The sequence below is a fragment of the Coloeus monedula genome (genome assembly GCF_965178545.1).
Source record: "Coloeus monedula genome assembly, chromosome: 3".
NCBI classification, from domain to species: domain Eukaryota; kingdom Metazoa; phylum Chordata; class Aves; order Passeriformes; family Corvidae; genus Coloeus; species Coloeus monedula.
This window is the reverse complement of record NC_138783.1, coordinates 79598406-79801769: the sequence shown is the minus strand read 5'-3', so window position 1 is coordinate 79801769 and position 203364 is coordinate 79598406. Positions and strand designations below refer to the sequence as shown.

Below are 203364 nucleotides of genomic sequence, written 5' to 3'. Positions count from 1 at the left end.
ACAAGGTGTGTGCGCTTTGTGTTTGTGTGGTGATGGAACTGTGGGCCTCAAAGTCACACTCAGCTTACTGCAGTCCAAGACTGAAAACAAATGCCACCCCAGAACTGGAAAATGTGACTTGTCATCTAGGTAACAATTTTTAAGTAGGCAACCAATAGTAAAAGCTTTTTAGGTAAGTCATATATTTCTTATATTCCATATTTTTTAAGACACCATTAAAAATGCATTTTAATATTTGCATTCAAATGCAACTTTTAACTAGCACTCAGAAATGCTGAGTTGCTGAATCTTTGTAAACATAATATCTTAAACACTGCCAGGGCGACATAAAAAGACCTTATGCTTTGGTCCACAAAGACTTCAGCTAAGTTCAGCATATCAGCATGTATTTTTTAAATGGCCAATTTCCAAGAACTAACTTCAGAATTCTGTTGCTCACTTGTTCTCTCCGTACAAGGCCTGCATCAGGCAGGTAGGATTGGGATTCACAATCTGCTCACAGAGCAGGAGGTATGTCTAAACCAGCCAGGAGGGAGAGACAAAGGGATAGCACATTGGAAATCCTGGCTTATCCCAAGATGAGGTTCTTTCCTCTGAAAAGAATCTAAATTGGATTCACAGCATGAAACCCTTCATGTACTTTGTGTCTTTGGCTATAGACAACCAGCTTACTCTCTGCTGTTAAAGCACAGCTGGAAGAAATTATTTGCTACAGAAATTTTCCTTCTTTCTTTCAAATGCAAATGGCTCTGGCTGCTGTATGTTACATATGCAAACTCTGTCTTGCCAGTGCGCTGCTGAATGCCTGTAACCACAGAAGTGACAGGCAACCCTCATTTCTAAGGAAAGCGAAGGTAAATAAGGAGGTGCAAAGCCTGCAAATCTTGCAGTAGTTCCAGCGTGAAACATCTTTGGGAAAAGCTTGGGTGCCTCATGAAGCTTTAGGGATATAATGAGGTACTCATGGTTAAATTAATTACCATTTTGAACTTTTCTGACTAACCTCCACTTAAAGTAATTAAGCCTTTGTGTGGATCTGGCTTTACTATAGGTGAGGATAAAACCTGAAAACTTTTCCAGTATTGCCTGTGTAATAGGCTTAGGAATGTTGTTTCAGTGCTGAAGATTGCTTTTATCTCTTTTCACAGTCTCACAGAATTGAGTGACAGAAGAATCATTAATTTAGAAGTTTACAGTCCTAAGAGCCAAGACCTAGTGTTTTTTCTAGTCTCTGTTTTGAAGATTTCCCTAGATTGATGTCCTATAAGGTAATCATATTAGAGGGATTCTCCTCTGCAACGTCAGGCACTGGAATTGGATTCAAGTCATAATCGCTGAACATACTAGAGACTTAGGCATGTATTCCACTTAGTGAGGATGCATTTGGGCAAATATTTAAGGGCCATTTTGAAAGCAGCTCTGTGGACTTGTTATCATTGACAGATGAGCAAAGACAAGTGAGTAGCAATAGCTGGCAAGCTTCTCCCTATAGCAAACCAAAACACCTGCAGATATGTCAATACTGCTGGAATACAGGGACGTGGCTCTCAATCTATCTGCCACTATCTTATTAATGTCTACAAATATATTACAGAGTCCATTAAACACCTGATGATAAACACATTGTTTTAAAAAATTATTAAGTCAGTATTTCTGGGATTAGATCATATTTGATCCACTATGTATTTTTGAGAAAACTGCACACCCCTTGTAAATAGTTATAATTTCACATATTGATTGAATAGTAGAGGAAATGTAGTTTTTGCCCTCAGATACAGTGCCAAGCAGAGAGGTATTTTTATCACAACACCATTGCTTTCAACTGGTAGTGTGTCATAAGAATTAAGCAAATTATTTGCATTGTTTAAGTATACAGTGTTGACTACTTTGGAGTTAAATGAAATCATCAGTCCTCATGCTTGCCTTGGAACATATCCCAGAATAGGAAGGCTAGCACTTATCTACTAATCTACTCAGAACAAGCTTAGAAGGCTTTGACACTGTACAAATGTCAGCTTGAATATCTCCCACTTGATTATTACATCTATTTGGTTGGGTTGGTTTGGTATGGTCAAAATAAAGTTATTTAAATTTTCTGCTCAAAAGAAAATCCCAGGAGACTGGAATTTAGATTTCTAACGATTTCCCAACATGATTAGGTTCTTTTCTTCTCTGAACTTGTGATGTTTCTGAATTACTAATAAATTCTGAGTTACTAATTAATCTCCAACAGTCAGATGCTCCCCTGGCATATAGAATGAGGGATAGCAGCAGAGTAAAACAGGATGGAAATGTAACACCTCGCTCAGGAATTTTCTGACTAAACTCAGTGCAAGTTAATGATTCTGCAGGCTAATTGTAAGTGGTCTATGTCTCTTTGACATCTAGGGTTTCCATGGCATTCATAGTAGCACCTGCAGTTATTACAATTACCTGAAATATTAACAGATACCTAAAGAGAGGTTAATGCTAAACTTAATGTTTTCAGCAACTCCTCCCTAGAGTTTCTAACCCTTGTGTTCAGTTACAGAAGATGTTAAGGAAAACAGCTGTGCAACACATGTACCCTGCAGAGGAGAGTTCAGCAGTAGTGCAGCTTGCTGGTAGTAGCTTGCATGGGAACAGGAGGAAGGACAGAAGGTAGAGACTCGCTGGGCTGAAATAAGATGGATTTGACCTGTACCTTTCCAAAATTAGAGAATTACTCTCACTCCTTCAGAAGTGAACAAAACTTTATACTGCAGCAGACCTGCTGTCCTCTTAAACTGTAGTGTGATCATTTTATTGCATAGGTTTGGGGGTTTTTACTGTATCTAGAAGATACGCATCATTTTCTAGCTTAGTTCTTCCCATATAAAGTTGGTAAGCTTACAGTTAATAAGGAGCAATGGAGTGGCTGAAGGAGTATTGGGCTTTGTCAGTTATTTTTGCAATTGATTTTGCATCACACTATTATAAAAAATTTAGAATGCTCAAATATATTCCATTAGTTATCGTTCTAGCCATGAGATTTTTTGCAAACTTTAAAATGCCGTGTTAAACCTGAACCGCATGCCAATGTCTGGTAACATGAATGCGGGCAGCTATTGCTTCAATAAACATACCACTGACTTGTGTTTCAGCTGGACCCCCTGAGTGGCCTACAACGACAGTGCAGTACCAGTTTAAGGTACTGGCTTATCTGGAGCTGAGCCACATACACTTTTACACTGCAAGTCTTAGCCATAACTTCCGTTTTAACCATCGACCACATGATCCTAAGCACTGGCGCCACGTGCACGCAGATGTTGGCATCTCTGTGTTCAAGGTGCAGCACCAAGCACTTGATCAGCAGCTTGGTCTCTAAGTACTTGTAAAACACTGCCTTAAAGGTACTGTCACATTTATTTTCAATAAGTTTATTTTCCTGTCACTTTCATTTTCAATAAATTTATTTCAATGACGGTTGAGATCCTGTGAAAAACAAGAACATATGGTAGGTATAACCAGGAACCGGATCCTAATACAAACATATTGGGAAAGCAAGGTTAAGATAGAATATTGAAAACTCAGATTAAAATCAGCAATTAAGAAGCATAAGAATCAATCTGCCCGTGTTCATGTTTTATTTCATTTAGATGAGACTTCTTGTGAGAATTAGAAGTACACTGGTCCAGCTGCCCTTGGTTGAGCAGCTGTCACTGCATTTTAGATCATTCATTTGAAGGGCATTAATTTACTGCAAGGTAAATTGCGAAACATAGTAAGCATTAACAAAATGATAAAGTTTAAGCATTGTACTCAGAAGACCCAATTAAGGAAACCATTAGGAGGGCAAATAATTATGTGTAGCATTGCATAACACAATGTACTTTACATATCTGCGTTCTCTAATGCATGCAAGAGATCAAGCACTACTCATCTATTTCAGACTGAATTTATGTCAAAGAGTACCTTTGAGATCTGGAGCATATGCTAAATTACCCAAGATAACTATCAGTGACAGCAATTGAGCCTTTAAGATGCAGAAAATTATTTGCATTGTTCCACACAGGTACAATCTTGCTGAAATTGCCTATTCTGAAAATTAGATATTAGAAGATATTTATAGGGGTATTTAAAGGCCTTCCTTCTCCCTGATACCTACCCATATTTCTCAGATATCCTCATCCTCTTGCTTCACATCCATATTGTAATGCTATCTGTCTATCTCCACACAATGCAAAGATTATTAATCACCTGTGTTTACACTTGGAGGCAAATCTGTGTTCAAAGGAATACCTGATGAGCCACATCATGATGTTATCAGGCCTGTAGCATAACACTGCAAAGAGATTAAAAAAAACCAATAAAGCTTTAAGCTGTTCTCATTATCTCATTTGTATTTGAGTTAAATTTGAACACGAAGGAATAGTCTTGTCTTTTTTTCACCTAATTACCCAAATCAGAAGAAGTTTGTGTTCATATAATTTTATTGAAATACAATGATCTCTCAGAAGAACTTGCAAAAAATTAAAGGATGTTCACACCAGAAATATACTTGAACGATATTTGCAATAGAAATATACACACCTACAGGAATTAAGCATTCCCAGGTTTTCCTTTCTCCTCCATAAATGCTAGTAATGGCGAAGTCAGGTGTCAAAAAGCTTTAGCATACAGAAGTGTGAAATTTTGCCCAGCTGTGTCCTTTAAACTGCCATCAGAAAACCAAATTGCTTTTCATTATCAGAAAGAGAAACTACTGTAAAAACAATCAGTATATTGATAAATAATATTTAAGTACAGTGAGGCTATTAAAACCACAAAAAATATGGTTTATTACAATTATTCTTGATTCTATGCTGTACTCTTTCCAGCATGGACCATTATTTTTCTAGCACTGTTTGCTGCTACAGGCATTGTAATGCTAGGTGGATTTCTAAAACTGAAGACTGGATCTAGTCAGAGACTGAAATAAAAAACTAATTAAATGCAAAAGTTTGCATTCTTACTATTCCTTTAGCTGCCTTCCCTGCACATAGGAAGTATGTCTTGTTTAACTTGCTGAACACAATTTAATATACTTAATATACTTTTAAAATACCTAGAGCACTTTATAAATTAGGGTACTACAAAAATCTGTGTTTGTGGGGCTAGTTGTAATAGAAATCACCAACATTGGCAAATAAATCTTTCCTGGCAGGATGACTCACTCAGCTGACATTTTGGGCTCTTCCTCACCTCGCCCAGGAGGTGGGACAATGTCACTTTCCGGTCAGCTGGCATGACAGTGAGAGCAGTTTGCCACTGAGCTCCCAGGACAGACTTGACTGCAGTGTTAAACCAGAGAAGCAAGCACCAACATTTTGTGTCACCACAATTTTCAAAGTAAACCCCAAAATGCCTGCGTGATGAAGTTTCCAGGGGATCTTTCCACATGGCCTTCAGCCTGGACAGACCAGCCTGGGCTGCAAGCCTCCCTGCTCTTGGATGGCTTGGTGGCTCCTCTGAAGCAAATGCATCTGCACTGAGGAAAAATGAGACAGCAATTGGGAATTCATTGCAAGACAAGGAACTGAAAGGCCCTATTTGAAGATGTGTGTAAAACACACCATTAATCTTTTCTATTTTAAACATGCTGGAGCTCTTGCCACACAGACTTCTCTGGGAGCACAGGCAACCAGCAGTGCTGGGTAGCTGGACCTCAGAAATGTCCTACTGGCTCATGTATTGATCTGGCAGCTGTGCTAAAGGTTGTGTCAAGGCCATTTTTGGCCCATAAGGAATAGTTATGAAATACTATCTGCTCATACTAGAACTCAAATGTATTGCTTTGTCCCTACTGTAAACCAAGTTAACAAACTTTTCAAGTGGGAGAAAAATAAATCAGCAAAGTCAATACACTCCTTTATATATACCAGACATGCATTCACTGCAGCATTTGTTCCTTAAATATGTTTTTGTTCTCTGAGTATTTATACTACTAACTATATATTTTCAACACAAGTCAAGTTACACAGGTGACAAGAAAAGGTTAGTACACATAATTCATTAGTACTCAACAGAACACTGCAGTTGATTAATTTTGTATGTGAATGTATATTGTAAAGAAAGTTTTCTCAGCCATTCTCCTATGGCTTTGATTCCAGATTTCACTGCAGTTTGTCCTTCCACAACAGCATGGTTGAGGTCTCAATAAAAAATTATTTGAACTTATTGTCCAGTCAATATGAATAAGAACCGATATGTTTGTGTATACAGGGAAAGCAGCTCATAAGCTGAATTCAGCATCAATGATTTTGCTGGTGGCATGTACACTTGGGGGCAAAAATTAAGCATTTGTATCCTAGGCTGCCTCATACAAACCCCAGAAATTTTGCTTGCTTGTAAGTAAACTGCTTTCTTCTGAAGGTTGTTGTGTAGATAGACATCATGCCCAGGAAAAGCACCGATTTGGGGCTTAAGTATCCGCATTTGATGCAACACTTGAGATGTGTCAGTACATTATGCTATAAAACAGGAAAGAAAAAAAAAATGCAACAAAAAAAGCGCATGTCAGCCCCAGGTGATTTATGGCCTGATTCACAGTGCCCTGAATTCATCAGCCAGAAGCCTGCCGTGTTTTCAGCAGACTTTGGCTCAGATGGGTGCACTTTAAACTTCCAAACCGCAGACAGTGCAGCGGCAAGCTGGGGCAGATGGAAAGTGGCTGTCACAGCCAGGATGATTCAGGGAGCAGATGGGCCCTGCCGCGCTCCGGCTTTGTTTTGAGAGGGGAGAGGGAGGATGCAGAGCTGACATGAGTGGGAGGGCGCCTTTGCTCTACATGGATGGCGATGGCATGAATGGAGATACTAAGGAGAGAACAAAAAGAGAGAGGAAGGGAGTGGTTTGAGGGGAAGGCTGGGTGGAATGTGCGGAATTAGCACAGGGTGGAGCAAGAGACAGGAGAAAAAAACAGAGACTCACTTGGGGTTATGCAATTTGGCAGGTCTTAACCCCTGACACAGGCGGAGGAGGAATCCATGAAAAGCTCTGAGAAGCGGTAAGGGGGATGGACAGGAGAGGTAACACCAGTAGGATGGCGCCCAGGTGGTCTGTGCAGGGTGGCATGATGATTTTTAAAAAGAGAAAGAAAAGATGAAATAGAAAATGAGATGAAAGAAAATACTAAAAGAAGCATTGTTGAATTATCTTGAAGAATTCTGGTTGCTTTGTATGTGGTATCCACTGAGTCTCTTTTTTTTCTGTGAGTTCACACAACAAAAAGGTTTTCTGAGATGCACTGCCTAACTAGGGTGTTCCGTATCCTGAGTAACTTCATGTTCTACACGAGGTACAAAAGAAGCGCAAAAAGTGTCTTTCCTGTGCAAAATGCAAATGTTATAGGACCTTCTGAGTGTGGGTGTAGGCAACACACAGCAAAACCCTCCAAATAATGTGCAGGTCGGTAACTTTCTTGGAGAGTACCTGACAATAAATGTTTCGTGTACGTGCACACACAGAATCACAGTACACACAATCCATAATCTGTGAGGCAAACTAAAGAGATGCTGGGAGGCAGCTAAAGAGATCAGGTTACTACTCCAGGAAAAAACCCCACAGTTTAAAAAGTAATTTCATCTACTATTGGTACTTCTATCATAGAAAGCACTTAATGAAAATCTGGGCTGATCAGTGACAATCTCATGGTAATGGCTAAAAAAGCCCTATCAGCAGCTTCAGCCTATGAGAATGAACCCTTCCCTGATACGAGCAGAAAATGGGAAGGGATCTAATTGTGCTATGTTAGAAAAAAATCCTAATAGAATTTAAAACTCGATTGTATAGACTTTGAACTGAAATTTGATGACTCTCCAGTGTTTGTGTTCGGGTGATTACTACAAGCACTCTTAAGGAAGTTTCAAAGTTCTTTGCAAATAAGAGGCTAATACTTTCTAGATTCAGGGAGGATGAAACTTGGCTTCTCCCTTCTCTGAAAGAAGCGCAAGGAAGAAAATCAGTAAGTGGATCACTTAATTTAAGTGACATTGTGCAACCAGCTATGCTAAGAATGTAGGGTGGGGCCTGAGAAACACTGTTGACATGGAAAATTATAAAAGGTGTGTGTCTTTCATCAGGTATTAAATTTCTTCATTTTGTCTTGCTGATATAGTAACAACAAAGATGATCTTCTCAGACATAGCCATAATTAACAAGACATTGGCCTGGATTCAAGATAAGAATGTTTTAGACTTTGAGAACAGAACTGAGATCCAAAGGGGTAGTAGATTAGTCATTGCTGAATTAAGAACTTCAAGGATTTCATTAGAGTGTGGGAAAAAAATCATGTAGACTTTCACAGTGGATAGAGGTGAAGGCAGAATATTTACTCTTTCTTGGGTTGTCACATCTAGGAGGTAAGCTGAATTCATGAGAAAAAAACAGACAACATTGTCAAAATCCAGATGCTGATATTGTCTTGGTTAGACTGCAGCAATTATGGTCCCTCTGTCAGCACCCCAGCTGGCTTTCCCACAGATCTGAGGAATGAAGGAGATTGGAATAGATTTACAAATAATAATTTAGCCAAGAAAAAAAAAAAGTAAATATGTTTAAAAGGCACTCTAGATTTTGGCCTATTTGAGAAGATGATTAAACAACAGATGTTCCTGTCTCCTACAAAGCTTTATTGACCAATAACCCTGCCCCCTTAAATCACAGTGTACGAATGAGTGTCTTGGTTTTTATTCACAGTATGATAACAAAATGGGGTAGCCTGACTGATAAATCACTTCTAGGCCTAAGAGTCTTTGCCGACTGCTTTCATAATCAAACTGTCTTCAGACCCTACAGTGAGTATTTAATCTCTTTCTTGCTGTGACAGTACTCATAATTTGACTAACTGGTTCCTCATATTCCCATTGCCCAAGCATGAGGGAACTGGCAGCTAATATAGCTCTGTCACAGTTTCTTTGCACAGATAACCTGGTCTTTCAATCAGTTGTGCTGCTTTATGGCAATAGGGAACCCGAACTAAATTGTGTGGGCTCAAAAGAATGAAAATGGAGGTGTGACCTCAGATGCTTATACCACTTAGACACACATAAGTTTATGGGGCCAGATGGGATCCACCCATGGGCACTGAGGGATTTGGCAGAACTTGTCAGCAAACTTTTTTCCATAATTTACCAGCAGTCCTGGCTCTGTGGAGAGGTCCTGGTTTACTGGAAGTCAGCAAATGGGATGCCCTAATTACTAAATGTAACGCCCATCTACAAGAAGGGCTGGAAGGAGGATCTGGGGAACTACAGGCCTGTTAGCCTGACCTCAGTGCTGGCCATCCTGAGTGCCATCATGGGCCATTATGTAATTAGTATTACTGTACTCCCTTGCTCCCCTATAGCAGGTTGTTACAATCTCTCTGGTGATGGCTGCCAGCACCCCAGCACAGCCGGTAGAAGAAACATGTAGATTGGCTATGAGGTAAAATTTCTCCACAGAAGGGGTTGTCAAGCACTGGAACATGCTGCCCAGGGAAATAGTTGAGTCACCACCCCTGGAGGTATTTAAAAGATGTGTAGATAAGGCACTTGGGGACATGGTTTAGTGGTCGACTTGGCGGTGCTGGGTTAGTGGTTGGACTCAAGGATCTTAGAGCTTTTCTTCAACCTGAACCATTCTATGATTCAATGATTCTATGCTCTGTGACTTAAGTGCCAGGGGCCAAATGCCTCATCCACTCTCTGCCTGTGTCAAGTGACTTTTTTTTAAGGCTTCCTGTATGGAAAATCTTGTGCAAGAGCTATGAGGAAATAATTAGAGTTTAATAATTATTTAATATCTGCCCTCTGCATGGACTTTCCTATTTTACAAGAAAAGCTGTCTTGAGGTTTAGCATAACCTAACACAGAATAGCTTTTGCACACAAAACACCAGCAAGAGACTCAATATTATTACTTGGTGCACAGCATCTTTCTTGCACTTGTTGTTTCACGCTTTTCCTTCGTATAAACACATTTGACAGAATTTTTCATAACTTGTGCTGACCAACCAAGAAGATGCTGGGAATAAGGCTGTGATGGTAAAGAAGCTGCTCTCCAGCACAAGTTTACAAGTGGAAATCAAATGTGGGGCTAAAGCGCTCACTCACCCAGTCCACCATGACCTTCATCAATACTGCCTCCAAGAGAAGTGTCACCTTATATAGGAGTCAAACACTGTGGTGCTGTCCTGCTCAGCTATTTCATGTCTTACACCATGACTCATGAAAACAGCACTCAGACAGGGTTATTTCTGCATCCTGAGTAACAGCTTGGATGGCTATATGAGAATTTCTCCCTGTCTGTAAACCCCATGGCTAGGTTATGTGCTGATTGTACTTATTTCCTTTTCCGTTTTGGCTGTCCTTTGTGTAGACAAGTACTGAAAAACTGTGCAGAGGTAAAGGTTTGATTCTCCTCTCATGCTAATGGGATTTCAGATTTTGTTTTTATATGTGTGTGCATATATGTATATATACACATATATACATATACGCACATGTATATGTTTTGCACATCACAACTGACAGCCCTGGAGCATAGAAATATTTGTCTGGAGAACCTGTACGAACAAGCTGGTAGCAGCGTGTGTTTCAGGACCTGCCGTTGCCATTCTACCTTAGTACTGCAGGCACAGCAAAATAGAAAAGCGGCCCAGATGTATTACAGCATTCTGTAATTTTATTATGAGATTTAGTACCTTTTGTTCTTTTATCTGAAATCCAGATATTTTCAGAGAAGCCCTGCTTTTATTTTTCCAAAGTAAAAGCTTTGAGGCCATGACATTGCAAAGAAAGGTTTGAAAAATGTGATGCAAGTTTGCCCCAGAGATTCAGCTAGAAAACACCAAAATTAATAAAAGGCACCTTATTATCTGTGGAGGCTTACTCATATGTTTTGGAAAATGCAATTAGCAGTATTTTGTAGGGCCACCTCCGCCCTATTTCACCTATGCAAACAATGGTACCAAAAATAATAATTATAAGCATTATTACTCTTATTTTGTAAAAGTAGCAATGCTTTCTCATTCAGACCAGCTATGCAAAGGATAGAGCAAGGGTCCTGTTTTGTTCTCTTTAAAATCTTGGGCAAACTCATAGTGATGTTAAAACACAGCTAACTGACACAGCTCTTCTTTGGGGAGATCAGAAGGAGTCAGAAACAGCAGATCAGAAAGTGAGTAATTTTAAGAAATGAATTGTGGCTGTGTACATTCAAAATAGCCTGAAGTATGCAGAAACTCTGTGCTCAGACTTCAGGTTCACTTCTCTAGGTATTCTAGGCAATATCATCTAGCCATCATCTTGGTGTGCACAGCTGACATCCTGCTTGCTATATGCCCCTTCTTAAATGGAGACAGAGGCAAGAACTCTTCAGAAACAATGAAGATCCCCTTAGGGGCCATTCACTTAAGAGTTGAACTCAAGGATCCTTCTGGATCCTTTCCAACTCAGAATATTCTATAATTTCTTCTGTGATTCTGTGAAGCAATTCAGTTTGGATAAAACATCAAAAGGATGAGGTACTTTAAAAAAAAAAAAACACCAGCCCCGCAGGATAAAATGACTGGAACAGAGAGAAGAATTGTTCAATGACGTGGAGAACAAAAAATACAATTCTAATGAAATTAGCCAACAGTTTCTTAAATGTGTAAGCAGGATTGCTTTCAAAACAATGTCACCTGTCAAAATGAATTTCAGAGTTTAAAGTCTCATATATTTGATGTAGATCATTATATGGGTTAAAACAATCTACCTCCATCCATTCATTACCTTGAAGCAAAACCACTTTATTGCAGTTGAGGATTTGCCCTCTTCCTCCTCCAAAACTGAGAAAAGATACAGCTTCCTCTTATCACTTTATACAAAGAACATCTCACTTAAAAATGTATGAGGTTTTTTAAAACTGTGTTAAAGTTAATTTTGTTTAAGAATGCAGATCTCTTTCCTGAACACATATAAAATGTGCAGCTATAATTTTCTTTGCAACTAGCTCACCCTCATAGTTGTGGGTGATTAAATGGCTTTGCCACATTTGATTGGCAGAGAAGTAAGCACTTTTAAATATATTGTAATTGGGCTTTGGGTTTGTTTTTGGTTTTTTTTTGTCTAGCTTTGTTAAAAGCTTAATTACCTTTCTTGGAACTGACTTCATGAACACACTAACTAAATACTTCTCTAAGTTGTTCTGTTAAGCACAGCTAATTAATGCAGTGAAGTACAACTGAGTTAAGTAGGAGAATCACAGCTCATAAATAAAGATAAGAAAATTATAAGAGGTATGACTGATATGCATGTAATTACCTGCTTGGGAGGCAGCCTGATCTGGAAGAACCAGAAGAGATTTGTGAGGCAGGAAATCCGGTGTCACAATCCTCATTCCACCCATGACTTGTGCTGCCACAGGCAAGTTGCCCTGCCTCTCCTTCCCCCAAAAGGTTGTCACTCATTGACAGTCACATAAGGATTTATTAATAGAATAGACAAAGCAGCTGAAGCCCTCAAAGGAGGATTTTGGTACTTGTGGATATTAGAATCATAGAATAGTTCAGGTTGGAAGTATCTTTAAAGATCATCAAGTTCCAACCTCCTGACAAGAGCAGGGACACCTTTTGCTAGACCAGGTAGCTCAAAGTCCTATCCAGTCTGACATTGAATACTACCAGGGAAAGTATCCCAGGGGCATCCACAACTTCTCTGGGCAACCTGTTCCAGTGCCTCACCAGCCTCAGAGAGAAGAATTTCATTCTCAAATCTAATCTAAATCGACCCTCCTTCAGTTTAAAGCCATTCACCTTTGTCCTATAACTACAGGCCCTTGTAAAAAGTCCCTCTCTGGCTCTCTTGTACCCCCTTGTAGGTACTGGAGGGCCACTACATGGTCTCCCCAGAGCCTTTTGTCCTCCAGGCTGAACAGCCCCAACTCTCTCAGCCTGTCTTCATAGAAGAGGCATTCCAGCCATATGATTGCTTGTGTAGTACTCCTCTGTACTTGCTCCAACCCTTCTTATCTTGGGGACTGTCTCGGTTTGAGACAAGTTTAGGGGGAAACGCTCTGTCAGGAACGTCTCCTCCCCAGAAGACAGGTTTCAGCACTCCCTCCCCCACCGATAGGAAAGGAATTTCCTTGGATGAAAGTGAAAAAAACTATTTCTTTTACAAGCAGAGTGCCGGCAGACACAGAAAAAAATAAGTAATGTTAGATAATAAACCTTCTCAATGCAGAGAAAGCTGGTGGATTCAGAGTTCCCTCTGTAGCTGGCTCGGCCGCTCCCGAGGGACCGAGATGCGGCGTCCCCGCAGACTCCCCGCCGGTCCACGGGGTCTGATGATCTGGTTCTCGGATCACAGCTAGGCCCAACAGTTCCAGAAAAAGAAGAAGTTACCAGAGGATTTCGGTATGCCGGTATGGGAAAATGTCTTGCCTCAGCTAACAGGTTAGCTAAAAGCAGGCAGGTGCTCCCTCGGCTCTGCAGCGGTGAGAACGCAGGGGAGTGTGGATGAGCCCTTGAACACAAACCGCGCTAAGAATTCTCTCCCCTTTCCCTCGGACCCAGCTTAAAGCTGCGGGACCCATTTCTGGGCAATAAGCATAGGGGAATACAGTATTATCATAAAATCACCCCAAGACAGAGACCCAGAGCTGGATGCAGCATTCCAGCTGGGATTTCACCACAGCAGAGTAGAGGGGCAGAAGCACCTCCCTCACCCTGCTGTCCATGCTGCTTTTGATGCAGCCCAGGATATGGTTGGCCTTCTGTGCTACAAGCCCACATTGCCCGTGTTGAGATTCTCATCCATCAGCATCCCCAAGTCCTTCTACTCCAGGCTGCTCCATATTAAAGGAGCTGCTCCAAATTTTCTTGCACTATTCTCCATATCTCATCCAGAAGTGAGGAAATAGATACTCATAACTTCTCCAGTGGTTACTCCTTGAAAGTTAAACAATTCTGATTTTTGTTATCCAAAGTAATGGATTGTGAAGCAGATTGCAGTAAAGGAATATTCATGGTAAGGTGCATGATCCTGAAGAGAGTGTTGCCAAAGAGCTGTCAGTAGCACAGAATCAAGATTTTATGTGTCTTTCAACCATGAACAAAAAATCTGTGCCAATTCTCAAAAAAAAAAAAAAAAAAAAAAAAAATTCCAGGTCTCAGTTATTGCTAATTAATAACCAATAAATCTAAATTTATAACTCTATGTTAATCCAGAATTTTACTCAAAAGCAATGTTTATAAAATTGCCTGTTTTGTAACATTTCACTCCTACAATAGACAGAGGAAACAAAATCTGAAGATGGGGAAATCCGAGAGGAAGTAAACTGGAGGTTGAGTCAACACTGTAACCTTGCAGTCAAAGGGTAGATGTAAAATCCTGAAATGCGCACATCTGCTTCAATGAGCTTTGCTGACCCCAATCCACATGCATTTCAACATATGAGGGAGATTCCAGTCATTTCTACAGCATTCCTCAATATTCAAACCCTGCTGTGTGTGAGGTGTCTTCACTGTGTTTTCCCATGTTACAAAGCAACTACCAAGCTGTAATACTGTTCATATTGTCTCATTTAGTAACACTTTGAGTATGAACAAATCACCTTTCTAACCCCTTAGGGTTTAGTATGGACCTGGTGAGAGGATTCCTGTGCGAGCTCCTTCCAGGAGTCAGTGCACAGGTTTTAGTGCACTGGAAGAGGAAAAAAACATTTTCAGGTTCCTCACAGAACAGTCTGTAAATGCTTTCTCTTTTCAGTGTATTTAATTCAGGGAAGATTTTTACTTTCACTCAATTAATCTAATTTATTTAGGCCAAGTCACCTTGCATACATGCCAGACCATGGCACTGTGGCTTCTCTTGCTGCTAGAACTCTGTAACATCCATTCACAAAGAAGTGTTGAATTTCCTGTTGGGGTGGATAAATGCACCATTAGAAGGCTGGGAAACAAATGGGTTGACCTCTTTCATAGTTTTCTGTTCTGAGTCATCACCAAGCAAACGAACACTGTAGTAAAGAGAATAAACTAAGAAAATGTCTGAGCAGGACAGAGAAGCTGCATATTGGTCCCTGAATGCTGAAAATACCAGGAAATGTAGAGGATAAGCAGGGACATTTTTGACCTTCATCTGCGAGGACAAATCAGAGAGGTGTCTGTAAAAAGTCAGGCTAATGAAAGGTATTTTGCCTTGTTACAACATTTATCTCACCCCAGGTACTTCAAAGATAATGACTATAACAATACTACAGCTGCAGCAAAATGGAAACCAGCCAGGTCCTGGCTTTGTTTCTGGCAAGGAGCTGAAGCACTTTGTATCTTTGATACTGCTCCATGAAACCAGGGGGATGAATCATGAAAGGGTATTACAGAATGTGAAAATGTAGGAGTTAAGCATTTTTAAAAACTCTTTTCATTAGCAGGTAGGTAAAGAGGGTAAAAGACAGGAGAAGGTTGACTGATTTCGGGCTGACTGTTTTGAATAGTTGACTCAGACAAAGCAAAGCTATTTGGATTGGGAACATAAGACTGGAAAGCTGGAAGACTTGGGTTAAAAGTTAACAAAACAACTAGAATACGTGAAACAGAGGAAATTACCTAGCCCAGCTGGAACATACAAGAGGAAGGACAAGAGCCTTCCACAGATGCCAGACAAAAAGATTTCAGAGCTCTCCAACAGAAAAACTGAGAACCAGAAAGACAAGCATGGATCAAATTTCAAATCCTTTGGGGAAAAAAAAAATAAGGAGCCATACACATTGTAATAAACAACATGAACCAACACAATATCTGGCATCAGAATGGTGGCGTAAGATCTGCCCAGGATTACATCACTCTGCAAGAGCTTGCCAGCAGTAGCAGGTTGCTCACAGCAAGCTCTGAGGGATGACAGCAGCCCTGCCGGCTCACAGGAATGCTTTGTGCTGTACAGCGTGCCAGGGGAATGAATGAGTGAGCAAAGCAAGGGAGGAAAGAAGGAAGCATTGTTTGGAGAACAAATGGGATATTTGCACTCAGGTGTGTGAGCCAAAGGCCACTGGTACTCGGGAACATCTCCAGCAGTTAAAGGCTGGCAAGGGAAAAATAATCTGTTCCTGCCCTGGCTAGCTGGTCATCGATAAGAGGGATGCACTACCTCAAGGAGAGTGGCCTGGCAGAGACTCAGCCAGGACTATAGGATGGTTGTAGCAAATCCAAAGTCCCTCTCCATGCAACAAGGACTGCAACACTGAAAGGCTTTAAGCAGGAGACTAGTGGTGTGTCTATTGATTTTTGCTGTTCACTCTCCCTCCAGGTGAATTGGGAGCTGGGCTAGTTGAAGAGAAACGTTCAGTAACCTTGGTAAGACTGACACAGATTCCTGGAGGGAATTTACCTACTTGCTGCAGGTGGCTTTGCAAGCATCTGCAAAGTTGGGGGTGGGCAAGAGGGCTGACATCCAGGGACTGAATCCAAAAATGGTAAAACCACAGGATTACCTCTAGCAAGAGGGAATTGCATAAAAAAACTGCCATAAGAAAGGTGATTTCATCAAGGTTGGAGAGACTACAGTAATGGTGGCATGCCCAAGCCCTCAGTGATGCTAATCAGACTGGGCTGGGATTGCTGTGGACTTTATAGGATCTCTGGCATTACTCTGTGCAAGATGTGGCACCTCCTGTATTTCATAGCAGCTGGCAACTCTTGGGGACTGTCAGTAAGCTGCTTCTGCACCTAAGTGGATGAAGTGCACAAGTCATACTTGCAATACTGCATTCAGGCAACCATGTGTGCACTGTGTATCTGACCAGTGCAGGCACTGCAGTTCCATTCCCTGTAGCCGCCCAGACTGGCTCTCCATCCCAAGGCACTCAGTTAACCAGGCTCAGTCTTCATTCACGCTGTGTAGACAATCCACACATCCTACAAGGCAGTCATGAGTTTGTGTCCACCCCAAGAATGGAATCTGTGGAGAGCTTCTCAAAGACCCACAGTTATTGCAAGAAAAGCAAAATAACTCTTTTGGATTTTTTTTCTGAACATATCTGGATGTGGATGTGACCAGCCCTGGTTTCTGTCCTAGTGTTGCATGAAACAAAATTATTTGTCCCATGAAGCCCTGTCTAAACTCATGCTATCACAAGTATGACAGCAAACATTTTAAAACACACTTATTTTCATTTCTTTGACATACCCTTGGACTCCGTTGTATCAACTGCTGACAGAGGCAAGGACCTGACACCTGACTGGAGGTGGCCTTTCTTGCTTTTTTTTTCCTTTTCTATTTTTACTATTTTCATCACCTACTAATATCAGAGCTTCTAACCAGAGCAGATGTGATTGTTTCAGCTGTCACTGGGATGGAAGTGGCATTGTAGATAACAGGATCCAGACCCCACAGCACTTTAAAGATCCAATTGCAACAAGCCAATATACAGGTAGTGACAAATAGGAAACCATTGCAGCCTTTCAAGCATCAAAGCAGAGCTTTCACAAGGACTATCACCATTGTCAGCTATTTCATTCATACCTCTGAGTACCATCTTACATAGAGTGTGCTGTAACAGCTCCTTCTCAAAGCTGCATGCTCAGCTTCAATGAGAAAAGGAAATGGTTGGCAGAAATAAAGTAATTGAACTGCCACAGTTATGGCAACCCTAACAGCAGCTGAATCAATGAGGAGGGAAAAAGTGTATTAAGTGTAATGAAGACTTTCAAAAGGAAGAATGTCACTGAGAAGGAGAAGGTTAGAAAAGCATCATTAAAGCTAGATATAAGGGTATAAGCAAAGGCTTGGTCAGACCAAAAGAAATTATCTTCACAGAATTAAGCATATATTTAATTTGACTTCTAAACCAGCTTATGCTTAACCAGTTTTCCAGTACAAATAGTACTTGTTCTTATAACAGCACATGCCCCCTGAAATTTTGTGGCAGCATCCACTGTATGTCAACCAGCCTGGCTATGGAAAATGATTCTTTTAACAAAATCATTGTGCTTTTGATGCCTAGAGAAATTAAATAGAATATATATTTTACATATCTTTATATATTTATAGATGCCTGCAGCACATCATCAGTAGGTAACAGAATGTTTGAACAGCTAATTTATTTTAGATTTGCAGATATAATATTAAGTCTGCTTCTGCTAGCAATTCTAATACCCAAACTTTACAGTTTTTAGCATTCTTACCATATTTTCCTTATATTTTCTTACCAAAGCCTCTGGTGGGATCCCAAGGTTACTGGAAATTTGCAGCTTCCTCAAGACTGCAGATGTATCTCTCCAGGACTCAGCATAAACTCAAACAAGATCACACCCCTTCTAGCACACACCTGGCTATTGTCATAGCCAAGGTGGTCTCTGGCTGTTCTGCTCCCAGAGTACTCTGATGCGGCATGATGAGGGCATTCTGCCAACTATCTGCCACCTGAAAAATAGCTTCATTATTATAAAAATCACAGGTTTAACAGGCTTTGTTACCCATTTGTGTGAAGACAACTCACCTAGGCTGCAGTAGAAGCCAGTATCTGAAGTTCAGATTTCACAGTATCCAACCACCAGAGTAGTTTCTCTTTAACATTTTTCACCAATACTCCGTGTCTGGCACAACCCAGTGCCTCTTCCATGGGTTGCTGCAGACCCAACTGACCTTTCCACACTAGAGTTTACACTGGCACTGCCACACCTGGAGATGACACAAGGTATGGCTTAAGGGAAACAGCCTATGGAAAGGCTACAGGGACTGGAGAGCTGTCTGGGAATGACATGCTGTGGTGGCAGCTGGGGGCCCTTTATTTCTGGGGTTAATGATACTGCGGGGCTGCCCTGGAGCAGCGCTCACACCCGTGCTCAGGGAGCTGGCTGCTAGGTTTCATTAGCTGCTCTGGCTGCTGGAACAAAATATTCTCCTGTGTGGAAAGGCACAGTCTCCGTTTTTGAGGACACTCATTCTGCTCTTTAAATCAGACTTACTCACTCTTTCCCAGTCTAAACCAACATAGACTTGCAGACAAGTGAAGAGTTAATTTTTAAAGCAGAGGTGACACAGGGCAGTAGTGCTATAACCATTTACCTTTTTTTTATAATATCCATTGTGATGCACTTTAAAAAATGGACTTAATTCAGATTTCAAGTTCATTTTAACAGCAAGTAAAATGTTTGGCTTTCAAAACTTGCCTTTCAGTAGGCTGAATGTGCTTCCGTGCTAGCAGCTTCCAGGAAACTCTTAGGTTACAATTACAAGAAGTTAAAACTGCAGCAGCAGGATTGTTAACTGGAAGTCAGAATTTCCTTTACACCATTCCTCTTATGCTTGGTCTTAAGGCTAGCTTAAATACTTTGTTTCTTTTCCTTTTCTGTTACATTGTTTTGGTATATTTGTGACTGAGGTGTTTTCTCTCTTTTTTTTTTCTCCCCCCCTCTATCCGATCTTAACCTCTAACTGCTTGTTCTTTGTTCTTTCACCTTACACTGGATTATCTATCTAAAGCAGCATTTTCCAACAATCCTTTCAGGTCATGGCACCTTCTCTTTTAAATATATTATGAACATGTCCAATTCTTGAAACAGGTAAAAATATATTTTTTACTCCTTTCCAGGCTTCCTAATTACATGGCCAGTAATACAAAAAAGAATGTAAGCAGGAAAGACAGTGATAAAAACAATAAAAATAGGATTTGTTCTAGGGAGAACGTAGTTCCATAAACTAAAGGAAGAGAAGAAAATAAGATAATGTAAGAATTCTGTTGAAAGGGATTTTTCTTAAAATGGTATTTTAGACAATTAAAAACTATGAGTGAAGATAACTAGAGCATTACAGAAAATCTGAAGAAAGTGAGGCATGATTTAATAAGTCTCAGCAAACAAGGAATCTAGAGATGATGCTGCAGGACAGATGGTATCCCAAACAGATCTGTGCTCTGCAAACTTACATGACCCCTTTTCTTTAAATTAAGATGCAAGGAGATGACCCTGAGAAAGTGAGAAAGTGAGAAAGGATAGGGCTGGAATGCTGACTGTACAAGCCACAGGGACAGAGGACAGTTTGTTTGATCTTCTCTGTCTGTTATTTGAACATAGATCTGAGAGATGATAAGGGCTGAAGATCCTGCCCAACACATTAGGGGTTTTTCTGAAAATAAATGCAAAGCTTGTTGAAAGCAGGAGTATTTTTATTTAGTGGAATTTTACTCACTGTTATAGGATTGAGCAACAATGCTGAAAAACGGAAACAAAATTTGTGTCAGAAGAAATGACAAACACAAGGCTTTATGTTTTCTTAGTTATTATAAATGTAAAATATAAAAATAGCATATTTGTTTATATGGTTGCTTGCATCACAAATGTGAGTTTTACAGACGATTTATCACTGCTGCAGCTCCTGGAACGTGCCAGTAAATCTGTGGCCCTGTGTATCCTTACAGCTGCTTTTGTATTTGGAATATAAGCCATGTTAACTCCTGAAGGATTTACCAGTTTAGAGGACAGCTGCAAAGTGTTTAGGAGAGAACCTAAGGACATCATGGCTCCAAAATAAATCTGGGTTTGGCTGCTCCATCTTCTGACACGTGAGACTTCTCTACAAAGAAAAAGACTTCCGACAGAGGAGAGAGAGCCTTCCAGGAATCTCCTGCGATTACTTCCCCACTCTACACCACAGGCTTTGAATGCTTCTTTCTGTAAATTTCTCTTGTCTAACAGAAGGAGAAAACATAGTATATTGGTGGATGAATGGATGGAATATGAATTATTAAAAAGCAGCCAAAACATTCCAGCAGACGCACATTTTTCCATGAGTTAAAAAAAAAAACCAAACCCAAACAAAAATGTATTACTCACATTGCTTAATAGGCTTCTGGAAGGCTCTTAGATTTTATGGTTGCTACAGATACTACTACACATAACAAGGCAGCTGTAGCTTTCAAATAGACAATAACCCAATCATTTTGTTGACAACTACTTTTGGTCACACATGCAATTAAAATTAAATGCAAGGCCTGTTTGGTAGATTTTGGGGGACAGAGGAGTGACACCTAAGTGATCTAAGTCCTATATAGCAAGCAAGGTCAGTTTTGAATGTAAATTTCTTTTCTGGTTTTTTGTCTGCTTGTTTGCTTTTTTTGAAACAACATAAATATGTACAAAAAAGTACATCAGGAAAATCTAGGAAATCAAAACCAAAATGATCTTTTTCCTTTGTCCTTGCAAAGGAAGGCTGACAAATGCTCATGAGCTTCCATTCATCATGTTTCATAGGAAAATAGGAGACAAGACAGTGGAATCTGATTGATTCACTCACAGGGATCCTCCTCCAAGACCAATGTGCTTAACAACTAAACAAATTCCAACTGTCCTTCTAAGAAATCTGAGTTTTATCCTAAGTCACACTGATCATTGGTCACATTTGAAAGGCTTCGAATAATGATTTGAATTATTATCTTGATTAGGAGATGTTGCTCTTAGGTACTATTGCACTGGGTTATAAATTCAGTCTGTCGTATAGTCCAGAACTGATTATGAAGTATTTAACTTTCTTAGTATTTGTATTTCTTAGAAAGATGTCTGACTTTTCCCCTTCTCTACTGTACTAGTCATGATAATTCCAGCATTCCATTTTACTATTTTCTTATTTACACCACATCCACAAATTCATTCTTGCAGCTGTTCCTCATGTGATTATTTCTAGTAGTGTCATTGTGGTTCCCCATGTGAATAAGGCTTATTGTTGTGGCATACCATCATAGGCTACAAATATGCAAAAATTATAAAGAGATAGGAAACTTTCAAACCCTTTAAATATTTTCTTTTGGTTTTGGATATGCACTGTTTTTTGGGTTTGCTTGGCTTTTTCTGTTTTGTTTAATTTTGTTTTAAGATTGCCCTGCACCTATTTAAAAGTTGCTTTAAAAAGTTTAAAACTGCTCCCACCAAGTTACTTTAGGTAAGTCAACCACAGCAAGTAGTTAGCAAGCAGTTTCAAAATCTGCCAAACCAAACCCTTAGCCAGTAGAAATTAGCAATTGTGCAGTTATTTTTAATAGCTGTATGTTGTATAAAAATATAAATCTTTACAATAAGTATTCTACAATAATTTTATTTTATGACAGTATACTGCATTTATGACAGTGTTTCTTATTGTGACTATGTTTGTTATAAATGACAGCCAGAAGAACTGGCAAGGAAGAAAGCACAGGAAACAAAGCCTAGCATTTCAGAGTATATATTTATACCAGAGAATAAGCTCCTAAATACACTAGTTGAACAGATACTGGACAAGCATGCAATATACAAAAAAAATCTGTTTTCCTTTTCTTGTGAACAGCATATGGTGAAAACTGTTCCCTGGTGTCAGCAAGGATCTCTGCTGCATCAGTTCCTCTGCCATGGAGGTAAGAATTGCAAGCTTTGGGACTTGCCTATAGTGTAAACAATCATTGCTCAATCTCTTTGATGAATACAGATCATATCCTATTATTTATTTCACAGATCATGTCTTGGAACTGTATCTAAACTGACTTTGAAACAAGGAACACTTACCCAAATTCTTCGAGTATGATGAAGTTACCTACTCAGAATGGAAGAAATGTGAGCTATGTCAAATTAAGGGAATGAGCAGACAAGCCACTTGTGGTCGTACAGACTACTTTGAATTACAGTGTCTGCAGGAGACCTTGTCAGCACTTTTATGAGTTAAGAGGTTATCAGTCATCTCCTCTGTGCTGCTCTTAGTTCAAAGTGGGTGGGGAATCACAAACTTTTAACACTGCAAGAAATGTATTACTGATTTGCGTAGTAAGGGATGTAGTCTCATAATAATAAATATTGCACATGAGCATTGATGAAGTACCAGAATCATTCTGCAGTTTTAATGGAAACATCTTTGACAACATCAAAGAAAGACTGATTACAGATAAGAAATCCGGGAATCAGCATATGGTCTGGCTTAGCTGGAAATCTCCATCCCTACTGAGAAGAGAAATCCTCTTCTAAAGGTTTCAGCAGTCCTTATGCTGACGATAAAAGAAAGATGTATCCCATGGTATGCTCTTAAGCAGCTGCTGGTGGTCATGGCATGACATGAAATATCTCCTAAAAGCACACAGAAATCCTAAGCAGCAGTTCAGGAAAAGCTGTGAAGGTAAATAAACATTTAAGATTGTAAAAGTTAAACTCTAAATAATTTTAAAATATTGGTACAAAACATTATCCATCTATTTTTACTTTTGTTAAGTGTAGCCTTTATTAACCTGGTCCAGCAAAAACTATCTAAACTGAGTTTAGACAAACCAAAATAAACAAAATCAGAGCAGCCACTCAGAAGTCCTGCATCAATCTTCTATCAGGTTTAAAATCACACAGCTGTCACACTCCATTGAAAATAGAAAAGCATTATGTGGAACTCGGTTCACATTGCATGACTAACTCTCCAAAAGATGTTAGCAATACTCATGGGTAGATTGTTATAACTAATGCTGAAGAAGGAATACTATGCCAGAAGTCTGAATGAAACTGATTGACTGATAAACTGAAAGAAGTGCCAGAATTGTCTTATGAGTCAGTAGAAAAGACAGAAAGTGAATTATTCTGTATCCTCGTGAACCTGCAGAGGAATTTATTTACATAGAACTACAGTTACCCTGGTTGGAGTTCAGCCAGGTCATGGGAGGTAACATCACCTCCGCTTTTAAGAAAAAAAGAAGCTACATTTACGCTGTGCACCAGTGCAGAGAAAGATTTAGTTTGCTTATACTAATTCTGTAATACCTCTGCTGAACATGAGAAACAAAAATGGAAAAATGAGGCACAAAAAATGGCACATGAATGGGTAGAAAGATCACAGAATATTTACCTGGTCCTTCCTCAAGTTTCTACTGGCAGGGTTACAAGAACTAAGCCTAAAACACAGAGTTATACTGAAACTAATGACATCATTCTGCAAAGCAGGCAATGGATGTAGTTTGATGAGCAGTAACATTCTGGAAATTATGGAGAAACTTCCACTAAATACTCCTTCCTTTCACCTCATGATATAGCCAGATTTCCAGGTAAGGAGTAAACTGAAATAATTTTTGCATTTCCATTTATGAGCAGCAGAAACATGAATGTGCTCTTTTTTACTAATATAATCAAAGGAAACAATCTCAAAGTAATTTACAGTATATCTGCTCAGTGGAAATACATGTTTATTCTACCTTACACTAAGTAGATGTTTTCAGGTATTTGAAGTTAGGATGAACTTTGTAGACCTGGGGATACCATCTGATAAAAAAATGGTGTTATCTTAAAAAGGCATATTATGGATTTCATGGGGCAGAAGAGATGAGTGTTGTATAATCAAAGTAATTTTTAAATGCTTGTACCTTTCTGTACATAAACTTTGGCATGCTCTTATGTTCCACTGGGGGTGGTTGGGAAAAACTAAATGCTGCTATTCAGAAATATCTGTGTGGACTGCTTGTATAATACTTGGAAGGGTAGATTAGCTGTATCTGGGACAAAGTCAGTCTTAGCCAGATGCAGCAAAAACACTCCATTATTCTTTTCAGGCTTTGGGAGAATTTTAAAAAGGAGTTCAAATGAACCTACTCCAGCACATCATTGATTGGGTTGGTATGTTTGAAGATGCTAAAAAAGCTATCTACCAGCAGTATTGTTTTACTTTAACTTTTACAAGTATAGAGAACTAGTAACTCATTCTAAATTACTGCTAAAATGCTATCAAAATGTAGCTTTTTATGCTTCTGCCTTTTAGACCACCAAAAAAAAGAACCAAAAACACCCCCACATCTCCTCTGGATTTTAAGATCCATTTTTAAGTTGTTTATTATTTGTAAAACCTCCAGACTGTCTGCTTAGCAAATATTTAGTGTGTACACCTTTGCTTCCTCTGATCTTTCAGCACCTTCTCTGGCCATATCATAGAATAATCTGAGTTGCAGGGGACCCACAAGGACCATCAAGTCCAACTCCTGGCCCTGCACAGGGCATCCCCAAGAGTCACACCATGTGCCTGAGAGCACTGGCCAAATACTCCTTGAACTTAGACAGACTTGGTGCTGCGGCCACTTCCCCGGGGAGCCTGTTCAGTGCCCAGCCACCTCCTGGGCGAAGAACCTTTTCCCTGATACCTAATCTAAACTTACCCTGACTCAACTTCATGCTGTTTCCTCAAGTCCTGTCACTGGTCACAAGAGTGAAGAGATCAGTACTTTAAGTGGCCTTTGGCTCAACAGCTCTTTCCCTAACTGAAAGGATTTTCAGGCCAGAAAGGTTATGATGATCTTGACCTCCACAGCAACAAAAGCCAAGAAATTCTACAATGTGAGCTTTGCTTTGAGTCCATAGCTTGAGGGATGACTTAGATCACAGGATTTAGAAAAGCTATTGAATCCTAATTTAGAAATTGGGAAATAGAGCTTAGTGGGTCCTTAGGGATAATGCCAAATAACTCCTCTTGTGGCTAAAAGAGAAGGATCTTACTCTAAATGAGTATAATTTCACCTGCCATTTATTGGTTCTCACTGTCAGCTGACATATTAAAGAGACTTTTAATATTTGAAATTCTCTTTCAAATCCTAGTACGTTATGATGGAGGTTTTGTATAAGCTAGACAGGTGCTTCTTCATTCTCTCACTGCAAGGCAGATTTTCCTGGCTTTTCCAGTTTGTCAATTATTTGTGTTAAAATGCAATACCACAATTTCAGTAAAAGATTGATGAATGCCATATATAACATCATCATTGTTACTTCTTCATATTCCTCCACTTTTAAATCCAAAGTTTGTACTGTAAGTATGAGTCTTTTTGAGTTCTCCATAACCACACTATAACACCTCTATAATTTGACTTTAAAATACTCTTTGTACTTAGATGCCTTTTCTCCCTATAAATATTTATAGCTGCATCGGGTTTTTTTTCAGTTGTTCAGATAAAGCTATGTTGCAAGTTTTGTATAAAAATATTTTTGAATATAATATTAGCTCAACAGAATATACCATAATGTCTTCACAGAAACTCATAACCATACAGTGACCCTTGCTAGGTGAAATACTAATCCCCTTAAGCAACAGGCCTAAATTTCAGCAAATCATGTTGATATTAGAAACCCAATAATTCTTTAATTCCTACATAGGATTCTTACTTTTGACTTTTATGATTTTGCCAAAGATTGTCATCATGTTATTTTAGCTCCAAACCCCCTTTGCTTTACATTTCTAATGGACATCAAATCAGTTTCTCTTCTTCATTTCTGGAACAAACACAGGTCGATTATTACCATGAATGATTTAGAATCTGATAAAAGTCTGTGCCATGACTTAGTTGGTCTTGAAAGTTTAAATGTTTCAACCTTTACAGGTTGCTATTTAGCATCCTTACTAAGTACTGGTTGAATAAAACATTTGCAATTACATCCATGAAGTATTACTGCATTATCCAGGTTTCTGTTAAAAAATAAATCCTTTTATGCATTGGCATTGTTACTCAAAGTTGTGTATTTCAAAGTAGCAGGCAAACCATGCCATTGTCTAGATTTTTTTCTTTCTTGATCCTGATGTTTTAAAAAATTTATTCCCCTTGCCCTTTAGGCAATGATCCAAGACTTTTCATTCCTATCTTTAGCTACTATTAGTCATTCTCATTGTTTCACAATGTAATTTACCATTTCTGCTTATGAGCTTCCATATTTTTCCTTTTGTTTTATACACAGAATTGTCACTTTCTTTTTTTTTCTTTAGCTGAATGTGTTTAGCTGAAAAGAAACTGATGATTGTCATAACCTCAGTTTTTTGGGTATCCTTTGTGGTTTTCTGAAGTAAGCTATCATTTACCTATTTTTTCTAGATATCTCTATCTATACAGGTATCATTCAGAGTTTTTTCAGACCTGGAACACTGTTCCAGCAAAATGCATAATATACATGGGAAATATTTATAGATAACAAACGGTTAAATTATGCAAACATAGTTAAATTATGCCATTTTACATTCAAGCAACCATTAAAATCTCTAGATTAGACTATTTTTGTTTTGGTCAGAATTGTCAGAATTTAAAGCACCTGAGAGTTCTGAAAATAAAAAAATATTTAATTTTCTAAAATAATAATCTATTATTTATATAAAATCTAGGGCATGTTTACTTGTGGTGGTTTGAGATCTAGACATATCCTACAGACTGAGATACAAAAATTAAAAAGACGATCCTAAGATAGCTCATTCTAGCTAAATGTTTACATAGATGCTCATCCAGTTCTGTGTTCAGGTAATCTGTCTCATCAGTATGCAATTTTCTGATTTATCAGCCTAAACATTGACTCATAGACACACCAGGTCTTGGATTTGTGAGAACAGAAACTCTAGTGATCTTTACTGGGCCTGACAAGTCACCCTCTGCACATTACGTCTTTCTTAAGGTATAAACTAATTTGAACACTCAAATTGTGACAGATATCCTACTAAAAAATCCCAGCTCGTGCATTTGAATAAATGAGCCTTTGATGCAGGTCTGCAGAGTATCTGTAGGAAAGATCCTTCAAGGACAAAAACTCTGGGTAAGATACAAATTTGTGCATTTGAACATTTTTTATCCTCTGTCTTTCTGAAGGAATTGCCTCAATTACTTGGAATCTTACTAGTTACAGATGTATCTGTGAATCATCCAAAAAAAGAGGCCCTTTATCCAGCAGGCTTTTCTTGAGTACGTATGCTCAGACACAAACACTTTGTGCTATTTTTTTTCCACCTGAAAGTCCCCTTACCCCTTGTCCACAGCACTCAGTCCCTCCCTCCCTCAGTGGTAAGCTGTATATTCAGTGTAGAGAAGTACTGTTAGTTTATATAAAAAGGTGCTTAAGAAGATAAAGGTGCACAAGCTCTAATGCTCTCAAATGCTCCAGGCATTTAAACGTGTCTAATGCCTGCATGCCTTCCAGCAGTGCTGCTAGCCAAGCTCTCAGCAGGAATTCATGGTAATTAAACATGCTAGAGACATCTACACTTTTACAGAATCACAGAATCAAATTCTTAGGGTTGGAAAGGATCTCTGAAGATCATCTAATCCAGCCCCCCCTGCCAAGGCAGGGTCACCTGCAGCAGGTGACCCTCCCTTGGCAGCCTGTTTCAGTGGTCTGCCACCCTCAATGGAAAGAAGTTCTTCCTCATCTGGAGGTGGAAGTTCTTGTGTTTATGGCCACTGCTTCTCATCCTGTTGAGAGTCTTCTCATCCTGAAGAGTCTGGCAGTATCCTCTTGACACCTGCCTTTGAGATATTAATATGCATTGATGAGATTCCCTTGCAGTCTTCTCTTCTTTAGACTAAACAGGCCAAGTTCCCTCATTCTCTCCTCCTAAGAAATGCTTGAGACCCCTCATGACCTTTGTGGACCTTACTCACATAAGGACATGTGCAACTTTACCTACAAACAGACACTATTTGTGAGGATAAAAAAGTAAAATGGAAAACCTCAGAGAAAAAGTTGGATGCACAAGCAGCACACGCACTCATTCCACATTGTGGGTGCTGCAGCTCCAGCACCCATTTCCCAAGGTTTTGGACTCTTTCACTTATACACATGTATGTGTATGTGTATGTGTGTCTACAGGTATAGAATCCTGTAATGGACAAGGCTGAAAGTGACCAGAGTGGGACATCTGGTCCAACCTCCCTGTTCAGGCAGGTTCATCCCAGAGTACATGACACAGGATTGTGTCCAAGTGGTTCTTGAATATCTCCAGCGAGGGAGAAGCCTCAATCTCTCTGGGCAACCTTTTCTAGTGCTCGGTCACCCATACAGTAAAGAAGTTCTTCCTTATATTCAAGTGAAACTTCCTGTGCATCAGTTTCTGCCCTTTGCTTCTTGTCCTGTTGCTCAGCACCACCGAGCAGCGCCTGGCTCCATCCTCTTGGCACCCACCCTTCAATACTTATAGACATTGATGAGGTCCTGTCTCAGTCTTCTCAAGGCTGAGCAGGCCCAGCTCCCTCAGCCTTTTCTCATAAGAGAGATGCTCCAGTCCCTCATCATCTTTGTTCCCCGCCGCTGGACCCACTCCAGGACTCTCTTGTACTGTACTGGACACAGCACTCCAGGGCTGAGTAGAGTGGCAGGATCACGCCCTCCCCTATGCAAGTACAAGCAGGAGCAGCAGCCGCCGAGGCACAGCGCGGGCAGGCACAGCCCGCCCGTGCTACCGCGACGGAGCCGCCGCCGCCGCCGCCACTCCCGCCCGGGGCGGGCCCGCTCGCCAGGCGGGAACTTCCGGCTCCGGCCGGCCCCGCCCCGCCGCGGCCCCGGGCCCGCGCCGGGCCAATGAGGGCGCGGAGCCGCAGCCGGGCAGGTAACCCGACGCCCAATCAGAGCGGCGCTGCGGGAACAGGTGGGCACGGCCAGGCCCCGCCCCCCGCCCCGCTGGCGGCCGCGCCAATCGGGGCAGGGAGGGAAGCAGAGAAGGAGGGAGGGAAGCAGGGAGGGAGGGGCTGCCCGCGGCACCCGGCGGCGGCGGGGCTGCGCTCCCTGCCCGCCCCCCGACGGTCACCCCCGGCTGTCCGTCCGTCCGTCCGTCCGCCTGGCGGCAGCGGCGGCCCCGCGCCGAGGGAGGGAGTGCGGAGGCAGCAGCCATGGCACTCGTGGCTCCGGAGACTCGGAAGTTCACGCGGGCGCTGAGCAAGCCCGGCACGGCGGCCGAGCTGCGGCAGAGCGTCTCCGAGGTGGTGCGCGGCTCCGTCCTCCTGGTGAGTGCGGCGGCGGCCCGGGCGAGGCTCCGGCCCGGGGCCTCGCGGGGCTGCGGCGGTGGCCCCGGAGGAGGAGACGGGCCCTTTGATCCCTGCCGGGCTGTCACGGCGGCGGCGCGGGCTTTGATCCCTCGCAGGCTTGCGGCTCCTCGGCTGCCCCGGCGGCTGCTGCGGCGGGGCGAGGTGCGGTGCCGCCGCAGGCGGGGCGGGCACGCTCCCGGCCGCGGGGGGAGCGCGCCCGCCGTGGGATGCGGCGCCCGGCGGGCACGGCTGGGCGCTCCCGCCCGCCCCCTGCAAACTCTTCACTTGTGGAGCGAGCAGCTGGCGCCCGGCCTGACGGGACCGAATCGCTTTCGCGTGTGTCGAAATAGCGGTGCAAAAGTGATTTTTCATCTTGCTACTGCTTTACTCTCTTTACAACTAAGATGCAGTTTTTTGTTATGTTGTGCAGAATGGAAGATGAGCGCTGGCAAGTGTAGCAGGAATGTTTTAGTGTGCTGTTTATCCCGGCTGTCCTGTACCGTGCTAGCACATGGTTGCTGCTCTCTCCAGTGCACAATTGGGCGCATTCATTTAATTTAAACTGCTGAAAGTAAATCTGTGTAAACAGGTGTCTAAACTAACTAGGTGTTTTAGTCTAGAGAAGGCTGAGGGGGGATCTCATCAGTCCATGTAAGTATCTCAAAGGCAGGTGTCAAGAGAATGGTGCCAAACTTTTCTGTGGTTCTCAGCAAAAGGACAAGGAGCAGTGGCCGTAAACACAAGAATTTCCACCTCCAGATGAGGAAGAACTTCTTTCCATTGAGGGTGGCAGACCACTGGAACAGACTTCCCAGGGAGGTCATGGAGTTTCCTTCTCTGGAGACATTCGAAACCCACCTGGATGTGTTCCTGTGTCACCTGCTCCAGGTGACCCTGGCTCGGCAGGGCGTTTGGACTAGATGATCTCCAGAAGTCCTTTCCAACCCTAACAATTCTGTGATTCTGTTAGATGCTGTACGGAGGCAGCGGGTGATGACATCTTAAACAGCCTCAGTAAGACTTTTCAGGGCTTCTCTCCTGGGACTTTTATTCATGGTATGCATTTGTTTTCCTTGTGGTTTTGTTATCTCCAAGGGAAGTGTTTCAGTAAGCATTTATCTCTGTGCAAGTGAAGAAGTTTTGGTGCTGAGATTCCTGATACTGGAAGCTGATCTGTCCTTTGTTCTTTGCTCTTGCTAATACTAAGTATAATCTTGTCTAACTTTTTTAAACCTCCTGTTGGGACACTGTCTTGTCATAGCCGTGTGTTGGGAGAGTAACAAATGCTGTAGCTGTGACTGAAAGACAAATACCTTTCTTTTAAAAAACTCACTCTAAAATTAAATTGCTCTTTACTTATTTATGGGTCACAGAATTTGTAAAAGACCTAATATGCATAGTTCAGAGTTTGCCTGGATACTGACAGCTTTCCACAAGGTGTTAGCATGTATACATGGAGTGAATATCCAAAATGTGTTAACACTTCTCCAGGGATCAAGTGCTTATTGGGAACTGTGGAAGAAGAGTATATGTATTTTAAAATATTTTTTGTTTTGGGGGAGCACAAAAGAAATTTAGGTATTTTCATGACATTAATGTTTCTTTTGCAGTAGTCTGCAACCCTGCCATTCCTTCCTCTGCCTTTGGAAGGTTTTTCCTTAGTTCACTTATGACTAGTGTCAATGACTTGGAAAATATTTATATGCATCTTTAATTAATTCAGGTTGACCAAACATATAATAGGGTGATAGGCCCTAATATCCCTGGTGTTTTTATGCTGTCACAACAGCATGTTCTGCAGAATTTTATGGAGATTAAAGAAGTGATGGTGCAAAATGGTGTACTGTCTTGATCTGGCTAAGGTCTTCATCAGTATTTTAGAAAGCAAACGTAGTGACTTACCGTTCATAGTGACTTAACATTCATGTCAGGTTTTTGATCCTTTTATGTTAGCTTGATGCATGAAGCTGAATCCCCATCTCTCTCACATAGAGTCTTGTCCTGAAGTTCACTTTCCTATTTCAGCCATATTTTGCCCCTTCTGCTATGTTTTGCTGACTATCATGAATGCTGTTCATTTTATCACTGAACTCCAGTGTTCCTGTGCACACACTGTTTAAATAAAAGGCTAGTAATTGCAGGTTTCCATTTATGTTTTCTTCCTCCTGTTAATATACTGTAACTCTTTTTGTTGAACGTTGATGTTTGGGATGAAATAGTACTTTTTAAAAGGAGGAATTTAGATGAGATAGTATTGTTCTTTGCTATTAAAGACTTTTAAAAAATATTTGCATCTTTAAGTTTGACAGGTTGACCTGTTTCTTAGCTGTTGGAGTTTCTGGGCTTTGTTATGTGAAAAATCTCTTAGGCTGACCTGGTGAAAACAGGAGTATTACCAGTATTATAGTAGTTGTGGAATACTCTGTTCAAATCTGGGGCTTTAAAGTAAAGGAGACCCACTTTCCTTCCAAAGCTGCCTCTCAAAGCTCTCTGATATAGCACTTTCCCAGGATTTTTTCAACTGGGTTGTCAACAAAATGTCTTGCTTAAAACATCGTTCAGCATTGGTAACTAAAGGGATCTTACTGTCATCACTTGCTCATGAGCAAGTGCTGAGGTCTTCCAGTACTGAAAAACTACTGAAGGTGTTTGCCATTTACTAGTCTTGCTGTGTGGAATCTAGAGGTAGGAAAGAATAAATTCAAATTAGTAGTTCATGGTGGGTGGTCTGTCCAGATCTTTACAAGCAGCTATTGCTTTGGCCTCTACATCTCTGCAGCAGAATGTACTGTGCAGTGATGCAGATCATCCAGTCATTATTTGAAGTAGCAGATAAATGTGAACTACGAATATCTCTGAGTTTGAGTAGATTCTATAAGTTGCTGTTGTGGCTACTGTTTAACAGTTCCATCCATTTTTACAATCAACAATGTATGGCTAGGTTAAAAAGGGAAAAAAAAGCTTTGCCCATCTTTAAATGAGGTTTATTAGATCACATTACTAAAATATGCCTTTTTTTCCCCATTTTATTAATGTCCTTGAGATTATATTGATGAAAGAGAACTGAAAACAGCATGGCAGTAGGATAGTGTGGTATATCTTAAATTTTCAGTTTGCTCTTCATTGGATCTAAAAGTCAGAGACTTTCAGCCAGCTGACAGACTAAATAACTTGACTGTGTAGTAAAAAAACATGAAGCAGATGTGGTTTGCCAAGCTAGTTTTCATCACAGAATGAAGCAAGCTCTCTCGTCAGCATTTGACATCTCATACATTCTCTCTGTTAGATGTAGTTTGCTGAACCAACAAGTACAATTTGGTTTGCTGAAATGAAATCTTGTTATTTGGCAATCAGCTTTTCACTGTGTTGTAAGGCACGTAATGTATTTCTTGATTACTTGGATTCAGTTTTAACTATTTTCTGCTTGACAGTAGCATCCTTGCTGAATATCCTCTTGTGCATTGTTGATGTTGTTTTGACTTCAGACTTGTCATGTGACTTAATTTGATGCCTCTGGCCACCCAAATACATTTATGTCTGAGAGGGAAGATTATGGGGATGACAAGTGTGTCTCTTAAACCAGCAATCTTGCCAAGAGCAGTTTTCAATGCAGTTTTAGTATTATGCATAATTGGAAGTGATGTCTTTAAATGATGATGATGAGTTACTCAAAGCACGTTGCATACAGATCAGTGTCTTGTTCAATGGTATGTTAATGATAACTTATCTCAGTGACAAAATTACTCTATATTAGGGTTATTTATAGTAATAATATACCTATATTAGAGCTGACATTTAAGGATAATAAGCAATTAAGATAATGTTTGGCATATGAAATTTGATCTGCTTTTGCCTGGCTGTCAATAAAATGCCTTTATCAAATACTCAGATAATGAAAATGTTTAAATATGCCAAATAATTCAGCAAAAGTTGTTTCTCTCATGTCGAAATTAATATTGTACAGAAGAAACTTGTGATATGGGAAAATAGGATGAAATCTGAGTGATTCCCAAATTGCTCTATACAGTTCTTCTTTTTGATATGGATATGTAAAATAGATTTTGATTATTTGAAGGCTAGAACTGTATCTTAAGACAGTCTTGGGCTTTATCCATTAAGTTCAGATACCTGGTGGAGCTCTTGAGTTCTAAAACTCTTCCAGAAATTCAGCTTTTCAGACATGGAAGAAAATCAGTATATCAAAAAGGCAATGCCTGGATCTCCTACTCCTCTTTGATCTCAAATTCACTGGTGCTCTTTGTTTTCTTTACAAGAAAACTTATGTCAACTCTGTCTTTCCAATCCTGACCTCTCAACTTTGTAAGAAAAGATGGAGAGGTGCATTCTATGCTGTATTACTGCCATGCGTTTCTCCAGAAATTGTGGGAGGATTAGCTAGTACTTATTTTGGGTTGGCATTTTCCTTTCTGATTCCTTAATCATTTTATCAAGAGGGCTTGTGTGCTTCTCTCCAAAGCAGCTTCTCAGTATATGATGAACTGAGTATTTGGATCCTCATTAACTGCCAGACTTCAGTTGTATTGTGTGTCTTGAAAAGAGAGAGTTGATGGCTTCCTTTAGGAAAGTAGGATTTCAAAAGTGGTATGTAATGCTAAAGAGATGAGGGAGGACTGGAGTCTTATAGAGCTGATGGGTACAGAAAAGCTGGAAACATGGATAAAACTTGAGCTTTCTGTAAATGGAATGTGAAATTGTATGCATAAGGAATTTGGAAGAAGCAAATTGTTATGAATGGATGAATGAAGACAGGGAGATGAGAACTGATACTCAAGATTTTAAAGGAAAAATTGTTGCTGGCAATGAACATTGCCATGACATATTTCATCTTGTAGGAACGCACTAAAAACGGTAATGCTAATTCAGTCTCTCTGAACTGTTGAACTTTCTTTACTTGGGAGAAAAAGCCTGGTACTCAACCCTAAGAAGTTATTTTAGTTTGCCTACCTTTTGTAAAGGAAATAAAAATTCGCAGAGAATAAGATCTTTTTAATAAAGGTGCTAATTTTATTTTTGCAGAGTGTATATATAAACCTTTTTGATTGGATACAAGATAGCACTTAGAAAACTTATTTCTGGAAAGTCTGATACTGCAAAGAAGACTTATTGGTATGATAGACATTTCTGTGGTTGTAAAGATTCAGAGACTGGACTACAGTACTAAACTTTCTATTAAGAAATACCATTAAACTTGTTTGAATTTTAAAATTCTTGCTCAGGAAGGCAATTTGAGAGACAAAATACAGGACAGCTGAGTTTCTGTGTGAACAGGTAGACGTTTAAGCTTTCAACAGCATTAGATCATTCTTGTAAGCTGCAATTTATTTCTTTATTATTTTCCGGAATTTTTTCTTTCCTGCTAGATAAGGATAATTATGTTTAAGATAGAAGAATAAGTGCTTTATAAGTAGTTGTTTCTAATACAGCAGATGTCAGATGTACATGATGCTGGTTTGGGTTTTCCACCTTAAGCAAGATGGGCTATCACAGCATGCCTTATCCTTCCTCTCTTCCTCCCACTCATTCCCTTTAGTCCTCAATCAGGACGTTTCTATCTCAATGGAAGTAGAACTCATACATCTACATTTAAACTTGGGAATTTCACAACTCTGTGATTATTACTTTTAAAGATCTTGTGCAACAAACTTAAACCCATTGTGTTGGTTTAACATAGCCTGGTTTTTGGTGGGGGCGGGAGAAAAGCTGCTCAAAATTTCTATGTCTGGCACAGAACCAATTGCTGAAGGCTCTGACGATGGGGAGATTACCTGACCGATTAGACAACTTGGTAATGCCTCTGTGATGACACATTTAAGAAAGGAAAAATCGCGGGAAGCTCTCTTTCTTCTCCCAAGGGGTGGTGATGCGGCTGCCAGGGCTCATCCTGGCGGGGGCTGCCAGGGACCATGCGGCAGGAGCCCTCCCGAGGCCAGGACCGCGCGACCGAAGCTCTCCTGAGGCCAGAGGTGCCCATGTGGTGCTGGCGAGGACCACGTGGACGTGGTGAGCAATTCCCCGATGCGGAGCCCGGACGAGATCAACCTCTCAACTGCAACGTCTTGCAAGTCAGAGAAAAAAGAAAAGTGAGGACGCGTGAGGAAAACCAGCATGGTGGCACTGAGGTTGGTAAAAAAAAAGGGAGAAGCAGGAGGTGCTCCAAGCAGCAGAGCTGAGATTCTCCTCCGAGCCGTGATGAGGACTATAATACAACAAACTGTTCCCCTATAATTCATGTATTCGTGTATGGGAGGGTGCAGAGACCCATGCACAGCCCATGAAGAAGAGTACTCATGCTGGAGCGTGTGGATACTGAAAAAGCTGTAATATGGTGAGGAACTCAGAGAGAGGGATGACCCTTGCTTTTAGAGATAGAGGAAGAGAGCCTTTCCAAACTAGAACAGCTCACCCTTGAAAGACTAAACCCCACAAACTAAAATGACCCATGCTGGGCAGTTGTGGAAAGACTGCTTGGCCTGTGGGAGGGACTCACGTTGCAGCAGGTTGGGGTGGGACTGTTGCTTGTGGAAGTTAAAACCACACTAGAAAAGTTCGCAGAGAACTATCTCCCATGGGAAGGACCCCATGACACAGCAGAAGAAAGTCTTTTCCTTAAGCATACTGAAGAAAGATTTTTAAAAGGTGAAATACTGACCAAAACCCCATGTTTTGTTTCCTTGCATGGTTGGTGGAAAGAGGGAGGGACTGGGAAAGAAAGGTGTTCTGAAAGTTTGCTTTGGTTCTCATTACCCTTTCTACTTTTAATTCTGTTAATAATAAATCTTTATACTGTTTAAGTTTTGAACCTGTTTTGCCTTAAAGTGTTTTTTTTTTTTTTTAATAATCCTTAACTCATGAAAATGAAGTTTTCAATTCCCCCTCCTCTGCTCAACTATAGCAGAGGAAAATAAGTAGATGGTTTTTTCGTGGGGGCCTGGCACTTAGCCAGCTTCAAACCATGACACCCATATACCTCACTTAAAAGTCACTGGTTATGCTGCATTGTGCTTCAATGCAAATGCTTCAAAAAGGTCTGTAACCACTCATCTTGAAAACCAGACCTTTAGTGTAAACAGTTTTTTCTGTTGCATAGGTGTAAATGTTCAAGTAACTTTTAAGCATATGTGGTCATTGGGCTGAGCGGTCACTTGTGAGTAGTGTGTGCCTGAGATTAGATGACCATCAGAGATAGGAATGTGTATGCAAGATCAACAATTTGTGAATTTGTCAATTTAACCAGATATTCGTATTTTTGAGGTAACTTTGAGATTCTGCCGAATTCATGTGGGTTTGCTCTAAAAATAATGAGAGGTTATTCATAAGTTGTTGAAGCAAGTAAGGGGAGTTCAGTTTTCAAGACAGCAAGAAGCTTGATTGTGGTCTCCTGAGAAATGTATTGCCTATATTGCTTTTATTAAGAATTTTTGTAATTGTTAGAGGTGTTTTGATGCCACTGGTTCTTTATGGAGACAAGAGGTGTAATAACATCTTCCTTGCTGGTGTCCAGGAAGCTCTTATTTAGACCTGAAATTTCTAATGGTGTCTGAAGAATTTACTAATGCAATGACTTTAAAAAATATGTATTAAAATAATATGTATGTAAAACTTCATTCCTTAGCTAGTGTTTATTTTTGATTTTGAAATTGAACAGTCTCAAGTACTTCATTTTACTTGGGTACTCCATCATTTTTACAAGAGTAAAGACAAATCCATTTTCCCTTGCCCCTCCTTAGGTTGTCTGTGTCCATGAAAAGCATTAATTATGCAAGGCAGAAAAGGTGTAAAGTTGCACAAGTAGTCCATGAATTATGTAATGCTTTTCCCATTCAAATATTTTTGAAATAACTTACATCTAAAGACGAGAAGATACTCCAATAATTCTGGTCACATAGCTTATTCAAGACATTAATTTAGAAGATAGATAGGTTTGTGAAAGGAGGCTTACATTCTGTCTTAGTCTAGAAGCACTGATTTCTTTGCTCTCTTAAATTTAATAATCTGTGAGGTAGTGGTAGGTATTGCATCTTGAGAAAGCTATGGGATTTTGGTTTTTTAATTTTATTTTACTGTAAGTAAAGGTCTTTCTGTGAGAATGAAAGTGAGCATGTATTATCTCAAATAGAGATTTCTTCTAGCACTAAAAATGAAATAAATTAACAGGCATTAAAATCTAACCCTTTTAACATAATGGACTAGATTTCTTGTATTAAGCAAGGGCTAGAATTTCATTGGTAGAATGGACTCTGCTTTGAAAAAAGTATACTAGGTTGTCTAAAGGTCTTCAGAAAGTTTATCAGAAGCTCTGAATGGGGTTTTATGAAGAAAACTCTTGTGGACCACAAAGGTTTGGTCAGAGAAATCCAACATCTGTTGCTGGGGTTGTCTTCTACATACACTCCCATTGCGACCAGTTGGGAGAAATAGCAGCTTTGCTGCAGATACATTAAGAAAATAAAAAGTCTTAATCTGACTGCAAGGAGTGAGGGATGGGATTCTTTGTTAGCATAAGGATGGATTGCTGCATCTGTTAGAACAGTTTGTCATTTCCTCTGTGCTCAATGAATCAGATATGAGAGAAGGAATGGGGAATCCAGGCACTGTCTTCTGCATTCTCCTGCTATGTCCAGAGATTCCTGGCAGTCCAAGTGAGGGGAAAAATGAGGAAGAAGAAACCACAAGTCTTTGTTAAAAAGTTTGGATCTGGCACCTCAGGCTGGTGAAACTAACCATTCCATTCTGTGACTAGGGCTCCGTGTAAGGCAGTGTTACCTTGGGCCTAGTGGTGAATATCCAGTACAAAAAAAAAAGAAGAAAAGGCAGCAGGAAAGATCTCTCCAAGGGATGGGATGCAAAGGAATGCCATGGTTCTGTCACACAGTCCCAGGCTGCCTGAGCCTGGAAGGGACCTTTGGAGGTCATTTGGTCCAACCCTCTGCCTCAAGCATGGTCACCTAGAGCCAGTTGCCAAGGCTATGGCCAGGAAGCTTTTGAGTATCTCCAAGGATGGAGACTCTACAACCTCTGGGCAGCCTGTGCCAGTGCTTGGTCACCCTCACAGGGGCAAACAGTTCCCTGATGTTCAGAGGGATCCTCCTGTGTTTCAGGTTGTACCCATTGCCTCCAGTCCTGCCACTGGGCAGCACCGAGCAGAGCCTGGCTCTGCCCTCTCTGCACTCCCCTGCAGGTATTTATATGCATTGATGGGATTCCCCTGAGCCTTCTCCAGGCTGAACAGTCCCCGCTCTCTCAGACTTTCCTCATGGGAGGGGTGCTCCAATTCCTTAATCATCTTTATGGCCCATTGCTGTGCTCCCTCCAGCACATCCATCCCTCAAGCAGATTGTAGGCTGATTCAGACTGGAGTACTAATTGGTGTCAATGCTAATGGAGGCTTTTTCTGGAATTCTAGTTTTAAACCTCTGGGTCCAGGCCAAGTTTTGGATTGGGGCCCTCTCTGAATAGAAAGGCCCATTCCACTAGAGAACCAGCTAGATTTTTTTTTCAGCTCAGTAGCTGATGAAAAGGATCCAAGGTAGCTTTAGAACAAAATTTGTAATTAAACCCCTGCAATTGTGTCAAAAAACCCCCAAAACCCAACAAAAATAAATACCCAAAATAAGCCCCGTGAAAGTTCTGGATTATTTTTCAATCTGGAGACTGGGAGGAGGAAGAAATATGTCAGCTGAGACTGCACATTGCCTGAAAAATCAGATTCACAGTATTTCTGTGGAAAGGTTAAATGCAAAGCAGACCTTGTTGTGTACAACGTTCTTAGTAACGACAGTTCCGTAAGAAAGTGTCAGCCTTATAATTCTTAGCAAATCAAGGAAACATGGTTTAGACTGGCATTTTTTCTCTTAACTATTTATAGTGCTCATGAAAAGTTTCTTCTACTAACAATTCTAGGAAAGAATACTGGAAAATAAAAAATGTGGGACACCAAACCTACAAAATTAGTCACTTTTCAAAATGAAACTAATTTTCAAAATGAGACTAATTTTCTCACTCTTCTAAACTTGTTTGAAATTTTCAGGGAAGAATGAATAGTGTTACAGTCCTTACAAGTCAAAATCAAGTAGTCCCATCTGAAGTTTCTTCTGCTAAGAAACATATTTGTTCATGCAGTGGAAATATCAAGTGACCTCACGTAAAATTAGCTAAGCTACCTAAATATGCTTTAAAACACAACTTTTCCCCAGACCCAAAGAAAACAAGAGAAACAATGCCAAACCACCCAAAATGAAAAAAAAACCAAGAAAGGTGAACACATAAATGTAGTCCCAACAAACCTGAGAAGGAGTAATGCTGATCCATAGCTTCTAGAGTTCAGAGAAGCCTGTAATATAGATCCATCAGTGTAAATAAATAATCCTTAGCTGCTGGTCTGTGTACTTCTGGGAGCTTTTTGATACTCAGGTGTAGCTATTGACTTAAAAAGAAATAGCATGTTGACAGATACTGATCTAGGTTTGGAAATTTGAGGCATAGACTAAACTGTTTTTAGTACTTCCAGGTACTTTGTGGGTGGGGAGGAGTTACTTGTTGAGTTCAGAGATAAGACAGGAGCTTATATTTTGACTACTATAAAATTATTCTCCCAACAAAGAGTGGGAGAATTTAAATCAGCATAGATAATGCTTGCATAATTGAAGTAGAGAAAGCATTTAAAGATCTGGTTACATCAGTGCAGGATGTAATACATTTCACTTGTTATAACACCCAAATTGTAGTTGATTTCGGGAGCCTGGAATTCAATGTGGCTGAGTTTATAGACATAAAATTTGGTCTCAGCTTGCAAATCCAGAGCCTCCACTGCCTTTGGATGCTTGTGTTCGACATGGAGATAGATGATCTTGCTACCTTACTGGTTACCCAAGGCACGGCTGCCCTTCAAAGGGTGAAAGGAGTGCTGAAACACCTGAATGAGAAAGCAGATGCTCCACAGAAAGAGCTGGGTGTTTTCCACGGAGAGGTCAATGTCAGTAAGATAGTTCTTGTTCTCATTTTAACAGGTTTGTCAAGAAATCAAAAGTCAAATGAAAATGCTAGCTAGCACTGTAGGTATCAATATTCAGAAAAGAGGCTTGAGTTTTAAGGTGATGGAAGGGTTGCCATCCATTGTCCAATTGTGTTCTTTAATGTTTCATAATGGTTTTTATGTCCCTTGGTTTCAGAAGAAGGACTGTTCTTCACCATGGTGCTGATTCTGACAGAGAATCTGCTTGCCCTTCACTTGAGGCCTTTCCAGGCTTGTTTGTAGCCATGTTGGTAAGAGACTATGGCCAGGCAGTAGAATGATACAGAACTGAAGCTCTGTGAAAACAAGATTGAAAGCGATCTCATCAAGCCCACGTCTCATTTTTCCCAGTACAGTGATGATGTCAAGTATTTTGGACGTCTTTCTGCCAGGCATATTTGCACCCACTTGCACTGGCACTAATACGTGCAATGTCATGTTGTCTGATTTGGTAGGTGGTTTACATGAAAATTGTAATAGTATGTTTGTCTTTAAGGGACGTTCAAGGAGGCCACACTCTCACTCTTTGCTAGTCCAAAAGGGATTTTAAATCTGTGTTGGTCCTCAAACGTCAGTGAGTTTAAAAAGAGCATTCAGGTTAATGAATAGATGGCACACATCATAATTATTTGAAGGATGCTATTCTAGTTTCCTTCAGAAATTGTCCTGGGATTCTTGCTTGCCAGGCTTGTTATCACTTGGAGTTATTTGCCTGGTATTTTATATGGCTTAATACGGTCGTTACATTAATTTCTTCCCAGCCAGAGCATACAACATGATCCTGTTTTTCCTCACATTAAATATGAAGTTCCTAATAGGAAAGAAAAATCAAATAATTCTGCTGTATACAGTCTTGCTGATAAAGTTCAAGGGACAATAGATCCAGCATAATATTTTGGCAGCAAATCATCTCCTGCAGGGGAAGTTGGAACTTGTTCCTGGCAGAGCTCGGAACAAAAGAAAGGAGATAGACCTGAACCTGAATGACCTTCTTAGATGAATTAAAAGTAAAAAAAGGATGTCTGAGCCTGAAGTTTCTGCTGCTCTTACCTGAATACAGTAAGCTTGCTAAAATACTGGATTTTAATTTTTTTTCCTAGTCTCTTGTATTGTTGACCATTATTTATTCCAGCATGGTTTCATCAATGTTTCTGAAATAATATCCTACCATCTTGGTTTGTAGCTCTCTAATGGTAATAATAATTTTCTGTTATGGTTATCATATCAGTTACTTAAGACCCAGAATAATCACTTCAACTTCAGAAAGCTGAAGGTTACGTGACCACTAGATGGAGTCCAGTGAGCATATTTCCATATCAGAAATCCTATGTTATGGCATGCAGTGTTAAGAGGGGTAGGTATTTTGTGTCTCATGCTTAGCAATAAATGCTCATTTACTCAGTTTAGAGTGGCTTGGACAACTTCGCAAAGTTCTTTGGGCTGTTCTTGGTATGTCTACCCTCAAGGTATATTTAAGTTTGAACTTAGGGCACAGAACTGACAGATACATCTGTGCTCATCTGTGGATCAAAGTGTATTGTTACTCATGTAAGAATGGATCTGTGAGAAGACTGAGCTTTCTGCAGCTCTCAAATATGAAACCTAAAACTATTAGCTAAGATATTTAGCATTTTGCAAGTAGAAGGGCTTTAAATCTGTGTGCGCCTCTCCACCAGCGCGTACATAACACGTCACATGTGTACATACGTCCATGTCAGGTTTGAAATAGCGTTTCTTAGGTTGCTTCATTTATGCCTCCTCACTTCTCTAAATATATAAAAGGCATAATAGACACAAAAAATACCTTGTGTAGGTAGGACAGACTAAATCTTGCTCCAGTTTTCATAAGCATTACCTTTTACTTTTGATGTGGTCTTTGACATTAGTGGCATCTTGTATGAATGATAAACTGTCTCTGGTCTTCAGACTGGTGCTATACTCATTATTTCTAATTTAATGGTAGTTTTTTGTTTCTGTTGGATGCAAATCTCTTCCTAGGGTCTTGTTGAGTGTCCAGATGCTCAGTCAAAATTACATGGGAATTTAACCGTGTTGTTCTCAAGACTACCTCCTGGGGTACTATACTGGCTTTCTTCTGAAGGACTGAATTCTCTTGGAGCTTTTATCTTTCTCTGTTTCACTGGCTGTCCACTGTACCACCACAGAATCATGGAAATACACTGGCTGAAATGCAAATCTCTGGAAGTCACCTGGTGCAATCCAGGTTCTCAAAACAGATCTGGTTAGAGCAGGTTCTCAGAGACTGTGACAATCTGGTTTTAATATCCACAAGGATGGAGATACTTTAACCCCAGCAGCTGTCAACCTTCATGGTTAAAAAAAAGTTAAATAAACCTGTTATGCAAATGGAGTATTCTGTGTCCATTTCCTCCTGTTCTATGACTGTACTTCAAGAACAGTCTGACTCTTCTCTCTAGCTTCCCATTAGGTATTGCAACAGCAATAAGATTTCCTTTTAGCCTTCACTTAGAGCTGAACTATGCAAGATCTCTTATATTTTTCTCAACATGAAATACCATGATGGCCCTCCATTAGACTCAGTCCAATATGTCACTATCTTTCTTGCACTGAGAAGCCTGTTCAGCATGTTCAACTCGCTGTTCAACAGGATGTCATCCTTATCCACTCATGCAGACCACATCTAGGTAATTGGGGTACAAGGATGCTGTGGGAGACTGTGTCAGAAGCATTCTTTTACCAACAGTATTCAGTGTCCATTGCTATCTCCTAGTCCACAGAACCAACCATCCCATCACAGAAGACAAACAGGCTGGTCAGGCATAATTCTTCCCTGGTGAATCCATATGATCTACTTGGAACTGATATATATCTCTAGTTCTTTGTATGTCAAGAAATTGCTTCCAGGAGGGTTTGCATCATAATTTTCCTGGAGATTGGAGTGAATCTGACCAGCTTGTAGTTTTCCATATCCTCCTTACCATTTTGGAGAGCAAACACGAGGGTTCCTAACAAGAATCCATATTCAAACACATTCTCTGCACTAGTTTTGACAAGTCAAGTGCTTAAGAATTTTAAGACAAAACTCACTGTTGTGGCCACAAATAAACTTTCAGCATAGTTTCTTCTTTCTGAAGAAACATTAGTTCTTGAAGAGAATTACCTGGTAGAACTCTTCTATGAAATCTGCATGCGCAATCATTGCAGAAACAGTTTTTGCAACAGGAACCAGAACCTGAACTTTCTGGTCCTCTGTGAACACTCCTATTAAGTATGAACTCTTTTACATACACTTCTTTTTACTCTTGCAGGGCTATTGGATCTTCAGTTCCTTCCTGCAGCACAGCTTTTTCAGGCAGAAGCAAGTATGTTGCCTTTGAAATACTGTCACTGGATTGTCAAGGCACTACAAAGAATGCCAAGTGATGTTAGTTTTAATCTCTGGACTGAGGGGGCTTTAGGGCCCCATCTCTAGTGTTCTGAGCCAATATACAGGCAGCTGCCAGATGAGAGGTAGTGCTCCACCTACAAACACTGTCATGTTTTGTGGAAAGCGGAATTCAGTCAGGATGGGGTAAGATCTCTAAGGAGCCAGATGTTCAGTCGTGTCAAGATGGCATCAGTTTGGGCATTTTAAATGTCATGGACAACTTTGTAGGTAAAAATGTCAGTACCTACTTCTAATATCTCAAGAGATTAAGGATATTTTTTGTGGCTCTATAGGATATTTTATGTGGACTTGGGTGCTTGAATTCTGCCTAAAGTGTGTTCTCTTGCAGATATGGGCCTGTATCTCTATGAAGTATTTTCTTTAGCAGTGGCTGTTCTGAAGGCAGAAGTGTGTTTTGTAGTAACACGTTCAACTGGAAGGTCTCCCTAATTTGATCTCTATCATCTTAACTGTTCATTTTCTGTCTAAGAGCCTCTAAGGTCTCATTTTGATAGTGAGAATTTTACAGGATGAGCTGAAGATTTTATATCAACCCAGGTTGATTCCCTAACCTTCATATATGTTAAACATTTTCAAATGAAAACTTGTAAACATTGTTTAGAACTGTCTGATTGCTAACACACATTTAATTTGTACCTGGTCGTTATGCTTCTTGGAACTCATTTGGTTGTCAAAGGGTTGCTTAACATGTTGATTTGAAATCCTCCGGTTCCCAAGTGCGAAGTGGTTATTAGTAATTTACTGTAATCAGAGGAGTGGTTAGACCCTTAAAGCAGTTTTGGTTTTTGGAAGGAAACTAGAGCTTCTTTATTACTTTTCCAAAAGACCATGTCTCAAAAATACATGATTCTGAACAATCTGGAGCTAACACAGCTAATTATTTTTTTTTGTCCTAATGGTGCAGTCAGTACAGATTGAACATACTATATAGCAGGGAGGAGCTTGTTGCTCCCCATATAAATGGGTGGTTTGGCTGATGCAAATAGCTTGTAAGTCTGCATACTTTCTGGTGCAGGCCCTTTTTCACAGGAAAGACAGGCATTAGTGTTGTCTCCTCCTTATAGCCTTATGTCCTTCCTCTCCACTCTCTGCCTTATGGAAAAAGACCTTTCCATAACCCAGGCTCAGCTAAAAGCAGTTTGCAATGGACAGCTTGCTGCTCATATGTACAGTGTGGGTTTGTTCATATATTGATTTGTTCTGCTTTGGTTTTTTTACCATTGGATTAAGACTTTTTAAGAATTTTTCCTGCCTCCTGTTTGTCCTGGTTCTGGCCAGGATAGGGTTAATATTTGCATTAACCAGGAGGGGGCGTGGCTGGTTCCCAGAGGTTATTCTATACCACCTTACATCATTTTTCAGGGTCAGGGGAAGGGGTCTCTTGCAGTGGGGGTAATGTGGCAGTGGTTCAGGTATTACTGGGTGCATGTGCTGAGCAATCGTGTGATTCTTGTACACTTTTATTTATTAGTATTGTGGCTGTTACTGTTTTCTTATTTAATTGCTGTAATTTCCAGTAAATTGTTCTTATCTCAGCCTGTGATCTTTATGCCTCCAGTTCTCTTCTCCAGCCACCCACTTAGCGGAAGGGAAGGGGGCAGTGAATGAGCAGTGCATGGTTTGGAGTGTTTCAGTGGGAACATGGAATTGGGGAATACCATTACTAAATCACAACACCATTTCACTTTGAGATGTGATACTGAAGTGAATAATATCACATTGTGTCACACTGCTGCCTGGATGGTCACTGCTTCTGTGGTTGCTCATTGCAATTCGAGGAATCTCCTTAATGAAGCTGGAAACTTCCACTTCGCACAAAATTAATAAAACTTCTGTTTGTTGGCAGACTGCATTGTATACTATTCAGATTTCTCCTCCTCCCTGTGGCTTCTTCCCACCCCTGATGTCCCCGTAATTATTTCCCTTTCAAGCTCTATTTGGAACCACAGAATCACAGAATAAGCTGAGTTGGACAGGGTCTATAAGGATCATCAAGTCTGACTCCTAGCCCTGCACAGGACCATTCCCAAAAATCACGCCATGTGCCTGAGAGCATTCCCCAAATGCCTCTTGAACTCTCTCAGGCCTGGTGCTGTGACCACTTCCCTGGGGAGCCTGTTCCAGTGCCCAAGCACCCTCTGGGGTGAAAAACCTTTTTCCAATATCCAACCCAAACCTCTGCTGACACAACTTCAGGCCATTCCCTCGAGTCCTGTTACTGGGCACCACAGAGAAGAGATCAGTGTCTGCCTCTCCTCTTCCCCACATGAGGAAATTGTAGACTGTAATGAGGATGCTTTTCATGTCATTTGTGTTACCATTGTGTTGCTCCATGTTAGTTTCAGTTGCTGTTTCTAAAATACTGTAGAAACATGATGCTAAATTTATTCAAGATATAGTTGGAGTTAAATTTTCTCTTAATTGGTTTTGAATTAGAACACCTCCCAGGGTTGTTTCCAACTTGACTTAGAATATAGTTCTGTCACGTTTGTCTTTCCAAATTAAATTTTTTTGTCTTCCTGTTTCTCTGCAACCTACCTAGTATTTTACAAGTAAGGTAATTTTGTAGGCATTTGGAAGAACTGTCTAGTACATGATAACTTCTTGTTAACTGACGTGTTTTTCTCATACTCTCTTAAGGCATAAGCTACTTTTTCTTTTTTTTGCTAGAGGCATTTGCTATTATGAAGTCATTGAAATTGCATGGAAACCCCTCTAAACAGTGCTTCCTTTTCATGATCTCTTAACTTTTGATATTGTGTTTGTCACCTGAACTTTGTCAGGTCTCTGTAATCCTACATTTCAGATGGGAGTGAAGGGGGCTTCTGCACTAGAAACAGTTAACTTGAATGTATTTTTGGGGAGTGCCTTCTGTGGCAATTCCCGTGACTGTTTTCCCTTGCATGTTTGCAAGGATGTCTTTATCCAGCCTTAGTGAATGGAGCACTGCATTTCCCTCATTGACCTACTTCTTCTTTTCAAAGAGGGTAGGATAGGTAGGGAGACGTTGCTCTGCAAGGTTCATGGTTATGTATGAAGTATCTCTGTCCTTCATAGTAGAATTTATGCCAAATTCTTCACCATGACCTTCTTTGTTCTCCCTCATCAAAAAGCTGTTCATTATTAGCAGAACTGCCTTAAAACAATTGGTATTTCTTACAATACGAGAAATGGTCTAACTTCTGCTTTTGTGAATATGGGACTGACAGGAACTACTTGGATCACTGTCAAATATTGCTGGGTTTTTGGGTTTTTTTATTGATGTGTCTGCATGTTATTATGTTGTATTTAGGTTAGAAATGTAATGAGAAGCATATTGACATATATTAACTAGGCAGATGTTAGGGGAAAATGCTAATAAGTCTGAAATATTTCTTGTAAATGTATCATGATAGCTTGCAAATATTTCCTTGAGAAGAAAATTTGCATGGGGGCAAATCTGTAGCTGACATCTTGAATCTGTTTATTCCCTCCCTTCCATGCTTTTAATTTAGCTTGTTTTAACTCCACTGCAACAGTTTTGATTTTGTAAGATTACTTTTTCATCCAGTTTTACAATTTTGTAAGTAAATAAGTAAATACATCTCAATACTTTCAGTTTAGCAGGAATATAAGAGTTACCAGCAATCTCTGACGGGGTGATATGGTACTCTTGTGGTGTGGATTGGGACAGTAATTTCTTGCAAATTGCTTGCCTTTAAAGTAGTGCTAAAAATTTAACATCTCTTCTCAGTGTCTCTTAAAGATATTTATGTACTTGTACGACAGATACCAGTGCAGTATGTGAAGTAGAGTCCTGTTGCAATAAATTCAGTCAGTACAGGTGTGAGTCACCATAAAACTGAGAAATGCATGTATTTTAAATTTCATTCTATATTTTTGGTGTAGAGGTGGATGTTGGTCTGAACTAGATAGTATTTTTTTTCTTTTTTTTTTCCTTTTTTTTTTTTTTTTTTTTTCCTTTTCCTTTATGGCTATTGACTATTTGCAATCAAGGGCTAATAAATTCACTTTTGGTGGGAATCGATGGATCGCTTTGTATGCAAGAAAGAAAGGGAAAAGTGAAGACAGTCTTCAGCTCCCTTGTGGTTTGCTTGAACTGATAATAGCATGCTCTGACATACAGATTTGATTGAAGAAAGTGTATGTAGCATGCTGTTTCCTTTCCATAGCAGCAGTGATTTAAGAACTTCCCCCTCATATTTTCAGGTTTTTATATTGAAGCTTTTTGTTTCAGACATTAAAAAGCACATATAGGTCAAGTAAAGAAGTGTTTGCCAGTACGAACTCTGTGCTAAGCATTCTGGGAGACTGCTTTCTTGCAGCAGCAGAGGATTCTTTGTGGCTGGCAGCAGAAACTGCAGCAGTATCTTTGCAGTTTCCTTTCATCTTTGATTATGTTCTAAGGATCTCTGAATATACGAGCTCTTTCCATAACCCCTTGGAATATCTTTTCATCTCTGTGGTGGAGTACAGCACATGCTGAAAGCCTCCTATCTTCTACAGCTGAGGTATCCTTTGCTTTTCATCGCCCTCTGATTTTTTGTCTTCAGCGGCTGGATTTTTGGCAGTGTTTGGCTTAAGCAAATAGGATTACATTTCAGTAGCTGATGGTTTCTAGTCAAGGAACATACTAAATGTGGGACATAATGAGGATTGTACAAAGAAATATTTCTGCAAAGCACAGGAAAATTACTCGAGTCGAGCAACGGAAGAAGACATTCTGCAAATGCGATCAGGGCTGCTAGAAATGCAAAATTCAACAGATTGGGAATGGGTTGCACGACAAGTGTGATTTTGTTTAAAGGCATTCGTACAGTTTTTGAGAGAAACTGTGGTTATATATGCAAACAGCAAGGGGAAAACAATGCCCTTGAATACACAGCATTCAGCTTGCCAGATGAAGATTCAGAAATATTGATTCATTCATTCCTGGTAAATAAAACTTGTTTCATTAATAATTTTATCTGCTAATTGAAAGCTAAACTAAAAACAGAATAGCATGTTTATTTAACATCTGCTATGTACAGGCATGGATATATATCTTGTCCTGATATTGTAGGATGTTAGTGCATGTATGTGGCATGTTATGTATGTGTGCATGCAGCTGTAGTGTTAAAGCTTAAGATTCATATTCCTTTTATCATTTAGATTTGTATTGATAGCTCTGAAGAGTTTCCACTCTGTAATTGTTTTAGAAGATTGTCTGCTGTTAGATCTTTCTAAACATACTCTTGGAATGTATTTGGCACTTTGGCTGAGGAGCAACTGATGATTATGTTATTTGAAAAAACTAAGGAAGGCATTGTTGAGGAAACAGTAACCCAGCATTTAAGGTTTTTTTTTTTTCTTGTGGATTTGAGTGTGTTTTTTTTCCTCTGAAACTGTTTAACTGTTCTATTTCTGTTTAACTTACTGAAAGGGATACGGGAGCATTCTAGAAGAAAAAAAAAATGGTTCAAGGGAGCAATAACTGTTTCCTGAACCTGCTTTGCTCTCAAAGGCTTTTTAGGTGTTTCCTGATGTAAAGAAACCAGGCTTTAAAGTGAGACTGTGGTCTTTGTACCCCCCAGGTTAATGACGTGTTTGTGCGTCAGGTGTATTACATTTAGGCTTGAGGGGGTGGAATTGGAGGAGCTAACTAATGTGCACAGCTTGCTTCACAATTGGACTAGTTAAGAATTTACATATTAATTTAAAACAATTTGAGTTTACTTGCTAATTGCTTTGTCACTGGCTCGGTAGTTGGGATAAGAGGGGCGTGGTACACTGAAATAGCTGGACAGATTTTGACAAGCTTGTATCTTGCTGGCTACCCATGCTGTGCAATTGCAGCTATGGAAACTCTCTAGAAATTTCACAAAGCTTTGTTGCCTTTGTGCTGCTCAGGCCCCTTTTTTGCTGAACTGAAATATAAGGGAAAAAGTGTGTGGTTGCACATATGTGTGTATCTATGTATATACACGTGTATATGTGTGCACGGATGTATGTGTATTTCTATACATGGATACACACATAAGCTTCGAGGAAAGAAGTGTATTTCTATACATGGATACACACACAAGCTTCGAGGAAAGAACACGGAATAATCTGAGCTGTCTTCATGCTTAAAATAACTTATAGTATGTATATTACCCTTCATGATAGTATTGCATTTGCTTAATATGGTTTGATATTAAAAATAAAATGGCTTCCTCTGGGTATTAGGAGACTTTTTACACTGTTAGCAATTTTTAAGTTAGCCTCATACAGAAGATTGCTAGAAATTTGTTAAATTCTGTGTAATGAACACTTTAAGTAACTTTTGTAACCCATTGAATTTAAGACCTAACACCCTTACTGGCCTGGAATTCTACGTATAGTTAGGCGAGTGAATGAAGAAATACTTCCTTTTTTTTTTAATGTAATATGAATTAATGTAACTTGGAGAACACAGTGACATTCTTTGTATATTTTTCTACTTTGTTTCACATGGTACTGTTCCAGTAATAATTTTTCTTTAATTTAGTCCTACAGAATTGGTACAAACCGGCAAGATTAAGCTCAAAATATGCTTCACCTGCCATTTGCAACTGAAGTTCCACATCTGTCTCTTAGGGGGTTGGATTTTTTTCAACTCCAAGATGTCTAGATGCTTTTAAGTAATGATACTATTTTTTAAAATTTGTCTGTATGGCTTTGTTAACTTGGTTTAACTGGAAGTAGTGGATCAAGATAAGATATTTTCCTGGGAAAAATACCTGAAGATTAGTATGGAGGAGTATGTGGAATCAAGGGGTCAGCATGACTTCCTGTTCATTGTACTGGACCAGTGAAGTCCATAAGAATAAAAGTCAGAGTTTTACAAGAAAAAAACAGGCTTTGTTTAAAGGTCATGCTCTTGATAATCAGAGCTGGCACTGGCTATTGCTTTCTTAGGTGTTGTCTGAGGCTGGGGAGCAGTTGCTACCGACTCACCCCTGAAGAGTGGAAAGTGGGGTTCTCTGAAGGATGGGAAGAAGGGGAAAGATACTGCAATCCTGGCAACAGTGACGAGTGATTTTATGGAACTCGTAGAAGTATATAAAACTTGTATCTCTTAAATTATATAATGTCTGTACTCTTTGCTATTAAAGCTAGCTTATCTAGCTCTTTCCCTTCCAAAGTGGTGGCTTTCAGGGGGCGAAATTATGTCGCTCCTCACTAGAGAAGCTGTACACTGAGGTGAAGGCTCCAGCTATCTCATCTCTGAAGAGAACCTGCATGGCCAAGACCGAAAGAGTGACACCAAAAGCGGTATCACTTGCTTGTGTTTTTTATTTTGGTGACTGTTGCAACAGATGCAAGTGGGTGTGTGGTTTCACCTCTTTGTCTGTGTTGTAACATGTATCTGAGCTGCAATGTCTTAGCTTAGCCTATTTGTCTGTACCTGCTATCAGGTCTATTTAGCCACTTTGGATCAAATATCTCCTGATGCAGAGCTATTGTCAAAACACTGGTGAATTTCAGGGAGTTCTTTAATTTACCAGTACATTGATCCTCTTGTAAAATCAGTGTTGAAAACCTGTGAATAGGAAACTCTCAGGAAGTAGCTCCCTTTAAGGAAAAATCACCTCTTCCGAGAAGAAAGTAAGGAGGCAGAGGCAGTTGATTTAGCATGTTTTTCTTATTTACCCTTTAACCCAGATGTCAGGAGGTTAAATCTAAAGTCTAGTTAAATCTAATTACAGTTTTATCTTAAGAGGGCCTGCTCTTTTGATTGCTTAAAGGAAAGATAAAGCCCCTATGAGAATGTCTTCTCAGGAGTACAGTTTATTTTTGTCCATTTCATGTCATTCAAACTTGCAATGAAAATGCTGTATCTTAGCTTCAGGAACATTTCTAACCTATAACTTTGTATTGCTAGAACACAGGATCTCGTAGGGTCTTAGGTCCGCATGGATAAGCATCTTCATTTTAATAAAAGATTATAAATTTAGTTTGAGATGCTGTTAAAAGTTGCATCAAAAACAATGAAATTATATTTCCCCCAAATGCCCATCTTGGGCATATTTATTTTTTGGCAAATGTTGAGAAAACATCTTAATGTGCATAATTTCGTAGTAAGTTGAAGGATGTAGTTTCAGAATACTAGCTTGTATGCTTATCTACTTTACTTAGTTTGTCTTAATTTTCCTGTGGTTTTTTTAAGATTTATTTTCAGAATGATATTACATGTTATTTCTTTTTCTATTCAAATTCCTTTTTTTTTTTTTTTTTTGTTATCACTGTATAAGCAATCATTATCTCAGAGTCAAATGTTAATGTACAAGTTAGATCCTAAACAACTGTTTTGGGTGGTTGACAAAGGTGGAAAATGAGCAAGGGCGAATGATGTGGTGATAATAGAACTAGCAACATTTAAAAAGTTTGAGGTTTGCTAACAAGCCACTTGAAGTATTCAATGATGAAGGAAGCTGGGCTGAGTGTGCCACCAGCACCTATGGAAGAATTAGAAAATTCTGAAGGGAGACAGACTGGGCTGAAGGACATTAACTTTTTTATTATATATTTGTCTGAAAATTGCAGAAAACAACTCCTTTTTTTCCATGCTTGAAATGCTTTCTGCTCAGTTTGCTTCTAATGGCCTATTCAGCGCTGCCGTTTCTCTCGTTAAGCTTTAGAACCTTGTAGTTTGGTAAACCTACCTAAGGTAGTATGATAGCTGTAGCTTGTGCAAGATGGGGCCTAATAATTTTAAGTAGTCTTTACATTTATTGTGTCTGATATGGAAAATATCTGATACTTAAACTGTGCTTAACAATTTCAGAGGAGGAATGCGGGGCATTTTGAAATAGTACATGTACAGCTTTTAATAGGGTAGATTTAGGTATTGGCTGGAAACAGAGCCTGCTACATTTTAGTAGCTGTAGTTTCTTAGTCTGTGTCACCAGTTGACTTGATAGCAGTGTCATCACTAGGTGTTCCTGAGTTTTTTGGTGACTGCTTTTCCTGTGCTGCTCATGAGTCATTTGGTTTATTAATAAACTGTGACATCTTTAAGATATACCAAAGTCTGGGCATGTGGGAAGATTGACTAATGACAGCAGTGAGCTACATCATTCTGGAAATAACTCCATAGAAGACATTCAAGTTGCAGATATTTTGATTTCAAAGTAAACTACATATGTATAATTTTTTTTAAAAGAGTCTCCTTAATTTAACATGTGTTGTGTTTTAAATAAACCTTAAAGCCTTAAATAGCTTAGATGTGTTCTTGCTGTCTGAATTTGCAAATTAATATCAACTTGTTTGTATGAGGTAGAAAGTCTAGTAGAAATAAAGTAGAAATATATAAAGGAGAGAGTTCTAAGGAAGAAATTGTGCTGAGTAAGTGGAAGTTGTTTTATTTTAATATGCTTAAACAGCTTATGCAGCAATTCTGTAATGGTGTGCCGACAATTTGTATGGGTTAGTCTGTTGTTACACTCTCACAACTTGCTTCAGCTTGTAACTGTATTATGAGTGGCTTTTATTCATCAGCAACGGCTTTAGGCTTCATTAGGCCTCTTAATAAGGAAGAAACAGATATGTATAAGTACAGCATCTAACTGTTGCATGGGGTTTTTTTCATGGGTCACTTGAATTAGAGCACTTCTTTTAACTCCTTTCATCTTACTGCTCTGGCTGAATAAAAACCTGGCGTCTGATGTGCTGACTTGTAGTTTTGGCTGAATCTCCCAACGGTTTCTGTAGACTTCTTTTGTTTTGATTAGATTCCTATGGGAAGAATACTTGAATGTCCATCTCCTTATATCCCTCTGCCCTCTCAGCAGGGGAAATTGCAGCACATATTCACCAAGTGCGTAGTACCTACATCAAGTACGCGTCTTTGAAAGATGCATGAGAGGACTATGAGAACCAGGTTGGCAGGCACTGAGTGCACTGGCATGCAGAAGATAAGATTAAGCATTTTATCTTCAGGAAAAATGTCTTTAGGCCTGGGGATAAAATCAGGATAGTTGCTCAAGTCTACATGCATAAACCATTGTTCATTTATGACAGTATAGGTTGGACTGGCACAGAAAGATATCCAACCCAAAAGTATGGAACCAGTTTACAGCCAGGTGGGAAACATGTTCCCTTCGAATGTAGCAGCAGGGAATCTTGGGGGAGCAGGATATCTTGTGCTGAAAGAAATCAAAATGTCTGGAGCTAAAAAAACCCCAAAGAACAACGCAACCCTATCAAACAGCAAAAAAACCTACAAACCCAAACAAACAAAAAAAACCCAACCAAACAAAAAAAACCCAAACCACCCAAAAAACTTAAATGCCATTAAAAAAAACTCCTGAACCCCCCCCTCTGTAAAATTTTATATGGTCTTAAGCAGTGAGAAAACTTCTGTGGTGGAGAAGCTGTATGGGTAGGGCTTTTAAGACTGGAGTCTAGACTTAATGAGCACATGCAAAGGAGTTGACTTCTCTGCTCCTCTTTCTCAGTACTTTTATCCACTTCCTTTAGAAATAGCCTGAAGTGCTCATTTGAGTCATCTACAGATGCAGGTACCCTATTCGTCATGAAATTAAATGCAATTAAAGTAAATCATAGACTTATGGAATTGTTTGGGTTGGAAAGGACCTTAAAGATATCTAGTTCCAGCCCCCCTGCCCTGGGCAGGGACACCTTCCACTAGGCCAGGTTATTCAGAGGCCCATCCAACCCAGCCTTGAACACCTCCAGGAGTGGAGCATCCACAACTTGGCTGGGCAACCTGTGCCAGTGCCTCACCACCACCCTCACATTAGTGAATTTCTTCCTAATATCTCATCTAAACCAACCCTCCTTCAATATAAAGCACAGTCTCCTTTGTCCTATCACTACAGGCTCTTGTAAAAAGTCCCTCTCCAGCTCTATCATCGGCCACTTTTAGGTACTGGAAAGCTGCTCTAAGGTCTCCCCGGGGCCTTCTCTTCTCCAGGCTGAGCAATCCCAATTCTCCAAGCCTGTCAGAGGAGAGGTGGTTCACCACTGTGACCCTACTCTGGACCCACTCAACAGGTGGGTCTTGTGCTGAAGACCCAAAGCTGGGAGCCACTTGGTAACTCTTGCAGTGTTCTTGTTTCTTAAAACTCTCCAGTGTGAAGTCCAAGACACTTCTGTATTTCAGTTGAGGGGCAAACAAAAGTGTAGTCTTACTTCAGCCCAATGAGAGAGGTGAATTAACATTCTCCTCTAGGAGCAAATTGTTCCTGGAAAAAGTCATGTAAGATTGGTGCTACACAGTGGGAAGAGTTCCTCCTCAGGCTTGGTTGGCACAGAACCACTTCCATTTGAGAGATCTTCAGACTTGGGGGTTTGATTCACTTTTTGTGTGTCTGTTCTATCCTCTTAGTTTCTAATAGTCATAAGGTCCTGTCCAGTTAAGAAAAAAGCCATCTTTGGTCCAATACTGTTCTCACAGTCAGTCTGCTTCTGTCTGTCCTGTCTGTAAGGAGATATGTCAGAACCATAGCTAATTTGGAAGTGCAGTTTTAATCTTGAAGTCTCCTATGCTAAATTATACTAATTTGTTTTCTTTTTTTTTCCCCCCTGACCTTAAGGAAGTCAGGTTTTCCCTGAAAACAGATACATGCCTACTAAGATGGTGATGCCTTGAGAGGCAACCTGAAAACAGAGACTAGACAGGAGTAAGGGAATAAAGGTAGGTATTTATTTGAAAGGCCTTCAAAGGTACACTCTGGGGAGCCAGAGGCTACTGCCAAGATGGACCCCAAGATGGACGACAGGTCATGAGTTCTTCACACTCTTACAGGTTTGGTTCATTTGCCTATCAGCACAAATTCTCCAATTAAAGCTTCAGTTTAATGATGTAATTTCCCCAAGCTTGCCCCCCTTTCAGAAGCTTTTGGTTTATACTTTTTGGGCATAGGATGGTCTGGGTGTCCTTGGAGAGCAGGCCCGGAGAGGCTTTGTTATGTCTATCTAGCACGAGAGAGCAGAAGTGAACAAGCTACAAGAAACTTCAGAGTTACACACTAGGCAGTACAGGATTTGAAAAATATGAAAGTTAAAACCTAGCGCATCAATAGTATGAAATTTATTGCATCACAAGATGATACCTCTTATATAGTACTATGCAAATATGTGATGTGGACAAAATTTAATCTGTATTTTGTTTAGCTCTGCTGTGATTTTACACTTGTTTTGGTTTTTATTTGTCACAATGTAAGAGTGTCCAAACTAAGGTACTGTATCTTGTGTGTCAGATAATCTGTGTACTTGAGAAATAATGAGATATGCCATGTTTATGTTAACAACTTTAGCCAATTTTTTATTCTGTGAAATAAAGCTTTTAAAAAATGCAGTGTGCAGAATCACTAAGGATCCAATAGAGACGCTCACTGGGAGAATCCTTTAACTTTATTCTGCTACTAAAAGAAAGGTTTTCTTATTCCAGCTTCTTGAGTGGTTCTGCAAGACCTGTACATTGGTGTTACCTTTTTTCATCAATGCAACCTACTCATGATCGAGATCTCTTCTGTGCAGTATTTCAGCATCTCTGTCCTATCCAGGCTACTTAACTCTCTCCTTAGAAATAATGTTTAGAGAGTAATTTTACCTGCAATGCAAAATTTCAGATTGTATCATTCATACTGATTTAGAGATACCTCTGCAAAGAGGGGTTGTTGTTCTCCCTGTTACAAAATAGGCTTATTTCTTGCTTTACCAAAGAAAGTGAACATGAAAAGTTACATAATATGTAGCACACTCGTATCTGTGTCTTATGCATTTTCTTTTTTATCTCTGTTTCCAACCAAGAATGTTCTCCTTATTGGTGGGACTGCAAATTACACATTTGCAGTGTTTGCCGTAGAAGGAGTCTTCCTAACTGAGTTTTGTATGACTTTTTGTTTCATCTGAGTGTAGAGTGGATGGCAGGGAATTGCCAGGTGACTTGCATGCTGCATTCCATCTGCTATCAGGCTTTCACTTGAACTTGTGAGTATGTTCTTCCAGGGAAGCACGTATCTGTTGGTCACTTATGAAACTTGGCAGCATTAAGATACGTATAGCTGCAACACTGAATCTTCCACTGACTTGTGAAATGTTAACCTTGAATACAGCTGCAAGGCAGGCTGCCAAGTGTGGGAGGGCAGTGCTGGAATATCTTGTACTAATACAGATGAGAGCAAGAAGTACTGGCTTTTAATGTCATTGTCATTCTGCTAAAGTGGGTCTGTATTTTCAGATGAGCTACTGCCTTAAAAATCCAGCCCGAACCAAAAACCAACCAACCAAAAATCCCAACCCCCAAAGCTCTAACAAAACAAAGCATCAACCCCCTCCAGTTATCCATTCTTCTCATTTTTTAATTACTTTTTGAGAGATTCTGTGAGTTGCCAGGAAATTTAAAGCCACAAAGGAGTAGAGATCAGGTGTAGGGTTTTAGTAAATAATATCAAATCCTTCTGTTTTCCAATATACAGGACATGCATACCTACAGTAATATTATTCCTCTACTCTTGCTCCCCCCCACCCCCCACCAGCTGCTCCAGGTTAAGGACAGTTCTTTCCCTAGAAAAGCTTACAGAGGCAAGTTTGATGGCTGTAATTACAGGTAGTAGGTTTAGTGATCTTGATGCAGACTTTAAGTAGGACTTGAAGCAAAAGAAGGGCCATTAAACCCAACTACTCAGATTTTTGGTTGTTCCTACAGGGAGGCTGGGTAGTCATCTTTTCTTCCATTAAAGTTCAAAGAAAATTCTCATATGCTGCCTGTTCCCTTACCATCATTCACTTTTTATTATGTGATATTGTGCATTAGCTAAGTAAGTTCTTAAAAGGGAAAAGTGATTTGAAAGAATAAGAGTCCATGTGAGGAACTTGTCCTTTGGGCAGCAGATTGGCTGGATGAATCACTGGGGTATGCCAGAAATACTGAGAACTTTGTAATCCGGAGAACCTAGGTAATTTTGTAATTACTTAGGCTGTTCCTTAGGAGTATATGATGCAAGAAGGGAGCCAAATATTTGGCTGTTGGAAGTGGTGTGAAAACTACTGTTTTTAAAAGTACCATGTGAAGTCCTTCAAGCCACCATGTTTGTAAAAAGATGAATTGCATTGTTTCCATAATAATGTGAGTTATTTTGCAGATAGGTCTCTAGCTAGTAATTTGCCACAGTTTTGGGAATAGTGTTGGAAATACAGTCAACTTTTGTACAGAGACATTTTTTGTGTGTTTTCCGGGATTTTCTGTTGATCTTTATTGAGGTAACTGGTTGATGCAACAAATTGAGTACTTTTTTGTTACTATTTTTTTTTTTTAATTGCAGTTAAGGAGGTTAAAACTACAGGTCACGTAACAAGATGATAATTTTCATCATGTCTTAAAGTTCTGGTGCTCATCTTTCACTTTCTGAATCTTAATGTGTTATTGGTAAATTGTTTCAATACACTACTTTATTAAAGTAGCTTAAGTCTTTTGACTGTGTAATGCCTGGATAAGCAATATCTCTTGGGATTTTGTTTGTTTGGTTTGCTTTGATATTTTTGCCATGGTTTTTTGTTTGTTTGTTTTTCCCCCTAAGTATTTTTAAATTAATTAAATTCTTGAGGTAATCACTAAGTCCTCAGCAGAAAATAAATGTTGGAAGTACGCATCAATTTGGCAGTTAAGGTCTATTTCATGCAGGATACAGTTCCAGAGGTACTGCCTCACTCTTCTGTTTTTGTTAAATAAAAGAACCTCTTCTAATGGTATAGCCATGTTAATGAAATGCAAGCTAGAAATTACATTTGTTATTCAGTAAGGAAAAATAGCTATATCTTTAAACTGATGTTATAAAAACGTTAGCCTGTTGGCTTTCTTTTGTTCCTCATCATGTTTAGAGAAGAATAGGAAGAATGGCAGGGAAAGAAAATCACATTTATACTATGAATTAAATATGAATATGAATTAAAGTAATCCAGATGCATTCAAGAGAAGTACCTGACCAGGATAAAATAATGTTGCCATTTAGAAGAAGAATCCTTTGTTAAATTAAGGAGAAGAAATAGTATTTAAAACGTATATAATTTCCAAGTCTTTATTAGTGTGAGTGTTCACAAATGCCTTTTGCATAATAAGGTTGTGCATTTCTGGTTGCAGTTAAGTATAATTGCAGACCATCTCAATGAAACAAATTCCTGTTTGGCAGCTGCATCCTCAAGTAATGGTGTAATTTAGTCTAAGCTGTTCTGTGCTTCCGTTCTCTGAAAACAAAAGGGGCTGGTGCAAAAAAAAAAGTGTAACTAAATGTTCTTGAACTATTGTCTACCTTGCTTTACACAGGAAGATCTGTTTTGTAAATTTGACTAAACTGCTGGTTTCCTTCTTAACTCTTAATGAAGCTTCATAAAGTACTGTTTTCTGGAGTTTGGTGTCTCAGTATGAGAGGGGCAGCTTAGAAAGTACATAGATTGAACTTGTATTTCCTGGAGAAAAAGACAGAAATATAATAAATCATTATTGTCTGAACTAAAATGTTATTATTTCTTTCTGTCCACTCTTTAGAAATGTACTTGCATTGTGGATGGGATGGGCAAACTCAGGCTCAATTTCAGGAGTGCAGGCTGAAATAGCATGTTGTGCAAGTGTGAGAGTGGAGAGAAGGGGATATCAACATCTTACATTAGGTTTGAAGAATAAGAAACCTTGCCTGAAGTTGTGCCTTCTTAAAAATACTAGCAATAGAGGAGAATATTTGTGCTTCTCCACAACTTCATCTGCTTTCTGCAGTTTAAGGTGACTTTCTCTTCTATTAGAGAACAGATAAAAGTTCATGCCAAGTTAAATTTAGGATGTGAGTTATATTGAAGTGAGATAACTAACTGTCCTGAGAGAATTGAGAGTTGAATGAAGGTGGTGGCTTACTTTCCACAGCTGTCTGGTTCCTTACTGGACAGAGTGTTTAAAATAGGGATGTGCTTCTCTGGGGAGTTGAATTTTCTCTCAGATGTATTTTTGGTTGGTAAGTACTGCTACTGAGGTTGCAACTCATTAGTGTTAAAAAGAAACAAAGGGAAAACCAAAATATTCCTCTCAAAAGCTGGAAAAAACTGCTCATCACAGTTCACTTTTTTTTTCATAGGGAATCTAGCATATGCTAAAACTACTGGGTGGGGAAGTTGGAGTAGTCAAACCTTAAAAATTCCAAAAATGTCAGGTAGGATGCATACAAAATTGCTTTGCAATTGCACAGAAATTATTCCAAAAAAATTGCTGCTTCTTATTTTACCACTGTATATGTGTGCTGAACAGTGTCTGTAAGCAGTGGTATAGTAAGAGAGTAGTTGGGTCAAAAAAGCAAAGTTGAAGCATGACTTGAGTTTGTGTTGTAATTAAGGACAGGAATGAAGATAGCAACCGCTGAGCACTGTTATAGCCTGGATATCTGGAGGCCAAGAGACACTTGTGCAAAGCGTTCATAAGACAAGGGAGACATCCTGCAGGGTTCTGTACTGGCCAAAGGCAGTGAGTGATGGCTGGATGGTCTTCGTGGCTGCAGGACCGAGGTTCCCTCAAGTGTCTTCTCTTAAAATGTGTGAAGATTTTGTTGCATTGTCTTCTCTGTGATTTTGGATGCTGATCAGTGATGGATGCCTACAGTGTTGAAGGGTTGTGAGGAGTGAGTAATGAGCACAAATAATGTGCAATACAGCAGTGAGCTAACTGGCTGAAGAGAGCAAAGAGGCAGAGGGGTACTGGTAGTTGAAGAGTTAAGTGCCAAAGGGTTAAAGGTATTAAGGTGGTTTTTGAATTTTATTTCAAGTTAGCATCTTTGTAGACTATGTAAGATTTTTACTGTGAAGGCAATTTGGTGTTAAGTGAAACTTTTAATATGGATTTAGCACTAAGATAAAAAGGTCATGCCCACCCTACACCCAAAAAGGAGCAATGCATCAGTTCAGGGCATTGATCATGGAGAATGTCCTTGGTTATTGGCTGGTCGTTAATAGCACCCGAGTAAGTGACATTAATGAAAAAATATTTAAGAACCACAATACTTAAGGTTTTATACTTCTAAAGAGACACAGTTGTCAATAAGTGACTAATTCTTACATTAAAAATATTTTAAAATTATTAAAGCCTTGATTTTCTACATGCTGTAAAAGGCTCAGCCTGTTTTACGTGGTAATTTTAGATATGTACATTCTCTTTTGTGTTTGACTCACAACCTTAAGGCATTAGAATGGATCCACCTTTTTTTTTCCCTTTTCCCTCCCCAGAGGAATACAGCATGCTTAGGGGCTGGCCTTTGTCTGTCATGCATTCCCACCATAACAGATTTAGCAAACTGCAGCTGAGAAGTTAGACTAGTTTGTACTTCGTGCTGCTTGTGCCAGGGAAAAAGCTTTTGTTTTCACTGGATCACTGGCATGTCGATTACTTTGATGCCAAAAAGCATACAGTTTTGCTGCTGTCTGTATTTTCAATGAAAGAATGCAGGCAAGAACAAACAGAAATCCTAAGAAAGAGCTTACTGTAGAATCTCCGCAGAAGGGCAAGGATGCAGGTCCTTCTGAAGTGGAAGCAGAGAGTCCTGTGGTTGTGCTGGTAAGAGTTCTTTAAACAAGCTGTCTCTTCCCTTTAATAATTCCAGTTCTCTCTGTCAATGAAAAACTGCTTAATCTGATGCTGATGAAAAGTTCCAGCATCCTTACTTGTGAATAATTTGCATTAGGATTTAGGTTTGGTTCTTTGTGTGTTGCCTGCCTTTTTAATTGATTCTTTGTTGTTCTGGTTTACCAGATCTTTGGTTCTCTTTGAGTATGACTTTGGAATTTGGCTTTCAGACTAGCTGCTTTTCAGTCTCTTCTGTGTAGCATAGTTGTACAGCTCTTTGAACCTAGCATGAAAACTACATATGCTTCAAAATACTTTCTAGCACCTCTAGTTTTTAATTGCCCAGCATATCTTCCAATTAATATATATTTGAACTCCCTAAAGTGTGTGTGTGACAGTTAAATTTTACTTAAATGATCAAAGAACTATCTAAATAATTAATGAGTACTTCTGTTAAAGTATCTATGTATCTGTTAAAGGACCTGTTTTTTCAATTCTTTCAGTGCACATTATTTAGGAATTTAAAGTTTTAAAATAGCTTCCATTAAAGGAAAAGGGAAATTTTCTGTATGTGGGGGGAAATAATCAAATAAGAACTATTTTGTCTGAAACACTGCTAGACACTTAGTTCTGTTGGAACTTTAGTAGTACAGAAAGAAAACATAGTAAGTGAGCTGTAATGAATCCACCAACTCTCTTCAGAGGAGGATTGTTAAACTAGTACTTATATAGCAGTAGAAAGAAGTACTTTGATAGTTCTTACTAAAATTTCAACTCTATTTAGTATTATTTCATGCTTAATTGCTGCTGCTTGCTGCTGCTGTTGGTCCTCTTTATTTGTCTGGCTGTAGTTGAAGTTAGTGGGGCAATCCTCAAATTATAGTGTCCCCTTTTCCTCTTACTTGAGCTTCACACTGTGCATTTAAGAATTGAACTAAAACATGCTGGCCATCTGTGTTTAGTAATACTCATCTGTAACTTTTTTGGGAATTGTTACTGTATATAACTGAAAGCTTACACGTGTGCTAGTAAGACAAACTTTTTTTTAGTTTTATTCTATTCAGAGAGTTGTTAGTAAAACATGGGGTTTTTTTGGATGGGTGTGTTCTGATTTCTGGTCCAGATTTTCATCAGTACAATATGAGCTAATCTTGTGTGTGCTTTCCTGCCTTTGGACTGTTTAACTTTATTTAGAATTGTTTTTATTCCCCTATGAATGCTCAGAGAGGATATTAGTATTTCTGCAGATACTTAGGGTACTGCGGCTAATCAGCAAGGCACATGTACTTATTTAAGAAGAAAAAAAGTATAAAACAATACTGTGTTTACTTATCACCATTTATGAAGTACCTCCTTGTAATTTTTCAAATACTATTTAATTTAATGTTTGTGAAATAATATACCTTCAGTGCTTGCTCTCCTTTTTTCATTTTTAGATGAAGTGCATGCATTCAACACAAAGGTCAATATTTAAAGGGAAGAACATTTAGGTTTTACACAGGTCACATAAAAAATGTCTTCAATGTAATTTCAGTTGCTATTTTGGTATTAATCTGTTTATATATATGTATATAGACACAAAAGTGTATATACAGCGTAATTATAGATCCCTTTTGTCTAGTTATTGAGGAAAGCTAGATGAAGTGGTGCAAGTAACCTGCAGCAAGTGTGTTGCCAAGCAGAAAGCAAAAAGTAAGGCATTATGTTTCATTTCACATTGACATTTGGGTCCATTTTTATTTCACTGGGCTGTGATGTTGCATTACATTTTTACTGGCACAGTGAAGGTAGGTATCCTGTCACTGGTGAAGAGTACAGTATGGTAATAACTAAGACTGACAAAGTTGCTAGTTGCTGTAATGAATTCTAAACAGCAGAATTTCTTGTTTCTTGGGTTAAAAACCTGGGAATTGCATTCGATAGCAATCCTCAAAAGCATGTGGAACAGTAGGCTTCTGGTTTACTCTAGTAATACCTCTCATCGACTGTTGTCTACAACATTCTTTCAGGTGTGGATGTATTCCTTTTGTGCAATTAGGATGTGATTTGCCTAGCACTCAATAAGTATTCTTTATAAAGATCAGATAGAATCAGCTGTCAGGAAGCAACAGGTTTTTTGTCATATTCATTTATGTCATATTCATTTAATTATTTTAAATGTAGTTCACTGAGAGTCTTTCAGAGAATTGAGGGGACTAGGTATTTATAACTGGAAGCATCCCATGTGTTACTGAAACAATGTTATTTGATTGAATGCTGTGCCTGAATTAACTTTTCCTGGTTAGGTGGGTAAGTTTACAGAAAGAGTTATCTGCTGCTTTCAGTGCCAGTATGTCAGTATGTGTGCTGTCTTGTGTCCCTGTGATTTGAATTAGATTGTGTCATAACTTTGCTCTTGAGGTTAAAAGCAAGAAGAGCCTATGGAAAAAGCATTTAGATTTTCCAGGTGGTGCCTCGAAACCCTGCTTGGGATGAACTGCTGTTGTGCTAGCTGTTGTAGAAGTTACTGGATGAGTATGCCTGCTGTCCAGCTGCATTTTGATAGTCAGAGGTAGTAACTGCGTATCAAAATAGATGATGTTTCTGGGAAGTTGGATCATTTGTAGTTCATCTTTCTGCTTGGAAACTTGCTGTCAGTATAAAATGCAATAGTTAAAAGTGAGCTCTAGGATACATATAATTTCTTGAATTAATTTTTAAAACCTCGACCTGGGCAATTTATTTTATGTTTATTGTGGGACAGTAAGATACAGGGAGCTGTTACCCATGTTTAGTATTAAATAATCTTATTGTATGTCCACAGTGGCTTGCCTCAGGCCACTATTAAGAAATACATAACACCTATTCATCTGTTTGTATCCTGCTTCCTGCTAGCGCCTGTAGCTCCATTTTACTCCTTATGGGAACTTGTTAATTTGCAGGTATATATGCCAAACATGTTTTTATAAGGTAAATAATGTTTTGTAGCAGGAGGCTAACAACATTCAGTGCACTTAGCCTTACCATCTTTTGTTTTCTGAGAAGAGAATTGGACAATAACAGTTATCTCAATTTAAGCATGCTAGAGAAACATGTACTGTGGGTTTTTTTCTGTAATATGTAATGTAGGCAATCACTGAACTCTTAGCTTAAAATTTATTTTATCTGATGAATTTTGATGCTGCTTGTCCTAATATATAAACTGTATTCTGACAGATTAAAATGCTTACCGTGTGGGTGTCATGACTGCTGTTTTGGAATACTTCTTATTTCTGATAAGTTTCCATGCTTTCCATACTCAGGCAAAACCCAAAGTGGTACGGCAGATAGTTTGCTCTTTTATCTTTCAACAAATATAGCATTGGTTGGCTCGAGACCAGGAGCCCATGAAACCCTATGCTCTTAGCATTTTCCTAGATTACAGAAATAAAAATGTTGTTGGCTGCAAATTAATAGGAAAAATTAAGCCTTATTGGAAAGACTGAGTTTTAGTGCCTATAAACTTGATGTTGCAGTTTTAACTGGGCTGAGTTTTATCTGTGTCAGCTGGTTCATAAATCCTATTTAACAATCCTGTAACTCCCCAACATATTTTCTTTTCTATTACATGAAATAATAGACCAGATTTTTTTTTTTTAATGTAGAAGAGCCTGAGAGAGAATCTGCTTCCTTGCACTGTTTTATGTCTGGCTAAATGCCAGTATCAGTGTGTTGTTTATTGTTTTCTTTTTTCATATCTGGTCCAAACTGATAAAACATCCTCTTCCTTTTGAATCTGACAAATGACTAAGAAAGAAATGAGTAACATTTAGGAGGAACCTGAGGGAGCGCATTCTTCATTAATTTTTACATAAATGATATTTCTGCAAATCAAGTACCTCACTGATTAAATAGGAGAGGTCTGTATTCAAGACCTCAGCTACAGTGAGCTTTAGATTCTTTAAAAGCTTTTCTTGAGGAAGGATTTTTTTTTCGACCTTGTGTTTACAGAAAGCAAACAAAATGTAAGCAAAGCTCATATTCTTCTGAGATTCCTTTTCACAAATTTTATAGTTGTGGTGAACCATTTTTGTGACTGCAAGGAGAGAGAGGCATTTGCAATTAATTGGATGTTTTTTAAAGCTGCATCTTTAGGTTTTGAGTTAGCTGTGCTAGACGTGTGTGTGTGTGTGTGTGTGTGTGTGTGTGTGTTTGCATGCCCATGAAATAACTTTAGTTACACTTATACTCTAAAAGTAATCCTTTTCCTCTGATTTTGCTGGTAAAATGAGAGAAGCCAGAACTAGCTTTCTTCCAGTCTTTTACCTGTCACCTTCCCAAAGAGAATTAACAGGAGGATGGATGTAGCTCTTCAGCACCAGGGAGAAGTGGATGAGAATGCTGAAAATGTGCAGCACTGTGTAAAAATCCATTACCCATTTGTGATGACAGCTTTCCCTTGCTATCAGGCTGTGGAATTGGGGCTGTGTGTCTATCCACTTGCTAGTTCAGATAGTAGATGTCCTGGTATGTGAGCTTTTTGACAGTATTGATCATGCGTATGTTTATTCTTTCCTTCGAAAAGCTCCCCAGATTGCCACAAGTGGTCACACTGCCATCTGATCAGTATTTCAGACACAATCTGACTGGAAGGTCCTTGGTTGGAAGGAACTCTCTCAAGCCAGGTCACCTCCTAATTTGTCACAACAGCTCTGGCTCTGTTGCTGGTCTTAGTGTGAGAAGGCTCAGAAACGTGCCATGAGAGAGGGGACGGGTCCTTCTAGTGTCAGCCCTGCTTTTAATTAGTTTAAGCCAATTGTGAAGCCAAATCTTTTAAGCTAACTGAAGAGACTGACTGTATATGCAAATCAAATGGTCCTTCTCTGCTGGTCATTTTTTAGGCGCAGTTTAATTTGCAGTATTTATTTTTGTTTCTCCTAGAGGTCAGTCATCCTGCACTACTCTCAAACCAACCTGTCACCGCAGCATGTTGTGTATAATTCCTTCTTGAGAAGGAATGGGAAAGGCAAACTTGACCAAAAGGAGTGACTGGGCCATATTACTCTAGTAGTCTCCAGACCTTGGTTTAACTTGAGTATATTGCATAAGAGCTCAAACTCAGTGGTTGGCAGGTGGGCATCTTGCTTGCCTGGATAAGTAGAGAGAGACCTGTTACAGTGAAAGTGAGAGAAAGGTGAGCAAAGAGTGTTTTGTTTTCTGACTGATGTGTTACCTTGTACTTCATTTACAGACCAGAGTTTGAAATGTTCTTTGTATTCTGTTATCTCTGTGCTTAAGGAAGAAAATTTGTAATGGACCATTATTGCCTTAGTGAAGAGTTGGAGAGGGTAGGTGAAGTAACTGTAGTTTGTTTGGAATCAGAACTGGTTATGACAATCTGTTAGAGGGGGGCTGCTCAACCTGAAATTTTGTGAAGGGGTAATTTTCTAGTGTCAATATGTAGGAAATGTTTCAAATACTTGGGTGAAGTAGGTGCTTGGGTGGAGCACACCATTTGATTAGCTTGGGATTCACTGCAGCAGTCTGAACACTCAAATGCAAACTTGCAACCACAATATTTTGTATAATTAGTACATTAGAGAAAATGTAATCTTTTCTTAGGTTGTGTTTGCCTGCTTCTCTTGTGCTTTTCTGAGCTAAATTGCCCAACCATTTCAGCTACAGATGGGTCCATGAGCATAAACCTAAGCCTTTTCTGACGGACACTGATGTTAGTTCTTGGCTTTGGGCTAGCTCCTGTTCATGAATGACAGGAGAAGATGAAGCAGGGGCTGGGGTTCAGGTGATTAGCTCTCAAAATGTGTCAGAGTACAATATGGAGTGAACTGAACAGCCCTTCTCCATCTTGTCTGAGGAGAAAGATGTCAAACACAACATAATAATTTTCCATCATGACTCCTGGAAGTACTGGTCTGTGCTGAGTATGTTGTTATATAGCTGATGAACTTTTAGTAAATCTTTCCCATGTGATTGTAAATGATGGCTATTTTTCTTGACAAAGCTACATTTTGTTAATAATTTTTGGTAGATTTATTTTCCAGACTTTGCTTTTTTTGCCTCTGCAGCTGTTATGCTTTGTTATGTTCTCACATTCTTCTTACCAGTAAAACTACTGTGTGGTACATGTTAGGGAATCTCAAATAACTTTTGAGTAGCCTGTGAACTAAGTCTGAAAACTTTCTCTGACCAAAGCTTTCCTAATTCCTTGAAAAAAAAATTTATTTGATTCACTTTTGGATGAAGAAAACACCTGTAGAGTTTCTCAGGAATATTGTTAATATACTAGTGATTGATATCAGTAATTGATAGAGATATTTGTTCTGTATAGTACAACTAGAATTTGGAAGATTATTGTCATGAGTTACACAAAACAATATATAAAGCTTGTCTTGTCAGTTTACCTATAATGATGACAGAAGCTGGTCTTCTGCTACAATTATCTTTAATACATCTTTAATATATCATACTTGTAAATTAGTACCACTGATCTTGAGAAAGTGTAGTTTGTAAAGACTCTTGTAAAAAATTATGATTTTATGTCTGGTACTGTGATGCTCAATTTTAGTTGCAGAAAGTTCAAGCTGGATTGTAACCCCATCATTGCATTAATTTGCACACTCCATGGCAGAGCTGCCTCATTCAGAGCTCTGTCTAAACCTGCTTTGCCATCTGACCACTTAACAGAGTGCCTGGCAGGGTGAAGGCTTTTCTCTGTTTGATTGTGCACAGGCAGCTGTAATGCCTCAGCTGGGGAAAGGGGTTTTAATGTGGAATCAATGCACAGTTACTGAGGAAAGCTACTTGTGCAATTAAGAGGGAAGTAGATGGCCTATGGGAATTTTGAAAAAAATATAAAGAAGGAGGAATGTCAATTAGCCTGCCCCTGCTGCTGGTTACTGCTGAATTAAAACAAAGCTCTATATTTGAGCTAAGGTTCATTCCTGTTAAACCCAGATCAGCGCTTTCTAGGCTGTATCAAGCAAAGGCAGCCATCAACATAAGAGACTAGTAATTTCTTTATAATTTTTTTGCAGTGAGAACACATATGTGATTAAGCTAATAAGCTCTGAGTTACTGTGTTTTGTGCAATAGTTCTGAGGCAATCAGCATGCTTGTCTCTCTAATTGTCACTTGCACTTCCCCATATGGTACAATATGTCAAAGTCTGCATTTTGAATACTGTATGTTTTTGATGTAGATGCAATATCATTCCTCCGGTCTTTTTTAAAGAGTAACTTCTAAAATAAGTCAACAACTGTAATTGTTCCTCAGTATACCTGCATTTATTTTCATTTTTTCTTTTTTCCCCTAGGCAAAACCGAAGCTCATAGAACCAATAGACTATGAAAATGTCATAGTTCAGAGGAAAACACAGATTTTGAATGATCCTCTACGTGAGATGCTACTGTTCCCTTATGATGACTTTCAGGTAATTTATTCCACCCTGGTATTTTGTTTTGGGGTTTTTTCAGGTTTTTTGGGGTTTTTTTTTGCTGCAGATTTTTAGCAGTATTAGTCGTGAGGTGATAACTTCCTATTTCTTTGTTTCTTAACTCTCTTTAGCTTCAAAAATCCCCACGGAGTCTTTGCCAGGAGTCCCATTACCCTGCTCGATTTATTCTTTTAGGTACAGAAGAAATAGCACAATTTCCTCATCTGTCCAGATTGTAATATCTGCAAGTCAGCAGTTTTACTGCCTTTTGAAGTAGATGATCAGTCACTTGTAGATATTCCCCTCCCTTTCCATTGTGGGAAATTATGTGATGTTGGTTTAAAAAAAGCATCTGCTTTCTTAATTGTTAAACTGATTTTTTTTCCCCCCCATTCTTAGTAGTGAAGGACATGAACCTGTTCAAATGCAGTCTGCTACTCTTAGCTGCATGGTCCCAGCCAAAACTGTGTTCTAGCAAAATACCCGTTACGTAACAGTTTTGACTCCATTAAGCCAGACTTAACCAAGCTTTGTGATAATATTGTTATACTTTTAAAAATGACCATGTTTGTCTAAATAAGTAGTTTACTTAAGTACACTTAAAAAAAATATTTTTCTTGTATATCTAGTTAGGAAAACTACCAAGTATCTTAGAGACTGGAGTTGGAGTAAATAGTGAGGAAGGTCTCTTGTCCGCATGCCCGTACCTGCAATCAAAATGTCTGTATTTGAAAAGTGTGTAGACATCTGAACAGTCTGTAAATTAATTTTAGTCAGCCAACTAGCTGAAGCTGAGTTTGTTTACCATGGGGAAAGTTGATGATGAGTTGGTGTACTTCTACAGAAGGATATCTAAAGTCCTATAAATTACTCATTGAATTTTTAATGAATTCTCTCTGGCCTATTAAAGCATTTACCTGAATGCAGCTGGACTCTGTCTTTAAGTACAGTCTGAAGGCTTCTTTTTCACTGATTCTTAGATGAATAACTCTACTTGTAGTCTTCCCACTCTGAGCTAAAAAATTAGGGTTTTGGGAAGGTACAGTTATTTAGAGAGTAATTTGGGCTTCATGTGTTCTCAGCCACATGTAAAAGTTTATAGGATGGAAGTAAGACTTCTTGAAAAGGAAGTTGTACTGATACAAGTTTTCAAATACTGAATCACTCAGGATGATACCCTACACCAGGTGTTGGCTTTGGGACTGAAAAGCACGAATAGGCTACGCCACCAAAATCCCCTTCTGTAGTGTGTCTCTTCAGTATCACTGATCAAGAGGAATCCATGTTACTTCTGCTAAGTGTGCTCTTACCTGATTGACTAGTTCACTTATCAGGGTCATTCCGGTGAACAGCTCTGAATTATCAATGGAGAAGAAACAAACCTATTAAGAATATCCTCAGGCATTTTGTCTGAGTAGTCTGGGGTATGTCTGAAGTGTTTAACTGCTATTTCTAGTGACCTTCTGCAATTCTTATCCTCAGGCCTGTATGAATGAAGCTAGTCCATAGTTCTCAGTCTCATCCTTCAAAAGGAGTGACTGAATTTTGTCATAAATTGTAATGTCTTTTGTCATCCTTTGTTTGGATTCTGTGATCAGATTTTCATCAAGGCAGTCATTAAAGTGTGTGTTACATCAGAAGATTTCCTTCAAGTAGTCACGATTTTGGAACATAGTCAGTTTTTCTGTTTCTTTATCCCTCATCAATATAATATCTGAACAACTTTTCTGGGTTTCCTCTATAGAGTTTTTGGTAAGAGTCTCATTTTATACATGATTTAGATGAAGACTGGTTTGTACTATCAAACTGCATTATCAAACTTTTGTTTTCTTGGAAGACTTGCTGGCACAAACTTAATCCAAATATTTTTACTGTACACATGACTCTTCAGTACTACTTTGATCTATCTAGCTTGTTTTCAACAACACAAAGCATTTAAATGTGTCATTCAATGTATTAAGAAAATATTCCCAAGTCAGAGAACAGAAAACCCTGATTATTTTTATTTTTAAGTTAAACCTTTTAACCCTGTTCAGTTTTCCATAGCCATATTTACAGGTTTGAAATCATGAGTCATTCTATAGTTGCCAGTATCATTTGAATCATGGCATATTTTCTATGTTTGTCATTCAGCTTCGCATATATTTTTTTAAATTCTTCTTTCTTAACTTGCGGCTGTCACTCAGTGCGTGGGCAGCTCTTGGGTAAGCTGTGGCTCAAATGTTTGATGCTGGCCTCATCTCCCTCAAGATGAATTTAAAATAGTGAGCTAGAGCATTTAGAACTACCTGTAAACATACTTAGAACTGTTTATGGGTGGAAACGCCTACCATTGTCTAGAAACCTGTTCAAGCTATTTCCTTTTAGAGCATTCAGTTTTTATCTTTCAAAGTTCTTCCTCACACTTAAGTTAAATTGATTACAATCTAGAAAGGCCTTGCCTGGGAAGGAAGCCCAGCAGTGTTAATTTATAATGACATTAAGAGTAAGGCTATTTTGTTCAGCATGGCCCTAGAACTAACACTTAAAATGGCACACAAAATACTTAGCTTTCAGTACTAGATATCACTTCTATGATTCTTGGAAAATTACAGAAGCAGCATATTTTCAAAGAAGCACCACTAATGATACCACCTTTGAATTTCTGTTAAAGTTTAAATTATTTAGAGAGAAATTGGAAAGAAATATTTGTGCTTGATTTGGATTTTTTTTTTCAGGTAGTGCAGTTAGATAGCTGAAATTTAATTTAATAGATGTGAGAAGCTAGATATTAAAGGAGAACTGATATGAATTTTTAGTCCCTATCAGAAATTAAAACTTGCACAGCAACTGGCATTTTTGGATGGCATATAGCTTTCTTCTCCTCTTCCTCCTGATGAAAATTATTTGTCTAGTGAGGGAAAGGGGACAAAAAACAACAGTAATTCACCTTTTTCTGTTCAGAAATGACTGTTCTCTAAGCATGCTGTCAGAAGTAGCTCTAAGCTCAAACAACTACCAAAGAAACATTTGAGCAAGGATGGAGCAGAAAATGCTCCAGTCTTGGAAAACTTTGAAGTTTGAAGGATTGTTCTTCAGCCAGCTATCTGCTTACAGGAACCTTTCCAGATTTCCACTTAACTGCATTTGCCATTGTCCCAGTTGTGGTTAGCTGAGGTTATGAAACATGGTTTCTCTCTTTTTATATACGTTTGGGAGCAGTTCATTTACTTTTCAGAAGAACATGATTTCTGTTCTGCTTTGTGCAGAGCTTCAAATAAAAAAAGAATAGATTTGTAATTTTTTCTTTCAAGTTTTTTTTTTTCTTCATGATATTACATCTAAGTAATAACAAGATTTGCTTTTCTGTAGTTACCAGAAGAGCTCTTAATCAGCAATTTCATCTCCATATATTGGGTCTTTTTCAATTTACCATTTGAAGATTTTTCAGCTGCTTTTCACAAGCTCAAGCTCTGAGTTTTCCACACTGAATTCAGTTATCAGGTTACTCCCTACTTTGTTCTCAACAAATTTGTAGGGGCAGTCATGTTGTGTTTGGAGACATTGTTTTGCTGTTGGCATCACTGAATTTCTGAGTAAGTGGAGTATCTAAACTTTCAGTACCTTCAAGCTTTGTAGCCTGTTCATTTTTAGCTGCACTTTTGTCCTCGTTTTCATTATGGTGCCTATCTAATGTGTTTGTTAATTACGGTGATAGAACAACCACTTTTCTGCCGCCCATTGGAACATCTCTATTAATGTTCTTGCTACTCACAGTCACAATGCTGCTAGTTCTTCGAGGCTATACCTCTTCTAGCTTCTTAGTGGGAAGAGTAATCTTGTCTTGGGGTGACAAATCTGCTTCATAACACTGAATGACCATATCAATTGGATACTCTTGTATCCAAGTTTGTGCCTCTTCATGGCTTGTTGTAAATTTCTCACCCAAATTTCAGTAATTTTCTCAATAATTAAATGGTTTAGTAACTAAACAGTATTAGTTTAAAACAGACCACCTTCATGGTGGTGGTCACATTAAAGTCATATGCTCAGTGACTGCAAAATTGGTGATGTTTATGTTAACTGCACAGTGGGTAAATTATTTAAAGAAACCTTAACCCAAAGCAGTACTAAGTGTGTACTTGGCAGTAAGTCACCCTTTATCTAAATACCTTTTATTTTCTTTTAAAAAGCTAACTTTTGAGTGCTACCTCAATTTTTAAAGGAAATCATAGAACCATTGAAGTGTTTTGGTTGGAAGCGACCTTAAAGATCTTGTTCCAACCCCCTGCCACAGGCAGGAACACCTTTCACTAGACCAGGTTGCTCAGAGCCCCATTCAACCTGGTCTTGAGCATCTCCAGGGAAGGAGCATCCACAGCTTGTTAAATTTAAACCTGCCTTCTTTCAGTTTGAATCCATTCCCCCTTGCCTGTCAAATAATCCAAATACAGGGTAAATTTGCTTGTAGCAAATAAAATGTTGGTGCATTTCTACCCATATTAAATTTGTCTTTGCAAAGTTATTGCAGTGTTATTTTGAAGGCATTTTGGTGCTTGGCTTAGACGTTATTTCACCTTTGTTATTTTTGGGTTTGAGCCATATGGATTTAGCATACTTTCACTTAAAGCTCTTAGCTTTTATTTAATGCGAGTTAAGTACCTCTGAAAATAGATGTTATGCCAACTTTGCAGAAGTAAAACTAAATCAGGTCATTCTATGAGAAGGCACATCTTCAATAGAGGAAAAGCAAAAAAAAATCCAAGTAGTGTCCTCATTTTAGGAAGCACAAAATTTAGCCAACTGTTCTAAATCAATTTATATTGGAAATTACTTTATAATACAGGTTCTGACACTTCCCATACAAAGGATCTGACACTTCCCATACAAAGGTTGTCACCTCTGACACATGGTTGTTTTAAGGTCAGGATCTCACATACAGCTTGCCATCTTTTCCACTGAATCTTTTAGGACAATTTCTGTGTCTGCATCTTGAGCATGAGCCTCTGTGGTAACAGCCTCACTGGCAAATGCAACTTTGGGACAGAAAGAATGAATATCCATTGCAGTCTGCACTCCTTGTGGACAGGTTCACTATCCATATTCCATCAGGTGTTGAGTAGCAAGTACTCCTTGGTTGACATGGTGAAATGTTCTTGCTGCTGTGGCCTGTTCTGAAACCTCAACATGTCCTAAATCCCTGGGACTCAATCAGAAAGTTGTGTCAGTAAAAGAGCCTGTTAAGTGCATGCCTCAGTAAGTGTGTGTGAATCCTGGCTCGTGTTGAAAGTGGCCTTCCTTAGTTTTGACAGCAGAGTCATTGAGAGGGTTTTTAAATTTTCTTTGAGAACATGAGACAAATGCTTTGTAATTCCTGATGCTGCCATAAATCAAATGATCACTCAAACCCAGAGAGCTGAAAAGTTTCACTTCCATGGACTAGTTCAGCCAATGTAGTTGTGAACGAAGTTTGTCGAGAAGACAATCCTTCCTTCCTAAATTTTCTTTTGGAATATAATTTCTATTTATGTGCATGCTTGCTTTTAAAATGGTGTGGTGTTGCTTAAGTAATTATTTTTAGGAATTTTCTCTAAGTCACAATACCTCACTCATTGCATTTCCTGGCTCTTTGATGCACTACTGCAGCTGATGGATGAGCTGAGAAGGATGTAGGTGCATTAAGACAATTAGGAATATGAGCAAAATTGACAAGTCAGATTCTTCTGTTTTGTCACTGATATTGATACAGTACTAAGATAAAAATCTTTTTATGTGTGAACAACTAGAAAAAAGCCCTTACTGTTGTATTGATAGTTGTGTAGCAGGATAACAGCAGCAGACGTTTTAAAAGTGTGTTTACCTAATTCAATTTCACCAAATTATGCTACAGTGTTAAAATTTGATTGATGAGGCCATGAATTTCCCATGAAAAGTGCCTGGTCAGATGCCACCTTAGTTTCTGGTTTTTCTTAAAATAATGTTTTTTTAGGAAAGTATAGTATAACTGTATGCTTGTAGAAAATAGATAAATACTGCATGTATTTATGTATTTTATAAAGTATAAATATTTATATATTATATAAAATATAAATAATTTCTCATCAAATATCAGACTAATGCATTGGAAGAGTATCTAGACATTCTGGCCTTTAGCTCTTAAGGTAGTTTAATACTCTTAATAGAAGTTTTTATTTCCATAGCTTGTGAAAACAAATACTTAATATGGTTTGAAGCTATTTCTAGAATTAAGATAACTTCATTTTTAAAAGCAATTAGCATATACATGTATATCTTCTTGCAGTTTTGTTTTTTTGGTTTTTAACTGTAGTCTGCAAGATTTATTGGTCCCATTAAATATTTTGGGGTTTGTGGTATTTGCTTTTAGTACCTCCTTACCTCTCCTACCCGAGCAGTTGGCATTGTCGCTTTTTAGTGCTCTGATCTAGATGAATGACTTGACCATGACTATGGGATGGTTTTTTTCCCCTTACAATCTTCACTGTAGTTGAATATTTGTACTTCAAATACCCTCCCCAGTTAATGGAGTGAGGCTTTGGTAATGACCAAGATAATCACCTTGTGGATCAGACTCTCAGCAGAGATAAGATAATGTACTTACCTTTCTTTTTCAACATAACATGTGGAGCTTTTTCTTGTCACATTTTTATCTGATCCTTCCTGGATGTGTGGAGTATAGCTAACAGGTGAGGGACCACAACCCCCTTCCAGGCCCTGGCTGTGTAAACCCTCTTGTTCACCTTTGATGGCTTAAGCTATGAGATTCCTTTCCACATAGTGCAAAACAAGTTCTATTGCTGTGTGGTTATTTTCATTTGTGGTGCAGAAGATTTTGATAAGTTTTCATTTTTTTCATTTACAAATGTAAACTATGGTAAGGCTTACTTCAGCCCAGGTCCGAGAAGCAGAATTTCATGGTCACAGAGAGATTTCCTGCTCTCTGGCAGCCTTTTTATGCCTCCCTGAATTCTGGCATAGGATAGGAATAAGTTCTGACTTAGTAGGTTGAAGTGTATGTATACTTCAGAGATCCACACCTTCTCTCTAAACCTGAAGTTAAACAGTGCTAGTCTCATTTTTTGTCACTTGAGATCTGCAGTTGAACTACTCTTTTATTTTGGTGTGGTTTTCTTACCTTCCTTGAATAATAGTTTTTATGTGTAGTAATAACTACCTTAATATCTGTCTTCAAAATGTTGGAGTTATGTTGTCATCGTGGAATTTTTTTTTACTAGTATTTTCTTCCCCATGTTGACAATATAGTGGAATAAACTGTCCTATGGCATCTATTTCTCACTGGTTCCAGTCTTGCCCTTATTGTGAAAGAAGGAACACATTTGCTTGAATGAAAGGAAATTCTCCCTAACTGGCTATTCTGAAACAGCATGTTCATAGGATATTTTCTGCTGAGCTTTTCTTCATTATAGTGGTATAACTGAGTGTGACCATAATGTGTCATCTTCCCTTTAATTGCAAGTTTCATTAATTGCTTTTGTTGTTTATCAGACAGCATTATTGCAGCGGCAGAGTCGATACATTCGTTCAACAGTTCCTGAAAATGCAGAGAAGGAAGCTCAGAGCCTGTTTGTAACTGAGGTAATACTGAAATTGCGTGTGACTGTGTAATAACAATATTATACCTGACTTGTTTTTCTTCTCCTTCATTTACCATTTAAAACAAACAGAAAAATAGGCCCTGGAAAAAGAATTAAATATTTATTGCCATTTACTTGTCAATTATTTCAAGGCAAAATTTCCAGGAAAACCTAGTATTTTTTCCATTCGTGGCTGTAAAAGAAGTGTAACAGGATAGCTTTTAATTATTTTGTTTGCATGATTGGCTTTTGCAGATGGTTCTCCCCCACCTTCATTATGCTTTTGGCTTTTCCAGATGAACGTGGGTGATTTCAATACAATATTGGATCCACTGGTAAATCTGGAATTAATCATTGTGACTTGTTTTTTTCTGATAAAGTGTCTCACACCAGCCATTCTTACTTTGTTCATAATAATCTTGTACAGATTGCTGGAACAGAACTGTAACACTGGTGGAGGCCAAAATTCATTATGACTGTTCAACTTGTACGTTATATGTAGAAGAAGCATCCTCAACCCTGAAGTTTCTCAGAACTGTTTGCTTATTTTGGCATTCTTTTGGTTTTGTGAGGTCGCTCTTCATTTATTGTCTTGTTGAAGCTTTTAAGGAATTAAAGGTTTAATTGTTTTTCCTTTTTTTTTTTTTTGTATTATCTCCTGGTTTTCTACTGATCTGCTTTAAGCTGATATTTTAACATCTGAAGCAAGTAAATGTCTGTTGTAACGCCAGAAAAACTGAAGGAGTTCCAGATAGCTGAATCTACATCAAAGTGATTTATTCACACTGATACATACCCTTAATACCTAACCTAAACATTTCTGAGATAAATTTGAAGAGAATAGACTAGAGGAGGGAGGAGTGTTAGAGGTAATTCATGAAGTTTAATGAGTTTCTGCAGAAACAATTGCTTGTATTAAACTCGTGTTTTGAAGTATGAAGAAAATATTTGCGATTTGTTGGATGCTGTGTTTGCGTATGTGTAGGTTTATTGTGTAACATAAAATTTTGCATGGAATGGTTTCCGTCAACAGATTTTGTCAGTTTTATGTTACTTTGTTCAAAGCCAAGATAAATCAGTACTTTTATGTTGTAACAATATGGGTGGAGTAAAATGGTATTTCCTGTGATCTAGATCAGAACCTAATGACATAATTGCTTTTCAACCTCTGCAAGCATGTAGTTTAAGTATTAATTTAATTGCACTGGAAGTATACATTCAAGGAAGAGATGTTTTTTGTTTTCTGTATCAGTATGTGCAAAGTTGAATATTCTATTTTAATAAGGTGTCTATTTTTGTCCTGAGTTGTCTAAGGGCTCAGTCATGTTTTCAGCTTCAGCTGAGTTTTCTAAAGGCTTGGCCATGTTTTCAGCTATGGCAAAATACCGCTCTAACGTTTTGGATGACTGAAAATGCTGAGTGCATTCACCATTTTCTGGTTTTATTAAATACATGTCTAGCAGATGATAGCATTCCACTAAAACATATAACTTGTTCCAAAAAGCTATATTGCATTAGATCATTGCAAAAGAAAGGAAGTGTACAGAATTTTCAGAGGTTGACATGTAACCATAGTAGTTCATAAACAGACATATCTTAAGAGGTTTTCTTGTGCTGGGTCCAATGAATGCCTTTAATCCTCTTCCAGTAAATATTGATACTTGGTTTTCATTACAACAGTGCATCAAAACCTACAATTCAGACTGGCATATTGTTAACTACAGATATGAAGATTACTCAGGAGAGTTTCGGCAGCTTCCAAAGTAAGTATGTTATTTAGTGCTATGGTAAATTGAAATTGTGAAGGAACTTTGCGTTTAATACAGACTTACTTATTACAGAAGTATATTATTACAAGTAATATGTAAACTGAAATATGCCTTATCAATGTTTAATGGTCAGTAGAGATGATAAAGATTTGTTGGATGGAGTTGATGAATGTATAAAATCATGTTAAACCATTTTCTGGAAAGGTACTGTAATAACATTGCCTTATTATCAGGCAAGTCAAAACAAGACGTATTATTGACAATGTGAACTTAAGAATGTTAACTAAAACAGGCTAGTGTTTAGATGAACCTAAAATGGTAATATCCTGTTTTCGTAGCTTCAAAGGCAGCTTTTGGAACTTGCTTTGGGAGCTTGGGGAGCAGAACCTAACTGAGATGGTTAGAGCAGGTTTTCACAGGATGATTCAAAGTAAAAGCTTAGTCTACATCTGTTGCAAACTTTCTAAACCATCTGCTAGAGAAATGTTTTCCAACTTTTTCAAAATTTTCTAGGAAGAATATAGAGATTAAAACCTTAACTTAGAATGTCTGAGAGTAGCTAAATACTCTGAATACCCCAACTGGAAGATCTATGTCTTCCCTAACTGCTCTCCTGCATCTATCAGTTAAGAAATAGTTACCTTTCCCTGTGAAAAGTTCTGATCTACTCACAGGTTTTGTACAAGTCAGTACCTGGTTTTTTACTTGCCCTGAGCAGAAATCACAATAAGAATTTAAATAAATGCATTGTCCTGCAAGGAGCCAGTGGTTGCAGGTATGAATTCTTACTCATAAGATACTTGGAGTGCGGTGAATGAGAAGGCATTTGTTCTCTTCAGTTACACACTAGGACAGTGACAAGCAGAACAAAAGGAACACGGTGGGCAGATGTACAAATGAGGAAAATTGCATTCTAAGGAATAGAGTTACTGAAAAATACATGCTTTTACTTAGTTATTCTTATGTTTTTTCCTCTTCAGTAGGAAAAGAACATCTTAATTTTTGCATCAATAAAATAGGTAACTAACCACAAAATTCCTAGTACTTCAGAAGCTTTTTCTTTTGTAGTAAGGGGACAAAGCCAGACAAGCTTCCTGTTCATTTATATGAAGTGGATGAAGAAGCAGACAAAGATGAGGTGAGATAATAGTAATTCCTTACTTTCTTTTGTCTTCATTAAAGAATGTTGGGTGTGTAGAGGTTGTGAGTTTCGTTGGTTGTGAGTTTGGTTAAGTGTTGATGTCAGTACATGAGAACAGAGATTAGCTTGAACCACCTGATGGGGAAACAAATTAGTTATTTTACCCATCTCCTTTCAAATAACCTTGTTCTCTGGAGATCTGTCATGTGAGTTAGAAAAAGTTTTGACAGATAATAAAATTGAAGTTTTAATACTTGGTGACATATAATCCTTCAGCTGTCATAAAATCTGTTTTATACTGTGTCTGTGTAGACAGGTTTCCAGAGAGAAATGTTTCATGCAGTTTAATCATGGAACTGAGTATAATCATAGGTGAATCTGTTCCAACATGACAGCACACACACTTCAGCATGCATGACAGTGTAGCATGCAGTGTGAGCTAAAATTAGTTCATCACAAATTTGAGTATAGGATCAGACTTGAAGAGCTATCATAGAAACCAAAGCTTAAAAAATTGACTAAAACTCCAAGGTATTTTCTCTTGTGCCATTGGCTTAGGGAAAGGAGAGATGTACAGCCTCAAGGAATTTTCAAGTGTATTTCAAATGCCAAATACCTTTTTTCAGCAACTGCCTCTGTTATTTTTGTGATTTTTTTTTTTTTACCACACCCTGTTTCAAAACACATTTTAAATGCCACTGTTTTCTTTTCTTATGAGTACTTGAAATCTTACATCTCAAACAAGAATTAAAATAAAGTAATTTTTCTTTTTTATAGTTGTTGCCTCTTGACAACTACTTTGCTTCTAAATTCCTGGTATTCAGAACTGCTGCATATGAAATGAAAAGATTAAATGTGAGGAAGTAGTTTGGGGAATTCATCTAAGTAGATAGATTCCCAGTCAGAGATCCCAGGATGCCATTTATCCAGCGCTGCTATTAATCTGCACCGTGATACTTGGACAAATAACTTTATGCATCCATATCCAAAACTTCCTATTTGTAGGATGTGAATAATTATGATTACTATTATACTGACATTTAGAAGACTTGGCATTATTTACTGTGATAGTATTTCTGACAACTGAAGGGTTTTAAAAAACAGAGAGTTAAACACTAAAAAATTAAATGGATATATAAGTCACTATAATTCTTACCAGGAAATATATTATGGCTAGAGTTAGTTAAACACTGAAAACCTATAATTTGGCTATTAGCAGGTGGTATGCATTTTACTAGGAAGTGTAAGTGGAGAGGACTGCCTGTCTCCTTCTGCCCAGTGTCCTGGAAGAACAGGCAGGAATAGGGTATCTCTTTTCTGCTGCTCTTTGAGGAACTTGGAAAATAAACACAAGAAAAAGACATGGTAGGAGGGAGTTAGTGGGACAATAGGGTGGGGAGGACCATAAATTCTTTCACCAAGGGAAGACTTAATGCAAGAGGTGTTTCTTTCAAACATTAATATCTTTCTATGCCAAAAAGCACAGATGCAAACCTTAGATTGAAAGTTATTTGGTCTTTTTGTTTCACTTTTGTTTGTGTTTGAAGAAAGCTGACTAATTAAGAGAATGATAGAAAGCAAAAAGCTTCAGGTGATTAAAAATTGGAGGAAAATCAGATAAAGATTAGTTTAATCGTGCATCATTAAAAAGGAGAAAATTACCTATCCAAAACTAATTCGGGCTATCAGGCCATCAGGCTGATGTTTGCAAATGGAATTTTTCAGTCCAGTGTGGGATCAAGATACGGGATTGTTTTTGTTGAAACAGTTGCTGTTGAAGTAAACTTTGGAGCCAAGTTTGTGGGAAAGATCATTTAAAAAAATGAGGCACAGTGTGCAGCAGTAATGATAAAAGTGAGGAAATTACCTTACCAGTTGGAAACAGGAAGTATGCTTTCAGTGTGGAGTTGTGTGTTAACAACTGGATCCTGGGTTCCTTTGTATTGACAGATGGTCAGCTGGAAAGATTCAGTAGCTTTTTGGCTCTGTTGGCAGGAATTCTGCCTGACAGAAAGAAATGGTGTAACTAGAGAGGCCCAAATGACGCTCAGCTTTATTGCTAGAAAACAGCATGCAGCTCAACAGAGTTGGGAAATTGTGCACTTCAGAGACTGGGAAGTGGAGTCTTAAAAGAGCTAAATCCTAATTTTTGTTGTCAGAGGTAATGAAGGAATTTTTGTCATGTGAGGTGATCCTGTGTATGGTTTGTGCAGTTACAGAAAAGCATTGGTTGTTTTGTGCCAGGTTTTGGCAGTAACTCATCATCTACTCATTGCCTTGCAGTTGTAAAGGTGGTTTAAACCCACCCTTTCCTTGGTGATAACTCACACTAGGGGAGGTGAAGAGTCATATAGAGTAGTATTTGGAAACCTGGTGTTTTAAGTTGTCTCTGTGTCTTTATTCTTGTACAAGAAAAATAATTATCTAGGTAATAGAACAAAGGTGGAGGCTAGTGACTTGAAAATACAAAAAAAGATGACTGTGTTGCTTGGACAGTGAGGCTCTCTGGGACACATGAAAATTTACCAAGTATTTCTGGTCTATGCCTTTGGGTCTTTATATCTGATGCTCTGATAGTTGATGACCATGTCATCCTTACTGGGCCTAACTTCAGTAGTACCAAGCTGTCTAAATTTTTAAAGGTCAGATTGATGCATCTTTTGCCTTCTGTTCACAGTTTTTTGAAGTTCATGTGTGCATATGCTTATGAATATGCAAGCTGGACAGACTAAGCTGTAAATAAATTACCTAGTAACTTTTTACAGAATGTTCCTTGATTTAGTTCCAGCAACTAGTTAATATTATTCCAAGATTTGGTTTAATGTTCAGTTGTTGAACTAGTGACACTCTCCCCCTTATGTAATCACTTTTGTTGCATGTTTTCTTAACAGCTGAGAGAGGGCATTAGAAAAAGTGCTTGAGGTACTTGAGGATGTTTTGTGATGTTGTTTTCAGCTGGATGCTGAAACATCCATTCTGAATGTTTCAATAAAAAATTACCAGGAGTATTTCTCCTCTAGATGATTGAAAATCTTCCTGCATGTCTAATTCATTAATAGTTTTATTTCAAAATGGGATTCATCAACTGGAAACCATGGTAAAGTCAGCTTGGTAGTACTCTAAAAGATTACTTGGAACTGGTGATTTAATATTTATTCTGTGGCAATTATAATCTGTCTTTTTGATCTGATTTGATAGCAGAGTGCTGCTTCTTGGTAGTTGTTAACATGCTGAGGTTTTTGATACAGTCATTCAGTTCCCTCCACTGGCAGATGGATGGGGTGTACAGGCAGTGGGTGTGATGTGTGATGCACGCATTGGATCTGCCATTTGGAGCTTGCCATTGCTGCCAAGTTTGGTCTTGTTCTCTTTGCAAAGCTTTGATTCTGATCTGTAAAAGGGCAGATCCAATTCAAGAACTAATTCTCTGTAAATTCTTAAGAAGGTAATGTCTTTGAAGTACTGCATGTAAAGCAAAATGGTTTGAGAATTCTCGATTGAAGTTTTGGATAAGCAATGCAATGCTTACATTGTTCTTTTTGGCAATAGAAATTGGTAAAAATTCCTTACATTCTGTGGAAAAGGTTACAAAGTAAATGTAAGTAAATGTTTTAAGTTTTGACTGTTTCCTCATTCCCGTTTCATTGGGATTTGTCTTGACTAACATTTAGCTATCTATAAGCTGGGTCATCCTGTTGGCTGTAGGTAAAGCCTGTAGAAGTGGCCAGATTACATATTAAAAGTTAGACGAGGTCAATCTCATCCCAGGTCTTTAAATAAAATAATGAAAATGCTATAGAATTTCAACAGGGACTCATGGTACATTATTATCATTATGTTATGAACATAGCTATTCCAACTTCTAAAATGACTTCTGAAATTACTGATAAATACTACATGGAATGTGATGCATAAGTTTACCTTTTTTTTTTCTTCTTTTTTGCTTCCTTTCTCCATATTCCTTTCTTCATCTCCAGGATGCAGCATCTCTTGGGTCTCAGAAGGGTGGAATAACAAAACAAGGATGGCTGTACAAAGGCAACATGAATAGTGCAATAAGTGTGACAATGAGAGTAAGTTTAGGAATATCTTAGATATGGTAAAAAACTGAACACTGATATCAAATTTCCCTGTGTCTTGGAGACATCAATTCGTATGTGGTTTGGTTCTAAAAACAATTGTATGGAAAGAAAGAGGGAAGCTTGTATGTACTTTATATATCTGAAATCTTGCTTTTATTTTATTATATGTAAATCAGAAAAAAAAAAAAAAAAAGAAAAAGCTAGTATGTGGGAGGAGTTAAATTTTCCTAGCTGTACCCTGATGTCATTTTAGTAGAAAAGGGACCGTGTCATACTGGGGGGGGGGGGGGGGGGGGATGTTGTTGTTTGTTTGTATTGCTATATTTTATATAAAACTATAATTTTTTAATTTGCCTCTTATGTATATTATAGAGTCAGTTTTTAAATGCCTTTCAATAAGTCAAAAATACTGTCAAATTATGTAGTACAATCCTGCTGTAGATATCCTAAGTTAATTTTTTTTTAATTAATGGTTTCTGTTTTATTTTCTGTGGATACTGATTAGGTTATCTGTATATAAAAACTTTTTTTCTATTAACTACTATGTAAATAGCACTTATGAGTATTGTAATAGGAAGCTGATTAGTACTAGTGTTGTCACTGTCCTTCTTTCCTCCTTTCTTTTCACTAGTCATTTAAAAGAAGATTTTTCCACTTAAGCCAGCTTGGTGATGGATCCTATAATCTAAATTTCTACAAAGATGAAAAAATATCAAAAGAACCTAAAGGATCAATATTTCTAGATTCATGCATGGGAGTGGTTCAGGTAATTATAATTATTCTGCCTGTTTGCCATTTAATTCTGTATTTATTAGCAAATGAAATTGTATTTAAAATATAGATAAGTGTTGTTGAATGTAGATAAGTGCCTGTTATGAAGAGGAGCAAATAGACATGCTGCATCTTGCCAAAGCAGTGAACAAGATTTCAAAGGGCAGGAGACTGAATTTTTGAAATCTTTTTGAAAAGAACATAAATTGCTAGTTGATGTCAAGTATTTAGCAAACCAAATTTTAAGGCAAATGCACAAAGAGCCCCAAACTTGGCAAAGTCATGACAGCATAAAATTGAAGTTTATTTCAGTTAGATTTTGTGCTTGCATGAGCTGTAAAATGTTTTGCATAGCTTCTTGTGTGGGATTTTTGTTGCGGGAGTTGTATTGAATTCAAACACCCTTCCAGATGCTTTCATTTGACCTTTATAATGTTACTTTTCTGTGCTTTTCTTTATTTTGAAAAGTTACAGGCTTTGGTAAAATGTTTGTCAGTAGCAAGTGCCAAAGAAAAGATTCTTTTTCTTTTTTTTTTTTTTTTGTGATTCTGCTATGTATTTATAGTACAGCATGTAACTGCTCTGTTAGGCACAGCATACCTGGAAACACCCCATGAGTCTTGGGGTTTTTTTTAAACTTGTACAGAAATAGGCAGAGTTTAATAAAAATGTATTCTTAAATAATATTTTTTTAGTTTAAAGTTGTTTGGAGATTACGCTAAGAGATAAAAAAGCTTTACGGAGGATTTTTTTCCCCAAATATTGTAGTATTGTTTTTGGATACACATTTGAAGGTAACTAGTATGAAAATCTTATAACTGTAATAAATTTTATTTTGCTGCAAGTTCTAGATATAATTATTTTGCCTTAGAGATACTATTCTGGGCAACTTTACTGAAATGAGTTTGATCTGTGTTTTTAAAACAAGCCAACACACGTAAAAGTGGTTCCTAAACAGGGCCGTAGTCTCATCAATATGTGCAAGTACTGACGGAAGGTGCCAAGAGGGCAGAGCCAGGCTCTGCTCGGGGCTGCCCAGTGGCAGGACTGGAGGCAATGGGCACAACCTGAAACACAGGAGTTACCTCTGAACATCAGGGAACTGTTTGCCCCTGTGAGGGTGACCAAGCACTGGCACAGGCTGCCCAGAGGTTGTAGAGTCTCCATCCTTGGAGATACTCGAAAACTTCCTGGCCACGATCCTGTGCTAAATGACTCTAATTGGCTCTGCTGGAGGAGGGAGTGTTGGATGAAATGACGACCAGAGGCCCCTTCTAACCTCTAACCATTCTACATTTTGGGATTTAAAACCTGAAAATCTCTTTTTCTCATACATACTTTCATACTGTTCCATACTTTCTGTTCCGTCAGTTCAATCCAATTAACCTCAAGTTTCCTCAGACTCTGCCAGAAGCTTGCTTTTAAAAAAAAAAAAAAAAAGTACTACTGTTCCTTTGTTCTTCTGCAAGTACGGCTGATACTGTAATCTTTAAGTAAAACTGTCCTTTGGATGCTTTAAAATTTATAGTTGGCTGTGTCTCTAACGCTGTACTGTATTGTACAGTACCCTCAGTGTTGATCTTGGCACCTGATCTTCAAAACTGCATGTAAAAATTTGAGACTAATTGTGAATTAGCATCAGGTACAAAATCGGAACCAGTTAATCCTCAATTCCAAGAGGCCAACTAGTCATTCAGTGGCTAGAATAAAGACATTTGGAAATAGCTTTTTTCTTCGCTTGAATTGTTGGTGAGGGGCAAGTAAATGCTGATTTGAACTATCAAGTATTACAACATCCCTACTCCAGATGTGTAGTTTTATTATCTTATATTATGTCCTGTGGCCTCTCTGGCTGATCTTATTGTTTTACTGTTACTTATTATTGGTGTTGAATTACCATTTAAAAACTCTTATGGGCAAAAAGTGGTATCTACACGGTAGAAATTGCACTTCTATTTAACAGCAGAGGAAAATACAGGAGAAGATTTGTAAGGACCCCAGCCATGGTACTTTGAAGTAGTCTGACATGGAATTCATAGAAATGGTTGTTCTTGAGTAGGCATTTTGCTCTCAGAATGACACTACTTGTTTCAGAGGCGGTCTTTTTAGTGAGGGGAGATTACTTCCTATTGCATTCATATTTCAAAGACACTGGATGCCCGAGAGAAAAATACTGACTTTACTAACAGACATGAAGTTAGAACAGAATATGCTTCCTCATCAGAACTTGTATCATGAGGAATGCTGAATTTGTGCAGTAGGGGGATTTTGTTTGATTGGGGTTTTTGGTTTGGGTGGATTTCTTTTTTTTCCCAAACTTAAATAAAGAGACTGGAATTCCCAGAATTCTGTTTGGTGTTTTTGGATTTGGTTTTGTTTTGTTGGGGTTTTTGTTTTAATCCTAAATTATATAGAGACTTTTCTGATCAGAGATGTGGAGCACATAATATATGCAGTGTATCTATTCACACATCCAGCCATATGTATAGGTATAGTCACTCTAATTCAGTGTTTTGTGAAAACTGAGATGTGTGACATCTACTGCCTGTCTCCAAGTTTTATACTGTGAAACTTAGAGGTTATTGTTCTTAGGATTTTTCATTTATTTCAGCACTGATTTCAGCTGGTAAGATTGCCTTAGGTCTGATGTCCACACTTCTGTTTGTATCCTTAACAGAAGCTCATCTTTGGTAGAAAGCTGACTGTTTTGTCAACAAGTAGTTAGTCTGTTAATTGAAGAATCTGAGATGTAGTGAAACGAATATGTAATTTGGCATTTAACTTAAACAAAAAATTCCCCAACCATTAAGCCTGTCTTACTGTTTATTTTAATGTTTATCTAATGAATTACTGATTTTTAAAACTAAATTGATGATAATGTAGAATTTTCATATAAGACTTCTGAATTCATTCCCAGAAGCATGAGTCAGGCTAAGTAGCATTTGAAACCCTGATTTAAATTGTGCAGAGAAGGATGACAGAAATGGTTGAGGAAAAAAGGAGGAACTTCCCAACTTTATGTATATCTATATGACTCACAATATCAGGGCATTCAGGGTTGATGCTGATTATAGTTTTACCTCCAGTGTAAAATCGCAGTGTGCAAACAGTTGTCACTCAAATATAATAGAGTTTCATGCTTTTTATTTCCTTTTTTTTTCAGTAGACATTAGCTATTTTCATTTCTAGGTGATCTGAGTACATAAAGAATTCATACTTGGAAATTTGATTTTTTTGGTTTTTATAAAATGATTGCAAGCAGAATGATGACTGAAAACTGGGAAACAGGCTGTTCTTCCTACTTTCACTTGTCGCAGTGCTACAAATAACTTCAAAAGGTCAAATGTCAGAGACCAAAAACGTAATTATGATACATTTGTTCAAAATATCGAACTGTATTTTTGTATAGAATATCTGAAATGTGTATAACTTCCTTTGGTTGTGGTTAGACAGTATGTGAAGTGCTGCACAGGTCTTTTATTTTCTTGTAGAACAATAAAGTCAGACGTTTCGCATTTGAGCTCAAGATGCAAGACAAGAGTAGTTACCTTTTAGCTGCAGACAGTGAACTTGAAATGGAAGAGTGGATAAACACTCTGAACAAAATCCTTCAGCTTAACTTTGAGGCTGCAATGCAAGAAAAAAGAAATGGCGAGTCCCACGAAGGTAAGCAGGGTTCCTAGCAAGGCTAATGCAGTTATGTGACCACATTGTCTTACATGCATTTTGGAAAGAAAGGCTTTATTTTTTTTTTGTGGCTCAATTTTTTTTGTTTTCTTTGATCATAAAAATTACAGGCCTTTTTACTGTTTTTACTTTCAACTGATGAGCGTTTTGACCTTTTGGGCATTAAAATAGTACTGTTCTGTATTGCTTCCAGTCGATTCAAGTCCAGAAGATATTTAGGAGACTGATCAAGTCTAGAAAAGTAGAACTCACAGTGTCAAATCAGGACTGAGGCAGTTTAAGGAAAAAAAGAAACTTAGGATGGACTTGTTTTGAAATATGTAAAATGCTGCTGAAAATGAAATAATCTGTTCTGTGGTCACTGTAGGTAGAAATTGTGGTTACAGTGTGGGGCTTAAATTTAAATATAACTCCCTTGTCCGCAAATGTTTCCTGCAAGTATTGAAATAGATTACTTTCTGTTGGAGCCCTTTAAGAATCTATAAGGAATGTGGTGTATGTCACCAGTATTTCGGTGACAAAAGGATAGTCTAGATGTCCTCTCATTCACTTTTCCTCCTGAGAGTGGATGGGGAGGGAAGCTGGTGTGAAACCAACTGTATGCATATCCAGAAGAACCTGGAGGATATTACAGAAGGTTGGTTTTTTATACAAAGTACCAAAAAGGGATCATTAGAGTTTAAAATGAGATATCACAGTCTTCAGAGATTGTCAGAATTTAGTGTGATGTTTGCAACAAAAGCAAATCTGAAAAGGAGAAGATTCTAGCTCTGGGAAAGACATTTTGGTCAGTGGTCCTTAGTTGACCTTAGAACTGCAAGATGTTTATAGCTAAAATGAATGGCTGCTTTGTAAATCCAGTAACTGTTGGTGAGTAGAGCTGGGAACCTAATGAACAGAGGGAACTTGTTTTGAAGTCGAGTTACAATGCATAGTGGAAAGAGTAATGTAAGTTTGTGCATTGAGTATCTCCTTGCTCCATGCAGATACCAAAATTAAAATTAAAGATGTGTTCTGGTAAGATTAGAAATAACTGCTACATTAGCAATTTTTGTAAATAGTTACATCTTTCAATATATGTCTTGGGGTGTCTTTATGATGTGTATCCCGTATCACTGCATGAAAATGATGCAGTTGTCCACAACCTATTTACGTTAACAATTGTCATTTTTGAGTGGGTAGGAGATTAAAAAAAAATGGAATTCTTTTGCTATGGAGTTTTGTGAGCACTTCGGAATTTTTATATTCATTTTAAAATGAGGTTTTATAATTTCAGATGATGAACAAAGCAAACTGGAAAGCTCATCAAGTAGTTTTGATAACTACTATCCTGAAATTGCCAAGGTAATATATATTGTAAATGTCAACTTGGGATATAAAATAGTAGACATAAGTTAGCCACACAAACTTTCAGTAAAGGTAAGGCATTGGCTTGTAGCTTCCAGTCAGTTTGTGGTACTTGGAAAGCTTAGAAGCTCTTTTGTGAATAGATGTGGTTATTGAGCTTCTTTATTTTCTGCTTTTGGAAGGAAACTAGATACTGTCTTGAAGTTTCCTATATAAATCTTGATATGCTGCTTAAATGCAGCATGTCTTATTATTTTATTATTTTATTAATTCATTATATTTTATCAGTTTGTATCAGTTTGTTGCATTCAGGTAAGTGCTAAAGTATTTCTATAGAAATCTAGTTATACTGAAGTCAAGTTTTATTTTTATACTTAGAAATACTGAGCAGTTTAATAGCAGTGATGAAGTGAATGTATTTTAAGATGTTTGTTTATAATGAGCTGGCAGGTCCATAGATGCTTCCTGTGTTGCCATGGTTCTTGCTTTTCAATTTTGTTCTTAGAGAAGTGTGGTGGAAACAAGAATGAAATAAAATGGAAACAAATAGAAAATAACAGTAACTCTTCCTCAGCCCATTAGAAAAACTTTATTTCAGTTAAATCAGTGAGTTGTGTGTTGCAGTCGATTTTGTAAGGGAGAAATTTTTGTTAAATCACCCAAGAAGTGGAACTGGTGACCTTTTTTATTGAAGCTGCAGAATCCAAACTCCTTTCTGTGACTTCCTTACATTCTTCTGTGTGGTACAGCCTGGAGTACTGAATTTTTTCTGCTTGACCATTCTCTGGAATGCTTTCCCTTTCTTTTCTGAGGATCTGTCTGACCTAGTAACTACTCCTGAAAGTAGTGCAGCTTATGAACTGAGAACAAGCAAACCAAATTCTATCTATTACAGTAGCTAACATATCAAAGGATCAATTCAGAAGACATTAACAAGCTTTTAGCACCCAAATTGGTTGGCTGACTTAATTCTTTCTGTTACTGCTTTGTAATCAATTTAGCACATGTACACAAAAAGCTATTATGTGATAATCTAGCACCAGCTATGGCTGTACTTGGAAATTAATTGGGATTGTGGTGCATATAATCAAGGCTTCCTTGAAAGGGCTGTAAGCATCAAACAGCATATTTGCATGAGGCTATGAAAATTTATTTCATAAATAAGTATGGAACTGGATGCTCTTATTGTATGGAAGATTTTTCTTTCTTTATAGTCAGTTATTATAGTGCTTATGGTCCATATTCCTTCCAGAGGGGACTTTACTTCAGGGCTGCAGCACCTGCATGTAGTTCTAGGACTACAGTTGCTACTTCCTGTTTTCATAACTTTTGGATCAGAAGCATGCAGCTCTTAAAGCTCATTATTTTTTAGAATATTATTTTTGCTTAGCTCTTTAAGCATTGGCATGTCATTATTATTATTATTTATTCCATGGTTATAAGCCATTTACATTTCTGTTTCCTTCAACATAATTTTTTTTTATTTCCCCTTCTAATTCACCTTTACTAAACACTGCCTTTCAAAATAATTTGCTCTAATGTATTTTCCTAGCCTTTTTTTTCCTGAGGAAAAGTACAGGAAAAACTCTGCCCATTTGCATTACTCTTTGTTGTGTAACTTGATTGCTTTATATAAATGGTGTTTGTTTGGAGGGTTATTTTGTCCTTTATTCTTTCTTGCCTTGTCTTTTCAGCTGTTGTTTGGATTTGGTTCTTTTTTCCCCAGTGGAAGCCTTGCAAGGCATTGGGCCTTTTAGAAGAGTTTATAGCTGCTCTATTATTTTTGTTGGTTCTAGGAGGAGAATTTCACAATAGCTGACCTCATATCCTTATGAGGAGAGAGAAATTCCTTCAGGGGTGATTGTAGAGCACCTGACAGTAGGGGAAAAAACAGACTTCCTAGGAAGGGTTTTAACCCTTGTGAGTACATACATCTCCAAGCCTTCATTCTTCTATCAATAGCTGTTAGTTTATAACGTAAACTAAATAAGTGGTATTTTGCACTTCAGTACATACATGTGCACACATCTATCTTAATCTGTGTCTTTTGTACCTATTTCATGTTCCATTTACCTGTAATTTAAGTACCAGGAGTGAATATAAGGGTTTTGTAGTGGATTTTTTTTTTGTGGTTGGTTGGGGTTTTTTGGGGTTGTGTGTTTTTGTTGTGTTTATTAATCTTAAAACAAATTAGACCTCTGAAATAACTGTGACTGTCATGATCAGTGTGCCCAAGCACCTCCTTAACCATTATGGGTCCCAGAATACCTTGAGGTGGGAAAATACTGTCTCAGTTTTACAGATGAGGAAATAAAATTAAAGAGCCGCTGCTGTGCTACAAGGTTGATGATTACATGCATTTTCAGTTCTTGAGTTCTGACAACTGCCCCATATCTGTCAGTCAAAAATGCATGTTTTCATCTGGTCTTAGTGCACAAAACACTGAAGAATCTAAACTATTCAAGATGCTTTAGCTGAAACAGTTTCTGTCTAGCTCCTATGGCTAGGTAATCTTCTTCCTCAGTTCTTGCCACTAAATATTAACTTTGCAAAACATGCACACAACTTTCTTGCCATCCTTAAACTTTTTCACATTTCCTGTATTTCTCAATTATACCAGTTGTTCAACAAGCTAATTCTGCCAGTACTCTGCTGGTATTGAGTGTCTGGGTCGTCTCTTTCACAGCAACTCTCCTCTTTTCTTCTTTTTGTGTTAAAGTTAACAAAGTAAAGTAAATAAAAACTATTGGAGCACTTATATTCAAAGTAGCACCTCAGAAGTTTCTCTTCTGTAATACATCCTTTAAGTCAAATTCTTTTTTAAGTTCCTGTTATCAACCTAAAAATAGGGTTATGAGCTCTTAGAGATTATGTTCTTTTGTTTTGTTTTTTCTTTCTCTTGAGACATAGTAGAAGTTGCTTCAGTCTCCAGCAAAACAGATGTAGACAGTAGATCACTTCCTTCTGATGGTCAGTGATGAGCATTTTGGGTTTGTAACTTCTTTTAACCCATACAGGCTGATCCAAAAAGAAACACCTGCCTGTAATGTAATATTTTTGTATCCTTGTTTGGCCAGCTGCTACTTTAAGAATGGCATTTCTCCTGCACGGGTAATTTTGGCACATGCATATGTGCAATTGTCATACTCTGTGACTTTAAAAATCATAGAATACTCTTTAAATAATACCTCTTTCAAAAAAGGTAACCTGCATATACCATCAGTTTTCACATTCTATTTTGGTCCACTTCACTTTTGTTTTACTGTTAATAGATAGGTATCCACAAATCCCAGGCAGTGTACAGTGAACTCTGCAAAGTTACTTTTAAATGTGAGGGGTTTATCTTTTGGAAGTTTTTGGGTTTTCTCCAGTTACCCACAGGAAAACCACTTCTTTGGCAGTAGAGCTCAAGAAAAGTTTAAAGAAAAAGCAACCAAGAGAAAGAAAAAAGAAAGAGAGCTATGATAGTGTTTCTTAATTTAGGTGATCTGTTGTTTTCTGAGCAGTCTTATGGTCTCAGGATAGCTCTGAGCTTTAACCTACAGTCATACTACGTGTTTTTATTTAAATGAAATAGGGTTAGGAAAGTTATTGTTTAAGGAGGCAGATCTTGAAGTTACGCTGAAGTGTACTTCCCATGAGCTTGGAAGGTTGCATGTTGCTGATGGAAGTTTTTATATCTCTAGGACTGGAAAAAAGCGTTTAGAGAAGAGACTCTCACTTTTGCTTGGTCTTGTTGGATCAATGTAAACTAAGGAGGTACAAAGCTCAGTAAGGGAGAAATGAACACATGAATCAAAAATGTGTGAAGCTGTGAACATCACAGAAAAAGGCATGAAATTAAAGCCCATTTTAATAGTGTGATACCAAAACTTTTCTTCTTATTTTGAACAGAGTACCAGAGAAGCAGAAATCAAGCTGAAAACTGAAAGCAGAGTTAAACTTTTTGCCTTGGATCCAGATGCACAGGTTAGACTTCTTACAAGGAAGCAGGGTTTTTTATGTTGATCCTTTTGAAATGAAAACCAACTTACCTTAATTTTTCTTTTCTCTTTTTAAAGAAACTTGACTTTTCTAGTATTGAACCAGAAGTGAAGCCATTTGAAGAGAAATTTGGAAAAAAAATTCTTGTAAGGTGTAATGATTTATCTTTTAATTTGCAAAGCTGCATCGCTGAAAATGAAGAAGGACCAACAACAAATGTAAATAACTAATCTAATTACTTTCTGTTAATTCAGAAATGAATGTCTTAATATTTGATTGGCACTATCCTTAATGGCAGGGATTCCGTGCTGTGATTGAGAAATTTATATTATGGGGGTTTTTACTCTTTTAAATCAAAATGAAAGCCTAAATCCTACAAAAAGTAACTTTGCTGCTAATATTTTTGTTGGATGGTGGAGAGAGAAATTTTTCTTTAAATGCCTTTTATATCTTGTCCGTAATACCTAGGGTGATGGCCATATGTATTTATGAAAATGTGACTTACCTTTTTATACACATTTTTGCAGTGATCTAGATGCCAGCACTGATAATTGATTCCTTTTCTTTTTTTTTTTTTTTCTTTTTAATGTCTAGGTAGAACCTTTCTTTGTCACATTGTCACTATTTGATATTAAAAACAACAGGAAGATTTCAGCAGATTTCCATGTTGATTTGAACCATGCCTCAGTAAGGCACATGCTGTCCAGTGCATCTCAACAAATGATGAATGGCAGTGGTGATAGTTTACACAGAATTCAGGACATTCATGAAACTGTGTTGCAATATCCAAAGCAGGTAAGAGCTAGTAACCTGAAGAACTAGTAGGATTTTGGATACAAGTTTCCTACGTTATTTCATTGGCTTTCTTTTATGTGATGTCATATGTGCATTTTCCTTCTATATTTATCTCTCATTTTATTTCTAGGGAATATTCTCAGTCACATGTCCTCATACTGACATTTTCCTTGTGGCTAGAATAGAAAAGGTATTACAGGGAAGTATTACACATTGTGCTGAACCATATATGAAAAGTTCAGATTCATCAAAGGTATGTTATTTTCTTCTGTGGTATGAAAAAAATGCTGAGGCAAACCAGATTGATTTCAAATTAATCAATATAAATCAAAATCTTAGTTGTTTTATAGTAAATTCATATAACTGGATGGTTTGATGTCGTACGTTATAATTATATTCAGTAACTATTATTACATTATCGATAAAAGAACGTTTCATTGGAAACATTTATTTCACTTTTTATAATCGTGACAAGGTAATTTTTATAATGTCTTTAAGTAAACTGTTTTGACAAAAGAATACTGTACTTCAGTGTAAAAGTTGAGTTGAAAATGGTGAAACAGTGAAATATTAAATATAGATCATAAATTAACCGTATGTCTCTCTTAGTTAATGCATCTTAGTGTAACATTGTTGACTTTTTTTTTTTCTCACTTTTTGGTGACAATAGTTTACTGTAACCTTATCTGCACACCTGCTGGCTTTTTCCTCCAGAACCACTGAGATGATTAAGCTTCTGGTTTTATCTATGAAATGCTTTGCAGATTTGATAGTACCCCAAATCACTTCTGGAAATAATCCACTGGAACATCTTAAGTTTCCAGGAATCTAGGATGACATAACATTTTGATGTTCTCTGAAACACATCTACAAAAGTTTTGTTACTTGCTTCTTCTCGTTTGTCAGTGAAGAAGTAGAGGCTTAATTTTGTTGATTTACAGTTATGCTTAAGTAGCTGGACCAGCATACAGGAGAAAAGTGTTTTTGTAAGCAGTGTCAGCCAGCTACTGTTGATGTTCTGCCTGTTTTCAGCTAAGAAGAAACAGTTAACTTTCAGTCTTTGCAGAGCAACTGTGTTCTTTCTTACAAATTTGATTCTGGCAAAGCTACATGTAAAAAACCATGTATTTTTCACTTGGTCTTAATATAGATCAGCCTACTGATTTGTTTTTCCAGGAATGCTTGAGTTGGTTTTTTTTTCCCCCAGCTATTGTTGGAAAACAGTAGCTTTGTATTTTAGGAGTCCGGTTTTGATGTTGACGGTTACTGAGTTAAAATAAACCTGAACTGTGTGGGTGATTTTGGTGTGCTTGGGCCTGAGCCATGGGGGAAGGTTAAGTAAGCCCAAGTGTTCCCACATTTGATGCTGAGTTCTAGACTTGTAGTTGCCTTGTACGATGGGAGTAGACAATAGGAATGCTCATGGTTACATTAACTTATGCTTTCTGGTGTTCAGTTGCTTATGGTTTTAGACAAATGAATGCTTAGTTTGAATTTTTCTTCTGTTCTGGTTCTCAGGGACTGCACTGTATTAATCTGAAACAAAATAGAACAGTACCAGCTGTATAGGCCTCCATGTGGGTCAGTGTAGGGAGCGAGTTCCAGTTCCCTGCAAAATTACTACTCTGGATGAGAAAAAAGGAAAATGGAAGCAGCAAATTCTATAGCGAAAAAATCACTTTCTCTCCCCTTAAATGTTGAATACTTACCAAGGTTTTGTGTTTCCGAGTGCTATTTCCTCCTTATTACAGGAAAGGGTAATGGGGAGTCCACTCAAACACATGAGTAGAATCAGCTCTTGATATTATAATATCAACAGCACAGATGAGGGTTAATACTCAGGGAGTTTTACCCTGTAGGTGGTTTTGCCTCTGGCAGATAGTTTTGCTCTGTGTGGACACACAGGAAAAGCTGATTTCTGGAAAAGAGAAGCCCAAGTGGTTCAGCTCAGTGTTGAACATCTCAAACCAGTGCTTTTCTAGCTCTGATTGTTGTCTGTGTTTGTTCTATATAATGGAGTTTTTTGTTCATTTAAAAGTTAACAAAATCTAGAATTTAAACTTTTAATGTAAACAATATTGGAATGTCCTTACATAGGGTTGTCCATGTGATCTTCATACAACTCTTCCCCACAGTTTGTGTGTATTTGTAATACAAATATTGCAGGGTATGGTACTACTTGTTGTGCAGGAATGTGTTTTGGTACACAGGGTGAGAAGTGGATATAGGCAGGGGAGCAAGTGAGAGAGGAATTGTTGGGGTTTCTTTTTTGTAGTTGGAGTTTTGTTTTAAAAAACAGTTGAATTTTGCTCTAACTTTCCATCTATATTCTGTATATAATAATTTTTCTCTTGCTTAGTTAAGTATTTTGTATCAGAAGTGTAGAAGGGTCTGTTTTCACCCACGAAATACTGTGAAATCAGCAGGCTGTGCTTAACCTGAAATGAATCATTAAGAGGCATTATCAGTTGTCTTTCCCCTCACATACTTAGGATCAATCTTTAATCTTCTAAAGAAGATTTTCTAATTGATATCAGTGTCAATATGTGGGGTTTTTTCATGTGTACTAATGGTTCAGAAAAACATAGCTTTTCAAATCTTATGTCCCTTGCAGGTTGCACAGAAAGTTTTGAAGAATGCTAAGCAGGCATGCCAGAGATTAGGTCAATATAGAATGCCTTTTGCCTGGGCAGCTCGGTGAGGACAAATCTCGTCAATCTGTATTTTTTTCCTAACTTTTCTCTAACATGGTTTTTTGCATCTCCCATCTTGTAAAACTTAATGTGCTATTTAAATTATTTCTTGTTTTGCTTTCAATTAACCAAAGATTTGCAACAAACTTACCCTTCAGCTCTGTAGTAGGAAAAAAGTTATAAAGATTCATTACATTATTATTCAAACTATTAATATTGCCAGCTGTTTTCTGTTGCCAATTTTTTTTATGTTATTAAGAATGCCATGGTTCACACTTTTTTGTTAGACTGAGCTATTTATATGCTAAACTCACCTACAATGACAAGAATATTAAGTGCTTAATATGAAGGATGATGCAGTATATTCTGATTTGTAATAAAGAACTTTCCTGAAATGAATTTCAACACTTTCATAAACTCAGCTGAAAGCAAGATTTTTACTTTCAGGACATTGTTTAAAGATGCCTCAGGAACCCTGGACAAAAATGCAAGATTTTCTGCTCTCTTCAGACAAGACAGTAATAAGCTCTCAAATGAAGACATGTTGAAATTGTTAGCAGATTTCAGGAAGTAAGTCTGATTTCCCCACTTGAAAAAACAAAAACAAACTGACCTGAAACCCCTCACTCCTAACCCTAACCACACCATATTTTTTATGGTCTTGAACTGGAACATTTAATATTTTGATATATGTATATATATATATGTGTCTTTCACATCAAATACAGAATCTGTATAAATATAATCAAGGCCCTCAAACAAGCTACAGATTTTTCTTTTACAGTGTTTGGGGGCTACAAGCAGAACTGAAGTATTATCCCACACGTAACATGCAATCAGCATCATATCCTGAAGTATCTCTGTGCTAGGAGTTATGTTTGCACAATATGCTCTTCTGTTTCTCAAAGGAAAACAAGTATGAGCATAAATCATCTGTTCCCTGACCTTGGACAGGGGATGCTGGCTCTCAGGGAAAGGGATTCAAGCAAATCTCCAGTCCACCTTCCTTGCAAATGCGCGTGTCCCAGGATGGCTAAATAACAGAACTTTGGTTATGGGGTTTTTTTAACAAAGTATTCTTAAAGACTTCATCAGTTTGTGTGCAAGGCTTAAGAGTACATTACTGATAGATGACCATGTTCATGAAGTCATTAATCCCCTTACTAAATAGGATGTAAAATAATAGAGCTATCTCTGCTGCTTTGCAAAGAAGTTTCCACTTCTGTTACAGTACACTTAGCAGGAGTGGTACTAACTTGAACAATCACTAAGCACAAAGGCACAGGATATAGTTTCTTTTTTCTTGCTTACCAAATCTGATAAGGGGATGAGGTTTGTAATAGATATTTTAGCTCAGTTTTAGCAAGTGGCTGAAGGCTTCACTGAACTTTACATAGCAGTGAAATTGCTCTGCATACTGATACTCCTTGCCATAAACGCTATTACTGGAATTGAAACGAACAGTAAATTATCCTGCCCCACCACTTTGTGAGTTAAGGAAGTGCTTTTGGGTATTTTAGCATCCTGTTTGTGGAACCATGTACGGTATTTCACAGCAATTACAGTAAGAAAGAGGTTCTAATGTCTAAGGCATATCTATTGGAATTAGAATCCCGACTCCAGCCATAAGTTTGTTTCATAGCATGGGATTGTATTTTGGGAAAACTTTGCATCCACTTGCTGTGCAATAATTTTAAAAAATCGTGCTGCTGACTATCTTTACTAGTAAAGGGTTCTGCATGGTTTGGGCATGGAAAACACTTGTACTTCATGTTTCTGAAATAGCAGCTACAAGATAACATCTGTAGTTGGTGGGTTTTGCAGGGTGAATTGTTAGTCTAGAAAAAGGAGGAGGTCGGAACTTGTTGATTTCTCTTCCCCCGGGTTTATCCTACCACCATGAATGCTTATCAGTGGCCACTGAGATTTAGAAAACTTACTTACAATTCCCTCTTTGCTGCAAATGAAAGTGATTTACTACATGGCAGACAAAACTTGCCTTGGACAAAGTGTTTCATTTTGATTTAAAGAAGAAAAAAACGCGTGTTTTTCCATTATCTTTGACACACTTGTGTATCGAGTCTTTTTTTTTCCCCTAAGAATTTAAAGGAAGAGAAAACTGTGTATCTAGGCAAAAAGCAAGACCAGATCAGTCATGCACCCTCAAACCACCTTTCCTCTCATACTCCTATTTCAGGATATTACTTTTGCCTCTGTTTCCTATTATCTTTTTTGCTTGCATCTGATTTGCATGTAGCCTGACTGAGGTGGTTTTGTTTTATTTTTTTTCCTTCCTACAGACCTGAAAAGATGGCCAAACTTCCTGTTATTTTAGGAAATCTGGATGTTACAATTGACAATGTGTCACCAGATTTTCCAAGTAAGTATTAACAAACACTGTTAAATGGACATTCAGGCTTTTTCCTCTTCAGTGCTTTATTTGTTTTTTTCAATGTATTTTCAGATTATGTTAACTCATCATACATTCCCATGAAACAGTTTGAAAACAGTATCAAGACACTAACAGCATTTGAAATAGAGGAGTTTGTTCCCTGTATACCAAAATGCACTCAGCCTTTTACCATCTACAACAATCATCTTTATGTTTATCCAAAGCACTTAAAATATGACAGTCAAAAGTCTTTTGCAAAGGTGAGCATAGGAAAACTGTACCTTCTTCTTTCTTGGGGTTGGTTAAGATTGTTTATGTATTTGTATCTGTGATGATCCTTATGATTAATTGCTTGGGTTTATGTTTTTAACAACTGCTTTAGGCTAGAAATATTGCAGTCTGCATTGAGTTCAAGGATTCTGATGAGGAGGATTCTTTGCCTTTGAAGGTCAGTCTTTTCATTTTTGTGGCTGATAGAAGTAAATAGTGAGCAGTTAGCTAAGTAACACAGTAGTACTGGATTAACTAATCTAGTTTGGGATGGTGGCTTGAGAGTGACTTCTGGATGGCTTGCTTGTTTCTGATTTAAGGGATTTCTAAAGAGTCCTCAGAGCATTTAGTGTCTTTCATATTTCTTTACTAAAATTCCAAGAATAAACTTGTTGCAAATGAGGGTAGCTTATGCCTGCTCCCCAGTAAGTTAAAACATTAAAGCTTTAGATCAATTTCAGAGCCAACCTCCATTTTTATGAGCTATCACAGTGTATAAAAGTTGCCTGGAAGAACAGAAGTAGAGAAATGTAGAGACATCCAAAGTGAAATCACAGTGTCAGCTCTACTGCACAGCAGGCAAGACTACACATCATGTAAAGAAACCAAGTTAAAGACAAGTTAAAATATTTCAAATTCTGAAACATCCAAAGCTGAGAGTAAAAAAGGGTCACGGAGTCTTTTTGTTCTTTTTTCCTTGTCTCTATTCATAGTGTATCTATGGTAGGCCTGGTGGACCAGTATTTACTAGAAGTGCATTTGCTGCTGTTCTGCATCACCATCAAAACCCAGAGTTTTATGATGAGGTAAGCTGCCTTTCTGAGGTAACTTCTACCAGATCAGGTACTATGTGAGTTTCAAAATACAAGAAAATATTAGAGGATGTCAAAATTCTCAGTTAAATCAGGTCACCTTTCTAAGGACGTTTTAAAAGTAAGTTTTGTGTGTTTGTTTTGTGGCCTTACTTCAAATAACATGCAACCTAGAAAAGCTTTTCAAATGTAGAACTAGTAAAACATGTCAGTGCTCTAGCTGAAAACTTCTACAGAGATTTCTTTGCCTTTCAGATTAAAATAGAATTGCCCACTCAGTTACATGAAAAGCACCATTTGTTGTTCACCTTCTACCATGTCAGCTGTGATAATTCAAGCAAAGGGAGTACAAAGAAGAAAGATGTTGTTGAAACGCAAGGTTTGCACACTAATGCTTTACTTTCAGTAATTGCTAGGGAAATTTTTTGAAGTATGCTTAAACTGGAAACCCATGATTTTTGTGATCCATATAATGCTTTCTAATTACATAGTGCTGACTGAAAGATTTAATAAAATATTTCTTCTAATTTAAATGTTTCAAATGATGGTTTAGAATGTCCATCAAATGTATGGTGTTTCTCAAAATCAGTGACAATTACTTTGCATTTTCAATGTTTTGTAGTTATTTCAGTTCAAATTATTTGGCCTTTACAGTAATATTTTTTGTTTCATGAATTACATGTCAGAATTATTTGGTAAGACTTTTGTTGTAAGGGTTTATGATAAGTTTCATAATATTTAAAATTACCTGCCTTTCATATTCTATAGTTGGGTATTCTTGGCTTCCTCTGATAAAAGATGGAAGAGTGGTCACCAATGAGCAACAAATCCCAGTGTCAGCAAATCTTCCATCAGGCTATCTTAGTTATCAAGAAGTGGGTGTTGGAAAGGTATGTTGCTGAAAATGGCTTTAATCTTAAAAAAAAAAACAGTGTGGAGAGTAGGTTTGGTTGTGATTCCCCAGCCTGCTGATAAGATTTAAGTAATTTTCTAGTAGAATTTATTTTCTTTTATAGTTGAAATGGAATGTTTAGCAAAAGTTAGATGTCTGACTTAGAGGAAACAAACAAACTCAAAGAGAAATGGGAGACAAAAAAAATGTATTAGGGCAGGTTGATTCAAATTCTTGTAAAAGTCAGAAAGTTACATTGTTACATACTTCTGTTGTTATTTAGCTGATATACTTAAGAAATGTTTAAGTTTCATTCTCTATAGTAATAGTTAACTAGAAGTTAACAGTAATTTTTAAACATTTAAAATTATTTGGAGTTTATGAAGGTATGCAAATAATCTGAAGTCCTTTACTAAATTTTTTTTAGCATTTCATGCTGTCTCCTTTCAGTAAGTCTTTTATTCCTGAACAAGTCTTATTCTCACATCTTGATTTTTGTGATCTCTATACTTCACAAGTTAAATTTATGGTTGTATTTTTCAAAGCAGAAAGCTTGCATAATTGTAGTAATAAAAATCATACCAAGGAGGATACAAAATGAAAATGTGATAGGGAATTTGACAAAGAGATTGAAATGCAGAGACAAAATTGACTACTTTTGGAGGAAGAGACCTAAAATTAACAGCAAGACGTGCTGCTCTCCTCCTGTTCTACCACCTGTTCTTTTTTAAACTCTGCTGTAAGCTTTCCAACCATCGTCTCCTTCACATCTTTCATCTTCTCACGTTGTAGGTGTATTCTTTATGCCTCTGCTGTTCGTCTCTGCTCATGCCCATGCGTAGAAGGTTAGGACCAATATGACTAGTTGTAGATTTAGCAATAAAATCTCCCTGTCTGTCAGGGTCAGCATTCTCATTCTCAGTTCTGTGGAAATGGGACGAGAAGGAAGGACTGGGTGCTACCTGTCAGTGACAAGTTTTAAACCTTATGAGTATCTGTGGAAATTCTTGTGTTATTTTTCTGAGAAAATAGTGAACATTTCTCTCTAGTCAGAAGTTTCTTTGCAGAGTTTTAGGGGAAACGCAGAATCTGTGACGCACAGAGAATTAATTTTGTTAGCCATCAAGGAAAATACTGTGGGACTTTTAAAAAACATTTTAAGCTTCATAAATGCTTTTGGTAATATTGCCTGCATAATTTTCCTTTTTTATGACTTTATTCATTGCACACATTTCTTCAACCTGTTTTTTTCTTTTTGAAAGAAGTGTTGTTAATGGTACTGTAAACTAATTGTTTTGCTTTAGTATACTGCTACATTAGTTTACTTTTCCCCCTCATGTGTGTATGCAGCATTCTGGTCCTGAAATTAAATGGGTGGATGGAGGCAAACAGCTGTTAAAAATATCCACTCATCTGGTGTCAACTGTGTATACACAGGTGAGTTACAAAACCAATTAAATTAGAGAAAGTTTTAGGAAAAATGTATGTTTATAATATGTATATACAATATATGGGAAGATTCTTAAACTCAGTGTGTTCATCTCTTTTTTTGTCTCTTGGGCTTTTCTCATGGTCTCTTTCTTTTACATCAGATGTGAAAAACAGAAGATCTTAAATGGAAGCTATTCAAAATATGAGCCTTTTGTCTCCTGTCATCCATTCCAGTCTGAATTTTCCAGTTAGTTGAGAGGTCATAGTTGTCTAAAAGCTGTTTACTGGCGTGTCTGCAAAGCAATGAGTCCTGCTAGACCTGTTCATAAAAAACATTATGATTGGTTGGGATAATTAAGTATGCTGTTTTCTGCGTGTCAGTTGGATGCAAATATAGGTGGCATTTTGTATAACAGGTATTCAAAATACACTGGAAATTTCATTTAAAAAAATAAGACTAAATAAGTCTTCAGAACAGTGCACTTCAACTCTTATTTTTGAGAATTGAATCTGTGGACAAAGATATGTATTTATACATATAAATATTTTAAATGGATTATAGAGAGTAAAGTTAGATATTGTTTAATTTATTCTTTTTGTCTTTGACAGGACCAGCACTTGCATAATTTTTTTCAGTACTGTCAGAAAACAGAGTCCGGAGCTCGTGCACTAGGAACTGATCTTGTAAAATATCTTAAGGTATAAAATGGCAGTGAATAACAGATTATATAATTTATTTATGCTTTTCCAAAACCTAGGAGCTTCAGACATTTTATAGGTCTCATTTTTCAGTATGAGAATTAGTACTGTGACTATGACTCGTATTAATGGAATATGCTGTGGAAAAAAACCACAAAGATACTTTCTGCCTTAAATACATTTTCAATTGCAATGTAAGGGGAAACTACAAAGAAATAATGAGACAGTATTGGTCAGCCTTATGAGTGGTAATTTCAAAACACTAATGGCTTAGTTTGTCAAAGTAATCAAATTGAACTGTGTATGGAGAGTGTAAGGAATCATGACTCTTAATTTTTCTAAAATTTTGCTTAGAAGGTCATCATTGTCATGTCTTCAGTTCTCTATGAGGATTAGCTCAATAGAGTGCTCGGTTTCCACTTCGATTTTTTCTGACACAGATCACATAGGAAGAAAGACCATTTTGTCTCCTGAATAGCGTGGATGTGCAGGCAAACAGTCAAAGACGACAGCTGCTTAACACTTAACACTAAACAGAAATGTTTGACATGTGTTATCTGCATGCACGTTCAGGAAATACACTCCCTTTTGTCAAATTCCCTTTGATTCCAGGGAATTTTGTGGCATAAAACTTTGTAGGATGAATTTTGTACACTGTCTTTTCTGTTAGGGTGGTTATGTCTGTAATATCTTTTGCATGTGATGGAATGCAAAGGCATATCAGGAAGAAGTTGTTGTTAATAATTCACTTTCCAATTTCCAGCATTAAGTGGCTAGGGATTTTATTTCATCCTGGGTTTTAACATAGTTGCTAGTTTATTGTTTAGCAGCTAACTAGTATAATTAGTATTGCACTTAATCACAGGTAAGAAATCTGCATGTTTTTGTGTTTGCTAAATGTCTGCATTGGTGGCTGAAACAGCAAAATATACCAATGTCAGTGTCAGTGTGCTGTTGGGCACAGGGGCAGACTTTTCACTGAATCATTACCTAGAGTGCATTTCAACAAAAAAGTACAAAAAAGTACTTCTAAAATGCTGTTAATAACACCTGATTTGTGTCCCTATTTACTTTAATGTAGAAAACATTTACTAAATATTTATATTAGAAAATATCCTCAGTCGCTTTCTATACTGGATTTTTGGTAAGAAACACCAAATTGTGCAAGCAGCATGTATTTTTTGGAAAAAGACTTGCAATAAATGTTATTGTTTCAGAATTCATGATTTAAATGCAGTCGATTCACAGGAGTGAGAGTATTACTGCTTTCTTTTAGAGCCTTCATGCTATGGAAGGCCATGTGATGATAGCTTTCCTGCCAACTGTTCTAAACCAGTTGTTCAGAGTTCTCACTAGAGCAACTCAAGAGGAAGTTGCAGTCAACGTGACAAGGTAAGGAATTTTAAGTGGTTCATAGAGCCTATATGATGTCTGGGTTGTCACATAAATCTGTAACTGAGTAGCGTTTTTGCTGTTGCAATCACAGCTTTCTTTTTGGTTTACTTGTTTTCTGATTTCTGTTTAGGGTTATTATCCATATTGTTGCTCAGTGTCATGAAGAAGGCTTGGATAGCTACCTGAGATCCTATGTCAAGGTAGGTTAAAGTAAATTGAATGTTCCCTTATTTTATTTCCCTAAGAAAGAGTATATTTAAATTCAGTTGCATCTATTTAATTTCAATTATTTCGTTTTATGCCATAATTTCATATTAAATTCTGGTTTTCCTCCCCAAGTATGCATATAAAGCAGAACCCTATGTTGCTTCTGAATATAAGACAGTACATGAAGAGTTGACAAAATCAATGACAACAATTTTAAAGCCATCTGCTGACTTTCTTACAAGTAACAAGCTGCTTAAGGTATGTGTTGAACTGTACTTTTTACTGCGTGTTCATATCTAGTCATAACTGAAGAACAGGAACTAAGTGTATTGAAATAGTTGTTGAAGGCATGTGGCAATCTTACTGCATGTTTTCTTTTCTCTACAGTATTCATGGTTTTTCTTTGAAGTTCTGATAAAATCAATGGCTCAACATTTGATAGAAAACTCTAAAGTGAAGGTATGTCAACTCTGGCAAAAAATATTCAAAGGAAGGTTTATATTGTCTCTCCTTTCTCCAATAATTTATTTTTATTGCATGTTAAAAAAAATATATATGTGTTTTTGATATGTAAATAGTAACCTTTTTGTAAGAAAAAGAGAGAAGTAAAGCAGCAGGAGAAATCAGCTGAAATATTAGATAGAAAAAACTACAGGGCTAGATTGAACATTAATATAAAAGAACAGAAATGCCTTAAAATCCATATAGTAGAGCAGTCTGTGTAAATCGTCAGACTCTCTAATAGGAAGTTGTAATTCTTGTGGTACAAAGAAGTTGGGAGCAGTAGATAACAGTGTGGACTTGGATGTAAGCACTATCCGAAAACATGTGGGCTTTTTCCTGAGTAGTACAATAACTGTGATATAAAATGATCCTGAGAACAGTGAGTCATGAAATTTACAGTCTTCTGTATGTAGTAAGAAGTATCAATATTTAATTTTGTGTTATTTCCTATGCTGGAAGGAGAATGCTAAAATTTTAGAAATGCATTTTTCTACAAGCTTAGCCTGTAAGCAGTGGTTTTTGCACTGGTGACAACTTCTTAGTTTGTTTACTTTTGGATTGAAACAAGTCCTGAAAGTTTCAAGTATACAACTTAGTCTCAGCTGAGTAACATATCAGGTTGTTGTGATATTGTTATCACTATTTTCACTGTGTATTTAGAATATATCTGGAAGTCTGAAGTACATGAGAGAAAAAACAGTTGTACAATGATCAGGAAAAAAGCTTCGTAGTACTGCACTTAGTATTCTGTGATAAGTAGAGTTCAAATCCCAGTTCAACTAACCTCATTGTCACCTTCTCTGTAATGTGAAAGAGAGGGGAGCAGACAGAACTTACTCTAGTTTGCAAGTATTCCCACCCTGAACGTTGTGTCTTGATTTACAAGCCCCTTAAATATAAAATAAATTATTTAGCTAGATTTTTTTCTGTCTTACTAGATAATGTAATAAATGCATCATGCACTCAGATATTTCCTGCTTATGAGATCTGATAAAAAGATGCATTTCTCTATGCAGCAAAATTATTTCTGTAGCAAGAATTATGTTTAATTACTGTTCAACGAAGACTGAGCTACGAGGGCATTGTAGGACACGGGTATACCCACAAACACAATCTTTAGTTCTTATTTGTTATTTCATGGATGAGTACTGTTTATATTTATAAAAGGATCCTTTTCAGCCTTACTGTCTGTTTTTTCATTTTTTTAGAACTAGAGCTGGAGGTTTTGGAGCACAATTCAAACACAAAGGGAGCAAATTATGTAATCATTGATTTATGCAGGGCCTCGATAGTGACTTGTTCTGTCTAGGAGTGTTGCATTTAATGTCATTCAGAGAACTATTTAAATAAAAGTACTTAGACCACATGGATGTTTTGATTTCAGTTTTCAAAGAGAAAAGACAGAATGACCATACAATTGAAACAATTTTTGTCAATGTTGTCAGCCTCACACCATATGTCATTAAGTCCCTTCAGACAAGAGGCAGAACCTTTGGTAAAGGTTGTAAGAGGCAGAGAAATAAAAGAGACTCTGCAGTGCCAAAATGCTGAAGAGCACTTACTGACCAATATTGGTCAGAGTGTGGAGATTCATTGATGAAGGTAATATAGGTGGTGAGTGGAAAGAAGGAAATTATGAAAGAAGAGGAAATCTTTTAAGCCAATTGGCAAACTACCAAAAAGTAAGAGAAAAGAGTTCTGATTGCGGAAACTTAAAAACACAGAGAGTAAGATTCTGAAGCCTGAAGAACTGGGATTTTGAAGTTGCTGAGGAGTAAGAGAAAGAAGCGTGGATGACAATTTCTTCAGTGGTGAAAGGCAAAGGAGTTATTACCAAGATAGTTGAAGAACAGCAAAAACTGGGCTTTTTTTCAAGACAAAAAAGACTGTCTGATAATGCAGTTATTATATGTGAATCAGCTGGTGTCTGCTTTGGAAAGGAAGATGGGTAAAATTAAGAGATTCCCTCTTATTCTTAAACTTGTGTTGTTTATTGCAGTATAGAACAATATCAATGCATTACACTTAGAAGCTTTTATACATGTGGTTTGGTCATCAAAGACTGCCTTGCTTGAATTTCAGTAATAGATGCTAGTGGATGTTATAATATTTTCTTTTAAACAAATGCTCCTTCTCCCCCTTCAGTCTTGAAAATGAGAAGGTTTGAAAACTGTTTCCTCTCTCCCTGCCAGATTATCTATATGTTATCTAAAGTAATTTTTCTGATATATTCTAGTGTTATAAACTATATTAAACATTGCATCTGAATTCATTTCTAGCTGTTAAGAAACCAGAGATTCCCTGCCTCCTTTCATCATGCAGTGGAAACGGTTGTTAATATGCTAATGCCACACATCACTCAGAAGTACAGAGACAATCCAGAGGCTTCAAAAAATGCAAACCATAGCCTTGCTGCCTTTATAAAAGTAGGTACACAAGAGATTTGGACTCTCTGGTTATTCTTTCAATAATATTGCTTCTGCGTGGATTTTAGAGAATCTTAAAGCCAACTCATATAAAGCTGAATATGCATAATGCCTTTTAAATATGATTTTATGTCCACATTAAAATGCATTGAAGTATAATTTGCATCTTCTGTAATCAAGATGACATCCATTCAGAAATTTAGTATTTTAAGAAATGAATTTATATTTTAGTCAAAATGTATTTTGAATTTTTTTTTTTTCCTTTAAGAGTATCATCTGGGTTGCCTGCAAATCCTGGAAAAGTTTTCAGTAGTGCTTCATTTGCATGCATTTTATGTAGACAGACTTTCAGTGTCTTTCATTTTTCAGCCAATAATATCTCCAAGGGAAAAAAAAGGATGGGAACTAAAATGGTAGATAAAACTTCTAGTGGCATGACATTTTAATTTCTGTCAAGATAGAGTTCTTTTCAAACTGCTTTTTATTTGTGATTTGTTTAAGTTCAGCACTCTTAAGGGAAAATTTGGTATTCATTTATGTACACATATATTTAGTTTGCTTGTTTTATTGATTTTTATATTCAAACTGAAATGTCAATAATGTGTTTGGAAAATAAACTTATTAAATACAGAAATATAGTTACTGAATGTGGACACAGTAGTAAATCAATTCTATCTTGGTTTTATTTGTTCTCCCCAGAGGTGCTTCACTTTTATGGATAGAGGCTTTGTTTTCAAGCAAATCAATAACTACATCAGCTGCTTTGCCCCAGGAGATCCGAAGGTACTCAGTGTTTTCAAACAAGCTATTTTTAAGTGTTGTCTCTTCTTGATACACAGGGATAGAGTCCTGCATTAAGTCTTCAGATATTTCTCCGGTTACGTTAGATGTCTCTGCTCTGTGCCTAGAGCATTTTTTTTCCATCAAACCACTTTTTCATATTTTGATTCCCATCTTCTGGTGCAATACCACCCTAGAGCATGTGAATCACAACAGTGGTGGGTTGGGGGGTGCACCACTAAGCAGAAATTTTACGCATGAGTACGTGAAGTCTCAAGTTAGAAGAGTTGATATTGAATTAAGCTACACTTACTGGAGTGGTGATAGCAGGTATCAGATGCCCAAAGAATTTCTGCTGTGTCCAAACTTTTCTTACATCAATACATAATACGGTAGTAAACTTTGGACAATGGGAACAGGCAATAGAACCAGTCGTTAAGTACGAGTTATTCTGGATTTATTTTGTGCTGACATGTGGAACTTTGACAGGTCTATATCCATCATAGTGCAAGACTGACATGAATCAGATGCTCTTGTGTTAGAAAGTTGTTTTTAATATATTATTCAAATCACTGCACGGTTGTTTAATTTATACTTTATTTTTGCAGACTCTTTTTGAATTCAAATTTGAATTTCTTCGTGTAGTCTGCAATCATGAGCACTACATACCTTTGAATCTACCAATGCCGTTTGGAAAAGGCAGAGTTCAGAGATACCAAGGTAAATTCTTCCAAAGTAGTGTATGGCATATTTCTTATATGTCAGCTTTTTCTTATTAGATGTGTACGCTGTGTAACTCATCAGGTCTGTGAGATGATGGAAAGCTTGAAGTTGTTAAATAGACGTCTAAAGTTTTAATCCTTTCATTGAAAGTTAAAGGAAGTGTTTAGTCAGCAGAGTAGTCTTTCCAAAGAAAGACATGGTAAATTACATCCTTTACTCTGCCTCCCTTTCCTGCTATGTTATACTAAGTTTGCTTTTTTTTTCTTCCATGAGTTAGCTTCTAATTCACTAGCTATGGAAGCCTGCAACACTCCTGTAGGAAGGTGTGCGGGGTGAGACTTGGGGTGCTTTTTACTTCTTTTCATATATCCATTCAGATTTAAAGGAACTTGATTAGGTCTGTAGCCCAGTTTCCTGCTTTGATCATGCCAGGCATTCCTTTTTCTAGATGAAACAAGCTCAGTTCCCCCCGTTTCTTCTGACGGGACATGTGCTCCAGCCTTTTAACTACCTTAGTGGTTCTTCACTGAAGTCACTCCAGAATTGTCATGTACTAGGAGGCCCAGACACCACACACAGTATTACAGATATGTCTAAGCAATGCCAAGTAAAGGGGAATAAAAACTTGCCTGGATATCCTGGCTATGACCTTGCTGATAGAGCCCAGTATGCTGATAGCCTTCACTGCTGCCAGGGTGCCTTGATAACTCCTGTTGAAGCTACAGTCCATCTTGACCACTAGGTGTTTTTCATCAGAGCTAATCCCAAGCTAGTCCTTCCACAGCTGGTGCCATTGCAGGAAGTTTGTCCATCCCAGGTGCAGAGTTTTGCATTTAATTGCCGTTTCTGTAGAACCTAGATTCTTCTGAAATGCAGCTCTGCCCTTTGAGCATATGGACTGTGCCCATCCACAAGCTTCATGAGGGTATACTCCATCTCCTTGTTCAGGTCATTGATGAAGTAGTATTAGGTAGTATAGTCCTTGGGAAAATCCTCTTGCAGCTGTCTCCAAGTAGGGTACAAACCGCTAACCTCCAGCCTTTGAGCCCAGTGATCCATGTAGCTATTTTTCACATTTGGGTGTCTCTTCACCTAGACTGAAACGTCCCAGTTTGGATACAATGACCATGTTGACATTGGCTATTCTCCCCTTAAAACAAACAGGTTTACCAGTCTTAAAACATGGTTTACCCTGGGTAAATTTTGCCCATTCCCAGTCACACTCTTCTTCACTTGCTGAAAAATGGCTTCACCATGGCTTAACAAAGGTGATAGTGAGTGATCTTCCAATGGTATCAGTTAACTCTCTCAGCTTCTCATCTGGTGGTGTGGATTTGCATGACTGGAGGTCTCTCAGGAGATCCCTGACCTGATCCTTATGCACTGGTGATAATTCTCTTTCTTGAAGATAGTGTCTGGACTGTTAAGGCCTGGGAATCATGGCAGCGAAGGATAAAGTAACAAAGTTACGGAGTACTTCAGCCTTACCCAAGCCCACTGTCTCTAAATCACAGTTCCCATTTAGCAAATACCCCCTGTTTTCCTTATTTGATGGTTTAATGCTAATGCAGTGGTAAAACATCTTGTTGCTCTTGATGTCCATTACCAGTTTCAGCTGCAGCTGAGCTTTGGCTTTCCTGGCACTCTCCCTGAATACTTGATCAATGCTTCTATATTCCTCTTTTGTAGCTTGTTCTTGCTTCCACTTTGTGAGTCTTTTTTTTTTTTTGTGCGTGTGTGTAGGAGCTCAGTCATGAAAGTCCTGTGTAGCCCAGTTGGGTTCCTGGTACATCCAGCCTTGTGCCAAAACAAGTAATATGTTAGCTATTGCATTTGTGGCTGTGAAGACACATTAATTTCTTCCAGGCACTGAACTACAGCAGAAATCACTAAACAGAGGCAAGGCGGGTGCTTTTACAAGTAACAAGTAAACCTGCCTAACATATTTTTGTAGAATAGGTTAATTTTTTTCTGAAATATTTATTCAACAGACTCTGCCATGTTAGTAAAGTTGAGTATAACTAATTAACACTTTCATCATGGTTGAACAAGATATAGCAAGATTTGAGACCACAAGCTAAACAGCTGCTTAGAACTTCTTTCTGTCTTTGGCTTTTCAGCCTTTGGGAGTGTCTTGGATAATAATACTGCACAAATATTTTCATAGAAAAGAGACTATGAGCTGTTGGCTTAGGGAACCTAAAAAAGCAGCAAAACCGGAGAAGACAGTGTTTGTGATTGCACAATAAAGAACAGTGTAAAATGCTGCTCCCTGGGAACTAGGAGTTCAGCCAGGAAAGAAGACCTTTATCAGAAGTGTTTCTGGCTCTGTTTTGCTGTGTTGAGCAAAAGATATCTCAGGTGATGTGGTTGGCTCTTAAGTGAGTTACAAGAAAGCCTGTAGAATGTCTGTATAATGTCTGTGCTGCCTCAGATATGCTTCTTTCTGGCTTAAGGGATTCCCTTACTGAGAGTTCTTTGGAAAATGAAACTGCTTTGAGATTAATATCTGGTTTTTGATTACTGTATTGAGCAATGACAGTGAACATGAGAAACTCTTGTACACCTCCTCAGCTGGCTCTGTAAATATATAGACTTTCTAATAATGAGCCCTTCAAGCTGAAGCTTCTCTTAAGATGTCATAAATTCAATACATAAATGAACTGGATTCTTTTATTACACAAAAAGTACTTTGAAGAGGGACCAGATTGACTTTGCTGTGTCTGGTGTGCTGTGTTTTACTTCAGCCCTAAGTTGATTGATAAATTGATTAAATAAAACCATTCCTTATGTGGAACTTGTATTTTACTTCCAGACCTTCACCTGGACTATTCATTAACTGATGAATTCTGTAAAAATCACTTCTTGGTTGGACTGCTTCTAAGGGAGGTGGGCAATGCCTTACAAGAGTTCAGAGATGTGCGGCAGATTGCCATTAGTGTGCTCAAGAATTTGATGATAAAGCATTCTTTTGATGATAGATACTCTACCAGGGTAAGTGTATTGCTATGCTAGTAGTACAAAATAATGGAGATTAGGTGTGCACACATACAGAAAGTTTTTTTTCTTTCACAGACCAAACCCTTGTTAATTTGCAGCAAAACTATTTCTGCTCAGACTGTGGTGAAAATTGTATCAAAATCAATCTTCAAATTCCATCTTTTTACTGAATGAAATGACAAAGCACCTTTTAATATATTCATATGTGGGTTGGCGTTTCAGCATAGTGTAATCTAACTGCTGTGCTTAAAGTAATTAGATTTTTACAAGTGTCTTTTAAGCTCTTCATTTCATTAAATAGTAGCTCTTAATATTTGGCAGATGTCCTTCCATCATCTATTATTTGTGAAATGAGTATAAGAAAACTACAATTCATGGTGGTAAATTTTGAGTGATTTCTAATTTTCTGGCTTTTTTTAACATTGGTGGTGCTGTGGAGAAGCAAAAAAAATTGTAATGGAAGGTATCATTAATTTATCAAGCTAACATAATATTAATTTACTTGTTTAGTCTTAGCTGAAATCACATCAATCAAGACAGTAAATAAATTGAGACAGTAAATAAAATTTACCAAGTTTCTATAAATTGGAATTAAATACAGTGATCACTGCCTTTGCCGTTTATGAAGTTGTAAATTGTGGGCTCTGGCTTGGAAAATATTTATTAAGTGCTTTTTTTTTGTAATTTAGGAGTGAATAGGTTAAAACTAATTGGTGATTAAAAATTAAAACTGTAATTTTTAAATGAACTGTTAAACTCTGTTTAGGGCCATCAAGCAAGAATAGCCACTATGTATTTGCCACTCTTTGGTCTGCTCATAGAAAATGTTCAGCGGATCAATGTGAAAGATGTGTCTCCATTTCCTGTTAACCCTTCCAGCAATGTGAGTGACAATTTCTGTTTGGTATTCTGAATTGTTTTTATAATAATTTATTAGTAACATATATATGAAACACTGCATACTCCTGGCAAAGAAGGAGCTTTATAAGGTTCAGAATTCTTCAAGTCAGTCCAGTATTGAAACAAATGGACCACAAAAAGATTGTTAATTTCTAGAAATTAGAGAAGAATTTAACCCTAAAGGAGAGTGATTTTGAAAGAGCTGTAGTGCAGGAGAATTAATTAATATGTGATTGGTGAAGGTTATATATTGATATGGTTGCACACAATTATTGAATCTAAGATTTAATTATTCATTAATTTTACTTTTGTCTGTATCTTGTTGTGTTCCATGTGATATTAAGAAAAAAATTCTCCCAAACACTTCCAACAAGAGAAATATTTGGGTGTTTGAAATAAAAGTCTTCTTGAAATATCTATTTTATAGTGTTTGAAATTCAGTTGAATACTCATTTCTTCAATGTTTCCTGAGGTGTCTTAAGTTTTAGGGTATCCCAAGCCTGTGCAAATATGTGAACATCTCATTCCATTCTTTTGAGCATATTTAATAGAAATTAAAATTTAAGGAAGAAGTACATAACAAATATTTCTCTAGAAGATGTGCCATATTCACTAAGTCCATAATGCAGGAAAATAATCACATTTTCCTCTCTTTTCCAAACAGAGTACAAAGGATGATGCACAGATTTTGCCAACTGCAAGTCAGTTAGTAACACCACAAAAATCAGGAAATACACTGGATAACAATCTTCCTAAAGATCTATTTGGTGTTATCTCTGGCATTGGTAAGCACTTCAAAAAAGTAAAATAAAATAATTAAAGAGCAGCTGGTTTAATTTTTCATTAGTTGCCAGAAATAAATGCTGTGTGTCCAACTTTGGTTGCTTTCTGCATGTACAGTGGAATGTTACTGCTTCTTTCATCAACAGAACCTAATGGAGTCAAGTGCTCAGCATGGATTTCAGTCTGTGCATGCAATCTGTCTTTTGGGATCTTTTGGGGTTTGCTCTTCTATATGAAATTAAAGCTATTTTCTGGAGAAGGGCTGCTTTTTTCCCTGTCAAAGGTGACAGTAAAGATACAAAAAATGGGAAAGGATTTTGTTTAAATAGACATGCTTCTTCATGGAAGTGTGTATGTATTGCTACATATGTGTTTTATGCGTGTATCTACATAGTTGTACATAGGTCTGTGTGTATGTACTTACATATATACTTTGCTGAAATTCTAGAGTAAGTTTGTCTTCATTAAAAGTAACTAAATGGAATTATTTGCCTTCTTAAAAAATATATGGGGGTTTTAAAGGTCTGATTAAACTGTGGCATGACTTTTACATATTGTTTGAGATTTTTATATTGTTTGGGTTTGTGGTTTGTTTTTTTTTAGCTTCTCCATACACCACATCAACTCCAAATATTAACAGTGTGAGGAGCGCTGACTCAAGAGGCTCTCTTATAAGTACAGATTCAGGAAACAGTCTCCCAGAAAGACACAGTGACAAGAGCAATTCCCTTGACAAGGTAAAAAGAAAAACAAACCAAATAAACCCCAAAAGTGTATTCCTAAAATTTCATCCTAAGTCTCATAGGAGTTAACTTGTCTGATCTCTGTGAATGGGCTTTCTAGAATAACTTTAAAGCAGTATTTTATGTAAGTCTTTCTTTTGCAATATAGTTATCCTGTGAACTCCTTTTGCATTGCATTTATTGAGCTGTTTCACTGAAAATGCAAACAGATTTTCAATTTAGAGACATAAGCAAGCAGTTGTTCTTTCCTTTGCTACAGAACGGCACTAGATGAGGTGTATCAAATTTTGTTTGAGAGGGCTGAATTCTAGTTAGAGCAGCTTGTTAGATTCTGTGGAGAGCGTCACTCCATCGCTTTCTATGCACAATATACTTAGCATTTTTAAAATGTTGAAACAATAGTTGTTGTGCTTTCTCTGGGTGATTTCTTTTATGTTAGTTTGACTTTTTCTAAATCATTTCACTTTAAAGCTGTTACAAATTGGGAGCTCTGCCTGCAGTAGCTATGAGGTATTCAGTCCTGTCTTTCTAGAGTTTGTGTCGATACTGATCAACGTTTCATTTTCTTAGCTCTTGTTGTGCAAGTCACAGCATGTTAACTTTTTCCCCTTGACTCTGACATGCCTTCGTGTGGCAGAGAGAGAAGCTTCTCAGAAGGCACTCTGCTCATGCTTTGCGCCCAAATGGAGAAGAAGAAGAAAATTCTCACCCTCCAAAGAAAAACCGTGTTACTATGGATTTTTCACTTCTGACAATCCCAGCTTTGCCAGAGAAAATTTTGCATACTACTTTCTCTCTTCAGTTACAAGAAGTATCTGGTTTTTGTGCTTGGTATAGTTAAGCTTCTGAGTGAAGTGTGTGGTCAGTAGTTTTGCCGCTTCTTTGCAACAGTTGAATCTCAAACCCAATATATGCAATTTAACCATGTAAAATATGTTTAAATGTCAAACCTGGAGCACATGCACATGATCTAGTTTAAGTATAAAAAATCCAATCAGTTTAAATATCTGCAGAATTTGAGTCTTGGGGTCTTTAATAGAACTAAAAGATCTTCTTTGTTATTGACCAAGGTAATAAAGAAATATCTTGGTATACACTGTTGCTAAATGGCAATGCTCTCATCTATTATTTAGTTGTCATGTTGTTAATTACTAATGTGTAGTGATTTCACCGAGTAAAAGGGTTTTCAAAGGAGTCAACGTCCTTTGAAAATTCTGCTCTGGTCTGCCAATTTAGGTAACACAGGATGTATGTTTTGCATGCTGTTAATATATTCCCCAAATACTTAATCCTGGCTTCTTATTTGTTGCTTTCTGAACTTTCTTTCTAGTAGATCAGTTGTTCAGTGCATGTTATCTCCAAGTTTTTGCTCATTGCTTGATATCATTAGTGGGGAACCATGTTTTTGTTCTAATTTTCTTTCAGAGTAATCTGTAGCATTATGCTTGTGGAATCAGAATAGACTGGAAGTATATCAGTTTCCATTTCAATATGTGCACGCTTTATAGGTTATTGACATTTTTAACATTTTAAAAATTTAGCATTGTTTAACATGGACATTTTAAACTAAGCTTCTGAGTAGCTATAGTCCAAGTTTTATCCATGTAGATGTTCAACAGTCTTAGTGGGAATATTATCTAGTGCTCTCAGCAGTTTCTGAAAGTCTAGGAAACTCAAATTCTGTTTGTGCTCTGTCACCCATTAATTGCCTGAGCTGTTATAGTATCCAAAAAGCTGTAGAGTAGCACCTCCTTGTTCACCAGAGATATTTCAAAGATAAAGAGTTTTTGAGGTCTTTAGAATCTGCAGTAATCAGGCTCATAGAGGTGTCCACCTCCTCCTAAATTACAGTAACTTCTGGCTGGTATTCATCATAGTTTCACATTCAGTTTCACTGTGTGTCCATTCAATGACTAGTATGTGAGTTACACATTTACTAGTATCAGATTTGCACAGATGGTTTTAGGACAGCAATTCTTTAATGCAACATAATGCATTGAAGGGCTCAGCAGTCAATGGTTGTGATTGCTGTGAAATGTTCCTTCATGATTAGTATGTCTCCTGCTTTCAGTTAGGAGTATTCTAGGAAGGGTTGTTCTACCCTTGAGGTACTGTCACTTTTTGCTTCGTTTGTGAAACCAAGTGCTTTTCTCCCCTTGAGTCTACCTTTTTATTTGTGAAATTTTTTTATAGTGAGAGTTGTACAGATCAATTATACCAGACTGTTGACTTTACAGAAAAGTTATTAAATGCCTGGTTTATTTTCTATTTGCATAAGTGGCATATTGGATGTGAGAATTAGGCACTATAAAGGGCATAATTTATACTTTAAACAAATGTTTATATAGTATATCTATAAAAGCTTCAGACTGAGGATTTTGTAACATTAGACTGTGTGAAAATTACTCTTTTACAAGTAAGTCTTTGCCCAAAGTTCAGTTTATATATTTTTACAGTTTTCATTTTTCCATTTTGTTTGTTGGAACACATTTTGAAAGACCAATTGCAGTTTTTTTCTTTTTGGACAGATGATAGTATTGTAGGTTGCTGATAAACTTCCCAGAAGTGTAGGAATTATATTAAAAAATGAAAGAGGGAGAGGGTTTGGCTTTTGTTTGGGTCTGTTTGTTTGTATGTTGGGGGAGGAGGGGAGGGCAAGAGCAAGTTACTTAGTGGTAGTTAATCTTCCAGAGTGCATACTATTGCCCTTCATGTATGTTTTTCTTGAGGTTCAAGTATTCAGTCTAAGTAGAAGGGACAGGCTTGATTTCTACAATGTGGGCATCTAGGTAAAATTACCTTGATTAATAATCACTCTTAGGTGACTTTTCCTCCTGCTTCTCCTTCTGGGGGAAAAAAAATTATACCTAGAAGGAATTAAAACCAAACAAAGGCAAAGAGGGTTAATTTGGTATACTTCATGTGTGTAATGTGTGTTCTAGTGACCTGTCTCTACATGAAACATTTTTGTCTCCATTCTGAGATCCTTCTTCTGTTGCAGGAATTATTAAAGCAATTGAAAACAATTTAGTTTCTTATCAGTTTTAAGAACTCTTCAGCCACAATGCATCTGTTTGCTTTTCAGAACCAACAGAGCAGCACTTTAGGAAGTTCTGTTGTTCGATATGACAAACTTGACCAAGCGGAGATCAAAAGTCTGCTCATGTGTTTCCTTCATATTTTAAGAAGTATGTCAGATGGTAGGTAATTCCTCCTGCTTTTTATAAATTCAAAGTAATGTGCTGGATTTATTCCTGTTACTTCATTAACTTTTTGAAATCAGCAGAATATTTGAGGTGTAGGTACCATGCTGTGTGCTGCATTTTACAAATATGTGTGATGGCTCAAATAAATAATCTGACTGAAACCTTGTAAGCATTAAGTATTCATTATTTATTCAAAGTGTGAGGCCAACTAAAGGACATTTTAAGAAAGTGAGTATTTGTGCGCGATTGTACAGTTTGGTTTGGAAAACAGGTGAAGAATAATTCGTTGTTCTGTAGAAGTGTCTTGGGCTAGTTCATTCCTCCATTCTGCAGAACTTGCTGGGTGACAAGGAACTGAATTATTTGATTTCTGTATATATTTCCATTTATGGAATATGGGGATATTAGTGCTTCTTCATTCTCTTGGGATGTTGGTGAGATGATCCATTGAGTTTTTGAGAGTCATATTTTCCTGCAGAAGGTTAGAGAGGTATAGAAATACTGCATGAATGGCACATCTTACTTGTTTATTAGGATCATAACATCTTGGGATCATCCCTCTCTGTGATTAATATTTTTTAAAAAGTCCAAGTCCCTTTTGGTGAAGACATTGACTTCCTCAGTTTGCGGTGTCAAAAGTAGTTAATTTATTCTCTGTGCCTATTTAGTTGTTAATTTTTAAAATTCAAGTTTATGTAGTACATGAAGTCTAATTTGTTACACCACTTAATCAACAATGAGTATTGGAAGGTTAGTAAGTATTCAATATCCAATCACTCCATTACATTTTTATGTAATTGCATTGATTTTATTGTATATGTTTGTATTACAAGCAATAATAAAACCCAAAAATAGCTTTTTCACTGTTTTACACTTTGAAATATGTAAAAAGTCATCATAATTTCATGGATATTCAAGTTTAAGTTTACATAACCACAGTGGGGATTTTTTTGGTCTCAATTCTGGAACACAAGTGTCAAATAAACTTTTTCATACATCTTTGTAATAACTTTGACTTCATTACCTAATTTTGAACATTTTTACCTAGAGACCAGGGGACAGAAACCAGGTCTTGGCTACTTAACTACAAGCTTTGTAGAACATACATAGCCATGCTTGGAAATTGTGCACATAAAGAAAAAGTGGAACCTGTTTACTACTATCTGTAGTAAAATACTGTAATTTAGAGAAAGAAGAAAATAATAATTTAATTTAAAAAAAAATGTTGGGACCAATCTGTAAAGAAGCAGGATATAGGACTAACAGTCTGAAATACTGTAAAGTCTTAAATTGTTTTAGGGCTATAGGCACTACAGACTACACAATTATTACTATCTAAACTATGAAATTGGATGGGAATATTAAGGATTAATTAATTAACATCATATTGCAGAAACTCATTTGGAGAATTGATATGTGCATTTGTATAATTAGCTTTAAGGAAAGCTTCAAATAGTAATTGTTATCTGTGCCCCATAAGCCATTTCTAGATTCTCTGAATCGTCATTATCTGAAAACTAAGAACTGATGTTAACTCTTCTATTTAATATTTTTGTGTGCTTGCTGCCTTTAATCTGTGTTTTAATATTTTTCATTTTCCTAGATGCGTTGTTTACATATTGGAACAAGGCTACAAAATCTGAACTCATGGACTTTTTCACTATTACAGAGTAAGTTTTTGTTGTGCTTGTCATGCAACTGTATGTTTTGCTGTTCTGTTAACAGCATGAGTGTGGATATAAGCATGTGTAAATGGTTTTGTTTTGGTTTTTTTTTTTTTAATAATACTGTCCTGGTCTGTTCAGAAGTCCTGAATTCGATGTCCACAATTGCATGTCTGTCCAATTCAATGATAGTCTCTGGAATTAGGCTATACAGAAAGGATCTCAGGAAGTTCTTGAACAAGTAGTGCTCAGAGTATTGCAGTGCTCATGAAAGAGGAACCAACTGTCTTGCTACCTTTCTGCATTAAATTCCATCTTGCAACATCAGCTGTTAAATAGCAAATACATGGTTGCATAGCAAAATTGATAGAATTGCATAACTTCAGAACCATGCTCCTAGCATTCCTCATGTGTCATCTGCTGTTCTCTAAGGGAAGAGATACAGGATGGGTCCACCACTTGTTATCATCAGCTTATACTGCATCTGAAAAACTTAAAAGCTAAAAGACAAGAAGATATCAGAAAGGGAATTGAGGTTATTTTGTGCTCAGAATGACAGGTTTGGGGAAGACAAACACCATTCTGACTTTGCAGTTTGGAGATAGCTAAGTTGCTTGAGGTCTCAGTAAAAAATGGAGCTGAGTTGAAAAGACAGAAAGGTAGTCTTTCCCCTCATTCTCAACTGGCATGGGGAAGAGAGAGCCTGAAAACTGGCTTTCATTTTGGCTTTACACTTTAAAGAGCTTTTAACATCTTACTGGAGGAACAAGGGATGTTGCATTGTGTTTTGTATTATTGGAGTAAATACTTACAGTATGAAAAGAGTAAAATAAAATCCGTATTACAGCCTCCACTCACACCACTTCTCTTGATTTGAAAATATGACTTCTAGTTAATTAGTCATTAGTGTTGTGTACTTACCAGTAGTATAGATTACTTTTAATGAAAAATGTTCGTTATTAATTTGTCTTTGTCATCACCTTGTTATAAAAGCATATTCCCTTTTGAAGATAGTTCTTTCAGAAACTGTGTTGTTATCCTGGAAGCTGGAGACCTTAAATAAAACCCAACAAAACAAAAAACAGCCAATCTGTAACCAAGTGAGTTTAGGCCAGGGTGGGGGGGAAGTGAAATGTTTTGCCCTTATTTTGAGCACTTACACACAATTTGCAGAGTTTGTGTAAATAGGCAGTGTCTGGTTATCTCTTTGCGTCCCTCCTTCGTGTTACTTGCCCTGGTTTGTTGTCCATTTGTAGATAACTGTGGCTGTGAGCCTCACGTCACATCATGAAATCTTGCCTGTGAGAGTTGAGGCTAAACACTTCTCTAAGTATTTAAAATGTGTACAAGATGGAGCACTTGAAGCTGATGTTTACAGTTTTCTAAGGTGTTTTGTTTTTTCACCATTTAGTCCATCTGCTTTGTCACTGTTGGACTCACAGTGGCTGTTTGGATTCAGAGCTTTGGGATAGGTATGCTCTGGAGGCACCTTAGGGGCCTTTTGCTGTCATTCCCAATTTGCCAAGAAGCACCAACCATCTGTGACTGGTTTTAGAAGAGCCATGTTTACCTTTTCTTGGCGTGGGGTGGCTTGGGGTCTGGAAGGGAATTTTAAGCGTGGGAGAAATAAAGTAGTTTTATGATGTAAGAGTTTAAAGTTAACAATAATAGTTGAATAATTCCAATGTACATAAATCTAGAAAAGATTGTTTTAAGTGTGGCTTCTCTGACTTGTGTTCTCTGCAGGGTGTGCTTACATCAGTTCCAGTACATGGGAAAACGATACATAGCCAGGTACAGTGTGGAATTTAAATTTCACTGTCTTGTTTGCTAATAATGACAGTGTGTACAATATGCCTTGAACCTCTGTAACAAATAAATTGCATGAGTAGAAGAGTTACTGTGAAATGATGCATAAGATTTTGAAGTAAGTAACTGGTTGCTATATTAACAAATCTGAATCCTGTCTGGAAGTCTGGTATTGTTTTAGAATGATCTGTGAGCTGTTTTGTTAATGATGACTTTAAAATCCACCCCTTAAATGCTATCTTTTACAGCATTTTTTCCTTGAAATAATGTCTTTGGGAAAGAAATTTTATTATTTGTTTTGTTTATTCAGTTGGCCATAAAACCATGTGAATTGAAATGTTTTAGAAATTTTGTATATATAGTGTTTTTACTTGAAGGTGAGTAGTGAACATTCCAACGCTGCTGTTTTTAAATTTGAAGTCCGAAGAAAATCTGTGGGAGTCAGAAACTTTTATCAAATTGTTTTAGTATCTTTACATTATTTTCTTTTAATACAAAGTAGTTTTTAATGGAGTAAAAGATAGCAACTTCTTTAGGCCTTACTCAGTGGTTAATTTGGTAATACAGTTATAATTAAACTGGTGTGGTTAAAATACTGGCCCTCTTGAACTCAGCGAGAAAGTTGTTGCTGACTTTGGATGGTTATACATTCTAACTATAATGTTGGCTTTTTTTGGTTTTAATTTAGATAATGTGAATCTTTTTCTACACACTTGACTATCTACTTGGAGATTTTTCTGGGGAAAAAAGTTCATATAACCTAAAAAAACTCAAAAATAAATCTGGCTTTCTTAAGGTTTTGATTGTAATCTTTGTGTTCAAATGTACGTCAAACTCTGGATTTACAGGAGTCTATAATTCTCAGGCTTTTTGTAAAAATTCTTCCAACTACTTTGTTTGGCTAGTTTGTGGAGGGCACTACCACTCTTCCTTTTTGTTTACTGATCACCTGGTCTGTGTGCTGCATGTTAATGTTGAAAATGTTGAGCTATTGAAATCATCTGGTGTTGTGGATTTTCCCCATAAATGTAGCTTTCGTGTCTTTCACATTGTCACTACACTGAAGTATATCACAGTCAATGCACGTACTCTCAAAATACACAAGTGACAGAGAATGAAAGGGAACAGGGAATTCTGTAACTCAAGCACTGGTTTTCGTTTTCCATCAGCTCTGGTGGTGGTACACAATAGGAAGTTAGCCTGTACTGATTGCTAACACAGATCACTTTTCTGTTTTCTTCATTTGATTGCTGCAAATTTAACAAAGTCTATGGCTCTTCTCCCTTCCTGCTTGGGTAAGAAGTATATGATACTATCAGTTAATTCCTGCTCTCCTGTTGCATGTCTGCTTTCTAATTTTACCGCTGTGTGTCCTAACTTTTTTGCTAAAATTTTTGCAATCAAAATAGAGGATTCCGTTTTGAGTTCTGAATGTTTTCAGAATATTTATCTTCTCAAGTATTTATTTTTTCAAAAGCTCTGAAGTAAATTTAGCACTTCAAGAGTGGCTGCTCGTGTGCTTTTGCTTTCATGCTTTGAGGTTTTAAGAAAGAGTTTGCTGTGATGCTTTTTTTTAAGCTACCTATTTTTGTTTTATAAAGAAAACAGTGAATAGGTTGCATTATAATTCTTTCTATAAAACTTCTTGTGCTTAACTAACAGCACTTCCTGTCTTGCTGCAGTTTGACATGTCTAACTTTTGCTTCTATCCCATTTCACCCATCTTGCAGGAACCAGGAGGGGTTAGGATCCATAGTTCATGATCGAAAATCTCAGACATTGCCTGTTTCCCGTAACAGAACAGGAATGATGCATGCCAGATTGCAGCAGCTGAGCAGCCTGGATAACTCTCTCACTTTTAACCACAGTAAGTCTCATGACATGATAACATCTGTCATCCTCAACCAGTACCACAACACCAGAGACAGGTCCCAGAGCCGCACCAGTGCATCCCAATGACTTTTACTATTCTAGGTCAAACGAATAGCTGGAAGCAGTCAATGGTCTGTTCTCTGCTTTATAATAGAACAATCAATGCTGGCTGATGCCATTACATGGAGCATGGTTAACTACAGTGTATCTTAAAACTGTATTTTAGTTTGTTTTTAGTTATATGCACCTCAAACTTGTGCTGCACAAAGTTACTAAATTTACCTTTTTTTGTTTCTATTTGCTTTATTAGGCTTCAGTTTTTTTCTCCTACTCACTCTTATAAATTACTAGTCTAAAAGTAAATATATGCACTCTGACCATATCTCCATGTTTTGACATCCCCTAAGGAGAAATAAATTTCTTAGAATTTCTACGAAGATTATGAGCCCATGATTTAGTTTGTCTGGAAGTGAAAAAGCGTCCAATAATGAAGTAATTTTTCTGTTTTCAGTGTGAGAAAGATATCAAGTATTCTTGGAATTTCTGTAGACAATGGTAAGATTTAATCAGGTTGAAGTCAGCTTGTATAGACTGCTGTATCGAAAACTAAATCTGCTTGTGGCCTATCTTTTTAAACATTCTGCTTCTAAATTGCAATATACTGTATATAAAGTATTCTAAAGCACCATTTTTCAATTTTCAGCTTCAAAAAACAATGAAACTGGTTGACTAATCCAGTAAAATACAACACTGGTACTGAAAAGAGCTGTGTGCAGTAAAACAATTATTTGAGTTAACTGTATGTTTACTGTGTTCATTCTTTGATTTCCCAAAGCATATCTAACTGTCCCTTAAAATCTTTTAGCTCTTTTTCTGTTAGATATAGCAAAATAGCCTAATTGCACAAGACTTATCACATTGTCTTGTGTAAAAGTGCAAAAAAAAAAAATTACCACAAAACCTGTATTCATAAATGCATTATCACATCTGTTTAAATGTAAGAAATGAAATTGCTTGCTTTTAAAATGTCAGACAAGTATATCTGTAAAAATTACTCTTTTTTTCTTACCATCAGTCTGCTACTGCTGTATCATCATAATTTCTACATGGTTGCTGATACACAAAAGAAAGCCTTTTCACTATGTGGCTACACATTCAATACAGTATAATTCTTTGTAGATAAAGACTGATTTTTTTTTTAAAAAAAGGCCTCTGAGAAATAGCATGTCCCTGTGCAAAGGGATTTCATACTTTCAGAACTTGGCAATGTTTACTGATTTTTTAGGAAACAGTGAGCTGAAAGATTTTTAAAAATGCATGCTTATGTAAAAGAAACTTTCTGTTCTCTTCCATCTAAAGGAAATTATGAAGGAAGGTCTCTCATTCAGATAACTTTGTTTAAACTGATAATAGGTGGGGTTTTTTTAATGGACATTTAATAAATATCAGGATATTACACCTTCTATTGACCAAAGGTTTTACAAATTGAAAATATATTACTGTAAAAACCACGTTGAGTGTGAGATTGATTTTTATATCTTTGCTCTTGTTGCTGTTAACTTCCAGTCTTGTTTAGTTGTCAGTCTGCCTCTATGATGTATCCAAAGTAGCATTCAGAGCTTGAATAATCTTGTAGATTTTCTGTGTGGTATACATGAAAGAAGGAAGTGTCTGCTGGAAATAGTTGCTTTACTTGTTTCTAAAATCAAGATCCTTTGGCAAGATAGTTGTCTATTAGTGTAAATTATAAAGTATTTTCTCCCTTTCTAACCACCTAAGCAAGAAATAGAACTGAAATAATGGTGTAAGTGATATATCTCATCTCTGAGAAATCTCAGTATAGTTCTGTGCTTAAAGAAAGAATGTATGAATCTAAAGAAACTGGTGGTTGTGGGTATACATGCATACTTCAGACAGGGAAGCGAGAAGATGCAGAAAGAAGTGGCCAGGTGTCATTATAAAAGAGTATGGCATTTCTTCTGTTCTTTACTTGATCTCAACAAGTTTGTCATCCTTGTCATTGATTTAGTGATGCTAAGTTGACTGTAAATCTAACATACAAACATGATCCAGACCAAATTTTTATAAAGCAACCCAGGCACATTTGTCAATCTGGTATAAAGACCAGCGATAGTGAACAGAAGTGACACATTATTATCAATGCTGAAGAAGGATATGTTTTTAAATTTATTAAAATACACTATGGAGCTAGAAGTGGAAAAATGTTTTAATAAATATGGAGCTATTGCATGATACTGCTACAAGAGCAGAATTCATCACTTGGGTGTTAAACTGCATATAAGTATGGGATTGTATTCCTTCAACCCTTACTATTTTGTATTTTTATCATGGTTGACTTGCGATTAACTTTGAGACCATTGTAACATCACTAAATTACCAAAATTACATCTTTTCAGCTGTAACTTCATCCTACTGCAGTACTTATCAATATATATGTGTATATATATAACTGTGTACCTTTATATATATATATATATATACGTGTGTATACATGCACATATATATGAACTAGCACATAGTTTTTAACTGCTATTTAATGCTTCTATTGTTAAAATTCTTACTTAATATATTTTTTGATCCTGTGCAAATTATGTTAGAATAATTGTATGATCATATTTGAAACTATTTAAATGCATACAAATTATTTTTTCTGTATTGAATACTAACTTCTGTCAGGCTTTTTAACTGTTAATCTTTTCCTAGTTCAGCAAGTGTTTTGGAAATAAGAAACATTTAAATGAGTGTATCCAGCACTTACGCTTCATTTGGAATTTCTGTAGGCTATGGCCATTCAGATGCAGATGTCCTTCACCAGTCTTTACTTGAAGCAAATACTGCCACCGAAGTTTGCATTACAATTCTGGACACTCTATCATTATTCACAATGGCTTTTAAGGTTTGTTCATGACTTGGTGTTAACTTCTCTCATAAATATCTTTGAGAAGAAATGTTTTTAAAACTATTTTTTAAATTATATTTTGTAGTTGATTAATTTAGCATTGTATTTTTTGTTTTTCTAGCATTGTATTTTATTACTGTCATGTAAAATTGATATCTTACAGCAAAATTCTTTGTCTTCAGTCACACATCATACATCAGCAGTAATCTGTGGGAAAAGCTCCTTCCTCAGCCTAACTTCTTAAGAATTGTTCTAGAAGCTTTAGTGTCTACCTAATATTAGTGGTAAAAGTGTCTTTTAAAGGCCATGTGAGGTGAAAGATCTATGGCAAAACCATAATTGGACACTCTCAGACTTTCATATTGAACTTGGCTGCTTATTATGGTAATGCACTCCTTAATAGTGATTTGTGTGTTCCTCTTTCAATTTTTCCACTAATAAGGCTTCTTTTAGCTTTATCAGTTGCTGTAGCTCTCCTGTGGAATCTCTGTATAGCACACCCACTTACTTAACCCTCTTGTCTGTTTTTCTGAGATTTTCCAGACATAAAAATCGAAGCCATAAAAATGAGAGATGATAACTCTAACTTGTTTCTCCTCTAATTGGGGCAGTGTATCCAGATTCTTGCTTGAAGATTCAAATTTAATGTCTGATCTTTAATCTAGTTATGAAAACATCACCTTATTTACAATGAGATTCCTTTTTCTGGTAATTTAATTAATAGAGTTTAGAGCCAGTTCTGTCCACAGACCTCATGACAGAATTGAAAATGAAGATAACTAGCTATAAAGATTTAAAGAGGAATGAACACTAATCTTTTCATTATCAACCCATCATGCTTGGAATGACAATCCTTCAAGGTTATCTGTGCGTTGTATATTGAGAAAGTAGGCAAGAGTATGCCAGAATAGTCTCAAAGATCCAAACAAAACAGGTAGGAGAATCAAGAGCTTCTATACAATAAACTGCACTAAAATACATAAATTCAGAGTCATGTGATGTTTTGGTAGTAAGGGACTTTCAGAGGTCTTGTAGTTCAGCCCTTCTGCATGGGCAGAGACAACTTCCACTAGGCCAAGTTGCTCAAAGCCCCATCCAGCCTGGCCTTGAAAAACCTTCCAATGAAGTGGGCGTCCTCTACTTCCCTAGGCAGCCTGTTCCATTGCCTCAGCACCCTCACTGTAAAAAAAGTCCTGCTTATGTCCAGTCTGAATCTACCTTCTTCCACTGCTTTGGAGTATATAGTAATGACAAGGAAGAGGGGAGTGCACCGAGGTGAGTTGCAGAAGGTGCAAGACCTTGTAGAATCATGTTGTAGTAGAAGATACTGCTATGAGAAAATTCCACTGTCGGAGCTGCTAAAGCCAGTGGAAGCAAAGTTTGTTAATACTTTCAGTGTGCCTCTCAAAAAACTATTAATAGTAATGGATTTAATTGACAAATGATAAAAACAATTGTGTTCTCTAAGTCTATTCAGAAGGTAATGATTCCTTTATAAGCAAAATTAATGAAGTGTTAGCAATACCTAATTAGAATTCAGAGGGATGTGTGTTATTAAACATTTTGGTAATGCTATAGAGATTATATTTTTTAAATGTCTTGCTTTTTCATGATCTGTATATATTCTTAGAGTAGTATAAATGTATTGCTGTACAAAACTCCTAAATTCTCACTATCATTTTAAAGAATCAGCTACTGACTGATCACGGACATAATCCACTGATGAAGAAAGTATTTGATGTATACCTCTGCTTCCTGCAAAAGAATCAGTCTGAAACAGCACTGAAAAATGTATTCAGTGCTTTAAGGGCACTTATTTACAAGGTAAGAAGTTTAAAAAAATTCATGTTCAAGTACTTGTCCAGTTCTTTAGTTAACAATACACTGTGTAAGAATTTTAGAACTAACATCCCAAAATAAAATTGGTGAATAAGGACTGATCTGGTCTCAACAGTGTGGAATGCTTGTCCTTGGATTTGCTGTAAAGATTGTTTTGTGTCATGAACTACTATAACTCTTGTTTTTTCCACAGTTTGAGGATATGAATATATTTGTGTTTTTCTTGACATGCTTATTTTATCAAGATCTGACACTAGTTTTAATTAATAAATTCTTTGGTTTTTTCTTTTTCCTCAGTTTCCTTCTACATTTTATGAAGGTAGAGCTGATATGTGTTCTGCACTGTGCTATGAAATTCTGAAGTACTGTAATTCCAAACTGAGTTCAATTCGTAATGAAGCTTCACAGTTACTGTACTTTTTAATGAGAAATAATTTTGACTACACAGGGAAGAAGTCTTTTGTCCGAACACATCTGCAAGTTAGTATATCATCTTTATTTTTGGGTTTGGGGTTTTTTTTTAATATTCTAGATACACAGTTGCATACCAGTGTGCAAAGCCCTGTCAGATACATACTTAAAATAAATTCTTGGGAGTTCAAGCAAGACTGGTACTAAGAGTAAGAAGATGGCAATAAAAATGTATTCAGTACAAGGAAATGCTTAGAAACAGTTGGATGACCCTGTGTTTTGTAGGAAATAAATTTTATATGTCAGTAGAAATGTTCTGTTTTGTAGATGTTGTTTTGTTTGTTAAATGGTGTACCCTGTTGCATCTGAAGAAAGAAAAGAATGCAGCAACAAGCACGTAAAAGTCTAAAATAAAACAAATAATTAGAAAATTGTGTGTCCTGACAAAGCTGGAAACAGTAGTTTGCCAGTTTAATGACCTCTAGCTAGTTCACCTAGCAGTCAGTCATGTGTTTTGAATTTACACAAGCCTGTTTTTTCTTGCCTATGTTTTTGTACAAGTAATTGGTAAAAAAATCCCAAACATTATTTTCTTTCGGAGAATAGTTTTTCAATTAAAAAGAACAAAACTTCCTTTGTAATTGCCTCATAGGTACATCTCAAGGGTATTTATTGAAATATGCACTAACAAGATACTTGTTTCTGTCAAGGTTATTATTTCAGTCAGCCAGTTAATTGCTGATGTGGTTGGAATTGGAGGAACCAGATTTCAGCAGTCTCTTTCCATCATCAACAATTGTGCCAATAACGACAGAATTATAAAGGTCTGTTTTAATTCTTATTTCCATACTGTAGAAGGATGCTTGAAGACTCTTTCATAGTATCTTTTCCAATTATGTTTTATCATTTTGTTGTACAAAGATTAGGAAAAGATAGTAATTAACCTGACTTTTCCATGTTTTAGCACACTACATTTCCTTCTGATGTTAAGGATTTAACCAAACGGATTCGCACAGTACTGATGGCTACAGCTCAGATGAAGGAGCATGAGAATGATCCAGAAATGCTTGTAGACCTCCAGTACAGTTTGGCAAAGTCTTATGCGAGTACACCTGAACTGAGGAAGACATGGTTAGACAGCATGGCAAGGATCCATGTTAAAAATGGAGATCTTTCAGAGGTAAGAGAAAAAAAAATCAAACTAGTTTTAGCTTTGTAATAAGCTTAAGCTTATCTTTATAGAACGAGAATGGGCTATATGTAGTTGTTAGTGTGTAACATAATAAATATTTTTAATAAGCTTTGAATTGTTAGTAGATTATTTTCAATAGCTGATAAGTTTTTGTCCTACCCAAGTACATCTGTAAGTAATTTCTGGTTATTAATGTAAGGGACATGTTTAACTGCTATAGCTGACACACTACTAAGAATGGAATGCTCAATGCAAGCCATGAAAGACAAGCCTTTTGCTTAAAAATATCTTTGTTATTACTTGTTAAAGCACTTAAAGCCACTCCTTGAACTCTCCTCCAGTTGCCTTTACAGAATTAGCTTGATTTTATTCCAAATTGCTTACTAAAAAAAACTGCTAATGTTCTTAAAACTGGCAAATAATTTCTTGTGTTGTTTGAATAAAAGAAAAGCTTTCTGATTTTACTGTGCTCTTAAAACATTCAGTTCTAGCAAAAAGGAGAATTGGAAGTGGAGATTATGATATGTCTTAATGTAAATATTTTATCCAGATACAGATGAATTTCGTCTCTTTCTGGAAGTTTTTTCCGTCTGAAAGTAAATTGCTTTGTATGAAATCATTGAATTTCATAAACATCTGTTAAAATGAGCATCATATGAGCAAGTAAATACCTCCAGGAAATAGAAGCTGCAGTCTTCCTAACTTAATTCTTAGTACTAGAATTCTCTTCTTCTACATGGTAGCAAAACAGAAGGCATGCACATTAGTCTGTTATTAGCTTGTCTTTTGAAGTGAACAACTTCAGCTATCTGAGAAGACAAGGTGTTTTAGTCCATTTCAGTTCTGGTTTTATTTTTTTAATTAAAATTTTGGAATCTTTGACTATGCAACTAGATGAGGATGTCTGTCAATCACCAAGTTCAACTCTGTACAAAGTATGAGTTAGAATTGCTGGCAGATTCTTACCTTTTTCCTTCACCTCCATTGGCTGAGGTTGTGCAGCCTCCATATAGAAGCTGTTCAACTGATAATTACAGTTAGAGAAACACTTTGCTGAAAGCCTTTTTAGTAAAACAAGAATCTCAAGTTGATTTTTTTAAGGTCCTTTCTGTGGAGAAAAGTGGTCAGTGTCAAATTCATAAAAAATCTCAGATATCTGAAAATTATTCTGTCCCTCTTTATTTTTTTTTCTGTTTTCCAAACTGCACCAACCAAATTCCTTCAAATTCTATTCATAGGTCACGTCTCTCTTGCTGCTTTCAAATGGTCTGTCACCAGTTTCTTCTGCATTTCTCTTTGTATGGAGCCAAAAAGCAGACAAAGGGCAGAAGGGCTACCAAATGCTGAGTAGAATCTTTAATAGTTTAACACTTAAAATATCTCTCCCCAAAAAAGAGATTCACCTGTTTTTATTACAGCATGTGATCCATGGTCACTCTTAGATAATGCACTGCTGTCCATGCCACTCAGTGCTCTGGTTAAGAAAGAGTGAGTGCACTTGCACAGTTACTGTTTTACATAAATGAGGTGGAGAATTCTTACAGTAGTCATAGAATATCTCCTGCAAAGCAGCAAAAAGGAAAACTGAGGAAATTGTCTCATGCTGGGGCTCTCCTTATATACTTTGCTTTTAATAGTCCCATGTTAATTGTATTTTCAAAGATTGTTACTCTTTCTGTTTTAGGCAGCAATGTGCTATGTCCATGTTGCAGCACTGGTTGCCGAATATCTCACACGAAAAGGTATGGTTTCAAAACCTTATTTTAATGTATTCAAATATATTTTTTCATTATGGTTTGGGAAAATCAGTAGTTTCCTTGACGAAGTTGTAGGTATTTCAGTGTTCACCAGAGAAAAAATTCTGACCTAACCAGGTAGCATACTCACATATTTAGGAGTATACTTGCATATCTAAGAGGCAGCATTTCAGCAAAAGGCAAAGTAAATTTTTAGGAAAGTAAAAATTTTAGTTTTACGCTGGAGCTGCTAATAGCTCAAATCAGATCCTTTCTAAAGGAAAGTTATCAGTGAATATTCTTGTTCAACAAGGAATCCCCTCAGTGCCTCTGGGGAAACCTGGCATTGCCAGAGGAGTCAAAATAAATTTGTACAAATTTTCAGATGTTCAGTCAGTGATAATAGTGCTCAGAATGTTTCACCCTGTTGTGGTATTCTGTACCAGCAGCTGTCTGTAAAAGTGAGTTCTGGTGACCCTTGAGATAGGGTAGAAAACTATCTTTAGGATCAGAAGAGTTCTCAGTCAGGGATTTGAGAAAATAAAAGATTATGTGGATTTCATTAAGAAAAAGAGATCTCTAGATCTCTAGAAGAAAATTTCAGGGATCTGTTAAGACCAATTATGATGTTGAGATAGCGTTTTGGATTTGTAGGCAAATTAATGTTCGCAGGTTTTTAGCTTTGCCTTTGCATGACAGTTCAAAATGAAGCAAAATCATGAGTCTAAAAGGTGACTTCTCTCTGTTCTTGTTGTGCTTCTTGCCAAATGTTTGTGTAGTGTATAGGCTATTTTCTTTGCCCCAGTGATTTCAGAACCTTCTCTGAGACCACGTCTGACATATGCTGCTAGGACAAATTACTGTGTCCAGTTGGAAGACTGATGATACCTGATGAGAACTAGTGATAAACTTTGTTAATTTGTGAGTCTTTTGGGTGATCTGCTATTTTGTATATTCTCATATAAAATATATTTCCTCTCAGTAACACAGAGGGTCAGACTTCTACCTGTGGTACTACAGAAGAGTCCCTTGCATTTGAGGCAATCATTCAATAAAACCTCTGGTGATCAGAACTCCTACCTGTGCAGAAAGAATCTTTGTAGGAATGAGTTGTGAAATAAGTATGTGCGAATCAATAATATTTACTGATTGCCCTTGAGGCTTTAATTGATACAGAAAATCCTGTTTCCTTAATTCAGCAATCTGAGGTAATCAAAAAAGAGCTATACAGCATGCATAGAAGAGATGGGTTTCTTGTTAGGACATTCTATACTCCATTTTTGCTAACTATTTTTTTTTTCAGTAAAATATTGCTATTTTGTTAGGTTTTTCCTGTTTTTCTGTGCTTGAATAATCTGGTTTGCCTTCCCTTGATAATTTTTTGTGGTTAATGTCATTCATATTGTTCAAACTGGAAAAAGTGACATGCCAGGTCCTGCCCCTGTACACAGTTCCAGCATGACTTCATGGCAGTTTAATTAAATACTGTAAAAGTTACCTTGAGTATCTTAGACTTAGGGTGGAGTAGATTAGACACAAATTTTTAAGATAATGTAGGAAGATTCAGACACTACTGAGTTTGGGAGGTAAGGGTCCAGATATTAACATTTTGGGGGTTTTTTGAAAACCCATTTGTACATTCACAGTAATGTAAAGTCTTGTATTTTAGTCATGCAGTGGGAGGCTGATCTATTTCTTTATTTAGTTGGTGGTAGGTCTATTTAAGCATGGCTTCTGCTTTATGCAGAATCACAAAATGGCCCAGTGTTATCTTGCTGGAGAAAATTAAATTTGTCTATATTTCTTTTTCAATCACAGGGATGTTTAGGCAAGGTTGTACTGCTTTCAGAGTAATCACACCGAATATAGATGAAGAGGCTTCAATGATGGAGGATGTTGGAATGCAAGATGTTCACTTCAATGAAGTAAGTAAACATAAAAATACTAGAATTTACATACATGGAAAGGCTCAGGTTTTTTGCAATTTTTATGTTTCAATCTGGAGAATTACTGATATGAGGGATGTAATAGTTGGTTTTGATCTGCCATTCTTACCCTAAAGCTGAAATAAAAAATTTCTCTGAGGTGTCCCAGATTTAGAGAATTTACTATATACATATATATTAAATATAGTGCTAGCACATCAACACAACACCACTTTTGGAATAAAAGCAAAACGGGGTTTTACTCTCGTTGACAGGATGAACACTAATGTGGGTTATTTATTAGAGCTAGCAAAATCTGTTGTTTTGTCAAACTGACTTGGATTTAGAGTATTACTCCACCAGAAATCATGAAAATGTTCACTGGTTTTTGCTGTTTACAGTTTTCCTAAGCAAATATGCCATAACAATGAAACTGGCACCAGACTCATGTCCATGTGTTTTTTCTGGCTTAAGTTTCATTCTTTGTGTCTTTGCTGATCCATCTGTGCTAGCTCTACAGTAAATTTTACTAGTAACCAGCCTATATGAAAATATTATGAATAATCTTGCTTATAAAAAGCTATGTCTACAATATGTATTTGCCGGTGTAGTTGTGGAAAAGAGGGACAGACCACTACTGGCAGCAGTCAGGTTGGAAAACCCCCTCGTTTGTAAGCATAACTGTACAACAAAAGTATTTTTCTTTTGTGTTTTAATTAGTGTATGGTGAAGCTGTGTGACAATATTATTTGACTGTGCAAATTGTTTTGTGGTTTGTTTTATTTTTTTTTCAATTTTTTTGCTGTCCTTTTTAAATCATTGATTCTTCTGATCCAGCATGAAATTTAGCATGTTAGTCAAAGCAAAATGCAAGCTGCTCTAAGCTGTTGAAGATCAGGAATTCTAGCGACTACTGCTGATGGAAAGTTTTGTTGGAAATTTCTGTCACTGTTTTCCTGCCAGACCATTTGTCAGAGTTAAATTATTATGCATTTTTTTTTAAATGGAATGTCTTTATTCTTTTTCTCATTGCACTCCCTGCAAAAAGAATATACTGCTTTTTCTGGGTCATTGAACCCTACACAAATTTATTTCCATCTCTCAGTATTTCCGTGGAACGGAAGTAAGCCAAGAGTGAGATTGTAAGCCTGTACAGCTTGCAGAAGGATCAAACCAAGCCAAATTTCATTTTTTCCCTGATTGCAACCCTTTCTAAACTTAACCATGTAGTACTCTAACTGATGAAATACTGAAAGAAGTTACTATTTTTCAGATAACTTCTCAAAGTTGTCTGAAACACAGGAAAAGTAATAATGGGGAGAAATAATCATTGTAATAACAACAAGAGTAACAATAGGGAAGACCTGTTTGGCTTTAGCAGACTAAACATCATGGGTATTTACCCATCATAATTTTATGATTATTACTATTTTATAGAAGTACTTCAAACCACATAGTTCCTTAAGGAATAGGAACCTGTTTATATAGGGAGTGTTTCCTCAGTATGTTCATATGTAAGCAGAACTGTATTGTCTAAGAAAAAAATGATATGACAGATCAATTGGGTACAGAAGTCAAGAAGAAGAAACATCTTTCAAGCTGTATTTTACTACTGCTTAGCAAAATGATGCTCTGATGGGAGTTCTTCCTATACATGGTAACAAGCCATGTGGAATTTCTTCCCTTAAAACTTGAGATTTCCCTGTTTGCTCATTGTTTTAGAGTTGAATCTCCAAAGGAGCATTTACAAGTATTGGAGGGTCAGAGCCAATCCCTTCATGTTTCTAAAAGGGACGCAAAATCTTTCATATTCTCCAGTTTATAAAAATTCTTCTGAATTAAGTGAAATTTTTCTTAAGATTTTATACAGTTTCTCATTTTTAAAAAATTGAAATTTTGGAATTCTCAATTTAGGTCTCATTTTAAAAGAATTCTCTCTGAGGCCAGGGTTACCTAAGTTAGCCAGATGAAAAAACAAAATTTAGTTTGGGATTTTCATTTTTAAGAAGGCTACTGTGTGCATTTCATCAAAACAGTTGCTTGCCTGTGACATTCCGTGAAAGGCATTATCCTAATTTGCAGATGGGTAAATGACAGAGCCTCACAGGAGCACAGAGTCCTCTCAAGGCTGTACAAAGATAAGTGCAAAGCCTGCACCTGCAAAAAAAAAGAAAAAAGAGAAAAAAAAATCTCAATACAGGCTGGGCAGCAGCTCTATAGAAAGACCTAGAAGTTGTAGTGGACAAGAACTTGATTGGGAATCATCAGTGTGGCTTTGTGGAAATAAAGGCCAGTGCAGGCTGCATTGTGTTAGAGAGAGGATTGAATCAAGAAGCAGAGGGAAGTGGGGTTTTCCCCTTCTAACTTCTCATTTGTTTGTGGAGCCCCATCTCTAACCTTGTGTCCAGTACTGACCCCCAAAATTCAAGACAGGTATCAGCAAACTGGAAAAAGTCCAGCTCCTAAACTGGTTAGTAGAAGAATCAGACTTTTCCAAGAAGAACACCATTAAAGAGCAAGAGGCCATTCTCACAGGTGTCAAGGGAAACTGATTGCACATAGAGAAAAGAACTTCTCCCATGAGAATGGATAAGCATTGAGACAGGGGGCTCAGAAATGTTGTGCTCTTTTGCTCCATAGCTCTCCTACTTGAAGCTTCTGCTCTTTATGTTCTTTTCCTTTTGTAAACAAAATTTTACTTCTTTGCTACATCTGGATGCCCTCTGGTGTCTGAATTGAGACTTGTGTCATAAAAGTGTTTGTGGACAGCCCTTGTGGTCCAGCAGTGACACTGCTCTGTCAGTTGTCAGCACTTGGCTGCTGAGGATGGAGATACTGGGGAGTCTGTACAGCCCCATAAATGACCGGGGGAAAGGAGAAAATGTTTTAAGGTCTGTTGCAGCACATGGATAAGGGTATCATTTTTTAGTCTCTCTGCTCTCAGTGTTAAAAGTTGATTTTCTTAGTGATGTCTTTATGCTGACTTAGTCTGCTACTAGAGGGAAGAAGGAGGTGGAATAGAGTAGCTTCTAAGCATGAAGGGAGTTTTTTCCAGCTTCTGCCTTCACTACTGCAATGCAAGAATGGTAGAAGCAGGTCTCAGGAACTCCCAAGAATATCTAAAAGAAACATGCTGTTTGTGGTAAATACAAAGGGTATGTGTGAGCACTCAGACCATTCTGTGTTATTTTACTTCCTTTTAGCAATTTTTGCCACAATAACTTAAATTACTACATGTAGATAATTCTGATTTGAGGCAAGATTTCCCTTTTCACTGGTAAGAACTGTGGTAGAATTATTTGCTGTGCTTTTTATGGGTACTAATTTTTCTACATTTTCAAATGTGTATCCAAATCTAGGATGTGCTGATGGAATTGCTGGAGCAGTGTGCTGATGGACTCTGGAAGGCAGAACGCTATGAACTCATTGCTGACATATATAAACTTATAATTCCCATTTATGAAAAACGGAGGGACTTTGAGGTACTTAATTCATCAAAAGTAGATTTGAGCAAGAAAAATATCCTGAATTTTCAAGTCTAACTGCATGACACATAGGATATCACATAATAAGAGTATTAAAATAGTAACTCAAATTTGGATGTGTTGAAATTTTTGTTTTAATTTTAAATACATTTTTTTCTTTAAATATAAATTATTAAAAATTAGTCTTACATATTGTCATCCTGATACAAGTGCTAAACCTAATACTACCATTCAATAAAAGAATGTTTTCAGTTGTTACTGGCTACAAGAGCATTATTTGTTATTTTTAGATAGGAAAGTTCTGCTTTGCTCTTCTCCCTCATTATTGTTTTCTTTTACCTTTAGAGGCTTGCTCACTTGTATGACACCCTTCATCGAGCATACAGTAAAGTTACAGAAGTTATGCATACAGGCAAGAGGCTGCTGGGAACTTATTTCAGGGTAGCATTCTTTGGACAAGTGAGTGTTACTTACTTTCACTCTCTGCTTTATGCAGTAAGAAAAACCTGAGTTTATTTTACAAGGTTTACTCTTTCATCATCTGTATTGATACCGTGACATAAAAAGCACAAGGAATGTGTTCTGTATGAAATAAAGAAACGCCACCAGTAATTTATTTTAAAACATTTATCAATTCCAGTAAAATTCGTATTATTTTCCTCAGTAAATTTTTTGCCTTTTTCCCTTTTTCTTTTTTTTGTTTACTACCTTAAGGCAGCGGTAAGTTTTCTGTAATGTCAGTTCTTAGCAATGTATTGACTTAATGTCTGTAGTGCTACAGTGTGGTTTGCAAGGCTGCTTCTTAGATGGGTATGCATTAATAGCCATTGCAAGTCAAAAAGTAACATCAAGCTCCATTTAGAGAACGGATCACTCTTTTCTATGCATCAGTATTGCATGCTTCAGACCAAAGTTCTGGCTGTGTATTGGCAGCTTCACATCCTCTGGTACATGTCTAGAATGCCTCTGTATCCCTATGGTATCACGCAGTATCAAGTAATACACTCTCTACATGCATAGCCCAGTTGCTTAATTGTTCAGCTGAGCATGGAGAATTGTAATACTCTGAGCAGTATAACTTTACATGTATTCTGTTGTCTTTTATGACTTTATAGCAATACCAGTTTACAGACAGTGAAACAGATGTTGAGGTAATTACAGTAACTGCTTACAAAGCAAGCAATGCAGTACAAACTGCTGCATTTCACCTTAGTTTGGTGTGGGTATTTTTGTCAATCTAGCCTGTGTTTATACATGATATGTTGTGCTTTTCTATTTTGTCTGTTTCGTTTACGACAAAAATATTTATTTTCTGGTTTCAAACATGAACTCAACATGGCTTGTTGTTTTAAACCAAAGAACTGTTTCACTTTCCATGTATTGAGCATTTAGTTGTGGTTTTAAAATGCTATGTGTAATAAAATAAAGAAGTACATACCAAAAGTACATCATAAAATTAAGATCTTTGCATAATTAAATTTTGTTTTACAGAATTAATTTTTTATTACTACCTAAGGAAAATTTTCAGATTAGTTTTATGTAAACTTTTGCCAAAATAGTCACTTGTGAATCGGGTAGTTCTGTTGGGCAAGACCATCAGTTTTGGCAAGTGAAACAGTGCTGCAAGTTCACTTTTAAATAAAAGTGAAGGAAATTTATCTCAAAGGCTTGGCACACCATAGAATTGCTACAAACTTTTTAAAATTTAAACTCTATGTTTCCATTATCTTTCACTCATGTTGTAGTAGAGAATTACATTTTTCTGTTGTTTTTTATTCTCTTAGGAAACCTTTTTACTTAGATTTTAATTTCTGTCTATTTATGTTTGCTTGAATACTAATGTTAAATGTTTATATTTCCTTTGAACCACACACATTATGTCCATCTTAGTATCGTTTGTTCTCCAATTTTTTACAGGGTTTCTTTGAGGATGAAGATGGAAAAGAATACATCTACAAAGAGCCTAAACTCACGCCTCTTTCAGAAATTTCCCAAAGACTCCAAAAACTCTACTCTGACAAATTTGGAGCTGAAAATGTCAAAATGATTCAGGATTCTGGCAAAGTATGATCTTTATTTTCTCTAAAAAATCCTAATATATTGCTCTGCCTAGTTCACTTGACCATGGGATCACTGTCTGTTACTCATTTGGCACACAAGCATCTGTGTCTAAAAACTCTCCTGTTTGAAAGGCATGAGAGGAATATTATCTCCTACTAAATATGCCTTTTAGAACAGCCAAAAAGCTTAATTTCTGTAGTGTTACCTCTCAAAACAATGATTGTATCTTAGAACAAATTTGGATTATGATCATACTCTGTGTTAACTTTAGCTATATTTCCTGCTATGCATGCACTGTCATTCTTTGGAAGTTCTTCCCTTTTCCACACGTCAGCCTTAGACTTTATGATAATTTTTTCTTCACCCTTAGACATTATGGTGATTTCCTCTTACTATAATTTCATGCTCTTTTTGTTCCTTGATAAGGATCCTTTTGAATCCTTGATTCAAAAATTTCTGTGCTTTTTGGCCTTGAAGTGCAGCAATGGTGGGCATTTCAATATTGGAACTTTAAACAGAGAGGAGAACTTGATGCAAGGGTTGGGTTTCGTCATCACAGGCAGTTTAAAAAAAACACCAAAACCCAAACAAACCAAGACTAACAAAAAAAATCCACAACATGCTGAAATGCATCTAGTTGTCTTTCTTCCTAATTGCTAAAAACTGAATACAGGTAACCCCTGTGAAAGCATGAACATTTCCCATGTTTTCAGTAATTCGGAGGTTAAGAGACCAAATTTAATTTCTGGAAGTCATGTGACTACTGTTAGATCCACTTTATTCACAATGTAGCTATTTGATTTTTTTTTTTTTTGTCCTGTTTTTAAGGTAAATCCTAAGGATTTAGATTCAAAATATGCATATATTCAAGTTACACATGTAATTCCATACTTTGAAGAAAAAGAATTGCAGGAGAGAAAAACAGATTTTGAAAGGACTCATAACATTCGTCGCTTTATGTTTGAGATGCCTTTCACTCAAGGTGGTAAGAGACAAGGAGGAGTAGAAGAACAGTGTAAGCGACGGACTATTTTGACAGGTACTGATGGAATGGAATGCTTTGACTGCAAGCATTAGTTCAAGTGGTCTAATTATGGTCTGTATGGGTTTTTCTATTTCATCTAATTAAGTCCTTCATAGCTATCAGCTAAAATCCTTTTCGTATTTTTGGCCATAATTAGGTTTTTCAGATTTGTTTCTTCTGTGGGGAATCCTCAAAATTATTATCTTTTTCCTTAAGCTTCCAGAATTCTGAATCTGGAGTCTGGCTTTCCTTTTTCTTAGAAAAGGACTTTTGTGTTTTTTCTCTGTTAAATGTGAGTTTCTGTATTAATATCGTTGTAAAAACAAATAAGTGAGTTTATAATTTTAGTTGTCCATAGCCAGTACTTGTGAGGAAATAGAAAATGCAGCTTTGCTCTTTTTGATTCTTCTCTTCCTTGGGATGTGTGAATGAAAAGCAATTCTTTTTACAGTTCTCAAATGAATTAAGTTCCAGTGGTTTATTTCCTGATGGGTATTAGTAATAGTAATTACAACAATCTTTCTTTGCTGTAATGCATGTAAACCTGTGCATATTTACATTTCAGTGTTCTGTTTCCCTATTTGGCAGTATTTCTAATTATGTAAGTTATTAAATTGGGCAATTAATTACATCAAAATGAGATTTTAGCATAAGATTCTCTCAAAGCACAGCTTATTAGAAAATCTTTGCCTAACTATATTAAACTTGTTTCTTTCCACAGCTATACATTGTTTCCCATATGTGAAAAAGCGCATTCCAGTGATGTACCAGCACCACACTGATTTAAACCCAATTGAAGTAGCCATTGATGAAATGAGTAAAAAAGTTGCAGAGCTTAGGCAGCTTTGCTCTTCAGCTGAAGTAGATATGATCAAATTGCAGCTAAAGCTACAGGGAAGTGTTAGTGTTCAGGTAAGACCTTTGCCATACAGCTGTTTAATTTGCTTCTGTCTTTGAAAAATTATATAAGTAGCATTTTATAATTAGCTTCTATTCTGTATGTTCAAGAGTGTCCTAAGTTAGAAATATACACACTGTCTGCAGTTACTTCCTGAATAGGAAAAGCAATAAAAGTATTTCATATAAACAACTGATCAGAGACAGTTATATGAAAGAATTAAGATTCATCTCTGGAATCTGTTGTGTTCTGAGCCCCACCAGGTTTTGGTGTAAAGCTGAAACTGCTAAAAGATAATGAATGAACATGAGGATAAATTAGCATATTTTGCCTAGCTGTAGGTCTGCCCACAGTAGGGCACAGTAGGCCCACAGCACATTTTTGTAAGAACCCTATGGAGACAAAGAGTGACTGATAATACACAGGAGGAAGGTGATAGTAGAAAATCCCTGTGTCCAAAATGTCTTTTTGCCTAAGGCAGTCAAGAACTGGAATGTATAGAGAAGCCATCAGATTCACCAAAACAGGGTACCTGAAGCAAGTGTAGCAAGTACAAGTCAATATGGTAAGGATCTTCAAAATGCAGTGACAAAAGTGCTGCTCTATTATTTTAAACTAATTCGAAACAAAAGAGCTGTTAACACAGTCATCTGAAATGAATAGTTGTCACATTCAGCAGAAAAGGGAAGAAAACCAAACCAAGGTTCCAGAATCAGCAAGTTGTCAAGCTAGTATTTGGGGTGAGAAGGGAGAGGCTCATATTGATAATATGGAGGAAGAGTAAGGATGAGTCAGAAGTCACTGAATTCACTTCTCCTGTAGCTGCCATAAGAGCACAATTAAACTTCTGCAGATTGTTGCAGAATTCTCAGCTTGGAAAACTGTTTTCAATAAATAGGCAGACCAAACAGTAGTAGGTTTAGCTCATTATGCCACCCTAATTTCATAAACCAAGATGACAGATTGGAAGTATCTGCAGTTACCTTGCAACGTCACCAAAGTGGTTTCTTTGTGCCAGGACGGGTTCATAGCAGTGGAACTCCTGCTCATAACTCATAACTCCTGCTCTTATGTTCCAGCTCTAGCAGTTTTCTTGTTTTGTAAGTCCAGCTTTTTTTAAATCAATGTATTCTTATTAAATCAAATCCAATAGACACCTGTAGCACCTGTTATTGCTAAGATATTATGTCAGATATCTGACTATTTTTTTAATCTTGTTGTTTTTAGGTTAATGCTGGTCCATTAGCATATGCAAGAGCTTTCTTAGATGACACTAACACCAAAAGATATCCAGACAATAAAGTAAAGCTACTAAAGGAGGTTTTTAGGTATGGTGTGGAGGGTTTGGGATTTCTTGGGGATGGGGGAGAGGGAAGATAAAAATGGACCTTTTGAAACTTCTAACATTTAAAGTGTTATGATTCATTAAAAACATACTTTAAGCTAACATTTTAAATCAATCTTTTGGATTTCTGTTTGAGAACTTCCTTATTTTCTCTAAATCAGGCAATTTGTTGAAGCCTGTGGGCATGCTCTGGGTATAAATGAACGACTGATAAAGGAAGATCAGTTGGAATATCAAGAAGAAATGAAGGCCAACTACAGAGAAATGGCAAAAGAGCTTTCTGAAATAATGCATGAACAAGTATGTGCTGAAATTAAGTTATACATACCATCATTCAGAATGTAACTGTAATGTGAAAACAATAGGGAAAATGTATGTAATGCTTTACACAAAGGATTGTTTCTTTTTTTTCTTTCTATCAGATTATAAGTCTGTCACGATATTGTGGTCCTTCAATTTTTTTTGTTTGTGTATTTTCGTGGCACCAGCCTGGTTTTTCTTAGGCAAGGAAGACAACAATAAAGACAAAACAAATGTAATGAAATAAATAAATATGATCTGCAAGCTTAGCCCTTTCTTGTTTGATTTTGGAGGTATAAATAATTGCTTTTGCAACAAAGAATTAAGCATCTTTCAAGAGGTATTCCAGTCTATTTTCTTGAGGGAAGTCCAATACTGATGAGGTAGAAATATGGGGGAAGGAAAACCAGAATTTTTGTGGAGTGAGGTGTACCACTCAACCCTTGCATCTGGGTTCCATAGTAGAATTGTCTTCTGACTTCAAAGGCAAAGATATTATTTCCAGGAGGACAGGAAGAGCTGAAGTTTGGTGCTCGATCCCTGCCTTCTTGACATTTTTATTCATTGTATTCATCACTTCAGGCTCCTTTCATCCACTGTTACTTGTATAATTTTTTTCCAGAACCAGAGAATGGCTCATAATTCTTAAGAGAGATTTGCCTTTATTCTACCCTTGCTTGGATGGTATCCAAAACTTTTATGGCAACTTTTTTCTATTAAAAAATGCCACTTGTTGAAAGTTCACACGCTTTGTTGCTTTCCATTATTTCCTGTTGTGGTTTTTCAGGTACTGTGTTCTGAGTAGCTCTGTGATATGATATAACTATGATGAAGCACATTGGCTTTATTTTCCTTCTTCTATTTTGATATCCTGTCACAGAGAGGAGCTTATGACAAAACTAACTCTCTTTTAGCACCATCAATAGGGAACATTGTGAACCAAAGTTTACAGGAAGTGATAAAATTTTTCCAGAATTATGTGGTTGGATGTGATATTTTAATAAAAAACAGTAGTAGAAGAAAACAGTTTTGAAAGATTTGTGGAACAGAAAAAGAGTTTGCTTAGCTAACAAAAGTGGGACAGTTTGATTATATTTCAATGTGATTTATTGATAAACAGAGAAGGGTTTAGAATGGAGGATAACTGATTGGAAAGCTGATTGAGATGAACAAGGTACATGAGAGAATTAGACAGCTATAGAGAATACCCCTTTAGAAAGGAAAGGCAAGTGTTTGGGTCAAAGAATTTAATGATATATGCAAGATTAGCATTCCCTGGCACAGGAAAAAGTAAAAGAATATAATGAAAATTTGTACACAAGAAAAAATACTTTGAGCTTAGTGCAAGATTTAGATGTTTAAAAAATGCTGAAGTATGTGAGTTTGCAAAGATTGGTGATAAGAAAAAACATGTCCTGTAACATCACGAGTAAATTACATTGCACCTTCTTCTCTTGGTTTACATTTAGACAAAAAAATGATATCCATAAGATACTGTGAACGGAATATGAAAGTACAGCACTGACTGCATTAATATGTACTATTAGCCTACCACTGTGTTCTTTTTATAGAAATGTAATTAGTAGTACATAATTAAAACATGCAATGTTGGTGGCGGTATTGCTTTTTTTTGCTTTGGGTTTTTTTTTTTTTCAGTTAGACTGATAACTTCCCTAAAGGCTTAGAACCATGAAGGTCTTCATACCTTTATGTGTCTGCCTATTGCTGTTTTGGGAAAAAAGAGCTTTGCCTCACTGAATAAACTATTAGCTGTAATGTAACACTGCAAAGTCTTAACAACTGCAAAAAATTTGTAATTTTAAAAATGCATAAAAGAACCTTAACAGATTTTTCTTTTTTTCTCCTCTGCTGCTTGCCAATATGATCAGATGGGATGGTAATTAGTTTTCTCTACTTCGGTTCTCTTAGTTTGTCTAATCTTTATATAATTCCTTTTTTTATGGTATTTTTAGTTTTAGCATAGATTTGCTTATAGCTGGTAAGAACGAAGTCTTTTCGGTGCTTCGATAGCTTTTTGTAAGAAATGCTCAAATCATACGTCTAAGTCAAACAAGGAAAACCAAAAAAGGCAAAAAGTGAGCTTGTTGTCACTATTAAACTCCTTTTGAAAGTTAACAGGAGGAATGAGAGAAACTGTCCAGCTGTCCTCTACAGAGGACAGTGTAATATCTAAGTTAGGAGACTGATATTGGGGAAGTAACTTCTAAATCTAGGAGAAGGTGGCTGAAAAGAGTAACCGTCATCAAAAGTTTTGTGCAGTTGAAAAAGTACTGGGAGGTTGAGTTGACAAGCAGCACACCATGAAATTGGTTATTTGTTTTAGACGTGCCTGTGTCATTTTGTAACATTTTGGTAAATACATGTCTTTCCCTTTAAGATTACTCCGGTGGAAGAAAAGGCCAGTGTCATGCCCAACTCGCTACACATTTTCAACGCCATAAGTGGAACGCCGACAAGCACAACAGTTCATGGGATGCCCAGTTCTTCTTCAGTTGCATGATTGTTTTGTAAAGGGAAGTATGTTTGTTTCTTTTAAAGTTTGTGGATTTGCTTCATTGTGTGCAAACTCAGGATGACCTTGAAGCTAAATGTTGGGCACATGCAAACTGCGTAGTTCATGCGAATGTCTGAGCACACTTAGCAAGTAGCAGTTACTGGTAATAATAGTCTTTTAGAGTAAGGGAGGCACACATATATATTTTTTAACCTTGCTGGTAAAATTTAAAGGTGTTCACAATGTCATTGCAGAAGTGCGTGTTGGAAAATTATCAAGTTGAAGTTAGCTTCTGTTTTTCATTAGAAAGTATTATTAAAATGAATTGCACATTACAAAAAAAGTGTCGTGGGATGTAATTTTGCAGATATGTAACATTCAGGTGTTCTTTTTGTGTATGGCACATAGAGATTCCAAGTACAAGAACTATTTTGGGGCTAGACAGAGACACTAGTTTTTGGGGTTTAATGGAACTGACAATAGTAGTTTTTGTACCATTTGGCAAATTGTTGTGCTTTATTTTATACCTTGTTGCATTTTGGAGGTATGCGAGCTTAGATCTTACTAAACAACTAAATACAACCAAAGGTCTGTATTAATGAACACTGAGTTACACTAAAATATCAATAGTAGTAAATTGTTATGTACATATTGTTTGTTAATACAGTCCATACAGTCTGTACATAAATGTATTACATTTCTAAGCATTTTTTTAATATTCATACCAGCTCTTATCATTCTGCTTTCAGTTTATTTTGAAAATTTGCTCATTCCAAGTATATGCAGACTTTACAGTTCATTTATCCCTGTATATAAATAAGTGCAATATAAAGATGTATACAGTCTTTGCTATGTTAGGTTTATATGCAGTTATTAAAAGATAAACCTTTTTTGCCAAAGCAATGGAGTATGTAATTGGTAATCATGGTTACTGTGGTAAATGGTGGTATAATTTAAAGCTTTTTCCATATTCTTATTCTTTTAAGACATTAATTTAGTAATTTTATATTTGGGGGAAATAAAGGTTTTTAATTTTATTTAACTGGAAGCACTGTCCTGCTGTAATTAAACATTCTGTACTACATCTATATTAAAAGGAAAAAGGTAGATACTTTTCTCACTGTGTGCTGCGTTTTTTTGTTTAGATTTATCCCTGACATTTGGGAAAAATGAGAACTTGATAAAAAAAGGCTTTTGGCATCCTGCATATGAGATGAGATGCAGACACTTGTAGGGCTTATTTCATATTCCCTGTCAATAAAGGGAATTAAACCATTAGTTAAGACATCACTTTAGAGTCACTCACTTTTGGCTCAAGTACCATGTTACTGTAACTACAGGTTGTTATTCACTAGAACAGTTAATATTAGGAGGTCTTCAAAACTTTTCATCACATGGCAGTAGAAATGATCTTTTCCTTGTGACATGAGGTTTACTGTCATTTTCTGTAGCATAGCGTGAAACACATATGTTGCCATTACTCATCAAAGGTTTTTTCTAAAGCAGCTCAATCCTGGCAGGGAAATGCTGGATATACTCTGCTTTTTCTAATTATGTTTCTGAAACAAAATTTGTGGTCGTTTAAAATACTTTTACCTGAAAAGGAAAAAAATCATACACTTCGAGACAGTGAACTGGTAACGCTGTAAGAGGCAGACCCTTTTCTTCTCCTCGGCCCTAAATGCTTCACACTTTTGTTCATCTGTGAAAATGGGTGTAGGAACACCTACCTCAAAATGTATTTCATTATTGGGAGAATATATCCTAAAGCTGTTTTGCCATTTGGGAAGACTTCTGTATCCATGTATTAGTAGACATTGTGTACATCACGATGGCTTCTTTCAGTTGCCTCATTTTTTCTGGGAACGGAACTGACAGTTTCCCTTTGGCACAGAGACCTCAATTGGATGAAGGCATATCTGATAACTAACCTATAAATGTAGTATGTATTCAGAATTGAATGTTTATCTGTGTCTCTGTGTGTGTATATACAGGCACATCAAATACATGTGTAACTGTTTTGCTGAAACTTTGCCTATGAAAAACAGCAAACTGTAGTTGACAAAACATTGCTGTAGGTTTACACAGGGTTAAATCATTAATGATTAACACATATTCAACTCTATAAACAAAGTGTCTGTAGGCGTAATCTCATGTGATACATTTATATGAGGGAACACACCCTCTGCTGTTTTGGCTTTATATATGCTAAGATAGTAAATGTGGGCATTTCCCTCCTGAATAATTCCTTCTGTACCAGCTTCCCTTCTCTGTTGTTACTTCTGTAACACGTAAATTAAGTATCCAATATGGGTTAATTTATTTATAAAGACTTGGGATCTCTGCAGGTTTTTGATTAGAGTTTATTTTCGTCACAGTAGCTGGTATGGGGCTGTGTTTTTGATTTGTGCTGCAAACGGTATTGATAACTTGGGGATGTTTTAGCTGTTGCTGAGCTTGCAGAGTCCAGATCTTTTCTACCTCTCATAACCCAACCAGGGAGCAGGTTGGGAATGCACAAGGAGCTGGGAGGAGACACTGCCAGGACAGCTGACCCCAACTGACCACAGGGATGTCCAGCATCATATGGTGTCATGCGCAGCAATAAAAACTGCAGAGAAAGTTTGCCTGAGCAGCACTTGCTCAGGGACTGGCTGGGCATTGGTCAGCTGCTGGCAAGCAATTGAGGGTGTTTTGCATAATTTATTTTTCTTGGGGTTTTTTTTGTTTGTTTTTTTACATATTAAACTGTATCTGGACCCACAAATGTTCTCACTTTTACCCTTCTGATTCTGTCCCCTATCCTGCTGCAGAGGAGTGAGTGAGCAGCTGGGTGAAGTTAAATCAAAACAGTCCTGTTTTGGCACCCAGTGTCAGGCTTGAAGGGTTTGAGATAACAGCTTTGACCACAGCATGTTGCAGAAGGAACTGATAATTATTATCTGTTTGACAGTTGTTGGTCATAGTGTTGATTTACTTGTTCACAGCATTGGTTTATCTAATCACTGCCATGCTCCCTATTTTTTTTTGCTGTACATCAAATTTGAGAGCTTGTTAAAGGCCAAATTTGCAGTGTATCATTTGGTTGTGTTTTGCCTGGGAGAACTATGACAAGCATTGGCCTTAAACCTAATCTGGTATTTGGGCCCTGCATTGTTGCCTTCCCTGCACTTTGGGAACCATCTCATGAAGACAATGAGCAATTACACATTTTCCCTTTTCTCTTCCAAAAACCAATTGGTGGATGAAAAAAGAATGGCACCTTCCTCTTCTTTTCCTGTGGGGTAGACGTTTTCTCCCTTTTTACAATAACTCTTCAGTATCTTGAATACCCTCTGGTGACTAAAATATTCCTGCTGGCATGTTTCAAATATATTTTTCCAGCTTTTTCTAAGGTTAATTCAAGAATGTCATGTAGGGGTGTGTCCCAAGGCAGTTTGGTCATGGGTAGCAAGTGGGAGAATATGGGCAGGTGACAAGGATTGTCACCTCCGACAGTCCAGGACTTCACCACTGAACAAGTGCAGGATCTTGAAGTGATGAAACATTTGCAAAAAAAGGATCCCCTGGCTATGGCAGAAACATAACTTAGCACCCTGCCAGGGCTGACATTTGGCTACCAAGCACTGTTTGGGAACCTCGAAGGGAAGAGAGGCTCTGTGGATCTGAGGACATATGAACAGACACTGTCTAAAGCAGAGACCCCTCCACTCGACTGCATTAGTCTGTGCTGACACAGCCTGTCATGCACTGCAGGGAACAGGAAGCCAAGCCGCAGGAATGAGGGGGCACGTTGGGCTTAAGGACAGTAAAGATGAGGAGGTGTAGGGACAAGTGAAACTCAACCTCTCCGATTCAATACGCTTCAAAAATCTTTTTTCAAGGTGCTGAGCGTGCTCTGTTTCACTGTTGCCACAGTTACATACACAACAGCGACTTGTAATAGGTCATGGGGGTCTTTGCAGTTGAGTCTGAGGATGGACATGGTAAGCAGTAAATTACACCTAATGAAAATGTTACAAATATTTTCTAAATGGTATTTAAGTAAATGGAATCATCTCAAATAAAGCAGTGTGTTTAGACAGACCTGGATCTTAATGAAAACATCTGGTCTAGTAAGTCAGGCAAGGTTTTTCCTTACACCCAGTTTCTTTTATCTTTGATTTCCTTATGAGAAGACTTCAGTACGAAGTAGACATCTGAGTAGCTGTCTGTTATGAAAGTTAGCTGTTAAAGTTTGTGAAGACTGCTGTTCAGTGGTTTTTCATGGACTGAAAAATTATGTAGTTAATTGTGCTCAGACTAGAAGTCCTGGGGTTTCTTGAGGGAAGAAAAAACTGAAAGCTTTGGCAGATAATGACAAACTTCAATTTTTTTTATGATATTTGTGGAAGTGACCATTTTAACATCTTTAAAATATTTTGATGGTGGTTTTTTCCTTTCTTAAGTGTTTTAGTGAATATATAATAAGTTATTTAAAAGCCATTTATACTCTAAGTATCTTTTGGTCTAGACACAAAAAATTAATTTAAATTATATCTAGAGGCTAGGCAGTATATCCCTTTCATGTTAACTGTAGTAGATATTAGGGGGGGGTGTTTCTGGCATTTTCTGCTTAAGGAGGAATTTTATCATTTCTTCTCTCTATGCAAAATTTCCAACTTATTTTTTTTCTGCAAAAACAGGGTGTGATTGATATTAGTAAAATGCCTTGGGAATGCTACACCTTGTTTAACTGCTACATGTTGTAAATGATGAAAAAGCGCTGAAAGTTTTTCTAGCTGCATGGTTCTGTTTTGCGGTTTGGATTGTGCTATTAAAGATTACCTGGAAAGGCAAAAAGAGGAGGCTGAAGGGATTTAAGTAAATAATCTTTCACTGTGAATCCTTAGAACATCTCTTTTTTTTTTTATGTCTCTCTCTGCCCTGTAAAATTCATTGACACCAGATACTTGAACACCAAGTGTAGCTTTTTGGGATAGTGGTTTTTGTAGCTAGTGGTGTATAATCTGTTTATGTTTGTCACTGTGATATCTGACTCCCAAAAATGTGGAAGTTTGATGTGACAAATTAAGATGGGGAACATGAAAATTGTGAACATATATGGCAGAACTACAGCTGAGGTCTTCAGAACATGCTCATCTCCCAAGATAAATATTCTTTTAAATTAGTTTTTGTTTCAATTTAATATTTCAAGAATTGGTATAAGGTTTAAGCAGCTTCACAGAAATGTAATTTTCAAATTAATTAAAGTAACACATCAGATTTTTTCCAAGTGTATGAGAAAAAGCAGATTTGTACGGGTCTAGAGCAGTTACCAGACAAAATACAAGAAAATGCTGGTAGCCACTGAATAAGTAAACTTGAGTTAGCATTTAATGTTTGGGGAAAAAAAGAAAGAATTCTGAAGCCTGGAAGAAATCTGAAAAAAGAGTGACTGCATTATTTTGCTCCAGTCAACATTATTGGCACCAAGATAGAAGTGAAACTTCTGATAGAGCTGGTAAGTTATCTGGAGTTTTTTCAGTGGCATGGACTGTAAAAATGAGAGATAAGGAGTTCCCAAGGACATACAGGTGACTTTAAGAAAAGGACCTTAGTTCAGCAAAACTGTGCAATTCATTGGTCATTCCATAACTCTCAGAACTCTGTGAATGTTGCTTGAGCAGGGACAAGCCCAGAGCTGTGTTTCATTTAGTGAAGCTTTAGTAGCCACGTTACCCACAGTAATCAATAACAAGGCACTAAGGGGACCAATGCCTTTTATAATTGGTGTAATGAGATGGAAGAATTTAGAAACTATTTAGACTTTTAAAAGGCCTGTGACAGAAAAGAAAATCTCTCTTCATCAACAACATCCTGTTGAAGGGTTTTTTTCAGATTGCTTAAAGCTTTTTTCTCTCATTGTCAGCAGTGTTGGATCCTTATTCTGCATCCATAATTTGAAACAGCTGAATATTTGCTCATCACAGTGTGCTAGGAGACTATAAAAATACATGCACAATACACAATAAAGCCTTGGAAAAGAAGATTTGAATGTGCCTAGACAAATTTTATGACTGTGATTTTTTTTTTTTTTTTTTTTACTTATTTACTTGAGAAAGATAGAATAGGGGCGGTGATACCCTATGCTAAAATGGTTTGTTATCTGTTTTGGAGATACTGATAATTTCAGGATGTAGGAACTGAAACAGAAATGAAGGAATGCACCAGCTGGTAAAGCACGAGGCAGCAATGTGTTGGTGAAGAGCTGTGTAGTTAAAATGTGTGCTCAGAACTGGAGGATTGACTTGCCTTGCACACCTGCAGGGTTTGAAAGTGACTCAGCCAATAGTAAAATATGCTTATAGAAAAAGATGCAGGATGAAATTATTGTGACAAAATTCAACTCAAGGCGAGAAGGAAAGGGAAGTTGGTATTTATTTTAAGCACAACCAATTTCAGTCACTCATGTCAAATCTCACAGATTTCAGCCAGCTGTATTTTCGCACCCCCATGCTCACAAGCACCAAGAAGCCAATGTCAAAGCAGCCACTCCAGGCAGGCTGGAGGTCCCCATGGGAGAAAAGGAGTGGTGACCCTTGAGTACGTGCCATGTCTTTGGGGTTCTTCCTTGGCAGTGGAAAACTTGTTCATTGTGCTGGTTTGGGCTGGCATGGAGATAATTTTCTTAGCAGTAGCTGGTATGGGGCTGGTTTTGATTTGTGCCGGACACAGTGTTGATAACTCAGGGGTGTTTTAGCTGTTGCTGAGCAGTGCTTGCACAGAGTCAAGGCCTTTTCTGCCTCTCACTCCACCAGGGAGCAGGCTGGGGGTGCACAAGGAGTTGGGAGGAGGGGATACAGCCACGACAGCTGATCCCAACTGACCATAGGGACATTCCACATCATATGGCATTGAGCACAGGAATTAACCTGGAGGGGAGGGAGGTTGGCCAGAGCAGCAGTTGCTTGGGGACTGGCTGGGCATCTGTCACTGATGAGCAATTAGGCTGTTGGCAACACTTTTCTTGAGTTGAGGTTTTTTATCTTTGCTTGACTTCTTTTAGCTTTTTTTTTTTTCATTTTGTTTTTTTGCTTGCTTGTTTGCAGGGGGCATGGTGGTGATTTGGGTTTTTGTTTCATTTGCTGAATTATGTTTATCTCAACCCCACAAGTTATTACACTTTTGCCCTTTTAGTTCCCTCCCCTACTCCATGGGGAGGGAGATGAACACGTGCCTGTGTGGGGCTGTGCTGCCTGCCAGGGTTAAATACCAGATACAAATACCAGAGCCACGCAGGTATTTGTATCCTTCAGCTAGTACAGTGTGACGCTCCATCATAACCTTGCTTACCTCATCACCCATAAGTTGTAGGGAGGGTTGCTACCTGTGTGTGTTTCCTCATTTCTGTAGCTTTATGGCCTTTTTCTGTGCTGGGATAGCAAGCAGCGGGCACGCACTGTGCTGGAGCCCTGCTGCCATCCTCCTGCTATCAGACCTCAGGTCTTCTGCTGACAAGTCATCCTGCCATGGCCTTATCAGAGCTCAGACCTCCTGGTCTTGATGTAAACAGCACATTCCTCAGCATTTACTGGTTTAATTGCTGTTAGTCATGTCCTCAGTTATCAATTCCTGCTGCTCCTTCCAACTGTGCTGCTGCTCATGCTTTCACATAAATAATTCTCACTCTGATTTCATTCAAACCATTCTTAATGTCTCTGTTTCAGCTCCCTGGAGCAGTGTGACCTGGGAGGGCCTTTATAATAGAACTGTGTCCAAATGTTGAAGTGCAGCCTGGCAAATGCTTTTAGAGACCATTGATGGACTCTTTCTACGAGACTTCCAAACACATTGGTGTCACAGTGGTACTATTCAACATTTTCACTGGTATTCCAGAAACAAATGTGGAAAAACCCAGCCTATTTAAATTGCATGAAAACAAAGGTCAGTCTCTCCTGTTTTAATTGCACCATACCTTTAAACAAGAATATGCTAGTGTCTATGGCTAGTGTTATCACCTACAAAGTCATGCTTCTAGCAGCAGGCAAAGAAATTAAATACACACGTTATGTCTTGGAAAACAGCACCAGTGAAATGGTTTTAAGGAATCTTCTGAACATGGAGCTTCCCATAAACAAACTCCTAATGTAATTCTGTGGCAAAGAGAATTACTGCAGCAAGTGGATCTAAACAGAATGTGTTGTGGTAGTTTTATCTTGTCCTACAGAACCTGTGAAAACAGTTAAATGACTCTGGTACTGGGTGGACACTGGGGCTGAGGTTTTAAAATGTTGTACTGAAGAATTTATATAAAAGCCACAAAAATCCAAATTCAAGGAATATATGGTAGGAGATCTGGGGGACAGCATTTCAACTTGCCGAGTTAAAATCTGAGGAGTTTACAACACAAAACCAGATTTTTCTAAGTGACTAGAGAGTGCTGCAAGGCTTTTTTTATTTTGATTAAGGAAGCCATAACTGAGATGGGATACTGCAGCGAGGCAAAATCAGATTAGAAGTTCGAATCAGATTCTTAATCCCTATCAACAACTCCATTAAGCACTATCAGTGGTGCTGAATTCCAAAGGTCTTGGTGCAGTGTTGCTTAATTACAATTTTATTTCTGATATAGTTAACCTGAGGTTCAGAGCTAATGGTCTCTCTTAGGTCTAAATGCTAAAACCAAAACTTGAAATCCTGGTATCATTAGCTGTTATGAGCTAATGTTAGTTACTGTTAACCTGTTCTGTTTCATGGCTTTTTTATAACAATGTTCTGGAAAAGCAGAGGAATGCAGTCTGTAACATGATGATTTTAGAACGTGGTCTTCTTGTTGACTGGGTTTTAACTCAGGACAGCACATTAGTACTGATCACAAGACTTGTGTTCAGCAGCCAGATTTCAGCCAGGCATCAATCACAGCAGAAACTCGTACCACAAGCACTCCTGAAGCAGTTTCCAGGCAACTACATCCTAATATTTCTAGTGTTTGAAGTGATTTGAAATTTATAAACAAAAGAATTTCTGGGATGCTTCTTTGAGAGAACAGGGTCTTGCATGAATGATCTACAACTTCAGTCTTGTTCCTTTTCTTGGCCTCCACCTTTCAGGTAGCAATGAGAAACTTTATCTCAGTTTTGGGTAGTATTTATCAGCTTCTACAAGACAGGTATGTCATTTGGTCCATGCAGCATGAAAGTTGGATTTTGTTTGATCCTGTCAAAAGCAACAAAGTCCTGGGTTGAAGTTCTTAGAAGCTGGAATTCCTCAACTGAATTTCACCCATGATGTGTCTTGTGTCCTGATTTGTCATTTTGAAACTGTTCAAACTTCATATAGCCATTTAATGGTGTCCTGGGAATGGCTGCAAGTTCTTGTAGCTGTTCTTCTTCTGGCTCAACTTCCAGATATCTGACTGGGGCTGTGCTGCAAACTGAGCTCATTTAAATTAATAAGCATGTGACAAAATTTGCAGTATACTTTGATGTCTTCTTTATTTGTAAAAGCTGCTTATTGAGGTGTGGTCCTCCTGCAGCTTGCAAGTCTTTCATTTTGGCTTTTTTCCCCCCTTCTAACAAATTGCAAGTCACATACGCATGATATTACGTTGGAGTTATTTGTCAAACAGCTAAATATTGATAGGAAGCATTTCAATTCAGCCTGTTTCAACACCATTTGCTTAATCCATTTATCTTGTATATTTTAATTAATTTTTATTCCTTTCAGTTAAGACTAATATGTATCAGCTTGGCTCTATCCTAAGCTAATCCTATCACTATATGTAAATAAAGACATGAACAGATCTCCCTCCTATCCTAGCAGGATGTGTTATATTGCCATTGAAGTTTACAAATTCCTGCCCAAAACCTGCACTAAATTGTTCTTTCCTTTTTTTATGTATTGCATGCAATTTATATATACAGTGGTCATCAGGACCATTTTTCAGGTCCTATATTAAAAAATAACTGATACATATTTTATTTATTTATTTATTGGCAATAAATATTAGCATCTTACTATCACAGAATATTTTGAGTTGGAAGAGACCGAGACCCACAAGGATGATAAGAGGGATCATCCAGCTTCCTGACCTTGTCTCAGGCCTGGCTTCTCCCTTACTGAAACCTTAATTCTTTAAAACCTCTTTGCTAGGAGAACTGAAACACTACATAAAAGATCAGGTGCAGTTTATCATCTCTGTTCCTTCTGTCTGTTGTGGTTACCAAATATGTCAATCTGTTGTTAAAAAAAACCAAAACAGTGAGGTACTACAATGAAGGTTAAATGGCACCTCTCTATCACCAATAATTTAAAACACAATTAATATGACTCCAACTTCACCCTGATACAAAATGTGGTAGCACCTGTTAGGAGGATGTGGCAATGGTTTCATAATGTATAGCTGCATTGCATAACAGCAGGAGTGAAAAATACATGTTTAATCATGAGAAGGGAAAAGATAAGTCAGGTACAGTGTGCTCTTCTGCCTGGACTGACCTTTCCACCTGACTTTTGGGCCAGCTCATTTTCAGCAGCCTGGCTGCTGAAGTATTTTTGGTTCTGTCGGTATCAGCTTCCTTTAGATAAAGTCCACTGGTCTTCCTCCTCACCAGTCCATCTGCAAGGCCCAGTCTCTGAACACTCCTCTTTGGCCATTTTTTATTCTTTTCAGATCTGGTGCCATTGTTCCGGGGGAAAAAACGGGTGGTTTTCTTCCTTGTGGATAAACTATTTAGCCAAAGTCCTTCGCTGTGTTCAGCTCCTCTTTCAAAGCACGTGTCAGCAGCAGAGATCTTCAAACAATAGTTATGGTCAGCACCAAACAGAACATGTTCTTGATATGTCATGGTTCAGCTCATCATGTTTAAGGTGAGCCAGAAACAAATACTTTGAACTGTGCACTTGTACTACAATGGTGTCCTAAAGCTCACTTCAATCCATTCTGAACATGGGCATTTTGCACCACAAATCTGTCTTCCTGCTTATTAATAACCCCATGCAGCAAATTGGGGATGTTAGTGAGGATCTTTGGTGGGACAGCGTCCATCTCTGCACAAGCTTTTTGAACAAACTGGGGGTTTTCTGTAGTAGGCAATATTTGCCCTATGAAAAACATCTGTGGTCTCAGCTGAGTGCAATGTAACACTTTTTTTCTGGAAAGGTTTGTTGTACTTCAGAGGAGCTCATCAAGGGTTATTGGATGGAGTATTTCAAGCCTCAGGCACATACCCAGCATCAGCTGTTGCCAAGTGAACCATAAAGGAGAAGTTCAGTGTGAATATTACCAAAACCAACTATGGCTGAGAGGCATTGTTAGAAGTTTGTTTTATCTCATAACAGACGGAATAAGAAGTTATTTTAGTAGGATGCAGGAACCACTCCTTGTCTCCAGGAACTGTAAGTGAATGGATATGGGAGCAAGAGGATGGTACTTTGTTCTTTGACCAGGTTTTCTCATCCACTTTTTAGAAATGTTCTCAAAACCAGAATAAAATCTATCTTTTTCAATATGAGGCTTAAGGTGGATACTTCTTTTTGGGACACACCAATAAGTAATAGAGAGGTGGTAATAGACAAGCAATGTGATTTTATCAGAAAGGAAATCAGGAAGTAAAACACAATTCAATATGTACACTGTAATGAAAAAGGCATTTCTGTTCTTGTGGAGAGAATGCAGATAAATAATTTCTGCTTGAACATACTTGATTTTTTACCATAAGCAAAAGAGAGGTATTGCTGCAGCAGTAGCAGGACTTGGTAAAGACAGCACTTCTGATCAATATTATATTAGTTAAAAAGAATTTTTAGATGTCCTCGAAACTGCTATTAATAAAGCATTGGTTTCTAGTAGCAATATGCAAGCTTAAATACGTAAGTTAAAAGTTTTTAACTCCAGTATTGAAAGAGAAAAACGTGGGCCCTATTCTAGTACTTGTTTCATCTGAAGCTTTGGCAGTTTTGGATGGATAAGCCTGGATTAACTTCTGATACACAAAGTAACAGTTCTCAGCCACTCTAGTTCAAGCAATTTCAGAAGTTTGCTCTCTGGAAAATGATTTTACAACCTATTTCTAAAATGTTTAAGGGTCTTAAAGCCTTTCCATAATAACAAGCCCATCCATTTTAGGCTACTTTTTTCTGAGCTTTTACCTATAACTAGCTAGGGGTATTTTAAACAGCTTTGCTTTTGACCAAATGTAATTGCTTGTTTATGGAAGAATGCACTACATTGCAGGCTAATCTGTTCTGCATCCGTTTCCAAACAAACAAAAAATAGAGCAATTAATTCTGCTTGCATGCCCTTCCCCTCTTTTGTTTTTTCTTTTGCTTTTCAGTATAGATTATAGGGAAAGATTGCACTGCTTTTGCATTATGGACTGCTTCTATTATAGAAAATGTTTCCTGCATATGTAGTGTATCTGTTGGCTAGGCTGAGCAATTTGAAATCTTTATTTTACAAGCTTTTCATGTAGCATGTGTGTGGGATCACAAGATTTACAATGGGACAACTCCATGACCTCATTATAAGCAGACTTGGTATTTTAGAATGCTTTAGAACTTTAGAAAGGTATCATCATATTATATAGGCTTTTTGGGGTATAGAAGTAAAAATGTTAAGTGTGAGAATCTGATTAATATTTGCAAAGATTTGTAACTGTTCTGTTTTTACAGATGGAGAAGTTTAGACAATTCACTGAAGAGTCAGTGTGTCAATAGCAAAGAAAGAAATAGCAAAGCTTTGAGTTCTGAACCCCTGTTTTCAACCCATTAGGCCTGTTACTGTCTGATTAATAACAGCTCTTTCTGCAAAACTTGTTCATTTATAAAAATACAAAGTCAAAAAATAACTACACACTCTGCAAACTTTTACAGCTCAGAAAGCAGTGAAAATTAAGTCTTGATCAATATATGGAACAAGATATAACCTTTGATTAGGCAGCATATTATTTTTAAACATTAAAACTACTATAAAAATAGTGGTAGGTTTTGTGATCATTACCCTCTCCATACGTAGCCACCATGCTTACCAGAAGAATCCTGTGCTCAATTTTGTGTCTCTTGCTACAGTAAAGATATTGAGGTGCTGGAGTGCCTCCAGAGAAGGGCAACAGAGCTGGTGAAGAGTCTGAAACCTACATCCCATGATGAGTGGAGGGATTATTTAGCCTGGAGAAAAGAAGGCTCAGGGGAAACCTTCTCACTTTCTACAACTACCTGAGAGGAGGTTGTAGCAACGTGGGGGGAGGTCTCTTCTCCCAGGTAACAGGTGACAGGAGGAAAGGGTCTCAAGTGGCAACAGGGAAGGTTTAGAGTGGATATTAGGAAAAATTTCATCACTGAAAGGGCTGTAAAACATTGGAACAAGCTCCCCAGGGAAGTGGTTGAGTCACCATCCCTGGAGGTATTTAAAAGACAGGTAGATTCTACGATTCTAAGAAGAGGAAACTGCAAGAGCAAGTCATGTTATATCCTTTATTCTCCTTCCCGTTGCATCCTTCCCTCAGCAAAAGGATTTTAGGCAGAAAGAGAGAGATGGCAATTTGATTTTCAATCTTATGAGAGGAGGAGGGAGAAACAAAAATAAAAAGACCAACTGGTGGAAAGGAACCCATCTGCCAGGATTAGGGTTCTTTAAAACGTCTGAAAATAGATGTTTCCCGACTGAGCTGCCAAAAAGTGTCTCTGCTCACTCTTTTCAGGATAGCTTTCAGCACCAGAATTGCAGTAATTTTCATTACAGGACTACAATTTCTGTGTTGCTGGTGCTACTTTTTTGATGAGGAATGTGCTACAAGGCCATAGACAATCATTTGTTTGTTGGTATCTCCATGAGATGCTTCTGAGAAAGGGAATATGTTTCAACACATATGAATAAACATGTGCTTTAAAGAAAGAAATGGTTGGGTGTATTTAAACAGCAGGTGTAGCCTGAGTGGGAAGAAGTCCAAACATTTTGTGCAGCACTCAGTAAGATCCCAGACTTTGCTTTTGTCCTGACATGAAAATATTCTTATGGGAAGTGTTCAAGTATCTGTGGAGTTTCCTCCAAAATTCACACTCCAATGTTTTCAGCCTAAGAAGTGGATTAATCTGACTGTATTTACAAAGTTATTTGTAGGCAGAAGCTGAAAAGGCTGTTGGTAATCTTTGGCCCTTACAACTGGGTTGCCAAGGAAAAAACCCAATTGCTGAAATACCTAAAACTAGCACAATTCACTTCATCTTTAGAAAAAGTATTAACCTTCATGGTCAAATTTGTAATGATTTCCTAAAAAACTATTTCCCTGTCATTAAGTATGTTCCCTGTAATTCTGCATAACAGCATTGCTCAATGGGAATATGTTGCTTCTCTTCTCTCTGATTCCTCTTGGAAGACAGTTTCCTGTTCCTTGAAAAAGTTTTTTTTGTTGAGGGAAGCAGCAAGTGACCTAGCAATATGTTATGCTGACAAGTAGATTATTTATGTGCTGCAGTTTCAGTTTATGAAATACATTATGTAATTTTAAGTGGTTTATGTACGGTCATATTATAACCTTTGTACTGAATGCATTTTACTCAGATGCCTTTGCAAGAAGGAAAAAGCTGTTGTTGGTTGGATTTCTGTTGTTGAGGTTTGGGGTTTCTTTTATTTTTTTTTCTTTCTTTTCAAAATCTCCCACCCTCTTAATAGGAAATTGGGTTGACCTATTAGATTTGTTTACATTCCTGCTAAGTAATAGCAGATCCTGGGCTTTTCAAGTGTGAGAAAGTAAGAAGACCTCCTTGTTCTAGAAGCTGACAGAACAAAATAACTGGATTGTGTTGTGGTGCTGATTGGGAATCAGTTGCTCAGGAGTGTCAAGAACAAAGAAAATAAGTATATGTCTTGGTTTGAAAGACAGGTGTCTGCTAACGAAGGCAGGAGCCTCCCTTGGAATGGAAAATATGACCCCCTTCCCTCCGAATTGTTATAATTTTGGAATTAAGGGGCTTTCAGGCGAAGATATGGGAAAAAGAAGAACAGTTCTTTACTAGGATGTAGAACAAGTTAAACAAACAACAATAACTATGGCAGCAACAACAAACAGACCCAGGAACCCAGCGCCAGCCTCTCTCGGCTGTCGGGCCCTTTCCCGTGGGGTGCAGCTCCGCTCACGGCCGGCAGGGGCGCCGGTGGCTCCCGGCCGGGCAGGGCAGGTGCGATGGTTGCCGGCGCCTGCAGGGGGCGCTGTGGCGCGAAGTCAGGCGTGTCCTCCCTCGCGCGGTAATGGCGGACAGGCTACGTGGTGAAGATGTGCTGCAGCAGGAACCTCGGAGCAGTGGCTGGAACAGCAGGGCAAGCTCACCCGGGGTAGCAAGCAAGAGGTAGCAAAAACTCCGCAGCTGTAGCAGGGGCCACAGGGTATCCCGGCAGGCAGGGGGTATGGGTTAGAGTGCAGCAAAAAAAGCCTGAGGCAGCGGCAGAAAGCAGCGGAGCTGGGCAGTGGCAGCCGGGCTCCTCCACAGCAGCTGCCGCGTGCAGCTGGGGAAGCACGCCCTCCGGGACGGGGTCAGGGGTCAGGGTCCCGGGTCCCAGTCTTTTCACCTGAGGCACCTGAACAGATGGCAAGGGTCCTTTCTTTTGGTGAGGTAGAGTTTTAATAAAGTCCCAGTGCAATGGCCACTCTTACGAGCAGGGCTCTACTCATGGTAGAAGAAAGGCAGCAGGAGACGGAACCCCGCAGTAGTGACGAATTCTCCCCACAGCGACCACAGGCTCTCTCCCTTCCGAACACTGAGAGAACAAGAGCTGCACCCAACCCCGTTTTCGCAGTCTAAATCTCCGGTATCTCTGCCCTACAGGAGAAACCCCAGGTAAAGAGAGTAGCCAGCTGAACCCCTCCCCTGAGCTGTGGCCACTTCTTTTGTCTCTCTTAAGTATCAGGTCATTATTGTCTCCTAGCAACACATATGGCAGAAAATTCCTTAAGAGAAAAAAAAAAGGAGAACTCCTAAAACCCCAACAGTATATAACTGCATAGATCAATAATAACACATCTTTTTGCTTGTTTGGAGAAGTATTACAAAAATTTGGAGACTACTTAGAGAAGGTTAGAGGTGCTACTAGAAAAGACCAAAGAGAAGTAGAGAGGCAGAGAAGCCCTCAGGGGTACCACAGTGTGCAGGTGAATTAATCCAATTGAGCACTGGATGCTTTGATCTTTCAATAGCAACAAAACTGATCAAGATTTCTAAGATGAAATACAAAAATTGGCTTTGTAGAGACTTCACGAGAGAGCAGCGAGATAAATTAATCTGTTGAAATCCAGTTGCACACTAAATTATATCAGATACTGCTGTTAAAGTTTTCATTTAGATCTGAGCAATACACAGGACAGCTCTGGGTAGTGGAAAGAAGGAAGCTTTTTAACCTGTGGTGAAAATATGACTGTGTAAATAACATGAAAATCCATTTCAGCAGGAATGAGTCCATCTGCAAACTTCTAACAGGGCTTCAACAGGTAGACAGTATGAGCTCTTGGTCTCCAGCTGCAGAATTTCAACACTGGAAAATGCATCTCTAGAAAATTATATGATCTTGTCCTGTTACCTGAACTCAAAATATGTTATTTCCACTGTGGACATTGATGCCAGCTGAAATCAGGTATGCTTTGTATACCAGTGCTGCCTCACCCACCCCAAAAAGGATGTACAAAGTCAAAAGATGTTAGGATGTTTTTCCTTGAAATCTTGTAAGATGATTTATTCAGGGGTGGGGTGTGTGTGTGTGTGCATGTGTGTGTTGGGTGCATCACTTAAAAATAATCCTTTAAATATCTTCACGAGTTAAATACAAATCTCACATCAGTTCCTAAACATTGTGTCACTTTAACTCTGGTCTTTTAACATCTGCTTGAGTCAAAACACAGATTGGTCAAGAGATGACACTTGTACTTGCGTGGTCCAGTCAACATGACTCATGTTGTAGGGTTGATTGCATAAACTGACAGGATAATCCAGCCAGCCCTAGCAGCTGCTGTGCTGCTGGCATTCTCGTGTGCTGTCCTTAAGAAAAAAAGAAGACCACAGCTTGGCTAAAAACATACTAGTAGTGAAACTTCAGCAGACACAATGCAATGAGAAACTAAAAATCAAAAATGTCAGGCTTCACAGCACAGATCTAAAGTTTCAGGAGAATAGCAATGTGGCAGTACAAAGAAAAAAACTATTGAAGAGGTGATTGGGTGATTTCAAGGTGCTTTGAACAACATTCAGCATCCTTGCACTGCCTTAGGTAAGAGAGGGTGATGCTGTGTGCCAGGCAAATTCAAATCTAACATGAAGAAAAGCAGAGGTACATAATTCAGAATAAAAAATGCTTTCACCACCCAGTGAAAGGCTTGAATCCTAGAATGGTGCAGGATACTCATGCCCTTGTTACTATATTTTTTGTTGAATACAGTGACATACTTCAAGGGTAGAAACAAGTGTTTGTCTGTAGTAGAAAGGAATATGTAAAGGTTTTGAATCAGGAGCTCTTTTGTTCTGCCCTACTTACCTTGCTAGCTGCCCTTAATACTTATGCTAACACTCCTACTTGTCTACCCCACATACCTGCTGGGAGTGCCCTTCCTTGGCAGGGAGAATCTCCCAGCTCCAGAGATGGGTTGCACAACATCTGACCGTAAATCGGCACCAAAACTGGGATTACTGCATGTGTTTTTGTTCTCCTCGTCTCGTGCCTGATGCGTCACGAAGGCGCAACACGTGCCTGTGGTACAAAGGCTCAGGCTGAAGGCTGGATCCACAAAGGCCTTTCAGGGCTGGAAGGGGTGGTCACATCTCTCAGTCCAAAGGGAAGATATTTAATGCCTCCTTGCAACTGTCAGCTAAGGCTGATTTCCATACAGACCTGCGTTTCCAGAACCAAGGTTCCCTATTAAATCCAGGCTTTGGACAAAAGATCCCCTTCAGATTCCCCAAGGGGAAAACCGATGGAAGGAAACAGCAGCAAAGGTGTTGTCATGATGGAGATGAATATAAAGAGGAAGTGGACAAGGAGTAAATTTGGCTCTACCAAGGAAACAATGTTATCAGAGTAAATGAAGGGGAAACAAAACAATCGTAGTTATCAACCACAGGTTATGTTTTCGGCAAAAATAAAAGGAACAAACCCACATCTTGGCAGGAGTGACTTCACAATGTATTGTTTACCATTAACTCATTAGGTCTATATCTGCCATATTGGTTAACTTTGCATGTTGTCACCGGCACAGGACTTCTGCCATCAGTCTGGGGCAGCTCCAGGTAAATACAGTTCACTTATTTACTTTATTTAGGCACAAGCCTCTGCTCTAGTTCCCAGTCCCCTGCTTTACTCTCCACCCACACGTTCAGTGTGTGTACATAAAGACATGCCAGAGAAGCCAAGTCCCTTCTGGGCCGTAGCCCATGAACTCTTTTCCTTTTTCTGAAGACAATTGCTTGTGAAATGCTGCTGAGCTGGGCTGGCAGGCTGGGTTGGTAGAAACCTCTTTCTCTGCATGTCCCTGGTCTGGTTCAGAAATCTCCTGAAGAAGCAAATCCATATGTTTTGGGACCAGAGTTGTTCCTTGCAGGCAAATTGAGTGAGCATCTCGAATACCAACCTCTGTCTCTATGTGTGCACAGCACTCAGTGGCTGTACTGCTGCTGCTTGAAAGCAGCTGAACTGCTGCAGACCCCTTCTCAGGGACCCTTGCTGCCCTCCTTCCCAGCAGTCCCCATCTCCTCCAGACCATCCCACCTGTTACTTGCTCTGCTAGCAAAACATGACACAGTGAATGAGAAAAGTCACAGCAAACAAATCACGTTTTTTCCCCTGAGATTCCCTATCTGGAAAGCAGGAATAAACTTTCCTGAAATGATGCATTATCTTGGGAGGAGTAGTTACTGGGAAGTGACTAGTGTTAGTGTTTGGCTACTACCATCATGAAAGCCAAATGGATTGTGGTTGTACAGCAAGATCCATTAGCCTTTGTTTAGAATGAATTAATGTACAACCTCAATCAGTTTGCAGCATCTGATCCAATACTGGCTATCCCATGATGAGCTGCACACCCCTGCAAATTCTTTATCCTTGTTACAATTCTTCCAATCCACAAAATGAGCCAGAAACATCTCTTAATATTTATAAATCACACATAATCTGAACAGGTGGTAATTTGCCCGAATTTTCTTTAAAATACTTCAGTCTTAATTGATAGTCCTTAAATAATGAATAGTTGTTATCAACTATTCCATGTTATGGACTCACCACTCCAGCTCCTCTGAAATGATCATGTTCTTCCTTCCTAGGAGATGCAAGGAAACAATCTTACTGACTAAGCTACAACCTTTAACTGAGCAATATGTGGGACCATCCCTCCAGTGGAAGGATCATTACAGCCAGGAACACACAGCTTGGGAGGTTCCTGCAGAGCACTGATGGTAACTTTTTGACACAGGTGGTGGAAGGACCATCAAGGAGACCTTGAACTAAGAAAGAAGGACTGGTTGGGGATTTAAGGGCTGGGAGCAGCCTTGGTTGTGGTGACCATGAGATGGTGGAGTTCAGGATCCTGTGTGGAAGACCGGGACAGTTGTTGCTGTTGGGGCGGTCACGACACACACAGACAGTGCCTCTTTCAAGGGCCAAAAAGCCATTTATTAAACAAAGCAGCCTCTTTTATACACTTTTTGTATGTTATCATTCGTGTTACAGATTCATCAGCTGCTAAACTACTACAATATACTTACTGGCTGCTACTAACTAAAACATATAGTCATTGGCTCCCTATGGCCTAGGCGTTCAAGCATTCAGAAAAATAACAGGTGCAGATATGTTGCTGTTTTCTCCTTCTACTGTTTAACTTTTGTGCTTCTGTTGATACTACATTCTCATGGATAAAAACTAATTGTTTTTCTTCTCACAGACTTTTCTCACAGTCTTTCTCTAGCCAAAGTAACAGGCCTGAGCCATAATTTTACAAGGGCAACAAGGCCTTAATTTTATAAAGTTGTACTTAAATGCCACAGACAGTAAGTAGGATTACAGCCCTGGACTTCAGGAGAGCTAACTTTGGCCTTTTCAAGGACCTACTTGGAGGAATCCCATTGGCTAGGGGCTTAGAAGGTAGGAGGGTCCAAGAGTTAATATTCAAGCATCACTTCCTCCAAGCTCGGGACCGGGTGCATCCCTTTGAGTAAGAAATCAAGGAAAGGGGGGAGGAGAAATGCATGGATAAGCAAGGAGCTTCTGGTAAAATTCAAACAAAGAAGGAAGTTTATGGAACATGGAAAAAGACACAGGCCACTGGGGAGGAATATGGCAACATTATCAGAGTACGAAGGGATGAGATGAGAAGGGCTAAGGCCTGTTTGTAATCAAGGCCAAGAAGGGCTTCTTTGAGTACAAGTAGGAAAAGCAACACGAGGGAAAACATGGGCCTGCTGCTGAGTTAGGTGGGTGCCCTGGTCACAAAGGACACAGAGAAGGTGCAGTTACTGAATGCCTTCTTTCAGTTGCTACTGCTAAAGCCAGCCCTCAGGAATCCCAGACCCTGAAGCCAAGAAAGAAAATCTGGAGACAGAAAGACTTTCTCTTGGTCATAGAGCTGGATTAGAGATCAAGTAGGCAAACTTAACACCCACAGATCCATGAACCCCAATGGGATGCACTCATGAGTGCTGAGGGAACAGGCAGATGTTATGCTAAGCCACTCTTCTTCATCTTTGAAAGGTCATGGAGAACAGGAGAGGTGCCTGAGGACTGGAAGAAAGTCAAGGTCACTCAAATCTTGGAAGTGGGTGAGAAGGAGGGCCCAGAAAACTACAAGCCTGTCACAGCTTCACCTCAGTCACTGAAAAGGAGATGGAATGGCTCATCCTGGTTGTCATCTCTGAGCATGTGGAGGGAAAGAAGCTTATGAGGAATAGTGAAGATGGATTCACTGAGGGGAAATTTTGCTTGATCAGCCTGATTGCCTTCGATGGCATGACTGCCTGGGTGTATGAGGGGACAGCAGTGGATGTTGTCTACCTTGACATCAGCAAGGCTTCTGACAGTTTCCCTCATAGGTAAACATGCTTAATTCTTCAAATTTATGCTGGCTGACTTTTCTATTACACCTTGAAAACATGCTTCTGTGAGTTCACAGTTTTGTAGAAGAAAGCAGAATTGCATTTTTGTTTGCTGAGTATTTAACAGCCCTGCTGTGCTCTGAGTTCTCATCGAAAGGGAGCGTCACTGGGAAACTTAAATCCTCTGAGAACAAATTCTGTCCCTCCTACGAGTACAACCATAAAATAGCCCCACAGAGATCAACCCTGTGGCATCAGCTTACTAAAGGAAAGCAGAATCCAATTCACCTCAGAAATAGCTGTGAAGCAATTGTATCTACTTTTATCTCACTCGGTGGGACAAATTAAAATGTGTACTTATCAGGGTGAATTCTTTGTGGATTAACAGAGACCTTAAAAATTGAAAGATAACACGAGGGAAAGCCAGGGTGATCCAGCTAGCTCATTTATCCCAAATTTTTGAGAGAACAGCTGTTTTTTCTTACTTTCTGCATGCCACTTGTATGTTGCTTTCAAGGAAGAAACATTGAAGGCCTACCCTTTGTTTTCACTAAATGCATGGGTCTATATAAGATATGCCTGGGAACTACCCTTTTACCACCATTGTTCATGCAATGGGAAGTTTCCCATTGTTCATGAAAGAAATGACATATTTAATTTCATACTTTAACAGCAAATGGTGGCAGTATCTCAATTATTTCTGTAGATGAACAAGCCATTGGAGGTTTCAGCATTCTTTGCTGCATTACAGATTGCTTGTTTTGCTGGAGTAACCATAATAGAGAAATGCAACACTGCCTGTGCTGTGTGGCCATATATATATATATCCCACTGAGAAGTGATATATGACTAGCATCAGCTGTGTCAGTGGAGCTTATGCAGCAAGATTTATTTTTCTTATGGGAGAGCTTGCTATAAATATAGCTATTACCACCTACTCATGTTTTATCTTAAGAATTTATTCACAAATTTTAACAGTCAAGCATACAGGTAACTGCCAAGAGGTTAGAGCTCCTTTGAGTAGATTACTCCCATATAGACACAATTTCAGAAATCCAGGTTCAGCTGTAGCTCTGTATCACAAATCAGAGCAGCCTTCTGAACCTGAAGTGCTGAGTGTAGATCTTCCAAATTGCAATGCATTGCAATGCTTGTTTGATTTGTAGCCAAGATGAAATGAACCTGTTCAGCAGCCAGGTAATTATTAAGTTGCATGCCATAGAAAATGCTATTGGATTGGTTGCATAGAGTGTAACACTGTATCTTCAAGCCTCAAAGAAGGAGTTTATTCTTCTGTCAGAAAATTCTTTCTTGGCAACGTCTGCTAATATTTTACTGTTTCTGCATTCTGAGTCCTTCAGGTCCTGGTAACATGCAGCTTCCCCAACCTACTCTTCTTGTCAGCCTCACACTCTCGCTCTTCTTCTCATGCTAAACTTCTCATCCATTTATTTCACGTACATGGCTCAGTAAAGTGCGTGCAGGAAATGTACATCAAGTTGTATTGATGTGCATTCCCCTGGCTTTCCCTGCGGCTTGGTAGCATAAGTGGCACACGGGCCAGGTGTCTGCTGTGGACTGACCAAGTGATGAGCAAACTGGGTCATAGAAACATAGACTCACAGAATGGTTTGGGTTGGAAGGGGTCTTTAAGTTCATCCAGTTCCAATGCCCTGCTATGGAGAGAGACACCTTCCACAGACCATATTCCTCAAAGCCCCATCCACCTGGCCTTGAACACTTCCAGGGATGCATCCACATCTTGTCTGGACAACTTCTCAGAAGCACCAGTTCATGGGAGCCACAGGTCAGAGATCATTAAAAAGCGGTGGCAGCAGCAGTCGAGGAAATCTGTTTCCTTGGCTTGAGAGGAGCGAACGAGGCAGAAAGCCGCCCTCCACATAGTGTGTATTCTACTTACTCGCTTACTAAGTTTTCCCTTAACGCCGTTGACATCAAAGGGACAACGTGCAGCTGACGGCACTGCACAGCGCTCGGTTCAGCTGACGGCACTGTCTCGGTGCTTCCTGATGGCCAGAGAACGAAGGAAGCCCCGAGCGGCCGGGGACAGCCCTCGTTTAGCAGCCGCAAGGGGAGCAGGCGGCCGGGAGGAGCGCCGCAGAGCGCTGCGCTCGGGCAGCCCGGGCGGATCGTGGCGGGTCAGGGCCAGGTGAGCCCCGGGATGGCTCCCCAGCGACAGTGACCCGCTCCCCGCCCCGACACCTGTGCGGCGCCGCCCCGCACCACCCGGAGCCAGGCGGGGCCCCGCCGCCGCCCTTAAAGCCCGGCTGCCCCCGGCAGCTTCCTTCCCTCTTTCCCGCCTTTCCTTCTGTCTTTCAGCCCCGAACGCTCCGGCGGGACCGCGCCGCCGACATGGGTAGGTGTGGCGGTGTGGGATGGGGCAGCCCGGAGTGGGTAGCGGTCCCCGGCCCGCGGGAGGGATGCCGCCCCGGGATGAGCACCGCGGGATCCTCAAGCCGATTCCCTCCGAGCCGGGTGATCGTGCCGGGCTGTGAGCTGGCAGCATGGCCAAGGGTCCTGCTCGCCCAGGGCTGGCTCCGCTGCTCGGTGTCGGTCTGGGGAAGTCCCCGGGCACTCTTGCGTCTCTACCTCTTCCTCCGGGGCGGTTCTCCCTCTGGCAACGCTTTATCCTGGTTTACATGACCCTGCCTTGAAACCCGAGTGAGAGCCGAGCGATGTTGCCTCGGTCTCTGTAAGCTCTTTGAGCTGAGCCCCTGGCGGGTAAGGTTTACCCTACACTACACTTTTAAGGCATGTGGAGCTTAAGATCTGAGCAGAAGTGCGGTGTATCTCGCAGATGTTAAATAATGCTTTTTCATCGAGAGTGTTTACCTAGGGTTGACCTAGTGTTTTTTAAAAACACAGATACACAGGTGGAAGATTGAGATAAGGGCAGAACCCATTTAGCTAATGAATTCTGAAGATTTTTTTCCTGTCTAAACTGGAACACTGAGCAGTAGATGTACAAAAAATAATTTTTTTGTGATGTATCTCTCTCCATTGCCTTTTGTTGGACCTTTGGTCCTTCAGTGTCTGTCTGAGCACATTGGTGTCTCTCATAGCAAGCGGTTCCTGGGCTTGGAGAAACCTTATCTCACAGAGGGAAGGAACCTGAAATGTCCGCCCTCCACCCCCCAAAAAAAAAAACCACCCAAGAAAGTGCCATTGCATCTTCAGCAAGGAAATCTGTGTTCTAGGGACAAGCAACTGTAGTAATGAGCAGGCAGAGCTGGTCAGTGGTGCTGCCCAGGGGTTAACTGGGGTCTTGCTGGCTTGAGCAGACAACGAGGAAAATGGTGATAGCTCTGCAAAGAGAAAGAAATGGGATGCAGCTGGGTGTGCTCATGTAATATCAGGCTTGCTGCATTATAGGTTTGCTTGGATAGTTTCTGTGTTGGTGTTTTTTGGAATAGCAAGGTGTGAAACAGGGACTCCTGGAGGGGGATGTCCTGATGGTAGCAGCATCTTTGTGAAGGTGCTGTAAGGCTGCTGCAGGGAGCAGGGGCAATAGGCTTGTCTGTGCCCCAAGTCAGGTGTCAGGACCATAGGCTTGCTCTGGAGCCAGAAACATCCCAGGTGACAGTATGGGTATGGACAGATTTATTGTGTCCACAGACAAGAAGCATTTCATCCAGGCAGAGTTGCTGTGATGGCTGCATGGAGCAAGGCAAAGCGCTCCCATCTTGTGTCACGGACTGTGAGCTGCAAGGGATGCAGCATCCCACTACATCTCTCTGACTCCAGGGGAGGAACCACACTGGTGGGAAGGGGTTGGAGCTGTAAGCCTGCCCCGCCTGGCCTGCAAGTTTGGGAAGGAGAGAATGGCCCGCTGATAATTATTTAGATGTGGTGCTGAAGCCAAGAACTGAGTGGCTGTTGACTTCATATTTTTTAAAAAATATTATGTATCTGAAGGGAATACAAAGTGCACAAGCATTGAGAGCTTTATATTGAAAAATGTGGAGCTCTTCTGTGCTTTGTGGTGAAAATGAGCAGTTCTGCAGGTCATTCTTTGTGGGCAAAGAATAAGAGAGGCTGAAGGTTGCCCCTTCAAGAGTGACTGCTCCAACATGCCACAAGCAAATCTCAGATTATCACTGAAAAGGATGCAAAATGTTGGGTGTTCTGTGCTGTGTAGGTCAATCCCTGAAGCTGCCTGACAGTGGAGTCCTTATTTAGTTTAGGTGCCTGTGTTGAAAGGTTGGCTTTAATGCTAGCTGGAGTTTCCCCAACCGTCTCTGTAAAAGGAGAATAGAGGGGTAAAGTCAAAATGTTTGGAAATAATTGTGTCTCTTAAACATTGAAGTCAGACAATGTCTGAAAATAATTGCCTCTGTGATGTCCTCTGTGTAAGGTTTGTTGCAGAGGTGACACTTTTGCCATCAGGAAAGCAGAAAAAACCCCAAACCCAACCAACAACAAGATCCTAGATAATTTTTGCCCAACAGACGGGAGTGAGCTGCCCAGACTGATGTTCTCTGTACATGTCATGAAAAACTGGCAGTGTGATGCACATGTGCTGGAAAGGCCAACAACTGGAAATAACCAAGGAGCTGATAGGAAGATAGGCTCTTGGTAACACCTTGGTATCCTTCAGCGTATCTGCTCGTGTGGGTTGTGGAAGGGGCATTGCCGATAACTTGAATAACTCGTGTACCTGCATGTGCCCTGAACTGGGTGTGTTAGCACTTTCAGAATGTTGCTTGCTCTTTAGGAAAATATATTCTCAAATCACCTGCATAATACTACTGTCTCTGTTGTGAAGGTACTTGTCCACAGCAGTGAAGGAAAGAATCAGAACAATCTGTTTTAGTGATTTCTGGAAATGACCTTATTTAGTATTGTGTCAAACACTATAGTGTTGCTGTCAGCTGTTCTCATCTGTTGTGAACTATGGACAAAATAATGATTTTGGCAAACATACTTTTCTTATAGAGATGTATTATAGGCAGACTTGATTTACAAGGAGGGATTTCAAAGTTCACATCTTGTACTTGGTCTTATCTTAATGACAATGAGTTTGCTCATGTGGTTTTATGGAAAATGTTGGCACCCCCACTATGTGGGCATAGGGCTATTATCTGACACAGTGAAAGCTCAGCCTTCAAGCCTGTCTCCTGAGCTGAGGAAGCCCTGCAGGACTCCACTTGGAGTGCTGCCAGGGGAGAGGGCCTGCCAAGAGCAGCTGGAAGTGACTTCAGGGCTGCAAGCAGCTGTCTGCTCTTGCTGCCCTCAGTGGGACCTCTCTGTTTTTCCAGGTCTTCCCAGGTTAAGATTCAGGTTTTGGGAATGCCTGCTAATGTGGATCACAGAGCTGGGGCTGTATATTCAGTCCTCTAAAAGTCCCTTTTCAGTACTTGACCTCCATCCCTGGCAGGGCATCTTGAGCCTATTCCTTAATCTTGACTTGCCTTAAGGTAACATCCCCAAGAGTGAATTGTAACAGGACTCATTATCTCTGAGTGGCTGGTTTACCACCACCTTGAATGATGTGTGGTGAGCAACCATGGGATGCTTTGACTCATCAGTCCTTTTGAGCTTCTCCTGGCAGTGTATGACTTTATGCACACCCTAAAAGCCCAAAGGCTATCAAGGGAAGTTTTGCCTAATAACTATGAAAACTGTCCCTTTTAGAAACTGAAAATGTACTCACCCTGACCAGTACTGTGTTTACATTTAATTTGTTTATTTAGAGTTGAACCTTTTTTGAATCTTCCATTGGTTTTAAAGGAGTATTACTTAAAAGTTGCCATTAACTCGTATTTTGGTTTTTTCCCCTCCACAGGTGGAAAAACTACCGGCAAGTCGGTAAGTATTGTTTTCCCTTCTAAAAAGTTGCTCTACTGACTCTCTTTGGGTTATGTTGTTTTGGTAATGTTAGCAGTGCCCAAAGTAAAAATCACTCTATAAACATACATTAAATGTATACAATAATGTATACATTATTGTATACAATATAATGACTTACTGGCCAACACGTGCAAAAGCAGCCTAGTAACTTATTAAATTCTAGCTAAGCATTAGTGTGCTCTGCACCTGATAAAATGTCTGAAGAGCCTTTGCTGACTGAGCAGACATTGGTGGGAGGAGCTTGGTCCCTGGAGCCCATCTTTCTTGTGGCTGAGTTATCATCATCCACCACTCTTGAATCTTTGAACTGTTACTGATATGTGTTTCAGCAACCCTATCTCTGCCTTTGCTTTTCTTATCTTGCAAGGTTTTACTCCACAGACTTTCCCTTGGCTTAGTGGCTTCCTCAGCAGCCAAAGTCAAAGCTGTGCAGCAGGGTGGTGGCATGCCCAGGGCAGGGCAAGGTTACAGAGGGCATTATAAAACATAACCTTCAGGTTACCTGTTTGGTGGTGGATCCAGCACTTCCTGACCAATGGGGGCAACAGCAGACAAGGTTTTGGTAAATGTGTGTATGGGCACGTCTATACTGTAACAGAAGACAGTACCGTGCAAAACAAGGACAAGTACACATCACATATTAGCAAGCATTAATTGCATAGTCTCCTCTTGCTTGTAGCATCTTGGAAAAGCTGAAGGCCTGTCACCTTGGGAAGGACCCAGTAGCTTTCTCTTGCATGCCTGTGTTCATGCTCAGCTGCAGCTGTGACATGCAGATCCCCTCCAGTTTGGGGGCAGCCAGTAAAAACCCACCAGGGGCTGCTGTGCCAGCATGGGAATGCAGGACAGCTCCACCAGGCACAAAAGCACCAGTATCTTGAAACAAAAATCTAGGCTTGCTGGATTGTGACCTCCCCAGACCAGCATGTAACACCCTCCTAAAGAATAAGGTGTTGGGTAGGGTGATGGCAAAACACTTGGGAGGTTTGCGAGAACCCCAAAGTGGTCAAAAGATTTTAGTGAGGTTTTGTGAAATTCAGGTGGAGATGGGTCCCACCAGCTCCTGGGCCAGGACTGCTCTGTCTTTTTTTTTTTTTTTTTTTCCTGTAGGCAGGACAGACATGGGGAATTCTTTGTTCTGCTTCAGGAACAGACATTCTCTCCTCTCCATCTGGCCTATTCCCAATTATGAGTCATGCAGCCTGGGTTACTGTTTCAGTTAACTAACTTAACATGTGCTGAACCAAAACTTCAGTGTATGGCTCTCCATCCCATGACCATTCGCATGGCTTAGGGGAATGCTGTGTGGACAGGGCACAAAGCCTTCTTCTGTGTGAACTCCAGTCCACCAACACCTCTGTCCAGGTTGGGAGTAGTTGTCCAAACCTCTTGCTGCCTTCAGCTGAAGGAAATGGGTAACTTCAAGGGAATTTTACCTAATTTTGGGATAGATGTGAATGATCTTCCTCTGGAGACACCTCTTTCTGCCCATGGAGGATGTGATAAATCAAGAGCGACAAGTTTATATGTACGGCTCAAATTTTGTGTGCTCTAAAGCTAGAGGAGTCCCACCTAGAACTTGCCTCAGCTGAGACTGGGTTTTTCCTGTGAAGCCTGCTTATCAAACCATGGGTAGGATATGCAGTAAGTACTTGGTTCTGCAAACATCAATGGCCAATGCTTTTCCAGCTGCTCAGGCATCCTCACGACTGAGTCAGATCAGTCAACAATGCTCCTGCCACTCTCTTATTTTCATTTCTTTTGTCACATTCCCAAAAAAATTGTTGTAGCTACCAAGTTTCCAAGTATTCTGTTTGTTGAAGCTTTGCTGGAGACACTGGCTCTCCAATTTGCTTGTGTCAGGCATGATTTCCCTATCTAAGGTTTTTTCCTTTTGAGCTGCAAAGTTAACTTCCTCCTGTTTCACATGAAATACAGATTAGTTTAATTCCTAAGCCTTTGTAATCCAAACAATGACATTTTTAAATTAAACTGGAGCATGGAGAAGAACTGTTTTGCCTCTGCAATGTTCTGAAATGTCTTTAAAATCTGATTCTTTGCTACTTGCAGGTTTAAATCCATTTAAAAAAGGTTAAAAGGGAGTATTATGTTTAAGTTGCATTCCCATTAATTTTAATAGAAATTAATGAATATATCATATATTCATCTACTAAGACAAGTAGGTGATCAGAAGATAAACTTCCAGTTCTGTTGACCATATCAGATTTGCACCTGATTATGCTTTTTAAACATTGTCTCAATGGCACAAACTGTGTCACGAGCTGCATGATGATGACCATGGACATGCCTGCTGCAGCAGGTGAAGGCTCAGTTAATCTGGCAGCCAATGCTATGCCATTTTAGGTTACGAATAAAGTCCCTTCTATCATTAGGTCTGAAGAAATGAAGGATTCTTCATCAAGCAGAGCATTTTTAAGGATAAGGAGTTTTCCTGAGAGATTTGCTTGAACGAAAAGTTTAAATGTTTATTTGGCTCAACTACAGGTGCTTAAAACTAGTTCTGAACTTCTAGCTGGTGTACTGCAGGGGTTTGGTGTTGTGCTTTTTTGGTTGGCTTTGGGTTTTGACTTTATATTTTTCCAAAAACATTGGCTTTTTGCATATTTTTAGATACCAGTCTAGATTGCAGTAAGGGTTAGGTGCTGGAGACATCAAATGTGCATTGTGCAGCACTTGAAGGTCATTTATAGCACTGCTAAAGGGCTCTTGCAAAGGGCAGATAAGAAGTGTGCAGACCTCTGGGGACCAAGATGGGAAAGTGAGAACTGACTCTTGGTTCAGGTAAACTACTGTCATCCCACAGAAGCCTGTGCAGCTTCCGGACCCTGAGTACCTACCCACTCCCACTGAGTCCACGTTGAGCCTGCTTAGGCTGTGGGTTGCAATGAAGAGTGTTAGTCTGGGTTGCACAGCTCTGAGCTCACGTTGTCTGTTACCTCCAGGTGCTCTGCTTTGGCTTCCCTTTGAGCATCTTCTTCATTGTCATCAATGAGTTCTGTGAGCGGTTCTCCTACTATGGCATGAAAGGTATGTCCCTTGTCTCCTTGTGCTGACCATTACCCAGGCCTGACTTGGGTTTGTAACCTGTTGCTTTGTTGTTCTTCCTACAGCTGTGCTCATTTTGTATTTCAAGTATTTCCTGCACTGGGAAGACAACTTTTCCACTGCCATCTACCACACATTTGTTGCTCTGTGTTACTTGACGCCGATCCTTGGAGCAATCATTGCGGACTCTTGGCTGGGAAAATTTAAGTAAGTGCTTCCTTAGAAAGTAACCAAAGATCTTGAAAGCTCACCTGAAATCAGTGTTACTTAAACCACCACCAAAACCAGCAGCTCTCAACAACAGCTTCAGAACTGCTGTTGACTACTCCAGGGTAGTTTGTTTTATTTCACCAAAGCTTGAGCTTTTAATTGATTCAGCTCAGACTTGCAACTGCACTGTGAATCAACAAAAGTTCCAGTTCTGCTAGTTGGTTAAGGGTAGTAGCATGCTTCCCCAGCAGGCTGCATGTTTCTCCTCTCACCTGGACAAAATGTAAGCCAAACTAAGGAGACTATTCACCAAGCTGTGAAAATAGATACTGGAGGTTATAGTTACATAGGACAGTCTCTTTACCTGTTGCAAGTGGCCATTGAAATAGTGAATTTCTGTGTTATCTGGTGTTAAGTGGGCCTTAGAAAAAGTTTTAAAATACTGTGTGATTTCAGAATTGACAGATCCATTAGAGGTCTTACTGAATAGCAATTCTTTCTCTAAATGATGTCTTCTGTATTTTTAACTGCAGGGTAGTTGGTCAGGATAGTAGCACTGAAGTGCTTTGAAATGTAACCAGATTATTTCCGACAGCTTTATCTCACTCTCCTTTACTGATGTTCTGCTTCTAAAAGTATTTACTTTGCCGGAAAAAAAGCGTAATAAAGATTTTATGGAGGGTTATGAGCCATGAATGTGAGCAGACTTGCCAAAGGTCTCCCAGAGATAGAGATGTGCTGTGCAGTCAGCGGCACTGTTGCCTTCTGCTGTAGGGACTGCCCCTGGGAGCCCAGGGCTATCCGTCCCTGTGTGCTCTGTGCAGCTGCTCTGAGCAGTGCAAACTCACTGCAACTAGCTGGATGTCTTACAGATTGCAGGACACATATATTGTGTACTCGCTTGTTTAGATGCTGTGGTTTATTTTTAAAATTTATTTTGGCTTTTACTTGTTTTATCAAGATGAAACTTCGAAGACCTTGCATCTCTTCTCCTTTGGTACTTGGATATGCCAGTGCCGCAACTGAAAAGCCCAGACCTTTAACAGGAGTTTGTTAGGATGGCTTAAACAAGAAAAAACATGCTTTAGGAAACAGCATTAGGGTTTAATGCAAGGTGTCACAAGGAAGGCTTAAACAAGAATTTAAAAAAAAAAAAATTCTATGATGACAAGAGGATGAAGAAGTTATCTAAGCACTGTTAAGCACTCTTAAAGAAGAGACTCAAATCTTCCACAGTTCACGTACTTTGTGTGATGTCTGTCAAAGAGCATGCTGGGACCTGCTCACATTTGTTGAAATTAGTTGTGAAAATCTTGGGGAAAATAGTACAGAAATCACAATTACTTTTTTAAATTGTGTGTCATTAATGCAGTGCCAATTATGTAAGTCTTTGCAGTGGGCTTATAAGCCTCACAAATAAAAACCAGAAGTTTCTCTCCCGATCCGCTCAGGTTCAACTTCAATTGGAAACTTCTTCCCAGGTTGTTGGGAAATTAAAGGAACTATGGAAGCGCTATTCAAAAACCAACCCATTCAACTGTATCTGTTAAATATCATTAAACAGCAGACTCATCGTTGCCCCACTTTATGGATTTTTTTTTTTTTTACTCTGCTACAGGCGAGGGCAATTTTAAGTCAGAGAACAACAACCTTGTTTTAAAGTGAGGGTAACTTGGTCAATGTCCCTGTTGTGTCAGGGTGCTGGTCCAAGCTTGCTGTGAGGATCTCTTGCTTATGTCAGGTAGTCTGATTGTTCTAGGTTTTTGAGCATTGTCCTTCACTGTCATGCCTTGCACTGGGTTTGGGACTACTCCTGAAAACTGGGTTTTAAAATAATTTCACATCATTGCATTGGGTTTCTCCTGCTTTTTCTCCAAACTGGAGACCCACATCTGTTGAACGAAGGTCCACCCAAGGACACAAGTGAATGTGGGTTAAACTACAGCCACGTACTTAAGGTCCAACAAAGTTAAAAGGGAGTATGTTTTTACATACAGAAAAGAGGATTGGACCGTAAAGCCAAGGTGTGGGGGCTGGTGATTACACAATACTACCATCCTAGGCGCCTCCTGGCAGTGAAGTCAGGCTGAAAGCCTGCAGCATGCACTCTTCAGTGCTGCTCTCACTCTGATCTGAGTGTAAAAATGGTGGTACACTTACAGCCGAGGGAGTGGGGGTATAGAGTTGTTGTTCAAAACAGTATTTCAGGACAATTTTCACGTTTGAAGCAGGTTTTTAATTTTTCTTTTTTCTTTACTCCTGCAACAAAAATATAAAATAACATAGAGAATGTTTAATGATACTTAAGTCAGTGTAAATTACATCTTCCAGTGTTGAAGAGAAGTCCATTTATCTTCATCATATAAAAAATATGAAAATGGCATTCTCGAGTTGGTTAGTAAAAAGCCAACCACTGAAGATATTAAAGTATTTCCTGGGACCTGGTGATCCCTATAGAATCCATTTGTCATCTTGCCTTGTTTAATTAAATAAGGCTACCTAAAATAATAATAATGAAAAGAATAGAAATATTGTGGCAGTGGTGTGTGGGCAGATTTTTATAGCAGCTTCTGACAAGTTCAGTCAATAATTTATTGTATCCGCTAATTGTTTTCATTGCCACGAATCTTTAAAATAAGCAAAAGTCTGCATTAGCTGTGTAATTATCTGTGTGCATTTTATGTGTGTAATTGTGTTAACATATCTAAGAAAATGTATCTCCTCTCTTGACAACAGGACCATTGTCTACCTGTCCATTGTCTATACAATTGGGCAGACAGTCTTGTCTGTGGGCTCCATAAATGACCTGACAGATCACAACCGGGATGGCTCTCCCGATAGTGTAGCACTGCACATGTGAGTTGCCTTGTACACCTTTTATTTCCCAGGCTGGTGAAGGATGGGACAACTTAAATTTATGCTACTTGAATTTCAACCACTCTATTACGTATGCTTTGAGAATAAACACAAAACTTTTTTTTTTCTTTTTTCCTTTCTCCTTGTTCCAGTGCTCTGTCAATGATTGGCTTGATCCTTATTGCCCTCGGTACTGGTGGGATCAAACCTTGTGTGTCAGCATTTGGTGGAGATCAGTTTGAAGAAGATCAGGTAACAATGTCTTTCAGATTTTCAGTTATACTGATACTCTAACTAAAGTTTGACTATTATAGTACTCTAATAATATACATATTTAGGCAGGTGCATTACTGCAGGTTTTCCTGGGGAGCTGAAGAAGGAGCTAGTTATTTGTCTTGAACTTTGAAACCAGAGGTGCTGATTTTTTGATCTAGGCTCATCAATGTGGTTCTGGCTAAGCCTTTCTAAACATCTTTCTGTTTTTACTGTAGGAAAAGCAAAGAAGGACCTTCTTTTCTCTCTTTTATTTGTCCATTAATGCTGGAAGTCTCCTATCGACTATAGTCACTCCAAATCTCAGAGGTAAGGTCACATGTTTGTTTACAATTGTTAAACATCAGAAAAGGAGTGTTGGATTGCAGTCCAGTAAGGTTTAAATTAAAATTCTGTTCTCTGACACACTGGCATTATCTAGCAAATAGTCTTCAGTGTGTCATCCAGCTTCTCGGAGATGAGGTACTCTCAAAACAAACCAGTTTAAAACTGGATTTATCCATGTGACAAAATAAATATTTTTTCATATTGTTAAATAAGAAATCTATGTTCTCCTTTGCTTATAAAGAATATCATGATCCTAAACAAAACTGAGCAATTTGCTAACCTATATGCATATGGATTTCTGTGGCAAGCTTGCACAGATGGTGCTGTATGGATGCACTTGCTAGCAGTTTCAAAAGGCTGCTTTTCTCAAAAGAAAGGAAACAGCATGTGAATTCTGGAATAACCCTAAAGCACTGGGCTGAAACTCTGGCCTTTGGATTTCTTGACTGGAAAAGACTCTGTAGAAGACTTTTAGATGTTTGTTTAATGCAAATTCTATCCTTTCCCAAAAAAGGGAGGAGAGATGCATATGGCACAGCGTGTAGTTTACTTCCTTGCTGATACAGGGTGAAAAATACCTTGGAAAAAAAATGACAAATTGAGCTGAGGGAAGTAATAAACTGTTATTTCCTGTAAAGGTTTAACCAGTAGACTAATACAATTTAATCAAGACATGAATTATCCACAAGCTAACATTTTTTTCCAAACCATACTCTCTAATTTTCCTCTTAGAAGAGGTATGGTGAAGAATGTAATAATTTTGTTTAGTCTTTTATTTTATACTGCTAGTAGCTATGTCCATACTCTGAGCATGACTTTAGGATGTGTGCTTGAATTCTATAGAGTCAAATCTGTGACTAATGCCAAGGAGGGGAGGGGGCTGTGACTGGGATGTTTTTTCAACAAGTGACACTTACATTACTAGAATCTTTGTTTATGAACTTATCCCAAAACTTCTGTAATCTAGCTCCTTTCTCACTAAGTACATGCTTTTGACCCTTCTAGTGTAATTCTTCATGTCTCAGTGTAAAACTAGACGTAATTTTCCTGAGAGGCATTAGACTGTTTGGCCTGGAGAAGAGAAGGCAAAGGGGGATTTAATCAAAGTATAAAAATACCTGATGGGAAAGAATGCAGAGGATGGAGCCAGGCTTTTCTCAGTGGATGGTACCCAGGAAACATCAGGAAACACTTTTTCACTCTGAGGGTGACCAAGAACTGGCACAGGCTGCCCAGAGAGGTTGTGGAGTCTCCATCCTTGGAGATGCTCAGAAGCCATCTGGACACAGTCCTAGACAACTACTTCCAGGTAGCCCTAGTTGAGAGGAGCACTTGGACCAGATGATGCCCAGAGGTCCCTTCCAACCTCAACCATTCTGTGACACATAATTCCCCTTTTCAATAATGAAAGATAAGTTGAATACTGATCCTCCACTCTGAGGATGTCAGCAGACAGGTTTGTTGTTTCCCCATGAGTTAACAGTGAATGCAAAGAACAGAAACCACATGGAAAACATCAGCTGTGCTGACTGGGACTTTTATTTGATGTTACTTTTTACTTCAGCTACGGAGTGTGGCATTCATTCCAAACAACGATGCTACCCGCTAGCTTTTGGAGTTCCTGCTATCCTCATGGCTGTTGCCTTGGGTAGGTGAATCTGTTGCCATCCTGTTGCCTCAGTAATTAGATGATAACAATCTCAGAATAATGAAAGTGTGATAGAAATCTCCAGGTATTGACCTCTACCAGTACCTGATCATTTCTGCAATTTTTCACTTAAATTTTTTTCTTGGGTGGGGAGGTGGGTGGGATTAATCTGAAGCACTCGCTTTTACAGAAGAGACTGATTTACTGGGAGAGTCTGATGGGGCTGGGGTGAGACATGAATGTATCTTCAAATTCTATACATGATGTAAATTACTGCCTGTGTTTCTTGGATTACTGTTGTGTACAAATAGATCTTTTGAATATAGGGTAAGAACTCGCAGCAAATGTGTGTTGTGGACATTATCTCTAGTCCAGGATGGTAAACTGTATGAGGTAATTGTCCCTGCACTGGAGGACAATACTGGATATATCAATACTTCTCAAACACCTGCATTTTTACTGGCTGTGTACAGGTCACTCCCTGAGCCTTACTGCTGACCAAGAAACTGGGGGTGCCATGATGTACTACAGTATCCCTCATGGTCCTGGTCCTTCAAGGTCCTGACTGGGAGCCCACCTGGCTACCAGTGACCTCACCTTGCCCATGAGCCCAGCCCAGGTTGGACAGCGGCTGAGGGGGTTTGCCCATGTCCTGCCCTGCATGTGGGACAATGAGGCTGGGCAATGTGCCTGGGCCTGGGAGCACAGGACACCTTGGTGAGTCCTGCAGTTCAGGCAGAGCTTTGTATGTCCCTGTGTGATGTGAGCTGCAGCATCCTGAGCTCCTGAAAAGGAGCTTCTACAGCAAGGCCAGAGTCAAGATCCTAAATGGTCTTTGTTTTTTGACCATTCCTTTAATTGAGATAACCTCCCACTGAGCACTAACCATAAGAGTTTCCAGATTTAGTTTTTTGTCTTGAATAGAAGCAATCTGATCATATTAATTTGGTTTATCTTACTGTATGATAGCATGTGAATAGGCAATTTCTTAGGAGGCTTATTCCCACCCTGGTTTAACTCCTTGACTTAGTTTCCATACCAAAATATTTGTTACTATTTTAATTTAATCCTGAGTTGATTTTGGTTTCTGTTTGCCTATTGTAGTTGTGTTTGTAATTGGAAGCAAAATGTACAAGAAAGTTAAACCGCAAGGAAATGTAATGCTTCAGGTTTCCAAATGTGTTGGGGTAAGTACTGCTTACATTCCCCAAATCCTTGGCAGCAATTCTTAAAAGTGTTCTGTAAATGTGCCTAAATCAGAAATCTGTCTTAATATGAGGAAAGTTTCTGAAGATTTTTACTTTATTACAGAAGGCTTCTTACTGACACCTCCAGATTTAGACTGTCTTTTTATGCATATCTTGATTTATGTGTGAGTTTATACGCAAACGAAACAAAATAAGGTGTCAGTGTTATGTAAAAGCTTATCCCAGCTTCTGGGAATCATTCCCTCCGCATTTGTGCACCTTTATGCAGAAAGAGACAAACGTGCCTTGAGCTGAGTCAAGAGCAGAGCTATCAGTACATCGTATCATCAAAGACTTATTCCTTATTAAAAGATTGTTTATTTACAATGCAGAGGTTTATTGGTCCCCACTGTATTAAGGAAGTTTGGGGGGTTGCACATCAGTGTCATCCTGCAAGGAAAGGAGTGAAATCTACATAAAAAGCACAGCATGCCCCAACTTTGCAGTGCCTCAACTTTGAGATCAGATTTATTCTTGGATAAGCTTCTTCATTATCCATACAGATCTGATAGCTTTATACAGCCCAGCCTATTACCTATCTTGTAAGCACTGTCAAAACCAAATCTCTGTAGGTGACTTTGGCCATTGCTTAGAGTGCTGCTCCTAAGGCCCAGCTCAGCCTTGCATGTTATAATGTGCAGAAAATCTCAGGAGTTCTTTGGGACTATATTTGTGTATATTCAATGTCAGGGTGTGAGACGTAGTTACAAGATGCAGCTTCTCACAGTAAAATGTCTTCCTACAGCCATTCAGCTCTGAAAACCTGTGTATATGACACTACTCTATTTGTTGTACATAAGTAAGTCTGAAGAGGGCAGATCTTGCAGCTCCTAACAGCAACCCACGCTGAGAGAGACTGCTCTGAGCTGTTTGGTCCACCTAACCCCAAGTGCATGCTCTGCTGGATATGCAGTGTAAGGCCTTAAAAACAATATTCCCCTAGATGATTGGAGCAGTTAACAGAAGTCAAGTCACCTTTAGCAGCCTCTAAACCCAAGAAGCCAGGAGCATCATCTCTAATGACAAAACAGTTCATTGCGTTTTAAATATTTGTAATGACATTAAGCATAATTCTGTCTTTCCTCAGTTTGCCATCAAAAACAGGTTTCAGCATCGCAGCAAGGAGTTCCCCAAGAGAGAGCACTGGCTAGACTGGGCAAGTGAGAAGTATGATGTAAGTACTCCGAGAGCCTCCTCTGCTCTGACATCCCCTGACCCTCAGCTTCTCTGTCTGCTCTGATCCATTGCCTCATGCATTGGGAAGATAGTTTTGGGCCTCTGGATCATTCAGTAGCTGATTTGGCCAAACTTCCGTGCTCTTGTGGCATTGCAGGTTATCACCTCAGCTCCTTGGGAGAAAGCAGAGCTGTGTGAGTCAATGCTCTGTGTAATCATAGGCTGTCCAGGGAAATTCAAGGGAGATGAAGAAAAGACTTTCCCTCGCCAAACAAATACAAACATTTAAGGGTTTTGGTTAGGAAAACAGCAGGCATTATCTTTCCTTCTCAACTTCCTGTATCTCATGGTGAACTGGCCTCAAACGAAATACGCTGGTGTAATGACTACAGAGGGGAAAAGGGAAATGGTGCTGCCTGTCATGGTCAATGCACAGGGCCATAATACTTGTCTTGGTATGAAACATCAGATTTATGCTTTGGAATTTCAGTTTAAGTGGCTAAACACTGCATCCTCTCCAGCCTCAGTATGATTTCTCATCATGACTCTCAAAGCCATGTATCCCATAGTTCCCAACTTGTCCCTTGCCTACTATCCACTCTACCCAGTTGTCAATGGCAGCACAAACCATCGCCTGCCACCTTTATCTTCCTTTTGCCTGTATGCTTTCTTCCTATGTGAAATTCCTCAGTTGCCTATCGTTCAAATGCCTCCTTCCTAGAAAAATAACATGGCACCTAAGTGCTGGATCTCATGCTGCCATCAGTGTGCATGCGAAGAGGCTCAGGTCTCTCTGAGTGACCTTTAACCAGCAGCCCTTCCCACACACACACAAGCAGACTTTGTACTATTTTAACAGAGATCATCAGATGTACCCACAACATGCAAAGCCTAATGTGTGGGTAAACATGACATGATGGGTCTTTACCTGTTGCTGTGATGTGAGTAGCAGTCTGAATTTCTATTTTTCCCCCCTTCTTTTTTTTTAAACCAATTCCTCTTGTGTAATTTTTACTTTCTGCAGAAACAACTGATTGCTCAGACTAAGATGGTGTTGAAGGTGCTTTTCCTTTACATCCCTCTCCCCATGTTCTGGGCGCTTTTTGACCAGCAGGTAAAGTAGAAATTGTTTGGCTTGGTAATTACATCTGTACCATGTCACTCTACGTACTCTGAAGTCACCAGACATAAAACGTGCCTATGGGAGTGTGGAAAAACAAATTCTTTATCCTGGTTTTATTGCAAAAGACTAGTTCCTGAATCACATCAGTACAGGATGATCTGCAGGCAGGGGCAATCTCAATTTATCTGAGCACACCCAGGACAGATTCAGTGACAGGCCTCTCCAAATCTTGTATCAGCCTGGGACTAGGCATGAAACAGTAATTTAAAGCTTTCTTAGCGCTAATGTTTCTTTAATTGTCAGTTGTCAGATGAAATTTAGGGTCCTAGTGTAAATGATCTGGAGAACCAGGGTTCAAATTATCTGAATACCAGTTTGCTTAATCACTCATACCTTGTTATAAATACCTTACACCTTCAAGCAGAAGTATAAGCCTATAATTCCCATTCACTTGGTGGACTGGGTGCTCAAGACTCAAAAAAGCAACACTCAGCTTAACTCATAGTTAAGCACTGAAGTATGAATTTAGGAAGATGCTTGAGGAGAACCAGGGGTTGAAAGCCTCATCCAAGTCAGATAGTAGGAAGTTTGGTCCAGACTCCCTGTATCCTACTGGTTCAGTCTAGTGCCCGTGAGCTGTAGCTGTCAGTGTGACCTGTTCCAATTAGGCAGCTCTGCTATAAATTCAGAGGTCAATACTCATTACATGGGTCATAACTCACATCTCGGACAGTGGGGTGTCGCGGGTGGCTGAAGGCTCTCGCCACAGATGCAGCGGTAGCGTTCTTGTCTCATCCTGGGCTCAGGCCTAAAGTTAGCCCCACTTGTCCCAACTACAGGCAGGTTTTTGGGGCACAGGGCTCCAGGCAGATCAAGCCCTGGCTTGGCCGGTGGGGGTGTGAAGGAAGGCTGGACAAGTGGGAGGTGTGGGCTGCTTGGGCTCAGGCTGGCGGCACACGGGCCCCAGGGTGGCTTCTGTGCACAGCACGCGGCAGTGCCCTGCACAGGATGTCCCTGCCCTCTCTCCAGCTGATTTCTGCATCTAAGTTATTTTCTGCTGTATTTCACAAAATGAGTAAATGAACTGGAATGGGCCATGAGACTCACTTTGTTCAAATGTTTACATTGCAGAGTAAGAATACTCCCATAGCAAGCTAGCTTTACTTTTTGTTCCATTGCATGTCTTTTCCAACACTTGACTTATGCAAACAATTCAAAATAAACTTTAGAACATTGATTTACTGTGACATCTAATTTTTTCTTCTCTTATTAAGGGGTCAAGATGGACGCTGCAAGCCACAGCAATGAATGGGGATTTTGTAGGTTACTTTTTATTCCTTTTTTTTTAATTAACACTTTTCAGATGAGTTTTATTTGTTGCCACAGTATTAAAAACTATTTATTTTTTTCTTCACCAGGGTATTCAAGTTCAACCAGACCAAATGCAGGTACATTAATTTTCTATGTTCCAATTTCAAGTACTTCTGAAAGATTATGTACATCTTGCCCTTACTTAAAAAAAGCACTTTGAGAAATACTGATTTTTTTTCTCATGTTCATCTTCCCCAGATTGTGAATCCAATCCTGATTGTTATAATGGTCCCAGTTGTAGACTATTTGGTTTATCCTTTAATCAAGAAATGCAAGATCAATTTTACGTAAGTTGATGTCTTTATCTGACTTCAAGAGAGGCTCATTTTAATGATTTGTTTAACTGGCTCTTCCAGCCCTAATGAAACAAGAGCAAGCAGTCAGCTAAGGAGGAAATAGAAGTGTATTTTAAATGGGTTAATATTTTAAAGAAATGAAAATATAAAAAACCCAGAATACTCCAATTGGTATGGAGAGGCAGCACAGATTAGAAGAGGAGAAGCTAATAGTAAAGTAACAATGTTTTTCAATTAGGGACAAAATCTTTTGATTGCAAGAAAGATGATCTTGATTGTTTTCCATATCCCCCATGTCTACCCCCTCTCCCTCCTGAAGAATAGGGAATAGAAATACAACATACATCCTTAGCATTTGTCAAATTTTGGGCTTAAAAGTAACTGAGACACAAGATGTTTGCTCTTCAGTCTCAGCTGGGAGTCTGGCTCACTGGATACTTCTAGGTGGAGCTTGGGGGGCATTACACATTACTTTTCAGTGTTGGTAATGAAGTGGCTAGCACTTGCAAGAGTGCTTGGAGAGGCAGAAGAGAATACGGTTCTGAAAACAATTTTCAGAGAGCTACGGTGCAATGCTGTTTTTCCATATAGCTCTGAAAAATCTTGGGTGTGTTCTGTGCTGGAAATACTGTCATTCATTTGTGGACATTCTACACTGGATAAATGATGCCACAAATGAAATATTTACTCTAAATCTATCCTTACAGCTTAATTGAATCCCAGTAGATGTCTCCTAATTCAACAAATTTCCCTGACTGTTTTTGTTCAATCTTGTTTAAACATAGCAATATGGAGACAAGTTGTTAGTCTTTTTTTAAAGGCATATCTTCTTGTCTCTTTCTTACCACTAACAACGGTACTGGATTGGGTTTTTTACTTCCTGCAAGAACAGATTTTTTCAGGAACCTGATAATTATGGTCAGTCAATGTTTGAGCCCAGCAGATGCAGAGTAACAGGTTAAGATGCTGCAGGAAAGATGTATTTCCTGACAGTGTAACTATGAATTGAGAGGTACCCAGCTTAGCAGAACACTTTCTGTAAGAACATCAGTCCTTCAAATGGTGATAATGTGCTACCTGTGGCCATTTGAGTTTCCCAGAGTGGAAAGAAAACAAGCAGCTGAAGCTTTGAATTACCATTTCTCTTAAATCTCTCGTGTCCTTTGTTGTACTAGGCCCCTGAGGAAGATGACTGTGGGGATGTTCCTCGCTTCTATGGCTTTTGTTGCTGCTGCCCTTGTGCAGGTGCAAATAGATGTAAGTTCAGCCACATGCGAGTATTTACTATTAATATTTAGCTGTTACTTGTTAATTCAGGAAAAAAAGGTGTGCTTAAGGGGAAACTGAACCAGAAAGAAGACTCCTAAATTTGGAGCCAATCATATAAGCATAGAAGTAGCAGGAATGGAACTATATTGCAATACTGTGGTTAGCATAGTAAAATTGACTAGCAACAAACACCATCCTGCAAAACATCACATTGAAGTTAATGTAAATCATGCATGAAAGGCAATATCAATCTTTAAACTGAGACTAAAAGCTGGAAACTAGACATTTGCTTGGCCTACCAGAGGGTTGCTTTGCATGTTTGACCTCTTCTGGTATTTAAACCGGAGGTGAAGTGTGACAGTCTGGGAAGCATCATCACAGCATGAGCAATGATGACACTTGTCGAAGGAAGGATTTGTCTCCCCTAACCTTCCTTGCCCCAAAGGGAGGTGCCATGCCTGAACCAGATTAAGCTTTCCCCTGTAGCTGGAATATTGCAAACCTCTGGGCAACGATCCATTGCATCCCAAGATCTGAATAGCTGTCTAGAGGTGTCTGTTGTGGACAAGAGACTTCTTTCCTAAGGCAGCTTGTGAGACAAGTAAAAATCCTGATTCAAGTTTCATCCCTCAGACAATCACATATCAGCAGGCAAATGCCAATCTTCAACATGAAAAAACAAAGATTACAGTAATTATAGCAATTTTTTCCATGTGACTTAGGGCACTGATTTTACTTTTTTTTCTGTCCTGTAGAAAACCTATCCTGTTTTCCCTGCAGCTGCGCAAACTCAAGTCAGATTAATAAATCTAGGTGATGCTCCTGCAACGGTTCAGTTCCAGCCTCAGCTTCAGACTGCGGTTGTAGCACCTAATGAGGCGGTAAGTAAGGGCAGATAAGAAATATTTAAAAATTAATTAAAATTAATTAAAACTAAAAAAAATCTGATGGAGTAAGTCAAAGTCATTCTTAACTGATGGTTCAAAATTGATTATTTTCTCGGACTTTTTTACTCTAATAATTAAAATGATTTTTTTCTTTGTATTGTGGAATGAATTGTTACTGAAAACACAGTGAGTAATAAAATGGTAACTATGTCAGTGTTTGATGTATTACTAGTTTGTTTTGACAAGACTGGGTTTTTTTCCAAGAAGCTTTCAAAAACTTAACAGTGACTTGGAACTAGCTGAAAATTTCCCTCTTGCTAAAAAGATTCAATTTCTTAAGAGCAATCCTTTTCTTCAGCAACTGTCCATTCAGCTCTAGTGAGTCACTGCTATTACAGTGAGGGATGGCTTACCTGAACAGGGAGCTTCTTCTGTGGCTACATCACACGTTAAGCTTCAGATTTTGCTGCCGAAGAACTTCTTCAGGTTCTCATAGAGCATAGCATTGGTAGTTCTATTGACAGCAAAATGTGGTGCCTCTGATGGATGTTTTTGATAAGGGATGTTAGGAAGTGTGTTCTCTGATAGCCTGCAGTTCTGTTTCCTTTGAAGAGGAAAGCTCCTACTCCAACCTCCTCCAAATTTGCCTCACATGGAAGCAGAGGTGTGAGGAGAAGATAAGGGCACCCAAACTGTATACTGACAGGGTCTTGATGTAACCATGGTGCATACCTGAAAATGAAAGGTATAGAATGCTCTATTCCCTGTTACAGACATTTTATAATCCAGATGTGGATTATAAAGTGCTTTTGATAATCCTATAAAACAAAAGGCTTATTTTAGTGTAGCACTAATGTGTTTATTAATGGCTTAAGTATTTTATGTTGATTAAATGTGTTTTGAATATTTAAAACATGTCACTTCTTCTTTTTGGAAAATACTGCATCGCAGCTTATGCTGGTGCCACCTGTGTGGCTAAATAGAATTTTATTTGATGGTCATGGTAAGCCTGATTTATCTGGAGCAAGAAATAGGAAAATATAACAGCTATTCCATAATGCTTGTGGCAAGCTCATGTAACTCTGAAGCTTGAGTGACAAATTAAATTAATAAAAAATAATGATCAAATGGCATTAATGCTTGATGTAGAAAACCTAACAAAAATGAAAGTTAGGGAATGTTCATGATCTCTGGCACTTCAGAAATAACACGTGTGTAAACTTCTGACCCTCCCCAGAGCCCATAACATTCTCACAAAAGTGTAGACAAATATGCAGTTGCACAGAAGCCCATGGCAATTTGTTTCTCTTTGTAGACTCCCTACATGACATTTGAGAGTTCTAAGCTGAAATCATTAAACATAATGTCTGCATCTCAAAATAAAACTGAGCTTTTGAATCTGCTAGATGGAGAACGCTACACTTTCGCATTTAAAGGGAATGGATCTGTCATCAATTCCCATTTGGTAAGTCTGCTTATTTCTTAAGACATACATCAGTGTTTTGACCGCTATCTGTGTGGAGTGTGTGAAGCCCAGAGGACAAGCTCTGGATGGCTTTTATCCTTTGTCTTGTTTTCTGTCTCTCCTTGTCTCTGCTGTACCAGTAAGGCTGGTGGGCGGTAGAGAGTACACCAGGATGTAATTTTTAAAAAGTTACCGATTTATTATTTACCTTGACAACTATCCTTTCACCAAGACTTAGATGCATGATCATACAGTGCTTTCTAGTAGATGTGTGTGTGCTAGTAGGATCCTAAAGAGGAAGATCTGGAGTCCTGCTCTGAAACCTCTGTTAATTCCCACTGCTGTGTAATAGTACATATTTAAGCTGTTCTCTGATGCCATCGACATAGCTTGATAATGGTCTCTTCCACCAGATATGGGACAATGTTACATCAAAACCAGAAGAAGGAAAAAATCTCATCAGGTAGAGGTTTTTTTGTGTCAAAATTTTGACAGTAGTGTGACTGTCTCTTCATTCTTTCTTTGGGTGGACTCTTGTTGAACATAGTTTTCTATACTGTAGGAACACACCTCTTGCTGGACACGTCACTTGATGTTTTAGGGGATGTTATGACTTCTGAGTCGTGATCCACTTAAGTTGTCTTGCACACCTCCTTTGGGTGTAATTTAGCTAAAAATGGAATTCATTCCATTGCCTAGACTTTTTTACTGGACAAATGGCATAAATTACATATCTATACCTCCTTTTTAATCTTGGATAAGAAGTATCTTCCTACTTCTGCCTTCTCTGCTTTTCTTCTACATCTCCCACTTGCAGATGCATCACCTACTGGTTGTAGCATCAGCTTGCTTTTGGTGTTCTCCTAAGGTAGTGGGCTGATGGGGGTCTAACTTGCTTTTTGTATTAACTACAGTTTAAGAGATTAAGAGTTCTTTCCAAAATGTTAACTGATTTAAAAAAAAAAAGTGTTACATGAGTAGACTTGATACTTGTTGTGCTGCCCAAATATAATTAAAAGTAAAACCTGTACTCTTTGACTTACGCATGTTTTGTGTAGTATTTAATCACTCTTCCATTTTAAAGGTTCATAAACAATTACCCTTCTCCTGTCAATGTTACTATGGATAACATGGCTTTTGGAGTACTGAGTCCTCTTTCTGTCAGTAATTACAGCGTCATTACAAAACAAGACAAGTAAGCATTTTCTTTTACCCTAATTTAATCTCTTAGATATACTTGTCCTTGGGAGAAGGGCACAGAGCTTTTTTAAAATGTGTAATACACACAATTGATTACACCTATGGTCTGAACTGTGGGGTCTGGGTTTTCTTCTTTTTCAGGTCATTTACCATTAGCGCTTCAATGCCTCTGGCCACTTGTACAGTTCTTTCAAAGACGTTTGGATATGGCAGTGCCTATACCATTTCAGTTAATGATGTGAGTTGCCACTGTTGTTGGATGGACAATATAGAATTACTTTCCGTGTTGATACTTTCCTTTAATGAAAAAAACACTTGCAGAATTATTCCCCTTGTCTTTAATTGTATATATGAGATGGAATTCTCCTATGTTAAACAGGAACATAAAACCATTGTTAAGTATAAAAATAATGATGGTTATGATAATAGCAATGCAAGAATTCATGGTCACCACTAATGGCCCTAAATCTTTAGCCCTGTTAGACACTACAGATTTGCACAGAGTCGGCTGTAAAAAAATTCTGCTTTACGACTAGGTATGCAGAGCTTCATATGCAACATTTATTATTTACTCTGAACTTTCTATATGCTTATAGAACAGCTTAGAATGCCTTTACTGTGCACACTCATTATTACTGCTCCTAATATGCTATTTTCATTTCCAGTGTACTGGCTCCCATCTTAATGTAACATACTTCGAAGATATTGCACCAAATACAGTCCATATGGCTTGGCAGATTCCTCAGTATTTTCTTCTTACATGTGGAGAAGTAGTGTTCTCTGTCACTGGGCTGGAGTTTTCATACTCACAGGTAGGTATTTCTCTTCTTGTGTTAAGCACCTTGGTGCAAGTTAACATCTTCTGTGACCTCTTGTTTTTAAGTGATGGTTCTGTGCTGCTGCTTTGATCAGCTGTATTCCTCACAGCCCCCTAGTAGGACTGTATAGGCTGATGCAAGTTGGTCCTGTTTCACTAGGATTTGGTGTTTTCCATGAAGCTATGCTGAATTCTGTCATTTGAAGACTTGACTACCAGTCTTCAAATTTCCTTCTCGCATGTATCTTTCCTTTGAAAATAAGTGCAACTGTCCTGCTGCAGTAAAACCAAACTGGAGAGCTCTCAAATGTAAAACCAGGAAGTCCTGACATCTTATCTCCACACCAGGTTACTCCATACAGCCTTTATTAGCAGTTTAGTTATACACTTTTAATTCCTTTGTCTTCTGACTCCAGTTTATTAGCTGTGTGTATTTCTTCTCTTAATTCGGAATCTAGAAACTGCAGTGATGGGAATGTTGTGAGGCATGGCTTGCTAGGTGATGCACTCAATTTTTCATGTTATGTGTGCCACGTGTTACTGAGATGTGAAATACGCCTGTTAGTTCCTCAGTGTGTATAAAGTAAAAGGTGTTATAGTCAGTGTGCTAGTGGTCTCTTGTTCCTCAAAGCCTTCTCCAGACCCGTTTAGCTCTCAAGCAATTTTTAATGTCAAAAAATAAACACACAAAAAACCCCAACTGCCTCCAAAACCTCCCAAACCAAGAAATCCTCTTCCCTGCAGAGAAACAGCCTTCATTATAAGGTAAAGAATGCAGTAAATGCATCATAAAATAAGTGATAACACCGAAACTCAAATGTCTGTCTCTGCAGGCCCCGTCTAACATGAAGTCAGTGCTGCAGGCAGGATGGCTGCTGACTGTGGCTGTTGGTAACATAATTGTCCTTATCGTGGCTGGGGCATCCAAACTTGACAAGCAGGTAAGCATGCAAGCAGTAGGTGTGCTATTATGTTACACTGTGAGAAAGCAGTTCTAATCCAGGGGGGAATCGTGGCAGATAATACAAATAGTTCTTCAGCAAAGGTTTCCACTTGCCTAGCGTTTGCCATCCTTAACTCTTGCTGTCAGGCTCCTTTGCTTGCAAGCAGCAGTTTCTAGAGTCTCTGCAGTAAATTTCTTCTCATGGTGTAGAAAGTCTGTGAACTTTTGAGCTGAAATTCTGCATTAATAGAATCAAAGCCTACCAAAATTCTGTTAATTGATAATGAGCCTTCACCTGCATACCACAGCCTTGCCACATCCCTTCTTCTGGCTCCACTGGTTTCATGCCTCATTATTTGGGGCATTAAAACTGTGGCTATCCTGGTAAAGAGCACTCGTACAAGACTTTTTGTTCATTAGTGGTGCTCAGTAATGAATTAAAACGGCTCTCTGAGAGAGGGAAGAGCTTGTCTCTGAAATAGGTCTGGCAGTCCCCAACTTCAGCTAAATTAAATCAGAAAGAACATGAAACAGAGATGTTGAGGCTTTTCAGGTAGGGTTTCTGGTCTTGATCTCTGCCCACATTTGTGGTCAGTAGGTCAGCAGTAAAAATGTCTAAGTGGAAGCAGAACCAGTGCCAGCCTGGTTTAGTGAGATTATCTGACCAAAAGGAGGGGGCTGAGTTTCCTTCTCAGTCTTTCATTCAATTCCCTGTTCCTCCAGGAAAAGGATGTTACAGAATTCTTCAGCATTCACAGAACTTTTGTCTTTTCAGTGAAGATAGAATAGCTGAAAGAGCCTCAATTCTGAGTTGCTTTAATATGTATTGTATGTATTAACACTTAGTCCGGTAAGCCATGTGATACTTGTTATGATACTTGTTTCACATTCTGAGTTTACTTCCTGAAAATACTAAAATGGTGTAATACTCTTGACAAATGAATATTGATGGATGAATTCTGCTTTTTTTTTTTACAGTGGGCAGAGTATGTGCTGTTTGCTGCCTTGCTGTTGGTAGTTTGCGTCATCTTTGCTATCATGGCTTCTTTTTATACCTATGTTGATCCAAATGAGATTGAAGCCCAGTTCAGTGAGGAAAAAAAGGGAGACGACAAGAAGGATCAAGATGACAATGAAAAGGAAGCTGAAGCTGATTCTCGAATGTAAAAGCTGTACTCAAGGAGTGTCTGTAAATGATGGAAATCCTGTTCACTCTCCCTGCAGTCAGAGGAATCAGGGTATCAGTAATCACACCTCTGGATTATATGTCTTGTGAGAGACACTATGCAAAACTGTTTGAGTTTAAAGTGAAGCCTCCCTAGGGAAGCAATAGGAAAATATTAGTCTCTCTCTTGTACTGAATGTGGGATCCTGAAGAAACTCCAGCAGAATTTGCACTCTTAATGTACCTCAGTCTTAAATGTTATAGCATTAGAATATTTAAATTAGACTTGGAACTATTGGACCCTGTGAAAAGAAGTATTTTTATACTGCATTTCAATTTTATATCATGAAAGAAACAAGACTTGTCAAGAAAAAGCAATGGAAACCAAGCTCTCTGCATGATCTCTCTCGCATCACTGTTACTTGAAAGCAGCAGGTCACATGTGCCTTAAATTCTTTTATACTTCCTTACAGATAATGGGAGCAAAGCTCTGGCAGTGATCGAATTAAAATATTGTCTGTATTCCAAGTGGCAGTAACTTGGACATGGATGTAGTGCTTTATCTGCCTGTTAACTACCCATTTAACTCCTATTATGTCTTTAATTAATAGTAGAAGCGTCCACTCAGGTAGACTGATAACAGCAAATGACCTTTGGAACAAGCAAGAGCAATAAAACTTGTGTTATAACAAAATAAGGAAAGTGTTTTAAGAATATGGCTTACAGTTGCATGTTAACAAAACTCGATACCACCTCTCTGCTACCTTTGTGTACAGGCTCCCTCACTTAAAGCTAATGGATCAGTGCTGGTCTTCTCTGTCTTAATATACCCTAACACCTACCAAATTTATGCTAGGGGAGACTACATTTTGCTGCTTAGCAGGACCTGCTCCTGTAGTCCTGTGCTCCATGTAATGGAGTGCCAGTGATCTGCATATTGTTTTGGTAATTCTTGTTTTTTAAGGTCTACATGCTACACTTTTCCCACCAGCTTGGACTCACTGGCCCCTCCAGTACCCTGGCCAGACTTTCAGCTGCTTTGATACCTGTCTTCCAATACTCTTATCCTATTTTAGAGCAATTCTATTTTGGTATTTTCAAGTGGTGACACAGACATCCGTATTCAAGCAATTGGGTGCTTTGCTCGCACTGCGGGTGCACGGGCCCCTGTGATCCCTGTTCCCACTGGAGCTGCTGGCACCTAGGTGTCCATGTGCACAGAGTCCCTCACCCATGAAGACAGTTACAAATGGAGTTTGAGAAGACAAGTCCAAGGCACTCTTTGCTTGTGTTAGAGGTAGTTCTGTTATCCCATAGGCAGTAATCCCCTCTTGGTCTCTAGGGTCATCTGGGGATAACCTTTCCTATGGATTTGAGATACACATGTCCCCCAGCCAATGGAACTGAGGGTCTCCTGTAACAGCCACAGGAGCATCTGGCTCTCGGTCACTCTCTGAGGAGTTAAGGGAGTTTTATACCAGCTTATTTATGGCAGACTAGCCAGCTTTTCTTCTGCCATGTAAGTGAGGCAAAATAAATTATCTCCTAACTGTATCCCAACAGAATAGCATCTTCTGCTTACTGCTTTGTCCATGCCAGGTGAAATGTTTATTTAGCATTTTAACATTACCTTTTTTCCCATTTGGAATAGAGGTCATGTGTCTAGTTTTTATACCATAAGCTGTTGGAACTTCATGCTTTAGCAAGCCCAGTAACTTGTCTACAACATGATGGATGTGGCTTATGGTTAGAAAGCCAATAATACTGTAAAATTAGATGGGGAACTTTTCTGATGAGATGAAAACTACCTGTAAGGTAGAATGGAGATGGCTGTGTGTGACAAGATTTTAATCTCATTTTCAGCAGGGATTTAAGTAATTAAAATATCCACGTGGCTACCCAGGTAGCTCCTGTCAGCATTGCTGTGACTGTGTCCATCCAGAAGCCGTGTGCAGGCAACTGGTCTTTGGGCTGAAATTGAGTGTTTTCAGTTCCTTGGTTTTAAGCATTAAGAGGTGCAGTTAACTGCTAAATATGACAGTGTTTAGTTTAGGATGCTGCTGTCTAGACTATCAGACTTGCTGATAATTACTTTGCATATAATATTCTGTTACAGAGAAGACAGCCTGAACTCAATCAAATTAACAGTTGATCATTCTAAACAAACAATAACCCTTAAAAAATGCAAGAGTAGTTAAATATGAAACCCTGTTCTAGCAGTCCCATCTGCACTCTGCGTGGCCAGGTAGATACAGGAATGTGCATGTCTGTATGCTTAATAATATTATAAATAACTGTAAAGCTTCCATGCTTTTTCCATGCTCCCCCTTAGCTCAGTCTAATGACACTTGACTTAAAATAGTTCAATGTCATATTCTCTGAATTACATTAATCCATTCTCTGCCATTTGCTGTTCTTAAAAATTGTCTGATTAGCAGCATAATCCTTGAAAAAAACTTGGCTGTAACTACAGATAAGTGTCTATTCAAAGTTGTTAGTTTTTAAAATTTTCCTGGAAGCAATTGCAAGCCACCTATACGTACTCTACAACTTGCTTTTCCCTTTTTCTTTCGCAGCTTGATGTTGTACTTTAACATAATATTCACTGATCATTATGCAGAGATTACAATATTGGTAATAAAATAACTGGCTCCTGCCTTAAAGTGTGAAAGGGAGACAAGTTATCAAAGGGGAAGTAACAAGTAAAATCGTCCTCCACCACCAGGAAGAGGTTTGGGAAAATCAAAGATGCCCCATTTCCCCCTAGTTCAAGCAATACTGTTCTTCCTACAGACACCAAGACAGGATTTTGTGTAATTCAGCACAGCACAAAGGTAACATGACAGCTGTAATTCAGTTGGTTCTGTAATGCTGCTGTTATAAATGTTATCCCTTTCCCATGCTCCTTCCTAGTCCTGAGTCAAAGCTCTGCATAAACTACCTTAACCCCAGAGGTGGCCTTTAGTCCACATCCCAGGGAGTTTAACAGCTGCTCTGACTGTGTAGGGGGGAGAGAGGAGAGGAAGATGAGCAGAACAGGACCTGTGCTTTTCAGAGAGTAGCTGTGTGTTTACATCAATCACAGAATCATTAAGGTTGGAAAAGACCTGCAAGATCAAGTCCAACCTTTCATCTAATACCACTCTGTCCTGAACCATGTTGTGAAGTGCCACTCAACCTTTTTATGAATGCTTGCAGGGATGGTGACTCCACCACTTCCCTGGGCAGCCCGTTCTAATGCTTAACCACTCTTTCAGTGAAGAAATTTCTCCTCACTTCCGATCTCAACCTCCCCTGGCACACCTTGAGCTCCTTTCCTCTCATCCTATCACTGGCTGCCTGGGAGAAGAGACTGATCCCCACCTGGCTACACCCTCCTTTCCGGCAGTTGTAGAGAGGGATCAGGTCTCCCCTGCACCTCCTTTTCTCCAGGCTGAACAACTCCAGCTCCCTCAGCTGCTCCTCACAGGGCTTGTGCTCCAGACCCTTCTCCAGTTCCATTGCCCTTCTCTGAACTTGTTCAGCACCTCAGTGTCCTTCTTGTAACGAGGGACCCAAAACTAAGCACAGGACTTGAGGTGTGGCCTCGCCACTGCTGAGTACAGGGGCTAATCACTGCTCTGGTCCTGCTGGCCACATGATTGCTGATGCAATAAGCAACAAGCCAGGATGCCGCTGGTCTTTTTGGCCACCTGGGCTTGCTGCTGGCTCAGGTTCAGCTGGCTGTTGACCAGCACCTCCAGGTGCTTCTTTTCCAGGAAGTTTTCCAGCTGCTTGCCCCCAGCCTGTAGCGCTACCGGTGGTTGTGACCCAAGGGCGGGACCTGGCACTTCGTCTTTTTGAACGTCATACCATTGGCCACTGCCCATGGATCCGTTCTATCCAGATCCCTCTGCAGAGCCTTCCCACCCTACAGCAGATCAAGATTCCCATCCAACTTGGTGTCCTCTGCAAATTGAGGCAGAATTTGATGCCCGTGTCCAGATCATCAGTAAAGACATTAAACAGGACTGTTCCCAATACTGAGCCCTGGGGAACACCACTGGCTATAACTCCATTCGCTACTGCTCCTGACAGTTTTTTACTCTACAAAGGGTGTACCTGCCCAAGCTGTGGGCTGCCAGCTTTTCCAGCACAATTCTGTGGGGAGATGGTGTCAGAGGCTTTACTGAATTCTAGGTAGACAACACCTCCAGCCTTTCCCTCATCCACTGGGCGGGTCACCTTGTCATAGAAGGAAAACAGGTTGGTCAAGCAGGACCTGCCTTTCCTAAACCAGTGCTGGCTGGGCCTGATCCCGTGCACATGCTGTGCAATCACACTCAAGATAATCTGTTCCATAACCTTTCTCAGCACTGAGGTCAGGCTGACGGGCTCCTGGCATCCTCCTCCCAACCTTTCTTGCAGATGGGTGTCACATTGGCTAGCCAGCAACTACTTCCTAATTATTGCAAATGCCAATCAGACAGGTTTGCCTTTGCTGGCAGATGTACTGGGAAGAAAGAGCTGGTTTTCCCTGCAATGCCAAAATGGTCATAAGACCTTCTGGAACACCCATAAGGAGAATATCTGCAGTGAAAGTGGCTCTGTCCCTGTAACACTATTGCTGTATTTTGGGGGTGAGGGGGAGTTAAAATTTCGAACTCTGGAAGCTGCATAACTAAATAAAATAACGAAGAAAAATTATGCAAGAGCTAAACGTGATAGTGCAGCACCTTCATAGCACTCATTCTCAAACTGCTGTTGCAACCCCTCATTTGACCTGCTTCTGCTGTGAGTGGCAGATAAAACTCTCATGAGATTAAGATGAAATTTCAGCTGTCTGCTCATGTGAAATTGTGTTTGTCCTCCTCCTGTGAGATTCAGAGGACTGCGATGTATGTCCCTGTCTGAGCTTCTTTCCATTTTAGCCCATAAAGGGCATTTTTTTTTACTCTAAGTTGAACATAATCCTTTCCCAGCTGGGAAAAATACTTCATTCAAGCCTTGCAAACTTAAAAGGAAAAAAAGAAACCTCAATGCTCCTGGAGCCATACCATGGTGGTGAAAATTGGAAATGTTTTCTACTTAGATGGGAGTTCTATCTCAAAAAGGTCTTATCATACAAAAAATATTTCAAGTAAAGGTTAATTCAAAATTTTCAGCCCCTTCGGGCTGGTACTTTAGTTCAACAGAGTGCCTGAGATCAGTTCTGTAACCACCTAAGTGAATTAATGCTACTGAATATATTTTTACTGAAATCGGATCCCAAACATGGGAGGGTAGGAGTAGGACACTGCTACTACTGCTACACTGCTAGGTCAAGTTAGAGCTGTGGATGTCCCAGGGTGGCACAGCCTGGCTGAGTGCTGAACCTGGAGGGGGAGACTTTGCTTAAGAAACTGAGCACAGAAATTGGGAAGGGTGGGAAGAGAACCTCCAGATTCTCTACAACTGCCCCTGCTGTCCTGCAGGGAGCAGGGAGATGAGACTAATGGTCATTATATTCTCTGTTGTTGCAGAGCAAGATGTTACTGCCACAGATCATCTCCTCCCCCTGTTTTAGGATCAGCCTGTGGTCACTCACCAACACATTCCTGACTGAGTTATGGAAACCCAAGCTGGGCTTTGGCATCTTTTGCTTGGTTGGTTTTCGGTTTTAGCTGTCTGTTTCATGCATTCCTTGCAAGTGTGACTCATCATTTCTCCACTACAGCTTCAGAGCAGATGGCTGCTCCAGCACCCACAGCACACAGGTGATGAACTTGCTCCGTCCCTGATTTGCTGCTACCCCTGTTGTATGGGCAAGACCCAAGATGCTGTTCTGTGCCACTTATTTCCAGCTCAGGGAGCTTGGCAGAACCAGGAGGAGTCCGAGAAGCCCAGAGCCATTTCCCGTCTGCCTTGAGGCAGCGTCTGGAACAGGAAGGATTTATTTGCTTTGCCCAGATTGGGCTTTTTGCAGTGAAGCGCCAGTCTGTGACTACAGATTCTAGGTAATACTAATAGATATAAAATACACGACACTTTCCTACCTTTACTGAAACTTAACTTTCTTTGTCAACTACTAGACCCCTTGCTCAGGCAAGTGTAGCCCGGGCTCCCTCCCCAGGACCTCATTTTCCACCACCAGGTGGCAGAAAAATACAGTGGCAGGGAAGGGGACGGAGAGGCACATCCAGAAAAGCTCCCTACATCATTAACTTAGTCACTTTTCACTCGCAGGTACCACAAGCTTCAGATTATCCTATAAAAAGACCTAGATCACTATTGTATCCTATCAGATGCACAGATCAGGATTGCTTTTGGAGACCATAGGGCTTGCTGTACGTTTAGAAAAATAAAAATATTTGGGTGGATTTTAGCAAGAGAGAGTCTCTGGCAGCATTGGTGAAAATATTTCTCTTTTAAACTTTTAAACACTTATTAAAACTGCCAAAATCCCAGGTGGTATTATAAAAAGAGACTTTGATATTGAAGAACAGTAAAGAACAAGAATAAAGTGGATTGTGCTGCAGCACCCAGCACTTACTCTCAAAGATGATAAAATCACTGGCTACAGCTTTGTGTTGTGCTTAATCCAATTTAACTGCAGGACTCGAACCCCAGGCATGAAACTCTGCCCTAAGAAACAAAGCCACAAGCAAGTTTCGGGGAGTTTTTGTAACTGAGCTAAATGTCAGTCAGACAAAGCAAAGTTGACTTCTGTGGGCACAGTGGACTCATCCCCAGAGAAAACAGCACAATGTTAAATAGAGGGATGTGTACACACTTCAGCAAACCATTATCTTAAGTGGATACAAATTTGGGCTGAACTCGGCTGCATTTGGTTCTGACAGACTGATTTCAGATTCCTGCCTCCTGGGTGACTTCCCAGACTGTTAATCTGTTGTACAACTACTCAGCCCACCCTATCATTAACAAGAAAGCCACAATCACTGCATTTGATAGGGGTCCCAGCTCTCTGAGAGGGCTCTTGGTGAGGCCATGCCTGCTGGACACTGTCCATTAAGGGAGTTTCTTGGAAGAGCAGCTCATTCCTGAATAACATTCAGTTTTAGACACCTAAGCACTGCACTTCTCATCCTGACATCTCCTCAAGTGTATACAGATGCAGGTTTTAGAGCTGTCCTGCAAACTTTAAAGTTAAACTTGGACATGCTTAGAAAAGAGCTTTGGGTAGTCCTTTAGAGAACAACAAGGAACCTCCATAGCCTGTGGGGCTATGGATGGTGCTGCTGTAAGGGCTGACAGGACTGTAATCAGCTCCTGCATGGACCCTCAGGTCCTGAGGAGCTCGTCAAAGCAGGAGGGATTTGCAGTGAATTGTGACTTGGATGGGAGAGCCTTGGGAGGCAGGACTGCTCAGAGGAGATTTGCATTACCCTGGCATCACGTGCTTGAAATCATTTGGGCAGGGCTGATGGGGGAGGTTGGGATGCTCAGTGACAAAGGTTTGGGGTGGGAGGAGTTAGGAGAGTCACTGGATGGCAGCTCCTCAGGCATTTCTAGCCAGATCTTCAGACTGGGGCCGAGGAGCTGTGTGCAAGGACTGTTGGAGCTGCTCCTTCCTGCTCTGTCCTCCACTGTGTCTGCCCTACGGAAATCAGAGGAAACTTCAGCTTAGGATCTCTGTAGGGGAGAGTGTGCTTTCCAGCTCAGACTAAGGCAACATGAAATGATGCCAGAGCCGAAGAAAGACGTGGTTGTTGGGAAGGACAGTCTTGGAGCAGTTAAACCCCCTAATGATGCTGCACCCTCATTCTCACATGAACTTCTTGGGAAGCCTGGAATATAATCTTAAAGCTGAACTGAAATGCTTTAAAATTAATCTCTACAGAAGTTGGTTGAAAAATCATTAAATATAAACACTTCATGTGTATAAAAATCACAGAGATGCACCTTCTGAAAGTGCTTCTTTGCTTAACCACCAGAACATAGAAACTACGTGATCCTGTGTTTTTGCTGGAAGAATGATGTAAGGACACATAGTAAAACCTTGAGCTATAACAAGGAACAGGTTAGAAATTTTTATTTTACTTTCATAATTACAAATAAAAGCAAGCATAAGTCTGTATTGAATTCTTTGAGAAAACTGCTCACGTAAATAAGTCAATGACAATAGTGTCAGCCTATATGCAGGTGAAAAGGAAGATGTGCCATGGGCTGAGAAGTCTATGTACTACCTACAAACAGCAGAAATCAAGAGTCCAGTGAAGTTGATGAGAATTTTCACACTGGTATCAGTATGCTTTGCCTAAGCCTATCAGTGCACATAACCGCATCACCTTATATATACAGATCTGATTATATATATATATATATATATACACACATATAAATATAAATATGAACATAAATATATACATATAATGACCTATAAAACCTGATTCACAGTACCTGTGAATTGGTACTGAAGAATTTCTCAAGAGAATGGTAGGGAAGTTCATGACTTGCACCTAGGGAGTTTGAGAAGAAGGCTCACTGTGGAGCAGGATATATTCCAGGTGCAAAGTGCAGAATGAGCAGAACTGAGATTAAATGTCTTTCAAAATTGCAGTATTCAGATAAGAAACTAGAACCTCATCCAGGAAGAACAGAATGTCAAGGTGAGTTCTGCACACTCAGTGTAGCAGAAATTTGCATTTAACCCAAGTAAGTCTATATACAAAGTGTCTAGAAGAGTCATCTCTGTATTTCTTTGTGATGGCAATTCTTGGTAGCAGTTTCAAGGGCTTATATGTGTTTTTCTGACTTAAGCTTCAACAGAAAATAAATGTAGATTTGTGGCGTTCTGCAGCTGTGATGCTGAGGTAAATCCCTCTGCTGTCAGGAGGCCATGCGATGGGAAGACTGTGCAGCTCTGCTAATCCACTGAAGTGTAAATAGAAGCCTACAGCCTACAGCTCACCCTGTAAATTTGCTTCTGTGCAGGGAAGAAGAGTAGTGCTGTTGTGGAACAGCAAAATCTGCTCTTCTTTGAAATAAAAGCGTCAGGTACCCACTGCCTCAGCTGGCAGAGGAGATATACTCAGTCCAAAATCCCCAGGAACCCTGCTCTCATGAAAAAGATAGTAGGAAAACTGAGCTGGCAACTATAGATGCCAAGGCAGCACAAGGCTGTGGGATCTTGCCAAAGGTCTGGTGCAAGTGGGAGGTTGCAGCTGATTTTTGTGAATGAGGGGAGGTCTGCAGGAGGAGGTAGAAGATGGCTGGATCATGTCAGAGCATTGTGAGCACAACAGGAACTTACTGGGTAATTACTTTTAGAAGACTGTGGAATGGGAATGAGGAGCAGAGTAGGAAGGTACATGCACAGGAGCTGCATTTTTGTGGGGCACAGTTACAAGCTGTAGCTGTCCCACACACATATCTAGTGGGGATGATGGCAGGTTCAAATGCTAGAAAACAGCTCATGGCCTGTAATTTACTTTCTTATAGAAACCTTCCCAAAATAACAAGCTCACTTTTTGAGGGTATCTGATTTCTGGCTTTTCCTTTTTGGGTGTTAAATTTTGGGCCATGAAGGCTGCAGGCTGAGGGTCTCTGATTACCTAGCAAAAGAGGTTTAGTGTCAGCAAAGTCATTCCTCCACTGTTTCCTTCTGTATATGCTCTGTGAAGACTGACTGCTATGACTACACAGCTCTGGGCTGAAACCACAGGCTTGAGCATTCATTCCTGTAAGCTGAGAAGGTGGCTTTTGTGGTATGACAGAGCTGGAGCCACCATCCCACTCCACAGAGGACATTCTGGATGGAGTTTCACCTCCTAGCTCATCTGAGCTAACTGTGGGCTACCAGTGAATGGGAGATATTGGCCTCCCTCCCTTGCTCCCTCACACATGGTGTCCCTGCTGCGTGACACCCAGAGACACCCAGAGACATCCAGAGACTCCTGGTGCCAGAGGAGACTAATCCAGCAGGATGTGGATGCATTTCCCACGGGATCAGTGAACTGATCCAAATCA

The 203364-nt window shown here is 38.6% G+C and overlaps 2 protein-coding genes across 6 annotated transcripts; both read left to right on the top strand.

Annotated features, from left to right (window-relative positions):
- Window positions 1-29561: 29561 nt before the first annotated feature.
- On the top strand, window positions 29562-146259 carry DOCK9 (dedicator of cytokinesis 9). Of its 5 annotated transcripts, none has more exons than XM_082279070.1 (53): window positions 29562-29684; window positions 69025-69141; window positions 76648-76737; window positions 78417-78499; window positions 79574-79643; window positions 83624-83719; window positions 84360-84494; window positions 87991-88165; window positions 89463-89530; window positions 93428-93502; window positions 93595-93735; window positions 94112-94312; window positions 94443-94565; window positions 96927-97009; window positions 97453-97575; window positions 99306-99385; window positions 99470-99657; window positions 99780-99845; window positions 100381-100473; window positions 100735-100858; window positions 101248-101369; window positions 102722-102808; window positions 103412-103501; window positions 104778-104893; window positions 105027-105096; window positions 105236-105361; window positions 105491-105562; window positions 107887-108033; window positions 108733-108816; window positions 109422-109533; window positions 112352-112530; window positions 113303-113419; window positions 114101-114221; window positions 114823-114956; window positions 118048-118162; window positions 119772-119838; window positions 121579-121626; window positions 124025-124068; window positions 126315-126430; window positions 128120-128257; window positions 128570-128752; window positions 129394-129507; window positions 129648-129863; window positions 131560-131617; window positions 133430-133536; window positions 136896-137018; window positions 137367-137480; window positions 138939-139085; window positions 139911-140121; window positions 140828-141018; window positions 142232-142332; window positions 142511-142649; window positions 145048-146259. In XM_082279070.1, exons 1-53 carry the CDS (start codon window positions 29571-29573, stop codon window positions 145168-145170), a joined length of 6177 nt encoding a protein of 2058 aa, XP_082135196.1. In that variant the 5' UTR covers window positions 29562-29570; the 3' UTR covers window positions 145171-146259. The 5 variants fall into 5 exon arrangements, with proteins under 5 accessions (XP_082135196.1, XP_082135194.1, XP_082135198.1 ...); XM_082279068.1 differs by lacking the exon at window positions 124025-124068 and adding an exon at window positions 123372-123508; XM_082279069.1 differs by lacking the exons at window positions 29562-29684; window positions 124025-124068 and adding exons at window positions 61489-61724; window positions 123372-123508.
- A 14134-nt stretch (window positions 146260-160393) lies between these two features.
- On the top strand, window positions 160394-193418 carry SLC15A1 (solute carrier family 15 member 1; the record flags this gene model as incomplete). Its single annotated transcript, XM_082277827.1, has 25 exons — window positions 160394-160477; window positions 168168-168365; window positions 168547-168844; window positions 172013-172035; window positions 175041-175125; window positions 175209-175350; window positions 178090-178209; window positions 178362-178461; window positions 178701-178791; window positions 180374-180457; window positions 181562-181644; window positions 182792-182878; window positions 183905-183994; window positions 185278-185322; window positions 185422-185451; window positions 185573-185661; window positions 186846-186927; window positions 187695-187820; window positions 189142-189291; window positions 189705-189754; window positions 190376-190486; window positions 190633-190729; window positions 191157-191303; window positions 192142-192249; window positions 193230-193418. 25 exons carry the CDS (start codon window positions 160394-160396, stop codon window positions 193416-193418), a joined length of 2709 nt encoding a protein of 902 aa, XP_082133953.1.
- Between the last annotated feature and the right edge of the window lie 9946 nt (window positions 193419-203364).

What these genes read in the sequence shown, in the direction of transcription:
- DOCK9 (XM_082279068.1), top strand. Translation starts at nt 29,571, where the DNA reads ATGGCACTCGTGGCTCCGGAGACTCGGAAGTTCACGCGGGCGCTGAGC. An exon ending in AAATGGCGAGTCCCACGAAG is followed by an intron (nt 88,166 to 89,462) that starts GTAAGCAGGGTT and finishes TTATAATTTCAG; the next exon opens with ATGATGAACAAAGCAAACTG. An exon ending in ATAACGACAGAATTATAAAG is followed by an intron (nt 129,508 to 129,647) that starts GTCTGTTTTAAT and finishes TCCATGTTTTAG; the next exon opens with CACACTACATTTCCTTCTGA.